At 39.8% G+C, this 288358-nt stretch overlaps 17 protein-coding genes and 1 pseudogene across 44 annotated transcripts in view; 13 read left to right on the top strand and 5 right to left on the bottom strand.

Annotated features, from left to right (window-relative positions):
- kcnip3b (Kv channel interacting protein 3b, calsenilin) overlaps window positions 1–30728 on the top strand; it is a 59984-nt gene extending 29256 nt beyond the window's left edge. The window contains exons 1-7 of one of the 3 annotated variants that reach the window (XM_079687159.1): window positions 20122–21559; window positions 27944–28068; window positions 28163–28232; window positions 28796–28974; window positions 29145–29249; window positions 29370–29432; window positions 29555–30728. In XM_079687159.1, coding sequence (XP_079543285.1) covers window positions 21454–21559; window positions 27944–28068; window positions 28163–28232; window positions 28796–28974; window positions 29145–29249; window positions 29370–29432; window positions 29555–29602 — 696 coding nt within the window. In that variant the 5' untranslated portion in view covers window positions 20122–21453 and the 3' untranslated portion in view covers window positions 29603–30728. Of the gene's footprint in view, window positions 1–20121; window positions 21560–27525; window positions 28069–28162; window positions 28233–28795; window positions 28975–29144; window positions 29250–29369; window positions 29433–29554 lie in introns of those variants that run through there. The other 2 variants (XM_079687157.1, XM_079687158.1) reach the window with 2 other exon arrangements.
- A 3356-nt stretch (window positions 30729–34084) lies between these two features.
- Window positions 34085–73950, top strand: slc23a2 (solute carrier family 23 member 2). 8 transcript variants are annotated; one of them, XM_079690848.1, is made up of 16 exons: window positions 34085–34391; window positions 51543–51591; window positions 53517–53722; window positions 55439–55537; window positions 56745–56861; window positions 59565–59722; window positions 61954–62045; window positions 62490–62557; window positions 63736–63917; window positions 64741–64861; window positions 66752–66908; window positions 67236–67383; window positions 67486–67591; window positions 68289–68556; window positions 69444–69539; window positions 69917–73950. In XM_079690848.1, exons 2-16 carry the CDS (start codon window positions 51543–51545, stop codon window positions 70192–70194), a joined length of 2145 nt encoding a protein of 714 aa, XP_079546974.1. In that variant the 5' UTR covers window positions 34085–34391; the 3' UTR covers window positions 70195–73950. The 8 variants fall into 8 exon arrangements, with proteins under 8 accessions (XP_079546974.1, XP_079546972.1, XP_079546973.1 ...); XM_079690846.1 differs by having other exon boundaries at window positions 53514–53722; XM_079690847.1 differs by having other exon boundaries at window positions 34085–34395.
- An 822-nt stretch (window positions 73951–74772) lies between these two features.
- On the top strand, window positions 74773–88522 carry rassf2b (Ras association domain family member 2b). 5 transcript variants are annotated; one of them, XM_079690857.1, is made up of 11 exons: window positions 74773–74790; window positions 79772–79817; window positions 81124–81197; window positions 81721–81796; window positions 82207–82358; window positions 83119–83237; window positions 84507–84649; window positions 84807–84960; window positions 85109–85230; window positions 85359–85456; window positions 86725–88522. In XM_079690857.1, the coding sequence occupies exons 3-11, from the start codon at window positions 81145–81147 to the stop codon at window positions 86792–86794; spliced, it is 987 nt and encodes a 328-aa protein (XP_079546983.1). In that variant the 5' UTR covers window positions 74773–74790; window positions 79772–79817; window positions 81124–81144; the 3' UTR covers window positions 86795–88522. The 5 variants fall into 5 exon arrangements, with proteins under 5 accessions (XP_079546983.1, XP_079546980.1, XP_079546982.1 ...); XM_079690854.1 differs by lacking the exon at window positions 74773–74790 and adding an exon at window positions 75505–75649; XM_079690856.1 differs by lacking the exon at window positions 74773–74790 and adding an exon at window positions 77324–77531.
- A 7708-nt stretch (window positions 88523–96230) lies between these two features.
- sprn2 (shadow of prion protein 2) lies at window positions 96231–104088 on the top strand. Its single transcript, XM_079690860.1, has 3 exons — window positions 96231–96246; window positions 98828–98974; window positions 101347–104088. The coding sequence occupies exon 3, from the start codon at window positions 101355–101357 to the stop codon at window positions 101871–101873; it is 519 nt and encodes a 172-aa protein (XP_079546986.1). The 5' UTR covers window positions 96231–96246; window positions 98828–98974; window positions 101347–101354; the 3' UTR covers window positions 101874–104088.
- A 746-nt stretch (window positions 104089–104834) lies between these two features.
- Window positions 104835–108746, bottom strand: prnpb (prion protein b). The gene is made up of 2 exons (XM_079690853.1): window positions 108630–108746; window positions 104835–107576 (listed from the first exon to the last, which is right to left on the bottom strand). The coding sequence occupies exon 2, from the start codon at window positions 107567–107569 to the stop codon at window positions 106463–106465; it is 1107 nt and encodes a 368-aa protein (XP_079546979.1). The 5' UTR covers window positions 107570–107576; window positions 108630–108746; the 3' UTR covers window positions 104835–106462.
- A 597-nt stretch (window positions 108747–109343) lies between these two features.
- LOC307043514 lies at window positions 109344–112929 on the bottom strand (annotated as a pseudogene). The gene is made up of 2 exons (XR_013810673.1): window positions 112830–112929; window positions 109344–111981 (listed from the first exon to the last, which is right to left on the bottom strand). The product of XR_013810673.1 is annotated as an uncharacterized misc_RNA (transcript).
- A 1519-nt stretch (window positions 112930–114448) lies between these two features.
- On the bottom strand, window positions 114449–124733 carry letm2 (leucine zipper-EF-hand containing transmembrane protein 2). Of its 3 annotated transcripts, none has more exons than XM_079687599.1 (11): window positions 124408–124733; window positions 123701–123769; window positions 122163–122688; window positions 120306–120449; window positions 119556–119699; window positions 119201–119404; window positions 118980–119099; window positions 118688–118807; window positions 117979–118077; window positions 117424–117492; window positions 114449–116933 (listed from the first exon to the last, which is right to left on the bottom strand). In XM_079687599.1, exons 2-11 carry the CDS (start codon window positions 123745–123747, stop codon window positions 116877–116879), a joined length of 1530 nt encoding a protein of 509 aa, XP_079543725.1. In that variant the 5' UTR covers window positions 123748–123769; window positions 124408–124733; the 3' UTR covers window positions 114449–116876. The 3 variants fall into 3 exon arrangements, with proteins under 3 accessions (XP_079543725.1, XP_079543724.1, XP_079543726.1); XM_079687598.1 differs by having other exon boundaries at window positions 124461–124733; XM_079687600.1 differs by having other exon boundaries at window positions 124274–124412.
- A 2192-nt stretch (window positions 124734–126925) lies between these two features.
- nsd3 (nuclear receptor binding SET domain protein 3) lies at window positions 126926–151282 on the top strand. Of its 7 annotated transcripts, none has more exons than XM_079688882.1 (26): window positions 126926–127251; window positions 129748–130610; window positions 131333–131587; window positions 131710–131872; window positions 131958–132112; window positions 132639–133334; window positions 133416–133581; window positions 133673–133773; window positions 134150–134195; window positions 134298–134428; window positions 135341–135466; window positions 135553–135679; window positions 135760–135960; window positions 137306–137485; window positions 137619–137681; window positions 138649–138795; window positions 140959–141115; window positions 141996–142198; window positions 142309–142421; window positions 142510–142656; window positions 142765–142887; window positions 144459–144575; window positions 144670–144811; window positions 145517–145623; window positions 145708–145912; window positions 146672–151282. In XM_079688882.1, exons 2-26 carry the CDS (start codon window positions 129792–129794, stop codon window positions 146935–146937), a joined length of 4956 nt encoding a protein of 1651 aa, XP_079545008.1. In that variant the 5' UTR covers window positions 126926–127251; window positions 129748–129791; the 3' UTR covers window positions 146938–151282. The 7 variants fall into 7 exon arrangements, with proteins under 7 accessions (XP_079545008.1, XP_079545009.1, XP_079545011.1 ...); XM_079688883.1 differs by having other exon boundaries at window positions 126927–127251; window positions 137637–137681; XM_079688885.1 differs by having other exon boundaries at window positions 126928–127251; window positions 138772–138795.
- An 855-nt stretch (window positions 151283–152137) lies between these two features.
- Window positions 152138–160800, top strand: plpp5 (phospholipid phosphatase 5). Of its 2 annotated transcripts, XM_079688489.1 has the most exons (9): window positions 152138–152296; window positions 153417–153557; window positions 153675–153783; window positions 154367–154457; window positions 154559–154622; window positions 154705–154829; window positions 155312–155482; window positions 156712–156924; window positions 159847–160800. In XM_079688489.1, exons 2-8 carry the CDS (start codon window positions 153487–153489, stop codon window positions 156879–156881), a joined length of 801 nt encoding a protein of 266 aa, XP_079544615.1. In that variant the 5' UTR covers window positions 152138–152296; window positions 153417–153486; the 3' UTR covers window positions 156882–156924; window positions 159847–160800. The 2 variants fall into 2 exon arrangements, with proteins under 2 accessions (XP_079544615.1, XP_079544614.1); XM_079688488.1 differs by having other exon boundaries at window positions 156712–160800.
- Window positions 160801–161799: 999 nt separating this feature from the next.
- cdc45 (CDC45 cell division cycle 45 homolog) lies at window positions 161800–168812 on the top strand. Its single transcript, XM_079688109.1, has 18 exons — window positions 161800–162023; window positions 162176–162235; window positions 163979–164071; window positions 164192–164329; window positions 164561–164710; window positions 164796–164854; window positions 164938–164986; window positions 165168–165229; window positions 165331–165381; window positions 165504–165623; window positions 165728–165859; window positions 165977–166075; window positions 166153–166314; window positions 166843–166981; window positions 167246–167329; window positions 167458–167576; window positions 168115–168191; window positions 168491–168812. The coding sequence occupies exons 1-18, from the start codon at window positions 161973–161975 to the stop codon at window positions 168553–168555; spliced, it is 1710 nt and encodes a 569-aa protein (XP_079544235.1). The 5' UTR covers window positions 161800–161972; the 3' UTR covers window positions 168556–168812.
- An 11669-nt stretch (window positions 168813–180481) lies between these two features.
- cldn5a (claudin 5a) lies at window positions 180482–182371 on the bottom strand. The gene has a single exon (XM_079690844.1). It carries the CDS (start codon window positions 182004–182006, stop codon window positions 181353–181355), a length of 654 nt encoding a protein of 217 aa, XP_079546970.1. The 5' UTR covers window positions 182007–182371; the 3' UTR covers window positions 180482–181352.
- Window positions 182372–183354: 983 nt separating this feature from the next.
- On the top strand, window positions 183355–206921 carry LOC307045292 (septin-2). Of its 2 annotated transcripts, none has more exons than XM_079690842.1 (12): window positions 183355–183520; window positions 188622–188677; window positions 189131–189230; window positions 189318–189404; window positions 191114–191237; window positions 191827–191961; window positions 192425–192542; window positions 201323–201424; window positions 201617–201762; window positions 201943–202026; window positions 202114–202171; window positions 205530–206921. In XM_079690842.1, exons 2-12 carry the CDS (start codon window positions 188651–188653, stop codon window positions 205593–205595), a joined length of 1047 nt encoding a protein of 348 aa, XP_079546968.1. In that variant the 5' UTR covers window positions 183355–183520; window positions 188622–188650; the 3' UTR covers window positions 205596–206921. The 2 variants fall into 2 exon arrangements, with proteins under 2 accessions (XP_079546968.1, XP_079546967.1); XM_079690841.1 differs by having other exon boundaries at window positions 183356–183520; window positions 188625–188677.
- A 1138-nt stretch (window positions 206922–208059) lies between these two features.
- septin5a (septin 5a) lies at window positions 208060–225759 on the top strand. Of its 2 annotated transcripts, XM_079690548.1 has the most exons (12): window positions 208060–208202; window positions 208347–208360; window positions 219962–220052; window positions 220151–220237; window positions 221484–221607; window positions 221874–222008; window positions 222175–222292; window positions 222385–222486; window positions 223242–223338; window positions 223422–223557; window positions 223695–223797; window positions 224167–225759. In XM_079690548.1, the coding sequence occupies exons 1-12, from the start codon at window positions 208154–208156 to the stop codon at window positions 224227–224229; spliced, it is 1119 nt and encodes a 372-aa protein (XP_079546674.1). In that variant the 5' UTR covers window positions 208060–208153; the 3' UTR covers window positions 224230–225759. The 2 variants fall into 2 exon arrangements, with proteins under 2 accessions (XP_079546674.1, XP_079546673.1); XM_079690547.1 differs by lacking the exons at window positions 208060–208202; window positions 208347–208360 and adding an exon at window positions 218269–218649.
- Window positions 225760–226276: 517 nt separating this feature from the next.
- On the top strand, window positions 226277–231130 carry gp1bb (glycoprotein Ib platelet subunit beta). The gene is made up of 2 exons (XM_079689483.1): window positions 226277–226385; window positions 229527–231130. Exon 2 carries the CDS (start codon window positions 229538–229540, stop codon window positions 230144–230146), a length of 609 nt encoding a protein of 202 aa, XP_079545609.1. The 5' UTR covers window positions 226277–226385; window positions 229527–229537; the 3' UTR covers window positions 230147–231130.
- Window positions 231131–231617: 487 nt separating this feature from the next.
- On the top strand, window positions 231618–242859 carry cep78 (centrosomal protein 78). The gene is given in 17 exon segments (XM_079687597.1): window positions 231618–231771; window positions 232975–233243; window positions 233399–233574; window positions 233839–233911; window positions 234014–234117; window positions 234273–234447; window positions 234564–234677; window positions 235050–235114; window positions 235627–235729; window positions 236223–236340; window positions 236512–236554; window positions 236684–236839; window positions 237283–237360; window positions 237929–238110; window positions 241120–241252; window positions 241728–242155; window positions 242157–242859. Coding segments are annotated over 16 exon segments (2313 nt in total). The 5' UTR covers window positions 231618–231771; window positions 232975–232981; the 3' UTR covers window positions 242260–242859.
- Window positions 242860–246770: 3911 nt separating this feature from the next.
- cdo1 (cysteine dioxygenase, type I) lies at window positions 246771–253574 on the bottom strand. 2 transcript variants are annotated; one of them, XM_079689170.1, is made up of 6 exons: window positions 253520–253574; window positions 252155–252326; window positions 250870–250947; window positions 250041–250198; window positions 248802–248971; window positions 246771–247737 (listed from the first exon to the last, which is right to left on the bottom strand). In XM_079689170.1, exons 2-6 carry the CDS (start codon window positions 252322–252324, stop codon window positions 247708–247710), a joined length of 606 nt encoding a protein of 201 aa, XP_079545296.1. In that variant the 5' UTR covers window positions 252325–252326; window positions 253520–253574; the 3' UTR covers window positions 246771–247707. The 2 variants fall into 2 exon arrangements, with proteins under 2 accessions (XP_079545296.1, XP_079545295.1); XM_079689169.1 differs by lacking the exon at window positions 253520–253574 and having other exon boundaries at window positions 252155–252404.
- Window positions 253575–257881: 4307 nt separating this feature from the next.
- Window positions 257882–268101, top strand: ap3s1 (adaptor related protein complex 3 subunit sigma 1). 2 transcript variants are annotated; one of them, XM_079689173.1, is made up of 7 exons: window positions 257882–258258; window positions 262342–262433; window positions 263164–263275; window positions 263386–263457; window positions 263709–263816; window positions 265139–265180; window positions 267272–267411. In XM_079689173.1, exons 1-6 carry the CDS (start codon window positions 258190–258192, stop codon window positions 265172–265174), a joined length of 489 nt encoding a protein of 162 aa, XP_079545299.1. In that variant the 5' UTR covers window positions 257882–258189; the 3' UTR covers window positions 265175–265180; window positions 267272–267411. The 2 variants fall into 2 exon arrangements, with proteins under 2 accessions (XP_079545299.1, XP_079545298.1); XM_079689172.1 differs by lacking the exon at window positions 265139–265180 and having other exon boundaries at window positions 257900–258258; window positions 267272–268101.
- A 1117-nt stretch (window positions 268102–269218) lies between these two features.
- Window positions 269219–288358, top strand: part of commd10 (COMM domain containing 10) — a 56453-nt gene continuing 37313 nt past the window's right edge. The window contains exons 1-5 of the mRNA XM_079689171.1: window positions 269219–269503; window positions 270742–270832; window positions 271483–271593; window positions 272379–272534; window positions 275966–276076. Of these exons, the coding sequence (XP_079545297.1) occupies window positions 269475–269503; window positions 270742–270832; window positions 271483–271593; window positions 272379–272534; window positions 275966–276076 (498 nt within the window). The 5' untranslated portion in view covers window positions 269219–269474. The remainder of the gene's footprint in view (window positions 269504–270741; window positions 270833–271482; window positions 271594–272378; window positions 272535–275965; window positions 276077–288358) is intronic.

Here is a 288358-nt window from a genome sequence, read left to right as displayed (position 1 = left end):
CCCTGAGCACTCGTTTCTTCTCCGGCTGCGGAAAGAGACCAATTGAATGTGTCCAGCTCGGAGGACGGCGCATATTGGCTTTTTTTTATCAACATGTGATTGTAGTTTGTTGTCAACCTTACCACGGTACTTAGGAGACGTAATTTGTGTCTGAACAACGTTTTGTTCATGACTTATTGATCCGTGAAATCCGAATCTGCCAATATCGTTCCAACTTTACTCAACTTTTCCATACCTCCTGTGTTTTACGAGCGACTTATCAAGTCTTGGCAAACGGCATAAAACACGATTAAACATGATAGTATATAAAACCATGCTCGTATCTATACAACCTATAAAAATGCAAAACAGCGTCAGTTTAAAGTAATTATGTCGTTCTGTTTTTTCTTAACAAGAGAACATAATCGAGGGGTGATCAATAACATTTCCGTATTTATTTATTTCTCCAAGTTATGTTTTTGTGTGCACTGAGGAGTCTCAAACAGACGTTTGTTAAATCATTTTAAGATTGGCTTTAATCAATTTGTGAAAATTAATTCTTCATATATGATAAATGAGAGGTAACATTCTATTTATGGTATTATTTCCACATATTTCTCTCCATTCTTCCTTCTGCCAAAGGTGTCGCAGTTTCTCGTCTCTCCCGTCTTTGTGCTTAGTGCGTACGCATGGGTTCAGTGGGGGGGACGCCAAAGATCGCAGGGGGAGGGGGGGGGGGGGGGCAGGCCTCAGATGATTTGAGGCCAAATATCATATTTAGACTTTTTGTCTTTTGTTTTTTACATATAATTGTAACGCAATACATAATTGTCACTAAAAGCCTTGTCTCTAAATTAAAATCAAATATACAAAATAATTGATTAATTAATTTCAATAAAAATTCAAGTTAGTAGCTATTAAAGGCATAAAAAGACAGAAATGTATAATTCTTTCTTTAATAGAAATGTTTCTTCTGCCCGTAAAGTGTCCAAACCGGGCTTTTCTGGATAAGCGCATAGTCATAGTCCAGGCCGGTTTCAGTTTGATTATTTGTCACAGTTGCTCCGATCAGATCGATCTCCTCCATTTTGTAGATTATTTACGACTTTTGAATCCACATAAACACATCGGCAAAATCCGGCTTACTTTGAGCATGTGTTTTAAACGGTTTAATCCCTTTGTGAATTGTTTCCACTTGCGCCGTCCTTTAATTTCTTCCTACAGCGGGAATCCAAATGAATGAATCCTGAGTCCAATAACCATCAAAGTCACTCCAATAGTGCTCCTTAATTATGCTTTCATCCTCCTTTAACAAAATACTTCACATTCATCCAGTTTGTGACAGTAGTTGTATCATTTTTGAGACTTTTAAACTTTAATTACCGCTGTTGAGCCCCCCCCCCCCCCCCCCCCATCGTGTGTGTGTGTTTGTTGGGGAGGGGGGGGCTCTTGGGAAAAAAGGTTGGGAACCACTGGGTTAGAGTTTGCGTGGAGGACCGCACATTTTCCCGTCAAGTTTGTTTTTTATAAATCGCAAACATTGCGTAGAAACTGGCGTTGTTAGAAATTAAAATCAATGTTTTATGGCATAATTTAGTTAAAACATACCGTCAGTTTAAATGCTATTTTATTCTGAAAAAAACCGGAAGTTCTCGCACAATCTTAATACCAAGCTTTTATTCTGAAAATCCTTCATGACGACATCCGGGACTACCATCCAGTAGTATCATTAAAGTGGCTATTGACGCCGTTAATATGTATTACATAAAGTTATGAAAGAGATAAGGAGGAGAAAATGCATGTGGAAGTAAGCAATGAATGTAAAATGTCGAAATCCTCTGTTTAACGCAATATCGGACACAGAAGACCGAGGGGGGAGGTCCCCTACGTCACCACAGCCCCCAGAGAGACCAGGGATGCAAGCTAGGGGTGGGCGATACCACAAAATCTGGATTCAATCCGATACCAAGTATTTCAGGGCCAGTATCGCCGATACCGATACTTTTTTTTTTTTAATGAAAAGCGTCTTATGTACTTTCATATAGGGAGAGCTGCATGACATGATTTTTTAGCTGAAATCTGTTATGCGAAGTGCGTTGCGGTGGAGATTTAATAGAACTCAGTAGTAGACAGCTACCTTTAGCCTTCATTAGGCATATTTATTTATCGTGGTAGGAGAGATGCGGTTGTGCTGCCGCTCAGCTCTCGATCCAAACAACATCTGAACGGATAACGTAGAGGCCACATGTAGGGTTATGGCTAGAAAGGATCCGTCTAATGTAAATATGACGTCACGTTCTCGTTCTAACTCTCGTTGTAATCGGAGCGGCTCGGTTGTAATCGGAGCGGCTCGGAAGCGCAGTCACGTGGCTGAATGTTTACGTTTGGGATGACGAGAAACTAAACTATATTAAGTATGTAAATACTTGTTAGCGGTCTTGCTGTTGAAAGAAGAATGACAACACTGTAGATCAGCAATACTATGGTTTATTTTGTATTCACAGGCAAGTCAACGTTGTTGCAGTAAAAGTCCCAAGATAGCTCCTGGTGCAATACAATGTATGTTGCATGTTACTGGTGTAGATGTGTTTACCTCTTTTATATCCCGTTGGGTAGTTTAATCTTCAGCAATGCATCATATTCTATAATATCATCATATATGGTTAGCTTTGTCTCTGTCGTATCTTTCAAAAGTAAAGTGAAACAGCTGTTTTCAGTTTTGTGACGATGTATTTTCCAGCTGATCCAAGAGGCTTTTTAAACACCTTACTTGGCTTAAGAGGGAGGGGAATTTTCTCAACACATAAAGGAACACTTTATCCTTCAGTTTATCACAAACATTACATCAACACATTTGGAGATCCTAATTTGAATCCAGTCTGTAATTTGATATTAAGGTTTTAATAATGAAATGAGGTCATGAATCGAGTTCAAGGTTAAGATCATCTTTATTATCCTATGTACAAAAATTAACATACAACATTAATATAACAGTAACGAATAAAACAAAATAACATTATGCAACTCTGATCTTCTTGCTGATACTTTTCAAAGTTACTTTTACATTTGCTCTACTTCTCCTGCTACTGTTTGCTCTGCTTTCAACTTCTCTTTCAACTCTGCTCTTTACTCTGCTTTCCCTGTTTCCTCTGTTCTCCTCTCCTCATCTTCTCCTCAGACTATCCTCCTTTTGCTGTATCCTCTCCTCTCCTGTTCTCCTCTCCTCATACTCTCCTCCTTTTGCTGTATCCTCTCCTCTCCTGTTCTCCTCTCCTCATACTCTCCTCCTTTTGCTGTCTCCTCTCCTCTGTTCTCCTCATCTCCTCAGACTCTCCTCCTTTTGCTGTTAGATATTTAGACTGTAATGACAGCTTATGATATACTTTTTATAACTACATAAATCACATGCAATGGATTAAAAACGTTGTTTTACTTACCACCTCTTTACAGCTCCATTCATCTCCAAGCTTCCAACATTCACCTGGCGGTGGTGCCTTGGATGAAAACAACTTTTGATATGATACAATACAACAACAGTAGTTAACACCTATCCACAGCAATAAGCACAATGAGAAGACTAATGGTCTCTTTTATACCAATTTCTATTGGAGTGAAATGAACTGTGCCATGTCACATAGGATTGGAATGGATGATTGGCTGTGTTTTGTGAATATAGAGGAGATGGCAAAAGTAAATATACTTTGTTCTTACTTAAAGCATCTATCCTCCTCTTCGTACCCCTGCCTGCTCTTCCCGCATTAGACTCTGGGGACTTAGCTTTTAAAATCTTGTTCAAGCTGTCCACTCTGTAGTTGGATCTCATGACCTCAGCTTTATGACCCACCCGGCCTGAAAAAGGGTGTCTACGATGGCTGGTACTGAGAGGTGTTATGGTCCTCTTCTGCCTTTTGTGTTTGGGGGGCGTGAAGGTGAGAGGAAGACTACTGTCATGTGGGGTGTGTTGCTTTACATCCTCCAAAAGATCATTTAGTCTTGATATCACTGTACACATGAACGTCTCATCCTGTAGGTGGTATGTGTGCTCAGTAATTTCCCGCAATAAGGTCCCACACTGCTGTCGTTTCCTATCTCTTGAGGACTTTGAGTGGTTACCACTGCTCTGATTACAACGAGAGTTAGAACGACGTCTCTTCCCGCGTCCCGCCCACCCCGACCCTTTCCGATTACAGCCGAGCCGCTCTGATTACAACGAGAGTTAGAACGAGAACGTGACGTCATATTTACATTGGACGGATCCTTTCTAGCCATAACCCACATGTAGTGCAAGGTATAGTCAATGACGTCACGTCCTGGACGCACTGCAGACAACATTGCCCTCTGCAGGACACAATGAGCAAGGGCGCACATAATTGTACAACATTTAACAAAATCATCATAAATAGACTAAATCTGAATTCATTTTCATGAATAAAGACAGGACAGTTTTTATAGACAAATAAACGTTTTATTTTTGCAAATTTAAAGTGCAAACATGAAAAATAACAATACAAAGTGGCCAGAGTAGCAAACTGTCTTCTTGCACACATGACAGTTCGCTAAGTTTGAATTGCCAGGTGTGAAATTGCTCCACACAATGCTCCTCTTTCTCTCAGCCATCATTCGCATGTGTGTTGCACTCGCGAGTCGCTGGCTGCTGCTGTCCTGCCCTGCTGCTGTCCTGCCCTGCTGGCTGCTGTCAGTCAGTTTGATAATCGGCGTTCAGGCCGGGAGCGCGCTGCGCGTGCGCGAGCCTCAAGGAGAGGAGGACAGCAGTGGAGAGAGAAGAAAAGAGCATATACTTGTGTTCGTATGCACATAGTTTTTTGAAGAAATTGACGAGTAAAGGAGAAGGGGGAAAAAAGTATAAAAGTATCGATCCTATTGGCTCTAGTATCGATATTTTGAAACGTAACGTAATATCGGAATTATTGATATTTTGGGATCGATCCGCCCACCCCTAATGCAAGCGGGAAAGACGAATGTGTGGAGAGTCTCTTGTGCTCGGCCGACACTGTGAGAGGGAGCTTTTCTCTCCCTCCCTTTGAACATTCTTTTGCTTGTAACATTTCCGCGCCATTTTAATGAAAGTACCCATTTCAACCTTCTCAGAGACTCCATTGGTCTCCTTACTTTTAAAGCTTCTCTCCTGGACGCGAGAATAACAAACAAAGCTATCAGTGTACGCCATCTTTTGAGTGTACGCACCGTTTATAAATGACGCCCCTGGTCATCTTTTCCCCAGTCTATCCTTCTTGAGTTAGTCTGCATGTCCTTCCGTTCATCATCGATTCGATGTAGGCTAAGTCTATCCTTCCATCCAACGAACACATCGGCTCATCAAGCCATGGCTGAATCAGCACCCATTCATCCACGCAGTTTTCTACTTATCCACAATCGCCTTTTTTTATGTGGAACATCATTCCTTTTCTGTCTTTTATCCCCTGCTGTTTTCTCTGTCCCTGATTGATTCTCCTCAAATGTGTGCAGAAAGTTTACACGTCCTCTGTAGAGAAAGGACCTGATGATTTATGCTCAGCCCTCTTCATTTGTGCTTCACTCCATCATACTCTCGTCCAGACAGCTTGATCTCCATGACGTAATCCTGCTGAGGTCGGGGTTCAGGTCTCCAACGATCCATTACTTAAACCTTATTCTACCTTCTGGGTCACAACGAGGGAGAGAATTAAAGATATAACGGTGTTGGTTGCAAAGAAATGAGAGGATGAGGCAGCAACCCAAAGGAAGGAAGAGGGGAAAAATAAGCTTTGATTAAGAAGCCCCAGTTTTAATTACACAGCTACGGTTGGCTTTGAACCTGCCGGGCTGAGGTGGTTTTATGAAAAGGAGATAATCTCATAGGGAAGTGAGATTGGGTTTGGTTTTGATTGGAACATATCACACTGTTGAGTCGCAGAGATTTCTGCCTATGTTCACTCTGATGACCAATGTGGTATTTCTGTGGCTCTTGTAGAAAGTTTTAATAGGAGAGGCCCCGGTGGGAAATTGTTGTTGTTTACTGAGTTTGGAGAGAGTGAGGACATTTCTGTCATGATGGACTACCCTGGAGTAGGTTGTTTAGGTAAGACTTAAAGTGGACCTATCATGCTATATTTGAATAATATAGTGTAGGACCATACCTATATAAGGCATATTTATACTTTTTATTTTTCAAAATACCAAAAAGATCATGCATTTTAGCCCTACCTCATTTCGTTCAATTTAACACTGTCTTTGCATGGGCTGATTCTGTGAGAACAGCACCATCTACAGGCCTGGCATATCTCGAGCGCTTTCGAACGGCAATGTCCGTGGCTGTCTCCTCCTGATTGGTGGAGTTGGCCCAATAGCCGTAGTGCCACTTCTGTGACGTCATAGAAGTGTTCAAATCTGGATCAGTCTGTAACAGATCCGTTGCAGCCCCTTTTTTAGAGATTTGGGTATGGAGGAAAATAGAGAGGGTTGTGTTTTCTGACACTTGGTGAGTTCCCTCGAACACCGGGGACACATATTCATGTATAAAAGACGTACAAAAGTGCATTTTGCATGATAGGTCACCTTTAAGCATTACGAATAGATGGTATAAACAGCTATTTATAATTTGTTTTGACTCATGCATGACTACATGCTGTAGCATGGATTTTCAGAGAATAATAATAGGCGAGATCATGCTGAAGTCTTTTCATATTATATGTCTTTGTGGCTGCTTGTTGTATCCATGTATTGGTTGGTCCTGATTAATAACTACCATTTAAAATGTAGAAACTGATGATGTGACAAGTCCCAGCAGAAGCTGAGTGCTCTTACACGATCTTGGAATAGTCTGAAGAATTTGATCCATTCGATCATGTTTCATTTCCTTTTCTTTTCTCTCTTTTCTGCTGTGTGTGGTATGGTGTCCAGCGTCCTCTAGTGGGCAGAGGAAATATTAAATGACTGATGGGGGATCTATGTTATTTTACATCAGACAGCAGAAACTGATGATTATCTGTAAAATCTCAGTAAATTGGGAATACTGCTATTTACACATGCCCAGGGTCTAATGTGATCTCTTTGAAAATTGGATTTGGTCAAAGACATTCAAATTACAATCATTACAAGAAGAGTAAAAATAACTAGAGAATATTCCTTTTCGAGAACTGAAACCCACTCATCTTTCCTTGAATTTGTGTTTACTACTATCTGTTGCCTATTCATGTCCTCAAACAATAACTATGTGACAACAAGCTGCAATTACTTTCGAATACATTCTTTAAGCAAAAATGGCAAAGCTTTGCCTGTCCATGCTTTTTTTTTTTTAAATATAGGCTATATTTGACATTTTATTAACAACAAACTATACTTTTCTGCAGTGTGTCATGCCGCTACAACATGTATAATCTTGGAGACATGTACTAAACTGCACTACCAGTACAGTAAGGGTCCTTCAAGTGTCTAATATAGGAATAAATAATCCATACATCATACATATTAACTGTAAATGTAATTTGTGGATAGTGAAAACATATAATCCACCCACCTACAAACAGGATGTGTGGAAAATAAAGACAAACTCCATTAGCTTCAATCTTTCATAACATATGACAGTGTTTCTATAGACATAGAGCATGAATTGCCCAGTGACCACAATCAAAGAAAATATATTTAATAGTAATGTACTGTACAATACACTCTCAGATTTCTTAATTGAAACGTTTTTCCTGAGAGTTAGATGATAAGATCAATACCACTCTCAAATGTGTCTGTTGAAAACAAGGCTACAGCTAGCCTGTGAAGCTCCATTCCCCCGCGGGCGGGGGAGAAACCACAACATCTGCAAGCAACAGTGTCTGAGGGCTTCTTAAGATTTAATAAACTATGAATGTTTCATATCCATGTAACGGGAAGAAACTCAGCTAATTGATGCTATTAACAATTTTTAGCAAGAAAAAACACAAGACTAACGCTGAGCCTCTGAATTAGCCCTGAGCGAAAAAATGCTAACGCCGTTAGCACATAACTCATGGTATAAAACCCTTATTACTTATCGTAAATGCACGTCCAATCCATAGATTAGCATTAACTCACGACATGAGAAACAAAAACAGACATCACAACACATGGCATTAGGTAGCAAACACGGCACATTTCTTACCTTAGCTGTTATTCTGATCAAAAGTTGTCTTCAATGGCATTAAAACGATAAAAACGCTGCTGAAAGTTAATCCATAGGTTAATCCAATGTGTCTGTGTCACTTTGAAATGATTTCTGATAATCCATCAGCAATAAACCTGCTTTTAAGTTTTCAGATTTCAGAGCGTATACAGGTTTCGCTTTGGGCAAACTGCATGCACATAGCTCTCATTTCTCAATGGTAACGTGTGTGTGTGTGTGTATGTGGAAATTCCCCTTTGATTCTATTGGCTCTAACGGTTCAAACGAGTTGTCAATCATCAAAATCGACCAATGGGTTCAAGAGAAACGGCAAATACACCCATTTCCACCCAAATGACCCCAGAGGTGGAGGTTTTTTTCACACTTGTTTTACATCAATCTTTATACAGGGTACTTATTATATGTTGTACTTTGGATTCCTAAAGCTTTTAGTCTACTAACCCAGGGGTTCCCAAACTTTTTCAGCATGAGACCCAAAACAGAAATGTTGTGGTCCTAAGGAACCCAAGCTCAAAAAATGTCATGATTTTCCATAATATCTACAGTTATAAACCACGAATGCAACACACCATGAATTTAAAATGTAAATGAAAATATTTATTTAATTATAAAAGTGCATCGCAGCAATTAGGTTTCTCACCATAACAACCTTCCCTTTGAGCTTGCCCAGAAAAAATAAGGATCAAAGCAGAAAGACGAAACATGGGACGTGCAGTCAAGTATATACAGTACAAATCAAATTTAAATTATACAATTATCAAAAGTGCAATATTAAGTTTGTCGCTAGCTCAAAAACTATATACACACCATTTTAAACTATTTTAAATGAACAAAGAGCAAAAACATGTTGTAAACAGAAAGGGACAAAACACTAACTATAGGAAGTGCAGTCAAGTATATACAGTACATCACAGGTGAAACCAAATTTAAATTATCAGAAGTGCAACATTAAGTTTGTCACTACTTTAGATCAAAAACTATGTACACACATTTTTTAAACACTTTTAAATGAACAGAGCTGTTTTAAAACACTCTGAGAGACAAATAAACTCAAACACTTGGCCACTGATTCATTTTTTTTTGTGGAGGCTGACTTGATAGGATGCCCTCAGTGCCCCTCTGTTCCCTTTGAATGCCTGAAAATAACAGAGAAGATATTATCATTAACATTGCTGGGTTATTGGGTGATTTTTAATACCAGCCGGCGTACGCTGTATACCCAATGTGGACCTGGCAAGTGGCAACCGCATTTATAGAGCATTACATTACATGTTACTTGTTAGACGCTTTTATCCAAAGCGACTTACTTACTCAATACTGTGGAGAATCCCCACGGAGGGATTTTGACAGGGTTGTTGCACAAAAGATCCAAGCACGCACAGAAGAAATCTGAGAGCAGACATTTCACGAGCGCACAGAAACAGCCTGAGTGCGAGGAGAAGGTTTTAAGCTGGATCACAGGAAATCTGTAAACAGAAATATATCTGAGTACAAGCGTACAGTTTGAGCAGAAGCAGAGCAAATCTAAGCGCAAGCAGGCACTATTTGAGTGTGAGGACAGGGTTTGAGGGAAATAAATACATATTCTGAACGTGAAATCAATAAAGTAATGCTCTCAAATTTAAAGACCACGCTCTTGAATAAAGATAGGGAATAACCCCCATATGTATTCCTATGTGCATCACACAGCAGCAGTCACTTCCGTGCGGCTGATACTTTCTCTCGCTTTCCTTCTCATACTGCCTGTCACTTTCCCTCTAATCTTCCTGTGGTTATTGTTTCTCTGTTTTTCTCCCGGCCGTTTTAAAACTATTTCAGGCTAGTAAAAGTTGAAACACCGCTCTGTGCCGCTGCAGAATGTAGTGGACTCGCGGGAGCGAGTAGAGGACGCGTGAGAGCGCGCAGCTGGCGGTCCGCTCCGGGGCTCAGTCTGCATTTCATCCAACTTTGCATTAACGAAACAATTTCACAACAGACCCTGACAAACTCACAAAAACACAAAACAAATGATTCAAATGAGTGACTTACTTTTCCGCCGTCAAAACACTGCTTCTTGAACAACTCTTCTTTGCAGATGAAAAGATCCTTCGATTTGTCCCGATGCAGAGGATGTTTTGTTTGGAGATGCCGGTCCAATTTATTCATTTTCAAGCTTTCGTTACTGAGCACCTCTCCACATAAAACACACTTAAGCCGCTCCTCTCCATTTCTAACAGCTTTTGTGAAGCCAACGTTTAAAAACTCCTATTTGTATCGTCTTTTTGCCATCATGTACGATCGGGATTAATCAACAGACAATAAACAGACAGCGCGAAAACTTTCGTGGGGGACGCGTCAGAGCTGATACAAATACAATCTTTTATTTTTAGTTTATTTGTATCTAGAAAATTAAATCATTCAATATACAATGCTATATTGCATAATTTCATTTTCAAAATAAAAAATAAAATACATAAATTATAAAAAAAATGTATTTGCAACGCAGCCATCAGCTCTGACGCTGTGTGTGTGTGTAGCAATGCATTTAACTGGCGACCCAATCAAAACGAGTCCGTCGCAACCCTGAGTTTGGGAAAGGCTGTACTAACCCATCATCCAAGGGTGAGTTTTACGGTGTTCAAATTGAATTTTCTTTAAAATAAAAAACATCTATATTGATTCTGACTTTTCTACACCCAACTCACAGGTTTATCATTACTTTTGAGAAAAAAGATTATTAATTTTCCCCTTTTAGAAGTGTAGTTTTGGTCATTTGTTCTGGAAATGTCCTTTTCGAGCCTGAGACCTGAAAAACAGGCTTGGGGCTTAACAGGCTAGCAGTTGGTTAGCTTAGCTTAGCATTAAAGGCCATGTAATGCATCTAACACAGGTGTTTTTTAACATGTAGTTTAGATATCACCAGAATAAAAATAAATAAAAATGTTTAAAGTTTCGTCATAATTAAATGACATATACGTTAAAAACCGATGTTGGTTCCGAAGTTTGCCGAGTACGCCCCCGATCACTCCCGAAAGAGCGGTGACGTCACACGTGGCAAACATTGCCATTTGATCAAATCAGTCCAAATGGCAAGCAACGCGATAACTTCAGACAGCGACAGCAACAGCGATCATTCAAGCTCAGATTCGGTGGGTTATCTGGATTCAGTTACAGAAGTAGAGAGTGAACCAGCTAGCCTTTCACTTCAATGCATCTTGCCTTATAAGTACGAGCCTCCTGCCCAGCAATCGAACAACGAGGCAGAAACTTGTGAAAGAGAAGCGGATTCCGCAGCCGGCGAGACTCGAGTCGGCAATACTGAATGGTAAATTCTGTTTTATTTAATTTGACCTGCACTAAATGTCGATCTTAATTTGTCATCTGTTCCTCACACGTCCGGCAGATATTGTTTTTTTTTTTTTTAATGTTATGTACAATATTCAGGTGTACATGTCAATGCTGTGAAAGCATGCCCACTGCAGATGAATGTGTATGCTGCAGAGAGATCTGGCAGATGATGGAACAAATAGACAGTTTGCAACCTACTGACCAGATAGCAGAGTCCTGCATCGGGTCGGGTATCCGCGGGTACCCGACGGCAGAGTCCTGCATCGGGTCGGGTATCCGCGGGTACCCGACGGGTGACCCGCAAAAAAGGTGATTTGCGGGTGGTATTTTTTCAAACGCTTTTTTCTGGGTTCGCTTCTGGGTAAAACAAAGATGATGCGGGTCCGGTTGCGGGTGTTGCATAATAAATATATTTAAACAATAATAATTTAGTTTAATGTTTAAATCCTCAGACCTCTCCTCCGCGGTACCGAGCATAATCATAACCTCTGCAGTGCATCTATCTGCTGCTGAGCGCACCACATTCTGAATGGCTGAGGTGAAGCTCTCTATAGACAAGTTTACGCGACAAACCACGGGTAGCGCCATAACCCTACACAAATGCACTTCATTTCCGCCGGAAGTCTTTTGCACAGCGTCTGTCGGTGTAAACCGGTGTAAACAGTCAGACGGGCACTGGTGTAAACACAGCAATTTCGATGCTAACAGTGATGCTAGCTTGGGAACACGATTCTACTTCTTTGACTGGAGATGGCGTTACTCTCCCCCACCCGAATTCAGTGCAAAACTGGGAGGATAACATGACGACGTGGCCCAGCATAACGTACAGCAAAATTTGCTCCTACTTCGTTCAATCCATGGCAATACAGTTGCCAACAGTTGTCTGTTGTTTACATAATGCACAATTTACATGATCTCTTTATGCTGTGCAATATATCATATGTGCCTGTACTGTTTGAGTGAAAATAAAGTTTGATGTAATTTAATTTCATTATTGCACTGTTATTGCATTGTTGCATTTCATATGTTCCTTAGAGTGCTACAATTTCTTTTAACACAGTTCATCATTCATATTAAGCTCATACTGTACATAAATAACACTGAATGAATTAATTGTTTAGAGGAAACTAAAGAAATGGCTTCAACAAGAAAGATCACATGTTTAATCCTAACAGGTATTACAAATTAAAATATAAAAGCAGCCCACACAATTACATCACTATGAAAGTATTCATATATAATATTAAAAAATACAATGCATGCAGTATTTGTTGTGTTTATCTGTATTTAATGAACAACATGGCTGGGTGCTGGGTGCTGGTTTGTGGTCGTAGCACTCTCTATCTAACCACTCGTTCAGGTGCTTTCTCGAGTGATTGCAACCAACTACCGCACACGTAGTTCCCGAACCACTTTTCTTCATGTTGTAATTGTTATATCCTCTTTGTCTCTGCGATATCAGTGCTTTGTCGGCACAACGGAGCTAGCTAGCAAAACAAACCCAGTCCGCCAAAACGGAAGTGCATTGCATCGAAGGGAGGAGTTCAGGATGTAGAGCGGAAACGGCTCAATAACTTGTGTATAGCGGAGAATACAGCATTTTCAATAACTCTTCCTCAAGAGCGAAATCCAACATCTGGGAGGCTTTTGGTGTCATCCTAGATGGAGAAAATAAACAACATCCCAGGCTTTTTGAGCCAAATATGCAACTGCGTGTGTTAATAATTGCACGTTGTCACTGCTTATATATATGCGGGTTCGGGTCGGGTTGCGGATCATGTGCCGGTGGGTCGGGTCGGGTTGCGGAACTAATTGGCAATATGTGCGGGTAGCGGGGCGGGTTCGTTATTGCACGTCACGGGTGCGGGGCGGGAGCGGGTCTTGAAAATCAGACCCGTGCAGGACTCTGCCCGACGGGTGACCCGCAAAAAAGGTGATTTGCGGGTGGTATTTTTTCAAACGCTTTTTTCCGGGTTCGCTTCTGGGTAAAACAAAGATGATGCCGGTCCGGTTGCGGGTGTTGCATAATAAATATATTTAAACAATAATAATTTAGTTTAATGTTTAAATCCTCAGACCTCTCCTCCGCGGTACCGAGCATAATCATAACCTTTGCAGTGCATCTATCTGCTGCTGAGCGCACCACATTCTGAATGGCTGAGGTGAAGCTCTCTATAGCGGAGAATACAGCATTTTCAATAACTCTTCGTCAAAAGCGAAATCCAACGTCTGGGAGGCTTTTGGTGTCATCCTAGATGGAAAAAATAAACAACATCCCACGCTTTTTGAGCCAAATATGCAACTGCGTGTGTTAATAATTGCACGTTGTCACTGCTTATATATATGCGGGTTCGGGTCGGGTTGCGGATCATGTGCCGGCGGGTCGGGTCGGGTTGCGGAACTAATTGGCAATATGTGCGGGTAGCGGGGCGGGTTCGGTACTGCACGTCACGGGTGCGGGGCGGGAACGGGTCTTGAAAATCAGACCCGTGCAGGACTCTGCCAGATAGAAGACACCGACGAGAAACCAAGGTGCATTATTATTAGCCACCCAGGCTTTAGAGAAGGCTGTCTCAGTGTTTGGACACTGAAAATAGCGTATCTTCAATACAAACAACAACACAGAGCAGTTGATGGCCCACTACACCAGTAAGTAAATATTGATTGACCCAACTGCCTATTGCAGCTTTGCTTTCATATAATACTTTTAGTCGCTACAGATATGGTACACTTTTAAAGATACCAGTAAACTCTTTCAAGCAGTCAAAAACAGCTTGGCTTTTATTTTTTCTGTGTATGCAAGTTCAATGTATGCTTGGGAAAAGAAACAACTACACATGTGAGGAAATATATGAGGTCTATATGATTCTGTCAAGCAGTCATGTATAACCTCATATTTATTTTGTACAAGTAAAATACAAATATCATGTTATAAGCCAATTTGTAACCATTGCTACATAATAGTACTACATAACATTTTATTTTTCTCCAAATATATTTATAATCTGTATACTTTTTTTTCATTAGGAAGTATCGATATACAGCTTATCGACAGTTTGTACGTTGGTGCTGGGGTGTACTCGGCCCAAAAATCAGAGTCCCGCTGCCTGCATGTGCTGTAACCGAGATACGGAAGACTTACCCTGAACCGGGAGGCCGCTATCAGGGATTTCAATGGCCAAATCTGTAATTTGACATAAGTCATGCAGCTGAACTGGTTAAAATGGTTTCGCATGATGTAAATAATTTACAAAGTACATCATTTACAATATTATTTTTCCAAAGAAACATGTAAATATAACAACATTTTCCAAATCGCAAATTTGTAAGATTGTATTAATTTACTGTTTGATCAATAAAAAAGGGTTCTTTTGTTAATTTTTCACTTGTAACATGTTATCTTTATTGCAGTGTACATTAGTCTATTTTGGTATATGTGCGAGCCCGCAAATAATTAAAAGTGGTAAAAATAATAAAGATATTCAGACGTAATTCATTTTTGGCCTTACTTATTTCACTTCAACTTTTATATATTTCAGTCACTAGGCAAGTTCACTGTACTCTGGTGACATTTAGCTCAAGCTGGCATAACACCTGTAGTAACTTAATTCTGACCCGAGTTTTGTGCACAATCTTCCAGCACCCATGATCAATGTTTATAGCAATCAGGAAACATTCACAGCTCACAACTACACATCGCTTCCCCATCATGAATTGTTAGATAAAAAAAGTTTAGCGAGGTCCGGTTACACATATGTTGAGCGAAAATAGCGGAAGGATACAAGACAAACAATCCAGACGAGGCTGGTGTTTGCCACGTGTGACGTCACACAGCTGGGTTAATGGCTGGCAAGCTTTTCGCTACCGGAGCGGAATAACACGGGAAAGTGGCACACATTTCATGTTATTTGGGGGGTATTTATGGAAAGAATCATTGATGTTGATATGTCAAATGAAACAGTGGAAAGTGATGAAACGATTTAATAACACAGAATAACATTTATTTTGGACATTACATGGACTTTAATATTAGAAACAGCAGTCCTTGACTTTAAATTCTTCCATACAAAATGTATTTGCTGTGATGTTTCAATACTTTAACCAAACAGTTCATCTTCTTTATACAATAGGGTATCAACATGGCACTAAACCATTCTTCTTTTTTAGATATTTATTTATTATTTTCTGGTCTGATTGAGGGTTGTAAAGTCTGTTCATATCAAGTGTGTGTAGACACTCAAAGAACTTGAAACTGGCAATTGTATAGTGACACACAAATACATTGTTTTCAGTAGTGTGAGTTTATCTTGACAAAGGATAGAAATTAAGAAGATTATCAACCTCACCAACACTTTGTGAGTTATGCGTATCTAAATTGTAAAATCTCAAAGCATTTTTTCCATCTATTCTCTCATAGTAGAACAGTACCATTTAGTATTATCCCCATGGTCTACTGTTTATTTTTTTTAACATAAATCTAAAAATAATTGAATCGGCAGCGTAGTATTGTGAAGATAGAGGATAGAGGCTGGATTGTAGATATTTTTATAACAGAGAGGGTGAAACAGTGTGTAGAAGTTTTATTATTGGGCTTCTCTATGGAGTACGATCAGACGAGAGGAAGGGAGTGAGACAGACAGACTTCTTCTAAAGGAAACGTGGAGGTGTGTGATGTGAAAGGTCATACGCTTTGATCCTTCTTCTTTTTCATCTCTCTCTTCTCACTGCGATGTGGTGTCACAAACTCAAACAGATTCACAAATGTGGCCACGTGCACAGAAACACGCAGTGAAACACTCTCTCCCCTGTCACCTTTTCCACAGTGCTTGGCGGTTGTCTGTGTAGGCACATGACAGTCAGACTTTCAAGCTTTGCCCTGAGATGAGAGAGGTGAGCACTTTGTTAGCATTGATCAACGGATTCAAGCCTGTTAAAGTCTTTTTTAGTCTGGATCGTGTCTTTTTAGACTTTGCTCTAATCTCGGGATCTACAGCAGTATTTAGAGTATTTCAGAGCAGCCTGTTAGTGGTGTTATTCCAGTTGCATTATGGGAGCCATGATGGCCGCTCTCTCTGTGGAGGCCAGGAGGCGTCTCTCTCACTGCGGCCACAATGCAGCCAGGTACCATCGCTCAGGTAGGCGCTCGTATGGTTTCACTTCCCCAACTATTGTCTGTCTTCATTCAACCTTTCATTCACTTCTTCACTCTCTCACGTTGTCTCTCTTTTTTTCACTCTTACTTCTCTTTCTAAAAGCAGTAATCCAGAGGCTGTCTTGATTCTTATGGAATTGGTCTCTGCTGATAAGTAAACAGTTTTGTGGTGTTTACGCTCTAAACTTCCAAGAAAATACTTTAGTTGAACAGGTCTGTGAAATCGTTTCCGCTGTAGTCTAAATTAGTTTTGGTTCAGTCATGACTATTCCCACTAACTGTGAACATTAAACCCATTTCTACATTATTGTTCGTTGAATAGTACACTTACAAAGTAAATTTACTGCAAAGTTGAGGTAAGTACATGATTAGATTTGTTTAGGTTTAATATGGCTTTAAACAACAAAATGTCAAATGTTTTACCTTTATCTACTGATTATCGACTATCTCTATCAATTTTTCAAATGCCAAAGGCAGTAGTCGAGTACTTCAACGTTTGACACTTTAATTACATATTTTGTCTGCTCCCTTTGTACTTATGTAGTGGTAGATCTCGAATGCAATAGCATTTTACTTGTAATTGAATACGTCATATGGTGGAATTGCTTTTACTTAAAATGGAAATAGTCAAGAATTTATCTTTAATTTATCATTATTAATTACATTTTGATAAAGCCTTGCTTTGCTATGCAATTTTTATCAGCCCACTGGGACAATCTGAAAGATAAATGTCACGTGTAAACAACATTGAGCTGCATATATGATAGCATGGTATTGTTTAGCTTGATCTTGCTGAGGTGTCTGACTGAGAGGAAGCAGACTATTGTGTCAGCAGGCAGAGCCAAGCCTACCTTTTAAAAACCTGTTAGTGTCCTAATGGCCTGCTGATGTATCAAAAGAACCATCATGCTCACACATATACTAGACCCTAAGCTCACTACACCAGCATCAATATAGAAAAGAACAAACATAGTTGCACATAAATAGACTCAAACCCAAACCCTAATGCATCCCATAATAGCTGCTGTACATGCATGGTGTGTTGTGTTGTGTGTGGATGTCACCTGATCCACACTCCTCAACAAAGTGGTAACTAAAATATAAACTTGACCTTTATCCACTGTAAAATTAACCCCCGCAGAGGCTCACTTATTAAGGAATGGCGGTGGAGACTGAAAATAGATTTGTGATTTTATTATTGATGCTTGCTTGGATTTTTCTGGTAAAGTGTAAGAAGCAGATGAAGAGAAAGGGGGAAGCTCCACCACCAGCACCACACCACAAAGATATATTGATCTCTCTCACTCTGGCCTCCCGTCTGTGTCTCCCAGCTCCAACCAAGTCAATGCATTAAAACACACACACACACACACACACACACACACACACACACACACACACACACACACACACACACACACACACACACACACACACACACACACACACACACACACACACACACACACACACACACACACACACGCACCCCTCCATTCCCCGTGTTATCCTGATGCATTAGCGAGTGCAGTCATCAGTTATCCTCTACTGACCCGCTAAACACACAGTCACCACATGTATACACACTAATGCTCACAAACACTCATCATACTTCTGCATGTTATCTATGACAAACTGTTGTTCATGTTCCAGGAATCTTAATAATAGATTTATAATTACTCAGAGTTCTTCTATGCAAAGATGGAGGAGTTAAAGTGTGGGGAGGTGGGAGGTCCCTGCTAGTTGACCTCTGTGTGCCAGTCTGTAGGTCTGGCCACACCACACCATAAATCAAAGAAGGGAGTAGGACGTTGTAGTGTTAGTATCATAGAGGGTTACTGTGTACACATCAGGCATAGGACCAGAATTGCCTTATCAAAAGATGTAAATCAAAACTAACACAACATGCAAAATGAGTGACTTGACACATGGAATAAAACATGGGCGTAGGAAGCATCCTCAATGTGGGTGAGACAATTTAACGGGGTGTGGGCAGGTGGTGGACCTCACCTCCTCTAGGGGGTCCGGGGGCAAGCTCTCCCGGGAAGATTTTTTTTTTAATGTTGAAGTTAAATGCATCAATCTGGTGCACTTTGAGAGCAAAATTAGGGACTAAATCTATGGCAGTCAGTAGGGGCTTGGACTGTAAGCCGTAGGGTTGCCAGTTCAAGTCCCCGACCAGACCTACTTTTGGAGTGTGGACTTCTAGGTCCCAGTTCACCTCCTGCCCTGCCGTGGTGCCCTTGAGCAAGGCACCGGACATCCCCCTTCCCCCCTCACTCCCATTGCTCCCCGGGCGCTGTACAATAGCTGCCCACTGCTCCTAGTACTAGACTCCTGGTACTAGGATGGGTTAAAAGCAGAGAACGCATTTCACTGTGTGTGCTCTGTGCCCCGGGAAGATTTTTTTTTAAATGTTGAAGTTAAATGCATCAATCTGGTGCACTTTGAGAGCAAAATTAGGAACTAAATCTATGGCAGTCAGTAGGAGCTTGGACTGTGAGCCGTAGGGTCGCCAGTTCAAGTCCCCGACCAGACTTACATTTGGAGTGTGGACTTCTAGGTCCCAGTTCACCTCCTGCCCTGCCGTGGTGCCCTTGAGCAAGGCACCGGACATCCCCCTTCCCCCCTCACTCCCATTGCTCCCCGGGCACTGTACAATAGCTGCCCACTGCTCCTAGTACTAGACACCTGGTACTAGGATGGGTTAAAAGCAGAGAATGCATTTCACTGTGTGTGCTCTGTGCTCTGCATGTGTGACCATTAAAGAGGGTTTCATCCCTCCCAATTCTTCTTCTTCTTCTTCAACACCCATATAAAACAGAACTGTAAACAGATTAACTTTTTCTTTCAACATTTATTTGAACTGCAAGTGGAGGCAAAAGTGACTGCACCCAAAACAATAAACCTGCTAGCTAACTAGCCTAAACTCAGTAACAGCCGCGCGACCTCTGAGTCAGACGTCAAACTATACAAAAACGCCTTTACGCTTTGGAGCTTGTTTATCCATCTGTAAGCAACTGCCAGCTAGGTCTCTCAGTCACTCACTCCTGATCGTTCACTGCGCAGTGACAGCTGCTACGGGCCTGATGTGTGAAATTGAAACTGATAGATAGAACAAAGGTAGCCTATCAAAACGGCCCAGCCCAACACTTACAAATGTGGGCCGGTAGGATTCAGGCAAAAAAAAAAAGAACTTTTTTTTTTATTTTTTTAAATATTTAAAAAAAAAAAAAAGTTGTTGGCCCTCTGGCCCACACACAGCACCGGCCCACCGGGGAAACTCCCGGTATTCCCAATGGCCAGTCTGCCCCTGGACACTGTGGAGCAGGAAACAGAGAGTCAAGCAGAGGGGGGAGAAAGTCAGCGGTTGGCCAAAGTTATGGAATGACAGGGGGGATGGAGGGAGGAGGAGGAGGAGGCGCAAAGGCGAATCAGATGGAAAGACGGAGAAAAAGGAGGAGTGTGGTGGAGTAAGGAGAGACCACAAGAAGAACGGGATGGGTTCTTGGTGGACAGCGCACTCCAGTTTCAAACCTCAGCCGGAGTGAGCGTACTAAGTGAGTCGAGGGAGGAAAAGTTGCAACAAGAAGCAGCAACAGATACATTCAGGAAGCAGCAGAGAGAGGAAAGAAATGGAAAAATATGTGTGGAGGAGGTAGACGCCAAGGGAGGTTTCATTCCCCACAGCTCCTCTCAGTTTATCAGGATTTCCCTCCCTGGACGCTGCTGCTCTAAGTGCCTTCTCTACAGGGCCATACTCTTCCATATCGGGACCTGGATTTGGACAAACAGTGAAGTGGACACAATCAGACGGGAACGCTGCGTTGAAAGTTGAAGTATTTGCGGTCAATTCATGTCTGTCCTTTGAGGTTTTAAGTAGACCAAGGAATTAGTGACAGAATCAGCATTATTAGGCTGCATTGGTAAATATTTGATATATACTTGTTTTTTTTAGACAACAGAGACTGTTCTATGCACTGTTCCCTTTGCATGAAAAACTGATTTTTGTATCTTGCCTGACAGGTCAGTTTTTAAAACATTATCTCATCCTGAATATTGTTGAGCGGATGTCGCTAAAACCACAGAGTCAGAGTGTTCCCTGCCTGCAGATAGAGATAATCTACAGTATGTTTTGTTTAGTTTGTTGGTCGTGGTTGGTGCAAATAATGAGGTGAATTATTATTAATGAGTAATGTTGTTATTGCGTTTATGGCATGGAAGATGAGAAGACTCTGGTATTGCCTGACCTGTATTTCATCAAGTCAGTTGTATGCGCCAAATTCTTAGCTTTTTCTCAAAAGACGTTTTAAACTGATACCAAGTTGTGATTCAGGAGAGTAAACTATGACGTGAGGACTGATAATAGCTGTTTAGATTAAGAGGTGAGCAGTAAATTGTGTTTTTGACTTTGCTCCTGAGACTGCGTGAGGAGCAAAGTCTGGAAAGTGAGTCTAAACGTCTCCTTTAATGCACCGTAATAAATGGCTTGTGACACAACCCCCGTTTTCCCTCATGGGTCTAGAGAGGGAAGTTTTCCATATATGTCGGCTTCCACATATTTTCCACTTCAGCATCAGTGTTGACATTACAGCAGCCTTCGTCCAGCCTGCTTGGCCTCGTTCTCATGTGCTCTCCTGGGCCTGGAAACAAACTCATGCCGTCACTCCCCAACCAGACTTGATTCCTGTCACTTGCTGGGCCCCCTCTGTTGAAAACACTTGTTGTTGACTGGTCTGGTCTAGCAGTGCTCGTGCCGGCCCAGGCTCCCTCTCCTCTCTCTCCGGGGCCAGGCCTTCTGAGGCAGGCTTGGCCCTGAGTGGGCCCCCCCACCCGGGAAGCCATGGGGATCCAGGGCATGGAGCTGTTTGCCATCGGCGTGGTCATCATCCTTTTCATGGCAGTTCTCAAGCAGTTTGGCATCTTGGAGCCCATGTCCTCATTTGAAGGTAAGGGCCCATCTGAGCCCACTATGATGACTCACTACTGTCTGTTGTAGAAACACTATATAGGAGTTAATAGAAGGCTTATAACACACTATAATTTATTTGTTATGCAAAGAGGAGGATGTATAGAGATCCAATAAAATGTATATTATAAATCCTTAATAAAAACTGGTTTAATTTAAGGTTTAAGTATGTGGTCATTCAGTATTTATATATCTGCTAATAACTACAATAGTGTCTTTATAATCTATTTATTTATTTACAAGTTCATATACTGCCTTCCATTGGTAAATACAGGGCTAGAGTGAGATAAAAGTTATAACATTTACATTTTATCTATTAAACCTGCAGCTATGTTTTTTATACTACAGTTTTGGTAAAACAAATAACATAATGTTGTTACAAGATGAAGTTCCTACTATTACTTCTTAAGATAATACAGTTCCTAAAAAACATTTAATTATCTGAAAGTAGCATATATTTTATGTTATAATTTATTATTCCTTATTTTTAAAGCACATACAAGCACTTATTATGGTTTAAATATACCCTAGGAGAGATCTTTGGGAAAGAGCTAGTGCTTCTACCAATGTGACCAAGTCATTATCTTTCCACTTTGCCTTCCATACTAAAGTAATAGCTAAAGTAACGTTTATTTATATTTCCCTGTCTAGATCATACATCACAAGATGCTTCACACTAAAGTGAGTCATAAAGTACATACACAATATGAGAGTAATACATTAAACAAAGATTGGGCGTGCAGGTTTGAATGGCTAATTTAACATCTGGCCAACAGGGACAACATTTGAAAATGTGTGTTTCAAAGTCGATCTTCAAGAATAAATGAATACAAAAATAAATGGATTGTTTCCAAGATGTCTAGTAAGCTGACGATGTAACCTCAATGTTTTTACAGCTCTCTGTGCTCTGTCCCCTCATTAACCTGTCAGCTCTCTACTATGTAATAAGTAAACATAAAGAAACAAAAATGTATATAGTATAACTATAGAAACATGTACGTACTTTTTTAGTATGCTCAAGCATGAAAGTTATGTTTTTATCAGAAAAAGCACCAGAGTGGAAAAAGGTTAATGGCTAAGTGTTTTATTTTGCCTACAAAGAAAAATACCAAAAACCCTTGATGGGCCACTTGACAGTGTAGGTTTGGGACAGTACCAGAGACATCATATGCTTTTTGAAAGCTACGCTCTTTGATTAGAGGTTTGGGCTGAAGGCCAGCCAGTCAGAGTGCCCTGCAGCTGCTGTGCCAAGATAATTACAGCAGGAAGGCTCCCGCCGGCACATTAGTGCTTCTCGTATAGTTCTGCATCATAAGTAATAAATTCAACAAAAACACAAGTAATGTCCTTTCATAATTTATCACTCTTCTCAAACCTTCCAACTTTATATTCCTCCTCCTCCTCCTCCCACTGTGGCACTGCCCACACCCTGGTTTAGCATTACTTCACATCAATTATACATGCAGTATCGAACAGGCTTTCTCTGAGGCCGCCTAAATATGGAGCCTGGAGTACTCCTCCAGGATCCTGAAGGACAAAATACTCAACTAGCATCTTTAATCCTTTAATTACTTCATCCTTTCCCAGTGAGAGTCATCTACTGTCTTCATTATCTCTTCAGCATCTTCTCATTAACATTTTAACTGTTTGGCGGCAGATATTTGATACATTTTGTCCCTCAAATGTTCAGCTGCCTGCATTACAATTAGAGAAAAGTCACTCGTAGGACCCTCACGATTTTCAGGATTTACAAGTCCAGATGTTGAGCTCTTTGTTTACCGGAATTTGTGAGAATTAGATTATAAACACAGCCCTGCTATAAATATAGAAATGTTATCGAGACTCACTCTGTGGTGCAGATTCGGGTCTGCTGTCAATTTCAGATCTTTCTTGTTGAGTCTTTAAAAAAACTGTTACATTTGCAAAAGGGTAGAAGATCAATGAACGGTATAAAACCCAAATATTTTTATTTTATAATGTCAAACTAAGAAAAGTGGTCAAAGTGTCACACCAACTAAGCTGAAATCAAAAGTTACTGGGAAAAAATACACAAAAAATAAACAGGATGGTCAACATGATTGCCAGGTATTTGTCAGTTGGTAATTTTATTGATATATTGATTAAATGTTTACATATCATTTACATTTATACATCCTATTACTCTTATGTATCTACAATTTCATAATAGCAATGTAATGGATTAAGTAGAATTCAGTATTTAGGTTTGACTGACCAAAAATGCTGTGTTGAAGAAGTGACTGACTGAATCAGTTCCAAAATGTTTTGTGGGCTCTTCCGGCTTGTGTAGCTTTCTAAAAAGAAAAACAGACAATGGAAGATAGTAAAAGTACTTTACTGTCCATTGAGGAAAACTCAGTTATAGCCCCACCTCTCAAAATAACAAGAATTGTTCTAGCAGAGTAGTTTTATTTGTAATAAGTTTAACGCATGTCCGAAAGACAATTTGATTCTGTGCTCTCAGATTTTCCACTTTTAGCATAAACATCGGCACATTAGATGTATTTTATTCACCAACAGCCCAATCAGGCCTGGTAGCTGATATGGTGCATTGGTCATCAGCACTCAAGACACAAATTGTTGATGATAAAAAATGTGTGTGTTTGGTGTGTGTGTGTGCACGTGTGCACGTGTTTGATGTTCAGTTAAATGGTCTGTCGCTGTTGTCTCAGTCAGGTCTGCTCGGATGTCGATTTTGGGATCAGTCCAGCTCGCTCCTATTTTGGGGAGAAATGTGATGCCAGCGGTAGCCTCGTCTGTAGAGATGTATCCTGAGGTGGTCTGATAACAACATCTGGTATTTTGACCCCGCATTTGACCCTCTCGTGTAGGATATTTTAGTAGTGAGTAACATTGATATACTATAAAGAGACGCGGAGGAAATGAGTAGTTTCTTTCTTTATTTGTGGCTCTTTCCATGATTGGCACATGGAATATTCCATCCCATTCCATGTTGTTCTACTTTATGCTTCTATACACGTCACTGGCTAGTATTTTATTTCACAGTTTTTATTTGACAGCTTTATTACCTCAAAGATTGAAATTAAGATTGATAATACCAAGTATAATCATCAGGTAAAATAAAACATTGTTATCTCTGGTTAAATTCACAAGCTGCCCTGCAGTAAACAAAGTGAGCAAAATATCGAACTCACTCTTACTGGTGAGCCACAAGTGCATTTAAGTGTATTTTGATGAATTTCTTTTCAGAATTAGATTTTGAATGCAGGACTTTTCAGGTCATTTTTGTACTTTTGTTATTTTTGAGTTGACTTCGACTTGAGGATTTGAAATTATTACTATAAATAAATAAGTCAACTAATAAACTATTAAAGTATTGTTATAGGTTAACCTAGCAGTATATAAAGTAAATAAAATATGCCTCAAGCAACACCATACAAGTGATGTACACATAGATGCATTGATGATTACAATCTTCAATCACAGCAGTCTGCTGAAGGAGCAACAGTAACTGATTTATAGACTTTTTGTGTACCACAGAGTCCCCCAGCCCGTATTAGCGGGGGCTGTACATCCTGAGAGGAATTCTGCAGGTAGATCTTAGGGCTGGAAAAAATACGGTTTACTCCTCTGAAAGTGCAAAAAAAAGGATGAGCATCTATGTTGATATTCTCCTAAAAGATGCTCAAAGTAGTGCTCTATGTCACCTCACCAAACACATCAGCTCTCTAAAACATGTAACTAGTCATTTAGTTAAATCCATCTGTCTGTCTATAATGTATCTGTCTTTCTATTGGTACAGTTTATAATTGGGTACATTTTTCACGTGAAGGGTGATTCTGTCACCGTTAGGTTATTGCATCCACAGAGCAAAGGACCTTAATGGTGAATAGAGAAAGTGATACATGTTTTTCTATGATGAGGTTCCCTGTTCAAACTACAAGGTGTCTGTGCCTGTTGTTTCATTTGTCTCCACTAGAGGGAGTATTTATTACATGAGTGTGAGTGTGTGACACTATTGAATCTGTGTTAGGGACCCCAGGAGAGACGGGAACAATTAGAAAGTGGATCACAGCCTGACTGGGAAAATTGGATTCAGGACACCTGTTATCTTTTCTCTCGGCACTCTCCGGTTTCTTAAAACAAATTGTTTTGTGTGTGTCACATTTAGAAAAAAAACAATCATCTCTGTTAATTTTGCCCATTTAAAGCGTCGGTGTTTATGCCTTTCTGTAATGTATCAGTTAGTTTAATGGGACATGTAGAAATGCAGCTGGTTCCCCGGGTGTTCACAGGTTAATTAGCAGAAAATAAGATGTGAGATGGAGGGAGGGATAAGAGGAGGAAGCTGCAGAGCATCACTCAATCAATCAGTGGAGGATGTTGGATGCTGTGTTTTTATTTAAGAGCTTTGTCACCAAGTAGAGGAGGTATCTTCTTCAGAGGGACCCCAAATCAACTTGTTCATATAACCTGCATGTGTGTGTCTGAGCTTCATCTCTTTCCCGTTGGATTTCCCATGGATTAACGATGTAGTCCAGATTTTTGGAAGGGATTTTCTTATCCCTCTCTTTTTTTAGAGATATTTTTACTGCAGTAATCTGTTGGCCTTATAAAGGAGTTGGACGCTCAGACCATGCTCTTAGCTGCGGAGAATATCCTGAACGATCCGAAAGAGTAGGAGAGAACACGAGGGGCAAGAAAACGGCAGTCAATTAAAAATAGGCAGAGTTAAATGGAGCAACAGAAACTGCAGGGAAAAAAATGAGACAGAAAAGGAGTGATGAGTGAGTGACATTGTTTCAGAGACAGGAGGAGGAGAGCCGAGAGACGGATGGACTTTTAGAAAGTCCAAGTATGTAGTAAAGAGGGAAAGAAAGAGAATAACCATGGAGGGTCCGACAGAAGGAGAGGGGAAGATAATTGTGAGGTGGGAGACAGAGGGACTCCAGACTGTGGGCATCGTCTGCCTGGTGATCATGTTCCTCAAACTGATGCACCTGCTGGGCCTCATCGACATCACAGAGACCGGTGAGACGGGACAGGAGGAGAAGGGAGCGAGGAGGAGGCTGGGCTTACATTTGTTTTACTCTTATCCACTTAGAAGTATATGTTTGTGAATGTTTTTGATGCAAATCTGAGTAAACTGTGACCGTAGTAGTTGGTGAAATTCAACAAGAGTTCATATAAAGCTCTCTGATCATCTAGGATCATGTAAAAGGCTACTATGGAAAAACCGATATGACTTAAAAGGGATGATAATAATAATAGACTATTTGTTATTGTCAGCAAATCCCATGATCAGATACTCCTTCCACTTCTTCATCTGAACCCTATACTTATTTTAAGAGGTGTATAGTTTAAAATGTTAAACAAACAGGAGCGTCCCAAACTAAATTGTTTATTTATTGGGAACTATTTCCAGATAGGATTGAACACATCTTTAGTGCTCTAGTGAGTATTGACAACACCAAGGGCCCATTTTACGCAAATCTTAACTTAAGGTTCACAGAGTTTTACATGTTTGAAGATGATATGTTAAGGCCAACATTGAATGTATGACCTTTTATGTTCCACGGCGGGCTACCTTTTTCATTTTTGAAGGAGGTCAGAAGGTCGTCTCCTGCTGTCTGCTTCCCGCTGATCTCCACACGATCCAATATCAAGAAATGTTTAAACTTCCTCTCCTTGGTTTTTATTTTTCACACAAGTATTGTATCTCACTGCTCTGCTGGAGGTTTTATCAGAATATAACTTGATCAGTATTTTACATTGGACCGCTCAGCGTGATCTGACGTGTTTTCTTTGTTTTTTCTTTTCTTCCTCTTACTATCGCTCTCTCACTGTTCTCCATTTACTCTCTTTCACTCCATCTTGGTTTCAACACCCCTCTTCCTCCTCCTCCTCCTCCTCCTCCTCCTCCTCCTCCTCCTCCTCCTCCTCCTCCTCTGTTCTCTCTGTCTAAAGATGGTGAGTATAGTAACAACACCAACTTTGAGAACACTTCTCTCCCCCCTTTTTTGAATGGTTCCTTTTTTCCCACTCGTAAAGTACTTTCTCTAAGTGTGTTGAAACCAATTTGATTTGAGTGGCTCGTTTTTTAAAGCAGACAGATCAACATTTCCACCACAAAGAAAGTGCCTCCTCTTCTTTTTTTACTCCCCTTCTTTTCCCTCTATAGTTTTTTCTAAATCTCTCTCTTACACTGGCACGTTTTCCCCACCTGCTCTTTAACAAATGCCTCTCTGTTGAATGTGTGATCCCACCCCTCCCCGAATGTTGACCCGCATCCACACGCTGAATTTCTGCCCCATCCTCCCCTCTTTTTCTCTCCATCTTTCTCCCTCTACATCTCTTCCTGTTTGTCTGTCTCTTCCTCCCACAGACAGCAGCGACAGTGACCTGGAGCTGTCTACGGTGCGTCACCAGCCGGAGGGTCTCGACCAGCTGCAGGCTCAGACCAAGTTCACCAGGAAGGAGCTGCAGTCCCTATACCGAGGCTTCAAGAACGTACGTCCTCTTCATGGCTTTACCACCATTACTAGGCTTTATATAGACTTGGGTTATTCTGCATATATCTTCTTTTTCTTCCTCTTTTGAGCAGGAGTGTCCCAGTGGGATGGTTGATGAGGAGACATTCAAGACCATCTATTCTCAGTTCTTTCCCCAAGGAGGTTAGACGTTAAAACAATCTCTCTTCTTTCTGTAATTTCTTCTTAGGGACTGTTTGAAAATGACTTCGGATGATGTGGGGAAGAGAAGGTTTATGTGTTATGTCTTGGTCTGAAATATTTAGGAAAGAATATTTTCTCTCAAACTCTTCATAAGATTTACTGTAAAAATACAGTTATTTGATACGGCAATATGCTCATTGGTTATCAGCCTTATACTGTAGATGTAGTTCAGAAGGGGCCTGCTACACAAATACAAACTAGTAATTATGACAGGAACAGAAGTGGAAGTCATTTGACATAGTATAAAAGACACTGATATCTCCGGTTTAACTGACAGCATTCGTGTGTGGATAAAGTAGAGTTAATCCATTTTGTACAAGTAAAACTTCTACATTTTAAGAAATGGCAGATGTAAAAGTAGTGTAGTTTTACAAAATAAGGGGACTAAAATAATTTGGTAAGGCATCAAGATTACAATAAGTAATTTGAGCTGTCAAATAGCTGTGCTCGAGTGAAAGTAAGATATTTCCCTCTGACATAAATACAACTTTTTTTGCGCACAGATGCCACAACCTACGCTCACTTCCTCTTCAACGCATTTGACATAGACAGAAACGGTTCAATCCGCTTCGAGGACTTTGTCATCGGCCTGTCGGTGCTGCTCAGAGGATCAGTCACCGAGAAGCTCAACTGGGCCTTCAACCTTTATGACATTAATAAAGACGGCTACATCACCAAAGAGGTTTGTTTGGGACATCTCCAGAATTTTAACAAAATCCAGGAAATTGTGCTTGTTACAATAACATCCATGCTTCTCCTAATTACTTAATGCTTTCTGACTGAGCTGTATCTATCATGAGAGATCCAATGTTTATTCCTGACTTCTCTCTGCTTTTGTCTTCTCCTCATCAGGAGATGCTGGCAATTATGCAGTCTATCTACGACATGATGGGGAGGTACACTTACCCCTGTGTGCGAGATGAAGCACCCTCTGAACACGTGGACAAGTTCTTCCAGGTCCTGAATGCACACCAATTCAAAACACACACTTTGCTACAACACTTCTTTTTGAAAATAAAAAAGACCCTTTAAATTATTTTCTCCAATGTGTCCTCTGTCTGTGTATTTCTCCAACAGAAAATGGATAAAAACCGAGATGGAGTAGTGACCATTGAGGAGTTCATTGAGACCTGTCAGAAGGTGATGACTTAAACTGTATCTATGTCATACATCAATTAAAAGTGTAATGTCTAAGATTGTAAATCTGAAACTTCTCTACTTCAGACTTTTGGTGACAGATGTTTTTCTTCTTGATTTTCCAGGACGAGAATATCATGAACTCCATGCAGCTGTTTGAGAATGTGATATAAGGGAACCCTCCTGCACAAGACACTAATACAAAGCGCGCCCACCTCAAACTCACCCTGGCACATAATGTAGGTACTCTAAAGGCATAGGAACTAGACTTTTTTTTCTTTCTATGTCTCGCTACGCTCCTTTCGCTGTATCCTGCAAACTGCTTCTGGATTGAAAAGACTGATACGGACAGAAGAAGAGAAGAGCTTCCGGGGAAAAAATTCCCCATCTTTCTAGTGTGTTTTTGTGTCCTAAATGAAGAAAACTGAAAATCTTCCCGAGATTTATCGTCAGACCAAAATAATCAACAAGATATGGAGATGGTCACAATAATCCTCTGACCTGAGCACACAAGGATATGAGCTAAAAGCACTAATCTGTCTCTCTCTCTCACACACACACACACACACACACACACACACACACACACACACACACACACACACACACACACACACACACACACACACACACACACACACACACACACACACACACACGCACACACACACACCAACACACATAAACACACACAAACCTCCTGTTTCCTCAAAAGTCTTTAAGAACCAGATGAAGTGAAATAGTAAGTTAAAATTAAATCAAGAAAAAAAGAGAGAAATAATGTAAAGCATGTTTGTCATCAAATATGTGATGTGGAATTAGCTTGCACTACAGTTTTATGACTATGTATCATATGCGCCTGAAGTAAAGACACTGTATATACCTGCACCTGAAACACCACTGGTGTGTATGTATATATGTATAGTTAATAGTTATAGATAGATATATATCCCACCTTGTATTGTTCTCATCTCTGCTGAACCGGGTGATAAAACAGGACCTGAACGTTTTATTTATTTGAGGAATTTCTGTTTAGTAGCAGTTCTTCGCTGATTATACACATTTTTCCTTTTTTCTATTTTGGAAGTTTATGTTTAGCTGGTCAAATTGGAAATGTGAGTTTGTATGAAACAGTGAAGAAACAAAATGACTGTTAAACGTTTCTCCTTACTCTGAATTAAGGCTTTCTCCCTCTTGTTTTTTCAGTATCTACAAGCATGCTGACTCTTAAGTGCCACAGTATTGTGTTCAGTACAGTAGGACCTTTGTGATGTCGGTTTATTAAAGACACTGTCAACAGCTGCGACTTCTCTACATTTCTCTTCTGCATTCAGATGGCGAGGCGTCAAACATTGTGATGAATAAACTGACATTAACCCTTATAATCCCCGGCCAAAAGCTGTTTTCATTTGTCAGCCCAACAAAATCTAAAACATTTTCTTTTTCGGACTAACTATGGCTGATTGATGTTAGAAAATGCATTTGTATAGACTTGAAGACTAGAAGTTGAGATATGACAGCTCATTACAAAAGGCTAAACAAACTAACCAGTTATTGAGTTTTTGTTGAAACTCCTAGCAACGAGGTGCTTCATAACCAATGTATAAAATAGAACACTATTTTAATATAAAGATTATATCAGAGTCACTTTCACTATAATTACACCACGTCCCTTATCTTCATGGATGATCAACACCTAAAATATGAAAAATTAACTTAACCATTATAATGTTTTCTATCTCAAATGCCCATATGGACATTTTAAAAAGGGCATTTGTGTATTTCGAACCCTTGGCATGAAGTATGTGGGAGAAAGACTTGAAACTGATTTTGATTATCTTGATGAATCAAAACATTTAAGAAATAGAGACGGATTCCTTTTGATGTCAATCATTTTAAGTTGACCTGTTGCAAAATTGAATGTACCTTTTCCAGTGTGGGTGGCCTTTGCTTGATTTTGTATTCCTTTTTTTTGTTATTTTTTGTTGTGGGTTTTCTGTCTGGGACTATGTGTCATATACGTTTGTCTATGCTGCTGCCCGTCTTGGCAAGGTCTTCATTGTGAAGGATATTATTGATCTCAATGGGATGCTCACTCTTTATTGTTACAGTTCATTTTGCTCTTAAGGACCGGAGTTGTTGATAAGTCAGCAATATATCAATTCAGCAATATATCAATTAAAATGTTTTAATCTGAAAAGATTTTAAAAAGCTTGCGAGCAAGTGAGACATGTGAGTATTCATGTACGTGTACAGTTCAAGTGATACCCTTGTGAAAAAACACAATTTACTGCTGCAGCTCCTTTTGTGTTGAATGTCTTTGTATTGTTGATTTAACTGTGTGACATATGAACATTTTACATTACATGATACTTGTTAGACGCTTTTATCCAAAGCGACCTACATACTCAATACTGTGGACAATTCCCTCAGGAGCAATCTGGGGTGAAGTGTCTTACCCAGGGTCACAACGACATGCTGAATGCAGTGGGGTTTGAACCTGTGCTCCCCTGATCCGAACACCAACGCACTATTCCACTGCGACACACGCCTCCCATACGCATTGTGCTAAAAAGATCACGGCCCGCAGATAATCATGTTAGGCAGGTTATCGGGGAATGCGTATTTCACTGCAGTTACTTATTACAATTCACTATATAGACTTATTAATAATAATCAGTTTTATAACTTAAACCCAGAGCCCTCATAAACACTGTTAACCCGCAAAGGAAATGATTCAGTATTCAGTTATTTCCTTTATGTTTATGTCTTCCGAGTTACTAATAACTGGGCTTGTCCTTTACTTCTGAGAAACCAAGTGGCCAATACATTTAGTATTACAGCTTCTATAATAAACCTGTGCCCTTTAAGGTTGTTGATATGTTTTTTTATAATCCAAATGTGCATTTCATTAAAACACTATAATCCATTACCATGATACAAAGTTATTTGTGCTGTAAGGTAGATGTTCCTACATTGTAATGTACTCGAGCAGGAGCATTCTTGGTTCTGAGTTCAGTAATCCCAACCCCTCAGGTGTGTTTATTCCTCATGGCACATTTCTAATACCAAATGCCATGTTCTTAAAAAATGTCAACTCCTGTAACACTCAAATAATGGATAACCTTCTCTTTTGAACCACTAAAAGATAATAGATGAGAGATACTTTTGTGTTATCATCCCTTTATATACAGTGCAGAGGAAAAACATGTTTCCCACGATTCTCAATAAAAGAATGAACATCAGGTGAAAACAACACAATGCTAAAACAATTACAGAACAATATACAAGACAAGGTATGCAAAAAAAGCGTTATGTTCCCCGAGGAAATTCGAACGAACATATAGCCTACTACATCCTCACCCCGCCGAAAATGTGTTTCTACCTATGGTTTCTACTTGTTGGTTTAATAACCGTTGTTATCCAACGTTGTGGCAAATGTATTATATCAGGGTTCGAGTTATGTGGGAGCCAATGGGAGCTAAGCTCCCAGGAGGGGTCTGAGCTCCCATGAAAGCACTCAAAGCAGTGAAATAATACATCTGTTACATTACATACAAACATTATTTTAATCACAAATAATGCATGTGTCAATGTAATGAGTAGGCTATTATTTACGTTAACAATAACGGATCAGGATCTTATCGGCTTCGCTTTCCTTTTAACTATACCAAAGGTCCCTACTGAACTTGGAAAAGGGCGTTCAGTTACGCTGCCCCTCAAGCTTGGAACCTGCTTCAAACTGAGCTGAAACTCAGAGAGCTGGTCTCATTAAACACACTCAAAGCAACTTTAACTGACCTTGAAGCAGACCGCTGTCTGTAAATGCTTTGGCTAAACTTGGTGTATGACTGCGTTGCGATTGTGTGTTTTTTAATTGTCTGTAACTGTAAAACTGTCTGAAACTGTGCTGTTACCATTCTTGGGCCTGGACTCTCTTGACAAATAGATTTGTAATCTCAATGAGACCTATCCTGGTTAAATAAAGGTAAAATAAAAAATAAAATAAAAAACGAGGTAAATAGGCTAAAATAAAAACACGTTTTCCAAAAGAACTACGCATCGTATTCTCTCTTGAATGACAATATGCCTGCACTTCACCTCCAAGGTGCGCAATAATTTATTGCGCAATCTATGCACGTGAGCGTGCTGCGCGAGCCGAGATGATGTGTTATGTGCGTATTGAACCTTTTCATAATAAGTTTGTAGCAAGTAGAGGGCGGGCTGCTGCTGCTGCTGTGTGTGTGTGTGTGTATGTGTATATGTGTGTGCTTGCACGCGTGCACGCAAACCTTGTATTATGTATATCATACAAATATGCTGTGGAAATGCAAAAGGGTTTACAAACACACAGCCATCAGGTGGCGGTGTGGTGGAATACATCAGCATCTAGGCAGCACAGAGGATTGCACAAGCAGAAAGAGCCCATTTCAATGTTTAAGGAGGTGGGTGAACCTGCGGGTTAAGTAACTGCACAGAAAAAAAAAGAAAAGCTTATGCAAGAAAGGTTAACAACATTACAAAAGCCGAGGAAGGCGCTGTCACTGACCATCCTCACAATGAGGAGGGGACGGTTGCGTCACCGCTGTGCCGCCTCTGATTGGCTGAGTCTCAGTTCCAAGGCGGGGCGAGAGGAAGGCGCTTTACGTCACAAGTGGATGTGGGCATGCGTGAGGACGAACGTCAACCCCGTGTCTTTATGAAACACAAAATCCCTCTGTGAGCAGCAGCTGTCTAAAGGAACCGGTTGGTGTAGGATAAGAAGAAGCCCGTCTCGGAAGAACCGGGCTAGAAGACGGTCTCATCTGTTCACCGCAGTCCGCCCAGCGTTGGTTATCCTTCGGCTACAAGCTAGCTGCAGCCTCCGCCTCCTCACCGTGCAACAACACACACCACTGGGACGAGCCGACGGACGTAACGTTAGCCGAGAAGGGAAGTGGGCTCCGGCTTCTCTTTCATCAGGCAGGTGAGGGCAAAACGTGCCATCTTTAATCCCATTATACACTGATATCACACATGTGGAGGTGTTGGGAAGCCGCACATGTAAAAGCCCCGGCTCTATGCTAACCGGCGGGAGATAACGAGTAAAGGTGAGAGATGTTCGTTACCGGAGCGACGGGCTCTGTGACCGTGTGTCGGTCTGTCTGCTGACGCCGGAGTGTGACCGTGAAACACAAGGCCTCATTACTCCTCAGTCGTCACCTTTACCCTATCTAAAACGACAAAATGTGGAAAAGAAAATAGTATTTTCAAAATACCTTAACAAAACATTGCTTATCTTTTTGTAGTGCGTAGCCCAACCGTCTCAAGGTTTACAAATCGACATTAGGGCTTTATTGTGTCTTTATATATGTATTATGACCTAATATATATATATATATATATATATATATATATATATATATATATATATATATATATATATATATATATATATATATATATATATATAGGAAGAATAATCGTGCATCACTTCAAATTCAAAGGTTGTATTGTCATATGCACAGTAGCTACAGTGTAGTTATGGCAATGAACATCTAACCAGATTCAATGCAGCATTAATATATAAGACGTAACCATAACAATAGTGACCAATGTGCAGGTAAATGCTTAAGAAGTAACCTGTATACATGTAAAATAAGATGAGCTAAAAACAGAATGTAAATTGAATACTGTACACCTGAATAAAGAGTAAAATAACTAGCACCAAAATAAGCCGAAACTACTACAAATATCTGTCACTGTGTATAGTATGTATTATTCGAGAAAATGAAAATGTCAGGTGGGTGAAGAAGTGACAGTGATTACTATGCACAATGTAACAATTGAAGATAAATATATGAACTAATGCAGATTGTACAAAAGGCAACCATAGCCAGCAGAAGAAGAAAACTGGGACGCCAGTGCTTATTTGGCCATTAGGATTTATTGGCTCCTGATAATGTGGTCGTCCTGGAAACGTGTGTCTGTGCGTGTCTGTGTCATAGGCAAACACATTATTATTGGAAGGGTAAGTTGAAATGCAAAAGTATGGAAGTAATTATGTCATGATGATGGATATAGACGGCAACGCTGTTTTCCAGTCCAGCTTCAACCAACTCATCGGCAAGTCCAAGTAATTAAGAACACTGCTGCCAGGGGCTTGAAGAAAACTTGAAAATGTCGAGTCACTCAGAAATTCATTTCATAATCTTCTACTTGATCTTGCTCTATAAATCTCTCTCCTCTGACCTATTTTATCATACTGGGCTGGCTTACTGGCTGCCCCAGGAGTTAGAACCAAAGCGGTTAACAGAGAATGTTGTAATCCTGCAACACAGACCTGTAACCAGCCCTGACTCCTTTTCCAATAAAGTAAAATCTAAAGAAGTTATGTTTTACAATAACTTCTCTATTACGGCTAAGAGCTTTTGTTTTTTAGCTTGGCTTTTAAATAACCTTTGTCTTATCTGGATGGTGAGGTTTTCTTCTTAACTTTTGTATATCTTGTCGGTACTTTTGTAACATTTCCAAAGTTTCTTGGAGAACAATAAACATATTGAAATGGGCAGAAAGCTACTAAAACATATTCTATAACGAAAAACGTAATTGTTACACCAATGCTTATTTTTATCCCAGTCATTAAAAACTACAGGCCTGAATAAGGCCATTATAATATTATTTCTTAAACTATTAATCTAGCTTTAGAGCCCACAATTACTTTTTTTTCTAACTTAATGGAGCCATTACAATGTTGTTGTTTTTACACTAACATTTATCTTGAGTTTTGGTCTCAAAGTCGAGCGATTGTCCCACTGGCAGCTATAAAATGGGACATGCTTTGATACTGGTGTGATGACCATCATTGCACAAACAGTTATCTTTCACTCTATCAGTTAAACTCATTAATTAACAGCCTTCTAATCTTGTAAGTGACTTTTTAATTCATAAATCAAAATAAATGTTCTCTTTACTGGGACAATAAAAGCAATGTGAAAACCTGAAAATATCTTCAGTGTATGAAAAAGGCCTGGAGTTGATGACTGCTTAAAGTATTTGTATACCCTACAGGACTCGAAGGTTGCCAGGTTGCCATTGGCAACCATTCAGAAAAAATGTCAACCACTTCTTGGCCTTTGGTTGCCGTCAGTGGCAACCACTTTTGAACATGAAGAAATAAGAACAGCAAACAGCTAAATGTGCACCCCAAAATAGATAAATGTTAATTATGTGTTGTATTAAGAGTGATATTTAATTATTGTTGTGACCAGTCGGAACCTGATACTTAAGTTGCACGTGCATTGGTGTGATTACGGAGCCAGAAAGCAATGCACGTTTACTCGCGTGCGCGGTGCGTTGTGTGTTTGTTTTACAAAAAATGGCGAAGCAAAGTAAGTTGTTTGTCTGTGGGGTAAAAAGTTTGGCCAACCCGTCAACATCTCAAACGAATGTTCAAAGTGATTCAACTGATAAAGCGCAAGATAAACCCGAACGAAAAGCAAAGAGGAAATGTGTAAAGTCTTGGGAGGCGAAATATTATATGTACGTTCTGCTTCGTTGTGCATTCACTTCCGGTAAAAGTTCCTTCAAAATAAGAGTCCCGACCTTATTACTACCAAAATAAAAGTGAACGAACGAAACTTTACCATAGGAAAATATTAGCATAAAAATATAATCACTTCTATACAAAGGTAACACATTTTAAATATAGTTAGACATATTAAAGGTAATTTGCAGCATTAATAATTAATATCTAATTCTTAACTGTGAATGGTTTTCATTTATTTAACATTAGAAAATGTATTAGCCAATGACAGAACCACAATCCAAGACTTCAATGCTGAAGGGCCAATGGATCTGTGGTGGGGGTCAGCACAAAGGTCAAGAAAACCACATTTGAAAGGGAGACAACGGATGACCAAGAAACTAGTGACTTGCTCAATTCATTTGTGAGGGATCTGTGAAGAACATGACAACAGCTGCACTCCTGGTATTTTGTATACCAGCAATTGAGGGTGGACAAGTTTACTACCACTTAAGTTTAAAATAATTGTGTTAATTACTTATTGTAAAGCATTTGAACATTCTTTTGTCACATTTTCATTATTATGTTGATGTATAACTGTATAATATCTTAATTATTTAAAATATAAGGTGATTAAAAATGGCAACTGTATTTTCAGTTTTGGCAACCAAAAGCTGATGCCTGGTTGCCAGCCTGGCAACCACTTTTAAAAGTTAGCGTTGAGCCCTGACCCTATCAACAGATGGTCGCCTCTATTGATTAATTTTCAAATTGTAACTTTGATCAAGATTTAGTAGGTTTCTTTTTCAATGCAGTTGAAAGGTTTTGATTGTTATTTGCGGCAAAACCTCTATTTTCTTGCATGCAAATTAGGTGTGTAACGGTTCACAGAATTCACGGTTCAGTACGTACCTCGGTTTGGGGGTCAAGGTTCGGTACGGGTTCGGTACAACAAGAAAAAGCAAAAAAAAGTCCCAAATGCATAACTCCAGGTTTGTTTTTTTATTTTATTTTGAACAGTAGTGCAAGTTTCAGTTTAAAAATAAGGAACTCTAACATTAAGAATAATGAACTGTATTACACAGTTAAAAACAAACCACAGTACCACACACTCAGATGCCCATTATTATTATTATTATTATTATTATTATTATTATTATTATCTATAATGGCTGATGTAAAACAAAAAGGTTCAATAAGCTGTAAAACTAAAAAGAATGTCTTGAAAATATTACAAAATAAATAATAAAGTGTTTCAAGGGCGCATAGCCGTTCAAATATATATGCCAATAGCCGTTATTTATTTTGGTCTCTCGGCTTTCATGTTTATTTGCTTCTTAAAAACAACATGGATAAGCTGTTGAACTGCTGTTGTCTTTTGCCGGGCTCCGGCGATTGGCAAATTTGGGTCATGCTGATATGATTTAGCATGTCCGATCCACCACTAGCACTCCATCGTTGTTGTAGTCCACAGGGAACCCAAATGTTCCCACACAGCTGATTTAAAAGAAGCAAGTGGGTCTTCTAGCTCCTGTGTGTTATCTGAAATCGCCATACTAAGTTTTCTTCCTTTTGTATTTTGTTCGTTTTGTTGTGTTTTCTTCTTGTTCTTCATTTGTTGTTTAAGGGCGGCTGGCAAACAGCTTTTAGGCGCAATACTGCCCCCTGGGTTATATATAGTGTAATGGATACTGCCCTGAGTGACAGACCTTTTTCCCACTCATAAAAAAAGGCGTATTCGTCGTGTGACTGCATGTGCCAAATCTTGACCTCCGAACCGTGACGGTTACCATTGCACCCCTAATGCAAATAGTTTCTGTTGCACCTGTGCCAGCTGTTTACAATGGACTCATGACTGGTAATCTTTACTGTGAAGCAAGACCAAAGTGTCTGCCAATCCCTATCTGCTTTATTTTTAACCAAGTCAACCAGCAATATGTAATACCAGTATTCTGCACAACATTAAGCCTTAAATCTAAACAACTGTGAAAGAGCTTTTCATTCAAACTCAATATTAAGACAAAATAAAATAATATAACTATATATATATATTATATATATATTTCCTGACTCAGAGTTGCTTAGCAGTTTCAGTACAAAGTACTTTTTATTATCTCGCTGAATAACTGTTGGAGCTAATCAAAGAACAATAATACGTTTTATTAGTTGAGTGTGCAGACAAGGACTTTTAAGTAGCTAACAATACAGTACAATTCCAAAACAAGCATTCAAATAAATGATGCCTGGTAATTGACTCTTCACTGTGTCCGATGTGTATGATAAATATAGGATTTTGACCCGGCGGACCTCAGAGGTGCAGTTGTCATGTAGAACAATACATATGATCATATGTAAAGCCTTGTACACAGCTGATAACTAAGTGGTGCCAGACTGATCAGCTGATGGTTGTAAGGGTTTGAACACAAGTTGACATTACAGCCAAATGTGGATATAAGCCATGTATGACCACTAGTTATTTTACCAGCTATTAAGTACATTCAGACCTGTAGTGATTGTTTTTTGTAAGCCAGTGTGATGGTTGAACATCCAAAACAGAAAGCAACGTCACCAGCTATTTTGAGTAGGTGCTTTGATAGTCTTTTGTTGTTTGAAAGTGCTGGCGTGCATCTTCTTTAGGAGTCCTAACTACAGGTTCAGTAGCGTGGGTTGGATGAGTCGGTTGGAGTCCTAAGGTTGCTCAAGAGGAAGAAGAAAATGGCTTGAAATTATATGGTTTGTTGGTTCCCCAAACCAAAAGACGGCTATTAGACGGAAAGAACTAACAGATGAAGACTATGTATTAAGAGATGGTAGTGTACCAGTACATTTGTTGAAAATCATATTCGTATCTGGCAGTGTTTAGGATTGCACCTCACTATTTTCCACTGCTAATCCGATATTTAGTTTCTAGATTTATTGATGAAAATGGCATTATAACTACATAGACCCAGTGGCAGTGTCTTTTACAAAATAAATCTGTTTTATGATGTTGCAGCAAATCGCAACAGTTGGAAAGCTATAACCTATGAAGGTTGATCATTCTTGCCTGAAAAAACAATGAAGCAATTGTCAGATTTTTGATAGAAGTGACATCATTTTTAAAGAAGCTACAACAAAACACTACATTTTCAAAGATGTATTTCACCAATACATTTATAACTTAATTGTATGTTTTGTATTGTTCTTGTTATTGAAATAGTTAAATTAAATAATGTTTGCATTGGGGTTTAAGGTGTGCCACCCATCTTTCCCTTAATGGTTCTGCAACCTTTTATTTTCTATATCAGCCAACACATAATGTACAGGGTCATCATGAAGGTAAAGCTACTGAGCTGTGGGCCTTGAGTCGCTGCCTTTACTGTAAATCAATCTGTAAACAGGCTGATGAATGCGTAATTCTACTTTTACTGGAAAGGTGCACTAACACAAAGGAAGAAGTTAATCAGCAGTTGAGTTTAGCTTGTACAGCAAAGTAAATTTAAGGGTTCTTGTTGAAATGACGTGTAAAAAAAATGTGCTAGCAAGTGTGTCAATATATTTAAAAACAAGCTTTGCAGCCGTTCAGAGTAGCTCTCTCTGACTCTCAGTAAGCTAAATGGATACAGACGATCACCTCACAGGATGTCGGCCAAGGAACAGGCACAGTGAGGTGAACTGGATCACCATACTGGATTCTTGGCTCTTTCTGCTGCTGCCAGCATGTGACTAAGATTACACTGTAGTACGTGGTCATGCTGGTTCTTCCCACTGTTTCGGGTAATGGTGTGTGAGGTTATTGGTTATTTTTTTACATGGTCTGCCCTGAAATAATATTTACTTTTTTTCCTTTGCGCATCGGTATATTTTCTTTGCGGATATTGGTATATGCATTTTGCTGCAGAATAAAGAGACTTCCACTGTTGGCGTCTACACACTGAGCCTTTTGTATGGTAATTGTCAATTTGTGCTGTGATGGAAGACATTAACTTAAAAGAACATTAAATGCCCAAAGCACACTATGGCCCAATCCCAAATCACCCCCTACACCCTACCCCTACACACTAGGGCTGCACGATTTTGGGAAAAAATGTATTTTCGATTTTTCTGACAAATATTGCGATTGCAATTTGAGATATTTGTTTTTAAGCGACCCAACGGAACTTTATTGTAAAATGCGTCCATATCTCCGGCTAGGAAGGTCGCATCAACGTGCTCCCGTCTCTAGCACCCCCGCAGCCCGAGCTACGAGTGAAATAACTAAACTTCAGGGCTCGACATTAAGGACTGCCCGATGGCCCGGGGCCATCTAGTATTTAGCTCGGGCCATGAAGCCTCACCTGCTGGTGGCCCGATCGGGCAATCTATTATGCCAATATCATGCAGCTCGCCGATCCAGTAATGAGTGACCCGACAGTAAAACTAAACATATCTATAACTAGTTTAGGTAGTTTGAGAGGTAATTAAAATAGCTACGTGTGATATTCTAACCTGAAGTGTGTGTTTTGTCCGCTCACTGCTGCATGTGATCATGCGGAGCTGCGTGTCGACTCGTCAGCAGCAGCTGATCTCTTTCTCCCGTCAGTTTAGACTTCACTCGCGTTTATGTCCATATCGATCAGATCTAGCTAGTTCTAGCTAATGATATGACTACCTGCTTATTAAAAGACACCTAAACAATAAGTGTCGCTATGCAACTGGTTGAGGCCACAAAGTATAGCGCAGCATTATGTATTTGTTTACATGCCCACCGGAACCCCGAGGCATTAGCAACAGATCAACGCACAATCAACCCATACAGGACATCTCTTTCTCCACATTAAGTGTTAGACATTAGAATTGACTATTCTTGTCTGTCACATACTCTTCTTGTCTGTCACATAAGTGGCGCAACTGAAGCGGTATTGCGCTAAAGGGAAATTATTTTGACCGAAGAGATTTAGATTTGCCGGCTAAAGGGAACTCTTGACGTCACCATTTTGTATGCTTCGCGGATGTGCTCGGCTCCTCTCGACTGCTGCTCGGGTCTGCTCGGTCAGCTTCCGGATGAGGAGGCATTCGTTCGACCAACTTACAGTAGATAACATTACAAACATTTTTAACAGGGGCCATAATAGTGTAAATAATGTTTGTTTTGGCAGTTACAACTGAATGTAATGTTTTCTACTTTTTTACATCTGGGAACTGGGAAGGCATTTGCCTTCATCAGATGGAAAGTGTCTTGACCAACTTAAGTATTTCTTATAGCTATGCAGGGTATGCAAGAGAGCAAACACAAACAAGAACAAACAAACAAGTGAAATTAAGAATAAAATTGAAATTGTACAATATAATATTGTGGTGGTTCATCTTATAATTCAGTCTAGAGAATGTACCAGACAGCATCTAAGACCTGCAAACATCTAAATTTCCCCCCCAAACCCTTCGTGCCATTTCGTCCGCCCACAGGGCCATCTCCCAAAATCCTTAATGTCATGCACTGAACTTACATGAAACTTCCGTTGGGTTGCTTTAAAGTCAAGCTTCAGTTTAAGATTCACCCTGTAATAGATGTAAAACATGTGATGGAGCATTACTAACCTGACTCAGATGGTGTGTTTCACCAAAGCATCTAGGAAAGCTCCATTGGAAGCCATTTGGAAAAGTATTTCAAAAATACTTGGCAGGTGATTGGATCAATCTGTCTATCACCTTCTATCATGGGCCACTTCTGATTGGTTAACAATGGCTGGTACATGTGGAGCACAGCACTTCTGACTGACACACAAGAAAAAAAAAAGGATAAACAAATGTAAAAAAAAAATATATATTTAAAAAAGAAAATGAAAAAAAAAATTGCAGGCTTTGCGATTTGATAAACGCATCATTTCAAATCGTGATATCGATTTAAAATCGATTAATCGTTCAGCCCTACTACACACTCCCCCTCTGTTTGCGCGGAGGGTCCGCCATATTAAGTGCTGTTCCAAATCAACGAGTGTGGAGCCGTGTGGAGGGGGAGTGGGCTATCAAGCCCTCAAACAGCGAGTCTGCAGCGGTGCTGACTTGAGACCTGTCTCTACTTGACCGGAGTCACGCTGTGTGTGCCCATCAGGAAACACGCTGTTTACAAGTAGTTCCAGCAAACATCCACTGATACATTGCGATTTTAACAACCTCATGATAACTTCATATGTTTTTAACTTAGGATCATACCTGTGTTTAGTCTAGAAAAAGGTAAATGTGTGCATTTTATAAAGTTGTGTATATTTACAGACTGTTGCAAAAACTAAGAAGCATATAAACATCAGGTTTAAAACCTAAAAGAGTAACACAATTAAAGATGTTTGGAGTTTTATTTGAGTTATTAATTTACATTTTTTGTCAAAGAGATGCTGATTTGAAACCGTTGTTACATACAGTTACGGCATTTCCTGTTTCTGCCGGAGAGAGGGGAGTTTGTCCCAAAGCTTGCCGCTGTATTTATACCCTTAACCGTTAATGGAGGGAACTTCATTCAGCTGCGAGTGTGGCTACAGACGGAGTTCACTCTGTCATGGAGGGGTAGGGTCGAGGGGGTGATTTGGGATTGGGCCTATGTTTCCCCACCATGAGTAACATCAACAGTAGAATCCCCATTAAATGTTCTCTCACTTTCTCCCGCTCATGCACACACCCTAAGTAATATTTAGCACATTAGTTTTAACATTAGAAGCGTTAAACATAATCTTCATTAATAAACAGTTAGGCTACATCAATCACTTAAACATAATAATGCAGAGGACAATATTTTTTCCTCGGTGGCAGAGATGTTTTCTTGCTGCTATTTTAGGTCATGTTTTCAGGGATATCCGTTCTCTGTTGAGGATGTGACCCATGACAAATTCACAATAGCCCTTAATCTACCCCCAAACACAGGAATGTCCTTTTTGTCAGTGTGGCTGCTGCTATAGTTGCATTAAATAACTGTCTATGTGCAGTGCACTGTTTAAAAAAAACAAAACATGGGTGCCTAGTTTTGCTGGGCCACATCTGCCCTTGTTTAATGAGTTAGTAAATACATGCGAATTCAATAGATTTTTCTTTGTATTTTAAAGATTTACTGAATGTCAGGGAGGGTGTTTTGTAGAAAGAGACCAGTGGGGTCACTTATTGATTTATTGGAGATCAATAGTAATCAATATTTCGTGCAGATGCTAGTATTTGAGTTGTCCTGAAATATGCTCATCTTTTTGCTTTTAATACAAACAAAACAGAGCAGCTCAATAAAGGGAAATTGATTTGGTAAAATCCAAATAAAATAAATATACTGCTAGAAAGATGAAATAGATCAATGTAATGAATTTCAAGCAGTTGAATTAAGATGAAGATAATAATGTTCAACGGTCATATAGACATATTTACGTTGTTTGTGAATAGTGTTTAATGAGGGATCTGGCCTCTCGACCTTTTTTGGCTTATTATCAGTGTAGTGGAATAAATGCCAGGATCTAGAAATGACGTCCATCTTTCTCTATTTAAAACAAATCTAAACAGCCACATTGCCACAACCCAGATTTTGTGACTCACTTTTAGTCAGTTAAATGATTTTAAGTATTTCCTTTCAGGGAATCAGTTTGGATTTGAAAGTACTGCAGCTGAGCAATGACCCACATTGTTTGTGTAATAATAAACATTTAATCAGCTGCATGACAGATGATGGATTGACAAGTAGCAACAGACTAAAGAGCATTTATCATGGATTGATTTACCAACTGTGTACTGGTTAATTTCTACATCAACACAAAGTAATTGTTTTGTTGAACTAAAAAATGTAAGTAAATTGTGGAAAATGCCAATGACCACTTCCCCATTTTGTCTAATCATTATCTACAACCCAAAGACAAAACATTTACATATTTATAAAACAGAAAGGCAGAACATTTTTCACATTTAGCTCACATGAATTGTTTGCCCTTGTACACTCAGCAAATGAATGAACTGCAGGGCATTCGTCTGTGTGATGGTCACAACAGCTAAGAGTGTAAACATTATAATAGCCTGCATTTAGTCCTTGCTGGTCACCTTCAGTGTATTCTGACTGTGTACATGTGGATCAATGTGAACTTTGAGTGCGACCAAAAGTCTGGTTCTGGGCCTCTACCATTGACTTCTGGTATCAGGTCTGCATGTGAGGAGCCTCTCCCAGGGTTGCACATGTCTCCTTATCTCTCTCAACCTTATGGGTTTGTTTGTTATATTACCTGTTATGCCACTACTCGTCACAAGAACCTTATCATATTAATGAAAATATTGAGTAATTAAAATAATTGTTGATTGCAACCCCTGCAGTGTCTTGTATGAGAAAATCAGCACGATCTGAAGTGGCAGATCTCCACTACACACGTGAAGTATCTTAAGCCGCATTTACACTACAGGCTTTTAGCGCGGCTCGGCTTGCTCTTTTTCGCTTTTCCACTAGGGATAGTACCAGCTGACTGGTACTTTTTTAGAACCACCTCAGTCGAGGTTCTAAGCGAGCTGAAAATATGCGTAGCTAGTGACGTGCAACACTGCCGACCGCTGATTTGTCAGAATCGTCACAATTATTGCGCGAGACAGTCCCCAAGCGTCGCATAAGCACCATTTTTTTAAAAACAGACTAGCTACCGTCAGCAAGTATTTCTATTTTCAACAAAGTATTTTTTATTTCAACAAAAAGAAATAAATCATAAAGAAATGGCAGCAAAGAAAGCACGCCGTGGTCGTTGGACGAGGTACAGACGTTCCTCCATCTCGTTGCAGATGAAAAAATACAGCGGGAGCTCGACGGTGTAACGCGAAACAAGAAAGTTTACCAAGAGGTCTCTACACTGTTGGCCGCACACGTCTTCACAAGGACTTTCCAGCAGTGTAGAGAGAAACTACAAAAACTGAAGAGTGATTATAGAGCCGTCAAGTACCACAACAGCCGGAGTGGTTCCAGTAGGAAAACATGGAAGTGGTTTGACACTGCGTCGTTACTATAGTTACTACCATCGTTACTGCCCTCGTTACTAACTGTAATGGAAACACAGCTTAAAGTGAGCCGAACCGAGCAAAGGTGAACCGAGCCATGGCGAGCCACGCTAAAGCCTGTAAAAAAATGCAGCTTTACATCTGTAGTACCACAGTCTTTTAAACATCTCTGAACTGCTAAACCGAGTGTTTTTTAAACTGCTCTTAGCTAACCTCACACTTAGTAAATCCTCCACATCATTATGAAGTTGTGGTGCTGAAGGAAGGTCATCCGTCTCCACAGTTACTGTACGAGCCCATGAAACTGGTTTCCCACTGGGAGCAACAGCAGGAGTCTGGGTCGGATCAGGTAGGCTTAAAAGATTTCATCAACTTAAAGCAGTAATGGATGCCTTTTACTCTTAAATATCCCCGCTGGAGTTGATGGAAAAAGGCCTGAGGCTGGGTGGTGGATATAAGAAACCTTACATTACATGCATTTCAAGGTCCATCTTATCTTATTTGTTTCTGTCTAAGAAAAAAGGAAACTTTAGTGTTTTAATCTAACCTTTAACCGCTATTCACACGTGACGCTGACAGCATGCTGTGTGGGTGTAGGTGTTTTTGAGGGGGATGAAAATGCATTTAAAGGCTGAATCTCTATTCCACTGATCTAGATGTAACTGTCTTCCCCGCTGCTTTGGTTTCTTAAACTAAAGAATGTGTTTGTACCTCACAGCTTGGGAGTCCACCTGCTGTTAAACTGCTAAGAACCAGGGAAAGCAGGAAAACTGGGGCTTTACATTGTCCCAAATTATAAAAAAAAGGCAGCAGCATAGGTCTAATTGTACGTGTTATCTAGAAGACGACTCATTTTCATGTACTATAATAAAAACTCATTAGTCAGAATAACATCTCTAGTGGCGCTTTCTGTACAGTTTTCAAAGTACAGCCCCCTGCCACTGTATTTGCCAACGTTCCTTCTGTTACTGCCTCCATCAGGCTTTTTGTCAAACATCCACCTTTGTCTTACAGGCAGACATGACAGATGGAATCCTTTTTAAATCAGTACATTTAAATAACAGGTTTTGACAACAATGGTCTCCTTTCAATATAACAATACTGAAGATCCCCACTAACCACTTTCAGCTGTTACTTTGCAAGTTTGTATTTTTAGGTTTTTAATCCTTTTAAACCATTATATTTCCAAGATTTCTTTTCAAGTGGGACTAAAAAATACTGAATTCATGACAAAAATGTATGAAGAACTTGAATACATACTTCAGATGTAACTGCTTACTAGAAGTTGGACTTACGTGAATCCTACACATCTCTGCCAATGAGGTTTGGATGCAGATAATGTCCAACAGTTGAAAAGCATATTAAAGTATTTTAAAGATGTTGTTGATGCTAGTTTGTTCTTCTAGTTTAAGCCTTACTGCAAGGCCAAGTGAAGAGAAAGAATATGTGAGAATTGAAGGTGTATGTAACCAAAGACTGAAGCAGTCAGTGTACCTGGCTCGCCCTAACTAGGACATGTTTCAGATTACTTACTCGAGTTACAAAAAACCAGGCTACTTTTTGCATGACTCAGGGAGGTAAATTATAAACTATGCCGTCTTTCCGGTAAGTTGTGAAAAAAGTGCTTGCTTTGGTCGTTCATTATTTTCACTGACACCTGTCACTTTTATTGTATAATAATATTCTTAAATTAAGCTTAACCCTCGTCTTACTAGTTTATGATTTTCATCATACCATCAAAGGGGTTTTATTCTGTCATTTAAATGTACATTCCTCATTCAATATGGGCCTATTGACTCCATGAAACTTCTGTTTCAGACACACAAACACACATTTCTTTATGTGCTTTGTCTAGTTTCACACAATCTGCCAAATGACATTGAGTTTCTTTGTGAACTTCCTTCCTTTTTTTTTCTGATGACAAAACATATTTATTCTCAAAGCAGTGCGAGTTTACAATTTGCTCTCCTGTTGTTTTGTGAAAGTGGTTTATTTCCATTTAGTAATCCTTATGTAATGACGCTTATGTGTTTGATATAGAAGCACAACACAATAAGTCACATCCAAAGGGTTGGGAACACAAAGACAAGTGAAATACATGAAGAATAATGCATGAAAAGTAAACTACTTAAACAAACAAGGCTTTAACCTTTGAAATGCAAAACTGACCTTGAAACCAAGGCCTCCGGTGTGTGGGAACATTTAGGGCAAAGCGTTCAACTTCTGAATGGATCATTAATCATTAAAAATGTAAAAAATAGTTTATCGCCCGAAAATCATTTAAACATTATTTTAAATAGCTTTTCAAGACACTTCTCTCTGAAAACTTCAAATGCTGTTTCTTGTTGTTGAGACTTGTATTAACAATAAATACAGTATGAAGACTTCCAATTGGGTTCATGTAATTGTAAAGGGTATTTTAAGATGTGATAATAAAATTAAGATGTTTTTATTGTAAAAAAATACTGCGCTGGTAGAACATGGCTTCACGCCCCTCGATTGAAACATGTATTTTGTTGACCTGCTACCTCTGTAACTGTTTAAGAGACACACTCTTATCTCCATTCACCTCCACTGCACCGACGGTATGTTGACCAATGTAAACATGCCCTTGCTTGCTTTTTACAATCTACCCTTTACCCCCCACCTACACACACACACTGTACACACATTTTAGCCTGATTTTAGCCAAGGTAAAGGTACTAAAATATTATATGTTCAAATTGTTTCGCAACAGTTGTGAAACAATTTTTGATTTATAGGATTTGTTAATCTGCTTACTAAACTTAACAGGAGGGAAACTGGCCCTGCTTTCCTCAATTGGAATCTTTCAGCAGACACCACACGGCTGTATTGTTCGCCGTGAAACATTCCAGCGTATTATTCACAGCTAACAATGATAAGCATTAGCGTTCTTCTGTTATTTCCTGTAGTCAGTAGTAACTTTCCATCACACCTGGTTCAGTCGGCTTTGATGATAGTCGCACTTAAGGGATGATTTTGTCAGTTGTTAATGTGTTGACTCAGAAGTTTACAATTGTTCTTCTTTGCTTGTTCAGTCAGTGGCAGTGGCTAAACATCTTTTAGCTGTAGCTTGAATTGGCCATTATTCTAATAATGGAAACATTTATCCTCTTTGTTCCTGCTGTTCAAGTGTGATGATTTTGTGCTACTTGTATTTTACGTCATTGTAAACTTAACATCTTTGATCCGCCAAAGTCAGCAACATGAAGAACTTAGTCCTTTTCAATGGACTATGTGCTGACAGTGTGTGGGAATTCAACACTTTTTTTGTGAGATTGTAGAAATTCCACAAATTCTGACAACTTTCTCATTACTCTAAAGCAGGGTCAAACTCAAATACACAGTGGGTCAAAATAAAAAAAAATGGGTACTAGTCGAGGGCAGGACTGGTTCAATGTTTATTGCAAAATTTATTGAAATGAACTTATTGCACATTTTAAACCTGGAACTAACAAAGCTTAAATTATTGCCTATAAAAACAACATTAAACATTAAATAATCAGTTGCATTCATTTCTTATGGCTCTATCTGCAGCTTTTCCGGAGTCATTTCTTATGATTACATTTTTCCAAAGGCCAACAACAGCTTCAAAAAAACTATTTCCCTCAAAGAAAAACCAAACATACCTTGTTGTCGTAAGAAAGAAAGTGCAAAAAGAAACATCCATGTAAACTCATTGTGCTGCTCTGTGATGCTAGTTCAAGCCAGACACTTGGCACCTCATCTTGGGTGCAAGTTCATTAATGTTTGGGGTCAGGCTCTGAGCTGGGGAAATCCTCAGGATTGAATGAAGGTGTGCGTGCAATATACCGGCAGGCCAGATCTAATAGTAATTAGAAATGATCCTGCGGGCTGAAATTAAATCCACCAAGGGGCAAATCCCGCGGGCCTTGAGTTTGACATGCATTTTAGAATTTGTGTGAACTTTAGACTGACATCTGGATAGTATGCAGTTCAAACAAGTACTTATGTAAGCACGCTCACACACACATTATGCATTAGAGATGAACCAGCCAACACTTGGAAGGTACAAGCCTGCACAGGAGCCACAGATCAGGTTTCCATAGTTATAGATCCGGTCTGCTTTTTCTGGGATGACTTAAAACTACCATTGCAGTTGCCTTTGTTGCACCTCGCTCTAGTTCGTTTTCTGCGCTCCTTTCTTTTTGCTTCTTCCTCTAAAAGTCTTTTACACACACACACACACACACACACACACACACACACACACACACACACACACACACAAACACACACTTCTTGCCTTTTTCCTTTTTAAATGTTGTCTTTAACATATTGTGAAAAGTTATTTATTGTTTATGAAACTGCAGAATTCCCCTCGGTTACATTGGTTTGCTTTCAGTTCTCTCTTCTCTCACAACAGTTCCCTGTGTTTCTTGTTTTCTCCTTCGTGTGAATGTGTGTGTTTAGTGTCTTGGACAACAAGCAGAAAAGGGCTTTTGAGACAATGTCATGCTCATGGATGTATAAAGGGAACGGTCATGCTAAAGTAGCCTCATCTGAGTTTTTATCACACAGAGGTTGCTGGGATACTTTGTCACACTCCACATCTCACAACTGACTCAGTACTGAGAGAGCCTGAGGCGAGGCAGCACTCGGTGTGTGATTTCAATGCTGTGCAGTATGCAGAAATGATCTGACAGGCTAACTTTGGGTTGATTTTCTAACCATGACATTGACTAAGGATTGGTCTCCTTTGTTTAAGATTGGGCCAACATTATGCTAGCCGGGCTGCACTATATGTGGACAAAAGGTTGAATATAGCGAGAATTATAGTTATTGTGATAACATATAAATGCGTACTCAGTTCTGCCTTTCTGCTGTGCAGTTTGCAGTATACCTGTAAATGTTATCATTTTGATACTGGAGACAGGACTTTAAAATCTTTTAAATGTTTTAAAACATGAATAGTGAATTGGATGGTCAGCCTCAGATCTTTTTCATCACGGTTTAAAATCTTAAAAGATCATGTGACTGCTCATTTTTCTTGCCTAGCGTATGTCTTAATTTAATTATTTTCTTTAAGTATAAGGGCCAAATTCACAAGAAACAAAAGTCGCATTCTTAAAAAGCAAAATGATCTTTTATGAATGAGCCCCATTGCACATTCCTTTGTGTCTGTTTTATAATATAAAAACACAGGAATATGTATACATAACTCTAAGTAAGTATTTGATCAACAGTTCTTCTTTAAATTAAACAGAACCTCTTAAATGGCATGTCTTTTTAAGTGTGAAGATAAATTAAAGGCCTATATTAGCGAGTCCATCATGACTTGGCAGTTTGCCTAGGCTTGCCTGGCTTCATGGTTTTCTTTCTGTCCTTTCTAAAAGTACAGGCGACCTTCATACTGTATGTGGAAGACCTAATTGGAACTCTTACCGTCTCCCTAAAGCCATATTTCACCTAAGAATCTGAGTTTTAATGAACACATCAGTCATACGATACACACTAACTTTTGCTTGTGATTAAATGCTGTCTGTCAAATTAACTTATGTCTCGCCTCCTCCTCCTCCTTCCTTTGCCTCCTCCCCCTTCTCTTCTTCTCTTTCCTTTCTTCTTCTCTTTCTTCTACCTCCTCCTTCCCCCTATCTCTTGCCCCTTCCACACAGATGCTCCCAGCCGCCCAGCTTGACAGGAGTGATGGGATGTGTCAGCTAGGTATTACACCTATCCCAACATTTTACAATTTAAACAAATTAAATTACTTTTGGAAAAAATAAATATAAGGCTAGGTATCATTGCCTCTTACATTATGTTGTGTCAATTCATCTTCAAATCTTTATGGGCCTTTTCTTTTACCATGAACGATCAATAATTAATTAACGGAGTCAACGGTCTCGGGCTAAATGTTTTCTTGAAATGTTTACATCTTGCCAGATAGTAAATAATTAAGTTAAACTAAAAGTAACAGTTACTCTTGCGGTTTCATTTTTATTCTTTTATTTTTTTACAGTAGATTTGGTAATTTGGGTCTTATTTTGGCCACTATACCGAAAAAGACCTAATTGGTTGTAGACACAAGCACTCTTTTAAAACTTTTAAAAGTATGTTAAGCACAAATGATCAGATTATGAAAAGCAATGGATGTCATACTCCTCTCCTACCATCTAAGCAGGCGTATAATGGTAAATGAGAAAATGATGATCTAACAAACAAGCACATGGTTACTTAGTTTGTGTTTTGTGAAGCGTTTGCTTAATTTCTTAGTATGATAAATATGATATTACCTTTCATGTAATAAACTCGCTTTGCTTTGGTGCCCAGGGGTATGAAGGAAACCGGATCCATAGGTCGCCTGTCAAAGAATATTTACGTAAAGGCCAAGGTCAACATCTGAAGGCCTCAGTGATCCTTTAGAATCTTTTCGGTTTCAACACCTCTTCTCAATAGAACCTGATATTCTTGTGTCTTTGTGTGCGTCACTTTATATCAGCAATGCTCACTTAATCCAGTGTGTGGCAAAATATTTATTCCAACTTTCTCATACTTCTGGTTCTAATACGTTTGGTAACTGACAGTTAGTGATAGATTGAACAAGAGGCACTGACTGTTACAAAGGGATTGTCAGCCAAAGCTCAGGTGTCGGATAATGCTACATAACTTACGGTTTGTCTTACACAAAACACACACCATGAGGAATTAGCCTATAGTGCTCCATCCCTTCTAGGACAAACGTACTCCTCTCCACCAAACATCCGTCCATGGTTCACTCTTTTCCAACTCCTTGCATTATTTCACCTCTCTGTGAATTTGCTTTCTCCTCAGTTCTCAAACCTGTTGGGGACATGGATTAAAACATAAACCTTGACACTTTTATTTGAAAGAGAACAAATGATCATCTTTTTTTTTATTATTTAAGGATTGTTGTAGAGCGGCAACTAACAATTACTTTTAGGAGTAATTATTCTGCAGATTCATTATTTGATCATTCTGCAAATAAAAGTCTATAAAATGTCGTTAATACAAAAACTAAGACTATTATTAATGTGTATGACATTAGATAAAGCAAATCCATTAATCTTCACAATTGAGAAGCTAGAACTAAAACAACTTTTGGCAATTTTGGTTAAACGTACATGATTACTCAATTATCAAACTATTTGATAACATGTTTAAATTCTACATTTATTAATTAACCACAGTAGTCAAGTTATGAGAGCTTAAACTCTTTTTTTTTATAATCTACCCACCGACAAGCAACCACCAAACCGACAGGTTCTACCACCAGAAAGTAGAAAATACCTCTACCACTTTAAGACAAACTGACATCATCTCTCTTGCCTTTCAATCATCTTCATCTATAATCACTCTGTTCATCCTTTCCATCAAACATGTGTTCATGCTTCACTATTTGATGCGGCATATTGAGCTCTCTCTTTCCTTCATATATGGTAAATTGTTACCGTTAACATACTTTTGTCATCCAAAATAGACGGGACAAAAACAACAAGAGAGCTGACATAAGTTTCTAATCAGCAAGAAGTGCGGCCTGGCAGCCTCTCAGGATTAGGATATTAGGGCCCATAAAGAAATACATCGAGATATTAATCTCTCTGTTTGTATGTCTTTCCATTTCCAAGCAGATGAGGCAGTCCTCTGCGATGTAATCGGACTGAACGATTCATCTACTGCATTCACACCGGAGCGAGACAAAAGACCGACAGAGGAGGAGAAGGACACAAGGATGGGTGTGGGACAGAACACCACTTCTAAGTCCATGGACAGCAGCAGTGAGGGAGGAAAACTTGAAGAGGAGAGCAAGCATGGCGCAGATTTCTACCCTATTCCGGTAATCAAACGTGTTATTTGGATGTTTATAATATTATAAAACACTAAGACAAAACCATGAACGGGTCTAGTAGCTGTACACATGCTGTGTTTTTGTGCTTAAATCCTTTGTTTCCAATGAAGATGTAGAGAAGGGCCAATGTCGCGCTGAGCTAACGCAGCAGAACACGCCGCATGTCGTGACGAGGAACCATCAATCGCAACTGCCGGATACATTTCCTTTCTTTAGTGAACATGGAGATCAAGTTATTATATTAGTTCAGGGTGACTCAAGAGTTTCGGATAAATAAATGTTTTTGAAAGTTGGCACAATCCAGTGTGGGAATCCAAAGTTTTGAACAGGTGTTAAAAGACAGGGCAAGGCAAACTCTAATTAAACACCTTTTTAAGATGGGTGTTGGTATCTTTGTTTTGTGAAAATGATCAAACAAAACCAATAAAAGAAATCCAGTGAATGGAAATACCAAAGTATATATTTTTAACTCTTTTCTGGTCTTTAATGAAAAGGCAACTTTCTGCAGAAAGACTATTAATATTGATACATTAAGTTAATTGGCTAATATTCATTTTTTAATTCCTTAAAGCTTAAATATTTTTGTTCCCATTAACAATGCCTAAAAACCAGTGTGACGCCCCCTCCCTTAGTTATATGTAGGCTCTTTGTGTCATTCAGCCGATTGATTACTTTTTCCCACTTTACCGTAACCCTAACCCGCAAATATGACACCTGCAAAGAGGCCAAGTCCTTATTTATTGCAGGTTTGAGCAAAGACACACTGAGCACTGCTTTCAGGACACTGAGGTCTGTATACATCACTCTAACAACGCAGTGAAGACAGGGTGCTGGCAGTTGATTTATTAGCGACTTTGCATTAGGGCTGTACCCGAATATTCGGTCATTGGCCTACTATTCGGTTTTCAATTTCGTTATTCGGATAATCGTATTTGTTCTTTTTTTTAGGCACATATACAACTGCAACGAAAGTAACAAACACAATGCAATATCTCATTCAATTTCAAAGAACACAAATTGGGTTATTTACATTAACAAATAACTATAAAACAACAATACTGTAGAACAACAAAATGAATGCCTTGAATACACCGAAATACATGCGTACCGAATATTCGCTGTGGATTACAACCCACCCCCCCCTCCCCCGCGCCGAATATTCGTTGCTTATTACTAGCGAAGTTTAAATCATAATGTGTGCTGTGACACAGATGCTCTCCGGAAATACAGGAAAAGCACACACTTAATTTAATCACACAGACTTGCACACACAGTGGGCAGAACTTATTTGTTTGTAAAGCGAGAAGTTTGCATACTGTAGGAAACCAATGTCCATGTGCAGCTTGCAGCTTTTTAAGCCATAAGGTTTTTCGAGTGTCATTCATCGTTCCCCATTCTCCGGAACGCTTCGAGTAATTCTTAGCTAATAATGACACATTCACACAAATGTCTGATATGATAAAATAATCATGTGGTGACATACAAGGATTTAAACTCCAACTCTGACTGGTTTTTATAGTTTCTTTGTTCATTAGACTTTAGAGTCGACAGCTTAGCATACAGTCGGACCCTGACACTCTTTATCTTTAATCTTTTGTTGTGGTTCTGCAGCTCTTGCAGGTCTTGCAGCATTTTGTCTATACTGCCAGTATCTGCAGTCTTTCTTAATACATTGTAATTATGCATGTCTGTTTGTGTGTTAAGGTGGTGGTTAACGGCGTGGGCGGGGCCAGTGGAGACCAGGATACTGAGAACACAGAGCTGATGGCCATCTACACTAAAGATAATCAAGGAGCAGAGAAGGTAACTGGAGTTAGAAAATGAAGAAGTGAAACCCTCTACAGATAGTCACATGGTTCCAAAAGCTTACTTGCAATCGCACTTTCAATGGCTTTCCATTTAGTTCCTGATCTTTCCCCAACATTTTTAAGATGTAATCCCTCAGATTTCAGTCCTAGTGAGTTTATAACTTGTGGTTACTGTAGTAACATCAAGTGTGTTTTTCAGCCCACACAAACTTGAGTAGCTTTTCTTCAGAAAATGCAACAGAAAATCAGCTGGCGTGTCCGTTTACATTGCAACTAAACAAACGCACACTGTTATTAAGGGAGTCAGAGTAGCATCCCACCCAACAGCAGAGCACAACTCTCCAACAGCTCACTGTGGCTTCTCCTCCTTTATTCATGTTTTTTGACGAATTATTGAAAGTGGTTAGTTTGTATAATAATATGTAATATCTCGGATGGTATATTTCACGATTTACCTCATTCTTAGTATTTAAAGCAGGGAAAGTGAGAGGCTGTGGCTCAGTGGAAATTGTGCTGGACTTCAAATCAGGTGATAGCAAGTTCGAGTCCCACTGCAGTCAGCATGTCAAGACACTTAACCCCAAATTGCTCCTATGGGGATTGTCCACAGTGCTGAATGTATGTAAGTCACTTTGGATAAAAGCGTCTAACAAATGACATGTAAGGGAAACACAAACACCTGCAGGCACAGATTCTCAAACAGTCTCCGTGTGACGCTCCCTCTTTTCCCCCAGTCACTGTGACTGTGCATTTTTCTTTTCTAATGGATTTTTCTATCACTTTCCTGTTTTTAGTTTTACATTCATAAAAAATCAGCTAAGATGTGCTTTTTTCTCATAAACACTTGACATGAACAGTCTGAAGTGTTACAGGACAAATTAAACATGTTAAAAACGTTTTGAATTGACATGACATCGATCTTATTTCTTTGTGTGTGTGTGTGTGTGTGTGTGTGTGTGTGTGTGTGTGTGTGTGTGTGTGTGTGTGTGTGTGTGTGTGTGTGTGTGTGTGTGTGTGTGTGTGTGTGTGTGTGTGTGTGTGTGTGTGTGTGTGTGTGTGTGTGTGTGTGTGTGTGTGTGTGTGTGTGTGTGTGTGTGTGTGTGTGTGTGTGTGTGTGTGTGTGTGTGTGTGTGTGTGTGTGTGTGTGTGTGTGTGTGTGTGTGTGTGTGTGTGTGTGTGTGTGTGTGTGTGTGTATGTGTAGAGCTCAATGTCTGAGACGTTGGAAAGCACAGACAGTGTTGACGCACTGAGGATGGATATGATCTATACCATTGAAGACACCCCACCCTGGTACCTGTGTGTGTTCTTAGGCTTACAGGTAGATCTACTGGCTTTTGTGTCATGGCTCATTTGCAGTGTCTAATGTCAGTCATCTACTGCAGCGGTTTTCAAAGTGTGAGGCGCGCCTCCCCTGGGGGGCGCCAGAGAGCTTCAGGGGAGGCGCAGCGTGAGACACAAAAGAACGAGAAAAAGACGAGTAAAGTGACACTTGCCCACTTGTGGCTGTCTGTGGACAGTGAGTTCCCCCACCTCGCCAAAAAGGCTGTAAAAGTGCTCATTCCCTTCACCTCCACCTACCTGTGTGAGTGCAGGTTTCCCGCATTGACTTTGATCAAAAGCGAGTACCGGTAAAGGCTGCAGCCAGAGTATAATCTGCGTGTATTCCAGTGTGCAACAAAGACGCAGACTCATTGTTCCCATTACAGTAGGGGTGAGTGTAATAAGGAGGCAAAGTTGACGTTCAGTGTGTTGCCGGGAGCATATAAGGATTTATCACCATGTTGAAAATGTTAAAAAAAATGTCTTGACCACACGGCGTGCGGAAATATACGGGTCGTGCTGCAGCTAGATGTGCCTTTCCTCTGTAAGAAGGTGTCGGCGACTGACATGCAAGGAAGAACGGCTGTCCACAGGCTGTTCCAACTTTAACAACTGTATTAACTTCCAGGGTAGTGAATTGAACATGCAATTGCAATTGGGTGTGTGGTATATTTTCATGCTCACACACGCATGTTCCACAACACACAAACTGAACAACACTCAATTTTCCGATCACTACCAGCGTCCTTGCGATCTTGTTATAACAACAAGTGCACGTTACTGATGCAATATGGTTGACACCATTCGGGCTTATTCTAGAGGGGTGCAAGGAATAGTCCAAGTAGTGGGGGAGTTTTATACAATATGTTTAAAACATAAAAATAAAAAGGTTTTAAAAAGTTATTGTTTAATGTTTTAAGGAGGTGACGCTACTCAGCCAATCAAATCGGTGCAGTCAGCCCGATAGATTCAAACACACACAGAGACGAGACAAGATGAGAGAAACAGTCGGAGTAATTTCAAATGGCGGAAGGTAGACAGCGAAAACAGAGCATTTAATTACATTTTCTCTTACTGGACCTCTTTGAAATGCAATTGAATACTCCTGCATTATAGCAACAACAACAATGATAATAATAATAATAACAGCAATAATAATTGGGAGGGGGGGCGCGGCTGTTCCTATGTTCTCTGAGGGGAGGCTCACCTACCCACACTTTGAAAACCCCTGATCTACTGTATAGGCGAAGGTCTCTCACGATATGAGAGCGAAAACATGCACTCACTCGTCCTGTACAATTGGCCACTACATCCGGCTTTGTCAAATCCTTCACTGTGGTCGTACTTGTCACCTCAATGTAGTATTTTTCCTCTGACTGTCAACAATACTTATTGCACAACCGGACGTCAGACACAAAAATAGTCATATGAACACAATAATCGTCATGCTGGAGGTTCAGTGTTGTAATGTTTTCACTGCGTGATCACAATGTCTAAGGGAAAGATTCACCAAGGCTAAGTCATCCTCCAAATTAGACAGTCGTACAAAACACTTAATACTGCTTTACCTGAAGACAGTTATAACATACATTTAGAAGTGTACATCTGGACACAAATCCACTCATTGGATAATATTTTTGGCTTGATACTGCTCTGAATGTTCTGGCTCAAAAGGCCAAAGAACATATTGGCCTGTCTGTTGAGACAGATTAGCAAAGGGTGATGGGTATATATACCACTTCATTTAACACTGTTACTCACCTTCATTTTTCACAACTATATTAATTGGATATAAATGTAGATACAAATGTAGATATATCTTAATTTAAACACATTGCCCAAACTAAGGAATATGTAACTTATACAGCTGATAACAAACAATAAATGCAAAATTGTTAAGGAGAGAAGCATAGATATGAATCTGCCTGCTTCTTTGTTCAGTTTTTTCTTAGTTGAGCAAGATTTCTTTAGATTCAGGGGTTTCACCTACACAAGGCAGTCAGGGTGGGTAAGGTGGATGAAGATTAGACCGGGAGCAGTATTGTGGAGACATAGTAACAGTCATGCTGATGGCAATGAAAGAATGGTGATCAGAGAGCTATGTATTACAGGGAATTGTAAAAACCATGAAAGTGAGTCAGCCTGTTATTGCTGGTTATCTCATAGTTAGGTTTTTTCAGGTGATTTCATCAAAAGGTGAAACTCCTTCATATTTCTCCTGAGCAGGATAATTGTGTGTTTTGTTCACCTATATACCAAATGAGCTGTTAAAGAACAACACTTTTAGCAGTAAATGTTTTCCAAAATGGATGGACCTTTTCAGGACAAACCTCCTAAAAGATTCAAATCAAGCCAGAGGGTCACCATTGGTTCTATTAAAGTAATAAGGCAACATGTGAAGTGGTTTAAACACAGCTACACTGTTCAAAAAACAAATGACTTGTTATTCTCCTGGCACAATATGTGTGGCATTAATATGTTTTTAACTAAAAGGGAATCACAAGGCTATTTGCAAACGGGTAGGAGTTTTATACATTTACCTATAAGATAAGGATCTTAAAGAAAAAAGGTTTATACTGATGATTGATGTATTTTTGGAACATGCTCTATAACTATGGTGTTTTTGTGCTGAGGATACAATCAGTATCCGTAAGTACTGACTGTCACATCCCCCCGCTGACTGTGGCTTCTTGTCTTGCAGCACTACCTGACGTGTTTCAGTGGAACCATCGCTGTGCCGTTTCTCCTGGCTGATGCGATGTGCGTGGGCTTTGATCAGTGGGTCATCAGCCAGCTCATTGGGACCATCTTCTTCTGCGTGGGGATCACCACCCTGCTTCAGACTACACTGGGCTGCAGGTATACTCACATCACTGTCTCTAAATACTTAGGGAAAGGCTGTCCTAAATAACAAACACACCCCCAGGCATACAGTTTGTATTTACAGGTTTTCTACAATTCGTACATTTTATTCTGTCTTTCACTTCCTCACCTCCACCCTTTCTATTCTCTCCCCTTTCTTCTCCCTCTCATCTCTAAGAACCACTTAAAGAGGAGGGTCATTGTCGACATGAAGTACCTCTTTCTCCATCCTCCCTCTACATGTCACTTTGGAGTGGGCTTAAGTGTGTTTGTGTGTGCACATATTTTAGTATATGCATACACGTCCTTTTATTACTCAGATTGAATACATATTTGTATTGTAAATATCTCACATATAAATAAAGCAGTGACAGTTCTCTTGTATGCATTAAATGATAATTGTAGTTCCTTGTTTTGTTCATATGATGTTGTAGAAAGTTGTAGAAAGTAAACCTCCCAAGAAGAAGCTTTTTGTTTCATAATTGAGACAACAGAGAAGAGGATGGAGAGAATTTAGAAACGAATTTGACCGCTGACCAGAGGGGGGACCTACAAGTTCAATGATTGCGTGACTGGACAAGCTATAATCAATTAAACACAGTCACATGTCTTTTTTTGCACCATATTAGCCAAGAAGGGAGTAGCCTGCTTGAAGCCATACCAGGAACTCTTCATTTGACTCGGTTCTTCCAAGATTAATTACAATCGGTTGAATAAGCACCTGCCTGAAAATATTTCCCATAATATTCACCCCTCACATTTTCCTCCTCCCTTCTTCTGTCATGTTTCCCTCTCAGTGCTTTTCCTACCTTTGATGTTTTTTGAGTCATTTTCCCTCTACACAAACCCAAACAGACAGATACTCGCTGTTCTTTTTGACACCAATTGCATGTCCTTGACTGGTGCACTCCATAAATGGTAAATGGTCTGCAAGCATTGTCTTATCTTGTTTTTTTCTACATTTGTTTTCCTTTTTAGGATCCTCTGTTTTAGATTTTCTGTCAAATTTTAAATTAAAACCGCATTGCAAACAGCTGCCAGGGTCCCATGCCGTCCTTTCACGTTTCAAATTAATAGCCAAAATTGTTGCAAAAAGATACAAATATAATGCCTTTCAGTCTCTGACACAGTATGGCTCAAAATTCAACAATGCACTTCACTTCCCATAATGCAACTCAATAGCATTTGTTTTTAATGTTGTGTTCCATTTACACAGGAAGTCAGATCTCGGAGCTGGGACTCACGCCATATCTTAGTTGCATCAAGTGCCATTACAACAAGTCAAGAAGACGGTTACCTTTGTTAGCATGACCAGTTGAAAACCAACCCATTACGCAAACCAAGTAGCAACATGTCTACAGATAATAGTGGAACAGTCATTTTTGTGTATGTGAAGTCGATGTGCAGCATGCTGTCATAGCAACAAACGGGACATTGTATGATCTCTGGCATCTTTCTCTTGGTCTTTTCCTTGCTTTCTGACACGAGTCAGACTCATTGGAAACAAGCAGCTTTACAAAAGGGTTATAATTACACGCACACAACAATGGGTCTATCCCAATGTGATTTTTGTCATGTTTTATGTGAAAATACATAACATTTGGAAATCAGTTTGTAGTCAGCGGACAGGTTGAACTTCAAATAAGCAGGTGTACTAAATACTATATCTTCACTTCCTCTTTCTTAAGAACATAAATGTCCTTGATCCCTTTTTTTCAACTTATTCACAGCCTTTATAGATGTTCATTGCATTTGAACTTGTATGACCTCATAGGAGTTTTTGTATCGTTCTCTATCGTTTGATCTTTTTTGATATCCCTATACTGCCACCACCGCTTATTACAGTTCATTAGAGGTCAGCCTTACTGTAGAATGTTGCGGACTAGTTTCTGGATCTTTAAGACGGTTAGCAAATATATCATGTACTTTAGTGTGTAGTGGGTGTGGGATAGTTTGAGTGAAAAGAGGAAGATAAGAGGGGAAGGAGAGCATTTGTGATATCAATAATTATTCTCCCTACCGGATCATGTGGTCTTACATTATCCGGACAAAAGCTCAGGGTTATTCTTACTTCACATACGTTCATCAACTGTTTATCCCACAATGATGACTCACCTGAAATGATGTCGCCCAGTGACCCTGCTTTCTACACTTGATTTGAACACTCCTTTGTTATAAGTTTAAGTGAATATACATGTTTTTTTTTAACAGTGCTTTCCTTTGTTTAGGTTGCCTTTGTTTCAGGCCAGTGCTTTTGCCTTCCTTGCACCAGCCAGAGCAATCCTGTCACTGGACAAATGGAAGTGTAATAACACAGGAGGTAACTAAAGAGCTTTCTCAATAGAAATAACATCAAACGGATTGAAATTCTTCCTTTTTAGATCTGTTTGTTGCTGGCAAAACGGATTATCGAGCTATCATTTATCATATTTAAATGGTTAGAAGAATTGTCTGCATGTATTTCCTTTTTTTTTTTTTTTAAGTATGTTGTATGTTGTCCCTTTTGGTATACTGGGTCTGTTGATTGAATTTTGAGAATAATGATGATAGGAACCGATGTATTTCATGTCTACCTCGGTCTGCTTTGTGAGGGTAGACATGATAAAAACATATTATACGTGTTTTTTGATCTTTGTTTACATTGATCCCAAATGTTGTCAGCATCAAAGCTTGCAGGGACTGTAGGGAATACACACGTATATAGTGAGCTAATGAAGTTCTCCCCTTTTCTAATTATTCATCTCCCTGTCTTTTCCATCATCAGAGGTTCCACTATTCAACAGCACAGAGCTTCTGAACACAGAGCACATCTGGCACCCCAGGATACGAGAGGTGAGCCAAAGACAAATTAAAGAATTTAAAATATTTTGTTGTTCGTCAGTAAAGGAAACTAAAGTCAAGAGAATATGAGAGAAAGATGTCAGTCAGCTTAATAACTCCTTATGGACATTTTTACACAACTATGGATAAACTAGGAGAGGGCACTCCTGTACAGTTCAGGATGGACTGTGTGTATGCATGACAGTGGAAAGATAAGAGACAATATGCAGGTTACATCAACAGTAACTATAATAGGAGCCTGAGAAGATGTGTTCTGTTGTAGTCAGCGCTTGGTTCACTTCGTCATTTGCTAGTGATACATAAGCAGATACAAATCTTTACTCATTAATAATAATCTACTACTTGTTTTTTTTTTACAAATAATGGTTTGGTCTATAAATTAGTGCAAAAAAACATCCCAGTTTCTCAAAGTCCAAGTCTTGAGATGTTGTCCATTAAAAATCAAATACATTTGATTTAATATGATATAAAACGGAGAAAAGCAGGTAATCTCTGTATTTTAAAGGTTGAAAACAGTACTTTCTGAACAATGACCAATTATTTTGTTATCATCAAAATAGACAACAATGGATGTTTTAAACAGGAATTTTTTTTTTTTCTCTTATAACTTATATATTGTTATGTATCTCATATGGCAGAGTTTAAATGTTTGTGTGTCTGTGAAGTCAAATCTCTACGTGAGCGGATGATAAAGCGGCCTATTCTAAATATCAAGATCCCATTCTGTATGGCTTCAGGGTGTAGTTTCCATGAAAGAAGCTGTTAATTTGTATTAACCTTTTTCTGTTAGCGTAAGCCATTTGAGCAATTGATTTTTATGTGACGCATGAATGAGACTTAACTCAATCCGGCCAAATACAATTGTTGAATGAGACATCAATGGTCTGAGAGCAGGATGTGATAAAAAGTGAGCGGAGTGAACACAAAGAAGGATTAAGACAGGACTAACAGGATTTTGATTCTGTAACCTCATCTCCTCCAACCAAGAAAACAATGGCTCCTTAAATGTGATTTCCCAGGATTTCTTTAAGGATTGCTTTTTTTGGGTTACACTTTAATAACAAATCCAACATGCTCATTCTGATTTCTTCCCTGCTTTTTGTTTTCATTAATACATTTTGTTCATAATTACGTATACATCTGTCTCTATAATTTCAATGTTCTGCCAGATCCAAGGGGCTATCATCGTGTCATCTTTGATCGAGGTGGGTATCGGAGCGCTGGGTCTGCCTGGGCTCCTGCTGAGATTCATCGGACCTCTGACCATCACCCCGACCGTGACGCTCATCGGCCTGTCTGGGTTCCAGGCTGCGGGGGAGAGGGCCGGAAAACACTGGGGCATCGCTATGCTGTAGGTTCAGACTTTACACCAAGAAATGCACATTCAGGTGTCAAAAATCTGCATCTGGGAATATTAGTGATCCCTTTATATGTTCAGTACATACTGATGATACAGATGGTAGTTAGTGGAAATATTCAGGAATATACTAAATATACCGACGATCTGCTATACTGTAGTAGACAATGCTGTAGGAAGTGTCTATAAATACATTTTGTCACCATTGGAAACCGCTGAAACTCGGCACTCCTACATCCATTTTCCCAATTTCAGAACTAAACTGACAGCTTTTTACATCAAAATACTTTATACTACATATTTTGAGTGTTGCCTTAAGCATTTGTACAAATATGAGTATTATAGATGCACGGTAGCCTGTAGCTCATTGACTGATTTACAGTCAAATAAACTTTTGAGTGCTCTTCCTTTACAAAGAATATGTACAGTTAAAAATAGAGCTGATCAGGAGCCATAAAGAAAGCGTTTGTTTTTCCTTAAGGATAGAACCTACTGTAAGAAACAGAGGATTGATTCATGGGGGAAGATCCACTTCAAAGCTGTGATATTCACGTGCTGTGACATCAGTTCCTGCTGTTTCACGGCTGTTTTGCACTGTAGCCGGGGGCCTCCTCGTTCCTCTCCACAGGGAGAGGGGATATGAGCCTGTAAGTGCCACTGATTTGCTTTTTCACCGGCAGTTAGGATAATTGATTGGCTTTGAAGCCTCTGGGGTCCGTGTTGGACGTAGATGTCTGGAACATGTTAGCACACGATAAGCTTCCTCACAGGAGAATATTGTGTAGAGAAAATAACAAGTTCATGTATCTGTCTGCAGGACTATCTTCTTGGTGCTGCTCTTCTCTCAATATGCCAGAAACGTTCACTTCCCTCTGCCAGTCTACAAGCACAAGAAAGGCTGGACTTTCTACAGGCTGCAGGTCTTCAAAATGTTCCCTGTAAGTACATAACCCCTCCTACAGTTACATCAGGGCCTGGCCAACACAAAGTTATGTGATGAGGCCCTCTGTGTCGTGTGTGTCGGCGCCACATTTGCGCTTCAGATGAGGCCCCCTTCGCGAGGTGAGGCCCCACGCAGTCTGCGTGATCTGCGTGTCGGGAGGGGCGGGCCTGAGTTACATACATACTTTAGCTTGTTGCCTAATGCCTCTTGACTGGTAAATGTTCACGTTTGATGAATTTATTTATTAGCATCTTCCCCCCTTGCCCTCACTAATAACTGAGTTCCCCTCTTAGTCAAGAATATTCAGAGCTAATTTAATTCTCCCTTGGAGCAGGTGCAAGTATTTCTGTCTGCATGCGTATGTGCAGTATATGAACCACCAGTCCTCTCCTGCCATCTGGTGACACATTTAAATATAAACTCTCTTAAATTCAGTTATCTATTAGTCTGATGTATGCACACAAACGTACACATTTAATTTACCATAGTTGAAACGTGCTGGACAAGCTTAAAAAGTGCTTCGTTTTTTTACTTTGGAAAAGCTGTAAATCTGCAAACAACTTAAATTTTCTCGCTGTTATGAGTTAAATCGATTAAATGATTAAAGTTTTAAGTCATGGTAAAGTTAAAGATGGAGCATCTTTATTTTCAGTATTTTTAAACGTTACATTATTCTTATATAGTTTGACATTAAACCAAACACTGTTCTAGATTGGAATACCATATTTTACCAATAGGTGTCGCACTTTTTTTATCCAGCAGCTGTTTTTACAGGAAGCGAAAAAGTATGCATGTATGTATGTGTGTGTATATATATATATATATATATATATATATATATATATATATATATATATATATATATATATATATATGTATGTGTATATACACGTATATAAATATATATATATGTGTATATACACTGAACAAAAATATAAATGCAACACTTTTGTTTTTTTACTCCCATTTTTCATGAGCTGAACTCAAAGATCTAAAACATCTATTTACACAAAATAACCATTTCTCTCAAATATTGTTCACAAATCTGAACAAATCTGTGATAGTGAGCACTTCTCCTTTGCCGAGATAATCCATCCCACCTCACAGGTGTGGCATATCAAGATGCTGATTAGACAGCATGATTATTGCACAGGTGTGCCTTAGGCTGGCCACAATAAAAGGCCACTCTGAAACATGCAGTTTTGCTTTATTGGGGGGGTCCGAAAACCCTAGGGTTAAACCCTAACCTTAACCGTAACATGTCACCCATCTCCTTCGCATAGAGTTGATCAGGTTGTTGATTGTGGCCTGTGGAATGTTGGTCCACTCCTCTTCAATGGCTGTGCGAAGTTGCTGGATATTGGCAGGAACTGGAACACGCTGTCGTATACGCCGATCCAGAGCATCCCAAACATGCTCAATGGGTGACATGTTAGGGTTAGGGTTTAACCCTAGGGTTTTCAGACCCCCCCAGACCCCCCAATAAAGCAAAACTGCACGTTTCAGAGTGGCCTTTTATTGTGGCCAGCCTAAGGCACCCCTGTGCAATAATCATGCTGTCTAATCAGCATCTTGATATGCCACACCTGTGAGGTGGGATGGATTATCTCACTATGCTCACTATCACAGATCTTTTCAGATTTGTGAACAATATTGGAGAGAAATGGTTATTTTGTGTATATAGAAAATGTTTTAGATCTTTGAGTTCATCTCATGAAAAATGGGAGCAAAAACAAAAGTGTTGCGTTTATATTTTTGTTCAGTGTATATATGTTGGTGTTGCATGTAGACAAACTTGTGCAGGACTCAAATGAATAAATAGTTTTTATTTATTTAACTTGATCTGCAATATGAATATCTAATAAGCATTGTTTCTTTGACCCAGATCATAATGGCCATCCTCGTGTCATGGCTGCTGTGTTTCATTTTCACTGTAACGGACGTTTTCCCGCCGGAAGTAGACAAATACGGTTACCAAGCCCGCACAGATGCGCGTCAAGGAATCGTCCAAGCTGCCCCGTGGTTTAAGATACCATACCCATGTAAGTGTTTGTGAGGAGGAACAGATTGTTGGTGTTGTGCTGTGTTCGACAATTTTGTAGGGAGCCCTGAGAGGAAAATGGATTAAAAAGAAATCTGGTAATCGATTTTCCAAGTCTTATCGAAATATTTTTCTCTCCTTAAGAACATGTGAAAATGCTTTAACTATGATATAAAAAAGTATATTTCACCGGACTCTACTGACGGTAACCAATAAATAGAACCAAAGGTAAAATAGTTGGAGGGAAGGCCGTTCAGTGTTGTAAATCATACCATAATGAATGCAGCTGTTTCTCCTCTCTGACCCACTCTGTGTTTTACCTCCACAGTCCAGTGGGGCTTCCCGACAGTAACGGCTGCAGGTGTGATCGGCATGATGAGCGCTGTGGTGGCCAGCATCATCGAATCCATCGGAGATTACTACGCCTGCGCACGTCTCTCCTGTGCTCCTCCACCCCCCATCCACGCCATCAATAGGTGACCCTTCAATTCAAATAGTCTCTGTTGTTCATCATTGTAATAATTGAGTTTGTTTGGAAATCAAGTGAAATTAAAATACTTTCATTGTTTTCTATGTAGGGGGATATTTATGGAGGGGATCTCCTGTGTGCTGGATGGTGTTTTCGGGACAGGAAATGGCTCCACCTCCTCCAGCCCGAATATAGGCGTTCTTGGAATCACAAAGGTAACAGTGTTTGCTCACTGCAATTAATAATGTTATTTATTTACTGTGATGGTATATTTGTGTAAAATAAATAAACAGGATAAGTGAAAAATATAAAGAAAGACAAATAATGTTCAACTGTTTTAACCCTAACCATTTTCAACGGAAAAAATACCTGATTTGCTGATTCTCTTAAATGTGAGGATATTTTCCTTTTCCACTGTTAAAATGAAATATGATCGGGTTTTGGGTGTTGGTTTGACAAAATGTTTGCTCGGGCTCTAAGAAGTTGTCATGGGCATTTTTCACAATTCTCTCATTTATAAATTACATTTTAGTCACATGAATTCATAATGAGAACAGTCGTTATCGTTTCAGCCCTACATTGCAATAAAAAATCTCAAAGTTCCACACACTGATCCTTACCCATTAGCCCTTCGTACAAAGTGTGATTCTGTTAAAGTAGAGGTACAAATACACTGAGATGCTTCAAAATCATGCCCTGGAAACATCCGTCACTAATACTATACATATGGATATTGAATATTTTCATTCAGCGATTTTATAATGTTCTATAAATAACATAATATGTAGCATCACATTACCATGTGCTATGAACTGGATGCTGGGAGCATTATTTGTTTAATTGATATTGTAGCCCGCCCTGGCTGACCTGTCTTTGCTCCAACTGACCTCTGATTTCTGATTGGTCTCCCAGGTGGGCAGCAGACGTGTGATTCAGTATGGAGCTGCCATGATGGTGCTGCTGGGGCTCGTGGGTAAATTCAGCGCCCTGTTTGCCTCCCTGCCCGACCCCGTCCTGGGAGCTCTGTTCTGCACCCTGTTTGGGATGATCACAGCCGTGGGACTCTCCAACCTGCAGTTTGTTGACCTCAACTCCTCCAGGAACCTCTTTGTTCTCGGTTTCTCCATCTTCTTCGGCCTGACGCTTCCCAGCTACCTCAAAGAGAACCCATTGGTCACCGGTAAGTCGGGGGCAGATACACAAGAAACACAATGGCCGTGACTCACATTTAGCTCAGTACAGATTTAATGGAGCATTTCAAATATTCCTCTGCACAAGATTCTCTGTACCCTGGACCTCTTATGAATTATTTGTGATTAACAGGAGTAACATACTGAGTTATGACAACTGAGTTATGACTCTGAGTAACTTTGGTTTAACTCATACAGTCAGTCATAAGTGGTCAGTGAGAGAGAAAGGAAATTAACACATTCCCAAAAGGAAATGATACCGTTTCCAAACCTAACTTTGCCTACAAATCAGTGAAATGTCTGGGAGTTCCCCTCGTCAGAGATGTGTAAAGGACAACGGGTAATACTGGATTTTGAAGGAAATGTTACAATCTTGTTTGTCAAAATCTAGCGCAACCTCTGCTTTTGTGTCTGACATTTTCAGCCATGTTGTTTTGTTACTTCACAGCCACACTCGCATTATTGATTATTGATTAGAAATAGACCAGTTTCTGCTGTTAGAATTTACATTTATCACATCGTTTTTTCCCAAGTCTTGCACATCTGGACCTCCAACTCTTAAACATTCTTCTCTTAAACATTTTGAGACATTTTCTGTCGCGGTTACATTCAAACTGCTAACACTTTGTAGACTGATCCATGAATGACTTGTGAATAAACAAACCCAATAGATGCAAATACACCCAGTGAGTAGTTTCTCTGGATAAATCGCTGACAGGCTGTCTTAGGAGGGAATTTACTGAACTATAACTGGTATAAGTTTGTAAGGATATTCCAAAATGTGTGTTTCTGGAACTGAAATATGACTGAAATTGAGAGACATTTAATTGTTTTTTTAAAGAGTAACTAAGCCCCTGTCTTTTTTCATAATTTGCAGGAATAGTTGGCGTAGATCAAGTGTTGAACGTGCTCCTCACCACTGCCATGTTTGTCGGAGGCTCTGTTGCCTTCGTTTTGGACAATACCATACCTGGTAAGGGGTTTCATACTCTCTTTTTCGTCCAACTCAGTATTTTTAAAAGAAATGCAGCCTGAAATGATCTTTGGGTTATAAATGCAATGGCTTGATCAACTTGACAATGTGTTCATTTGACCGTTTTTTTTGTATGTAGTGCAAGTCCTGTGTCAAATGTCCTTTTTCATTTATATCATAAAAAGTGAACATTTTTATACAGTTTTTATTTTTACACGTTGAGTGAAAAGCTGGGCGTTAAAGTATGGGCTGCATGTTTCGTGTGAACGATGGAAGAAATGTCCAGTGATTAAAATGTTTAGTCATGGCTTTCTTTCGGAGTAGTTATATCTCCAAAGTAAAAACTATGAGTAATCTTTTCTTTCTTCCCTGCTCAGGCACCGCTGAAGAGCGAGGCATCAGGAAGCTGAAGCGTGGCACTGGTGTCAGCACAGCAGAGCTGGAAGGGATGAGATCTTATGATCTGCCTGTTGGGATGGACTTTCTCCGCAGACACCCGGTCTTCAAGTACTTCCCCATCAGCCCCACCTTCCAAGGCTACCAGTGGGGGAAGCTACGGGGAGCCTGCAGGAGCAGAAAGGGACATGGGGATGCAGTGAAAGGGGGAGGAAAGGGAGGGGACGGAGGCGCAGCTCCAGGGGAGAGTGGGGTATAGCCAACATGCTGGGGCTACAACATCCAAAATGTGGCTGAAGTTGGGGAGCAAGGGATGGTACAATAAGGTAAATGGATGGGAGAGTAGAGGACTGAAGCGATGCAGGATTCGGGACTGTGTGTGATGCACAATCCCCCCCCCCTCCCCCAGTATGTGTTTTCTTTAGCTCGTGTCAGTCTTTTCCCACTTCCCACTATGCTATTTAAAGCATGCTATAGCAAGTCACAGCATGCTATAAAAGATGTCACCATGCGGAGGTTAGTTGGTGTGTGTGCATGTGTGTTTGCATTAAGAGAAAAACTTTTTTGTGCATTATTTTAATTGCACTATAATCAAGGAGGAGACAGGTGGACATCAAACATTCATGCTGAATGTTTGGATCATTACTTGCTAATTTAACAACATTATAAAACATATTTTACTGAAAACTCAGTAGATTAGATTACGGTATGTCATTCGAGGATTATGCAAAATTCCTGGTATGGATCATCCGCCTCTTAACTTGTTATGCAGCCTCATTAGAGACACACACACACACATACACACACACACACACACACACACACACACACACACACACACACACACACACACACACACACACACACACACACACACACACGTGCTCACACACCTTCAGCCTCAACAAAACTAGCTTGAGCGCTACAATGCACGTTGGGTCATACAGATTGATGGGAGTTGTTCGTCAGGTGCCCTTAGCCATGCAAAGTGATTGTGAGTTTTTTATTTTTGCACTATCTGCCTCCTGATTTCAAAAGCAGAATGTCTCTCCGCAGCTCATGCCCCCGTTTCTTCATTAAAACCCACTCAGAGACCTGTTCAGCACACAAAACATCCACTCATCTCGCGGTAAAGAAACTTGCATCCCCCATTTCTCTGAAGCAGTAGACGCTTCAGTTTTATCTTTGAAAAAACAGTTTACATCTCTTCAATGTGTCAATATTATGCATCAGTAACTAAAATGACTTTTCACACTTATGGAACAAATCCTGTTTTTTATTACAAAACAAGCTCTACCCATAAATAGTACCCCACCGACACGGTCCAAACCCACTTTACATGAGTACATTCAGTAAGCCTGTACATGATTGTACTAGGAAGTAAATGTGGTTGTTTTGTCTGGATATGGAGTATTTTCAAATAACAGAGGGGTTTGGGAGAGTTTAATGTTATTGCAGTTTGATGATTATTAATTCCCCTACATTCCTCCTCCTCCCATCTGCGGTCCCTCGCATGACTCCCACTTTTATCCCTCTTTAATTAACTGCTGATGTTTGTCTCTGTCTGTTGTAGTTCAGGTTGTGGCGGTACATTTAGCTGAGTAGAGTTTAATGAGTAAAGTTTCAGAGCATCAGCAGCCTGTTACTTATTAGGCCCAAAGAGCTAGTCTCTAATTCGTCACTTTGTGCCTTTTGTGTTTTTAATTGGAAAAACAGCGATATAAAAATGCCATTAAAGAGTTTGCAGAGATATAATCTTGGTAAATGATGAAACAAGTATTAGAATGAGAAAAACGACAGCTAATACACTAAATATTTAGTTTTTTACTAAACCAAAAAGCTCTTTATTTTGATTTCATCTGATTGCGTGTTTCCCACATACCAACACTTATTTTACAAGTATTGGCTTTTTATTGCCATTTAGAAACTTAAAAAGAAATCAGTTTGACATCTCTTCCCAAATGTCCTCACTTTTTTTTATCTACGACGTTAAAGCTATTTATTTATTTATGAGCAGGAAGTGGATGTTTAGAGATTACCTGAAGCAGTTTTCTGTTACAAAATGTTGAAAGTATATTTATTAATCCACTTGTTCATGCCCCCTAAAGATCGATGTGATGACGATGGACCACCCTCAGCTACAGGCGTGCGTTTAGAAACTCACAGCTGGCGTCAGCATTTCTTTCTAAAGATGGTTCCTAATATAAGCTGCTTCTATTTCATTCCATTTATATCATGATGTTTTAAAAAAGACAAAAAACACTTAAATGTTACAACTGGGTAGCTTAGTCAAGCTTCATTATCAATGCCTTTTTGCTACAAATACTGTTTGCACATGTAATGGTGCCAACAAGATCAGGGTGTCAGAGTGAGAAACCCTAAAATGTCAAAAGTATAAGTATGAACGTTGTTTTGTTTAATGACCTGAAATCAAGGGGCTGATTGCGATTGAACAATTTTAGACCTTTGTCTATAACAGCATGGTTAGCTGTGGCCCCAGTTATGACTTCGACACCTACAACAATACTATTCTTGTGATTCGATGGCAAAAAGAATCAAAACATTAAATTGGGTCTTTAAAGATATTTAGTGATCTTGTAAATGTCTTGTGCTGCTGGGTATAATAAAAATGTTTGCCCAGGACCAAGTTAAAATCTTATATTTCCACAGACTGTGATGCTCCTCCTTGCTCTACTACTTTGCTAGATAACATTGAACTAGCCTGTAGAACTATGAAATCGAGGCTGTCAAAAATGCGTTTGACTTTTAATCACATACATTGTTTGCAAATTTAAATGTACTTTATAAAGAAATCTTGCAAATCTTTCAGGCCGTACCAACGTACACAAATTCAACATACTATGCAGTTGGAACGCACTACATATTCATTTTATGTAATACTTAGTGTGAATATATATATTAGAATATATATTTGTATACATTTTGAACACAGCCTAAAGTCCAGAAACTACAGGGGCACCATTTTTCAGGTGCATGTAATTGAAGTTAGAAAATGGTGGTAATAATTGCTGAAATTCAGGTCACAAACTGATGGCTTGCAGTCTGTGGAAATTTTTGATTTAAATGTTGATCTCATGGCGGAGACAGAAAAGACTGGTCAGGTCACAAAGTAGGCTTGACAACCCGCTACTGATGTGTGCAGAAACTGAAAATCTAAAACCTCACGGTCATCATCTTAATATGCTGTGGAGCTGATGTTCACGTGAGAGGTCAGAGAGCAGACCCCTCATCCTAATGCTTCTTCTTTTACAGAGAAGAGCAATTGAGGTGATTTGACATCTTTTCAGCACACCTTGCAGTGGTTCTGTAGATCATGGCATGCACATATAAAAATCACATGCACAATGTGTCACTTTGTTTTCTGGGTCAAATGTTCCTCTCCACACTTACATACAAACTCGGTTTAACCCCTCAGTCCTGCAGTGTACTGGTGTCCTCTTATGTTTACTGTACCTGGCTTTCTCCCGGGAACTCTTACTGTTAATGTTACTGGGTGCAGGACACCGGCTGGCCACCTTTTTAAGACTCTGTTGGTTGTTGTGAGTGAACCTGCCTTATCACCTAACAGCAAAATGTATTTTTGCCCACAGGCATCTTCCTCTTGTTTTTAGCTTTTATCCTCCAGTTTGTATTGTACTTTCTTATTGATCACATAGTTGTTACAGTTAGAGTGAAAACTCTTTGGATTTCACAAGCACAGACTCTCTCGTCCTTGAATCACACACGAGTTAGAATAACCAGCAGCTCTTAGGATGGTGGCCATAAGGTGCAAAACACAAATAAATCTATCCCTTTCAGTTATTTTGAAGGGGGTGCTACTTTAAGAATATACTTGTGTAAAAGTGTTTTGTCTTTTTCAATGTTTTTTTTTTTTTAATGTCAAATATTTGTAAGAAACAAATCATACCTTTTTAATCTTAAATCATGCTGGAAAACGCACCATTATGTTGTACTTTTTATTTGAAAAGTAAATACATGTCGATCCTATTTTGAATCTGTGGTTTGGTGGAATCCTTTCTTGTGTTTTTGTTTTTGGACCTTTTCATATTGCATTTTTTACTCTTAACATTGCTTTCTGTTCATGTTAACACATTACCTATATATATATATATATATATATATATATATAAATAAAATAAGATGAGACTTTAAATAGATGTAAAAACATGTATATTTAATGCAGTAAAGTTTGCTAAACCTTCTAGAAGAGAAATTGTGTAAACTAATTGGATCAACAAAATGTTTTATTCGTTGTTCCTAAATCTATTTAATAAGATGTTACAGAATGAATGCAGTCTTTTGTCTTTTTTGCAATTAAACTCATATATTTAGCCAGTTCTGTGACTGTTAGAAATGCATTTTAACTACCAATACAGCATTTCTATAGAATACAGTGTAACCCTGTTAAAGGACATGATTCAAGTGGCAAAGTCTTTTTTTATTTAGATACAAATATAGAACAATGTACTCTTAAATAATACAAGTAATATTGTACAGTTGGAGATAAAAAATAATTGCAATTGGTGTGGTAATTTATTGTGATTTTTGTTTGGGAATATACACTAATAATTATGTACATTAAAGGTGGGGTAGGTCTTTTTGGAGAAACTAGCTCGTGTGCGCTAGAATATGAAAATACACAACCGGAAAAAATCTGCCACTTCCTTACAGAGCCCCTCCTCCAACACACACGAACGCGCACAGGACCAATGAGGGCACGAGATAAGTTTGTGCACAGATGAAAGGCTGGCAAGCAGGGTAGGCCATCCAGTTATTTTAGCCGGGCCGGCTAAAATGATTGGTCGTGCTTTTTACACTACTACGGCTTCCACAGGTGACGTTTTTTTAATAGATTTTTTGTCAAAGCATTCATTGCTATCGGGGTAGCATTCCATGGAATATAACAAACAGTGTATCTCGAGCCGGTTTCTCAAACTCACCTTTAAAGTGAATTGTTCTTTAAAAAATCTTGAGCTCCTCTCTTGTTAACGGGGTGTTAAAACTAGTCCTTAGGCTGCAACTAAAGATTATTTATTTATTTATTTATTGATGACTAAAGTCTATGAAACATGAAGCTGTGAAAATCACCCATCACAATTCCCCAGAAGCAAATTGAGGATAACATGTTTTTTTAACCATCACCATCATTACTTATGGTCCAAGATCAAATATATTTTTATTTTATCAAAAATGTTTGTCATTATTGTAGAAAACATTTATGGAATGTTAGCAATTACCAAAATATCGTCAGATGTTTAAAAAACTCAAGCAAAAATTATGACAATCAAATTATGTAAAAACAAAATGTTGACTTACCTCGAAACTGAACATTTGTTTATTATTTTTGAATAGGTCGCTTGAGTTTTTCACGGGACATTTAAGATCAAATGTAAATGTCTCCACACATGCTCGGTTCTGCCATTGTTTTCATGTTCATTGATCTCCGCACGCTGCACGAACAAAGGGGCGTCAGGGTCGCAATCTGATTGGGTCGTGGCCGGGCCCCCCGAAGCTGCTGTGCGCGAGCTCCGCCACAGCAGATGGACCCTAGCGCTCTCCTCCTGGATCCACGCGCCCCTGTGATTGTTTCCGACGACAGGAAAAGCGAACGAGTTAACCGAGGATTTCACCGTTAAAAGACAGGCCCGCCGTACCGAGGAGGAGAACCGGAGAACCTGCGTTTACGGAGTTAGGTAAGCCTAGATATGAGCTCTTAAAGTCGGCAGGAATCACGCTAGAGCCTCGTTGTAGCGTGATGCTGTCTCTGCGTTGGAGTGTTTTTACAAGAAGAAGACTTTAAAATGTGTTCACGACATTCAATGAAAATTAGATAAATATATTTATTGTATAAAAGCACACTCGATAAATGTATGGAGTAAACAATCTTTAGTATGAGATGTGTGGTGAATTTAAATCACATGCAGTGATGAAAGGCATGCTCGGTAGCACTGATGTCTAAAATTAGGGCATAAAATGACGAAAAAACTCGGTTGTAGTTACATTTGGTTTCTAGCAGGGAGTGTGCATACAGCTGTGTGTTAGTAAAAACAGGTTACATAACAAGCAATAAGACTCCTCTCAGCACACATAAGGCTGGATAGACAGAAAGTGAATAATGTTCTGGCTTTGTACAGCTTGTGAAACTATAACAGCCTTTCCATAAACAAAACCCCATGAAGCTTGTAAGGCTCAGTGTTTGTTCAGACTGTTTCAGAGAGGTCTGCATTCAATCATACAGCACCACAAGCTCCAGAATGACTGTTCAGTTGAATTAACAACCCTAAGACTATAATTAGGATTCTTTGAAGCAGTGTGATACTAGACTGCATTAGTTTTAGGTAGGTGTTTGATAAGGTAGTAACTGAGTGTTCTCTTAATCTTTAATGAAGTATCCAGTCAACAACTACTGCAATGGATAGCAAAAAGAGTCCATGGTGACATCTTACAGTGTCTTTTTTGTCCGACCAAACAGTCCAAAACCTGAAGATATTTGATTTAGCATCATATAAGAATACAACACTATTACATTTTCACTAAAAGTTTGAACTATTCCTCATTAAAATGTCTAAAAACGAGTAAACCTATGGTAAATATATACTGTTAAGTTGCGTATTTACCAACCGTAATGTCCAATATCCCAAATGTTTCCAACAAATATCTCATTTTAAGCAAAATAACGTAGCATTTCATCTGTAATTGCCTGTAATGTCGACTTTTACCCTTTGTATACTTTACCTAACCAGGACAAGCTGAATGCAGTTGCAAACTCCCATGATCCCATGCTTCTTCAGAATTCCCCAAAACTGTCTTTCTGTATTGTTTGATCAAGAGACCCCTCGTTGCAGATAATTAAAGACTGAGTGTTAGAAATCTAGAACCAGTGAATAGTTAGCCATTTATGGCTTTGAAAAACACTGTAATAATGATTGATCAATCACTGAAACAGCTGCAGAAACACATCTTCTTCCAAATCGTTGCAGCTCTACAGTCAGCAAGGGGGCAGGAATACTTTCTGCTTTATCGAGAAAATCTGGAAGCCATATTTAGATTCTTGCAGCGCTTTGTGACAACCTCAGTATTCCTAACGAGGAGCAGGAGACACACACACACACACACACACACACACTATTTTTGGCTCGATGCTGTGGACTAGTTTCTGGAGCTCAGATGTTTTTCGTGTTGCTATGACAATGCTGACAATAGTGAGGCAGAGCAATAGTAATGCGGAGGCTGGAGGCAGGGGAGGTGGTGGGTTTGAAAGCGGACAGGAGGAGGTTTAGAGCCATTCATTGTGCATTTCAGCCAGAGACTTTGACAGAGGAGGTTCAGAGGCAACAGGGCAAGAGGGCAGAAAACAAGCCTGCATGTGTGTCAATGAAAGAGAGAGGGAGAGAGTGGAGGGGGGGACGGGGAAGTCAGGAAGTTGTGGTCATGAGTTTTAATAGCATGGTGGATGGCTTCTAGTCTTTCACAAGGAAATCACAAAGGACACGGAGCAGAGAACTGAATGGGAAAAACAGTCCAGACGACGGGAGAGGACATATTTCACAAATCTGAAAAAAATGGATAAATCAAGTGAGTGAGGTAAGGAACAACTGAACAGATGAAGGCAACAAAGAGACGTAAAGATACGGAGAGAGGAGGAGATGGAGGCTGAGGATTGGCTGATGTTTTAATGAGGCACAGGGGGATTCAGGAAGTCAATGAGATCCACATTTGGAGAAGAAACACGACTGGGTCAGCTGTCTGCGTCTGGCTGCATTTATTTAGCTGCTGTTGGTTTCTATCGAAAGGCAGAGATAGCGGTGGCTTTCTGCAGCCATTAAATGTCACACAGATCATCTCCACAGAGACCAGGTCCTCTGGTTATAACTTGAGAACAGCTATTACTGGTCTGAAACTATTTTTTGTTATGCATCTAGGTAACCATACAAGTATTTAAAACAACTACATCTTCAGAAGACTCTAAACTTGAAGTAAAAATGTCAAGGGAGAACTTGCTTTTGCTGTTGCTTTATGAAAGCTGCATGCATTTTAAAATGTTTTTCTCTATTCAAGGGAATACATGGTATACATGTCTGCCATAGATGATATGACTTTTATTCTGCATCCTAACACCAACAGCAGATACTTAACATTATTTACGACAGGGAATGATACTTATCAGCTTGAAAGGTTAAATGTCTGATTTGATCTTTATATCCTGAGGTAACATCAGAGAGGGATCGCTGCTATCAGATGTCAGACAGTTGACTCTGAGTTCACGTTGGTCTTGTGACACAATTAAAACATTGTGTTGGTTTGAAAGCCGGCCGCTGTCTGACCGCTGGTTCAGACGCTACGAGCACAGCGCCCTTGACCACGGCGGCAGTATTAAAGACTAATGATTCCTTTGTGTCGCTGAACGGCGGAGCTTCAGAGCTCTTGACAGGGCTAATATAGGTGCTGAAATATTGATAGGCCTTGGCAGGGGGCTGGGCTGATTGATGTTTAATAATTAATTAATCAATCCACAATAACTGAACACATTTATTTCAGAGATTGACAGGCTCTTGATATCAGCACTGTGTGTTGAAAGCTGCTACATTACTCCACATGTCAGGTTTTAAATATCTTTGTTTACAATGTTTAGGCATGTGTGTGACCTAGATGAGGATATTGGCAGTTATGTCAATCGATCAATCAATCAATGTTTATTTGTATAGCCCAATATCACGAATGTTACATTTGTCTCAGTGGACTTCACAGTTTGTACAGAATATCAGTATGACAATACGACACCCTCTGTCCTTAGACCCTCACATCGTACAAGGAAAAACTTCCGGAGAAAAACCCAAAGTTTAAAGGGAAAAATGAGAGAAACCTCGGGGAGAGCAACAGAGGAGGGATCCCTCTCCCAGGACGGACAGACGTGCAATAGATGCCGTGTGTAAATTGAAAAGATAATACATTTTACAGCATAGGTAGTCCAAATGTTTGGAAATGCATTTGTCTATAATAAGAAGATGAATCCACGAGGGTGTCAACAATCCTGTGGGAGCCATCAGGGAAGTAATATGATGAGAGTCAGGCAGGACCACAGTGATAGGTTCAGCCACGACTCGAAGTCCAGGACTCAGATCCAGAACACAGGACTCAGGATCCAGGACTCAGGATGCAGGATCCAGGACTCAGGACCACAGCAACAGGACCAGCCACGACTCAGGATCCCGGCGTATATAGACACCAAAAATAAATTTGGGGGAAGCTGGGTTATTCGGAACATGAGAGTACACAGGTACAGACAGAGACAGGGAAGAAGTAAGGTGTCCCCCGACAGTCTAAGCCTATAGCAGCAAAACTAGGGGCTGAATCTAATCAGCCCTAACTATAAGCTTTATCAAAAAGGAAGGTCTTAAGTGCACTCTTAAAAACGGATAGGGTGTCCGCCGCCCGAACACAAACAAGAAGCTGATTCCACAAAAGTGGAGCTTGATAAGAGCATACAAATGCTTGTGTGTGTATTATTCATTTTTCTACCTGTACTCCTGTGTGTGATAACTATTTGTTTGGCTGTGCATGATAAATCATCCGAACTCAGCTGCTTAAATTGAGGAAGTGTTGGGCCATGTCAGGGCGAATGTCAGTTTCCTGTGTGACTGACTGAGCAAAGGAGGAAGCGATTTAACGGAAGGGGAGCACTTCCTTCAAACGCCCCCACTTCTTACTCGTCTGATCGCTGTCACAAGAAAAGAAGTTTGAAGACAACACTAATCTGCTAATACCTGAGGATACGTAAAGAGACCACCTGCCTAAACATTTCTCTCCCTCTCCAGCTCCCTCTCTCTGGTGAATCAACAACATCACACCGTCTTCACTACGGTAAGATCACTGTAGTCATGTTACTGATATTTACACCACGTTTATTTGGCAGCATGTCTGGATATTTGATATGTTATAGAGGCACTCACTGTGTTCTGCACTTTAACTGTAACAACGATAATATTAAAATCAATGAGAACTTGATGTTCACTGCAATGGATTACAAAGCATACACAAATGTCTCAAGACCCCTCATTTATTTGAATCCTATACCAGCATAAATGGAAACCATTGGTACCTTTGTACAAAAAGAACACGAATAATGCTGAATCAGGTCATGGTGATGTGGAAACAACATGGACGCTACAAAGCAGATGTGAAGCATTTCATTACTCAGTGAGTCTAAACAACATCTTTTAGTCAATTGTTTGCCAACACATTCTCTCTCTCATATTTCCTTATCTAGGAATATCTTGAATTTGAATAAACTCACTCAATGTTACTAATACTTTCAACACATTTAGTGTTTTATCTACATAAGCACTCATGTAAAGCCACTTTATAAAATATCTTAACATTAGATGTGATGATAAAGGCTTTGGGAGTGAGTCAAATGTTGCTTTAGGTACATTGTGAGTGCTTGAAGTGCTTTCAAAGACAGAGAGGAAACAATATTCGTTCCAGGAAAAAAAAAAGACTCATTTTTTTGGGAGTTGGAGATGAGTCCTCTTGGATGAGTCATGAAACAGCTTTTTCATTCCTCCATGACTTTATGTCACAGATATACTGCACATACTGTGTGCATGGAAACACGTGATCGATAAAGGCACATGATGGTTTGCTCTGGGATAAACGTTAAAGCAGCTGAAAGGATTTGGCGGCACAGTGGCACATGTGTCCTCCACCTGTTCCTCTCCTTCCTGTCCTGCCTCCTCAAAGTTGGAAACACACAAACACCAAGCAGAGAGGGAAGGGAAACTCTACAGGGCGATGGCTGAGTGCCATTTAAAACAGCTGCAAGTGTACACGAGGAGAGAATTAAAGGGCTGAAAGGAAAGAGAATATATATTGTAGGAAAGAGGGGGAAGAGAGCAGCTGTCTCCCTCCATCACACACCAAGTGTTTGGATTGCTTGCTGTTAACTATGAGTTGATCTGTCTCCTGAAGGAAATACGTTGACGGGAAACTAGATATGATCTGCTGTCATTGTTAATGTAAGGAGCTTCACCTCCTCCTCTTCCTCCTCCTCTGGGTTAGGCTTCTTGCCTCTGTGTCTGTTGCTGGCTGCTGGTCATGAGGAGTCATGAGACTGTATCAGACGGATGAAAAAGTTTGAGATCGTCTGTGTTGCTTCTTTCTCCCTCAGCTCCTCTCATGCTGACTGACGATGGATGATACAGAGTATGGGGTTCAGATCGGAGAGAACAAGTTCATCAGGAAGTAAGGATTAAATACCTTGTTGTTTCTGACCCTTGTATACAAACGCCTGCTTATAACAGTTTATTTTCCCCATTGTAAACCTATGTTAAAACATCCAATGTATGGTGTTGAATCACATTGTGTGAAATAGGGATGGTTTTACAGCCTGTTCATAATTTCATGTTAAAGCTAACTTGTGCATACTTTACTTTACACTTCTGACAACTACCCAAACATGCATACATTTATTGGTTGATTTAAGGATGCAGTAAATAAGTATTCGACAAGTAAGTACCAGCCCATATACTTTAGACTTACGAGACACCAACAAATATCATATTTTCAAGAAGATCAAAAAATAAAAAACGTCTATGCGCATGTAAATCTATGTCTGTTTTTGTGAAGCACTTCTATATTTACAGTTTGCTTGACATTTTAATTAAAATATACTTGACTTGTCAGTTCGAGTAAGTTTGCTTAAAAGATGCAGCATGCTCCTTTAAACAGTATTTCCTCCTCAGTGATTCAACATCTCTGTCTCCAGGGCAACCGTCCTCACACATCTGAAGACGTACAACCTCTACTATGAAGGCCAAAATCTACAGCTCAGACACAGAGAGGTGTGTGTGTGTGTGTGTGTGTGTGTGTGTGTGTGTGTGTGTGTGTGTGTGTGTGTGTGTGTGTGTGTGTGTGTGTGTGTGTGTGTGTGTGTGTGTGTGTGTGTGTGTGTGTGTGTGTGTGTGTGTGTGTGTGTGTGTGTGTGTGTGTGTGTGTGTGTGTGTGTGTGTGTGTGTGCGTGTGCGCATTCATTTATTCTTATTTGAAGGTTTCATCATCTGCCTTTTCAACAGAGGCTCTCCTCACCGTCTGTCTACCTCCTTCCTGTCTCCCTTTTTACTTGCTCTCTCTCATTCAGTGCAATTTAATATACCCTACCCATTATAGGCTGCATCCCAAAGGGGTAATAAACGTCCATTGTGTGTGTTTATTTATGTGTTTGCATTGACCACGGCTCCTCTCTCTTGAGCAGGAAGAGGGGGAGCTGATCGTCGAGGGCTTGCTGAATATCTTCTGGGGCCTGCGGCGACCAATCAGGCTTCAGATGCAGGATGACCACGAGCGGATCCGGCCCCCCCCCTCCTCCACGTCCTGGCACTCGGGTTGCAACCTGGACAGTCAGGGGTAAGAGGTCCAGACGGATCCCGTTACACCTCTCTGACCGGAAATGGTGATACACAGGGGGTCAGCGGGGCGGCAGATATAGATTATCTATCTGGTTTGTCTGATGGAAAATAAGGTTCAATACGATGTACTGATTTCCTCAGTTTGCTAAATCCTCTTAGCAATGCTACAGAGACAAAGGTGAACCTTTTAACCCACGTCTCTGGCTCGGTTTTGGATTGTACCCTGAGCTTCCACAGATGAAGTTTTGTCATTAGACTTCAAGCCCCATTACTGCTCTGAAATCCCATTCATCTGAAGAAGCTAGTCTTGTTGAGCTCACGGGCATGCAGCTGACATTTAAAATAACATCAACCCTTCATGTGAAGGGACGTTAACCTTAAAGTAACTAAATCACAGTTAAATCAAAGCTGTTAAGTTGCTGTTTATTAGGTGCATTGATTACTGGCAACTAAAAGGTCCCACTATCAGGTTCAAGAAGAAACATGCATACAACCGCTTAAACAAAACGTTTCATAGAGGCCAACAAACCCATACTTAATATGCTTGAACATAAATTCAAAAATAAATAAATATTACTTTTATAACTAAGGAAATACCATCACAAAATACTGTATCAACAAAGAGGAACAGCTGTCACAAGATGAAACTAAACGACAGGGATGTACCTTAAGTGTGTTTTAGGTGGTGTGTTTGTGTGTTTGTGAAAGACTGTGGAATTGGTGTTGACGTTATTGTCTCTCCCTTCTCCATGTTGAAGTTCCCCCAACGGCACTGACGGTCAAGAGACGACGCAGCAGAGCCCCCCCACAGTGGAGGTGACAGCCCCCGACAGCCAACCAGAGAATGGCGGGGAGATGGAGGAAGAGGAGGCAGAAGGTGAGGGGCTTCATTTTATATCATTTCTATTTATATAACATTATAAATATGTAAACATATGGTATATCAATCTCATGACTATGGGATACCGTGAACAAAATGAATCCCAGGCAAACTGTATTAATAAATCATTTTCATTTATTTTATTCGGCTTGAAAGTCATGACAAAAAAAGACTGCATTACGCCATCAGAATAAATGAACTTAATCTTAACAAAGACACTGGAACAAATCTCTGATTAACCCTCAGCTGCTTTATTTAAACGTTGCTGTGGGGTGGAAACCGCTTGCATCTAAAATGGCTTCTTTGCATGTGGAAGGAATTAAAGCCTATTTTCAGTCGGTCTAGTTGGATCAGAGGTTCTCACCACTTAAAGGGGTATCCTGTATCATTTCATGTGAGTACAAGGTTTGCGTAAGACAATGGTAATACAAAATGTTACATTTCCCTCCAGTGAAGGTATTGTCCATTATCATACATATTTTTAAAAGATAGCAAGAACAAGTGTCTTCCAAACAGGAAAAGTCAGTGTAATAATTTCCTTATTTCAGTGATGGACAGTAACTAAGTACATTTACTCAAGTACTGTACCTAAGTGCAATAGTGAGGTACTTTCCTTTAATTTTTCAATTTTATGCTAGTTTATTTCTAAATTGAATATTGTACTTTTAAATGTTATACATTTCATGCACATTATTAGTAACTAGTCTCTGTGCAGATTTAGATTATTAATGCTAACATAAATTCAAATACAAGCAGAATGAATTAAGTTGAATGAGTAATTTAAGTAAATTCTGATGTCCATACTTTAGTTCCTTTAAGCAAATATTTCAATGAAGACTTTTTTATTTATTTATTTATAACAGTATGTTTACTTGTACTTATGTGAAATACATAAGTACTTTGCCCACCACTGCTTAATTTAACTGTAATTGAACTGCGAGGGAGTGTGGTCACCTTTCAATCGGAAAGTTGTGGGTTCGTTCCTAGCCACGTGGTCAACATGTCGATGTATCCTTGGGCACTTAACCCTCAGTTGCTCCCGAAGTAGCCCGTTGCTCTGTGTGAAGGGGTGAATGATGAATTGAGTAAGTAAAGCGCTTTGAGGGGTCGTAAAGACTGGATAAAGTGATTCAAAGGTTTTAATGTCATATGCTCATAAGTTACAGTGTAGAAAGGACAATGAAAATCTATAAGTGCTATATAAATACAGTCCATTTCCCATGAATTAACACTGATTGACTGTAATACTGACTGTTGATTGGTCAGAGGACAGTGAGAGCTCGGCTCAGCTCCTCAGGACGAAGAGCGACGCCGGCGTCTTGAGACGGGGGCAGCGGCGCTCGCCCAGCGACCAGAGGAAGATCAGACGCCATCGCTTCTCCATCAACGGACACTTCTACAACCATAAGGTGATCGAGCGGATCTCTATAGCGTCTGGGACATGTCGTAAACACTGGACAGATGTTTCAGGGAGTTTAAGCTGAGGCTGCTTTTGGCAGAATCTGTTCACAAATATACACACATGAAGTTATAAAGAAAGCTCAACATGTGTTGTTTTCTTTGCAGACATCGGTGTTCACTCCTTCTTTCGGCTCAGTGACTAATGTCCGGATCAACAGCTGCATGAGGACGCCTCAGGTGCTGCGAGTGCTCCTCAACAAGTTCAAAATTGAAAACAGCCCCGATGATTTTGCGCTCTACCTGGTCCATACAAGTGGAGGTGAGTGTCCATCATTCTGTTTATTTCTTGTTTGTCAAGGGAAAGAATTGTTAATGAGGAAAATACTTCAATGGTATTTATTATGAGTAGTTGTTGTTGTTGTTGTTGTTGTTCTGTTGACTGATTTCTCTGTGTGCTGGTGTTTCAGAGCGTGCGAAGCTGAAGCGCACGGACCACCCTCTGGTGCTCAGAGTGATGCAGGGTCCCTGTGAGCAGGTCTGCAAGGTGTTCCTCATGGAGGCGGACCTCGGAGAAGAAGTCACATATGATGTAAATCCCAGCATTCATTGTAACAGAGATATGAACATGTCTTCCTCCTTTCCTCTGTGTTCCTGTTACCTCACATTAGTCTTCCTGTTTTTGTGCTTAGTCATTATCTTTCTGCTCCCATCCACCAGGTGGCGCAGTATATCAAATTTGAAATGCCAGTCCTGCAGAGTTTCATCACTAAACTGAAGGAGGAGGAGGAGAGAGAAGTGCAGAAACTCAGGAGAAGGTACAAGAAAATATAATTTAGGTTTTTTCCTCTTAATCCAAATTACAACACGTGTATCGGATGTTATGAGCGAACAAAAAATGAGCCGGCTGTAGATTAACATTTACATGCTTATTGTAGTTGTAAGGGCAATGCCTGTGGCACCATGGAGCATATGTGTGGGCTGGACCTGTATTTCACTCGAAAGGAGTGAGCAGAGGGTCGAGTTGTCGATTCTTGTTCAGTTTTCATCTTGCTCACCCTCTCAGACTTTGAGTTGCACGCGCTGCTAAAGAGACACGCTACCATGGAAACCAAACAATGGTGTAGCTGTATTAAAGTCTGAGTGGAAACAGACGTGAGTAAATCGGATTTTGTCAGAAATCGGGAGAAATGCGGGAGACATATGACCCCGGGAGGAAACCGGGAGAGGGCAATGAAATCGGGAGTCTCTCGCGAAAATCGGGAGGGTTGGCAAGACACACGCACACGCACACGCACACACTTCGTATTTAGTCTCCTGATTTAAAATGGGAATTAAATCCTTTGAGTGTTCCCAAAGCACCAGTGTTCTGCAGTTTGTGTGGGCCTACTGTACTGTTGCACAGTTTTGGAAGATTCATAGCTAACCACACTGAAGATTGTGGATTATCTCATATTTTTAAGCCTCAATTTGTCCTCCCCCCCCCCCCCCCTCTAACATCACCAGAAGTCATAATTTAAGGGGTCATTTCTCAAAAGATTCTTCCGGGGGAGGATCCCCCCGGACCGCCCTAGTATGGTTTGGTCACAGCCATTTCCATAGCCCCACCAAAACTATTTTCCACCAGCCGCCACTGATTAAATCTGTTAACGGCTAATGAAGAAAGATTGCAGTACAAAAGCTATACCATAATTAATGTTACAAAGTTCAAATTCACCGGCATTAAAATACCAAAACACAAGAACAAAATGAAAAGAGCATCTAAAAACTGCAACAACAACAAAAAAACTGCATCTTTGGAGAAATAATACAATCATGTTGTAATTTGCTTGCTTGCCTTTTTTGTCAAATACTATAACTATTTCTAAGTATCAACAAATGGCATTGACATAAAGCATCAATTAAGATTAAACTGGTTCATATTGAAGGCTTTGGATGTCCATTGGGTTGTGGCTGATCTGAATAATATATTAATTTGAACATGTGTTGTTGTTTTTTGAGTCTAAGAGCATTTTACTTATAATTGTGTCACACATCACCCTTATTTAATTATTCTCTCTCTTAATGTCTCTGCTTTTCCTTGCAGGTATACGTGCCTGCGGTGTATTATTGAGAAGCAGCTGGGGTGTCTTCCAGAGGGCTCGACGTGTATGTGATCTCCTCTAACTGTCAGAGGACCACACCCCCCACCGTCTGTGACAACATGACAAGAGTACGTGTTTCAGTGGTCACTCTGCTCCTCCTGAACTCCTGCCCTGCATGGAGTCCTGTTTTCTCTAAACCCTTCAATCAAATCAACCTACAGACCAAACTTTAACATGCTTTATTCATGTGCATGTTAAGTGGGACCATCTCAGCAATAGTCTTCTTTTATATTTGTCCTCACACACAGAAAGACATTCCTCTACTTCGTTGCTGTATTTTTCAAAATGAGACACCCATCTTCTGTTTACCCTTCAGATTGCAAGCTGATACCCACAATGTAAGCACAAACATCCTGTAATTTGGCTCTAATAAGGTCCCTGTAAATGGTATTCTTAAAGCACAAACGTACAAACTAAATGAAACTGAAATAAAGTCCCTGTAGTGGTTTCAGCGCAACGTCAGACCGCACAGTGTCTGTTGGTGTGAAACGACCAGCTGCGAGCCTTTCAGGTTCCTCGCTCTTTGAGAACGTGGTAATGTTGTGATTGGAGGAATTGAACCGACCCTGAGCGGTGAAGTTCACTGCGGGGATTATTCAAGGTCGAGTAAACACGTAATCTGTTTATGTTGTGACCGTCAGTCTGTTGTTCTGCTGCAGACGTTGAAACTGAATGTTAAGGACATTTTATGATTGAGGTTAAAGGAGAAGTTTGGCTTTTTGTCAAGTACTTTCTTGAATAGAGTTGAATGTTTCTTGTATATTTGTATAAAAACAGCTGGTTAGCTTAGCACAGCACAAAGACTGGAAACAGCTTGCTCTGAAGGTAATAAAACCAGCACAGCTCGACAATTAACACCAGTGGGTAAATAATAAAAGTAGAAGAATAATTTGTTGATGCTGAAGCTGGGTAACCATTCTGTGTTGTTTGAGAACCCACATTTAAAACAAAGGAGGATAGTATTAATTATTTAGGGCTAGAAAAAACAATATATCCTCTCGATCACTGAAGAGATATCGTGTGGTGAAGTATGATCTCCTGTCAGCTCTGGGCGTTTCCCAGATAGAAATCCAGGCCACTAATCTGTAACACTCCTGGAGTATTCATACTGCAGTTTCCCCTCTAGATGCCACTAAAACTCACACACTGCCCCTTTAAAAGAAAAGTGGGGCCCCTGTTTCATTTCTGGACTGTAGTTCTCACCTGCAAACCTGCCTTATGAAAGATGACGAGAAGATGTCATGATGAGGTTTCAAAAAGCACAGGAAAACACGTTTCAGCATCGCCTTCACACAATGACTCCTGGACAGGGTTGGCCGGTCTGCAAAAAATAATATTCATGGAGGCCATTTTCTTTCTTTTTTTTTTGCATCCAACACAATGAAATCCCACAAGACTGTGAACTAGCCGATGATCATCTTTGTTGGAAGAATGTTTTTGCCCCCACATGTACAGCGCTTTGCTTCTGTCTGCCTGGTATCTCTTATCAGCATTGTTGAAAAAATCTTGCCGTACAATGCATTAAGTGTCATCAAGAGAGTGTGAGTGTCAGTGTGTGTGCGATTCTGAGAGCGTGCATGTTATATTTTTAGTGACTCTGAAGACTTGCCTGCTTTTGTATTGTCTTTTTACAAAACAATGATCTGTAAAATGAGAAGAACTCATGCCACTACTTGGAAAATGTAGTTTTGTTTCATACAATTATTATTATTTAACAAATAAAGAGGTTTCCTTGAGAAAGTGTTTGTTGTGTGTATCAGTTATCTCTCCTCGTTCAGGTCTGTGGGGTGTTGAGGTCTCCATATTAGGTTGAATAATTCAAACGGAAGTTAATATAATCAAATATATTCTTGTATTAACCCACAATGAAAATGCATTATATTTGTTGTTGTTCTATAATCACAGTACATTCAAAACACAATTGGTTTGTTAAATTGAGTTTAGAGAAGCCTATTACCAGGGCTGCCAACATTTGAGTTCAGCTTTGAGTGAGATTTTTTTTTTGGTGAACCGAAAAAATAAACGTTCATGTGTACAGTGTTACAAATGTATTGAACATGCACAAACTAGGGTTTCCCATTAATGTACCGGGCGCTACAGTGGGATACGCACACACACAGTGTACCCGCGACTCTTACAATGAAGGCTCGATAATCAGCTCACAGCATATAAAATGGCATATAGGTGTAAGCTGAGGTAAAGTCCTATTTTATAAGTGGAGGGGGGTCCTCACCGGGATTTATGGATATTTTACAAATCACTCCCCTTTTAAACTGTATTCTTGTTTTACTGTCATACAGTATTTCATAACTGTTTTTCATTTACTCTCATAAATGGTGACCAAAACGTTTGAGACCCACTGAGATAACTAGACTAAAGTTAACTATCTAAACAGAGAGTCCCTTACCTCACTGAGCTGTAGTTATCTCTCAGTCTGACAGGACAGAGCTCTCCCTCTCCTTGTTTTAGAAACAGCTTTTAATATCCGTTAAGCTAACCAGATGCTAACAACAACAATGCAAATAGAGAGTTTGGTAGAAATATACTGTATAATAGTAAAGTTATTTAAGATGATGCCATATTTATTGAAGATTTTACATTATAAATATTCCCCAAAATTATTCAAAAGCATATTCTTCCAAACTCTCTGCTGTAGTATGACCACCAGGAGACTATTGATGTGTGTAGTGAGTTTGGTAGTAATAAGCTGTATAATAGGGATTGAATATTATTGTATTCTCTTTTTTCGGAGTTGCACTTTGCAGACGGTCCCTGAGCACTCGTTTCTTCTCCGGCTGCGGATAGAGACCAATGTAGTGTGTCCAGCTCGTAGGACGGAGCGTATTGGCTTTTTTGATCAAAATGTGATTGTAGTTCGTTGTCAACCTTACCACGGTACTTAGGAGACGTCATTTGTGTCTGAATAACGTTTTATTTATGAGTTATTGATCCCAATATCGTTCCAATATCGTTTCAACTTTACTGAACTAAGTCAGAAGACAGTTTCATTTCGTAGACCGCTCGGTTTGCTGTAACTTCACTTTATTTTTATATTTATTTACATTTATTTTGGACGAAAACTTAGCGTGAGGAAAGGCAAGTGTGGCGTGAGTTTGTGAGATATGGGTTAATTGCGTGACTCTCACGCTCAATGCGTGAGTGTTGGCAGCCCTGCTATTATATTTTCACTAGGGTGTCACTGTTTAAAGAGGGGAGACGGTTGTCTTCACTCACAGTTGGATGTGCACAGGGGGGGGGGGCCTGACGAGAGCCGCTTTCACACCAAGTACTTTGCCATAGTTCCCAGCACTTAGACCCCATTTACACGGGAACGTTTGCGTTTACGCACCGTATACGTTTTCAAAAAAGTCTTCCGTTCACACGCATTCGGCTCAATTAACGTGTCCGTTCACAAGAGACCGCTGGAAACGCTGTAGTACATATAGTAGAGGACCTGGGTTAGATATGTATGCACTTAATTTAGGAGAGAATATCTCAACTGTTCTAGACTAATATGACCCCACTGAACAACTTGGGATGTGTGCCAAAATCTCTATCCGGAACGAAAAGCCCCCAAATTACCACGCCCTTTTTATTTAAGACCACGCCCCTTTTCATCGGAAGTGCTACTTCCGATATAGCTGTATCTTCTAAACCGTTTGAGCTACATATTTTCTGAGGTGCTCAAAATGTTCAGAATGGCAATATCTAGGGGGAGGGGGTATTCACGAGAACATTCGGTCCACTTATTACCATACAACTACCCAAGTACTGGAAATTGAGTTATCCTCTCATGAATTATGTGCATACATGCCTATCTTAACTTAGGTCTTCTACTAATTAATATAACCATTGAATTATATAAAACTAACTGCTTTTTGTTTATTCATAGCACCAGTGCTAACAGCTGGAGAGAGTACGAGAGAAAGACTTATCCATCCAGTTTAACAGAGATAATATCTCACTGAAGTACAGCGAAATGGTAAGACAAGCTTTAATTTTTTTATTTACCTACCTCTTCTTTCTGTGGGTATGCCAAGTAGTATATTGTATGGTGATACTGATAACCCATGCCATCGATAATTTTAAACATGTTTCTTTTATTTTCAGGATGTGGTACCGCTCGCTGCTCCTTCTGCTAAACCTAAGCCGATCAAGCCGATCGATCTCGAGGAGTGCATCCTATGCCAGAAGAAGAACCAATCTGAGTACCTCTCTAGTGGTGAAATTGGCAGGGGTTATATTGTTTCGCTTGCCAAACAAACAGAGAGTAATGACACTCGAGCTGCTAGGGTTTTTCAACTGACCGTGCAAGAGCAGGGTATCATGAAATACCACACCTCATCTTGCTACAGAAGTTTTCAAAGGGATATGGCTAAGACTGACAGCATAACCCAACCACTAGAACAATCAGAACCATCTCAGCAGGGGCCTATTAATGATACATCTGAGCGACACAGCAAGCGATTTAAGTCCAGTGTAACTACAAATGTCTGTATCTTTTGTGGTTCGGATTGCAAGACATTTAAACAGAAGAAAATACACACATTGTTCAGAATCTGTGAAAGGCCCATGGCCCAAAAACTACTAAATGCGGCCATGTTGTTCAAGGACAATGTGTACACTGAAACAGCGGCAATGTGTGAGCTAGATGATGTTTTTGCGGCTGATATCCGATATCACGACCAATGTTGTAAAGTCTATTTCAATAAATATCATGCTAAAATTGATGAAATACTGAAAAACCTCGAAAAGGAGGAGTCGGTAACAGCCGGAGACAACTCCTTCAAGGCTAGATTTTTAGCCCTTGGGATTGACTTTAGTAGGTCAGCACACAGTCTGACTTCCATCAGAGACAGGCTAAATGAAGGTTCAGCTGGAATAGTGTCAAACAGAACTGTAAAGCAGCTGATCATTGAGATGTATGGAGACGCCGTCTGTTTTACATACCCAAGTAACAAACGAATATCTACAACCGGCCTGCCAAAGTGAGTGGGGGGATCATTGGTATCACCAGGAAGAAGGAAGCAGTAGCTCTGTGGGGTATCATCAAGCATAAGAAAGACCAGTACGTTGACCTCCTGAAGATGAAGGATGATGTAGAAGGAGAACTCTCACTTCACCATGACTTCAATCCGAGTACTGCAACTAAGATAGTTGGGATGGTGCAAGACATAGCAGAGTATCTCCTGCAGGTATGCAGTCCTCTACAAGACCAGGTAGCGCTGAAGAATATTCTCACTGGAGGAATTGTGACCAACGTAGACATAGACAAGTTGTTGTGCTGTATGAAGGAGGGCAGCGCTGCTTGTGCTAAATTTATCGATGAGCGACTCAGAAATAGGTCGATATCGATACAATCAACTATTAGCAAAATCAAGTTTACGTCCCCTAAGACCACCTTGAATTTGGCTCCCAAAGTAGACATCAAAGATGAGACAAACAAAGCTCTCATGTTTATTGAGTATGGGTGTCACCGGGGTTTCACTGTTGAGGAGCTACTCCAGCATGAGATCACCAACTCTGCGTTCTTCTTGGTTGACAAAGATGGTTACTTGAGGAAGAGTGCCAAATCACAACTTGGGACTGAGCTGCTGAAGTTGTGCCCACTAATAGATAAAAAAGGTCCAGAAACATCCCCACAAACCCACACCATCATTATCGACTTCATGGCCTTGGTGAGAAAGGTCCCCTTAAAGAAGCTTGATCCGCCCGTCAAAACATTCCATGACTTTGCTATTGCCTTGACATCTATGGTCACCAAAGCTGGACACAACTGTGATGAGATCCACATCGTTTTCGACACTTACAGAGAAGATAGCATCAAGAATGGAGAGAGGGAGAGAAGAGGGAAGTCAAAGGAAATGGTTGTCCTTGATGTGATATCACCGAACCAAAATGTCCCAGTGGTGTTAGAGAACTTCTGGTCGTCTTCCATCAGCAAAACTGCTTTCCAGGCATTCTATGTTGAGTGGCTCACCACCAATTACCAAGGTACCAAACCTCTATACCTTGGTATATCACCACAGGCATGGACGGTGTCAGCTGGGTGTGCTTCTCCATTCCCTCGGCTCAACTGCACACACGAGGAAGCTGACGACAGGATGATGTTCCATGTGCAGGACATTCTAAGCCACCGGTCAGGACCTACATCCATTACGCTGTCATCAGGTGACACAGATGTCTTTGTGTGCCTGTTATACCACATCACAGTCAATTGGAGAGATCTTGGTCTCAAAGAGCTCTGGCTCGTCCGCAACTCAGGAGTGAGAAGATCAATATTACCACTCCATGATATCTGCTTAGCGCTGGGAGACGAGCTCACAAAGTGTCTCCCAGCACTCCATTCGCTGACTGGGTGCGATACAACCAGCAAGATATCAACTAAACTTGCAGCCCTGAATGCTGTCCGCAAACCAGAAAATTCCTCTCTGATCCTGAATTTCGACAGTCCACAGCTAACAGAAAATGCAATACAGCTGGCAGAGACATTCTTGGTCAAGTGTCTCAAACCATCAACATACCTGAAGACATTTGACGACCTGCGACTCGCTGCATTTGATAGCAATGCCCTCAAGATGGACTTCGAGAGAACCACTTGCACATCAACTAATGCAAGAAAACATATCCATAGAGGGTATCACCAACAGCAGCTGTGGGTCCAAGCCCCATTTAGAGACGCCACCTCGATTATGAATGCCGATAATTATGGTTTTGTAAGATTGGGTAGTTCATTAGTCCCTGAGTTTGTGATCTCAAAACCCGAAGGCCTGCCAGATCCCTGCACATGTGGCAAGTGTGCTCGCAAGAATGGGTGTCCCTGCAGGGTAGCTGGGATCAAGTGTTGCAAGTACTGCAAATGCAAGGCAGGTGATTGTTGTAAAAACCCTATCACTGAATGAGCACTGCTCATCATCCTCATACGGGGACCTGGACTCTGTTGTCTTACTCTTCATGTTCCTCACCCTGGTTTACGTGACACATAAACAGTACTAATGTGGTGTTAAATAAGTATTGTTGGCTGTTGGGTAATTTATTTAAGCTCTCTACATGACACAAATGTTCTAACTTTGCTCTAAGTCCAGAAAGTTTAAATTAATAAATATAATGGCCATTCCAGTGTGTATAGGTAGTTGTATGTAAGTTGACCTATTAACGGTTTTTAGCCATTTCTAGTAAAATATGAACATTTTGAGGGCCTCAAAAGCAGTCTTGTTAGTTTATAATTCAATGGTTATATTAATTAGTAGAAGACCTAAGTTAAGATAGGCATGTATGCACATAATTCATGAGAGGATAACTCAATTTCCAGTACTTGGGTAGTTGTATGGTAATAAGTGGACCGAATGTTCTCGTGAAATATCAAATTAGAAATTTATAATACCCCCTCTCCCTAGATATGGCCATTCTGAACATTTTGAGTACCTCAGAAAATCTGTAGCTCAAACGGTTTAGAAGAGACAGCTATATCGGAAGTAGCACTTCCGATGAAAAGGGGCGTGGTCTTTAAAAAAAGGGCGTGGTAATTTTGGGGCTTTTCGTCCCGGATAGAGATTTTGGCACACATCCCAAGTTGTTCAGTGGGGTCATATTAGTCTAGAACAGTTGAGATATTCTCTCCTAAATTAAGTGCATACATATCTAACCCAGGTCCTAGACTAAAAAAAAATCCAGAAAATCACGTTGTCTGATTTTTAAAGAATTTATTTGCAAATGATGGTGGAAAATAAGTATTTGGTCAATAACAAAAGTTCATCTCAATACTTTGTTATATACCCTTCGTTGGCAATGACAGAGGTCAAACATTTCTATAAGTCTTCACAAGATTTTCACACACTGTTGCTGGTATTTTGGCCCATTCCTCCATGCAGATCTCCTCTAGAGCAGTGATGTTTTGGGGCTGTCGCTGGGCAACACAGACTTTCAACTCCCTCCAAAGATTTTCTATGGGGTTGAGATCTGGAGACTGGCTAGGCCACTCCAGGACCTTGAAATGCTTCTTACGAAGCCACTCCTTCGTTGCCCGGGCGGTGTGTTTGGGATCATTGTCATGCTGAAAGACCCAGCCACGTTTCATCTTCAATGCCCTTGCTGATGGAAGGAGGTTGTCACTCAAAATCTCACGATACATGGCCCCATTCATTCTTTCCTTTACACGGATCAGTCGTCCTGGTCCCTTTTCAGAAAAAAAGCCCCAAAGCATGATGTTTCCACCCCCATTTTTCACAGTAGGTATGGTGTTCTTTGGATGCAACTCAGCATTCTTTCTCCTCCAAACACGTCTAGTTGAGTTTTTACCAAAAAGTTCTATTTTGGTTTCATCTGACCATATGACATTCTCCCAATCCTCTTCTGGATCATCTAAATGCTCTCTAGCAAACTTCAGACGGGCCTGGACATATACTGGCTTAAGCAGGGGGACACATCTGGCACTGCAGGATTTGAGTCCCTGCGTACTGTGTTACTGATGTTAGCCTTTGTTACTTTGGTCCCAGCTCTCTGCAGGTCATTGACTAGGTCCCCCCGTGTGGTTCCGGGATTTTTGCTCACCGTTCTTGTGATCATTTTGACCCCATGGGGTGAGATCTTGCGTGGAGCCCCAGATCGAGGGAGATTATCAGTGGTCTTGTATGTCTTCCATTTTCTAATAATTGCTCCCACAGTTGATTTCTTCACACCAAGCTGCTTACCTATTGCAGATTCAGTCTTCCAGCCTGGTGCAGGTCTACAATTTTGTTTCTGGTGTCCTCTGACAGCTCTTTGGTCTTGGCCATAGTGGAGTTTGGAGTGTGACTGTTTGAGGTTGTGGACAGGTGTCTTTTATACTGATAACGAGTTCAAACAGGTGCCATTAATACAGTTAACAAGTGGAGGACAGAGGAGGCTCTTAAAGAAGAAGTTACAGGTCTTTGAGAGCGAGAAATCTTGTTTGTTTGTAGGTGACCAAATACTTATTTTCCACCATAATTTGCAAATAAATTCTTTAAAAATCAGACAGTGATTTTCTGGATTTTTGTTTCTCATTTTGTCTCTCATAGTTGAGGTATACCTAGGATGAAAATTACAGGCCTCTCTCATCTTTTTAAGTGGGAGAACTTGCACAATTGGTGGCTGACTAAATACTTTTTTGCCCCGCTTGTACCTGCTCTCTAGCAGGGACTGAAAAGGGGGGACAAGTTTTCATTAACTAAATTCTCTTTTTGGTGTGAACGCAAAATCCCAGGAATTATCGGAACTAAAAGGGAAAAGTACTCCGGTGTGAAAGCGCCTGGAAAAGTACTGAAGCCCCAAAATGTGTTTAGGCCATAGAATATGTCTGGACATGTCCAGTCCTGCACACCAGAGGCCATGACCTTTTCCCACATATATGGGTATGAAGGAGGTGTCTTTAGTTTGCTGTCCCTGTGTGGATCATAAAAGCACTAGATGAGCGAGAAAAGCTCCAGAGCGGGGTTTTTCCCCTGGTAAGTTCTCTCACCTTGGTAAGTTCTCTCAAATTGACTTTGACTTTGGTTTTGATTGAATTGTTGAATGAAAGTTTAAATGTGTTAGATACCACTGACCATTTATGAGGAGATCCCTCTAAATGTTGCCGGACTCGAGGCTTGAATGTGTTTTTAGCACCGGCGATATATGAGGAGATTCCTCTGGACTCTGTCGAATTAGAATGTAAAGTTTGAATGAGTTTGATAGCACCGACCATTTATGAGGAGAGTCCTCTAAATTCTGTCGGAATACTTTTTTACAACTGAAGTGGGCCAGTTGAAGTTGGAATTTAAATGTCACAACTGAAGTGGGCCAGTTGAAGTTAGAATTTAAATGTTACAACTGAAGTGGGCCAGTTGAAGTTAGAATTTAAATGTTACAACTGAAGTGGGCCACACCTCATTACTAATACCAAAATCCTTTGGGGTTGTTTAAATTGAATTGAAACAGCAGTTAACTCAACCTGGTTCTTCAGGAGTTAAAGAGCATCTTGCAGGGGGTTTTTTTCTTCTACATTTATGCTTAAACTTGCTTGAAAATTACAATTAAAAAAGTGAATGTAGGATTTGGTATGTTTTACGAGACATAATAATAATAATAATAATAATAATAATGCATTTTATTTATATAGCGCTTTTCACAACTCAAAGACGCTTTACAATATGAAGGAGGGTAGACAAACAAGGAGAGGCAAACAAGTAAGTATAGTAAAATAAAAAAATAAAAAGGCAGTCAAGAGGAAGTTGATGGAGAGGAGGGGGGCTTATGGGTAGACAGAGTTGAAAAGATGTGTTTTGAGGCGGGACTGAAAGACTGTGAGGGACTCAGAGTCACGGAGATCTTGGGGGAGGGAATTCAGAGGGAAAGGAGCAATTTTGAGCTCTGCTCTTAAAAACTGCTTTTTTTAAGGTCATACGTCAAACGCGTCATATTACATCACAAAGGGGAAACATCTCCGCTCTCTGACCGCGGGTATAGTTAGTAGTTGCGTTGAGTTGAGCGGTTGTGTTTTAGTGGGCTGGTATTTTTCGGTAGTTTTACATTGTATTTCACCATTTGTAATCATGGTGCAGTATTGTGTTTGTGCAGGTTGCACAAATACCAGCCTGTCAGGACATCGAGTCCACAGTAAAAAGGACCGGAGCTAGCGTTCGTTCCTGGGTGCATTGTGCATCCACCTCCCTGCAGCACATACTCTCCACAGCTTTATCAGGAAACCGTATTACGTCTCTCTCTCTCCCCCCTTCGCTGCTCTCTCTCTCTCTCCCCCATTCGCTGCTCTTTCTCTCTCCCCTCCGGTACACGGCACCGTAAGACGTAGTGTGGAGTTGCATTAGGTAACGCTGTGGTGGCTGTACTGCTCCAGCCGTCTCCTTTGTGTTTGTTTGTTTCCCCCTGTCTGTGTTGTTTGTGTGGGCGTGGTGGCTGTCACTCCTGGCTCCCGGCTCAACCTCCACTCACCTGCTGCAATCAGCTGTGCACCCTCCCCGACTACACACCTGCTTTCCATCAAGCCATTTACAACGGCATATCAACAGAGGCTCCACAACCTTTCTCCACCAGATCGTCAAGTATCAGCCGTATCTCGCTTCTCCCCTCCGGTACACAGCACCGTAGTGTGGAGTTGCATTAGGTAACGCGAGATGGCTGATACTTGCGCATTAGTTTCTGTTATGGATCAGTATCAACAGTCCTGCCAGTAACATTACTATATTATCAATGCTACTTAAGTTATAGCCTGATATATGATAGCTAACTTCACAATGTTGTGATGTGACGTTAGCTAACATTCTGTAGCTAACGCCGGTCACTCACCAAGATAGCTGCCCAGTTCTCCACTGGTTCTCCTCACACCACAGCTCAATTTCTCTCCGATGGCCGTTATTTCTTCTAATGCTTGGCTGCTCCTGGTCTCTTGGACGCCTAGCAGCCTCATAATTATAAGGTTGTGGTCCGTCAAATGCATTCGAATATTCATGTTCAACTTCTTCTGTGTCTTCTGCGTCGAAACTAGTATTGGGATCCATGTTTATTAATACGTTACACCGGCCGCTCTCCCCCTTGTTTCCCCCATGTTACGTCACACGTGGGAGGTCACGTGCCGAGGCTTTTTTATGCGGAAGTGAAAATGTCTTACAAAAACGACGCCAGATGTCACTGTAGTGTATATTTCTGTATATATTTTTGAAAATCTAATGTATTCATCATTTTCCTACACATTTATTCACAGGTGTCTTTAACCTGGAAGTTGCTCTTTAATAGAGGTGAGATCTTGCTAACCTTAGTGGATCTGAGCCGAGCTAGACTCAATAGCTTCTGTTAGGTCAATTAATAGGTCTGAGTAATTGCCAGAATAAATTACCAGGCCTCCCGACTCCAACAGGGGGAAAAGCCCAGCACGTTATATAGTGTCTAAATCTGGTATCATTTCAAATGGACAGACAACATTGGTCGAAGCTTCGGGAGAGTTCGTTAAGTGGTCTGGTTAAATCATTGTGACGAAAATAAACACTCGAATGTACGCATGCACGCATACACAGGTATTATGTGTGCTGTCAGTGGCTCAGCAGCCAATCAGCAGGTGATCCTGTGCACCTGATGGAGCTTGTAGTCTGGAGGATCCCACATCGACCCTGAGACACTGTCAGAAGCTTCGAAACACTGTTAGAAGAGTCTTCATTTCTGACACAAAGAAACACTCGACAGGTGAGATGTTTATTCTTGTTATTTTTTATGTAATGTGTTTATCAGGTTTGAACAATGTTTTCTGTTCATTTTAGTTAATTTACTGGACTATTGAACATTTTATCGTACTTGAGTCTTTCCATTTCATGCTTCTTTATACTTCTACTACATAACAGAGGGAAACAATGATCTTTTTACTCAACATCATTATATGTACTATACAACCAATCTAGCCAGTTGTATACCATGTATCAATAATTGGAACATTGTTTTTGTAAATATGTTTATTCTTTTAAAAAAAAATAAAGAACTTGAGATGCAACAACTACATAAAAAGGCATAATGAGTATTTTACTTTCAAAATTTTGATTTAATTTAGCTATCATTGCTTCACTAGGTAGGTTTGTGAGATGTTAAATTCAGCACTTTGACTTGAAGGGTTATTTTAAGGATTATGGCATTTCTTCCAGGTTATTTTAAATTATTTGTATGACGTTCTCTTGTTATTTAATGTGTCCTATGTTGTGCATGTTAGGGTCGGTCTCTGGAAAGCAATAAGACTTAGCTGGAGACCTCATCAGAGCTTCATATTCATGATGAAATGTTTCATCCTCCTTGTCTATGAGAGTAGCTGTAGAGGGGGGGGGGGGGGGGGGGGGGGGGCTCAGTGAATGGATTACTCTCAATCTAAGTGACCCAGTGTAAGAATAGCTCGACTCGAAAAGAACACAGATTAGACTACGTCATGTTTGTTTACCGTAAATTACGTCATGCTGCTCACTGGTGGAAAATGTACTCCATACCACTATTATCAATAAAACTTACTTTACAATGGGTAAAAGTACTTGGGATGCAGAATAATTTATCTCGGTTATTTTATTATTATTATCATTATATTATTCGACCATTATTTTTATTAATTAATATATAGGCAGTACTTTTGTTTTGGATTTGGTCAACATGGGGCCAATTTTAACTTCTTAATGTACAGTTGGTACTTTAATCCACAATAATGCATCACATTTTTCAAATTGAGCATATATGTTCAAATAATTAGCATATTTTGTATCTAAAAGTAACGAGTATCTACAGCTGTTGAATAAATGTAGTGGAGTCAAAAGGTTTATTTCCAATATTTCCCTCTTAAATGCCAGAAGCATAAAGTAGCATAAAATGAAACTCAGGAAAGTACTTCAAAATTATACTAACTGAGTAACTTTCCACCTTTTCCTAGCAATATATTATAACTGATGTGTTTGTTAGATATTTTTAAAACTCTTAATTTATTTTTATTTAACACTAAAGATTAATATTTTATAATGTATATTGTGTTGTATATGTATTATTGTACTATCAGCAGTACACACATGGCTGCCTGAGTTTGCTGTCTCTGGATTTCTTCACACATATTTAAGTGTAGTCCTCAGATCTGGAGCCAGACTCTTTCACAGTAGACCCGGATAAAAAGGCTCTTAGGGATTATGAATCTGATCCCGGGTCAGCTGAGTGTTAAACAGTGTACAGCAGTGACGCTGCTTGTGTAAAATGTGAAGCTGGATTAAGAGCTGTGATCTGTACTGTTCTAAATTAACGTAAAAATAACACCCAGCAGGAAGAAAGCTGCAACAAGAACATCTCATCAATGTGTAAGACAGTCTTAGGAAAGCTATAATTACTCATTACATACTTTAAAATATATGATCAACTTCAAAAAATAAAAGGATTATTATTGAAAGACTCAACAGAGTATACGTTTGGTTAAAAGTATCTCCTCTAAAACACGCACATTTTAAATGCTGATGGTGATATTGTATATAATAATAATACAAATAATAATAATAATAATAATAATAATAATAATATACTCCTGAATTTGCCATTTTGCAGTATGGAACAATTTAGCTTTTGATACTTTACATTTTTTATTTCTAATATTATATTGTTAAGCTTACTTGGCTGTAGTTGTTGGTTTACTTCCTAATATTCAAAACGTTACTTTTTTTTTTAGCATACTTTCTTTGGTTTCATTTCTTAATTTTTCTTTGACAATTCACCTTTTTTTGTATATTTTGAGTATGTATGTTTGTATATGTGTATATATATATATATATATACATTTTTGTTGTGTTCTTAATGAATAATGATATCTACATTTTGAACCATTTGAATACTATTTATTTTCTGGGAATGTCTATTAAATCTCTGGGTAAAGAGTTTTGTGCTTCTTGCTTGTAAATAACCTTGTCTTGAAACACATTTCTGATGTACTATAACTACTTTAAAGTAATTATCTAAATAATACTTCTATTGTGTTAATAGCTGAACTGTCAAGAATCAGAGGATAACCTCTAACTAACTGACAAAGTAAATTTCCTTTGTCTTATTCTTTACAGATTATAAAATGGCGTCTCTCCTGCTGCGCCCCCCCCTCTCAGCGGCCCTCTGCCTGCTGCTGCTCGCCACCCTGCTGCCCAGCTGTGAGGCCCGGCGGGGGGGTGGAGGTTTTGGAGGTGGGTTCGGCCGAGGTGGAGGCCGGGGCTGGGGCCGTGGGGGGGGGCAGGCCTACAGACCGGTGCAGAGCAGCGGCCCCAGTGCAGGGAGAGTAGCAGGGGCCGCTGCAGCGGGGGCCATTGGGGGGGCCATGATCGGGTCTGCCCTCAGCCGCCCTGGGTATGGAGGAGGATATGGTGGAGGATATGGTGGAGGATATGGTGGAGGATATGGGGGGTATGGAGGGGGGTATGGTAACCCAAGATACGGTGGGGGCGGCTATGGCCGCCGGCCCGGCTATGACCCGGAGGGCTCTGGAGACATGGAGTACTACGCCGGGGCCTCCAGCGGCCCCATCTACAACAGCATCATCGTTGTGATTGGCTCCCTGATGTCCCTGTTGTTAGGACACTGGGCAGCCGGCATATAGAGACAGAGCTGCAGCCCAAACACACACAGACTGAAACAGCAACCCACAGCCGACAGGAAACAGAACTAGTCGGATGTGACCTTTTAATATAAGCCCTTGAATAATGTGGCCAATTTGTTTTCACAACACTTCAGTGACCCTCGATAAGGACAGGAGGAGAAATGTAATGAGTTTAACCTCCACAACGTGTCTGTGTGACGCCAGCCTGCAGGTGTGCAGATCGACAAACCTCCCGTAGGAATATGTTCAGATGGTTTTCGATCAGATCTCTCCCAAATTCATATTTCTCTTTCTAAGTGTCCAGTCTTTTTATACTTTTGATGATTGCATTGATGATCAAAATGTTTTCTCCATAGGGAGTCTGTAAAGATAGCGGAGGTATAAATTACATGTATAGTTAGGTTAAGACTACCTCAAGAAGTAATGTGAGTAACAGAGTTAAAGAGCAGCTATACACTTCATATGATAATGCCATTTATCTATATGTTACGTAACAAGTGTGTTTTAAATGTGTTTTTTTTTAATCTGTGCGTCTGTGAAATTCTCTGAATATTGGGAGGGTTACATATTCCGTACATTGCTTGTATATGTTTATTTTATCTAATTCAAGTTTTTATGTTAAACGTGCTTTCACGTTTATTGTTATTTAAATAAAAGAATATTAGAACAAAACTGTGTGTTGTATTTTATTTTGAAAAAGACACCATGACGTCTCTTTATCACAAAGTTAAACAGAATGTGAAGAGCTTCCAGGTCATGTGACCCAGTGAATCAAAATCAATGCAGCATTTTATTTCTACAGTAGGCAAGTAAGACACACACACACACACACACACACACACACACACACACACACACACACACACACACACACACACACACACACACACTTATGACCATGACAGTCAAACAAAAATAATGTAGGCTTAATAACCCTATCTATCTATCTATCTATAACAATAGTCTTCATTTACAATATAGACAATAGGCATAATTTTAAAACAACATACATCTATTGCAGTTATGATGTCATAATAACATACAATTGTATAAAACACAATTTGCTTACATCTTTGTTCTCTTTTGAGTATCAAACAAAAGAGAATTACATTTTAAAAGAATGCAAACAAGTTAAATGAACTAAATTGCTGAATTGCTTTTAATTCACTGGCAGGAGCGACAAGTGAGGAAGAGCAAAAAGTGAACAACGAGGGAGAGATTGAACAAAGAGAAAGAGTAGAGGACATAGAGAGTAATGAACAGGAAGAAGAGAGAGAGACCAAAGAAGATGGAAGAGAGGGTGCAGGTTATGGAAAGAAGAGAGACATGGAAAATGAATGTTGACAATGTGTTGTGATCATTTTAGCCTCTTCTGCATGTCCAGATCATTAATAGTAACAATCAACTGATTCTTATGCATTACACTTTCAATAATAATTGATGCTGCAGCCCACTGACATGGTTCGAAATCAATATATTATCCAATTTGTGACACAGGACTTAAAAAGCACCTAACTAGATCATGAAAATCCCCAAAATCTTGTCACCGGCTTGGACTTCAATATCAGGATACATTATTATCCTTGCAAGAATGGAAGTAGTCATCACACACAGAGCCGCGTGGGAAAAATAATTCCCACAACAGTTTTCTTCATGCTTACATAAAAGAGAGGATGTTACAGTCACAGGATGGAGGAATACCGGTTCAAAGCAGTATTCAATGTTTATTTCAGATTAGCTAAGGCCTGCGTAAGAAATAAACATGACAGTCATGTCTATCTCCAGAGGCTGAATCATCATGTTAATTGTTGTCACATAGCTGTCATATGCCTAAAACAGTGTGTCCTGAGGCTCTTCTAGGTAATCATACATCCTGTTACGTACGCAGCTACGTAGGGCCTTTGTTATCATGTGCTAATCTGATATTAGAAGAGCACATTCAGTATTTTCCCAACAGATTCCCATAAAAGCATTCAATATAATGCTTATTTTCAACATCACTACAGCCTTTTTCAGTGGAAAAACAATGATCCAAACATGTCCATGAGTAGGTTTATAGGGTTTATTTGACAAGCAAGAGATGTGAGTCGACCCTCAGTATTCAGTAAAATTCCAGCAGCACATTAAATGTGATCCCTCACAGTAAAAGGCATACTTTGCTTAAAATACGTGACATGTGCATTTTCAACTACATTCAAAGCCAGACACAATTATAGGGTACATATAAAAACACATTAAAAAGGTACATCTTGGGGTTTTTCATGATATGGTTCTACAGTCCAAACAAGCTTTGGCTATTAGCTCAGTGATTGTCTCTGAAATGTGAGTTACCTGGTTTGGCGCTGGGATGTATCTAAATACATTCACTCAAATAAAAGACTTTAAGGGCTTGTTCCTTACTTGAGCATCTCCATTTTACGCTAGCTTACATGGTTTGTCCTTACTCTTGTTTTATCCAGAATTCAAAGAAATTCAGTTCACTGTCATAAAGGAAAGAACAAACTAGAAACTATTCACATTTAAGAAGCAGTAAAAAACAGTAAAGAAATGTAATAATGAACAACTTATAGATTCATATTAGCAGCTCTAACTTAACATTACATTTAACTAAGACTTTAATAATTAATTTTGTAATTGATAAGTTATTTTACTTATGACACTTCAGATACATTTTGCTAATAAAAGACACATCTTTACTTTCATAAGGTTTTAAATTCAGCACTTTCACTTAAGGTGGAGTATTTACAGTGTGGTGGTACTACAATACATATTTCATTTAAATGTTTCTTCCACCAATGGACAAAGTAATAAATGGAGAAATCAAGAGTGAAGGCTGAATTAGCAGAGGATTGTATACCAACAAGAAGGTGGCAATGTTTTTATTTAGCTCAAACAGCTTATTTGTTTATATGGTATGGACATTTTTAATTCAAACCGTCTGATGCATTTAAAACTCCAGAGTACCTTTAATTTTTTTTTAATGCAATTCGCTTTTATATATTTTTAAAACAAAAAGTACTGTATAAGTCTAATGCACTTGTACATATCCATATGTGCAGGTTTAGCAACAATAAACTAATCTGATGGAGAGGACATTAAATAACATTTGCAGATCAATTCAGCTTAGGGTTACATCAGAGGGGTTACACTTTAAGAGCACTTCTGCAATCACATCCCACCCAGGGCACAAGAAGAAGGCAACACATTGGATCAGAGAGAGGAAGGAGAAGTGTATACAACACATAGTTCAATCTCCGGACCCGACACATGGAACAGGGTAAAGACAACATACATAAATATGAAAGAAAAGCAGTTTTGCATTGATTCCAAAGTAAGTAATTTAAGAAGTGTAAGAGAACATCATGCATACTATTGTCTGTGCTTAGAGTCGGTTCATTCGAAGAAAACAAATACAGACAGATATTATAATCAGTGTTTGAGGTGAGTTTCTGTATTTCACTGGAACTTATATGATAAAAGTCCATTCATGTTTTAAGCTACAGTAGTAATGTAGATATGATACATTACAAACCCTCAGCCATGCTCAGTGTAAAACCTCTCTAAAGCACAGAAATGTGTAAAGGTAGAATAATAAATAAGTTAAAGTCCAGTATAAATTGATACTTTCCTTGAATCACACAGTCCTCCAACATCCATATCCCTTCAATTCATGTAATAATATCACACTGAAAAAGCGCATGTCCATATTTCCAATGCGGCATCAGGTGACAAACTAACCTACTAACCCTAACCCTCTCTTGTGCTTTTTCCTCGAGACAAAAGAAAAACATCTACAAGGACTAGGTTTCTGAAAATCACATCACAAACATGGAAGGATGAGTAACCTTTATAGGCAGAGAGCATTCTCTGCTCTCTGCCTCTTATGTTGTCTCATGTTCAGTAGAATATAAATGGACATTAATGGGCCGGAGTTCTCTACCATCAAAAGCTTGGAGTGGTGTTAATGGCCACTCACTCAAGTGCAATTAGTTTTCTCTGGCTTTCATGTCTAACCTTTTCCTCTCCTTTCCTTGAATCATATTTCAAAGATGCAATGCTGTGTGCAACGGATGCCTCATTGAAGTGCATTCAATATTGAGCTTCTAAAAAGCTGCACAGTGCACACTCCAGGTACACACAGATTTAGTTTTAAACAACTGAGAATTGAATTGCTTTGCAAAGCATTAAGAAAATCAGTCCCTGCATCTGAAGCTATGACTAAGTGTTTTTTTTTATTTATTTTTTTATGAAACAACAAAGAATTAAAAAACAAATCCTCTGTTATCTGAAAGCTGCACGTTAGAAGCTGTGTGACAGCTGCAGACAAAAGGAGGGTTGGATCATGCTCACTAGCTCAATACAGTCAAAGAAAGCCCAACTCAGCCCAGATCCTAATCTCTGAGATCAGGCCATCCCAAGCCAGCTGTGTGGTCAAGCACATGCATGAGGATCTAATGCCGGAATATTAAGGAAAGGTAAAAGTAGAAATCCACAAAAGAAGAGGAAGTCCTATAAAAGGAAGCAGGTCTCTTTCTCCCTTATCGTTTCCTGGTCTCCACTTAACATTCTCGTCAGTGCTAACTAACGCCTCAGTGCAGCAACATTAGCATGTTGGTATTCAGAATCATTAGTGTGGCGCTAGTGAGCGCAGCTAAAAGCCCTCGCGAGCCCACTAGTCCCTGAGCACCACTCATCTGTTTCTTTATGTACTTTTCAGAGAAGATCAAGTACAGCTCCAAGCATTTCCTGGCCTGCATCTGCTCCATCAGGGCGGGGTATCCGATCTCAACAATGCTGACTGTATCCTCGTCATCATCACTGTTGGGACCCTGTGATGCAGAGGGCACGGGATCAGCTTCAGGCTGGTTCAGAGGGCGTGGAGTAGAAGGTACAGGGGTTGAGGAGTTATCCGCTGCCGTGTTGTTCGTCTCCGTTGTGTTACTTCCTGTTCCAGGGGCGGGGGTTGAGGTGGTAGCAGCTGGGTTGTTGTTTGTTTTTGGATTCTCCGCCAGTAGAATGTCTGTTCTCTTCATGCAGGAGTCCATGTAGCTATCATAGGTTTCAGGAGGTTGGATGTATTTGTAGTCTCTGCTGTAGTCGTTGGTATCAGTGGACTTGGAACCGTATTTCCTGTACATGTAGTTGTTGTAGTGCTGCTCCTCCTGGGAGTTGTGGAAGTTGTAGGGGGGACGGGGGAACCTCCCTAGCCCGTAGCCCAGAGCCATCCCCATCATAGCCCCTCCAGCTACTCCCATCACTGCACTGCGTCCAAACCCTCTGGACCTATCAGAGGGATACATGCCCATTGACTGAACTGAGTGGGAAAAGGGAGAGCCACCCCGAGCTCCATAGCCCCCGTGTCCAAAACTGCCACCATATTGTGGGCTCTGGACTTTGTTGTTTGGGTTTCTGTTCATGTATCCTCCTCCATAGGAGCCCCCTGCTTGGTCCTGGTAGCCTCCAGGTCTGCCTGACTGCGGATGCTGATTGGTTTTTCCAGGCTGTCTGGGGTATCCAGCCTGAGAGTTGGAGCCCTGATTATTTTTGTTGGTGTTAGTGTTGCCTCGGTTAGGTGTGGAGCCCTTCTTTTTTGAGCCGAAGCCGAAGCTTTTCCCAAAGCTGCCTCCTCTCTTGGCCATTGATAAATGAAACAAAAGAAGGGAAAGACACAGCAGAGGTAATGGATGCAGCTTCATCTTCGCCCTGTAGAGAGGGTCAGGGAGAGAAGGGAAAATGAAGAAATACAATTTTGGAATTTTCTGGTTTTATAATATGATTATGATTGACATTGTTGTTGTCAATATCGCTTGTATCTATCACAATAAATCAATATGATCATATATACAATTACAAATATTATGATAGACTTTAATTTAGGGCTACAACAATTGTATTGTCGATTAGTCAGGATTTTTTTTATCAAAGAGAAAAGAACTTCTCAAAGCCCATCATGATGTATTTAAATTCCTTGTTTTATCGGACAGTTAAGGTCATAGTGTAATCTTTTGTCAATCCACTCACTCCTTGATTATAATTGTACTGTTTCAAACAAAAGCATTGTGTTTATAAATGCCTTTTGCAGTTTCCAGTGGTCAATGTAAGCATAAGGCTATGTTTAAATTCAAATGTAAGGTACATGTGATGAATATTTTCTGTCATGCCACTTTCTCCTCCTAATCCACTACATAATGGCTATTGTAGTGTTTTACTTCACTTCATTAATCCGACAGGTTTGGTTAATTTACAAATGTGGATTTTTTTCAAGACTAAACATTTTACAAACATAACATATTTGGTTATTTTAGTATAGTAATACTCCGTCCCTCAATCTAACCAGTCAGTATGGAATATGAACAGGTGTGGCAGCAGCAGGACACAATAACAGATGGGGGGAAGGTTGCATAGTGATGCCACAATAAGTAATATGCTGCGGAAACGTCAACAAAAAGACAGCTCTAGACTAAACCAACCAGGCACGGGTCTTATTATTTATAAAACACATTACATAGCCTACTCTAGACCTAGAAAGAGTATACTACTGACCTTGTGTTGACTGAGCAATCATGTTAATGTGGCCTGCCTACTGCGACTGCATTTATCCCGTTAAAACATGGCGTCGCAAATGTAGAGTTAAATAAAAATAAACACACTGGGTTGAGCTACGGTTTTATTACAGGCGCATGAGCTAAATACAAGGTGCCTTTCAATCCCAAAAGCAGCGTTTTGTGGATAGTGTGCAGTAAGGACTCGTCTTACCCGGACTGGTGACAGTTTTTCTGTTTTTCTGCGTGTTGTTCAGCCTCAGAGTCCCGCAGGTCGTGCCCAGCAGCGAAGTGTTGATGGACCTGAAACGTCTCTAGGATACTGGATGATTTCATATGACGTAAGACAAGAGGGTCGCTAGGGGCGGGGCTTCATTTGACACATTTCCCAGCATCCTTCAACCCAGAGGAAAATTCCCATGCCTAAGTAAATACAACATACATACACATGGAGGCAAACGCACTGGAGGTGGAACACTACAGGTAAAAACACCGTGTTTTTCATACACTGGTCCATTTGGGGATTTTGCTTCCTTAACATTACTTCTTTCAAACTAGTGGATGGAAAATATTCAAGAATACATCTGAGAGTGTTTATTTTACTACACTTGGTATATTTGCGTTCTCACATGTCTTCTAAATTCACCAAATGTCAGGAAACTAATTATTTTGTTTAATTATAAAAAAGAATAATTGTATCCATGATGATTTTAAAAAAAAACTACATTATCCTAATATAAGTAATCAACTGTGTAAGTTTCATGGGGATATCTATTGTTGAGTTTTACTGTTCCCCCTTAGAATTCACAATACATCCCTTTAATGGACGTTAATCGAAATTAGTTTTTTACATTAATGCCTAATCCTTTGGGTTAAGAAAAAAAAGGTTTATGTTTAACTAGATGACACAAATAGCCAGAACAGGGAGCTCAGTGCATATCTTCCTTTATTGAATACAGTTGATGACACCACCTGCTGGCCCTTCTAAGTCCTGCAATACAAACTTGAAAACTGTATCACTATATGAACCTGAAATCAACAGTGTCTATAAAATAGGAAGCAGTCATGACAGTAAAAAACAAAAACTTTATTTTAGTTGATACATCAGATCAAATATGTCGTAAATAATTGGTTGTATATTGTGATTATTGTGGCTTTCTGAAAGTAATACTACATTTTGTTATGAATATATTGCATATACTGCAATCAGAAGCTACATAACTACTATGTGTATGTGTGTGTGTCTGTGTAGGGCAGTTTTTTTCCCACTTAATGATGTTGGCATAAAGGGTGTTATGTCATCTACAACCATGTGAACCATTGACCAGATACTCTGTTAAACTTACAATGTAAAAAAAAACTGTATCACATTTACATTCTTATTCTTCACCACATTCAATCCTTTAATCAGACATTCCTCCAACAACACCAGAACTTCATGAGTTAACTCAATTACTGTTTCCTACTTAAAGCACATCTCCATTCTCTCCAGCTTTTTATTCACGCAGATCACCATGACAGAGTACGAGCCCCATGGTGCAAACTAAGCCCCTCGGGCACTGACACTGGACAGGTGGCATAAATAAATGAAACAAGTCTGAGTCTACAGCAGCTCATGCTCTATTAGGCCTCATTTAAGAACAGTGGTGCTTCTAGTAAATGTCAGCCTGCTAACATGCTCACAATATTTACCATGTTCACCATCTCAGTTTAGGGTGGTACCATGATAAGTATGATTTATTATGACCATCTTTCAAAGACGTAATCCTCCACATACTGTCTATCAACACACATGATCATTTCAGTCTGGACAAACATTGATTTCATTTCATTTCATTCAAAAATCTAAGCTGAAGGGATGGTTGAGTTTGAATTTGGGTTGGACGAAGTACTTATACATAGTCATTATGTTATTTACTGGAGATGACAGTTAGCAGGTAAACATTTGGAGAAACCAATGCAGTCAGTGAAACATTTTTTAGTACTCAAAAGGAAAGCTTAACTAAGAAATGAATAAATATGAGTATAACTTTTAGAATACTTGCAAATCTTTCCAAATTGGAACTGAAACTGTTACCTATACTCTCTTCCAAGCCAGACTCTACTAGAATCCAGAAAACGGAAGTTTCTACCAATATAACTGTTACTGAAGGCCTTAGTAGAGCAGCATCTGCATGTTGCTATTGAGAAGCATCATTGTTGTACTGGTGACAACAGCTAAAAGCCCTTGCAAGCCCATCTCCAGTCGCTGCACCCCCACCGGCTGTGGTGCTGGGCTTCTCCTTTTTCTTCAAGTACTTTTCAGAGTAGGCTATGTAAAGCTCTACACACCTCCTGGCCTTCAGCTGCTCAATCAGTGCCGGGTAACCGATCTCCACAATGCTGACTGTATCGTCATCATCATTATCATCATTGACAGGTTTACTGAGAACCTGTGCAGCTGGAGGCAGAGGATCGGCTCCTGACTCATTTAAAGGGTGTTGAGTTGAAGGGGCAGAGGTCAAGGGGCTTTCTCCTGCAGTGCTGTTAGATTGTGTTGTGTTGCTGTCAATGCCAGAGTCTGGGGCCGCAGTAGTTGTGATATTTACAGAAGTAGTCTTGGTAGTTGCAATAACAGTTGTAGTTGTTGTTGAGGTGGTAGCAGCTGGGTTGTTGTTTGTTTTTGGATTCCCCGCAGGCAGAAAGTCTGTTCTCTTCATGCAGGAGTCCATGTAGCTATCATAGGTTTCAGGAGGTTGGATGTATTTGTAGTCTCTGCTGTAGTCGTTGGTATCAGTGGACTTGGAACCATATTTCCTGTACATGTAGTTGTTGTAGTACTGCTCCTCCTGGAGTTGTGGAAGTTGAAGGGGGGACGGGGGAACCTCCCTAGCCCGTAGCCCAGAGCCATCCCCACCATAGCCCCTCCAGCTGCTGCCACCACTGCACTGCGTCCAAACCCTCTGGACCTATCAGAGGGATACATGCCCATTGACTGAACTGAGTGGGAAAAGGGAGAACCGCCCCCACCACCATAGCCCCCATATCCAAAACTGCCACCATATTGTGGGCTTAGGACTTTGTTGTTTGGGTTATAGTTCATGTATCCACCTGGAGGACCACCGTAACCGCCATAACCACCACCGTGTGCTGGGTAACCTCCAGCTGGATAGCTCCCAGCTGGGTATCCTGGCTGCTGGGCAAAACCTCCTTGATTAGGGTAACCCCCTGGTCGCTGGGGGTAACCACCTTGATTAGGGTAGCCTCCTTGATTAGGGTAACCACCTTGATTAGGGTAACCACCTTGATTGGGGTAACCCCCTGGTCGCCCTGGTTGCTGGGGGTAACCACCTTGATTAGGGTAGCCTCCTTGATTAGGGTAGCCGCCTCCTTGATTAGGGTAGCCTCCTTGATTAGGGTAACCTCCTGGTCTGGTTGGTTGATTAGGTTGTTTCGGCTGGTTATTTGTTTTGGGGGTCTTCTTAAAAAGATTTATCTTACCAAGACTTACGGTTTTCTTGGCCAATGAAAAATGAATATGAACCAAAAAAAGGGACAGACACAACAGAGTCAGCCTCATCGTTGCACTGCAGACAGGTGCCAGGGAAAGAAACATGAATAGAGGAAGAGCAAATTAATTGGCAGTTTTTTTTTTACATTTTAAATTATTTCTACTGGACCGCTGAACACACAGCAAACGTTTTACCCAAATCGGAAAGATTACCGCAAAACATTCCAACTTTAAAGTTCAAGCAAAGACAATGTTTGTTTTCTGAGCTAAGGTTTGAAAAGCATTGGAGACCATATATTTACCTAATTTACCTAATTTACTCGGAAGGCTTCAGTAGAAGCTGCTGGGAGTCCCAGCAGCTTCTACTGAAGCCAGTCCCCAACTCCGGGGACTTCCGGCCGGGGACTTCGGTCGGCAGTATACGCTGTGAAGTTGTTTGCAGCCTGCCAGTAAACCCAAAGCAGAAGAAGAAGAAGAAGTGACATCTGTGGCTCATTTGCGTAATCTTCCTTCAGGGAAAAGTACTTTTTAGTACCAATCGCGTTCGTGTGAACGCGATTGGTACTAGTGCCCTGGGGTAATAAGTGCCGGGGCACTGTACTGCAAAGTACGCGGTGTGAACGCGGCTAATGGGACCAATCTGGTTAAATAAAGGTTTGAAATTAAATTAAATAAGTCCACAGCCATGATGTTTTTGCAGCACTCAGCCGTCTTATCTGTTTTACCCCCTTCGTTCAACATGAAGCTATGGGTCGAACACATAGGTCCAACATAGCAACCAGGCTGAAAATAGCACTAACGGCTCAGACCTTTGGCTTACTGCAGGCAGACAAATGTTGCTCTCTACACGCCTGTTCCAAATGTCACAATGTGTTTTCACATGACTATCAGAGGAAATACAAAATAAAATATGCCAGTAGTTACCTGATGTATATTAGATAACATTAAAGTGACCTAGTAATGTCAGTCCACCGATGTTTCTCTCTTTAGATCCTGTAGCCCACTTCCCAAATATCACTTTTACCCCCCCCCCCCCCCCCCCCAGCTCTATGGAAGCTCTTAGAGGCAAGTGAAAAGAAAATTTGGTGATCTATTCTAGTTTAAACCTAACCTAAATTATATATTGTATTTATGAATTGATAACATGTGAACAAATTGCTCGGAAAATGAATTTTCTGTCAATAATTGTTTTAAATGTTTGTGATGCACCACTGCATAAGTTCATCTTTCATTTTTTATGAAAATTCAGCATTATTTTGTTGAAAAGTCTAATTTCTTTAAGTTTCTAATGTCATATGACTTTTTCGGATCCCAATTAATCATTATTACTACACTGGAAAAGATAGGACCCACTTACTTTTAGTGAACTTTAGTCCACCTTCTACAATAAAAATGAAAAATAAATATTATTAATCATGAATTAATCAAATTCCTTTTAATAGCTTCCACTTTATGTGACTTATTTGATCCTAATCTATGACATGCATTATCACCACACTGGTCAAGTAGGCCACACTTCTTTTTGTTGGATTTTAGGACTTATTTTATCGAATTTAAATTCAACAGTTACTTTATTGAAGCCTTAATTTATTTTCAATAGCTTAAAATGTCAACGACCCAAAGCATTACTCCCCTGAATAAATAGGACACACCACTTTTTCATTGACTCTAGTTTTTTCCCCCGTTATATGATATGATATCGTTTCAAAACATGCTGCAGTTTTTTTATTGACATGATCGTTTTCGTTTTATCAGCTTCCATATAATTTTTATTTATTTAACCAGATAAAAGCATTGAGAGAATCTCATTTGCAATGCTGACCTGGCCACGAAGGCAGCAACGTTACCCATAACACATGACATATAAAATACAGATAACATAACTAAGAAAACAAAAGACAAAAAATCAGTCACTACATTGTGCACATTAGGACAGTAAGAAAGGTGCACTACTTATTACTGCAAGAGCAGCTGGTGGTAACGACTTCAGACAACTTCAATTTAAAACATGCTATTGAGACAAGTGCCGTCAGTTTGAGGCGTGATTGAAGGTCATTCCAATGCCAAGGAACATAATAAAAAAAGACTCCTTTTCCCAGCCTCAGTCCGCAGAGCAGGTACCTTGAACCGTATCCAGGCACTGGATCTGAGGTTTTAAGAGTCACAAACTGGAGCACATATGTAGAGAGGAAGCTTACCTAAAATGGCTTTATACATTAATAAAAACCAATGCTGCATCCTACGCAATATGACTAAATTACTCCAAATGTTCGCCGAAATCTTTTGGAGAGTGTGAAATGTATCTTCCTACAGGTCTTTTTAATTTATAGGTATCAGGATCTTGGAATGTATGAAAATAGCATAAAATAATGCCCAATATAATTCAAACATGCATTTCAGAAAACTTGTGATACGAAAACATACCATCTTAATGTAATAAATCAGACATGGTATTATTATAAATATTATAAAATCCAGATACACCTTAATTGGATTTCCCCAACCCAAGTACTGACGACAAAGAAAGATATGATACGACTAGAAAGGGTTCAATTATTTTTATTTCTTTGAATTGTGTCTTCCCAGACACTCACTTTCAATGGCAAAGTTGATGCACACATTTAACACAGGGTAAGAACTAACTGGACAGCAGTGCATTTCAAACTGAAAGAAACAATCCTTAAAGACAAGAGGACACATCATGGTAGCATTGATGTACCAAACCATCTGAGATAGCAGCAGGAAGTTGTAAATACTAGACAGGCACACCGAGATGCTGATGAATGAACGATGTGAAATCAGGTAGACAATTAAGGATTCATCTGTGAATATATTACATGCAGAGAAATGCATCCTGAAAATTCACAAAACATTTTCATTTCAGTTCAAAGGCACAGCAGAACATGAACCCAGTCTAGTCACCCCCATTATTGAATGCTGTGCAATCCTTCTATCATGCAAGAGAAGGTGCCAGTCGCCAACATCAGAAAACCTCCTCGCAGATGAACTAAACACATCTAAGGAGCAGCTTATCAACATGACACAGCGCTCAGGTCAGTGACTGATGTTTTTGAGAGCATCGACCTTTTGTTTCATAACATTAATAATCAGTTTCATTTACTCAGAATGTCTTGGGATTCTTTTTTTTTTTTTATATGGCAGCAAAGCCCAAACAAGAGATCAGAAAGCAACTAATCAGATTCTATTTTGTACCACAAATGCAGAGCTGATCGCTTTATCCATCAGTATCAACACTGGGAAGGACTATTTTGGATCGATAATTGGATCCAATGGGGAAGGGAAGAGGAGACATTCCACTTAAGAGAAATGGTGCAACTTGGCGCTTTAAACACAGCGCGATGAAGATCAAACCAAAAACTGTTGTACAATATAGAAAATCTGTTATGATGAAAGGAGCAAACATAAAAGCAATCGCCCTTTAACCTTAGGCACATATGTAAAACCAATAAAATAAATCTTCATTAGCAAACTATTTGCTTAAAAAATATCCTTTGATTTTGACATCCACTTCTCGGATATGCCTATGGTATATAGTAATGGGGAAGAATGTTTGGAGACAAAACGTTACTCCAGCACTGTCAAATGTATAAAGAGGGATGGAAAATCTTCAGCAATGTCAAACACACACTCAACTGTATTCACACAGTACACATGTATGTGGTAAACCTTCCAATTATAGCTTTAGGGTCATATTATGCCGTAGGATATTTGGGTGAATCAAACTGAATGCTTTACATTTATCTCTTTTGGAGCCACCATACCAAAATAAGTCTCATTTGTGGCTTCAGAATTGAAGCTTATTCCCCATATTAATAATATGTCTTAATGAATAACATCAAGTATTTTCAGTTTAAAATAAATCTTAGTATCATAGTGTTAAAACACAATACATACACTATACAGTGTATGCAAATAAAATCTGCACAATTTGCAGATAGTCTGTTCAGTGGTTTACCAGTGAAGGCAGACTGAAGCTTACCTCAGTCACCTCTGGATTTAAGGAGTGACCTTTCTCTGAATAATATACCATCTTCATGTTCGAATTGCAGCAGAAAGCAGCTACGTTACAACACCCTGTTCAGATGTAGGGCCAGAACAAATCTGCAGCTGGAGAAATGACACAATGACTTTTTATTTTATAAGCAGGTTCAGATGTCTCATTTACTTCAGCACCTCAGAATGATCCAGCTTCCTGGAGATGGTACCACTACTACTAAACTAAAAAGTCCATTAACGTATTTCTGAAATAAATTACTTCTCTTATATCCTGAAGAGGAGCGAATAAGGAATCCAAATAAAAACAAATGAAATACTTGACATTTTTCAAAGGACTGTAGACTTTGCATAGCAAAATATACAAGCTGCTGCTGCTGCGATATAAGACAGGGACACAAATATACAGAATATTTACAAATTTACAGGAGAAGGAGGGTGCCTGGACTGTAAGGAGACACCATCAAACAGACGGTTAATCCGGCTCTGCCGTGGGCGGTTTGGGCGTCACTTCCAGGACATTAGGTCAAAGTATTCACACCATTAATGTTCTGCCAGTCCTCTGAAACGTCAGGCTGGTTTGTCCAGCTCTAATGGAGAGTGACAGAGAACGGAGTGCACAAATCAGAGGGTTTGAGGGGATAAAGAAGCAGCTGCTGAGACGAAGCAGAAGAGGCAGCAGACCTTTCCCTGGGTGTAAACAGAGAGCGAGAGAAAGAGGGAACAGGACTCCCAGGATCAACCTACCAAACACAATGCTGAACGGAGCCAGTGATCCCCCAGTCCCTCTGGACTGAAGACAGAACGAGATATCTAAAAAGGAGGAGTTTAAAGGTCTGCCAAAATGTAGACCATCAAATGCCCCTTATCTGACCACTACAACCCTGTGGTCCCTCTCTCCCCCGAGGACACGAGCTCAGTCCATCCTCTCTTCAGTCCACAGGCTCCAGCTCCGCTTTATACACCGTTGGCACTCATCTTGCTCTTCTGGGATACCTCTGTCGCTGCTTTAGCCTGCAGAAAAAGAAGAGCTTGGTTAGACTACCACATCTTGTTTTTCCCCATTGAAAACCTATTCAAACATACTTTTATTTTGACTATTTATATCACCCTGCCTTTAATTGATAGCTCACAGCCATTAGGTGACATCATGGGATAGATAGTGAGAGAGGGTTAGCCGTCACAAAGGTCATCAGACAGACATGAATCGGGGTCACCAAGGTCATATTAGACTGCTGAGATACCCTGGCCGTGGTCTAATAATTACATCATGTGACTTTTCCAAACCACTTTTCCTTGTCATCAATGGAAAACATCATGTAGTCAAGGAAAGGGCTGAATAGCTGTTTTTCCAGAAAAGTAGCCCAGTCCCATTGTGAGAGATTAACATGCCATGGGACAAAGATCAAAGCCAGGAAGCACTAACAGGATTAAACCCGTGCTGCATAACATCTCAAACTGGTTCCTGTGGATTCCACAGCAACGGGCAACAATGTGATCTCACCTGAAGGACTTCAGCGGGGGTCAGGGGTTTGTCCGAGATCACGGGAGCCTTGTCTCTCAACTCCTCCACCTGCAGCACACAGGTAAACAAGTATAAGACGGAGGTTCCTGCACAACTTAATGGTTCATGTGAACTGCCGCCCTACACGCATGTGTAACAATCATTCATACATTTATCAAACCAACCGCTGCAGTCATCTATCATCGATCTACAAAAGGTCTAGGCACTTTTGGGTGGTATCTATCTTCTTGTCCAGCTCCCAGCAAATAGATTAGAATCAAGGCTGGGGTCATATGGCAGCATTACCGACATCACAGCGTTATGCATACAGTTACTAGAATGACTGCGCTCGGTCAAAGCATGGATTTTCCTGGAGTAAACACTGCAGTCAAACTCCTTTAGTTTATTTTGAGCAGTCATGCCCTGGTTCTGTAATGTGTACTAGTGAAAATGTTAGATGTTTTTCAATGAGCTACATAAGTTTAATTCATTCATAATTGCTTTTCTTTCGTAATGTTACACCATTCTGCTGCTGTGCGTTATGAATCCACTGACCCGTCTTTCTTTGATGATGAGAGCAGTGTCCGCCAACATGTCGGTGCTAACTGAGGTCATGTTTGCTCCTGCATTCTCCACTGGAGGAGGAGGAGCTTTCTGCAAAAACAACAACAAACATCTGATAAGAAGAGATTACATTACATTACATGTTAGACGCTTTAATCCAAAGCGACATACTCAATACTGTGGATAATCCCCACAGGAGCAATTTGGGGTGAAGTGTCTTGCCCAGGGACACAACCACATGCTGACTGCAGTGGGGTTTGAACCTGTGCTCCCCTGATCCGGACGCCAACGCACTAGTCCACTACGCCACATTCCTCCCACGAAAGACAGGTCTGTTCCTTTTATTGGCCGGATTTAGATTTCAATAAAAGGAAGATAGATCTCTTGTGCAGCAGTTAAAAATGTGAAATTATTAATGAATTTAAAATGTGTTTTCTGCTTTTATATATTTAATTGTAATATTACATTAAAATTCCACTACCTCATCAATGCAAATAACCACTAGTTGTAGCCTAAATAAAGTTATTTCATAGTACGTCAAGGTGCGTTCCGTAAGGAGAGCAAACGGTGAACGGTACCAAACGTCAGTGACCTGAATACCAGAAATTGAACTGTTTGAAACTCAAGCCGCAAAACTTGCCCTCTGATCTGTACACTTAAGGGGAAATGCAGTAAAAGTCTAAGTAAATAAAGGACGGACCTCTAGTTTGGCAACAGGTGGGATGACTGGAGGCTTTGGTTTGAGGTCGGTCAGGTACATGGCTCTGGAGAGCAGCAGCAGCGATGGAGGAACATTCTCCTTCAGGTGCAGGTCCAGCCACTAGACGGACAACAACATTGATTTAGGGAACAATGACAACATATAAATAGTTTCATTCTTTTATTAAACAAAAAACATTGAACTCCTCAGCCTCTGAGAATGTTGTGCGGAAACATACATGTAGTGTCTCAGGGACCAACAAAAGCAACAAACTCATCATGTAGCCTCTCACCTGCTGCATCTGCTGATTTAGCTGTTCGGTTGTGAGACCCAGAGACCTCATCCCCCGACTACGACACGCTGCCTGAAGTTCTGACACACTCAACGCTGGCACACCCTCTGCTGCAATCATCTGTGAAGAAACAGAGAGGGGAGTCAAAAAGTGTTGCACAAGAAAAGATGATAGCTGCACATCAGAGGGGACAACGATCACATCCTTGTCCTCCATCTCACCTCGTCGTCTGACTTGATGGTTCTGAGCTGCATCATCAGCTGGAAACGCAGCAAGTTGTTTGTGCCGATGGGCTGCAGCTCCAACAGTTTACACAGAGCCACCAGCTGGGGTCGCTCCAGGTGCTCCAGCGTCAGCTCGTCCTCAAACAGCTTCGAAAACCGGACGATGTCCTTCGTGGTGGGCTGCTCTCCTGTGCCCCGGACCTGACGAGAAGACAAACTGTCACTAATGCTGCACACATTTGGTCACAACGTTACTCTTAAAAAATGTTTTCCCTCACTAAGGGGACTTGAGTTAAGCTAGTTAAATGTGTTTTAAGTCATATAATTGTCAATAATAATAATAACAATGTACCTTCTGAACATATGTGGAGAAGCGCTGTGTCTCATCATCTGTCTGAGCTTTTGCTTTATTCCTTTGAGCCATCTCAGCGATGGTCTCTTGTAAAAACTTGGCCAGCTCCAGCTTCGCTGCCAGACCTTTCTTCTGCTTCTCCTCCTGCATGAAGAAGAGTGAGACGCAGGTTAATTAAAACTAAATACTTTGAAGACAGCTTTAGTTTAATGCATTTAAATAAAGTTGTCGAATACAGAACACATTGCTAACATTCCGGCACATTTTTAAGGTGGCATTAATGGCTGCGTAAAAAAACACGACTTCACAAACAATTTAAGATAGTTATGTTTTACATGTTTTGTTTACAATTGTAGGTATCGTGGAGCACGAGAGCATTTCTGTTATCCCTCAACAGAGCTCCACAACATCAGAGACGTCAGGTCAGCTGGACCAAATACAAAAAGCTGCTACTTTTTATTCACAGCAGATGAGAAGTTCAAATTACCCAAACAATAGTTAACAAGGATTTTTACAAAGATAGTTTGAATCTGACAGGTTTGGAGAGCATGTGTACATCAGGCTACCTGCTGCCTGGCATAGCCTGCAGTTCTTGTGCGCTGACATATCTGAGCAATTATATTATATAGAGTGTACGTGTGTGTGTGTGTGTGTGTGTGTGTGTGTGTGTGTGTGTGTGTGTGTGTGTGTGTGTGTGTGTGTGTGTGTGTGTGTGTGTGTGTGTGTGTGTGTGTGTGTGTGCGCACATGCCTTTTTAGACTCTGTCTCGAAGGTGGAGGGCAACATCTCTGGGAAAAGTTTGAGGAAGACAGGAAGAAGGAACTCCATGAAAGGAACGATGATGAACACCGTGAAGGGCACCAGACGGAAAAGGTCAGCGCAGGTCCTCAATAGCTGTAAACAAAAAGAAAAAAGAATGTTAAAGTGGAAAATAAATGAATCCATGCCAGAGCTCAGGTGTGTTTGCATGCTAGATCCATTTTGTGTCCATAGGGCAATCACAATAACCACAATATTGCAGGAGGGGATGTTCCTTCACCAAAGAATCCCCACATGTGGCTCTAACAGTCATCTTCTAAAATAAGCCTTAAAATAGTTTACTAGAGCATGTACACAATTTGGGTCAGTGAGGGTCATGGAGACATAGAGAGACAGTATGTCCTGTTTCAATGATCTACCAGTGTCTTCTCTCAGTGAAGCGTGTCTGAAATCTGCATAAATGAATTGAGGAAAGAGCTCATAATACAAATGAAAAACATCTCAGTAGAGCCAATTCCAGAGGGTATTAACCATTTCTAACATGCTTACGTTTTCTGAACACGAGCTCACCTGACCACGTCATGTGATCTGCTGTTTCATATTTACTATCACATAAGAGAAAGAAAAGCTCAAAATATGAAACTACCGCCTATACTTTAGTTAAAGAAATTGTCAACAATTAATTTATGATCAAAATGTGTGGCTTTACATCATTGAATAACTTGCTACTAGCTCCAATGTCAACACTTAGGTAAAGTTACAGTCAAATATGAATGACAGTGCACCTAAATGCAATGTAATGTAATGTAACAGTGCACCTAACAGTCCTTAACGAATACAGCAGACTACGCAGACCAACAGTAGGACTAAATTGCTCTCACAGCAGGGCTAGTGATAAAACTGTGAATGATTTTTAACGGCTGTCACTACGGTACTACCCAACTGATCACTTGCTCTTCCTCCCATTTGCTACGACTTCGGGAACAGACTGTACACATTCCTTATTGACATGCAAAGGTGTGGACCATTCAAAGTAACCCTTAAGCCATATAATATACGCCTCACTATGTTTTACTGACAACAACTTAGAGAAAGAGTAAAAACTACTTCCAGAGCCGTTAAGAAAAGACAAAAAAGAGACCAGACTATTGTAAAGAATCCAGACAGACTCGCTGCTGTGAGCGGAGGGCAACAGAAGAAGTTCAATGCTAAGACCGCGGCAAAAAATAGAACAAATTTGAAACCAATATGGCGCTTGTGGAATGTTTGCTGATGTTTTGTATGAACCTAATTTAAAAAAAGTAAATTCGGAACTACAGCATGCTGAGCCTTAAGATCTCAATGTGCAGTTTCTTTCACACAAGTAAGTCAGGGCGACATTAATATATCAAAGTATTTTGGGGTAAAAGTACAAAACAGAACTGTAGGGCTGCAACTTTCCATAATTCTTTGGGGATACTTTCATATGTAGATCATTTTTTAACTTGGTTCCACTAATCAACAGTCCAAATTCAGAATATGGTAAATGTTTAGCCATGCTTGTTACTTTCTGGTATAAATCACTCACTAATACACACACATAGGTTTAATGTATTCACCCAAATTCATTCATACAAAATATGATGATTTAAGGTTACAGGTTTAGCTTTATTTGCTTCTATATTGTTGATTATGCAAGCAGTTTTGTTGTTTTACCAATTCAACAGTATTTGTGGTGTCTTGTGAGACTACTACATGCATAAAACAATAACTAACAGACTGTAAATTACCTATATACCTGTGCCTGGGTTTGCAATTACTGATTATAAATATTATAACATTTGACAGACTGAATAAAGCTCGTCTTACCCTTCTCCTCTCCCTGCGTGAGAGCAGTTGTCCATGCAGCAGCCTCCACACCATCCTGCCTGCAATCTTGATATCGATGCCAAGCAACCGGAAGCCATTGTAGTAATGCTTCAACTCATCAACAATCTTCTGATACAAAGCCTTCTTCACGACTGCCCTCTCCTGCACCGGAGGGGCAGCAGATGCGGTGGTGGCGGCGGCGGCTGTGGGAGTCGGAGCGGGAGCAGGTTGAGCCTGAGCCTGAGCCTGGGGGGCAGCGGAGTCCTTTTTAGAAGCATCTTGGGCAGCGGCTGGTGAAGTTTTAGTGTCCTCCTGTTTTATTTCTTGCAGGAGGACACTAAAACTGGAGCTATGTAGAGAGCGGGCGAGTAGGGTGGAGTTGTGGCCACGGTAACAGTGTGGGGAGCCGAATCGGGAGAGCCTGAGGGTGACTGCGGAGGAGACCTGGCGGGGAGGGTCTATGTGGAGATAGGCTTTGGAAGACAGAGAGGAGCAGCTGTTCCTCTTGGATAACAAATATGATCCCCTGCAAACAGCAACAAGAAAAACTAGTAAGTTATTTCATAATATTGTATTATTGATATGGGCAAATAAAGAAAGTGTAATGCTTGTATTTGATGGCCAGATTATTTCATTAATAAAACACATTATGAATTTGAAAATAATTAATTAGTGAATATATATATATATAACATAAAAAGTTTGTGTTTCCAGCTTCAGTCGGCTCATATCATCATCGTAACTGAATTTAGGGACATTTCTTCAATCCTGCTTTGTATACCTTTATGTTAATTGGCTTTCAGTATTATTCTCCCCTGCCTTTCCTGGCACATGTATACGTTTTCTGAGCTTTACTACCCCCTGTAGCTCAATGGAATAAAGTGAAATGTGAAGTTGTGCATCTGCAGAATACAAATAAAGTAAGTCTCAATACCCCAATACAGGTCATAATAAAACTAATCATAAAACTAGACAGACATTTGTGCTAAGGTTTGGTGTAGATAGATCTAACTCTTAAACCACCTGTAGAGTTATAACTTATGCATCAGCAGGGTTAAGACTTAAAACATGAACTACTAAAATTACTTGTTGCAAGAATCCTATTACTACAATTGTGATAACGGAATTGTGGCTCAATTAAAATAAAAGTATAGCTAACATAGAATACATGTCAAAGTCTCTGGCAGTTGGTATATTTCGTCTCGCTGCATAAATTGACAAGTTGCTAACTTTAACATTATGTAACAGACTGACTATGCTCATGAGAAAATGGGATGAAAGTGAGGACAAAGCAGTGTCAGGTCTTGCATCATCAGTAGAAACCAACGTAGTCCTGTGTTTACATCGTATGTGTCATGAGACACATTGAGTCGGCCTCACTGTCTGCAGCATGCACTGTGTAAACAAACATCTTAAGCTCTCTTGACTTGAACACAGCAGAGGATCCAAGAGTTGTAACTGCTGTCAATCCACTTTATGAAATTAAACATTTCTGCATTTCGTAAAGTTATTTAGTTACAGGATATTCATTTTCTTACCTTGATCTTGTGACTGCAAGAAGCACCTGGTGACTAAAGACGGCCATTGCTGGGGCAGATTGCAATATTCTGTTAAAGGCACACATGGAGACAGGGAGAAAGAGAGAGGGCGTGTTGGTTTCATGTTACACCGGCATGGTCCGACAACAGGCTGACTGGAAAAATACAACAAGCAGTAAAACATGTCCTCTCACATACAGTCTGCTGCTAAAACAGGCTCATTACATAAAGTATGCTGTCCAAATTAGCTGTTAACCATGCAAAACATGATATGATATAAAACATTAGCGCAGACGGATAGCAGTTAAGCTAACATTATGTAACCACTCAACTGCAGCACAGCTCGCTACTAACCTGACATATATTAACCCGGACAATGTAAGGCTCACCGGCTTAATTCAAAGTTAAAACAAACCAATAATCGAATTAATCTATGCACATTTGGATATAACTCCACATACAATTGACATGTTGCCTAGCGTCAGGTTAAATCACACAGCCACTGTTGTGCTAGCTTTATAAATGGTAATGCTAAACTGAGGAGGAAATACTTGTTGATAAATTCCTACTCACGTTAGCTATGTTTCACCAGAAAATGATATATCTCCAATATCTTTGAATATCGAAATATTAGTTCTGTAGAAACCTCTTAAAGTACTTTGAGATTAACATTAGCATCATGCTAGTGAATTCTCCGCTAGCCTAACCTGTTAGCTCCCTGCTGGTGAAATGGCAGTCTGCGGATGACGAGCCCACTAACCTCCAGCGTCAATGACGGAGCTATGGCTGCCACTGCTGACTATGCGTAGTAAGGCTTCTCGGTGAGACGGTTAATAAGATAATCCATCCACAACAATCGGTCGAGGTGAACGGGAGCGATGAAAGTAAGGGCTGGTGTGGTGATAAACCCATTTACGGAGGGTTTACACGGTAAAAGTCGTCGTGTTTGAGCTCCAGGCCCGTTAACTCTTGTTGTGCAGCCTTCCACAGGCAGCTGCACTGAAAGGTCACACTGTACACATGCGTGAATGTTGTGTGCGTACAAACCGAAGATCCTCTATGTGTGGAAATATGACTCACTACGTGGTTTACAAATAATAATCAAATTCATTTGAAATCTTTCTCACTTATTTATGGTCAGAGGTGGAAGAAGTACTCAGATCTTGTACTAACAAGTAAATGTCGTGCATTCAAAAGTGTTACTCAAATAAAAGTTTGGGCATCAAAATATACATACACTACCAAAAGTAGTGGTCCATTTCAGAATAATATATTGTATATGTTTTGATAATAATCATAATATTATAATGGATGCATTAATATGTTAATCAAAGTGTATAAAGGTGTTTAATTACTTTGTTTACTGCAGGTTAGCTTGTGAATTTACTCCAGGTGTAACTAAAGTCTGATTTAAGTGTTGATTATATTTCACAAGATTAATTCTAATCTGCAAAGTAAATAAAGGTATTTAATTACATTACATTATTACATGTTACTTGTTAGATGCTTTTATCCAAAGCGACTTACATACTCAATACTGTGGGCAATCCCCACAGGAGCAATTTGGGGTGAAGTTTCTTGCCCAGGGACACAACCACATGCTGACTGCAGTGGGATTTGAACCTGTGCTCCCCTGATCTGAACACCAACGCCACACACCGCCCATTTTAATAAGTGTTGTAGAGTAAAAGTACACAATTTACCTCTGACATGTGGAGTAAGAGTACAGCAAAAAATGTAAATAATACAGTAAAGACAAGTCCATCAAAAGTGTAATTTAAGTACAGTACTTGAGTAAATTTGGCTCCTTGCCACCACTGTTTTTGTTGAACTATTTTATCTATAGTCTGTACCAATATTGAACATTAATAATTGGAGTTGAGGGTTATCTGTATCAAATATTCTCCATTCTCTACTCTGTTCAGTGCTGGAGATATGGAAAATGAATGCTACTTATGTTGTACTTTTTACATGTGTAAGCATTTATCATACTGTATATAATATATATATATATATATATATATATATATATATATAATATATATTTTGTGTTTAAAGTTTATATTCTGTATAACATAACTACAAGACAATATATACACTTTTTTGTTTAGAAAAAGCCATTCAGAATCATTTTTCATTTTGCATTCAGATAGTAGCAGATAGTAGGCCTACCTAGTTTTAGTAGTTGTTCAGTATTATTTTTTCTGCAACACATTAGGTAACAGTTTTTTCAAAGGGATTGCTGGATTTTTGTGTTGTGGTCACTGGCCACTTACAATAGAAATACAAGAAATACAATATGTCACCTGCAGTGTATGTTTTGACCAGACATCCTCTGGTTTACTAATGCTTTTGTTACAAGAAAAATTTGCTGATCAAATTTGATTCGAAGCCAATATCTCTTTTACCTTTTGTATTTGTGTTCATCAAGCCAAATATCAGGATCAATTGTCACGTTCTCTATCTAGGTAAGTCCACAGACACTGGGCTAACACAGTTAGTCTAAACTAAATAGTTAAAGATTGTGTTGTAGCGGCTCTGTATATAACAAAGTAAATAAACTTTGTCATAAACAAAAGTATAACAAATAAAGATCAACGGTTGTATTTTTGTACTTTGTACGTTTTTAAAGTGTTGTATTTTTGTTTTAAAAGCCAGAAAAATTGTCCAAAAAGCCATGTGTTGCCCACAAATGAAGACTGTGGATCAACAAATGTGGAACCAGGAATACGAGTCAGAGTGAGACGTCTTTAATGTGGCCCTCCTCTCAGCTACTGATCAGGCGAGGAGGCGTATAAAAGCCAATCAGAGACGCTGGTGCAAACGTAACCTCTGCATCGCGTTTTGTGATCAGGGTGCAATAAAATAATCAAAACTATTATTGGTGCACTTCTGTTTGACACCTTTTATTCTTAAATAATATGACACTATTGAAATTAAAACGTTCAAACAGTTTCTTTTTTAATTTGTTTATTATGTTTACATTGCCTTCCTTCCGACATGACACATGACATCCCTGTTTAATATCATTGTAGGTTTGACAAGTATGAAACATTTTAACATATTTTTCCTTTGAAAGTAGCTGCCATCACAAGTGAACTACACATCCCGGAGTGCTACTCGTAACCCCTCCGTTCCGTGAGATTTTGGCGCTGAGCTGCAGTAGGGACCGACCACCAGGCCTGGACTAAAAAATGAAAGCAGTGTGATTTTGTTAAACCAAAGGAAGAGGGAGCTAGAGATGATCATTAATATCATAACATTTAGAAGAAGACTGCACAGTGGAGGGGGAGAGAATTAAACATATCTACGTGAAGCAGTGTCTCTACTAAATGCTCCTACATTGAGGAAGAAGAGCCAGGCTTTGGGATTGGGCAGCGACCAGATAGCGTAACAACCCCTCCTCCTCTCTGTAGAGAATTGCGTTAAAACGAAAACGAAAAGGCCTGCGCTTTATCTAAATTACAGGCTTTTTTCCCTTTTACTCCATATATATTAAACGAGGACCCGTTGCTGGCTGGTGTATGTGTTTAGAATGGGACTCGCTGAAGGTATTGATATTTCTTTTTAAATTATATTATTCTCCTGCATCCCTCGACTCGGCATCAAAATCTGTGCTGCTCATTTGCTCTCCTCTTTAGCGACATGTTTGCCATATTGTGGTTGTCCCCCCACACTCTCTTGCAATGATTTTGAGGGTCGCAGGTATATTATTTTCAGGCACATTTATCTCCAAACCGACAGTTATGGAGGTATAATCACGCCAGACAATATGATTTAAAGGGGCAAAGGCAGCCATATTGGCAATGGAGCGTTAGCTTAGCCACCATTAGCTTCTCCTTTCATCTTCTTCCATGTGTTTAGAACATTAATGGATAACAAATAACGAATGGGGACGGTTAGTCGTGTGTGCACAATGACAACAGGTCGTGTCCCCCGGTTTCGTGTTTTTTTTCTCTCGGTTAAAATGGTCCACATCTTTTTGTTAACACAATCCCTTAGCTTTTGATGGCAGGTAGCTTCAGGCTAACATCGCAGAAAGCTATAAGATCATTCAGTGAAACATGTTTTGTCTGCGCAGTCTTTTTGAAGCAGGTATGGTTACCACTTCACACATGAACCCTAAAATAATAACACAAGTCGTTATAGACAGCTAGTGACTGTTAGTTGACACCTTTTTATGGGTGTTTACATCACCGTTATCCACCTTTGCCACCGCTGGGCTGAGTGGTCACACATTAAAGCACAATCAGTGGATTAATTCATTCAGTCTGCAAGCTCCAAACGTTTTAACCTGATTACAAAAGCCATAATATGTTAAGAGTGTCCAGTGTAGATATTGTTGTAAGATATTGAAGCAGGCACTGGTAGCTGCTCTTTGTTTTGTTTGGGATAGCAGGCCACCATGTATTTGTGTTGATTACATAAAAACACTCATAAAGGTTAATTAATTAGCTTGGAACAGATTCACTTCACAGGTGATTGGTTATTGGCTATAGAAGAGGAACATGTCTTTATCGTTAATACGAGCTGCTTGGAATTTGTTTTGTATTTTGTTGATGGCCTAAGTTTAACATGATTGATTGTGATTCTCATATGAGGGATTTGTCCACTTTTTAGAAAGAGATTACATTCACCCTTTATTTAACCAGGTAAAGTGATTGAGTTTTAAAGCTTTTTTTAAAAGGCTAAGAAAGCAGTCTAAACAGTTTTACAACAATAAACACAAACAAGACCAAGAGACAAAACAACTTTCTCACACTACAAATGAGTAAGCACATCCAATCCAGTAACAAAAAACAGTTTTAATGCATAAAAGGTATAACTTCTAATGTGAATTCAGTGAAAAATTCAAGTTCAAGCAATGATCAACATTGCTAATTTCTCAATCATTAACATTTTGGCCTTTGTATATTCGGCTCTGATAGTTTCAGTTCTTCTGTACATTTTCCAGGAAGATGTGGCACTGTATATAAAGGCTTGTTTGCCTAGTTTTGTTCTTACCTTGGTGACCAAAACCACGTGTTGTCTACTAACATTCAGACACCCCTGAGAGTTTCTTTGGGCTCCTACTTTAGATAAATAGTTAGAGCTCTGAAATGGTAAAACTTTCAAAAGTCCCCAGTCCCCTGGATGCCACACATGCATATTTGGTCGTAAATAAGTACCATGTTATAGTGTTACATTATTTGGAAAAGTTTGGCTCCTATCAGATTATGTAACAGTTTAGATTCAGACAGGAAATATTAATAATGTCACGCAGCAAAGGTCCTTGGCTGGAAGCAAACCGGGGATGTTGCATGTATTTGTTGTGCACACACATTTTTTAAACACTGGGCCTGCAGTTTCATCTTATATCAAGGCACTGTCTTAGTTTTATATTCTCCCTTTTTATTTATCTGATCATACTATGCCTAAATGACACATTCCGAAATACATTTATGTTTAATTTAAGTACCTAAAACCCACTGACCCAGAGCAAATCAGGGTCAGCCGTAGGATCCCTGTCCATACAGAGTGCAGAGAGCAGATTTGATGTAGTAATGTCAAGCTGGTGCTTAATGTTATACATTAGGGTTTAGGGAAATCCTTTGAAAGTTTATCAAAATGAAAGGAAAAATTAAAACCTTGTAAGTTAATAAAAATAGGGTTCTTGATTTTATAAATATTGTGCAATAATAGAAATGTAAGTTGCTTAGCTCTTCAATTAGTAAAATAGTCTCTCTTGCTATCTCTCACCTTGCACATTATATTGTTTTGATGTGTTACAGAAGGCAAGGGAGCACACAGTCTGCCGTCACTGTAACACACCAGCAGCCTCTCTTTTTAATTGTTGCGTGTGAGCTTCTGTTCAGCCTGCTAGTTCTCATTATAAAAACTCTCAGTGTCACAAACGGTAACCTTGATCAGTGTCTCAAACGATGCCTTGCTGGGTTCTTGAAAGTAATGTGTGGGTGTGGGAACCCTGTGGTAAACAGTAATGATTTAATGATAGTCTACCTTTGTCCGGTTTGCTTCACACCTGTGTGATTTCTATCTGTCAACAGGTCCAGTCAAAGAAAAAGACAGTTAAGGATGCAGGAGCCCAACAATGGATTTCTCCTTCTCTTTCATGCAAGGGATCATGGGAAATACAATTCAGCAACCCCCTCAGCTCATTGACTCCGCCAACATCAGACAGGAAGGCACCTGCGACACCGGCAGTGATCCAGGCGAGGATGGTGGTCCCTCCTACGATGCTGCCCTCGATGCAGAGTTCTCCTACCCGCCGTCCGCCTCGGAGGACATGTCGCAGGTCTCCAACGGCTACCCCCCCGGTCTGGGCATGTACGAGCCGCAGTCCAAGTTCTCCATGTACTCGCAGTTCCCCAACGGCTCGGCTAATGGCTACGGGGCCATACGGAGCTACGCAGACCACGGTCTCCTGCCGGGGGAGGGGACGGTCCTGAGAGGCCCAGGTCTTCAGGAACGACCTTTGTCTCCTGTGTCCCCCCCTCTGCCCACACATCACCCACACCTCCATCATCACCACCACCACCATACCCCTCATCTCCAGCACCACGCGCACCTCTTTCACTCGAACCCGCCTCTTTTACAGAACCACCCCCACCCACAGAGTCCCCCGCCGCCCCCTCTGCCCTCCCAGCACCACATGCCCCATACGCCTCACATCATGACCCACACTCTCCCACCTCCTCCCCCATTAATCCTGCCTTCCTCCAGTCCGCCCCCCTCCCTTGTGGACAGTACCCCTTCTTGTCAGCCCTCCCTCACCTTGTCCAACACTCCTGGGGGCGTGCTGAAGAAGACCAGCTCTCCAGAGATCAAGCTGAAGATCATTAAGACGTATCAGAATGGGAAAGAGCTGTTTGAGTCTGCGCTGTGTGGAGACCTGCTGCAAGAGCTGCAGGTAATGTGTGCACCTCACAGCTCGAATCATCAAAGGTCTCACAACTAACCGCGATCAACATCATGAGCAAAAGCATGACATTTAGAGCATAAACCCTCAAATAAGTAGAGAGAATAAGCTCTGCTATCCTTCTGCGGAGCCTATTGAGCATTTTTGCATTTTATGTTTTGTAGCATATATAATAACCCGTTTCATAGATAACTTCTTACAAGATACGTTAATTTATCAATCTGAAATTGCAATACAATTCCCAAACCTTGGACAGATGGACAATTTGTGCTAAAAGTACCTAGTATTTCAATTATTAAACAAATACTTTGTCATCTTCTCAAGTCCGAGGTAAATATTAAAATGTCTCTCTTTGTCAAAATAGTTATTTACTAAAATATATTAAGCTTACTCTTGTACAATAAAATGCACACATTTTAGAGGCTGGCACCAGCTTCATAGATTATTTATTTCAGCTCATTCAAACAACAGTAACCACAGAAGAATAATTTCACATAATAAATACAATTATAATCTGGCTCAATGAAATTCAAATGTAATTGTTACAGTGTTTGTTTTTTGGTTTACTTTTAATTCTCTTAAGAACTGGATATCGGAGGTGGTTTTGATTTCAGAAGACAGATGGATCCAGCTTTGAGTTAGCGTTTATGTAGAAAAACAAAAATGTACTTGATTTCTTACTACTGTTTTTGTTTCTTCTACCTTCACTTCAGAATGAGTCTCAGAAGAGCGAGGCCACTCAGATGCAGCGCAGACATGAGAGGAAGAAGGAGAAGAGGAAAAAGAGTGCGCGGCTGCAGCTGCTGGTCCAGGATCAGGAACAGAACCTGGAACAGAGCCAAGCACAGTCAGGTCCCACAGAGCAGACGGAGGACATCCACATGGAGCCCCCGCCCACAGAAACACCCCCAGCCCAGACACAGAAGCCTCAGAAGACCGTCATCAAAACTGAACCAAAGATGCCCAAGGCAAGAGCATGACTGTTTGCTCTCCACAGCAGTGTGAATGCTTTGAACACCAATTACTGTAGATTGTAGAATATTTGAGGCATTTTAAAGCACATCACTGACTTGTTCATGTTTCTCTTTAGGTTCCGAAGGTCCATCATCCATCAGTGATCCAAGAGACGGGCTTCTGTAAGGAGTTTGTGATCGGAGATCTGGTGTGGTCCAAGGTGGGCACCTACCCTTGGTGGCCCTGCATGATCTCCTCTGACCCGCAGATGAAGGTCCACACCCGTATCAACACCAGAGGTACAGACCGGTTTTTCTTTCACAAGTGTTTGAATGCGTGAGGACAAAAGCCACAGCCTGTTTCCCTCGCTCTGTTTGTGTGCAGGTCACAGAGAGTATCACGTCCAGTTCTTTGGCAGTGTCGCTGAGCGAGCATGGATCCATGAGAAGAGGATAGTCCTGTACCAGGGGAAGAAACAGTATGAAGACCTTCAGGCTGACACTCTGCGAAAAGCCACAAATCCTGTAGAGAAACACAAAGTACTAGCAGCTCTTTATCGTTTTTGTATTACAGTCACAGAAAACCCTATTTACTGTATAATTGAATTGAATAATTCACTTTTATTTATATTACACCATCAAAATGATTATAATTAATATATTCATCGAACAGCAATTTTGTTGTACAACAATTTGAAGATCCCTTTTCCGAACCACCATTTCCATTCCTATGAGTCGCCGCCACCACTTGCATGTTTTAGATCATAAGGTTAATGAAATGAAGCAATTCAATTCTTCACATTTAATACAAAAGTGCCAAGTAAATAATGGCACTGTTTCAGAATTATCCCACGTATGTTTGTAGAATGTTAACACATTAATTATTCAAGCATATTTGGTTGAGGAAAATATTGTTAATAAGGCCATCATGTTTAAATTAAAAGAATAAAACGCATCCAGAAATGCATACACATAATGTAAAATATAGGTTTCTGTACAGCGGTATGAGATGTGAAAAAATAGTAGTTTTAACAATGTTGTTTCTTCTTGATGTTTCCTTCTCCAGCTTCTGAAGCCCATCCCTCAGCGGGAGCGTTCTCAGTGGGAGGTGGGTGTGGGCCACGCCGAGGATGCCCTCCTGATGTCGCGGCAGGAGCGAACTGACAACTACACCTTCATCTATGTTGACCCAGACCCTCATGAAGGCACGTCCAGCAGGAAACCCACCTACAGAGCTGAGAAACGAAACCGGCGCTCCAGCGGTTCAATCAGTAAGAAGGAAGAGGGAGCGGTAAAGTCACCAGAAAGAGAGCAGCCGACTCGACGGCTGCTGCCACGCAGACAGTGTAGTGTTTCAAACACAGAAGACCACACAAAATCCCCGGCCTCAAATGAGGAGAAGAACCAGAGGGACGACCAGCGTAAGAGCAGCTCCCCGAAACAGAACGATGAGCGGCAGGAGTCGCCGCCACCAGTGAGGGCCTGGAAAACAGCCGCTGCCAGGAAGCTGCTGCCTCTCTCCATCACCATGAAGAGGCTGAACGTGGAGATCACAAAGTGCGATTGGCCTCTCCTGCAGAAAAAAGCAGCTCCATCTCCCAAAAAAGAGCAAGTCGTCGTCGTCGAAGAAGAAGAAGAAGAAGAGGAGGAAGAGGAGGAAGAAGAAGAAGAAGAGGAAGAGGAAGAAGAAGAAGAAGAAGAGAAGGAGGAGATAGTGGAGGGAGAGGCCCGGCAGCCTGACCTGGGTTACTGCTCACCGGAGGTTGGTGTTTGTCATGCAGATAGGAACATTTCATCCTGAGTTGTCCTGTAAGCAAATGAATCATTTTGATGCATTCAACAGGACAGCAGAGCTAAACCTGAGCCCAGTCCGGAGGAGGAGGAAGAAGGGGACGAAGGGGAGGAGGAGGGGGAGGAGGAGAGGAGAGAATCCCCCGCCAGTCGGAGGAGTGAGGAGGGAGGAACGCAGCAGACCTCCTCTCCTGGATCACACCACAGCAGTCCACATGGTGGGTAAAACACAGACGTGCAGTGTGTGTGTTTTCTTGCACTTTGTAAAGTCAGTAACAGATACAGCTCAATACCTTCATGGATTCTCAGGTTCTCAGGAGCGGAAGCTGCAGCGGCGGTCGGTCAGAAGCAGGTCCGAGTCGGAGAGATCCAACGATCCCGTCCCCAAGAAGAAAACCAAAAAAGAGCAGGTAAAGGTTCTCCGCAGATGACCTAGTGTTCAGACTAAAAACAGCTCTCCATTATAAAAACACAAGGGGATGTGGCTATTAGTTATGGTACATTTTTCCTAAGCAATATATTTTATTATGTTAATGCTCATTTCTGTTTTGAATAAAATGATTTGAATGTACATTCACAGATATATAATAAACAGATTATATTGAAGATATAGGATTTTGAGATTGAAACACTATTAAATATTTTAAAATAGAAAATCGGAACATGACTCAGATAAGTCAAACTGATTTATACCTTTTTTAAAGAGTTTATTTTCTATATAGAATCATTTGTTTTTTTACAATACTGTTGAGTCAGCACCACACTAACCTGCACTTCTTGTCTCAGGCTGAGATGGCTCCTGAGGCGACACTGAGGACAGGTTCACAGAAAGGTAAGGAATCCTTCCTTCATGCTTCCTGCATAACCTCTGTGGTTGGAACTCTTTTTACTTTAGAAAACCTTTTTTTATTGCTCATCTTTATGAATTTCTTAGGAGCCAGTGAGATCTCAGACGCCTGCAAACCTCTGAAAAAGCGAAGCAGAGCGTCGACAGATGTGGAGATGACTTCTTCTCAGTACAGAGACACGTCTGACTCTGACTCCAGAGGCCTCAACGACCCACAGGTAGGCCTAGAAATCAAGAAGACAATACTGTCTTTCAATTGATCATTTGTGCATTTTCATTAATGTAACTTTTTTATAGTCATCACAACCAAGCAGACCCGGCGCCGTGGGAGGGCCAGGCATTTATTATTTTAATTATAAACTGTGAACTTTAATGCTACGATGTATGTGATGTCAGATAGTAATATAAGAGTAATAAATGAAAAACAGTTATGAAATACTATATGACAGTAAAACAAGAATACTGTTTATAAGGGAGTGATTTGTAAAATATCCATAAAGAAAAAGAACATCTGTTTACAGTTCTGTTTCATCTGGGTGTTGAGAGATGTATCCATAGATCTCTTAATGTTGCTCTCAAAGTGCACCAGATTGATGCTTTTAACTTCAATGTTTTAAAAAGATCTTCAAGGGGGAGCATGCCCCCGGACCCCCCTAGAGGAGGTTAGGTCCACCCCCAACTTAAAAAATAATAGCACTTTACCCCTGCTTACACCTATATGCCGTGAGCTGATTATCGAGCCTTCATTGTAACAGTCGCGGGTACACTGTGTGTGCGCGTGTGGGGATTGTTGCAGTAGAACATTCCACGGTACCTTAATGGGAAACCCTACATTATATTACATTACATGTTACTTGTTAGACGCTTTTATCCAAAGTGACTTACATACTCAATACTGTGGGCAATCCCCACAGGAGCAATTTGGGGTGAAGTGTCTTGCCCTGGGACACAACGACATGCTGACTGCAGAGGGGTTTGAACCTGTGACTTTTTCAAATGAAAAAATTGGTGTTCCCCGCTATTAAAAAGTGAATATTTTCTGGTTTACTTACTATTCTGTACTATAGGTAGGAAAAAGGACAGTTAAAAACATTGGCATGGCCTCTGATTGCTGTTTTCACACCTTTCAGGGTTTATTTGGGAAAAGTCTTGACAGTCCAGCAGCAGCCGATGCAGACGCCTCAGACACTCAGTCTGTGGACTCCGGCTTGTCCCGCCAGGACAGCAGCACCGGCAAGAGAGACACCGTCTGCCAGGTCAGCACGTCATTCATCTGGTGTTCTCTCTAAAATCCTACAGGTGTTCAGTTATAGAATTCATCTTTTTTTCCGTGTGTGTGTAGATCTGCGAGGTGTACGGAGAGGGTTTGGTGGTGTGTGAAGGGGACTGTGGCCGACAGTTTCACCTGGACTGTCTCGGTCTGACGTCCCTACCTGAAGGCAGGTTCACCTGCTTGGAATGCAGAAATGGTGAGCGAACAGAATAATATTCACTGTGTCAGATCTGCTGTGTTTTGCTCCGTGCTAACACCCTCTCACTCTTTTTCTAGGCAATCATTCTTGTTTTAGCTGTAAAGCGGCGGGCCAGGAGGTGACGCGCTGCTCCGTGTCTGGCTGTGGTTGTTATTACCACGAGGATTGTGTGCGTAAACTCCCGGGCACCACCATCAGCTCGGAAGGGGGCTTCTGCTGCCCTCAGCACAGCTGCTCTACCTGCTGCTTGGAGAGAGATCTCCAGCGGGCGAGTAAAGGTAAACAATGTCTGATTTCCTGTTTGAGTCTGCAGTGGAGTGTAAAGAAAATGACTAACAAATCGACATTTCCCATTACACGTTAGGCCACTTAGCTGATGTTTTTTAATAAAAGCAATAGGAAAAAAGCTAAAATAATGAGTGCAATGGTCAAGGCTTTACTTCCCTTTTATATGTGAGGGAGAAGTGCAAAATAAATAAATTGTGAAAGAGATGATTTTGAGAAAGACGTGACATAAAAGGGCTACTAAGTCCTGCACTGCATGTCCTGCAGAATATTTGGTGACAGTCCTGCTACAAACATCCGGTAAACATAAATTGCTCCATTTAGTTTGAGGCGAGAGGCATCTGGAGACTGAGGACAATTTGAGAAAAAAAGTAATTGATGTGTTCCTTGAAATGACTTTAGATTATTGCTCCTTGTCTTGCTGGTAATGTTTGAAAAAGGGAAGTGATGCACTTTGTTTGCAACAGAGTTCCGGTATATTATGGCTTAAAACAACCCTAAAACGGGGAGATGCCGAAATGTTACTAGAGAAATAAATGTGTCACACTCTGACACCATCAACTAAATGCTTTACTTTTGGCACAAGGCAGCGTTGATGTTGTTATACTGACTGAACTATTACTTGAACTAACTACCTACGGATAATATATATGCGTATTTGCATCGTGATAAAGATAAACTAACTTGTAATTCAATCATTCAGAATATATCTAACCAAACTGTTTGGCCTTGTGACCCCTTATAAAATATATATGTTTATGTGTTGCCCCTTGTCCCATTTTAGATGTGAGTTACACTAAAGAGGTTAGTGTCAGTGTTTAGGCCTACAAACGTGTCAAATATTTCACACACAAATACTTGAGGTAAAAGAGTCCAATGATAAATATGTATCTAGTGTTATCTTCTGTTGGGCCCCATTGGTCATCTCCCACCCCTTATAGATTTATCTTGTGACCTTTAGGACCCCTCGATAGGGAACCATTGTGCAAAACAATGTCACAATGTTGACCCATGTTATTCATTTTTAATGTGGAATGAAGCAAGGAGATAACAAAACTATATTTAAACCACTTGAATGTCTTGGGCAACAAAAAAGTATAACCTTTTCTTCTGGTTTCCTTAGATAACAGCTTGAAAAATAAAGAATCAGTCCTCCATTATTAAAACTCTGCAGTGACAGGATTGAATCTCTTCACAGATCTGTGCGTGCTGCACAGTTTCACAGCTACGTGACTAATGTGACGCAGGGACAGGGTCAAAAATAACTTTCCACTTGTCGTGTGCAGACTCGGAGACAAGAAGCTGAACAAATGTCCCCGTCCTCTGCCTCCTTTCCAGGTCGTCTGATGCGCTGTATCCGCTGTCCGGTGGCCTATCACACGGGAGACGGCTGCGTGGCGGCAGGCAGCGTCGCCCTCACCCATCACATCATGATCTGCAGCAGCCACGGCAGCACCAAGAAGAACGGCCTCCTTTCGTCCCCTATCAACGTGGGCTGGTGCTTCCTGTGTGCCAGAGGTAAGCTCTCACTACCTCACACACTAACGGTGTTGCTCTCCTAGCAGTGGCCCTTAACAGACGAAGTTAACAAATGTTGAAGTTCTGAAATCGATAGTTTTTAGGTGTGGTTTGATGATGTACTTATCCATAGTGAGTGTATTACCTACAGTAGATGACCAGTTTCTGGAAGCAGACAGAAGTTACGGCACAAAAGGTAATCACCGTTCTGCTTTGAAAGCGGGCTGCAGCAAAACATATTTTAGAGATTTATAGAAAGGCGTTCAAATAACTAAAGCCGTTATCTATTCCGTCTTTCAAGCCACCAGACACCATTTACAAAAACCTTTTTTTTACCTCACAGAAAAACAAAAAAGTAAAATCTACCATTGTGTTAATCGGTTAGATTGTTTGTGTTACACCAAGGTCACCGATAACACAAACTAACTAACGGATCGAGGTAGAACAGCAACTCCTGTGGCCTTTAAGGTCAAATGACTGTTTACGTCAATGGAGTCTGGTGTCTTCAGAGAGAGAATAACTTGGGGTCAGCGGACTGTCATCTACTGCAGACTGACTATACATAAGCACATCATGAACCCAACTTCAACAACATCTAAATGATCCTTTTAATCTCACCACTCTCTTCTTGCTTGCACTTCACATTGGAGCAACAACAGGACCTGATCAACCTTAATGTTGTTATTTCAACCTTTTTGATGGAATTTCACCTTCTTTTCTTATAAAATCAGATCTATCTTTTTAGTATGACATGTTGGCATAGTTGTTTATGAACAACAGAGAAATTAAATGTAACATTTGTTTTCCATCACAATACTAATACTATGAATGAGCCAGGCTTAACACTGCACTCAATTGAAAGCTGTCCCTTTAGTCCTTGATGGTGATGAGGATTTCCATTTCTTTTTTTTAAATGACTTTCGACCAAAATAGAGGTGATGTTTTGCCTGTGGGACAATACGTTGAGTGCACTGTTTGGCCTCTTTGTGTCAGGACAGACTTTGTTTTACTTGTTTCTTCTGTGTGTGTGTTTGTGTGTGTGTGTGTGTGTGTGTGTGTGTGTATGACTGTGAGTGTTTGTTCTTTCTCTTTTTGTGTGGATTTTGGGTAATTTGGAGTTTGACTGCGGCTCACCCCCGTCTCTTCCTGTGTGTCTTGTGTAGGGCTGTTAGTGCAAGACCTTACTGACACCATATTAAGTTCATATGCCTATAAGTCCCACTACCTTCTGACTGAGTCAAATCGTGCTGAGTTGAAATTACCTATGATTCCCTCTCCTTCGTCAGCTACCAAAAAGAATGTTGGGAAAGGTAACTGAACAGTTTTTCTCTTCCTCCTTTTCCCCCTGGTCTGTGTTTGTGTTGTGCCTGCTCCCCTTTGTGTACGCATCATTCATTTCAAAGCCTTGAGGTGCCAAGAGAATTAACTGGTAAATATGCAGTTAATTGAATGAGGTGGCGCAAAGTAACCTCAGCCAAGTTCCCTAACACATTAACAGATAACAGTGGGCATCATGCAAGAACACTTTTATATTCCTCCTCAAAACCTCTCATTTCAGGACACACCAAAATAGGAATTGTTAATGTCATTAGTAATTCTTTTAATGTTATTAACAACTGAGTTTTATCAACTCACCAAAACCTCTACGTTCCTTTCATTGATTTTCTTGAAAAACTAATGTGAAAACTCATTAAATGTATGCAATCTTGCAAAGGAAGTTTGTGTATTCTAGGCCTCGTGATTTCGCCCCCCTAAAAACCACATTAATAGAGAGATGTGTTTTAAAAATACATTATATATATTTAAATAAAATTATATATATATATATGTATTTTTTCTTATTAAATTCCCCAAGAGGGATTATTTTAATTTCCATGAAATTATGGGAAATAGAACAGTATTGGTATGCAGATATATACATTTTCTTTTTTATTACTACGTGGTTAGATGAGGTGATGTTGCCAGTTTAAAAAAAAATTGAAAATAATTGTAATAATATCGTAAAATATAAATAGACCATTTTATTTATTCACCGATAGATATATTTAGTTGATTTCAAAGTCATATTAAAACTCCACGTTCATTTAGATTAAGAATATGTTATTGTTATCATGATTTTAAAGGTCGGATAAGTCATTATTTCCTCTTGGGGAGAAAGATCGACTATCAGAGCATGACTTTACAACACACTGTGAATTTCGTTCGTACGCTAGAAGGAAACCTGTGAATGCAATAAGTTCTCTAACATGACTTGAACGTGCCGCTGAAGAACAAATCTGTTCCGTATATGTGGTTCTTGCACGAGGCCCATTGTGAGATTTGTTTATGCTTTGCATTAACAGTCAATCTGGGTTTGTATATCTCTTCAATTAACAAGATAAATCAAAAGTCCTTTTAAGTCTTCAATGGGGACAATGTCTCTGCTGGGAATATATGATTGGCTGTCAAACCTCCAGCACTTAAACTACACGAATGAAGGATGCTGGAAGCTCTGGATTAGCTCAGTTAGCTCTGCCTGCGGTTGGTGAGCTTCTCGCTGCTGGGGGTGCACTGCTCTGCTTCAGCACTCTGGGCTTGTTTTTGATTTGAAAGCCTCACATCTTTCTATGCTGACTGCAATAAGTTTTATTTTTGACTGAAATATTCAGATGAAATGAAATGTTGCTCACCTCATTTCTTTAAGCTTTGACCGGCCTTTGATGGAATATTATCTCAATCGGGACTAGATTTGATTTCAATTATTAAAGATGAGTGCAATAGTTAAATGAACACCTTTTTTAAAACTTGTGAAAATATAATAAATTAAAAATATTAAAAAAACATGATTCCATGCAAGCTGGTCTGTGCAGGATGTGATGTGTGTCATGGGGAAAGTTTGCTTTACTGGCAGGACTGCATGCCTGCTTTCTGCCAATAATTCTGTTGTTTGAGTTTAACCCTGATTCATGTTAACTTGCTGGCTGATTTGACTCCTGTGCTGATGCATGTATTTCCCATAGACTGCTCTTGGTACAGTACTCTGAATCTGATTTCCAGACATGCTGTAATTGTTGCAATGAAAGGTGTAACGGACTGAGACTCCTTGCAGGGTTCAGTCTTTACCATGGAGCACAGCTCTCTTAGGAGCCTCCACTCAAGCAGGCTCCTAAAGCCTGGCCTTGTTTTCAGAAAATCACCCAGATGCTAAGATTGTAGCTTTAGGTAAAACACTTTTCCCTACAAGGGCACTATTTTAACACGAGATGTTGGAGAACCATTACCTTTTCAGCTTCTTTACTTTTAGTAGGCCTGTCTGCAAATTAGATTCAGAGTTTGTCCAGGTTTAAAGGTGCATCACCTAATCATACACTCCTCCTCTCTTTGCATACCCATTTCCCACCATGCATGCATATACACACACACACATACACTCAAAACACACATTTACACACACACATTCACGCACATACACGTTTACATCCATACAAATGTAGGAGGCAAGTTGCTGTGCTGCGACACATGCCCGGCTTCCTTCCACCCGGAGTGTCTGGAGATGGAGACGCCGGAGGGGGCGTGGTCCTGCAGTGATTGCAGGGCGGGGAAGAAGCCTCACTACAAACAGATTGTCTGGGTCAAACTGGGCAACTACAGGTACGCAGGAGCACTGGGGACGGACTGCTGAGGGTGGTGAAAGTGTCAGTTTATGGTACAGTGAAATGTAAAGGATAAGTTGGTGAAATGCTATATTTTACTTCTATTCAAATGAAAGTACAAAATAACAATCACAGATGTTTTCTTTAGCAACAAATGTGCTTTGGTGTGAGAACCATGAACAGTATAGGGACAGATTAGCTAGTTACAGCATTTAAAAATATGTACGCATATGTAACATCCATTCAGGGTATCCACATAACAATTATATATTTGATATAATATAGAACGTATGGTATTATCAATCATTGCTTTATTTTAAAAAAAAGTTTTCATATCAGTATTGCCTTCACATTATTTTGGTTTATTTGTTATTGTTTTTTTAAACATTAATTTTCTTTATATTTATTATCAATTACTATCTCTACGTGTATAGAATATCTACCCAAATACACTCAATCAAAAATAACGTACTAATTGCCATGTATTTGATGTTATAGATGAAAGGAAAAAAATAAGGAAATACTGTGTTGGTGTTTTCCTGTCGCACACTACATGTTCAGCTCTGCTCAATAGTTAGATTATTCTCTGCTGGCATGGTATTACATTGCAATGAGGTAATGGGACACAAATAATGCATGTGCCAAAAAAACACATTTTTACCAGCCATGAGTGTAGATCTTATAGGTCAGAGATCTGTGACTTTGCAGGAGCTAGTGAAAGTTTTTTGTTTTTGTAAGTTCTTAAGTTTCATTAGGTTTTTTAAAAGTGTAATGCTTACGTCAGGCTATAATAACTTTTAAATGGGCTTGTATGATTCGTTTTTTTTTACCACACTTAGACACTAGTCTTACTTTTCACTGCCTCATTTTCCTTGCAGGTGGTGGCCCGCGGAGATTTGCAACCCTCGCCTGGTGCCATCAAACATTCAGAGCCTGCGTCACGATGTTGGAGACTTCCCCGTCTTCTTCTTTGGCTCCCACGACTACTACTGGATCAACCAGGGCCGCGTCTTCCCCTACGTGGAGAATGACAAGAACTTTGTCACGGGTCAGATCAACATCAACAAAACCTTCAAGAAAGGTAATTTCTTCCTCAGTGTTTTTGTTCTTTATGACAAATCAGTTGTGAGTGCATATTTCTAAAGATGCAGGGAGGATGAGTCTCTTAGATGTTGTCGCTGTGTGTTTTAGCTCTGGAAGAAGCTGCCCGGCGGTTCCAGGAGCTAAAGGCCCAGAGGGAGAGCAAGGAGGCTCTAGAGCAGGAACGCAACTCTCGCAAACCTCCCCCCTACAAACTCATCAAGGTATCCCACTTTGAAGAGAGACAAAAAAAGTTATTTTGAATTCATCTTCAGTGTCGTAACTGATTCTACCGTTGATTTCTTGCATCAGTCCAACAAACCAGTGGGGAAAGTGCAGGTGCACGTAGCTGATTTGTCAGAAATCCAACGATGCAACTGCAGACCGACAGACGAGCATCCGTGCAGCCTCCACTCTCAGTGTCTCAACCGCATGCTGCAGTACGAGTGTCATCCACAGGTCTGTGTGCATACTCGTTTTACAGTTCTTGAACAATATAACCAGCCATGAGTAATTGCACCTCAACTTCTTACCTTTTCTTCATGTTGTTGTTGTTGTTGTTGCTAGGTGTGTCCTGCAGGTGAGAGCTGTGAGAACCAGTGTTTCTCCAAGCGGCTGTACGCAGAGACGGAGGTGATACAGACGGACGGCCGCGGGTGGGGCCTCAGCACCAACCAGGCTCTCAGGAAGGTCGGTGTTGAGCTCAATCATTTCACCAAAAACAGCATCAACTTGTCCTGTAACAGCGTGACTATCAAGCTCTGAGGCCTGTACTACGAAGCCGGATTTTCGCTTAGCGAGTCAACTTCAGGGAAAACTCTGGGTTTCTCTTCTTACCGGGCTTGATCTCCATGGTAACTTATGCTCCGGAGCAGGTTAGGTTGCAGGCTAAGAGATCAACTCTGTGAAAGCACTGCCTGCTGACCAATCAGAGCTCAGTGTGCTGAGTTTAAAGCGATCAAGTCACATTACAGGAGAAAGGAAATACAGAAAAACTGCCATTGCAGGAAAGACGGCCGGCAAAAATCAACTGACTGTGTGAACATGAAAATTAATAGAATATCACCTCCCATGTTCAGAGCAATCTGGCTATTATAACTGGCTATTATAACATTAGCGTTAAGAAAACTTACTTAAATATCTGCCACAAGTTAACATAAGTAACCGGCTCAAAGTAGCATTACGTACAGTCCGCAGCACTGTGAGTGCAGACGTCAATATTCCCCATTAATATCATATCACATCATAATGTATCATATTTCCTTATCTGAGTCAGCTGAGCCGTATCTGGCCATGCAACACTCACAGTGTCACATACTGTATGCAGAAGTATTATTTTAAGCACCACATTAAGTTGACGAAACACTTGAGTCAAATGTAATTAAAGTCAGATCCACTCATGTCTTGGACAGCAGTGATATCATAAACCTGTTAATGTACGCATTCAAACACTTTTTCTTTTACCAGCTGTATTCACCTTGCAGGTGCAACTATGTGGCTTTTATCCTGGATAAAGTATTTAAGTCATGGATGTTTAAAGTTTAACTTCTTCATATATCTAATATTATAGTTTACTTTTCATTCAGGAAGTATGACGCTGCGCTGTCAGTATGCTTCTCCATGTTTGTGATTGGTCAAATGTTGCTAGCCCCGCCCCTTTCATGTGAACGCGCACTCAGCCGGACAGAGAAACCCTGGCTTGAGTTACCAAGTTGATAATCAGCGCCGTAGGACCGCTTAGCGAGAGCGCGTTTGTTTTGGGTTAGGTAAGCCAGCTAACTCAAACATACACAGGGTATGTTGAACTGGATTCGTAGTACAGGCCTCTGGTCTCAACCATTTTCCTATCATTCAGATAAACAAAGCAAAAATGTAAGTCAAATTGTATTTTGAAATCGAGTTAGACTATCTGTTCCTTCTCGTGAAGTGAAAGACATTTTTTATGTTGTTTCTTTCCGTTAACTGTCGGGAACTAAGTATTTTTTTGTACGTTTTTGTGTTTCTCTTATTTTCCTACAATACTGTTATGAATAAGAAATATGAAGGACAGACCATCTATTTCTATGTATTAATTTCTTTTGAGAAAGGGTAATATAAGATTATTTTCTTCTCCCTGCTACTTTTCGGGTATGGTGTGTTTATAGAGACATGTTCTGTAAGTAATTGTTATGCATTGAGTTGTGCATACCATGAACGGAACAAATAAAATGAAATGAATTAAGGGTATCTGTATAAAATATGACTTTTGTTGTTTCCTCCAGGGTGACTTTGTCACAGAGTATGTAGGAGAGGTGATTGACTCAGAGGAGTGCCAGCAGCGAATCAAACGCGCCCATGAAAATCACGTGGCCGACTTTTACATGCTCACCCTCACCAAGGTAACATCAATGACACTGATCAACATTGTTCAGAGGATAGACCTTCAGAAGCATTTCTAAACCCCCAGTCTTTATGTTCAATCTGTCCTTGTAGGACCGTGTGATCGATGCTGGCCCGAAAGGGAACCCGGCTCGGTTTATGAACCACAGCTGCAGTCCAAACTGTGAGACACAGAAGTGGACGGTAAACGGAGACGTTCGCATAGGACTCTTCACCCTCTGTGACATCGAGGCCCGTAGGTTCCCATAGAAACACACATGTATTCTGTTACATTCATACATTTACATTCAAACTTATAGAAAAACATTTTTCAAATTCTTTTAGGTTAAGCTTTAGTTTTCAGAGTGTGTTTGATATGTTTAGTATTTCAGTAGTTTAGTTTGTTTTTGTTAGAGACAGGTATAATGGTACATGTACAAGTACATGGCTACATATATATTAAGAACATGGCTTCAAGAAGTTTGTAGAAATGGCCTTATAGTTGAAATGGTTTGATTTGGGTAACAACTACCACACTCAGTAAAACTCAGTAAACTCCCCATGGTAATCATGATCACTATCAGACCGCTGTGTTTTATCTGAAATATCTAAATCATGTTTGCACTTTGTGCACCAGGAGAAGCGCTATATAAAAAAGATTTTTCATTATGTTCTTATAATTTAGTTCTACAAGACAAATTGCATGTGAAAAACAAAAGGGGTTAACTGGGAAGCAATTGAATATCAAGTCAAATTCAAAGTTATAAGGCTTTTTTTTTTCTTTTTTTAAATCTCCTTGTTTTGGTATACAGCTTAAAAACCTAAGCTGAAATTAATGTATGTAAAAAAGTGTTTTCCGGTTAGTTTTTTCTTGAAGAATGGGGTTATTTAGTTTCCACAGTGTGTGTTTATGATCCTGATGATCCATCTGTTGTGAATCTTGTCTCTGGTACTCCTGCAGAAACAGAGCTGACGTTCAACTACAACCTGCACTGTGTGGGCAACAGGAGGTCGTCCTGTCACTGCGGCTCAGAAAACTGCTCGGGGTTCCTCGGGGTGCAGCCAACGGTGAGTGCAGTGACCTCTCGTCAGGAATCCAGTTCTTCCTGTGTTTGATATCATTTAATAATGTATCTATAATGTTTCTTCCAGAGTGCTGTGGTGATGGAGAAAGAGGAGAAGGCCAGGAATGCCAAGCTGAAGCCGAAGAAGCGGAGGCTGCGTCCGGAGAGCAAACACTGCCACGAATACTTCTGCTTCTGCTGCGGAGAGGGAGGCGAGCTGGTGATGTGTGACAGGAAGGAGTGTCCCAAAGCATACCATCTGCACTGTCTCAACCTCAACAAGCCTCCTTACGGTAATGACACAATTACCTTTTGTGTGTGTTGAACATTGAAATGTTTATGCGCACAATGTTAAAGTCTTGCAGATTTTTTTCCTGTTTATTTCAACCGAATTCAGTCAGTTCTCCTCTCCCCCTGTTCTTGCGATGCCTTTTTGTAAGTCACTAGCAAGAATCCTTCTATCTAAAGGCCTGAAGAGGTAAATGTAAACAGTCATTTACTATTAAGAATGTGGTAAAACGTTTTTTTCTCACCACCCCAGAGGTTTCTGAGAGACCTTTTGTAGACAGACCAGGTTGGTAAAGACGGACTTGTCAGATTAATTCGTCCAAATTACAAAATAACATTTCATCAGCTTTTAGTACCCAATAAAAAAGTTGACGGCGAGCGCTGTCGATTATCCAGAGGAATATTTTTAAAGAAAGAGCTTTTTCTTTTTTAATTGAGTGTAAGTTTTTTAACGGTTTGACCACCACAACACAATTCCTTTTACCTTCATTAAAATTATAGAAAAAAAGTGAATGAAATCCATTTTTTAGAGAGAGCTAGCACATAATTAAAAATAAACTACAAACACAGCATGTCCTTGTCCTCAGTTACAATTCTGTTCTCCTTGTTCCTACTTCTACTTCTGGGTCTCAAATCTGCATTTGATCAATCCCCCACTCCAAATGCAAAACCAAAGTTGTGCCTTTGCTTCTTGAGCCCTCGTTTATTTGGGGGGCATCTACCGACAGGTTTGTCCTCATAATGATCTCCATGTGTGTCTGCAGGACGTTGGGAATGTCCGTGGCACGACTGTAGTGTGTGCGGCGCCCCGGCATCGTCTCTGTGTGACTTCTGCCCTCGCTCGTTCTGCCGGGAGCACGAGGAGGGGGCGCTCACCTCCTCCTCCCTCGAAGGACGTCCCTGTTGCTCCAGTCACAACCCCGCCAGTCCCCTGGGCTCCAACTCCAGTCTGACCCTCCCCCGCCGCTCCGCCCTGAGCCCCGTCAGCGTCAAGGAGGAGCCGGAGGAGGGCGAGCCGGCTTCAGAGTGACACCTCAGCCCCCTCAATACCTCATCCCCCTGAAAAGTGCGCTCCTGGGCTCTGATCCCCCTCTGTCCCGAAGCAGTGACCAAAGGGATACAGTGATTTTTTTTTGACCAGTGCGATGGGTGAGTCGATGAACAGCTCCACGCCGTCAGTGGCAGGCAGAGCGATTGGAGAGGACCATCATGATGCGCCCGTTCCCCTCCTCCCTAGCCAGAAAACACCTCTCACACTCTCTACAGCTCGCCTCCGCCCATCAGAGGGCCACCACCTCATTACGTGTTACAGCTGTTGAAATAGAAAATGTTATCACATCGTCAAATACGGCACTTTGCAGAAACTCAAAGAGCTCTGTGGAGGGAGGGGTGGAGAGAGGAGGGGTAGGGAGGAAGAGGAGGAGTGTGAAGCTGCTCCTTGTTCACCTACTGTAAGCCGTGATCGGCGTCTCCCACAAACCTCCCCCTCCCCCCACCCCTCCCCCACAGCCGATCATCACTCCAGACGTCATCGTATTAATCTCTTCTTCTTCTTCTTCCTGGAGGAAAAAAAAGGGGGAAATGACAGATTTTGTGCAATTCTTTTCAAATACACTACATTCCAACCTTCTTTAGACATGGTTTCAATATACTAATGGATATAGATGAATATAAGTATATACAGTATCTATGTTTGTTAATGTTTACAGACAGATTCTCTCACTTCATCTCGGTGAGTGGTTGTATTATGTTTGTTTGTTTAGGTGTTAAACATTACGCAGACCTCCTTGTGAAAATAGTCCTATTAAGGTGAAATATAATGGTGTATAGTGTAATGGTATGACATTACAGAAGTACTTGTGATTTTCATATTGCCAGTCTCACTCGCCATTGTGTACATAATTGGCTCATAATATTGTAAAGTACATAAAGATCAGGAGGGACGGAGCCTCGCCTCTGGTTGTTCCTGGAAGAAGGAAACGCTTTTTTAAAACAACTAGACAAATCCTTTTTATTTTGTTTTTTCGATAAAGTTCAGTCCCCTCATTTCCTCCGAGCAGTTATTTGTATTGTAGATGGAGGGGCTCAGCTTGTGATCACTGGTGCTGTCTAAGTATTGTTATCAGCCTTAAGCTTGGTTCTGGCTGTAGAAAGTGCTGCCCAGAGTGCAGTCCATTTCAGTAACGTCGTGTACTGTGACCGCTTAGATGCTTATTTTTTTTGTTTCTGTTTTTTATTTTGCCAAACCTTTCTGAAAAAGCACTTTTACACAGCTTGTCGCTACACAATTTAGCTAGGTCATACATATACAGAAATGTATATCAAAAGAACATAAGACAAGTGTTTCAAAATGGATACCTCTTCTTCTTGTAGTAACGTCGGAATTAAAACTGTGTTGTAACTTTTTTTCCTCTCGGTCAGAAACGTTGTGAGTTGCTGGAAAGGGTTTTTTGAAGTCTTTGAGCAGAGTGGCCTAAATGATGCTGCTTTCTTTTGGCACAAGTAGGAAAGATTGCCAGCAGAAACTGCTTTGGACAGAAATCGACGGTGTCCGTGAGAGGCACTTTTGCATTTTCCACCTGGAAAACATCCTAAAGGCTGGCTGTTATCTAGAGACGTAATGGTATGACAACAGTCTGGTCCAGTACGATGTACAAATACAAACTTCTGTACAGTGTTTCTAAATCTCTCATCTGTCAAATCAAAATGTTTTGTATTTATTGCACCACATTTTATACCAGTTTCATTTTCAATCACCAGTGCAGTACTTTGTCTCGCTCTCGACCACGGTGTAAGTGAAATAGACTATTTAAAAAAACCATGGGGAGTTTTACATTATATATCTGTGTTTGATCATTGCATATGTTCTCTGTTATTTTACATTTGGTGTAATGATTCCACACTTTGGTAACAGCCGCTGCTCATCGCCCTGTACCGCGACTCACTGTAATTAGTGTTAAAAGCAGTGTGAAGCAGTTAAATATGGGAATGTCAAGTTTCAGTTCAGTTTGTGTGTTCTTTAAAGCCTGGACTTAAGGAACGGTAAACTTGATCACAGCCTTTTGCTTGTGATTCTGTTTGTTGTATGTTCTGCCCTTAATACTCTTTATTTCCTCTTAAGCCTCCCGACGAGCCACAGGGAGAAACTGTGCCAATTTATCTAAAACATTTCAGTTCATTCAGGGTCTTCTCGAGTGCAGGGAGTTTATTCACTCAGTCTCCAGTTTATTTGGCACACGGAGGTTAAAATAATAGTCTTACACAACTGTCAATGCAATAAATCTACCTTCATGCACATTATAATGTTCAGTTTGGGTTAAAAGCCAGTTTATAAAGGTGTTGATTAAACTGAATGATCCTTTTGGAAGATGTCGTTTGTCCTAATGTTGAGTTTTTACTCACTGGTGTTTGTAATAGGTCTTCTACTCTCATTTATACAAACCTAAACGAAACACAAAATGAAATGACTCTTCTGTGTATAATGCAATACGGTTTAACAGCACCACATCATTCAAAATGATCCCTTTATCTATTCAACATCTCGTAAAAGGTTTTTAACAACAACGGAACATTATAACCTTTATGAAGCTGGGGTTTATTGCATTGACCGTTGTATTCGACTGCATTAGTTTTATCTCTGTGTGCCTAATCGTGTGAGTGCCAATTGTGAGGAAAAAAGCCGAAGGAAAGGGTGAATAGGGAGCCATTGAATGCAGAACAATGAGACAATTATAAGCATGATTTATGCTAGAAATATGATACATATTTAATCCTACACAGTGAAGATCAAACACTTAAGTACCATTTAGCAAGACACATTTGAGTTTAGAAGGACTTTAATATGCTAATTATATGCAAATAATTAATTACATATAGGCACTCATCTTGGGGAAAAAGCACATAAAAAAGCTCAAACTTCCTTCCTGCATCTTCAATGCCTTTAAATGACAATGTGTTACATTTATATTCAAATTCTCTCTCGCTTCTGCATTCAACCGCTGCTTTTCTTTTGTCTTCCTGTTATTATTTACCCTTTTTAGGAAGCCTTTTTTTTGTCAATTTCTGAGAAAGAGATTAAACTTGCTTATTACTTGCTGGTCCTAAATGTGAGAGGGATGCATTTTGGTTTAGGAAATGGTCCAAATGTTCAGTATCAGGTTGGTGCGTCATTAGGCTCAGTTAATTTAATAACTCAAATCGGTCTGTGTGTCTAAACTTGAATATCCTTTTTATTTATTGATGCATTTTATTTTTCTGTTTTATATTCAGAACGCAGGCATCCTTGACTTTTGTGTTTGTGTCTTCAGAGAAAATGTCTGACTGATAAGTTGTGATTATATAACTGGTCTTAAAGCCCTTTTTATTTTCAAAGTGACAGTTCAGCTGATGGCATGCTTCAAACATCAGACACTGGTTTAATCCACTTCAGTTGGAACATCTTTAAATGCCTGATTTGAATAACTAATGTTTGGTTTTTCTGTTCCTTTATTTGTTTGTTACCATGTTGCACAGCGCAACAGCCTTTCTTTGTTTGCACCTGCAGATCGCACGATCATAATTACTTTGTGCCAGTTTGTCTCTTCTGCCCTCTGAGCTGACGCAGGAGTGTTACCTTTGCTCCACTTAAGTGTCCCAGCGCGCATCGTTTCCTTCTCTTAAAATAATCTCTGAAGTTTTGTTGGTTTATCGTCATAGTAGTGCCCACATTAGTTTTTTAAAGAGATAGCATGTTTGTCTGATTTATGTGGCCCCTTAATACGCCTAAAAGGATTTTTCTAAGTGTCCAGGATTGATATTATTTTTTTATATACACTTACATTTAAGATGCCCCCCACTTATGTATGTCAAAGGCTATGTTTCAGTTCACTGTGACGTCTTTTGTTTTTTTGTGCAATGTTGCAGACTTTCTCTTTTAATTGACATGCTGTCGAAGGAGAAAATAGTGTTTGAATAAATAATAAAATCACTTTCATAAGCACTCATCTCTTTTTTACTTGTAGTAAAATTACTTACGGTAACTCTAACTGGGGTCATATCTATCTCTCTTGGTGTTGCTTCAATACAAATGTGGATGAACACAAAATACCATGTTGATTACTGTTCGACCTGTGTTACTGCATACTGCATATTGTTGAAGAACTTGTAAATAGTTTGCATTGAACTTGCATAGAATCATGTTACTGTGGCGTGCTCTTTTTGCCTGTACAATTCTGCTTCTAAATGTGTGTGACTGTTGAGACGACACTCTTTTTGTACATGACTGTCTTTTTATTTGAGAATATTGATTCTGTCCTTTTTCATTCTAAAGTTGAGTTTGAAGAGTTCAGACATGCCTGAAGTTTGACTTTAATAAAGCTGTACTCTGTCTCAGTGAACACTCACTTTATGGGATTTATTTCAACTACTTTAAAATATAACTTAATTGTGATGAAAAGAAAACAAGATAAATCGAGATAATGTTGCCTTCATGTTTAGTGGAAAAAAACAATTCAACATCATTATGTGTGTAAATGGTAAGGGATTTACCTTAATAGAGTATTACCTAAGCTAAAAGTGCATAATTCATTAATTTATACTGTGAAGTTACAGCACATTCACAAATGCGTGATAATCAGAATAAAGTAACTTCAAACAGCATCACTTTGTGAACCCATAGGAAGGAACGCTTCATTTATTAAAATGGTATTGTTTCTGCAGTGCTGAGTGTAACGTGACGTGGCTTTTGCCTCCAAAGGTCAAGTTGGATATTTTCCTACATGACCATTTCCGGTTTACATAGAACAAGAGATCTCATACATGTGCAAGCCACTCATCTGTTTAGTGTTAAGTCACTCATTTAAGAAGATTTATGGAAATGGAATCAAAACCGACTTAAACTTAAGTTCATTAATTTACTTCAAAGTAAGTTGTACTGATTATATTTTAAATCATTTGTCATAAAGAAGCCTTTACTTCAAATAAATAAAAACGTATGATCCTAATAGACACAGACGTTTCAATTAATTTAATTTGCTTTGGTTTCTGTTTTTTTATAATATAACTATCCTTTTATAATTGATGTGTTGCATTGCATTTTCTCTCTAATCACACTTCGTCCTATATTGATATAACAAATAGTATGATCGATGTGCCATCTCCAAACCCAAAAGTAATGAGTTTTTCCTGAATGACACGTTTTACTTTGAAATACATAATTTTATCTTGAAAAGCCCAAACCAGAAGTAGTTCAGATGTAGCCGTTAGCTTCACTGTTCTCCTCCGGTGCATCCCTGAATTTCTCCAATGTGCCACTTCCACCAGCCGCAGAAACAGAGGATGCGGAGGCATGATTCACGTTAACGGCACTCGTTGATATGAGGAGGAAGAGATAAAATAACGAGCTGTTAAAGGTTAGTAATGGAGACGATATCCGCTGTTTTGACAATGCGGAAATGGGCCAGATGCTTCTTTGACAGATGTTGCTAGCTAGTTTAGCATACTCTGCTAACACATTTTTTCACATCACAAAGACACTAAATGTTTTTTTTCTTTTCTTGATATTGACAAAAGCCGTTCATTTAATATTTGTATTGTATTATAAAACTGGTTTTATGTTATATGCAGGTAAATAACAGCTTTAAAACGTGTGTGTATCACCTGGAAGAGGAGCGCACAGGTGCAGCATGATGGCCTGTATATCAGGTTTACACAGATCAGAGGCTTAACCTGTCTATAACCTGCTGTGAAACAACATCATCTTTACATATATATTACCAGATATATACTCAAAGTAGAAAGACAAATATATATTTTTTAATATTTTGTTATTTTTATTTTTTTTAAGTGTTTAAGGGACAAGGGTCAATAACAACTGCTGATGAAAGAGTGAAAAGCCCCTTCAAAAAATGTATACATGTCTCTGGGCTGTGGTTTGAAATCTAGTAATGTAAAAAAAAAAGAAGGAATTGTATGATAAAACATGATATAAGGATATAATTCAGTCAACAATGATGAAAATAATCTTACATAGAAATCTGACACAAATAATAGCTATACCATTATTCAACCCTTGAATACAAAAATGGGTAATTTCTCAGGGTTTGGTTTTGCAGACTAGATGAGAGACACAACATCATCATAAACCACAGATGGAAATGAGCTATTAGCTATAATCTGGCATATTGCATCTCTTCTCTTTGCTGAGATTAATGTTTTTGTATGCATGGTCCTTCTACAAATAAATACAAACAGTAACCTGAATAATCACCATGAGTATCACGGAGATATCAGATGAGATATATAGTCCTTCAATGAACTAAAACCGCCTGTGCGGTTGTGGAGGACCGTTTCTTAGAAAAGTTATTACTCTATTCCTCAGATGGTTATATAGAGCAGACGTTTGTACTATTAAATGGACGTGTTTACATGTGACAAAGTAAATGGTGTACACACGGTCTCTTCACTAATGAAAAAAAATGCTCACCACTCATTAAGGCACCAAACTAAAACGCAGCTCTTCTTTTTTTCTAGTCGCAGATAAGAAATATGAAAGTAGAGTGAGGATGTTTGCTGTTGACTGAAGTCCACTTCAAGATACAAAATGAAGAGGAGGTTGCTTCGTGGTTTCCTGTCGGAAGTCTCTGTCCGGTTTGTGCTGCTTCTCGTGTTCCTGTAAGTATATACAACATTAAATCACTTGCGTCATTGCTTTATCTATCTATTATGGAAAAGGCAGGCGTGGTTTTTAAGGATGATAAAACAATCACAGCTCTCTTTGTGTTTGTCTAGTGTGACGGAGCAGCTTCCTCCTTTTTACCGTGAGATCCAGCCAGAGGAGATGTGGCTGTATAAATTCCATCGTGTGGAGAGAGACCACGTACCCACCTCTCTTATGTTTGTACGTTTTATGCCTGCATGCCTCTGAGTTAAATGTAACAAAATATAAACGCTTCAGCTCATTTTTCCCACCTTACCCTCTCCTTCAGAACAATCAGAATATCTGATGTCCCTTTCCTGCTCTCACTCGTTGATGGAACCATATCAATGTTTATTTGTAGCACTTTGATCACAGTTTTTCTCCAAATGAAATCATGTTTTTAAATGAATTACCCATCTTCAGGGACATGCCTTCAGATGAGGTAATATACCAGAGTGAATATCACTTGTTTTATTTGTGATTGTGTCATTGTGGGATAAAGCACAATGCAGTATTTCATGCTCACAGTATTGTCGTAGATTTGACTTTATTCTAACAAGTAAGTATCTGCAAGTTGCTTTTCTTTCTGTAGTGAAATAAACAGAAACCTACAGCTGCCTGAAAAGTCGTTTGTAATCAAAAACAAGAACGAACACTGTGAAAGTCACTTTTTAAGAGGAAGTGCAAAGCAGCAATCAAAGGAAGAAGTTTGTCGTTATCTTTAATAACTTACACACAGACATTCATTTGTATTATCGTTGTTATACTCTCCTCCTTCTCTTAGAGTGTGGCAGTTTTCACCCCACTGATTGTAATCCTGGTTTTCACCTTCCTGAATAAGTCCGAGCGAGGAGATCTGAAAGAGGCCTCGCTGGGTAATTAAGCTGCATACACACATTTCATTTTTCATATTAAATCTAAAATGTCCACTAATGTTTTGGTCTTTTTTATGACTGTGTTTTTTCTCATCATCCAGCTGTGACTTTGACTCTGGTGCTCAACGGAGTTTTCACCAACATCATCAAACTTGTAGTTGGCAGGTGAATATTAACACAAACACAGCAGTTGATAATACATGTCAGTGTCACAGTGAATAAAAGCCTCACCTCTCTGTGTTAACAGGCCTCGGCCAGACTTCTTCTATCGCTGTTTCCCAGACGGTCAGATGAACCTGGAGTGGCGCTGCAGCGGTGACCCAGATGTGGTCATGCAGGGCAGGAAGAGCTTTCCCAGCGGCCATTCTTCCTGTAAGGGCCTTTTGTGGTTGATTATGCCTCAGTAGCTTGTTCATTTTCAGCAGGCAACAAGAAAAAAGGGCCGGAGGGCTTATCGTATATCTAAAAGGAGTATGTAGTGTATTTTAGCCTCTAGGCTCTTATTTGGCTATCTGACAAAGATGTTACTCTAAGCGACAGCAAAGTAACAAGGCTGTTGAGTTTTTCAAATGTTTTTTTGACACTTAGAGCACCACAAGCTGAGTGCCATGTGGTTTCCCTTTATTGGAGAGAAAGCAGACATCTCTGGCGACAATATCTCCAACACTCTGCAACTCACACCAACACAATCTAGATTATAAAAAGCACTACAGGTCAGGGATATCAGGAACAACTTCTCCATCTCTAATGCTTGCCCCTTCTTTCATTGCTGTTTTCTCTTCAAAGTTCTCTCTGTTTTTGTAAGACGTCCTCTGGTTCTGATCATCTTTTCCATCTTTTCTCCCCGGCCCCAGTTGCCTTTGCAGGTCTGGGTTTCACCGCGCTGTACGTGGCAGGAAAGCTGCGCTGCTTCACTGCGGCGGGCCAAGGCAGAGCGTGGCGGCTGTGTGCCTTCCTCACACCTCTACTCTTCGCCACGGTGATCGCCCTCTCCAGAACCTGCGACTACAAACACCACTGGCAAGGTCAGAGTCTCAGAATGACACAAAGCATCATGTAAAAAAAACAAAAGCATTTCCATTACATCGGTGGCAGAAGCAGAAGATTTTGGTTTGGAGGGACACAGGAGAGGGGATGCGTGAAAAAGGAAAACCAATAGACTGGTAGGGAAAGCTGGTGGTATTGTGTTCTCAGTGTTTTTAGATTTATGGAGCCTCGTTGTCGTTAAGACATGGATGTTTTTGTATAGCCGTTCCAAACACATAGCATCAAGTATGCCCTCGACCTCTCTCTCACAATAGGCAGCCTGTATAAACATTTGGTGCTCATTCAGTCCTCTGCATACAACAACACTGAGCTGTGTGACCTGTGCTTCTTCTCACAAATGTAACTCCCTCCACCTCCCCAAATTGGTATTGTTAGCTCTGCTTTCAACAAAACAACCAGATTGCTTTCCCTTTTTTCTTTGGGCCCACGACTCGCTACAAATTTGGTGACTTATTGACACCGCCAGAGGAAACTCAAAAACGATATTCAAATATATTAAACTGCAATTTATCTCCAATGCTGCTCAGAGTATATCTTTCATGGGCATCTTCTCCCAGCACCATGGGGTGTCTTCATCTCCTCTTGGGCCATGTGCAGGCAATCTCTCCATCAACAACACAACCACTAAGATTTGCACACATGTATTGTCCAGAGATGTTCCCAATATTTAAATGAACTTATAAGCGATGGTGGCTACTTTAAGAGCTATTGCATTGGAAAAGAGATGTAAACACTGCAGAGTACTCACGGCTGTCAGCCTTAAATCGAGCCTTCTTCTTCACGGGCGATCCTAACTGATGGCCGACAATATTGTATTAGTGTAAGCCAGGATGATGGAGAACCAGACTAAAGGCTGATAATCACATTATTCTATAATATTATATTGTGCAATCAACATTTACTTTATTACTATAGGTTAAGGCAAAATAGTTTTCTATTGCCAATTTAGTGAGCCCCAGATCTAAGATGATCATTACCAATGACTGCTTCTCTGTAAATGTGCATATGACCATAAATAAAAAAGCTTTAAAGCTAACCCTAACCCTTAAGTTTAAAGTTAATAGAGTCGCACAACCTAAAAAGCATCTCTTAAAGTTAGTATTTTTCCAAAAGGTTTGATATAAAAGAGATATTAGGTATACAAAGCCTTAATGTGAAGCTATTATATTATATTAACATGAGTGTGTGTTTTGTCTCCTCTCCACAGACGTGTTGGTGGGCTCCCTGCTGGGCCTCTTCTTCTCCTGGCTGTGCTACAGACAGCACTACCCCCCCCTCCAGGACGCTGACTGCCACAGACCCCTGCGCCACAGAGAGACTGTTCCCGCCGCACAGGAGCGCAAGCTGGCCAACTCCACCTACATCCTGCCCCTGTAAACAGCTGTAACTGTTTCTGATGTCATTCATAACGGGTTACATGGTAATCTTTCTAACTCTGGTTTCCAAACCTTGAGGGCTGGGCAGTTTAGTCATATGTATCTTTTGGCATTGATCATTGTAACTGTATTGTGGGATTTGTTTTGAATGTTGGGACTTGGTTCTTTTTCTAAACTAAAATGACTAATGACACATTTCTTCTGAATGATTTCTGAAACACTTTCTGCACATAACAACTCCAGTTTAGCAACTACAATAACAATTTAATCCCAAACATGAATCAACATCATTAAAGTTATCACGAAGGAGGGCTTGGTGGATACCATGATATTGATTGTTTCCCATCAGGCCTAGCCCGACACACCCTATGCATTGTGCCTCTAGAAGACTTAACTTTAAAAACTCACAATAGCTGAGCAGGTCCAGGACACAAGCACTGCACGGATCGTTCACTGCCCGTTAACCTCCGAGCCGCTGCGAGGCACTTTCTCCTGATCTAGAGACAGTATTTGGTAATCGTTTTTGTAAACTTGAAATTTTTTCAGCAAGCAAGATTTAAAAGTCGTATTTTATTTTTTGTTTGTGCATTCCTGTCTTTTAGGAATCAATATGTAGTGAAGAGAGTTGGCGCTCACCCGACAACACTTTTGATAACCGAATAATCTTTTAAGTATTTATCAACTAATGATGCCAAACACTTGGCGGCTGAATCTCCTTAGCTGTGAGGATTAGCAGCTTTTTTATTATTGCCTATTTAATTCAATACTGTATGACTGTTGGAAAAAACAAGCATTTGAAGCTCTGAAAGATTGTGGTATTTCCTCATGTTGCTCACATTTACCAGACTAAATCATTAAATAACCAATGAATGTACAAAAAAAGAATCGGTAACATCAAATTAAAATAAATTGTAAGCTTTAGCTCAACATAATCCGCTTGATTATTATTATAAGGGTCTTTGAAGTCTTCTCTGGCAGATGGAGCTGTTTCCCGACCAGAAGCACACTGTTTGCTAAGTCAGTGGAGGGGTGATGAATAGAGAAAGGAAGACATCCTCTGAAACGACACACAGGTTACAGTCTTGCCGAAGTTCACAAACACTTGGGCTCATGTGCCGGAATGATTACTATTTTGGTTATTTAATGCCACTTGAGTCAGTTCCACTCACAAATGAAGGCTTAGCTAATGTTGAAAGTTGCAAATAATTGAGAAGTGGACCTTGGAATTTAGATTCTGCACAATATAGTCATTTATTTGACCAATAACATCAATCTATCTACACATAGAGAAAGTTAATCCGAACTAAATCGTCTTATCATGGCATATGTAATTGCGATTTGTAATTTAATATCTCTAAAAGGCTCAGTAATTTGCCAAAACAGCTGTGCACAAGTTCTTAACGTTACTCAAGCATTATAGTGCATTTGTTGGGAACTATTTTCAGCTGAGGATTGATACAGATTTAGTCCAAGTTGGAATACAGTCGAGGTCTATGGCACGATAAGTACAAGAACATTTGGTGTTGTTTTTTTTGTTGCTTTGTTGACAACTAGAAGGAAAGCAAAACTAAAGTACACCTTCATATTAAACCAGGTTAATCAAAACCCCTCAGTCAGCTTTATATCTTAATATCAACATTGCTTTACTGTTTGTCTTGACTGCTTTAAATCTCTCTGTCTTCCTGCATTATATCGTAAATTCACAGATTGTTAGATTATTACATGCAAAGGGTTCATATGCCCACTCCTCAGAATAACACACTGATGTAGCAGCTCCGTTCCCTTCCTCTCAGTTTTTGCAGTGCTTGCTTTACTTGATTATAACGTTTTTGCTCTAACTGGACCACACATCTGCTCACACGGTTAAAGGGATATTTTGGATTGTTTAAAGTGGGGTTGTACAGTATGTGGTTCTTTTTACAGTCATTGTAATACAGTAGAGGGCAGCAGAAATAGACAGGAGTTCTAGCTTTGGAGCACGGCAATGTACTGCTGTTGACGGGTCAATACGTATGAGTATGTATTTTAGACACTTAAAAGAGAGGCCCACCTAAAAAATATTAATATCATTTTCAGATTGTTTCCTGATTGGGAACTGAAGACGCTAATGCTACCTCGATTGGTTAGTTTGTTTGTGCGGTGATGTTACTTTGGTATATGGGAAACAACGCTTTAATTCTTAAGTTACACTATAAAAAGAAACAAGCTGATTTAAACAGATGTAGACAAGAAACTCCTGTGTTCTGCAGAAGTAAAAGTCCTGTTTTTGTAAATAGAGTCTGATGGCGTTGGCAAGAACTCGATACCAGTTTCAGTTTGTCTGTCAAAAAGCAAAGGCAAAGCAGTACGATTATCCCCTGAAAGGAATCACCTAAACTGATACTGATATTAGGTTTTAAGTGGCTAAAATATATGTTGGGGAGTTTACTTTTGTTAATTGCTCTGCTCTCATGCCTTTACTCTTTTTATCCAAATTGCGTGCTGATCACCAACTACTGTAGGTAATACACTGACTATGGATAAGTCAACCCCACTTGAAAAAGTCCCTCCCTTTTAGAAAGGTCTCTGGCTTACTCTGGCTTTCATCCCTCTCCTCTGCCAGTCTGAAGTGTGAGTGTTCACCAGAGGTGGAGGGAAGTGGTGATGTGGGGTCTGTTGTTGGAGTGGCGGTGAAAGCAGGCATTTCTGATGAGCCTAAATGAGGTCAGCCTGTAACCTCTCCAGGTGATGGTGCTATAGCCTCCAGTGCTCCTGCTCGTCAGGCTTTCTATCCTGTTTTTATTGGCACCTAAAGTTTTCTGCTAGTTTTCTTCAACCATGTATGTTATGCTTACTTTTATGTGGTGTTTCTGTTGTATCTATCAATGTATTTGTAAGGTTGGTTTTCAATTGGAAATTCATCAAACTGTTATGTAGATTATGACAACATGAGAAACAACCAAACCTCTTTTATGTTTCTGTTTTAGTGTGAAAAGCAGCCAAAGGTTTTGCAGGGCCAAAGCCCTTCGTCGCTGTAAATCCAGATTGAAGCATCGGGATCACAGTGGTCTCAGACCAGACTTGGCAGAAAAAAAGTGATGAATTTGTGCCTTTGTTTACTAAATTATTTTGCTACGGGGAATGAAGTATATACTGCATGTATCAGTGTATGCTCTCTGTCATGTTGGGGACACAACTTTGTGTTTGTTATTGTTTAACAGCGTACAGGAGCCATTTGGGAAGACACTTTATGATGTTTTAAATGTGGCATGCTGCCTTTCTTTACCTCAGAAAAACCTTTTAAGTTATTTCCACAAAGTGTTGATGGAATGAAATGTGAAGAATACAAGAGAGTAGCCAAGAGAAAGAAAAGCCTCACTTTTTGCAAACATTTTAGACGATAATATCTTTAATTACTTGGTCAATCTATTCTAGCAGGTGGTTATGAGATGATGTACAGGACTAAGTCTATTTAATTTTTGGGCATGCAGGAGTTTACTTGAATTTTCAATCTGCACTTAATGTTTTAATGTTATTTCATGAGAGTATGAATCGTATCTGTGGGCATATTGCTCTAAGGGATCTTTCAGACAAAATAAATGTTCATTCAACTTTGCTGCGTTTTGATGAATTCCTGCATGTTTTACAGTTAAGGAGCAACATTTTCCTTCATTACTTACTTCCAGATCGCCACATTTCCATCTGTTTCTACACATGTACTTACTTTTTTGTTTTTGTTTACTTTATCAGGTTGTTGACTATGTCCTTTAGATCTTCTGTCATGATAAGGGATGATGCTAAAACTTGCTCATCATAATTTGCCTTGGCTTTCAACTCGTAAGGCTCGTGCTCATGCTGATACAGTATCCTGATTGTACATGTCGTGATGCTTTTAATGACTCTTTTGGTGACACTAATGTTTTAAATACTCTTGCAACACACCCTGTACTTTGCTTATTTCTTTTGACTCAGAAATGTGTGATGATTACAGGAACCTTCATAGTATAGGATTTTGAAAAGTTGGCCGGCATACTGCAACAAAAATAGTTTATTACAAACGTGCTCACCAAATTATGATGCAGTACAGCTACAAAATGCAGAATGTTCAATTTTCTGTTGAGTTTTAATGCTGCAATGCTCTGAAGTAACTATATTTACTGCAATGCATCTTGCTGTTGTTAGTCCTGTTTTGAAGTAAGACTCAATTATTTTAACATTAATTTGTGGGATAATTTTTGCATAGAGTTGGGTTGCTAATACATATTAAAATGAACAACAAGGTAGTAGATGCATTCGTTAGCAATGAAAATCTTATTTCTCATTTATCCTACAACCATTGCTAGTTGAAAACATGTTTATCAAAGAAAAAGATGATTCTAGTGATAAAACATTTGTCAAAAAATTGCAATAGAGCAAACTAAAATAAGGGATACCATTAATATAAGATAAAGAAAAATGTCAATAAAAATGATATCTGCAAAAACAATTCAATGAAGAGAAAACTTGTGAATGTATAAATGGATATTCATACAGATACATAGGTGCAAATAAAACTAAAAGTATATAAAAAAGTTAGTAGTATGAAGATTGAAGAATAAAGTATCCTAAAATAAAAGTATAATCAATGTCTGTCACAGATTTATGCCAACAATATTCCTTCAGTGACCCACTGTTTATTGATTCAAACATACAACCTCAGATGGTAAACAAACAAACAAACAAACACATAACACAACTCAAAGTGTTCGGACTTCGGACATCCCAACTTTTGCCAAAAATCAAATACTGTATGAAGAACACAATGGGCAGGCACTATAGTGCGTGCGTGCGTGCGTGTGTGTGTGCGTGTGTTTATGTTTGTTTATGTGTGTTTATTCTTTATTTAGGTGGCATTTTCTTCAGTGTGCGTGGCCTCTAACGTATGACGTCGGTTCGTTAACTCCCAGTGATTGGCTGGAAGTGACGTGCCGATTTGGCGCCACATTTCCAACAAGGAACAGCACAGAAGAAAGCTCCGTGTCTCTGACAGCGAACCAAAATAACCCGCAGTTCATGTTCATTTAGCGTTATTTTAACCCGTTTTCTTGATCTTAAACCTTGTTAAGTTTGCAGAATGTTCATCACGGACATAAGAAAGGAGTTTTATGAAGTTGTTGCCAATCAGGTAAGTTGTTTAATCGCACTAACTGACGTTAGGTAACCATGAAGGACTGTTTGCTAATATCAATTAGCGGATAGGTACTTCATTGTCAGTTTAGGTCCCATGTAATTATGTTGTACTACTTACTAAACATATCGTACATTGCTTTTTTTCAGAGAGTGGCTATCCTGGTGGCGTCAGACATCGACGCACTCTGCGCCTGTAAGATAATACAGGTAATACAATATCATGCTAACTGTTAGCAAACATTAGCTCCTGTTACCTCTGTGCAGACTGGGCACACACTAAAATTATGCTCAAATGTCGCAATAAAGTTAGGTTTAGGTTGGATTTTGACAGACATGTACTCCTTCATTTACTCAGCAGTGTCCTTTTTCTCAGTTTCACGGAGTCTCAGAGCCCTCGCTATAACCAAACCGTTTTAACATAAATAAATGGCTAAAAACAAAACTACTGTTTTTTTCAATACCATGCGTCCTAACTTGCCTATATTAGTTAACATGTGTTGTCTTAGCTGGCACACCTTTTGGATAACGGAGGACAATAATTGATTTCACATATAATTTGAAGTGAAATATGATTCCAGTTGTATTAACATCCTCCATGGCATGTGACCCAGTAACTCCAAACGCATATCAGATATTATTACTACACTGAACAAGTAGGACATGCCTCTATTTGTTTTCTATTTTGGCGCTTCTTGTATTTTACAGCAATAGTTTTATATAAATACTGCTGTTTGTTTTTGAAAGGTCTAGCTTCCATGTCATGACTCCAAATAAGTGCAGATTTCTATTATTACACTGAGCAAGAAGGATACACCTCTAATATCAAATAGAAGGAGAACATTTTGGTCACATTACATAAAATGTAAAAAAAATTACATTTTCAATTGAAAACCTGCTGAATTATCTGGAAAAAATATTTGTATAAATTACAGGGTGGAATAAAACGTGAGTCCTATTTGTGATGTGTCATAACAGGACATCCACAATATTGAGAACATCTGAAATGTAATAGTGAAAAATGCAGCCACAATTAACCACAGCCTCAAATGTCAGATTTAAAAAAAAAATGTTGTTTCACCAAAAGTTATAATCTCAATATTATAACAATTGCATTAACTTTATTAAAAGGCAAACCGGTTATCTAAACTCCATAATGTGAGAAGCTGAATCCTTGTATATAATCTAGGGCAGGGGTGTCAAACTCAATTTCTTCGCGGGCCACATCAGCATTATGGTTGCACTCAAAGGGCCGGTTGTAACTTTAAGACTATATATCAAAATACATATATAAATATTTAATATATAAAATAATGTATTATATGACATTATTGCCTCTGCATTGGATTATTATCGGATAGGGTAATAACTTCATAATTAACTACGTCTGAAAGCAGAAGTCTAGGGCAAATCATAGCAAGTCTCTTCACTTTGTTACAAAAGCGTAAAAAAAAAAATCTAATTCTGAGAAAAAGGCAAATTCTAAGAAAAAATGAATATTTTGAAGAAAATAAGTCAAATTCTGAGAAAAAAAACTTGTTCTGAGAAAAAAAAAGGCAAATTCTGAGAAAAAAGGCAAATTTGAGATGCATTTTGGGATATGTAGTTTATGGGCAACGTGCTTCTGTAAATAGGCATGTAACCGTATATTAAACATATTATATTCTTTGCAAGCTCTTGAGGGGCCGCATGAAATGAAGCCGCAGGCCGGATTTGGCCCCCGGGCCTTGAGTTTTACACCCCTGATCTAGGGTGAGGCTCAAAGCTACTAAACTTGTGTTTATTAGTTTAGAAAACAACACTTAACTCTCCTTTATTGCCTGACACATAATTTAACTAATGTGTTATATATTTCTTTGTAAATATTTGCCAGTTCATTTTTTGTCAGTTGTTTCAGCTGTTGATACCAGGAAAAGATTAAACTATAATTTCTGAATCTTTTTGTCTCTTCAGGCGCTGTTCCACTGTGACCAGGTTCAGTACACACTTATTCCAGTAACAGCCTGGCAGGACCTTGGCACCGCCTTCCTTGAACACAAAGAGCAGGTATGAATATTTAGATCTGTTCGTACATGTGAATAAATGACCGAAGGATAAACAAGGAAGAACTGTTGAGGTTCACCAAACTGTCACTCTGAACTAAATGTATTATTTTGTGTGTTGTAGTTCAAGTATTTTGTTCTCATCAACTGTGGGGCAAATGTTGACCTTCTTGAGATGCTTCAGCCCGATGATGACTCCGTCTTCTTCATCTGCGACACTCACCGGCCTGTAGATGTGGTCAATGTCTACAACGACAGCCAGGTGATGGACAATGATCAATTCAGCTTAAAGAAGCAAGCTTGGAAAATATCGCTCATTTTGGATTAGCTGCATCCATTTGTCTTTTATTAGCCTTTGCAGTAGTTCAATACATTCTGCTTAGCTGTGGAAGTTTGTGAGCAATAACATAAACCATCTCAGTGAAAACAGTGCTGCCATGTTTTACACTTCAGTCATTTCCTGTTGTATAATCTTCTGTCATCTCATCCACAGATAAAGCTCCTAATCAAACAAGACGACGACCTTGGCGTGCCCTCATATGATGACATCTTTCGAGATGAAGAGGACGAGGAAGGAGCCGACTCTGGAAATGAGAGTGAAGATGGATCAGAGCCGTCTGGGAAACGAAGGAGATTTGACGAGGTACGAATTGGACCAGAATGAGAATCGCTGAAAGACTTGTTGTGTTGGTGTGGCTCTAATGATTGTGTTATTTGTGTTGTTTTAGGGAGCAATTGAGAGGAGAATTGATAGACAGCGTGCGAAGCGGGAGTGGGAAACGAGAAGGTGAAGTGTTTTTAAGGAGGTGTAAGGATTTCATATCTCATCACAATTTCTAAACTGACACTAAGTTTCCACTTATTTCTCAGGAGGGAAATCTTATTTGACTATGAGCAGTATGAATATCACGGGACATCGGTGAGTAGAGGGTTTACAAATGTTCTGTCAGTCTTTTCCCTTTTAAACTTTCACAAAACTGTTACATTTTACAATCTATACACATCTGAGAGTTCCTTACGCATGGCTGTGTCTTTCATTTCAGATAACATTGTCCTGTATACAAATGTTTAATCCAGCTTTTTCATGTGTCTTTTGTCAGGCTGCAGTGATGTTTTTTGAGCTGGCCTGGGTGTTGACTAAAGACACCAAGGACATGCTTTGGTAATTATTGTAATTCAAATATCCCGTTTTTAACTACAAACATTGTGGGAAAAGCAACGTGCAGACTTTAAGATGTAATCTGTTTTTGTTTTTCTTGACAGGTGGGCCATCATTGGACTGACTGACCAGTGGGTTCATGATAAAATCACACAGTAAGAATATCTTCAGTAGCATAAATAGATTCCCTTAAATCTTTCCTACATTCATTACAGGGTCTACTTACTTTATAGTTTCCCCAATATGAACTATTCTTATTTGCCTGGTTTCTTTTCAGTATGAAGTATGTAACAGACATTGCAACAATGCAGCGACATGTTTCCCGGCATAACCATCGAAACGAAGACGAGGAGAACTCTCTCTCCATCGACTGTATGAGGATCTCCTTTGAATACGAGTATCCTTAACTCATATGACAGGTTTACATTGTTGTTGTTTTTCCCCCGTACATTCAAGTGTCATAGTGGCTGGAGGTTCAGCTTCCTTAACCCTGTTCTTTAGCCTCCGTCTGACCCTCTACCAGCACTGGTCCCTGTATGAGAGCATCTGTAATTCCTGTTACACGACGTGCCACTTTAAGCTCTGGACGTTAAACGGTCAAAAGAAGCTCCAGGAGTTCCTCGCTGACATGGGGTGAAGTGCACAGAAATCAATGAGGCTTCTGCCAACATGATGTCATTAAATGTTCAATGTTTTACAGAGCTGCCACTTGTTTTAACAGCTGATATCTGCCAATGTTTTTTTGAACAGGCTACCTCTGAAGCAAGTGAGGCAGAAATTCAACTCCATGGACATGACGATCAAAGAAAACCTACGGGACGTCATTGAGGAGTCTTCCAATAAATACGGGTATGAATCCAGAAATCACCTGGAGACACTCGGACGCATTTATTTACTGACTGAAATGATTGATCTCTCCCCATCAGTATGAAGGACATCCGCATCCAGACATTTGGCGTCCACTTCGGCTTTAAGAACCGCTTCCTGGCCGTAGACATGGTGCATGCCACCGCTGCCCTGCTGGAGAGCACCGAGAAGGATGAGAGCAACAGCGACAACTTCATCAAGGCCCTGGACTCTCTTTCAAGGTGTGTGGCAGTGTGGGTCCGTTGATTGAGCCAAACGGTTTAGCTGAGAAATGAATGACTTGTGACCTGAAACTTTATTGGATTGTCTCTTGTCACAACATCAGTTTGTCAGGGTTGATAACACATTTTTAATAGCACTATCTTGACTAAAACAGGATCTCTCCAGGTCAATTTGTAGCGCTGACTTTACGCATAGTCATGTGTCTTCTCCTTTCCAAACGACCTTGGATGATACTGCCCTAGATGGTCTACCTAAACACCATCACTGAAGATAATAAACTCAATGGGATGATCAGAAAGGCAGGCTCAGCGTTACTCCCCGATTTACTTGAGGTCACTGGATAAAACAGAACAAGGACCAGATTAAAAAATGTGATTTATTTCTTGTTGACCAATGACGTCATGATGATGTATGAGTAAAGCATTTTAATTTAAAGAAGAAATGACTTTCGGCTGTAAAATGTCTAATGATTAGATTAAAATAACCCAAATTCACTTTAGTCCCCTGTTGTTGTCTTTTTCTCTCAGGAGTAACCTTGATCGTCTACACTCAGGCATTGACCTGGCAAAGAAGAAGCTGATGGCGATCCAGCAGACTGTGGCCAGCTGCATCTGCACCAACCTGATCCTGTCGCAGGGACCCTTCCTCTACTGCTACCTCATGGAGGTACGAGTGTCTGTGACCTGTGTGTGTGTCTTTGTGTGACCTGTGTGTGTGTCTTTGTGTGACCTGTGTGTGTGTCTTTGTGTGACCTGTGTGTGTGTCTTTGTGTGACCTGTATGTGTGTCTTTGTGTGACCTGTGTGTGTGTCTTTGTGTGACCTGTGTGTGTGTCTTTGTGTGACCTACGTGTGTGTGTGGCTGTGTCCCAACTCCCAACAGTAGCTCCTGCTCAGCGCAACACTCCCCGCTCTCTCTCTCTTTTGCGCAGGGAACGCCTGATGTGAAGCTCTTCTCTCGGCCCATGGCCTTGACTCTGCTCTGCAAATACCTCCTGAAGGCTTTTGTCAGCTCTGTAAGTATCTAATTGCCATTGAACTGGATTCAGTCTGTGAGAGAAGAAGCTTTTAACGGCCCTGAAAACACGCTGTTGTCATCGGGGTCCCTCTTTCATTACCGGGGTTTTTTCGTTTTTTTCATTAGACGAGGAATAAGCGCTGCAAACTTCTTCCGCTCATCATGGCTGCTCCCAAGGACTTGGAGAAGGGAACCGTCATTGTTTTGGGGATCCCACCTGAGTCTGAAACATCGGACAAGAAGAAGTAAGCCCTCTTTTTAAACATGTATCATATTACCAAAACATTAGGAGTAGGGCTAAGAATATAAATTGATAGAAAGACAACTTTCACCAATACATCATTTCAAAGTCCAATACTTTTTATAGGGCGACTTTTGATCATTATTTTCCAAGTCATTTGGTCTATAAAATGTTTTTGAAAAATGTGCATCCCAGCATCATGCAACATTGATTTTTCTCATTTCATCTGCAATAAAGTTGATATTGCAATACTTAAATCACCCTTATTATTCAAAAACGATTCCATGCTTTTTTCTTTTCGATTACTTCCTTTCGAAGTGATGAATGTTTACATTTTTCAATCTACAATGATAACAAAAGTTGGCAGCAGAGAACTGTTTTGTGCCTGAGAAATTAATGAAACTATTAACTGCTTATAAAAATAGTGATTTCAATTTTCTGTCAAATACATTCATATTTGTGTTGTATGCTGCATAAATTGCAGCATACAACACATAAACTGATATCCACATCTCTTATCTTTGTTCTCTGTAATCTAAAAGTTTCTTTGGTCGAGCCTTTGAGAAAGCTGCAGAGAGCACCAGCTCCAGAACTCTACACGACAACTTTGACACCTCAAGTGAGTTTTATCTCTCTTTCTTTTTTTGTGTTTGAGTTCTCATATTTAAATGTATTGGATGGATCTGCCAGTCCCTCCATCCGACACCAGGGGGCAGCTTTGTCTTTATTTCTAGCTGAGCTTCTACGGCATCATTTGGTCATTAGTTCAGTTTCCTATCTGCAATGTAAAACCTCCCTCAGTCATGATTGCCATGCATTTGTAGAATATTTCTGCACCTTCCTGTCCCACACTGCTGTTTATCTACTGACAGATGTTTGGCTTTAAATAATGTGTGTCTGTATTCTGTTTCTGTGCAGTAATTGAGCTGAAGACGGAGGACCGGAGCAAGTTTCTGGATGCTCTGATCACCCTCCTGTCCTGAGAGGAGACGTGAGCCTGAGTCTGGTTTTGCTGCTGTTCACACCTTTTAATTCAGGTGTCATCAGTACAAGAACTTTATTCAAGATTTCAATGTTTTTAATAATTGTGTGTGTATATTGTACATATAAATGTGTGGAAGTCTTATTTTTGCTGTTTTAATATCTTTTTATATGTCTTTTATTCCTGTTTGTATGTGAGTGGATTATCCCCTTTTTACTTTTTAAACATGTTTAATAAATAATAGTAAGTTGCTTAAAATTCTTCGTTTGTTACAGTTATTGGTTACTAGGGGTTTGTGATACGAGACCTGTCAAATTATTGACTCTTTAATCTTCTATACGTACGACTCTAGGATACATTTTTAAATTCATATTATAAGCAAGTACTTTTATTTAGATATAAAGATCCAGGTTTTATTGTTATTTTGTGTTTTTTCGGCTTAGGAAGGACCTGACTCACATTAACACACGGGCCTATCAGGAGAGCTGATGGGCTCTTGGGTGCGCCCCTTTCTTATCAGAGCTGCTACTTTGATATTTCAGCCCGTTAACTCTGTTACAAACTGTTTAAATAATAAAAACTAATCCTAAACCTGTATATTACAAACTAACAGCTGTTTTCTGCCCCCATAAAAGGTGTTGTAGTGCTTAGCAATTAAACCACTTAATAATTTCCTCTCTTTCAACTTGCTTCATTTTCAAATCAGCCTGACAGACTCAAGTAGTCCACAAGGAAAAACAAAACTATGGAATAACATTTATTTTCCATAGTTTTTTTTAATCTTTATGGTCCCACAGACCCCATTTAGGAACTGCCATAGTTTGTCAAGAGTTATACTTTAGCTTTTGTCATAAACCAGAGTTCTGGCAGTCAGCTGTTGGCGGTCACAGCCAGCGTTGGCAGAGAGATCCAAACTGATTAGTCACTTCATCTTGATCCAGTCTTTTGTTTTGCAGACGCACTACTTGGGTATTTGTGAGATTTGTAGTGAAAACATTTTCGGTTTAATGAACTTATCTTGTTTTCCTGAGCTGAGTCGGCTCATTTGGGGCAAAGGTGAGGGCTGCGACCTCGGCCCAGTCTGCAGAAAGTAGGCGGGGCCTCCTGGTGTAGATCTGACGCCGCCCCAGAGAGACTGGAGAGGTGGAGCCTGGGCTGCTCCCTGCGGGGTGATTAAGATCGCTATCACTGCTGCACCAGGATGTGATCGTGACCTCCAGAGTGGAGGGTGTTGGGTGGTTTCACAGGAGGGTCCGGACTGAGTGGCAACAGTGGGACTGAGACGTGCCGAGATCTGCATCGAGGGGATGTTAAAGCTAAACGGTTTTATTGTGATCAGTGGAGGTTGTGTGCACCATCACCTAACTGTATCTCTTCCTGCTTCCACTGGGTCAACCGTTTGAGAACTATTTAATGATATTGTTTATGGTCACAGCAGGGTGATGTTATCCAGGCGATACAAAGCCCCAAACTGTTTGTGAGAAAGGAAGACACATTTATATCATTAACAGGGCGGAGAGACTGGTTATTTTTAGAGACACAATTATCACAAGTTACTGATAGATGTGTATTTGGCAGCCTCTCTGTCTGTCCTTTTTAACTCCTCTATTTTATCTCTTGTTCCTTGTGGTGTGTTTTCCAAATGAAAAATATATATACATTTGCAAATCTAATTAAATGACAACTGACTGCAATCCTCTTGCCAATGAACGCCTGCAGCAGCTACCACTGTCTCTGAGGTCAAGAATAAACTTTAACCTCATGTTTATGCTAGTTTAGTTTCCCTCTGAGCCCCCAAATATGTTTTTTCAGCTACTCTGGAGGACAGGATCCAGCCTTGTAAACCTGACACTTACCTGGCGGAGGAATAAAGACGGTGTTTCTGTTGGTATCCAGTGAAGACATCCACCTGTTCAGCCCGTCATTTGGCTTTCTCCCCTCCACTCTGTTCTCCACCCCCCCCCTCTTGCACCTCTGGTGAAGTGGGGCCACTGCCCTCTCTGCCGCTCTGCATCTGAGGAATGTGGCGTGCAACAAACACACACACACACACACACACACACACACACACACACACACAGGCAGCCAGCCAATGTGAAGATGTGCACCAGCCTTTTTGAAGGCCTCGGCTCGCATGCAATACATTAATTATCATATAAACCACATACACTTACTAGGCTTTACTTGAGATTGGATATTGTGCATACACCCAGAAGCTACATGCTACATGCCATACATATCTAAAAGGCATTATACCTTTTTATTTTTGATTTACCTTTTGTGATCCCCATTGTGCACCTTCATTACACTTTTATTTCCTAATCTGTACTGCAACTGCTGCAAACCGATTTTCCTCAGGAATAAATGGTGTTGGATCATAGAAAACCTGTTGCATATAGTTAGAGGGACAAAGAGTTATGGCGTTCCACTAAACTTGAAGAATCTTGTTTAATTTGGCATATTACTCTCAATGAATATAAGAAAGCACTGCGTAAAGCGAGAGCAGCCTACTACTCTTCATTAATAGATGAGAATAAGAATAATGCAAGATTTCTTTTCAGCACTGTAGCCAGGCTGACAGAGAGCCACAGCTCGATTGAGCCTTCTATTCCCATAGCACTCAGTAGTAATGATTTTATGTGCTTCTTTAACGATAAAATTGATACTCTTAGAAACAAAATTAATGACCTCTTGCCTTTGACCAGTATAGTGTTATTAACAGCTCCCGGAAACGTAAATTCTAATATTACACTAGATAGTAAACTAGAATGCTTTTCAGCCATAAACCTTGAACAATTAAATTAAATGATTCTCTCTTCTAAACCATCAACGTGTATCTTAGACCCGATTCCAACTAAGCTGTTAAAAGAAGTTTTTCCATTAATTAGCACTTCTTTATTAAATATTATGAATATGTCTTTATTATCAGGCTATGTTCCACAATCATTCAAAGTAGCAGTGATAAAACCGCTTCTTAAAAAGCACAACCTCGATCCAGAGGTTTTAGCCAACCATAGACCTATTTCTAATCTTCCATTCCTCTCAAAAATTATTGAGAAAGCAGTCGTGTGATTACTTAAAAAACTATGATTTATTTGAAGATTTTCAGTCTGGCTTTAGAACACATCATAGCACAGAGACAGCTCTGGTTAAAGTCACAAATGACATTCTAATAGCCTCAGACAAGGGACTTGTCTCTGTTCTTGTTTTGCTCGATCTCAGTGCTGCATTTGATACTATCGACCATGATATCCTATTGCAAAGACTAGAGCACTTAGTTGGCATACAGGGAACTGCTTTAGGCTGGTTTAGGTCCTATCTATCTGAACGCTCTCAGTTTTTACGTGTCAACGATGAATCTTCCATGCAAACCAAAGTTAGCCATGGAGTGCCACAGGGCTCAGTGCTCGGACCTATTTTGTTCACATTATATATGCTTCCGTTAGGCAATATTATAAGGAATCATTCTGTAAACTTTCATTGTTATGCGGATGATACTCAACTATATTTATCAATCAAGCCTGATGAAATTAATCATCTAAATTCAAGACTGCCTCAAGGACTTAAAAACGTGGATGACCTTACATTTTTTGATGTTAAACACGACCAAAACTGAAGTTATTGTACTTGGCCCAAAGAATCTACGAAACAAATTATCTAAAGATATACTAACTATGGATGGCATTAATTTGGCCTCCAGTGAGACTGTAAGGAATCTTGGTGTTATATTTGATCAGGATTTATCCTTTAACGCCCACATAAAATCAATTTCAAGGACCGCCTACTTCCATCTACGTAACATTGCAAAAATCAGGCATATCTTGCCTCAAAACGATGCAGAGAAACTAGTCCATGCATTTGTTACTTCAAGGCTGGATTATTGTAACTCCTTATTATCAGGGTGTACCAAGAAGTCAGTCAAGTTGCTTCAGCTGATTCAAAATGCTGCAGCTCGTGTACTAACCAGAGTTAGGAAAAGGGACCACATTACTCTTGTTCTGGCTGCCTTACACTGGCTCCCTATAGAACACAGGATAGAATTTAAAATTCTTCTTCTCGCCTACAAAGCCCTTAATGGGCAGGCGCCATCTTACCTTAAAGAACTCATTATACCCTACTGTCCTACTAGGGCATTGCGTTCCAAGAATGCAGGGTTCTTGGTTGTTCCTAGAGTCTCTAAAAGTACAATGGGAGCCAGAGCCTTTTCTTATCAAGCTCCATTTTTGTGGAATCAGCTTCCAGTTTGTGTTCGGACGGCAGACACCCTATCCGTTTTTAAGAGTGCGCTTAAGACCTTCCTTTTTGATAAAGCTTATAGTTAGGGCTGATTAGGTTCAGCCCCTAGTTTTGCTAATATAGGCTTAGTTTGTCGGGGGACATCTTACTTCTTCCTTCTCTCTGTCTATACCTGTGTACTCTCATGTTCCGATTAACCCAGCTTCCCCAAATTTCTTTCTTTTTGGTGTCTATATACGCCGGGATCCGGAGTCATGGATGATCCTGCGGTCCTGTGTCATGGATCGCGAGTCCTGGATCGCGAGTCGTGGCTGTGGTCCTGGATCATAAGTCCTGGATGGATATCCTTGTCGATTCATCTGCCTATTATACACACATGCATTTCCAAACATTTGGACTACCTATGTTACAAATGTATTATCTTTTCAATTTACACACGGCATCTATTGCACGTCTGTCCGTCCTGGGAGAGGGATCCCCTCCTCTGTTGCTCTCCCTGAGGTTTCTCCCATTTTTCCCTTTAAACTGTGGGGTTTTCTCCGGATGTTTTTCCTTGTACGATGTGAGGGTCTAAGGACAGAGGGTGTTGTATTGTCATACTGATATTCTGTACAAACTGTGAAGTCCACTGAGACAAATGTAACATTTGTGATATTGGGCTATATAAATAAACATTGATTGATTGATTGATTGATTGATTGATTGATTGAAGAGTTAGAGCAATTGAATATTCAAACATGATATATGTTTGTCTCTCTGTCTGGTTAAATTGCAACTTATATTTCAATATCATGCTTTGTTGCAAACGGGTGCAAGAAAAGATTATCCTATATTTTTTTTCACAAGGGAGACATTTTCACTTTTACAGCAGCTAAGCGAGCGACTGTAACAATAGGGAGTAACGTTCGAGATATAATAGGTAAACAATATATATATTTAAAGTAGACGGAATAAAAAGTGACATTTAAATAATTGCACCAATGCTGACGCGTGGGCGGGGATATTATCTCCATCAGGGATGATAGCTGAGCCCTCATCCCCCTGTCTCCCACCGCCTCCTCTGGTTTGAGGGAGGTCCCAGGACAGATCTTCTTCACCGGTCTGTTGAGTCTCCTGTCAGCAGGGGAGATCCTGCTGCTCCAGAAGACCCCTCCGTAAAACATGTATTATCAACAAGATCAAAACAATATCTTTACAGTCTCACAACTGGCAGTCGGAGGCCACACTTAGTCATGTTTCAGCAGCTACAAGCAAATGAGCCCTTTAACACAACAAAACAACTTCATAAGCATTGCATGTACAACATACATGCAACTTTTACTCGATAACATTGTTGATAAGGAGATCCTTCTGTAATTGACCCAGTTCAAAATGTTGGTTAGCCGCTACAGTTTGGTGGAGAAAGGCGCCTCGACTAATACTGGATGTTTTGAGTTACATACATCTTGCTAAACAACAGCTACTACTTTTTTTAACCTAATTTCACGACATAAACAAACATATTGTCTTCAGACATGTTTTAAAAGAAATACAGATGTGATGATTAATAATTTGTTTCTGATTAGGTATGTTTCTGCTCATTCAATAATATCAGCCTCTACAGATTTAGCTGGATGTATCAAAGGCTTTTTTTTTTTACCATTTACTCTGGAATCTACATAGATATTTGTTTATTACAGCCCGTAGGAAGTTTATCTTTAATTCTACTGGTGACAAAGAAACAAAGTCCTCATGTTGAACTCAACAGCATTCTGACGACTCCACAATCAGTTAACAAGTCGAGTAGAACTGCTGACAGAGCATTTTGTGCATTTTGTAATATTTCCAGTGAAGAATGAATCCATTTTGCTCCATTTCCCTTTTTCCGTGAAATGTCTCTTGCAGTTACACACACACACACATGCTCATTACCGATAATCATTACACCAGAAACAAACAAACAAACATTTCGATTAAATCCACTGCATCACAAACAATATACGTCAGACCTGCTGCAGCTTTATGTCAGCCTGTCAGCCCACAGATGCCCCTAATGATCCCTAACCCCGTGACCTTTTGACCCTGCGAGCCCTCTAACAGTTGAGGTGTTATTCCCCAAATCGCTCTCCTCTCTTCCATTGTTTTAAAGTTCTTTCAGGCAAAAGGGATTAGTTGTGCCTGGAAAAAAGTTTGTATGCATTTCATACTTACTGATGTTGCTGAATCGGCATAATGCAAATCCACTGAAGCTAGCTGTGGTTGCCACTTATTGCATAATATTTAAGTAATGTATACTTTTTTTTTTCACTGCTCTGCACCTCAGGATCACGAAAGACAGAAAAGGTCAAAGGACAGTAAAAAAAAAGTGCGTGCTTTTCCAACCCCATTCAATATAAGCCAAAGTTGGCATGCCATCAAGGACAATTGAAGTAGGCCAGGCTGAAAACACAACAGCTTTTTCCTGCAGTCTGTGTCTTCACTTAGCGGTGGGGGGGGGGAGACTCCCTTTATTGGATGGCATGCACTACACCTTCATCCCTTAAATACTCGAAGGTTCTGTACACAGAGACCAAGGGAAAAAACTAACTTAAAAGAAGAGGTTTTTTTTATATTTGCCTTTTTTCCACATATCAACTGTTTACTTTTCTAACAGTCCCGAGAATAACAAGCAAGAGTTTTCCTGCAAGATGCAATTAGTGCGGAAACAATACACTTAGTACACCTCGTAATCCTGTTTGTGTGTCTGTTTGTTTACTTAGCCACTGATTGCAGTATCCTATGTTAATATGGGACTCCAGAAGACGTGAAGCTGAAAGCAACACCACCTGTGCCCCTGTGAGTGCAAACATGGTGGTTAAACCCTGCTGGGGTTGTCTGCAGCCCTCAATGTTTTTTTAATTCTGACCGACATACATTTCCCTAACCATGCCAAATCAGAAATGTCTCCTGATCCCACCCAGACATTCCTCACACCGCCTGGCCTCCTCTTCATCTCAGCAAGGGCTGTCATTCACCTCTTTGTGTGTGTGTGTGTGTGTGTGTGTGTGTGTGTGTGTGTGTGTGTGTGTGTGTGTGTGTGTGTGTGTGTGTGTGTGTGTGTGTGTGTGTGTGTGTGCGTGTGTGTGTGTGTGTGTGTGTGTGTGTGTGTGGGTGTGGGTGTTGGAGTGTGGGCGTTAGCCTTTAGCGATGTGCTGTAGCTATAGCAACACGGAGCTGAAATGTGACACGTCCATAATTATTTTATTTTTCCATTTTTGTTTTACTTGGATTATCTTTCCAACCCTTCTTGTAAAGGTTAAAGATTAAACAGGGACACATCTTGCCCTATAGGCTGAATGTGATGATATACTTTATGGAAACATGATCTCACTCTGTGAGGCATGTAAGGAGTTGAGACTCCCTGTTTCTGACTTCTCCTCTCTCATATTTTGAGATTAAACCTTCACTATGCACTCTATCAATCACTCTTTTGGGATAACATGTTGCTGTAAAACTGTTATTGGCTTGTCTCAAATTGCACATAAATGTGTACGTTTTGGGAAAGTTGATTTAATATTTGGCAGCACCTTTTTATAAATATTATTGTTATGCTAAGCCGTTCAGGTTTGATCCGACTAAAGTGTTTAATTTGTGGCCTTGGAATAAAAGCGAAATCCCCCTTCTTTATCCTGAAATAACATGAGGCCATTTAGGGACAGCCAAAATTAGTTGTGAGCAAAACATTGACTTATTATCACCCTTGAAGTTGATATGACAAACGTGTTGCTTATTTACACATCCAGCAGTTACAGAGTGACACAAAAAATGATTGTGAACCCTTTCTTGAATTGTTGATCCACCTGTTCAATTTTAGTGCATCATTCACTATCTTTGTTCTTTTTCACATAGAACATCCTGCTGCTTCCAAGAAAAGCGCTATGTTGAAGTTCATCAATGCTTTATTTTTGTTGAGTAAAATGATCATGTCTAGTTGCTATTTTGTCTAAGGACACATCGTTTATCATTTATAATACCTTTCCTGATTCCCAGCATGAAAGTAAAGATGATTTTATTCCTCATTTCCTTACCAAATCCAAATGTCTGAAACTTTGTTTCACGTGAAATGGTTAAACAAACATGAGTAATAAGGTGACATGTTTCTAACATGTCGTTGCGGCCCTATTTAAAACCATGAAACTCTTAATACATCAACTGGCCATGAGCTAAGAAAAAACACTTGTTTTCAGTTTGTGTAAAATAAGTAAACAATTAAAGTATCTCTTAATTTTATATAAAAAATTTAAATCACCAAATTGAAAGTTAGTTATTGGAAGTTATGTACAAACTGTGTGTGTGAGAGTGTGCTTCAACCACCAAACTCTACACACACACACACACACACACACACACACACACACACACACACACACACACACACACACACACACACACACACACACACACACACACACACACACACACACACACACACACACACACACACACACACACACTCTACCCCTCCTTCTCTCCCACACCCTCCATGTTCCTTCCTGTTTCCTGTCCTGCTGTCCGTTGCACAGGAAGCCTGGTCCTGCTACTGAGCTGCAACAAAAACGTGTGAGTCATCGAGCCGTAAACCTTGCGGACATGCAGGACAAAAAACGTTGTTTTGTTCTCCACCTCTTGCCTCTAACATTGTTTATAAAACAAACGGCTCTTCGGGTCTTTAACTCAACACAAAGCCATTTGTCGGGCATGTTGGACCACCTGCTGACTCCTGGCTCTGACTATCAGTGAGTAAGCTCTGTCCAGCCTGACTGTGTGCACCTGCTGGCTCTGATCTCTGACTCAGTCTTTTATCACTTTAATCATGTTTCCCTTAAGACTCACTACATTATGGGTTGCTTTAAAGGTATAATGTATAAGTTTACTGCAATATAATATCTAAAAACCCCTAGACCCATTTCATATATTTGATTTGTGCAGTTATTTTTCCTCATGTTATCATTTTCATTTTTTATTAATTTAATTATCTGTTGTATTTTGTTCCCAGTAAATGCAACAAATCCGATTTGCAGATGTGTCAACGTTGTCTGCGAGAAGCTGAAATACATACAGACACAAAATATTTTGGTTTTGGACGATTTTAACTATCAATTTTAACTGGATGAGGGGTTTTACCCAATGGACCTCTGGATATTAAGTTATCAGAGAAGCATGCTAAGCAAAGGTTAGCGGCAGCCAAACAGCATCAGAGAAACACAGATTTTTAACGTGAAATTTCTTTACACAATTTATTTCACTGGTTTTATTCACCAGATCCTTTCTTTCTAAGAGGATACCTCACATCAGATTTTTGGGCTCAGAGTTAAGGGGTTGTGACCGCCCATCAAATGTGACGGATTCTGCTTCCATGAGATCATGCCTGGTAGGTCGAGGGAAGTGACTTCCGACTCGATTGACCTGAGGCCAGATTCAGAGTTCAAAGTTTTTGTCACAAGAAAAATAGTCGTCAGCACAACCCAACCTCCTAAAAAAGAGCACAACGTGCACTGGCTGCAGCACAAATCTGAGACCAGCAAGCAGCCTGACAACTTTCTGACATGACCTTAGCCATGTCGCTGGTCTCAGGGAGGTCAAGTTTAGAGGTCAAAATGTTTCTCTGTTGTGTAATCATGCAGTCATAGTCATCTATTCCTATGAGACATGTCTGAGATATATATTTATTCCTCAATTCTTTATATTCACATTTTAATTCTCGTTCGTCAGAGCTAGTGTTTGGTTCGTCAGAGCTAGCGTTTGTTTTCTTCCTTTATAGCGCCTTTAACATTTGCTCAAATACAATGAAACAATGTGTTTCTGCTGTCACAGCTCTTTTTGCAGTGACCATTAGAGGCTTTAAGCAAATCCCCCCTTCATCTTCTAGACTGCTGTGCATATTGTGTGCGTGTATGTTTGTGTGTGTGTGTGTGTGTGTGTGTGTGTGTGTGTGTGTGTGTGTGTGTGTGTGTGTATGTGTGTGTGTGTGTGTGTGTCCATGCTTTCAGGAATGTCTGCTGGCCAGCCTTTTATTAGGCTCATCCATACCACCACATTATAGGCTCCCGTAACCAGGCAACTGCAGGTTCTGGTTGGTTACCATAGCGAGCTCCCATTGAGTGACGTCGCTGGCCCTATTTGCCCCTCTGCTCATTGGAATGAGGGCCTTTTTAAAGGTGCACCCCCAACTCTCTCTCTCTCTCCACACACACACACACACACACACACACACACACACACACACACACACACACACACACACACACACACACACACACACACACACACACACACACACACACACACACACACACACACACACACACACACACACACACACACACACACACACACACACACACACCCTGCGCCTCGTCACCCTCTATGTGGTGACTAGGGGAGTGGAACTAACAATCCCACAAAAACATCTGAGTGAAGCAGCCAGACTGGACTGTCTTTGTGTTGAAAACCCCATACAGACCCAAAAATAGGAACACCTACTGTAGCACATCACACACAGTATTTATAAAAACAATCTAACAAGTTGAATAATCTCTCATCACTAAAGCCCTGTTCATAAAGAAAACATGTTTTTCTTATAACAATGGAGACTAATAAATAAGCAATTACTCACATTTGCAAAGTGGGAAAACCAGCGTTTTTAATATTTATAAATCAAAATGATTTAAACGGTTATTCAAATATTTGCCAATCATTTTTTGTTGATCAACTTGAAGATGGAGTTTTCTCATTTTAGTTTCACAACCATAACAAGGCCTAACAATGCTGAGGAAAGACTCTATAAAAAAAGAAGATATACTGAGTTTATGTGTCAGCAGATATATCACCACGACAACTGAGCAGACTGACCGTATTTTATGGTTGAAAAGTCTGGAAGTTTTCTTTTTTCAATTATTATGTTAAATGTGCATAAGGATGTCACTAAGAGTGGAATAAAAATGATTAATTGTATTACAAGTTGTATTTCAAGTTTAAAGTATCACAAGTCACCCTCTCCTCTGACAGTGTTCAGACTTTGTGCATGGCCATATTTTCAACTTTTTACAGGGCTTATGACCTGCGAAGAATCTTAAGTGACCAGCATAATAAGTATGGATAAGCTTTTGTAATCCAGTCACATTCTTAAATCAGAGGACTGTTACTCACAGGCTTGTGTTGTTCTGTTATTCAGCCCTAAGTATTTTGCCTTTATGTAAATAGTGGAAATCATCCCCATATATTAATACATATTGTGTCCAGAAGCAGCTGTGGATAAACTGATTGCTTAATATTGATGGTGTGTGATCTTTTGTGTTGAAACTATCCCAGCACCCAGATGGAGGGAGTTGGGGCTGTGCCAATGAATGAATGGAGTGACTTGCGGGAAGACGAATCCAGCAACTTCTCCATGGCTCTAATTTTGAACGCTCTTCATTGACTTCGCACGAGGAGGGGTGGGGGTTGTGCAGTATTGTGAGTTGAACAGCAGAGCCCCACTCTGGCTGAATGGGCATTGTCATCTGGATTTCTATGGCTAACCAAAATACTTTCTCCCGCCGTGGGGGTGTATGGATATTCACGGTGGGAACGGCATGCATTACGCACAGCCGTGGAGCTCTCCTGCTCTACTCTGCACGCCATCACAACCCACTTGTCAGATGTTTTGTTTAAGAAAACACTTTCACTAAAAATGTCAGACAATATATTCAGTTTAATCTTAATAAAATGACACAATATTGCATATTCATATACAATGATCATTACATCAGACGTCAACAAACCAACAGAAAAAAAAGTTTATTCCTAGAATTTCTGAAAACAAAAGAATTCCTGCAGTGGCAAAGATGCAAAAACGATGCAGGTTTTCAGTGCAGCCAAATAACGGACTGTAACATGTCGTGTTTAACTCTACAGATCCCAGGCTGTCTGGAATATATAGTCCAAAATTAGACTGTAGACTTAGGAACCGTCATAAACTTCGGAACAATACAAAACCTCTCTGAGATTTATTAGGGCTTTACTATGTGTACACCTTTCTTCTTCGAACTTTATTGCTATTAGACATTGTTTTGAGTCCTCAACATGTCGGCGTAATTCAACTAAACGAAATGGGTCTCTGACTGTGAGAGTGCAATCATTCTCAGTTACTGTACACGTTTGTGCTGACAATGCACATAAAGGCAAAAACAACAGAGTAAATATTCGATGGCAAAAGCTCCTCTAAAAAAGAAAAAACTTTGCAGTTACAACGATAAACAACTGAAAACACTAATCATTTCGAAGACTTACAAAAGCAGGTACCTAACAAATATACTCCTTTTTGTCGTGAGCTACCTCTTGCAGTTGATAGTCTTTTTTGATCTTCTGTAGATACAAAATAGGATTTATGAATTTGTGGTCCGAGCGTATTGAAAGGCCAGTGTAAAAACAGCAGGTGTGCTTCCTTTGATTTTCAGAGTTCAGATTTCAAAAAATAAAAACTGCAGATGAAAAGGTCCGTCAAAAAAAAGTTTTTCACAAGCTGCAGGTCACTTTCACGCACCGCCAGATATGAGCCAACCACTACACGTAATTCCTCTTATCATAATCCCCCCCGTTCGGCGTGGCTCTCTTCGTGGTCGGTGCGTACTTTACCGAGTATCCGGAGTTGCTGCTGGAGGGGCAGGAGCAGCACAGCAGCGACCCCCCGATCAGCAGCATCGCTGAGGCAGCCCAGCCGATGTAGAGCGCCGCGCCGATCTCCCTCTTCTTTGATGATGGCACCTGTGGGTTGTAAAAGTCTGATATGATGCTGTTGGCCATCCAGCAAAGAGGCACGAGCACAAACAGACCACTGACGATGAAGGTGACCCCTCCGGCGTTCACAACCCGGGCTTTCACGTACTCCCCCTGGATACAGTTGGTGCACTGCGCCCCCGCAATCACAACCATGAGCCCCAGCACGCCCATCACCGAGGAGATGACCGTGAGCGCTCTGGCCGCCTGCAGGTCGTGGGTAAGGGCGAGGAGGGAGTCGTGCATCTTGCACTGCATCTGGCCCGTACTCTGCACCACGCAGGTCATCCACAAGCCATCCCAGATTGTCTGAGCCACCACGATGTTGGCTTCGATGAAAGCCGTCACCTTCCACATGGGCAGCCCGCACGAAACCATCACCAGAAACGAGCCAAGTACGCACAGCGCTAGTCCCAGGATCTCCAGTCCAGCCGACACCATTTTTGCTCTTTACGTTTAGTTAATTATATCTGACACTTTTCAAATTCTCACCTGCTATATCTTCTAAAGAGCACAGTGTCTTTTTGCTCTTAATATCTTCGTTCTCGTCTAGATTTACAAGAGCCTCAATCGTTAGTTGCGCATCACTCACCACATTTACTTGGAGATGTAAGAGACAGCAGCTTCTAGGCTCTTTGTTAGTGAGGGGATGTGAAAACAACTGGAATCACACAGTAGCACCGGACCTCGGATATCTGCGGGGTGGGGGTGCATGGACTTGAAGAGAAACTTTGCTCCAATCAGCTGTCGCCGCATCCCGAAGGGACCAATGAAAACGCAGGGAAGTTGTGAGGCTGAATAAAGAGGTCCAGAGCGCATTGTGCGTTTGAACAGTTATTTACAATGAATACAGGGGCAGTAGAGGGGGTGAGGTCGCACGAGGGGTGTTGTAAGAGTATGGTGCAGCTGAAGCAGTGGGTGGGTGAATCATGGCACTTGTTATTGATTTTTCAGACACGGAGGCTAATGCACTTGTCTGCGGTATACATTGCGACATGCATGATGGTGTTAATTGGCTGTCTTAGAATGCCAGAAAAGAAACAAGAAAAGAAAATCTCATATCTATTCTAAATGTATCAATTTTGATTTAAAGCAGTTTTTGATTATTTTGTTTTCTTGGTCCCTGCAGAAACATACATGTACACAAGCATTTGTTATGGGTATAACGTGGAGGACATACATGCACCACAACCCACCATAGAATAGTTTGCGAAATGTAATGACTTTAATCCATGTAAACGCCTTATTATTCAAGTTTTATTTTATTATCAATTAATCTATATTTTTGATATTTACCCTTATTTTAGATTTTGGAACCTTATAACGAACTTAAGTTATGGTGTACATCGCCATTTCAAAAGTTCCTCATGTTTTTTTATAGCTTTTGGCTACTGTCTGTAAACTAAAGAGAGACTTTCAAATGAATTAACTTTAAAGGAGATATAGCCTATTATCACCTGAAAGTAGAATAACGTGGCATTCAATGGAAATATTATAATACAAGAATATAACATTTTTTAGCCTATAAATGTTTACATTTTTAGGAATAGTACCTGTTTTCCACTATTGGATAGCAGGTTATATAGGATGTCTACTGGTTAATCAAATTGTAAATGGACAGTTTTATATCAAACAGTACCTAGGCCTACATTTAACATTTCCCACGAACGCATGAGTCGACAGGGAAAACAACCCTTCACTGTTCGAATTGCTAAGAAACTGTATCACTCAGGCAGCCATGTTGGATCCACAAAGGGGTGGTGTTTGCTGTTCAGCCGTCCCGCAGGTTGAGCCGTAATGGCGTCAGTGGCGCAGCAGAGAGGCGTTGGAATGAAACGCTGAGGGAGGAGGGTGGGCTCGCGGGGACAGTTTCCGGGTTTCCCTTCCTGGGCTGGGGCAGCGGCAAGAGGCAAAAAGGCTCCTGTCGATTAACAATCATTCAAAGTTACGTTCAGGTAAGGCACTGCTCAGAGGTTTGTTTGTATTTGCGTTTGCTTTGTTGAACCGTTTTAATGAGTCGGAGCAGGAGGAGAGGAAACACAGTAGTCAGTTGGCAACATGACACCATCGCGGTAACAACTGTTGCTAAAGTTTGACATGTAACGTGAACGAAGTTTCAGTGCTGTGTTACACTCAAACTCGGTTTATCCAATTCGATTTCAAAGAGCACTATCACAGTTTATTGATTTACGGTTTTAATCTGCATACGTACACATTATAATGTCATTGTCCCAGTTGATGTTTAGTGAACTCAGCCAGTGTTTGTCAGGCTGGGTGTGGTGGACATCCTAAACACAGAGGGCCTCACACACGTTTCAAACTCAGTGACTGAAGCATTGATTCATAAACTCCTCAATTATTTGACAAAATGTGCAAGTAAGTATTTCCTCCCGCTTCAATATTTCATAACAATGACGGTAGCTCAATACATTTTTTTAAAACACTTAGTGCTTTTTGACGTAGTTTATTTCCACATTGTTACTGTTCTTACTTGACAACTCCAGAGAAACCCTCTGTAAATCAATCGGCCTAAATACTCTTAAATCAACCGCACATTCAATCTACATTCACGTGCCATTTGAAGCATTGACTTCAACACATTTCCTGTAAATCTCTTGTGTAACATTCCTGAACTCTAAAATCTCTTTCTAACATCTGATTAATCAGTGACCTTTGATTGTAAAGGGCAATATGTGCAAAACAAATGTTGTGTTTAGACAACTTCACAATAACAGTGGGAAACAATAACATATTCTCATTATGTGTCTGTCTAAGAAATGGCGGAGGGCCACTATTGAAGAGTTATCGTCCATCTTTGCTTGTGTTTATGACTCAGTGAAAACATGCATATTTCACATCCTTTTTTGCCGAGTGTTGAATGCTATGGGCTCGATGGCCGACTGTGTTAGCTGTAATCTCAGGCTGGCAGCTATCCTCTTCTCTAGAAACAACTAGCTTTTTATCCAGCTGGACACAGACCAGTTTGCTATCAGAAGGGCAACATCTCTTAGTACTGAAAGCAGTCTCAGTACTCTGATCCAGCACCTTAACTGCTCTCTGACCTTTCCCCATCCCACAACCTTATCTCACTCACACTGGCCTGCACAGGAGTACCAGGGGAGACATGTGTCTGACACTATATACTACAAGGGGATGTTTCCTCCTGTTTCACACTGTGATGTGAATGGACAAACAAAACGTTTTTCACATTGACAGACCCTAGTGGACTTGAACTATTGTCTCAGATTGCATTGTTTGAATAATGGTGTTACACAGCCGGATATTTATGTTCACTTCAAAACACCAGGAGAAGAAACGCATATTCAAAATAACTTTGAGTCCCACAAGTAGCAGATTTATTGTGCTAACATTGCAATATATATTGACATTTTATATACCTTCACACACTCTGATGTAGTCATGGAAATATGTTGGCTCTCACTAAATAGACATAATGAAGCCGTGATAATGTCGGTTTAGGGCTACAACTTACTTTTATCGTCAAAATTGAATAATTTGTCATTACAAACAATGATGATATTGTTGTTTATCTGTGGAAACTAAACTTAGACATGGTTTATAGATATAATAAGTGTCTAAAGGAATGCCTGCTTCTGGGAAACAGCAAATGAAACAAATCCAGGTATATTATTATATCAATGCAACAAATCTGTGAATCCAAAATTACTGCAGTGGTCCTGATCATTTAGTTCATTCATTTTCAACATTGTCCAATGTGTTGATATAAAACAGATATATTAAAGTGGTATCTACTTTAATAAAAACAGTATGGATAAATCTCTTGCTGGAGAGAACTTTATTCTGACTCGCAAAATTATCTTATTGACCAACCTTAATATTCTTCTACAGATTAATCCTTTTGTATTTAAGATTAACGCAGTATTTTTTTAAGAGGTGTCCTTAAAAACACAGCTATGTTTTAAATTCTTTGTTTTATGTGACCAAGAGCCCTGAAACAAAAATATATTAAAGATAATTCTTATCATTAAGAAACTGGAACTAGATAATGTTTTGGCATTTCTGCTTAAAAAAACGACTTACTGTATGCATACAAATATTTAAATGTTCGGTCATTTGAGAGTTTCTTACCTCAAAATATATATATATATATATATATATATATATATACAAAAATGCATTTTATATAACATTAAAGGCATTTGTGTTGTAATTCAAAACATGTCGTTCAATCTAGCTTTTATTTTTTCATTTGTGTTGGTATAACATTTTGTTTCTGTATGACCCCCACTTGTTTTGAGTTATTTCCTCTCCTGTCCCCATCATCATAAACGGTCCATCCTGTGCTTTATTCTCTGTTTGTGTTATGATCAGGCCTGCTGGTTTCCTCATGGACAAAAGAGTTTTTCCATTCCGTTTATTGTAGCTTTATCCTCTCATTGGGCTCATTTGATAAAAAATCAAATAAATCTAATATCCCATCTTAAAAAAGAGTATCATATTATTTTTCTTGCTCACAACCATTACCTTTGACCCCCTACTTAATTGCAGCCAAGCCCCCCTGTTTATGTGTTTCTGTATGTGTCTTTACATGTGTCAAAATACATTTATTATGCTGAGAAGCTCTCAGTTCCCCGTTTCTTTGATCAGGTGCCAGTAAATTAACATTTTTCTTGTTGTGCCTCTGAGTCAACTTAATCTCCATGGTATGAAATTATTGTTTCAATGTTTCCAATAAGAGCAGAAAGGCTTTTATCCATGGAAAGTGTGTGTAAGCACCCTTGACACAGCCTGTCATGAAGGGGAATAGTTCCACCAGCACTGCGCCTCCTTCATGGCTTCACTTAAACCAATAAGTCAAGTGTAAATGCATCACGTGCCAAGAACTTTGGCTGTATTAAGGTGGCATTTTTCCCTTTTGGCCCCAAACTGTTTAATCTCCCCCACGTCTGGCCCGTTGATTAGCTGTGTGTGTAAGCAGCTCAGCTGCCCAGCCGATTAAATGGCCATTATTAAGAGCGTATTATTGAAATGTGCCTCCTGCCTGTCTGTCCTGTAGTGTTGTCTTTGTGATATTACAACTGCGATATTGGAAAGGTTTAATTAATCTGCCTCCTGGAATAATGCTGGTTCCCACAGAGCTTGTAGAGGAATAACACTTGGAGTGTGTATGATACACATGAATTCACCTGTGTGGGCTGATACATTAAAGTAGAGGTTCCTTAATAATGAAAGCCAATTAATCATCCACTTTGTTTTGTTTTTAGGGCTGAACTAAACAATTAAGCCAAAATATATCTTGTGGCTCTTGGGATGGTCAATTATCACTCTGCTCCAAACTCAACTTGTTATTTAGTGACACTGTGAGATGGACATTTTACTTTTTGGTTGGTTGATTGACATTTATGTTTTCTTAGATAAATGTCTACAACCTTTCAATAGTCTGCCATGACAATTGGTAAACGTGTTGATATTCCCCACAGAATGCCTTTTGGTAACCTGGGTGAAAATGGTTGTGAAAGATGGTAAACAATGAATCATACATCTTAAGGAAAATGTAACTAAATCTATCGATCATACTTTTTTGGAGACCAAGTTTACATATTCTGATGTCACCAACAGTGCTTTTACCCCCCCTTAATTTTTTCAAAGGCTTTACAGCCTGTTTGTCTAACTGGATTCACCTTCAGACCTTTACAGTGCTACCCTGGCAACCCTTAACCCTATGTTATTGGTCTCTCGCCTTGCTGTCCTAACATGTGGTCGGACCTGATTCTGGTCAGGGGTGATGCACGTGTTCTCACTCCTCCCCAAGCTGAGCTGCCCTGTATTGGAAAGGCTTCAGGAACCAGAAGGATAAACAGCCATTGTTCTCCCTGGGGCTCGGTGAAACCACCCTGTCAGTATGAGAGATCTCTGCCCAATTTCATGTAGATACAGAGGGCCCCCGACTACCATCTAATACATTTACCAGTGTGAGATGGTCCCCCAAATGTCCAAAACTGTGTATTTGTTGCATTCCAATGGAAAAAGGTCAATCCGGATTCCCATGCCGCCTCTTTTCCTCATTACAAAATCAGAGTGCATCTCCGTTTGGCAGCGCACGGCAGCCTGCCTCTTTCTAATGCTTATCACACTCCACCTGTCAAGAGCCAGTGTGCTGGTGATAAAATGGAGCCTGTTCTTCCTGGTCACTCATTATGGAGCTAATTTATCATGTTGGCTTGTTGCTCTGTCGTCTGCTCTGGGTCATAGAGTGGGGCATGAGCATAGACGACAGTTAAATGGCAGTCTGGGAACACACTTGTTGCCCTAAGCTCTTAATCTGTCCTCCTTCCGTGAGATAGTGCTAAAGAACAGTGCAGTCGGCAGCCCCATCGTGGACTCAATGTACAGAGTTGGTATAACATAAATACTGTGACGTGGGTTTTGCTTTCGTGATAGTACTTCAAAAGTTGTAGGACAAACTGTGATTTTCTCGACTTGAAAAAACGTTGAAATATATAAAACGTAATAGCCCATCTAAACAGGTTAAAATCAAGATTTTTCCCTTGCCGTTAACTACATTCATATTTCTTCCAGAAAAAAAGTTCCCTTGGTGGTCCACCGAAAGGGGAGGGACTTCAGCTCTCTTAATGGATGTCTCGAGGCATTTGGCAGCTTTATTACATCAAAACTTAACATTGCCAAATAAATGTGTCCTTGTGTACCTTGAATTGGAAAACGGTCAATAATATTTGAAAATCAAAAAGAAATGGGTGTAAAATGAACGAAGGAAGAAGAGCTAATCGTAGCTTATGTGTGTTTTGTAGAGCAACAATAGCTGGTTTCATAAAAGATTTACAACCATATCATGACTTTATGAGTGCTTATAGTGTTTTTTCCTCTAAAGCTCTGATTAATTATACTTTAGATTAAACATCACTTCTTGATCTTGAATGAATTCTTGAGAAAGATTCTAATCAAATGCCAGGTATAAGGATTCTTTTCTGTGATCGAGTGGGAAGGTACAAGGAAATGTTTTTAAGTTTATTCATCTGATTTCCATCACTCAACCATATCTCTTTATTTCACCAGCAGGCTTGTTGATCCAGTAAACAGCAGAGATGTCTCAGTCTGGAGAGAAAGGGAAGGTGAGTATCAGCCTGAAAATTCCCCACGGTTTTAAAACTAAACTATGACTGTGATCTACAGAGTGTTCAAGAGGGGTTTTTAATAAGGCAGAGGTGATTAAGACTCATGGAACTTGTAATCTCATGCACACACTCACACAGGCATCCAGAAAGGAAATCCTGTATACATGTGTAAGTGTTTCACGGCTAGTCTTTATTGCCCGCAGGAATTTCTTAATGTGTATTTCCATCAATCTTACTCATATACACTCACTTGCACCTTTCCTCACTTTAAAATACAATTTTTATAAAAATATCTGGGAGTGAGAGGAACAAGTAGTAAGACATAGAAATGACTAAACACTAATATTAAATACATATCGCGTAATTTATTCTGAGTTCTTAATATCACCAGTTCAATACTTCTGTATTCACTGCAGTGTTGATGATTTGTTTGTTGTTTCTTCTCCAAAGTTCCCCGATGCAACAGGTTATGTTGGGTTTGCTAACCTCCCTAACCAAGTGCACCGGAAATCAGTGAAAAAAGGGTTTGAATTCACCCTAATGGTTGTAGGTGAGTGATCCTTTTTTTCATTTAATGTAGACTATATGACCTCTTTAGAGAACAGAGCTTCATTTTCCATTCACTTTGTATTTCCAGGGGAGTCTGGCTTGGGGAAATCAACACTTATAAACAGCCTGTTCCTCACTGATCTGTACCCTGAACGCTGCATCCCTGGTGCCGCAGGTAAACTCCCCACTACATACATATGCATACATATACACCAATATGCACACTGTAATATTAGAGAAATGTCTGCTGCAAAGTCTCAAGCAGCGCATAATTTCAAGAGGAATGTCGAGAATGCCCTATTCTCAGAATACGACCCTGCCCCTCTTATGACTTGACTTAGGTTAGGACTTGTTCTGGCTTGAAAACAATTACAGAGGCCCTCCTGGGTCTTTTAGACGTCAAAACCAATAGCCGCTTTCACACCGCAGGACTTGCCGTACTTTAGTGCCGGCACTAAAGTACCACGGCACTGAATCCGCCAGGGGGCTAGTGCCAATCGCATTCAGACCGCAGTACTTTCTCTGAGGCAAGATTACGCTGACGTCACTTCGTCTTCTTCTTCTCTGGGTTTACTGGCAGGCCGCAAAACCACTTCACGGCGAGTACAAAAAAAAACGAGAGAAGAAGAACTACACGGGGGAGGGGGTATAAAGCCCACCCGCTGTACATGATATATATATATATATATATAATAGGTAGGCTCAGCAGACAGACCGTAGTGCAAAGATAAAGTGTCACATGATTATCTACTAAATAGTGAATTCAGCATCAACTTCACCAAGATGAAGTTCATATCTTCCTAAGATACGTGTTAGAATCCCTACTAGAATCCGAGCTCAAATGACTCAAACAAACAAAATGTCCAAGCAAAGAATCATGTGCACCATGAGGCTGGGTCATAAGGGTAATTTACAAATAAAATACCCCATTATAACAATGGACTTTATCTTTATGTATTTATTATATATTACCCCCTCAGGCTGATTTTGGAAAAGGACATTAACCGTTGTTTGGTGTTTTTCCCTTATTTATCTAAAACAAATGACATGATAAATGACTTGTGTTTATGTGTGTAAGACTTGTGTTTCTGCCCCTGCCATTGCTGCACAAGGTTGCAACATTGTAGATAAATTCAACCACCAACACCTGTCTGCTCTCACATTCTTCTATTCTGCAAATTTGGGGGTGGGACACAATAAATCAAGCTTCGCCAGTTTGTTTGTTTTATTGCACAGTCAAGACATAACAATAACGGCATCACGCCGCTCAAGTAGCTTTTGCGAACATCGCTCATAACATTTGGAGTTGGGAACTGCTTTCTGTAGAAGCTGCTGCATCCCGTCCTCAGAGTAAATTGCCAGAAGCGCAGACACTTCCTCATCATTCCACCGCTCCGGTGTTGTAGTACGTGTGGTCATAACTGCTTTAAAGTACAAAAAAACGACTCGTTCAGGTGTGGATGTGGTTTTGTAGCGAGGAAAAAAATGGCTGCCTAAGAAAAAAAACGGGGCGTGGTTTGCATTTCGCCCAGCCAATAGAAATAGAATAGAAATTGGCACTCTTTTATCACCAGGTTCGTACCACCTCTCTAGCAGGGACTGAAAATGGCCAAAAGAGTTCCCGGCACTGAGTAGTCCCGGCGGTGTGAACGCGACATTATTGGTACTAACGGAACTAAAGAACCAAAGTAAGGGAAAGTCCTGCGGTGTGAATGCGGCTTATGATTTCATTATTTAAGTTACTTTCCAGCTTCTTTAAGCCTGAGGTTGTGGCAACTCAGCGGCTTGTGTTAGCACATAGCTCAGGCAGGCATTTTGGACTTGGGCACTGAGGTGTTTTCTTTGTTATGCCCCCATCGATTATTCTTTAATTCTACTTCACAGAGAAGATCGAGAGGACGGTGCAGATTGAGGCATCAACCGTGGAGATCGAGGAGAGAGGAGTGAAGCTTCGCCTCACAGTGGTTGACACCCCTGGATACGGCGATGCCATCAACAGCCAGGACTGGTGCGTTTATGTGCCGAGGAGGAGTGATTAAGACTTGTGAAATGTTTCCTGTCCAGCCTGCTCTCTCATCCTTCCCTCCTGTTCTTAACTACTCCCGTTCTCGAGTTTCACTTCAAACTCCCTATTTACTACCTCTCCTCCCTCTGCATTCCCTCTGTCTAGATGTGTGTGTGTGTTTGTGTGTGTGTGTCTTTTTGTTTGCCCGTGTGCCATTCTCCAGTGCCAGTTGCGTCAATGTAGCTTCTTTCCAAGAACCATTTCCTGTTTATTGTCCTGCACTTTTCTCAAGGCTACCCAAAAGAAAAATAGAAATAACAGAAAAAACATCCCCTTTGCACTCTTTAGTCAGAAAGTGTTTGAAAGTAGGAGAAATTCAGGGTTTTACTTTTGTAATTAAGGTCTTATATTGCGCCAATCAAATCAATTTGTGGAACAGATATCTTCCTTGATAGCCTTCAAAATCACGCGTATGATTTCCTTTTCTCTATTGTCATTCTCAGTGTTGATGTTAAAATTGTGTTTACATGGACATTTGGTGCAATTAAGGAGGTTTGCGTCTATTTTTCTACTTGTTTGTCTCTAATTGCAGCTTCAAGACCATCATCCAGTACATTGACAATCAGTTTGAGCGATACCTCCACGATGAGAGCGGGCTGAACCGAAGACACATTGTGGACAACAGGGTGCACTGCTGCTTCTACTTCATATCTCCATTTGGACACGGGTAAACAAACATACTCTCTGAGTGATGTTATACCTACCCATCTGTGGTTTAATCGGGTCTATTCTGTACATTCAGAAAGACGAGAACTCTCCTAAAACAACTACAAGGCAAAAAATCAGCATGTTGGATGATTGAAAATATAGCACTCTTGCTAACTAGTGTAGTTGCACAATAACTATTGTAGCTAGCAGTGGCTAGCCTAAATTTCCAACATTGAGAAACAATTCTAACCGTTTTGTTCCTATAATTTAAAAATAGGCTATTTTCTCTTAACTGCAATTTCTGACCAAATGTACTTATTAAACTTAGCAGTGACTTTAGCTTTGTTTCCCATTAATTTAACATGACATAATTCAGTGTTATCACCTCACCTCAACATAACCTCCTTCTATGTCTGCTGTCCTCTGTTTTCCACAGTGTCCTTATTGTTCTTTGTCTCCATTATGATATTTTTCTTCTTTAGTCTGAAGCCTCTGGATGTGGAATTCATGAAGGCTATCCACAGCAAAGTAAACATTGTTCCAGTCATCGCCAAAGCTGACACACTGACACTGAGGGAGAGGGATCGCCTGAAGAGAAGGGTGAGTCTGATATGCACACACACCTGCACACAAACAATTAGGATCCAAATGGCTGTCCACTGTTTTCTAGGTGTAAGCATGTTTGCATTCAGAATTGATTCTTGGCACCAGACAAAAGCTGGAATTACTTGAATGTTTGAGACTTTTGAAGTGCGTTATGTGTTTGTTTTCCCATCTGCAGTTATGTGGTTTAGTCATTAAACAGTGGATCACTGAACGATGCAGATGTACTTGAAATATCAAAATCACTTATTCATCATTTTTGGCAGCGTGCTATGACACATCTTTGTTCATGTGAGCAAACCCACGTCTACTTCCCTGTTTAATTACAGAGATTTATGTCTTACACTTTGTGATTCTGCAAAGTAGAGGGAGGGCCAACATAAGAGAGGAAACATTAGGAGGGACCTACATAGGAAAAGTGTGTTGTATTTAATAGAGGCAGCACATCTCATCCAGACTCAACCCATCCCAGATACTTCCTGTTGGAAGTGACCCAAGTGTCTACACACTCCTCAGCTTCCTAATGTCCAGTGGGGAAAGACACAATAGTGCAAAACAAGACACATACACCTCACTGCAACCACTACTCTTCTCAACGCACAACTTTGAAAATTAGTTGGACACTAGATATGTGGTCTGGCTGAGTGTCTGCAGGCTGACTGGAGTCCAGCCCTCTGCCCTTCAGCAGGAGTCTTTGTTAGATGCTCCCACAGCCCCATTGTTTGGATCTGCTGATGCAGCATCTTGGGGAAACAGGATCAACCTTTCAGGACACACGTAGTGTTCTTGACTGAATTTCCTAAAGCAAGATTGATGTGCTTCATTAGTGCAATAAAATACAGGAACTCTATCTATTCTGTTTATGCGCACGTATGCAAGTTGCTCCGGCAACAAAGGGTCAATCTCTAAACTGCTTTGTCCTGAAGGGACCTGCCAGTTGAATTGTACTCTATACAGTTGTTTTGTGATTTGAGCTTCCTCAAACCCTCTGAGTGTTCCTCTGGCACTTAAAATGAACAAAACCGTGTTTCCTGCAAACACTGACCTCCAATCTGCAGAAAACCCCCATGCTTGTTAACTCCCTACCTCAGCTGGCAGCGTGCAGTGGGTCAGCTGTCTTGATTATAGACATACCTTGATTTTGTTTATGTTATGCTTTTCAATCAAATCTCTGATTCTGTAAAAACGTGGCGAATATCAGTGAATAGTAGACTTTAAAAGTGGGGCAGCTGAAATACTGTAACATTATCTCTCTGATCTGCCTTCTTTACTTTCCATAGCACTATCTGTTTAAAAGAGTTTGTTCACATGCTACGCTAAGTGTTCCCCTAACAAACATTTCTACTGTACACTTAGGAGCTGCCCAGTTTACAGACAAACAACCGCACACTACCCACATCTATTTGTTTTCTATTCTAAGCAGTGAAAAAACATGTTTATTTCCTGATATACTGTAATGCAAAATAGTTTACATTTGTTTTAACTCTGTCTGATGATAGTGAATTCCTGGACCAGCGATTATTGCCAGGAAATGAAGAGGGTTAATTGAGCTATCTGCTACACATTTAGAAACCGCACCATGTGTCCCTTAGGAGGGCATATTATCTCCTGTTTGGGCACATTTTGGGGAATTTCTGACATGTAGACTTTCATCGGCTAGTTCACAACGTCACTTAAGTCTCTCCTTTATCGTCGTTTTGATTGTCAGAACCTTAGTGGCACAAATTACACACAGTGCTATTCATATTTTAATAATTCGAGCTCCTATAAAAAAACATGTGTTGACATCTGATTATTTAGACAATGTTAACTATTGAAAAATGTGCTCTTAGATTTCCGGCCCTTACTGATTTATCGCAGTAGTCTGATTTCTTGTGTGCATGTAATTGCAGTCATTGTAAATAGTAAGTGTCATAGTAATGCTCATTAATCTCTTTAAGTGTCTCTCGAAAGAACAAATGTATCATGCTCGAGTATTTGTTGGTTCGATCAGATTAGTTGAAGTGGCTCTTAGGTATACGTGCCTGAGTCCACCCATACAGTCCGGTACAGTCGAGCCTTCCTTTGAGGTCAGAGCTGCATTCGCCAAGAAGCTGCCACTGAGCCGAGTGCTGGAGGATGATTGATAACCCACAGCGTTTCTCCCACAGTATTTATTAGTGTGTTTTTTTTTTTGCATGGTACTTTCTCACCATTTTGAGCCATTTGTCTTAGTAAATTGGACCCCAACCCACCCCCCAGGTCTCTCAAGTATTGTCCAGTCTTTTGACTTTTTATGAGGGGGAAACGGCTTGTACAGAACAATATGAGTTTCCTGCAATGTGTCGAAACTGTTCCACTGACAAGACAGAACTTGCTGCCCTGCGCAGCTCCGGCTCACGGGCAAAGTTAACAAACCTCCCATCATTAAGCTTTCATCCCCTTTAGTTCTGCTCGCCTCTAGCCCGGTCCTTCCTCTCCTGGCAGTGCCTCACTCACCTCTTTCTTCCTCTGCGTCTTTGTGTCCTCTTTTTTTATTTGCTCTAATGCCAATTTCCTCCGCTGGGGTGATGTGGACTCGAGCTCATAAGTTGCCCTGAGGAGGGTATATTGAGGGACTGATCCTCTCAGTCTGGGACCTTACAGTCATATCCTGTGCAGGGCTTTAGCCTCAAACTGCATCATTGGATGTTTTCTGTTTGAACCCAGAGGACCAAACACAGCTGGTTTGAACTGGAATCCTGATGAAAGCAAAAAACGCAAAAATGCCTCCTTTTGTCTGAACAGGAGAGTGCTTTTGTGTTTTCCTGCATATGATGTGATTAGTCAATTGAAAATGATTCTGTACTCTCATTTCATTCCTTTTTTGTGTCAAGATTTCTCAGTTTCAGCTTCTCAAATGTGAAGATTTGCTGCTATTGTTGACTTTTGTGTTTGTTGAGTGAACAACTTGACACAGTCAGACAGGAGGACAAAACGTTGTACTCTAGGAAATTAGGATGGAATGATAAACGGAGAATATAATAATGCAATAATGTACAGAATATGTTTTTTAAACCCTTTCTTATTAGATAAGCTGTAGGAAAGTTATCTTGAACTTCTTTAGTAATGAGGAAAGGTTAGCAGAAGTATTTTAGCCACCAATGTTGACATCAATCTATGTGATATCTCAGAGGTCAGCAGTGTCTGGAGAACCCAGTTGTTGCTCCTCCTCCTCTTCTTGCACCAGGCTGCAGACAATAGATCAGCCTCTTTTCCTCCCTCCTCTCCCCTCTCTCTTCCTCCCTTCTGTCTGCCCTGGTCACCCTTCTCCTTACCTCTCACAGCCTGTTGTCCCCCCCTGTTTATCTCTGCTCTCATGTGTGCCATGCAGTTCCCTCCCTCATGTGTGTCTCGTCAGCTGCTATATTTCATCCCCAGCCAAGGCTCTATCACAGTTTCCCCCTCATTGTCTGACTCTCTGTCTTCTCTCATTGCCCTCCACCATACTCCTGCTGTGTGAACCAGCCTTACGCCCCCGCTGGGACACATTTATCAGTTCAGACTACTCGTACCGGCCTGTATTGTCACCAGGTTTCCTTAAAAAGCAATAACAGAAAGTGAACGTTGAGTTGAGCTAGGGAAAAATAATTATGATGCACGTTAAGAAGGCGGATCAACGATATGTAATCATGTGAGTTGGATGTTTCACTCCATTTGAATGTTTTTTCTTTGAACATGTCTTGGCAGGCGCCCCTTGTATAGAGGTTGAGTGGTGATTACTTGACTGCTCCTGTGTGTGTGTGAAAAGGTTAGTGTTAGTCCCTTGTCAGCCTATGCCCGGGGTCTTTTCCTGCCAGTGTTTAAAACACGCGGATATATTTATTTTTCTGCCCCCCAGCAGTCATTGTGCCAGGGCATGCTCCGAGTCTCAGCAGATTTTAAAACAATAAATATGCGTTTTTCCTCATTGAGCGGGCAGCTCTGTTACACACAATCATCTGTTCTCAAGTGAAGAAAGTAAAAGCTGGCCACGGTGGGAAAACAGCAGGTTTCCTTGTTAGCAGGCCAACCTGAAAAGATGGCTTCCGGACTTTGCCGTGCTGCTAATGAGTCACTTTTTGCTCTTGAGTTGGCCGTTGAGACCCTTTTGATTACCAGACCGAGTCACTAAAGCCTGATGTGTGGTTGAAATCCTAAACTCACAGTGTCCCCTTGTAAATCTCAATAAGATACAAGATTACATGAATAGCTCAATTGTTTCTCCCCTTGATCAGAGGGAGAGGTGGGTGGTCTTAACTGTACTAATACTTAGCCCAGACTCTGTGTGTGTGTGTGTGTGTGTGTGTGTGTGTGTGTGTGTGTGTGTGTGTGTGTGTGTGTGTGTGTGTGTGTGTGTGTGTGTGTGTGTGTGTGTGTGTGTGTGTGTGTGTGTGTGTGTGTGTGTGTGTGTGTGTGTGTGTGTGTGTGTGTGTGTGTGTGTGTGTGTGTGTGTGTGTGTGTGTGTGTGTGTGTGTGTGTGTGTGTGTGTGTGTGTGTGTGTGGTTGGTTTCCCATAACTCGTATGATGCCTGAGCGTTGCCATGGTTTTGCTTACTTCCTCTGTACTTTCCATCAGTGCCTCCAGTCTCTGGCTGTTCCAGTCTGGACCCTGAGTCTCAGACTCTGACTGAATAATATATCTGGATTGTGTTTCTGTGCATGAAGGCAAGAGAATTTAATCCTGCTAACAGGAAAGTATTGTTTTCCTGTATGCTGCTGCGTGTGTGAGTCTTTATTGTTTGAGAACTTTTAGAAGGATTTGCCATGTAGATGTTTTGTAGAACATCCTCTATCTGCGGTGATCCACCGTAACATGTAAACTGTTCTCATGCCCCCAACGGCAGATTATACCAGTTCACAAAGTGAGGCAACTGTTAGCTATATTTATGTGAAAGTCTGTGTGTGTTTGTGTCTGGGAGGCTGGTATGAGGTCTAAATCCCTCGGACCCCCTCTGATCAGGTATTGTTGGGCTCTCTCACCCCCTCAGACTCCCTGCAGGCAGGAGAGAGCCGGTTACTTGAAAGGCGTTTCCTGGCAAGGGAGAAGCATTTGTTCTGGTGTCTTAAAGTTAGCAAGTTTGGAAACTAAAGAATAGATGTAGGAATCAGCTTTTTCTTTTCATTTTGCAGACCTCTTTTACTTGTCTTTTAATCTTGTAATTGGGGTATGTAATATGTTTTGTTAACAATATTAATTACAGTGACACACAGCTCAGTGTGTAAATATTCATAGTTCTTAAAAACCACGTAGAAAAGGAATTGGGAGGGATGAAACCCTCTTTAATGGTCACACATGCAGAGCACACAGTGACATATGTTCTCTGCTTTTAACCCTTCCTAGTACCAGGAGTCTAGTACTAGGAGCAGTGGAGCTTCGTGTGAGAAACCGTCTGAATTGTTTTTAAAAGAGTCTTATTGGAGCAACCTCGATACTTGAAGATTTTCTACCACTCTAGACTGAGATCTATGACTGGAGATGCTGGTACTTGCCACAGTGTTATTGTTCTTTATCAAAAGGTGTTCTTGCCCTTTATGTGAGAAGAGTTTGTATTGCGAACAAGGAAATGGACAAAACACACACAGCATAAATGTCTCACTGGAGCGATGTTGAATACTGAGAATGATGACATTTCTTACTTCATTGTTTAAACTCTTCAACACTCTCCTTGATTTGAACTTTTTATTACAATGAACTCTTCCTGTTGCATTTGTCGGTAACATATAATCTAAAGCCAGGCCTTTGCTCTGAAGTTCAGAGATTTCTGTGTCTATGAAATGGATTTAAAATGTGCAAAGTAATCGGTAAATGTATTAAGTGATAATTAGACGCATAGTTGGTTCAACAGGAGTCTAATAAGGAATAGAGTCGCCCAGCAGAACGGATTTCACGCTCACCATGGCCAGGATTTTCCTTTAATAAACTCTCCAGTCTTGGAAAAAGAGGGCCCCTGTCCCTTAAGGGGTTTTGTCTGTATGAAACAAGGTTTAAAAGCGACTGAAAGCTGATCAGATCTACTATTTCTAATGGCAATGATGCCCCGTTTCATTCCCATGGACACTCTGCAGAAGCTGGCAGTCAGCTGTGAGGTTACATAACCGTTACGTCAACGTGCTGCTGCTCTAGTCCTGATCCTTGCTCTGGGTTGATTAGTGTCGTGATGCAGTTTCATTGTTTTGTTTTGTGTGTGTTGATGTCCTGAGAATGCTCCGTTACATGTTTCTACTTCCAAGTATTGTTCCCTGTTTAAATTTAATGGATACAATCACCATGCCAGGCCAGAGGAGGCTCAGCTCTGACGACCTCAACAGTCACACTACAACTGTATTATTGGGAGTGTGTTTTTGTGCATGTGGTTTGTTACCTGTTGCACGTCAGTGCTGCAGGTCTCACCACAATCCCCTCTTTTGTCTCTTTGCTCTTTTTCTTAAGCAATCATTTGTTTTGTGCCATTGTTGTTTCGTCCAGAATCCATGGGTCATTGCTTAGAAGGTGTTTGAGTCATACATATTTTTGTGGGTTTGCTTGTGAGAATGAACAAATCTTGAAAACATTATTTCCACGACAGGTAGATGTGATGAAACGGTTTATCCCATAATGATGGGTTTGCACCCCGTTTCATTATGATTGGTGGTTTTGGTTAGACTTGCTGTGCATTTGATGAAAAACTGCTGAGCCACGTCTCTCACGACTTCACCCTGTGTAATTATATCTATGTATAGACCTGCGGGTACGCTATATTTGGGCTACACATCACCACTGCAGTATATTTAATACTGGTATTCCTGGAATTGAACAAGCTTAACTAACTTCCATAATTTCTAATCTATTTTCTAGCTGGACAACATCAGCTTCCACTCCTCTGACTTATCATAACTGCCCCAAATGACGAAATAATTTCCAAAAACAATTTACATTTAGCCAAATGTGAGCCAGAAACATGAGGCGATAAATCTTATGCTTCCTTTTCTAATTAAGACTGAGGCAGAGTCTTGTGTGGCATTGTTTGTCCGCCGCCCTACAGCATTGAGGGGACCTGCACGGCCAACCATAACAGCAGAGGGAGGGGCGGGGGTGGGTGGTGTATTATAACCGGACAGGATGGTCATAAAATCAAAATGGCTCCCACTGCCAACATCTCTGTGCCAACAAAAATACACAATTCTGAGGAGTAGGTAGGTGGAACATTAGGGATTACGGCCTACATTGTGCGCAGTAAATCAACAGGAGACAACAGGGATTTGGAACAGGCTGAGATGATGCCTGAGAGGTTTGATTATAGGTGTCAGGCTGTACTAAGCACATGTTAGGAACAGAATAAGTCCAGGTAAACAGCCATTTTAAAGCTTTTGGTTTACCAAAGTCTGGAAACAGATGATGGCAGACAATAGACTGCTGTTTGTGTGATGACCATATTACAGTGTGGTTTGCATTCATTCAATGGTACATGGCCTTTGCTTTTATCCCTCTTTTATGACCTTTTTGAGTTTCTCTCTACCTTATCTACTTGTTTGTTTCATTTTTTCCTGCCATTGTGTCACTCGTGTTTATATTCCCACTGAATTCAGAGTTTCCCAAAATTCTTCATGCTCTGCCCCACCAGAGCGATGTTTATTCAGCCTCCCTGTTCGACAGATCCGTAAATCGTGTGTGTTTGAGTGACTGAGGGAAGAAAGAGGCTTTGGTCCTGAGTCACGCTTTCTTATGACTCCTGCAAAGTCTGTTTGTTTTCAGATCTGCCCCACAACAATACCCGAGACCCCGCACACACACTATCTCGCACACACTGCGCACAGAGCTCACTGAGAAAACAAGCGGCAGCCATAACAAGGGCTCAAACAGGACCTGCGCTCTGTAGGAAAACCTGCGCTCACTTCCCAGGCTCCTGGCTGACGGACCACTGTCCTTTTATACATTACAGAACATGAAAGTCCCCAAAAAGTCAGGAAAACACATTTGACATTTTTTGGCTCCATTACATAAGACCACATTGTGGATTTAAAAAAAACATGCTCTCGAGAAAACAAAAGAAAAATGTAGCTTTGATGTTTAGAATAATAAATACTGACATCTGTCCCAGAGGTAGCGGGGAAGAAAGCTCCTTTGTCTTAACTTGTTTCTTCACCGGTCAGCCTCTGAATAAAGGAGGGGGAGAACTTAGTTTCTGACCCTTGAACATGCAGACCTGGTATTATTTTTTGCCTGTCTAACCGTTCTGTCTCAACCCTCTTTTTCTCCATGGGGGGCTTTAATTAAATGTGTTGCTGCAACAACTGCTCCTCACTCATACCCTCCTATTAGTCTATACAGCTCTCTTACTTTCTGTTTGTGGTCTACAGTGGCAGCTGTTATTTAGTCCACATGACTCTCAGTTTACAGTGAGTACACACATATTATATATTGATTTAAATGTACTACGGACACCTGTGCCATGCTGGAATTGGCTTGAAGTAGTCTATTAATATATATGACGAAACTCTAAGTACACACACTAACACTACAAGTGCAAGAACAGGTATATTATGGATGAGTATCGGAAAAATAAATACTATATGCAAATGAAATTCAATGGTAAAAAAAAAGTGTATTGAAAGATATTTCAAATGTGATCGTTTCTTAAATGGCTCTCTAGACCCTTGGTTTCTGGACTACAAATTGAGAATAGAAGAGTGAAGCTGCCCCTCTTGTAGTGTCCGCAGTGACAGGAGCACTTCATCGGGTCACGATGAAGTCACAACATGCCCACTCACCCTATGTTTCTCTTTTTTCTACCGCTCAGATCCTGGATGAGATTGCAGAGCACGGGATCAGAATCTATCAGCTACCTGATGCCGACTCTGACGAGGATGAAGAGTTTAAAGAGCAGACCAGAGTCCTGAAGGTGAGAAAGGGACACACAGCTGTTGGCTGATACACAACCACAGACACTTTTCTCTGCTAATGTATTGATGGATACCATTCTCACTTCCCTTCACTAACTCTGTCCCCTCCCCTCTGACGCCTTTTATTTTCAATATCTCTTCATCTGATTGTTTCTCTCTGGGCGCCTCGAACCTTTATCTTCTCCACCCAGGCGAGCATTCCCTTTGCTGTGATTGGCTCCAACCAGCTGATTGAGGTGAAGGGGAAGAAGATCCGCGGTCGCCTTTACCCCTGGGGAGTCGTTGAAGTGGAGAACCCCGATCACAATGACTTCCTCAAACTGCGCACAATGCTTGTGTGAGTCTCCTTGGCAATAAAACGTGTTAAGTAATACGATTTTTAGTAAGTATTTTTAAAACCTCGACCAAAACTTCATCCTCATTAAGCGGTTTGTAAATGGCACTGAAGAAAATCGAACAGCGAAGCTCTACTGCCTCCCAGTGTATGAAGAAATGATTGCATGTTTGTGTGTTGCAGGACCCACATGCAAGACCTGCAGGAGGTCACTCAGGATCTGCATTATGAGAACTTCCGCTCAGAGAGGCTGAAGACATCGGGAAAGTGAGTAGCTGATTCATTTCATGCAAACTGCACATGAGCTGCTCTATTAGTTCAGAGTTTTAGCTCAAATGTTTGGTTTCTCTGCAGGGCTGCGGATGAGGATGAGGTGGATAAAGACCAGATCCTGCTACAGAAAGAGGCCGAGGTAAGAACACACACAGCTTCTCAGGTAGCTTTGTGCTTAACAAAGTGGATGGCTGTCCGTTCACATATTGCAAACTCCTAAAACCGATCAAAGGACACATTTTTCTAAGGATTATAATACATAATCACAAGAATTTATGTATGTTAAAGTGGACCTATCATGCTATATTTGAAACATATATTGTAGGGCCATACCTATATAAAACATGTCTGTGAAGTTTTTTTTATCAAAATACCAAACAGATCATGCTTTTTAGCCATGCCTCATTTCGCTCTATTAGCTCTTTTCCAGCCCTATTTTTGCAAGGGCTGATTCTGCTTTTGAGGCAGACTACAGCGCCACTCACAGGCCTGGCATATGTACTACAGCGTCTCCAGCGGTCTCTCATTCCCCTGATAGGTGGAGAGTTGCCCATATAGGCGGAGCACCCCTTTTCTGACGTCAGACAAATTCAAATAATAATCAGCTCCGTTGCAGCCCCGTTTTTAGAGATTTGTGTATGGAGGAAAAGAGACACTGACACTTGGTGAGTTCCCTGACACACCGGGGACACATATTCATGTATAAAAGAGGTACAAAAGTGCATTTTGCATGATAGGTCCCCTTTAAAGAGGGAGCTGTTAGTTAGTTAGTAGTATTAAGTTGTGTTTGTCACCTGAACAAATCCTTTTGAAAACTTGGTAATATTGCTGCATTCACTGGTAAATGATTGTTACTAATGGAAGGTGATCCTAGTGCCAGTATTTATTTGGCTTCAACTAGCAAATCCACCATAAAATATCCTTGTTAATTAACCATATGCCGCTGTCAGTGTACATAGGAGCATGTGAGTTTAGTATGAAGAATCATCCTTTAAAAACACAGGACCTTGTGCCGTATGTAGTGAAGTGTAAATGCAGACTCACTCCGACTGTAGGAAACCTGCCTTGTCATCTTTTCCATTTCGTCATTATTATACCTTTATGTCCAGGGGTGCACATAACTGGTACGCATGCGCGGCAACAATCTGAAATGCGTACCGTCTCTTGTGTCACAAAGCGCATTTGCGTACCGACGTACTTGTGAAGCTTTTCCAGAAGGCGGTTAGATCACCGGACGACAGAGTCGGTTTCCATGTGCACAGACAGGGCTGCAGACTTCGGTCTGTACAACGGAATTGTGCCAAAACTACGCCAACCGGCCGCGGAGGGAGACTCCCCCCCCCCCCCCCCTCCTTCACTGGAGAACTGCGCTAAAACAGCTGATCACAACGTTCACGCTCTGTGGTCACAAAGTACTCCACTAGCCCCCGCCCCCCCCCCCACCGGTCGACTTTCCTGAAGTAGCCTACTCCACTAGCCCCCCCCCCCCCGGTCCACTTTCCTGAAGCAGCCTACTCCACTAGTTGCGTTGGTGTGAATGAGGTAACAGAGGGCTTCATCAAATCACTTTGAGTGGAGCCAGAAGTTGGAGTACCAAACACTGACTCCAGGTACTCTGAGTGCCTCACTGAGAAAGTGCACCCATGTTTATGTCCCTAGTTTTACTGGCTTTAATTTATTTTGCAACTCGTATTTTAGAAAGAGAAAACAGTCCTACTTACTTCCACTTCACTATCTCCCATATGTTTTGTTTACATTGTTGTGCCATGGAGCCTGCATGCCACCAGACAATAACCTGTTCCCTGATTGTTCCCTGATTGGCCTGTTTGTGTTGCTGCTGCTGCTGCTGCTGCTGCTCCATAGTGAGCGGGTGGGGTCCAATCAGATCTGTTTGTAAACAATGTGCCCAGGCAGGATATGCCATCACTTCCTGTCGGGATGTCCTGGCCTGTTTAAATGGTGGGAATGACCTCAGTTATGTGAAGAGTCGGAAACACGCATCTACAGAGACAGTGGTCCATTTGTTGATGTGTTTTCAGGGTTTGAAGGGAGGAGAGATTACATTAACTGATGTTACGTTGCTTCTATATAAAGGATGGAGCTATTTAATTTGGACTTATTATATAGAAAGAAGTCGACAAGTGTTACGCTTTAATTAAATTAATTGAAATAAATGGTTTGTGGTATTGCATTGCATTAAATTACATTTGTTAGACGCTTTTATCCAAAGCGACTTACATACATTCAGTACTGTGAACAATCCCCACAGGAGCAATTTGGGGTGAAATGTCTTGCCCAGGGACTTGCCTGTGCATGTAAGCTGTCAAATGTGTCTCCCTGTGTGAATTTGAATTGGAATCATATAAAAAAAATAAAAAAATACCAAGTTTCCCAGTTTTTAATATTTTAGTGGTTTTGTTAAAAATAGAAAAAACCCCACTAATTATTAAGAAATTAAAAGAGCTTTTAATCAAGACTGACCCTTTTTTACTTTTAATACATATTACATGAGCAATCTTATATTATTTATATTAAAGCTGTATTTTATATGTAGTTTATATAAGTAAAATAAATAAACCTCTGAAGATGATTAGGCGGTTCTGTTGTCTACCACAAGATGGCGCTATACATCAGTGAGTGTTTTTATTTAACACCGTGCATCATGGTCGTTTTAAAAGCTTTACATCCTTGTAACCCGAGTTACAGAGTTCTATTTAGAACAATCACTTATTGCCAATTGTTTTTATTTATTTGCTTTTACTCTAACTCGGGATTGGACATTTGTTTTCCAACGATTATTTATTTATTGTTTGACATTGATTTTATGCTTCATTCATTTTTAAACATGTATTAATTTCCTATCACATCCGCTTTCTGAAATAAATATAGATTTGCCTCTTGATTTAATTTATATTTCAGGTTACCCTGTATTTTGAAAATCTCAACTATAACACTTTGTCCATGTGATATTTTTCCTTTTGTCTTTAATTGCCAAGTGTTCTTGTGTTGTTGTTTTTGCACCAATCAGTCAGCATATGTTTCTATGTGTGTCTCTCTATAGATTGCACTTCCTTTGTTAGTTTGTTCAGTTATTGTGGTTTGCCTTCAGACGTGGCTGGAAGACATGTACTAAAACTCAGAATCATACTGGTCCTTTCAAAACACAGACATCTGACTGGTTAAATCTTGAAGGGCCAATTCATATTCACCCTAACTGTTGAAATTGTAAACCACTTATTCTACTACTTTGTCATGAGGAGTTGACATTTTCTTTTTCAGTTTTACTTTAAAGACACAGACAAGGTCTGAAATGATCATCCACTCGTAGTTATAAAGTAAAACTGCAGACTTCTGTGTTTTAGCTTTCTTTGTTTAAATATGTTTTGAGAGAATCAATACATGAAGTAAAGGAACAACATTTAAGTCTATTGATGTGAAAATGATAATGGTTTCCTGAAAATAAAAACTACATTTTTGTGTTTCTTATCTTTCTGTAGCTGAGACGCATGCAGCAGATGATCGCTCAGATGCAGGCACAGATGAAGATGAAATCAGACGAGTGAAAGAGTTGCAGCAGAAGGGACACACACTGATCCCAACCCACCCACACACTTATATATGTATACACACACACACACACACACACACACACACACACACACACACACACACACACACACACACACACACACCTCTAAATCCATCCCTGCCTGCTGTCGCGCTGCCGATCCACAGAGAGAGCAAATATCTAGGATCACATCGTTTTTGTAAGCACACCTCTTTCCCTTCTCATGCTCTTCTTCTTGTTCCCTCCAAACGTCCGTCATTATAATGAATACATCCACTATTTAGTCTTTGATTCTATGAATAACTCCACAGAGCCGTGAGTGACAATGGTACTAAGAGTTTTTGCCAACACACTGTCATGTTTACAAAAGTATATATGTATAAATTATGCATTTCGCTCAAGTACAAGCTTCAGATGGCATAATTTTCAATTTTGTTATCAGGGTAAGGCTGTTTTGAACGTATTTAACTAACCATTTAGTAAAGCTGTTTGCAACTCATATTCATTTTAGAGTGATCCTACGAGTGAATCAGTAGCCTCTCGATAGGTTCAGTGCCTTGATTGCGTCTGATAATGCAATAACTATAAATATTACTACATTTTCAGATAAGTGTGTTTATAAATGAGGTTTTCTGTCTATGCAGAGAACGAGAAATGCTTTCTTCTTAATTGTTTTCAACTTTTGTAGCCAACGTTACACACCTACTTCTAAAGTTGACTTTGCTTTAGGCTGGAAATCTACTATATGCAAGTAACCAAACTAATTGAGTTAGAATAAGAAACAACACGGCTTTAGGATCATGTTATAGCTGAAGTAAAATGCCATGTTGTTAATATTTTTGTATTTATTATCAAGAGATGCAGGATCTTTAAAGTCAGTGCCAAACTACAGACTGTTCTTACACTATTCACTCCGGTAACTTAATGTGTGCATATTTGCTTCAGTGATGTCATTTAATGTGTGAACATATTATTTGTACGCTACATGTGCAGCCTTCCATCACTCTGTATTTTGGCTGTCCAATTTTAAATCAAGTACTTAATATCAACATACTTAAAATGTACCTCTTATATGTGTAAACACCTTTTAGTTTAGCAGTGCCGTCTAACTGTGCTTTGATTGATCTGATGTTGGCATTATTGTTTTTTCCAGTCTATTGCTCTTATATGCAAATCTGTCTATTGAACTTATTTTAAACACACATACCTGCTATATCTTAACTATATCTCAGTATAGACTTGTTTTTAAGACGTAAACATGTTTTTGTATTTCTCTCTTGAATACATTTGTTAAGAGAATAAAAAGTTGACACTTGTAAAATCTGGAGTAACTTGTGAATTATGTTTTTATTTAAAGGTTTGGTATTTTATTGTTAATAGTGTTTTGTTAAAAGTAAAAATGGACTTGATCAGTGATTCGAACTGACTCATGGGCACAGTGACTTCTGCTCATGAGTTTATTTCTGGTGTTTTTGACTTGAGATTTCACAAGGTGGTAAAATAAGTATTTAGCATTAAATTGTTGGCATGTTGTCATTGATTTTTGTTCAGTCTTCTTAAGAAAGTCTGGGAGTTACCAAAATATGTTCAACATAAGTCTACATTAAAAGGCTATGTAGTGATTGTGTTGAGGCAAAAGCCTTCGCCACTCGCCAGGGTGTATTAACGTAAATAGTAATGCTCCATTAGACTTTAACTAACTACTGCTTTTATTATTGATTAATGTGTTGATTATATTCCCTAAGACTTGTCTATACATTTTAGAAAATAGCGAAGTCCTTTAACTAACTACTGCTTTTATTATTGATTAATGTGTTGATTATATTCCCTATGACTTGTCTATACATTTTAGAAAATAGCGAAGTCCAAAGTGTCCAAGGTAATGTCTTTAATGTCTTGTACTGTGAGTCCAAAAGCCGAACATATTCAGCTTAATAAGCATGACAAAGCATAAAACAGCATGAAAAACGAATTGTATTAAATCATTTGAAAATAGTTTGACTTATCCTTGCAGCACTTCCCTTCAATATAAACAATTGCTAAGGGAAGTTAAGTGTTGAATCTATAGTTTTATCTGACAGGATTATTTCATTGTGTATCCAATGATAGTGGAAACACCTTTTGGCCAATGATTTGTCAGAATTTTCACTTACAATTTCTTGGAAAACATGTCATTGATAATCATATTCACATTTTTGGACGGATTGTTGAATTTGTTTATATGATAATTGAACACTGTACAAAATCTGTCTTACTGGACACCGGAAAGAAGTGATGGATGGGTGTCAGCGAGGTTGGTTTGGAAACATCTATGGAATTACATGTGTTTAGAGAACCCTCAGACCCTCGTGGCATCCTTTAGGACCCCTGCTTTTAAATATCCATGAAGTAGGACCCCTGCCTGCAGTGTGATTGGCTGTCTGTGTGGAGGAGGAGGGGCTTGCATGTGTCAGCTAGGTCCGCCCTCCTGCTGTCCGGGCTTTGGAGGCGAGGCGAGGGGCCGCGTTCTGTGAGCCGTCGCTTCGGTAAAAATCGAGGAGGAGAGCGGGCAACATGTCGAGCAACATCAGGTACAAGAGCCGGATCCCGGTGAAAACAGGAGGTGAGCATGTTTTTCTGGGTTATATATACAGCCATGTGTTTATGAGAGTCTGTGCACTGACTGCTTCATGTTTCTGTCTCCCTGGGCGTCGCTCTGCATCCCTGCACCTGTCTCCCTCCCCATCCTTCCCGTAATGTCCAACAGAAGAAACCGCCGAGGTAAGAGACATCCTTTTAAATTATTATATTTAGATTTTAGATTTGCTGTTTAATATCGTGCGTTGTGAGCATTCAGCGTCTCCCGGGACGGCCTCGGTTGCATCAGCATCAGCAATATTTACGTTTCAGGTCGCATGCACTCGGTTTTTTTCCTCCCCGATGTGTAGGTTTGCCTGTCAGTTGTGTAAGCGCAGATGCTCTGAGGGCAGCCATGCCATCACAGGCTGCTCTGTGATGATGTGTGATCACCATGTGTGGCTCTGGGGGGGGGGGGGTTAGGTTTCATTTTTAGAAGCTTATGTGGAGCAGGCCGGCAGCCAACATGGTACCCAAATGGCAGCATCCTTCCTCTCCATCCTTCTCGTTATTTGCGATCATATAGGACATTAAGTCGACTGATGGACTGACCTGATTATGACGTGTTATCAGCTCGTCTCCTGCCTGCAGAGTGAACCTTGCTCACCATTGTTCAGCTCAGAAACACAGCTGCCACACGAGCCTGTAGGGTAGGTTGCATTGATGACCAAGGGCCTTCCTCCTCCTCCCCCTCTCCCCTTTGCATATAGTGTTCGATGACAGTAAAAGGCCATGTGCACGTGCTGAGTCAGTGTGCTTGGATGATTCAGCTAACCTGATTGTTAACAGATTTAAAATCACGTCCTTCAACAACCTGGTTCAGATTCAGAATACTTTATTGTCCATTACATTTACATATAATGGTAATTTGTCTTTTGCACTGGCAAATAGGATAAAATAACACTTAACATACTCTGTACTTAACATACTCACACACAAAATTAGGGAAATCGCAACTTAAATTGACTAAATGGCAGTAAAAGTGCAGAGTGGTTTGTTCTTCCACTGGAATGGGTCCATTCAAGTATCAGCTGTATTCATTGTAAATAATTTACTATAACATTACAATTAGGTGATGGGATTGGTGGTAGAATGATCCTTGAAGTTTGAAAAGGGGGCTCAAGTTGAGTCAAGGTATTGAATGGGTGTGTGTGTTTGAGTAACAGGCTGTTATTCAGGATGGTCACAGCCGATGGAATAAAGGATTTCTCATGGTCCTTTTATCTGGCCATAGGGACCTTCAGTCTGAGGCCTGATGGTGGCTGCGTGAATGCTGGGTTGAGGGCATGGGTGGGGTCTTTGTGTATCTCGATTGCCTTCTTGGTTGTGAATTGGATAAACAGATCGTGCAATTGTTTTTCAAATGAGCATGAAGCACCACAAAGCTAAAAAGCATCAGGGGTTGTAATAACAAATGTGATATATTCTATATGATGGTATTTAACACGTTAGTTAAGGATCAACTGTAAAGTCTACATTAAGTAACAAAATAAAAAAGCAGCCTTTGCTTTAGTGAATTGGTATATCACTTAAACAATAATGTTCAGTTATCAATAATTGTCCAAGGGATGCACATAGAATCTTGATCCTTAACTTCCTAAAAAATATATATTTTATATATATATACAAAGCAGAAAACCTGGATTAATATGATTGTCTCAGAGACCTACCTAAAATTAAAATCAATCTGTATAAATGTCTTAACACTCCTAAATGTGTAATGATTAATTCATGCCCAGTATTTTCATTACTACAGTTTTTACACCTTGTGAGTTTTTCTTCTTGGCTTTCAGCCGCTCTTCACTCCCACATACTGCATCTGATACTTGTGTATCATCCAGGCTGCGGAGGGGGACAAAATAAATACTAGTGCTCAGTGAAAGATGAGATCATAACTGTTAAAATAATCATCACTGATGATCAATCCTAAATCAATATTTCCCTTCTCCTTTTCCTCTCTCTGCGTCTCACTCCTTCATATCCCTAAACGTTCATGTCACTTCCTTTGCTGTGATATTACGTTGCCAGGCAACAGTCTTTTTTTGTCCGTTTCCAGCACTTCTCTGATACAAAGTGAGTGGATGACACCATCTGACCTACCCACAATCCCGTGCCGTGATTATTCTGCGAGTGGGTGGGTGTATTCACTGGATAGTTGTTGTTTTTTATCAGAGAAACTGAAAGAGGGAATACAAATAGATTTGTATTGTCATTATTCCATGTGTCATCACGATATGGTGAAAGATGACAGGAATGTGAATCACATCCAGAATAATCACAGCTGTAAAAACATCCTGACAAAATGTTAAAGTCTGGATAAATGTTTTTATTTACAGAATTAAGAAATAATATAGCAGTATTTGGTTTGTAAGAATCATACAATAAAGAATAAAAGTGATTGATCATAGAAGAGTTTTTTATAGATAGGGTTTCTCCATAACTAGAGCCTCAGTAGACCATAATACAACACAGCCAGAAATACACTTACTATTAACTTATATAATATGTTTTATGCTTTATTTACTTAGGGAGCCAATGTTACTTCAGCTGAATAACAGTCCCTGTAGCCACATGTGACAATTACAGGATAATGTTTGAAAAGTTGAATAGAAAAGAGCCACAATAAGCTATTGGTCATACAAGAAAGAGTAACTCCTGAAATCAGTTTTACAACTTATTAATTCAACTTTTTGTTTGTATAAGAATAATTGTCTGACTTTTAAAACCTTTACTTGTGTATCTGTCCTTACAACTGCAGACGTGTATGAGGAAATGTCTCGGCGTTATCACATCTGTTGTGACCTCGGTTTGAGATGACATCAAAGTTCAGCGGCCACATCACACACGCTGACAGATGTTGTATCGCAAGCTTTTGCAACCGTGCACGTGCGACTCCCCTTCAGATGCACTCAGTATCCGCTCCACCCTCCCCTCACTCTCTGTCTTTAAACACTGTCGCTGCCACAGATGGGACCCTCACCAGCTCCCGGTGTGGACCAGCTGCAGAGCAGGAACCGGCATAATCGGGGGATTGGGTGGGGTATTAAATCTGGGATTTGAACCCCCTGTGGCTCCAGCTTTTCAGCAACAAATAATGCTTTAAGAGGACAAGGAGAGAGTGGCTGGTCAAATGACCTTGCACTTCTATGTCACACATATTTTGTCTACATTTGTTTTTATATTCGGGATTGTGGGAAACAGTATTTCGATCTCTCTGTCTGTACACACACACACTGGAAGATTGACAATAAAGTCGACTTTGATTACCATTAGATTAATTAATTTCCAGATTTTGTATTTTGTTCTTCCTTTAAATCGCAAAAAAAATCTTAGGAGTGAAATATTGAAACTCCACATGGAGTCTCTTTATGGCTTCGTCATATTTTAGATGTCTTGTGCTTCACACAGTTTCCCAAAATGTAGACAGAGTTTTGATATTGTTTGAATATTTATAACACTTTAAGAACAGTGAAATAAAGTCCTGTCGGATTGAGGCGGTGGCTCAGTGGAATAGTGCGCTGATCTTCAGGGGAGAGCAAGTTCGAGTCCCACTGCAGTCAGCATGTCATTGTGTCATTGGGCAAGACACTATACCCAAAATTGCTCCTGTGGGGATTGCCCACAGTACTGAATGTATGTTAGTCGCTTTGGATAAGAGCGTCTAACAAGTGACATGTAATGTCATGTTTGAGAGAACAGCATCAGCCTGAAATGACGATATAGTTACAGTGAGGGCACAGACTCAACACACAGTAAAGATTGCTTGAATACCAACAGTCTGTAATGAACACAGCCATGGAGGATAAAGCAGCTTCTGTCACCTTTGTGTGAGTTTCTGCCTCTACAGGTTCTCTTTGGAGGGGCTTTCCTCCGTGACAGTCAAAGCTCCAGTTGTTGTTCAGGTGTTGGAGGAGTTTCTGCCCTGAGGTGTTCACATGCACATTCTTTCATTTTGTCATGCTGCAAACACTCATGTTATGATTCAGTAGAGCGTAGATGCTGCTTAGTGTTTCGTCTTGTACCTGAAGCAGCTCAGCTCCTTTCCTTCTCTGAGTTGTATACGCAACACTCGTCATGTCTCCACTGCGCATCTCAAGAAGCTTTTAGAAAGCAACTGGAGGCTGACCCAGATAAAAAGATTATTTGAAATCTTTTCAAGTATTTTGTCTGCCTTGATAAGTTTTGTAAGATCAGTTCTTTGGAAATAGGGAGTCTGATGTAATCCAATAAATAAATACAGAGATTATTTTATAACCTCAAACTGCAAAATAAATCTGAAATGTTCTTTTGAATTCCTATGTAGGCATCATTTTGTTTTCCACCATCATTTCCAACCTGGGAAACAACAGTCGACAAAAAAATCTCAACTCAACTTGACCTGCTCCAAAGATTTTAAACTGAATCACTAGATCTTCATTAGCTTATTAAGTTTGCTTCAAATATTGATCTGGAAACGATTTATTCTTTTAAAAATCTTTTGAAAACCAAGAGTTTAAAATGTAAGCCAGCAATCTTTAGTTTAAGATTATTTTAACTATTTTACTGTTTCTTATAGTCAACACATTCCAAGACAAATACAATGTGTTTATAAGGATCTAATCATAGTTCGACCTATACTGTGAGTTTTAGAAGTTGTTGCCATCATTTTTATTTTACAAAACTGTCTTTCGTGACGACATCTGATTGAATCCTCCTGCTGAATGTTCTGGGATGTTTTTAATACATGTCAGGGTTACAGCCATGCTCCCACAAGCGTCCATTGTCAGTAAATGGCCGGATGCTAAAACTGGGCTACGATGGCCAAGTGTCCTTCAGTGAAGCTATTTGTTGTTGCCTGAGCAATAACATGCTGTCAGATTAGCATGTTAAAGAGCTGAGTGCACACAGGCTGCTGCATCTCCAAGGAGAGAAAGCAGGAGGGGGCCGGGGGGCTTAGGGGTTCATTGATGGTGTTTTTGTACTCCTCTCCCTCATCCATCCTATCTCCTCTTATCTCTCCCTCCACCCTCTGTTGCCTCACACGCTGGTGGGCAAGCTACATATTTAAGAGACCAATCAGGGTTAATGGTGTGAACATTTCAGCTGCACGGCTGGGGGAAGCACAGAAGTCATCAGTAAAGGTCGGCTGGATCACAGGCTGCAAATTCAAGATCGTTGTGAGCCTGCAGTTTTCAAAGCAGGGGTTAAAAAACCCTCATTACGGAAGTTTGGTGGGTTTTTTCATGAAGTGCTTTTTGACCACCAGTAATTCCTCTTTTACTTAGCTTACCATTTTGCTTTAAATGATCACTAGGTTGTTAAAATAAATCTTTAATGTATACAGGATTTACAAATGTAATATAGCAGCATACACCCCTATGCTTTGGAACGCTATAGTTGAGTGATGTGTACCTGAGCAGAACATTCTGAAGTCACACTTCCTCTGCGCGAGTTTTAATCCTAATTTTCTCAGTACTTTATCACATAGCCTGCTGCTTGTGCATGTGAGTCCTTGTGCTGCTTGCCCCTGAGACTAGCTAATAACCCCTGCTTGGCATTGTGCTAATATGGAGTATACCGCTGAGATTGCCGCCCTGACTTTCTGCGTATCCATTTAGGGTAACAATGTTAGCTCCTTCGTGTTGAGGCAAATCCACTTCCCTGGCTTTTTAATAAATGACCTTTAAAGTGTGAAAGTATAAAACACAACACATACTATAACACATTTTCCTCACAAAGACAAAACGTTGAATTGAAAAGCAATGTAACGTATCTTTCCCTCATTCAATATACAGAGGGATTCAATGCTATCAGCAGACTTTCTCTGGTATTGGAGAGCGTCACTATATTAGGGCTGGTAGATTTCATCTTGTTAAAATGTTAAGGATAGTAAATAAGTAACTTAGTAACCTTTAAATCAAACTAACTCTTCTAAGAGCTGCTTTTGTACCTATCCTTTTTGAAGTCTTTGATGGAACATATTCCTGTCTTCCTTTGCACAACGATCTGCACAAAACCGGACACATGGTGCTATGGTGGTGTTTGTCATCAACTGTAATGTGAAAAAGGGAGTTGTTAAATGTGTGATGAGCCTCTTCATGGTCAGTGGACATTTATGAAAGTCTTCTCCAGCCTAACTATGTGTCTGTGCAGGGATGTATCATCACTGCAGCCTCTTGACAGTGTTTGGCAGCAGATTGTGTGTGTGTGTGTGTGTGTGTGTGTGTGTGTGTGTGTGTGTGTGTGTGTGTGTGTGTGTGTGTGTGTGTGTGTGTGTGTGTGTGTGTGTGTGTGTGTGTGTGTGTGTGTGTGTGTGTGTGTGTGTGTGTGTGTGTGTGTGTGTGTGTGTGTGTGTGTGTGTGTGTGTGTGTGTGTGTGTGTGTGCCCGCCCGCCCGCCCGCCCGCCCGCCCGCCCGCCCGCCCGCCCGCCCCTGCCAATAGAGTTGACTCCTGGGGCTTTTTGAGAGCCGTTTCCGTTAAGACCACGAATTTCTATGACTGACAGGAAGAAGCTGAGCGCTGCCTGCTGATCTCTGTCTCTGCAGGACAGCGAGGAAGTCTTTATTTTGAATTGTGGTATGAGCAGAAGAAGCACAAAGTCAGAGACCATATATTGTTAACATGAGGATCCTGCACATCTTTCAGTTCTCTTTAAACACAATGATGTCCAAATGACAGTTGGTATATTAAAAATAAAGAAATAAGTAGGCTAATCTTTATTTGAAAAGGTCATTTTAAAGCATTGCAAATTAATTTGGTTGATTTAAAATGAAATTCACTGACAGAAAGTTGATCTGCAAAATCCTTCTGTTGCCTAGTTAATGCTTCTGTGAAGATTTAACATTACACTTTTTCCAGGGTTTGGACAGTCAGTTCGTAGACTTAAAAATGAACATTTGAAAAACATTACCAGCAGTTATTTCGGAGGGAGAAAAGAAGAACAGAAAATAACAAGATGGTGTCTAAAAACATTCACATGACGTTAATAAGCCACAACCTATATACAGTTCTACCTTCATGTAAAACCAAACACCACAAGATGCTTTTTTAACTTGCCTGCTGACTGCTTGCTGCCTGCTTCCTGACCTTAGACCTGCCGTCCCCTCGACCTTTCCATTTAAGTTTGACATTGACATCAGGACAGCAGAAAGCTTACACATCTTCCGGTGCAGAATGAAAACTCACCTCTTTCGACTCCACTTTGAGAAATACATTTTTTTTTTTTTTAAAAAGCACTTATACACTAACAAAGCACTTATATACTAATAAAGGACTGGCTTATCTAAAGCCAGTTGAGTAGCACTTGAAATGTTTTGGCTCTATGAAACCTAATGTACTGATATGATTCTGTTTTCTTCAAGTTTGTATCTTCTTGGTGGAATGTACTTATTGTAAGTCGCTTTGGATAAAAGCGTCAGCTAAATGTAATGTAATGATCAGCTGGAGGACGCCAAAGACAACTTAGTACCTCTATAACAACAAAAGCCAGAGTGCACTTTTCTTACGATATACGGTTTTTCAGCATAACAGAAACCATGACAATGTCTTGCACATTTCCCAACCCTTTCATCCAGACCTTAAGGCATTGACGGTGGATAATGTCTGAATTAATTGGCGTTTCATGATTTTGAGCATGTTTTTCACATGTGATAAAAAGGGTCTGTATATTCAAGAGTAATTACGTGTTGATTACATTTTCGGTTTTCCAATTGCGGAACAAGTGGTCCGGTTGAATGAATGGTTGCATCTTAAAACTCTGTGTCATCTTATATTATCCAAAACTGTCAAGAATAAATCCGGTTGCATCTCTTTCTTAAGTGCCCTAGAAAAATCTAAACTGAACTAGAGCGCAGACCTGCATGAAAAATCAGTTTCCATAAATTATAAATAATGCGTATGATCGTAAAAATGCAGACATTTTGAGCCTGTCCCCAGCCTAATGTGTATCAACAGATCATAACCCACCTCCTTGATATAAATAGCCCCTTTTTCATAATCCAAGCCTATGTGTGACCTGAGAGGTGAAAGCAGCAGCAGCAACAACAACCTGACATGGTGACAGGAGGGAGGTTGTGAATGAATAATATTAATAGAGACACAACTTTTTGGCTTCTCTTAGTAATGACAGATTTTTGATTGATCAAATTTGCACAACAAAAGAGGCGTGACAAACATTAAGCTGGTATCTGTCTGGTCATAGGAGAAAGGGACAGATGGCCTCTGATAAAGACCTACGGTGGGGGTGTAGCCAGGGGGGGGCTATTGTTACACCATTTCAAGGCATCTGTTCTTCTCTTTTATTCAGATTGCCCCCCCCCCACACACTCTTTCATGTCTAAAATGATGCAAACTCTCCATCTTGTACCACCATGTTGTTTATTTCCTTCATGAGGCTCAAACTTTTATTTACACCATTGAATGCTTACAACCGGCTTAGACTATGTATATTTGAAAACATCAACTTATTATCAGAGTGGATTCCTCTGTTGCCCCCCAGTGGTGTGGAGTGTGATTGTTACATCCTGTACGTGGCATCACTGTGGGGTGTGTACTTTTCGGAAAGAAAGGGTGAAAAAAAACTGCTTTTATTTCAAAGAGCATTTAAGCTCTGCGGCCCACATAATGTATGAGCTGGACACACACACACACACACACACACACACACACACACACACACACACACACACACACACACACACACACACACACACACACACACACACACACACACCACCATCACACCACCATCACATCTGGAAGCAATCCACTTCAACCTCTCCCATGAAATGTACCTCATTCACCTCTACACACGCATACGCACACGCACACACACACACAACCACCACATCCTTTACATTACTGTCTAGACGGGATCTTCTCAATTTCAGCTAGGACTCATAGGTATCTGCTGTGGGGATTTACTTTAATCACCAAACACAACCATTCATTAATGTAAAACATGTAACATTATTCAAGGTAATGTTTGATATTTTAGTAAATATGCTAATTAGCTTTTTTGCTTAATACAACTCACACGGTACATTTATAAATATAAAATTATCATTTTATTTTATATATTGTTATTGCATACATTTCTCCTTTAACTTATGATTCAAAAGTATACATTGTTATCCCAAATTACTATTACTTTTAAAACATGCCTATATTTTAGTTAAAATAGACTTAAAAAAAAAAGAAAAGAAGGAAAATACAATTTTTATCATATTAGCTATAGCATTGACCTGAGGACCCCTTGTCTCATTTGAGATGTTTACTAGTTTGAGCAGTTCCTATATAAAAACTAGAGAAATGTACAGAAAATAAATATAGATTGGACTAGCAAAACTCAGCTTTTTCTTCTTTTATCTAACAATAACAATTTGGCACCCCCTCTGGTTTATCGATTTGTTTGTTGGAGGCTGATCATAGGTTATAGACAGATTTAACTTCCTAAATTATAAAGTTATTATGTTACTATATAAAGTTGTTAAAACATTAGACTACAACAGTGAAGTGTTTAAATCAGCCAATATCGGTCTCATGGAGCATTTGTTTGCAGGAAAAATCATTTTACTTTTCTTTCAGTACGTGTGTCAGTCAATACTTTGGTTATTTTACTTAAGCAAAAGTTGTAAGATTATGTGAAACAGGAACAAAATGATTCAATAAAAATGTCACCTTTGGCTTAAGGCACTGACTGTAAACCTCTTGTCTAAACAACACACACACCCGTGCTCAGACACAAGTTTGTTTACTTGTTAATCTGATAAACTCTCTCCACAAGCCTGTACTTGCAGCGTTTATTTCTTTATCTGTTGTTTATTCTACAGCTTATTGGACCGTCAAGTTCATACTAGTTATTTTGTTACAAAACATTACGTCTGTTGCTTCTCCCTGGGCATTTCTCTGTTGAGCATTTCTCTCGGTGTAGTTTTATTTTTCAACCATCTGAGCTGGGGGAGGGAATCCATGCTGAATGAATGAGTTTCTTTTAGCCGTTCGCTTCTTCCATCCCTCCCTTGTTTCCTCCCTCAAATTGCCACTTCTCTCTTACTCCCGCTCTCCGTCACCCTCCCTCTCAGAGAGAATTCCTCTGTACCTGTCTGAACAGGGAGAGTCGGAGCGCTGCAGAGGAAAGAAAGAAAAAGAAAAGAAAGGGAATCAAGAGAAGGAGAGAAGGAGGAACATAAGGCACACATTTAAAGAGCGCAAACCGGGTAGAGGTGTGTTTGAGACATTTCCAGAAAGAACACAGGGCGAAGGTTTATCGAGATCTCAAGGCTCCAAGTTGTGCTGTTTTTCTGATCCCTGCTGGACTGTTTTACAACTTTCTGAGACCAGTGGCTATTTTTGGTCTGTGAGTGTTGGAGCGGTTTGGGATGGATGCCATCATGCTGCAAGAAAAATTGGTGGAACGGCTGCTGTGCCCACGAGTGAGAACCGCCAGGCAGAAGGTAAAAACATTGGATTTCTAAGGGATGAATAGACAATAAGAGTGGAAATCAATCAGGACAATTGAAAAATACAATGAAAAATATAGACAAAGAGTAGAGGATTACTTTATAAAAGCACAAATGTAGAAGACCTTACTCCCCCTGGACTCAATGCCAGCATCTGTTGATATAATCTCTGCTTTCTGTAGAGGTGTGTGTGTGATTCCTCGAGGGACAGATTTACTGCTTTTATGATTACTCACTGATTTATCTACAGATTTCCTCATTCTCTGGCTTTCTGACAAGTGTGTCTGCCATGAACTGGCTGCACAGCCTGAGTGTGTGTGTGTGTGTGTGTTTTTGTAAAAGTGATCCTCACCCTGGGGCGCTGTCGGAAATGCCTATGACAAGTTATGACAGTTTATGAGGACACTGACTGTTTACTTGGCTTGTGTGTTTGCAAAGTGAAAAAGAGCTTTTCAGGCCTGTTGAATATAGCTTCTGTTTGTGTGTGAATGCTCTCAATGGACCTCGAGTGTGTACTTTTACCCACACATGTCAACGGGCGCTGTCGGGTAAAGATGACGTTGTGCCAGATCCAGCAGAGAGCCGCAGCACTGAGCCTCTCTGTGTGGAACAGCGAGAGACTGCTATCCTGTCGCTTATTGTGTTTCAGCGAGGCTTTAAGAGGAATAGTGAGGCGCTGGTTTATTCTCAGCTGCTTCAGAGGAATGCTGTGCACATGTTTTTCCATGCAGTTTTCTGTCTGTTGTGGTGATTTTTACAGCATCAGAGGCTGCCAGATACATTTTGTGTTCCCATTAGAAACCCTCTGATGCTCTTACACTTATTGGGTGTTATTTTGAAACTGTTTGCTGCTTTTGATGTTTTATTGTAGTCCTGAAACAATTAGTCAACTATTCAAGTAGTAAAACAATTCTGTTAAATGTCCATAGAAAAATTGGTTAGTAAAAGGGGCATTAGCTACAAAATATAGTAAAAGTTAAATGATTTATTATGTAGATGGTGCCATTGGAAATGGAATTACACAACCCTACCCTCTGAAGGCATACAAAGTTTGATCTTATCTCAACCTTTATTATTATTACAGTATTATTCATCATTTGTCTGTTAAATACACCTTATTTTTATCTTCTGGATGACCTTAAGTTATCAAAAAGTAAAGTAAAATATACAATACTTGTTTAATTTATTAACACAGCTGCCAATAATTTTTCTGTCAACCTACTTTTCCACGAATCAACTATTTGTTTGAACTCTACAATAAGCCGCATTAATACTCAACACCTTCTTCTTTGTCTTTCTGTCCCAGGAGAAACAGTATGTGGGTTTTGCCACTCTGCCAAACCAGGTCCACAGGAAGTCTGTGAAGAAAGGCTTCGATTTCACACTGATGGTGGCAGGTCAGTAACTGGAGATGCAATTTAAGATGTCATTTATAAACTGGCAAATTATACTAATACTTAAATGATATCATATAATTAAATATGTCTGTCTGCAGGAGAGTCGGGGATGGGTAAATCCACTCTGGTCAACAGCCTGTTCCTCACCGACCTCTACAAAGAAAGGAAGTTACTGAATGCTGAAGGTGAGTTTACATGCTATTCATTATGCCTCTGCATCATAATGAATGCACTGTTCGATCAATACAAGCACTCTGAGCTCTGGCACTTATGTCAATAAACGTAGGTATGTATAAACTAGCCCACAGTGTATCTCACATTTACATCAGCTGCACTGAAGAAGCGATACAGATAAGTCCTGTGAACCCGTCGCTACTTATATCTATGGCCATTCATTTGTGATCAATATATTATTTTGTTTGGTATTTATATGTGCAAACAAAATGTAATCATTTCAAAAAATTATAGTGATACGGAGATGTCAGATCACACAAAATGACCAACATTGAAGTTCAAGATGTAATGCTAAATGACCCTGGGAAACATAATTTATAACAACATGTCCGATGTGTTGGACAGCTAAAATCGGTTTTACTAGTTACAGTAGTTCAGTTTGCTAGGCAACAGTTACACATGCCTGTTACTGACAGAAAGTAAACATTCATTCATTCTCTACGCAGTAACTAGTTTGTGTGGTGCAACAGGCTACATTTAGTTAAGTGAAAACTGTGATGGAAACTTCTGAAGCAATGGAGACAGGACTCAGAGAGACACGGGGAGAGCAGGAACTTTGATGGCAAACACTGATGGTTCATTTGGAGCTTCGGCCGGAGAATTCACAAGACATGTGCTGTGCCACGAGTTGACACAGCGGATGCCAAACACATTCTGAAGATCTCTACCCCAGACCCATGTATTTAGCTAGTTCTGAGAGATGAAATCAACATGCTGCACAACAAGATAAAACAGGCAAAGCACAATAACACCTCTATCAGCTGATGCCAACAGGCAGGAACATGGAGACAAAGCACTGAGAGCACAGCAGCTCAAGGTTGCAGGCCTGTGCTCATAAGGGCAGTACAAACTGACAAACTGGGTCAAAGTCATGGGCCCAGAAAAATATTCTCCCCAACGAAAAACACAGACTATATAAAACACACTTTGAATGGGTTACAATTAAATTACAGAACAACTGATGCAGCAGGCTCACAGGCTCAACATGATTAAGCCTTGTTTTGTAAATGTTAGTAAAAGTCTGAACGGGCTATGGGATTTGTCCTCTATAAAATATTGAATAAGAATAGCTCTGTTTTTTTTTATATCAAATGAATCAATGTGTTGATAAATCATGCCACTGTTGCTAAAGGCAGAAAAACAAAGATGCTTTCCTTCATTTCTCTCATTCTCCTTCTCTGTGTGGGTGCTTTGCAGAGCGGATAAACCAGACTGTGGAGATCATCAAACACACTGTGGACATCGAGGAGAAAGGAGTCAAGCTCAAGCTGACCATCGTCGACACGCCAGGGTTCGGAGACGCCGTCAACAACAACGAGTGGTGAGCTGGGAGACCTGCTGCTCTGACACTGCCTCATTCAGCCTGCAAGCTACAATTCTCTCTGTGTGTGTGTGTGTGTGTGTGTGTGTGTGTGTGTGTGTGTGTGTGTGTGTGTGTGTGTGTGTGTGTGTGTGTGTGTGTGTGTGTGTGTGTGTGTGTGTGTGTGTGTGTGTGTGTGTGTGTGTGTGTGTGTGTGTGTGTGTGTGTGTGTGTGTGTGTGTGTGTGTGTGTGTGTGTGTGTGTGTGTGTGTGTGTGTGTGTCCTAGCTGGAAGCCAATCACTGACTACATAGATCAGCAGTTTGAGCAATACTTCAGGGATGAGAGCGGACTGAACAGAAAGAACATCCAGGACAACAGAGTCCACTGCTGCCTCTACTTCATCCCTCCGTTTGGGCACGGGTAATTACACATACACAGATACACACACACACACACGCCTTTTTCATTATTGGTGCAGGAAACGTCTTTTCTACCTGCGTATTTTCTGCATGGCATCGTCGCTTTAAGGTGTCTTGATTAGGGAAATGTACTCTCGCTGTACTTGACGCTGGATTCCTCTCCTCAGGCTGCGTCCGGTCGATGTCGAGTTCATGAAGGCTCTACATGAAAAAGTGAACATAATCCCACTCATTGCGAAAGCCGACTGTCTCACGCCCAACGAGATAAAGAAGCTCAAAGACAGAGTGAGTCTCCGAGCTGCAGCTCCACAGTGAATTCAGCATGTTAAACTGTATGCAGATCATTCACTGCGACCATTACTCTGATTTATCTTTAGATACGAGAGGAAATAGACAAGTTTGGGATTAAGGTGTACCAGTTCCCTGAATGCGACTCTGATGAGGATGAAGAGTTTAAACAGCTTGACAAAGAGCTGAAGGTGAGTCCAGTTCATGAACGCATTCATTCTTCATGGAATTAGCTGTACCTCTAAACACAGATTAAGGTCATTTACACAGAAACGTTTTTGGACCAGGCATGCTGGGAGAAAAAATATTTTAATCTTTGATTTTGGGATGAGTAAATGTCTAGACTCCTCAAATGTTCTCATGCCGGTCCCTCTTCAGTACCCCCCTCCCCTGAGTTTACAGATACTGGAGAACACACCCTCTCTTAAAGAATACTGACAACACTATTTATTTGTTTACTGTATTTTTTATGTGTTTAGCTGTATGGTTAGTTTTTCTGTAAATCATATTTCCCAACATAAATGCCTCTATTGCTGTTTTAAAGTAATCTTTTTCATGACTGGGAATAAATCCTGGTGTGGACATACTTGATCAAAAACTCCCCAATATGTTAAACAGGACCTCAGTGTTGTCACTCACTCCTCTTTGGAAGTCTCGTCATCATTAATGTTAGTTTCACTTCTCTATATATCCTCCTGATCTACTTACCCTTAACCCTGTCAATGACCCTTACATGACGTGTCCGAGCATTGAAACGTTTTTGGTTTGTGCCGTGTGTCACAGATCAGCTGGGAAAATCTGTGAAAGAAAAGTAAACAACCATCTGTTTGTTTTTCTGCATGTGTATAACTCTGTGAGTATGAACTGGGGCCAGCATGCTCAGTCAGCTGTCTCTGGATGGTTCAGGGTTAAAATAACAAACCGGCCCTTGTGTCTTTGTGTGCAGGAGTGCACGCCCTTCGCTGTGATCGGCAGTAACACAGTGGTGGAGGCGCGGGGGCAGAGAGTGAGAGGGAGGCTGTACCCATGGGGGATCGTTGAAGGTGCGTTTATCTTCCTGTTATTACACTGAGTTTGAATGTAATAGCTTGGGTTATTAAAATATTTGTCCTACTGCTTTTCTCAGTGGAAAACCAGTCGCACTGTGACTTTGTGAAACTGAGGAACATGCTGATTCGCTCACACATGCACGACCTTAAAGACGTGACCTGCGACGTGCACTACGAAAACTACAGAGCGCAGTGCATACAGGAGATGACCAGGTGGGTGTGAACAGGAGAGAGGGAAAATGTTTTGTAAACATCTCAGATAACTGCTGATCTTCACAGATTTTAGTATCCTACAGTTTTGCCTGAGTCACCTATTCTCCCCCCTATTATCTTTTTCTCCTCATCCTCAGTAAACTGGCTCAGGACAACCGAATGGAGAGTCCCATCCCCATCCTGCCACTGTCCACACCGGATGTAGAGACTGAGAAACTTATCAAGCTTAAAGATGAGGAGGTACGAAGCAACTTTATTTGTTTCACCAAACAGTTCATGTTTTGATTTCTGATCGAATATGTTTTTTTTCATTAATGTATCCTAGAAGGGTATAAATATAAAAAAAGAAAGATTAAACAAATGCAGAAAAAATCTCATTTAGGTATAGCATTTACATAAGTACAAAACCCTCTGGGGATTCTGTTATGTTTTTTGAGTGCTATAATGTGGATGTGGGACTAAAATCCAACTTTCATCATCAATATCGTGAAGGAAAACAGTGATTACTTTCTTAGTCCTAGAGCCTGTAATATCTTGTCTTTTTTTCCATTAAATGAACACTAGCATTACATGCAGGAGGTATTAATGAGTGTTTCTCTCCGTGTGCAGCTGAAGAGGATGCAGGAAATGCTGAATAAGATGCAGCAGCAGATGCACGACAAAGAGCAGTGATGTCAGTCTGTGCTGCAGCGCCACCTGCTGTTTCTCCTCTGAACCGCAGTGAGACCTGCAGACTTTGAACATGGAAATCTCGTGTTATTGGCAGCTCCGGCTGTACGTTTATCCTCAGTTTGGTGCTTTGTATAGTTTGTCTGCGTGGACGGTTGTTTGTCAGAGGGCGTTTTTTGTCTCTGAAACTCTCCGTTTGTCCACCTTGAGCCTCTTGCTGTGGTTTAACAGTCTTAACATACAGTATATAATATAATTGCGTAATTTAAATTACTACTCTCTTTATCTAATTTATAAATGCAATGCTAAACATTTTGGATATTTTGTCAGGGTATGATGTTTTGTAAAGAAATGTAGGTTGTTGGTGATGTTAACATTTGATGGATATTGTTTTTAGTGTGTGTGTGTGTGTGTGTGTGTGTGTGTGTGTGTGTGTGTGTGTGTGTGTGTGTGTGTGTGTGTGTGTGTGTGTGTGTGTGTGTGTGTGTGTGTGTGTGTGTGTGTGTGTGTGTGTGTGTGTGTGTGTGTGTGTGTGTGTGTGTGTGTGTGTGTGTGTGTGTGTGTGTGTGTGTGTGTGTGATGCATTTCATGATATTTCCTCCAGTTGTCCGTCCATATAAATCCCTTTTAACCACGTTGGGTCTTATTCTTTTTTTTAAAAATCCAACTTTTTCTCTTGTTATTTTGCTCTCTGATCCCCATAAATGTCTTTCCTGTGACATTTATCACATATGGCAAGTCAACATATCTTTGAATGAAAATGCACTTATTGCCAGTAGTTATCTGTGAATGGAGGATAAAGCCTTTGACATAATGAGAGGGTCGGTGCAGTTCAGGGTGCATGTGCAAGCATGTTGTCATTACTCATATCCGCTAAAGGCTGTGGGCATATTTCTCCTGCTTTATAGCCGATGCTTGTATTAAAATACATAAGTATGCTTTGTTGCCGTTACGGTAAAAATAGACCAATAATAACATAAAATGATAAAGAGGAGCAGCTGCTGTCTGTGCTTCTGTTTAAAATCTCTCTGATTGAAAGTGAGTTGATGCATTCTGCTAGTGAAGATGTGTATCCTATGTGCGAGTGTTTTTGTGCGTGTGTGTGCGTGTGTGTGTGTGTGTGTGTGTGTGTGGGCTGATGCTGAGAAACAGTACATATTTTGCCTGAATGCTGTAAGCTCAGCCTGTGCCCCATTTATAAAAGTGTTACAAATAAACTTTAGTTTCTCGTCAATCTGCATCGTTTGTCTGAGTATTACAGCGTGAGCTCGACATCCTCCGTCACTTCCGCCTGTCAGTCTGAGCTCAGAGCTGCAGCATTATCTGTTGATTCATGTTTATCTGCTGCAGCCATTCTTCCTCTGCTCTGCACATCATCTGCTGCCTGTCAGAGCAGAACAGAAACTGCATTTTCCTTTACAGGGACTTTGACTATATTACAAAGTAAAAATGTACAAGTCAAATTTCTGAATTCAATCTTAACTGAAAATAAAAAAGTAATGTTTGTAACAACATGGATAACATCGTCATGTATCTGTTGTTATGTGTCTTATTAATCTGAATCTTAAAAGTACCTTGTATTTTTGAATAAATGCAGTGCAATACAAATTACAATATTTGAATATTATACCCTGAATAGTAGGGTTTAATAAGTATAAGGTGAAAATGAAAATATCCAAGTATTCTGCTATCACTGGTAATTATCCATTGTTAAGACCATGCTGTCTTACAATGTCTTAAATACACAACTTTTTACAGGTAATTAAATTACTGATAATATTAAGCAATCATTATTTCAGTTGTTTAGCTTGAAGCTGACCTGCTGACTAAAAACTCTTTATTAGTTCTAGGAAACTTTAAAGTGAACAATCACTCAGTTTACCAAACATATTTTCCAGTGAACTTCCTAATTCATTAAAAAATAACAACCGCTAAGATAAAAAGTTGTTGGAGATACACTCATGTCCTATTAGACGTCTTTGTGCGTGTTCATATTTGTCAGAGGTCTTTATCAGTTGGTGGCAGCTGGCTCACACACACACACACACACACACACACACACACACACACACACACACACACACACACACACACACACACACACACACACACACACAGAGGGAAACACAGTCCACTCCTGAAGACACGCAGCACTGAAGGTAAATGACTCTCCTAAAACATTTTAGTTCTGTATCTTTCTTAACATTATTGATGCTAAACAATTGTTTCCTGGCTCAATTTAATGTAACCTTATTTCTGATGCAAAGGACCATATCAGTAGAACAATAATGCAAAAATAAAATATGGTAATTAAAAAAAGCTGTCAAGTCCAGTTTGGCAGAACTACTGTTTTAAAGGAGTGGAAACAGAATGTAAAAGATTAGTTTAAAAATAGTATCCCACCTAAATCTAGACACGGTGTCAGTGCTTTACAGGACTGTCTCAGAAAATTTGAATATTGTGATAAAGTTCTTTATTTTCTGTAATGCAATTAAAAAAACAAAAATGTCATACATTCTGGATTCATTACAAATCAACTGAAATATTGCAAGCCTTTTATTATTTTAATATTGCTGATTATGGCATACAGCTTAAGAAAACTCAAAAATCCTATCTCAAAAAATTAGAATAGTTCCTCAGACCAAGTTAAAAAAAAAGATTTATAACAGCAAAACACAATCAAACATTTGAAAATGTCCATTAATGCACTCAGTACTTGGTTGGGAATCCTTTTGCACGGATTACTGCATCAATGCGGCGTGGCATGGAGGCAATCAGCCTGTGGCATTGCTGAGGTGTTATGGATGCCCAGGATGCTTCAATAGCGGCCTTTAGCTCATTAGCATTGTTGGGTCTGGTGTCTTTCAGCTTCTTCTTCACAATACCCCACATATTCTCTATGGGGTTCAGGTCAGGGGAATTTGCAGGCCAATCGAGGACAGTAATGCCATGGTCAGTACACCAGTTACTGGTGGTTTTGGCACTGTGGGCAGGTGCCAGATCATGCTGGAAAATGAATTCCTCATCTCCATAGAGCTTTTCAGCAGACGGAAGCATGTAGTGCTCTAAAATCTCTTGGTACACAGCTGCATTTACTCTGGGCTTGATGAAACACAGTGGACCAACACCAGCAGCTGACACGGCTCCCCAAACCATCGCTGACTGTGGGAACTTCACACTGGATTTCAAGCAACTTGGATTTTGCTCCTCTCCAGCCTTTCTCCAGACTCTGGCGCCTTGACTTCCAAATGAAATACAAAACTTGCTTTCGTCTGAAAAGAGGACTTTGGACCACTGTGCAACTGTCCAGTACTTCTTTTCCTTAGCCCAAGTCAGACGCCTCTTCCGTTGTCTTGAGTTCAGAAGTGGCTTGACCATGGGAATACGGCTATTGTAGCCCATTTCCCGGACACGTCTGTGAACAGTGACTTTTGATACCTGGACTCCAGCTTCAGTCCACTGTCTTTGAAGCTCCCCCAAATTCTGGAAGCGACTCTTCTTCACAATGCTGTTAAGGCTGCGGTCATCTCTCTTGGTTGTGCAGCGTTTCCTGCCACATTTCCCCCTTCCAACAGACTTTTTGTGGATGTGCTTTGAAACTGCACTCTGTGAACAGCTTGCTCTTTGAGAAATTTCTTTTTGTGTCTTACCCTCCTGATGGAGGGTGTCAATGACGGTCCTCTGGACAGCAGTCAGATCAGCAGTCTTCCCCATACTTGTGATTTAGTTTACTGAACCAAGCTGAGTGTTTTTCAAGGCTCAGGAAACCCTTGCAGGTGTTTCGAGTTAATTAGACGATTCAAGTGATTCGTTGAACACCCTACTAGTATACTTTTTCATGATATTCTAATATTTAGAGATAGGATATTTGAGTTTTCTTAAGCTGTATGCCATAATCAGCAATATTAAAATAATAAAAGGCTTGCAATATTTCAGTTGATTTGTAATGAATCCAGAATGTATGACATTTTTGTTTTTTTAATTGCATTACAGAAAATAAAGAACTTTATCACAATATTCTAATTTTCTGAGACAGTCCTGTATACCCTATCTGTTTATCAAGGGTTCTCCAATGGGGTCTCGGCCACAAACTGGAATGTCCTGACCTCAGGGTTGAGATTTCGATTAAGAGAAGACACAATGAGTTAGATAAAAATACATCTGAAAGCATGCTTTGGGTTGTCAAATGTTCCTTGTGTATGTTATGTATTGAACCAATGATATCAACACAGTACTACGTTTCAGTAAATTGTATAATGTTGGTGTTCTGATCTGAGAGAATATATGGCAGAAAAACTATTAAAAAACCTTCACCTTCACTAAACAACACAAAGTACATCCTCAGAACCACAGAGCTGACATACAATTAAGGGCTTTAAGTTTCATAATGATTGGATCGACTGAAGAACACCTTCATTGTTTTTCTCATAATTTTAGATTCAAACAGCTCTTGAACAACATAATAAACATCAATAAAACAGTCTTCAATAACACTCCAAATAAATATTAATAAGTACATGAATGTAATTTATCTGTGTTTGGATAACACTGTTCCAATGTGAAGTCATTACCTTGACACTACATTTGCCTACTTTTACCTTAATTGATATGCCAGTCAGCAATGCGGAATATTAAAGTTTAGTTTTTTGCAAACTTGTTTAATATAGCTAATGGTACTGGTTGATGTGTGGCTAAACCTGCATATTCCCTCCAGTGACAGCTGAATTATCACTTATTTTTTTCTCAAAAGATAGATAACATACAGTCAAGAGCAGACCGTGTGCCGATTGTAGGAATAGTTTCTGTTTTTAAGTGTTCCTACAGATTAACAAGAGGTACAACAAGCATTTGCTGCTTCTTTTTTTTCCTTTTTGTCGAATGTAAAACATAAAATGTATCCAAGTTACCAGTATTTGAATAATTACCCTTTACTCAAGTAAATGCATCCCACTGTGGTGGAAAACTGTGCATTCAAAGTTTTCAAGTAAAATGACCCACTCCTTATGCAAAAGGTTCCAAAACTTGGTTTATTATTTGATTACTGTCTAGCTTATAATTTTCTTCACCTTGGGTCAAAGTATTATCTTGTCCTTACTGATGATAATGATTATTTGTTGATAATATTTTGAGTTACAAATATAACTGCAAAGTAACCGATGTTGTCATATTAACATTATGAAGTCAAAAGTACAGTATTTGCCTGCAAAAAGTAGTCAAAGCAGGAAGTAGCATGGGTCAGAAATACTCAAGTCTCAAATGTTCACTTGGGTACACATGAATCTTTGTTCTCTTCTCTTCAGTGATTGGTACCATGAAGGGGCTTCTGCTCCTGTGTCTGCTCCCCTTGTTTGGAGGTCAAAGGTCATTCGCCTGCCCTCAACTTTGCTCATGTCATGGTGGTCAGGTGGATTGTAGCAGCAGGTCTCTCACCTCTTCCTCGCTGCCCACCAGTTTCCCGACAGGGACCACCTCCCTCTTCCTCCACAACAACCGGCTGACCCACCTCCCTAACGGGCTCCTGGAGGATTTGACCTCTCTCCGCTCCGTCTCTCTACATGGAAACCCTTGGGAGTGTGACTGTGGTGTCCTCTACCTGCGCGCCTGGCTGCTGCGTCAGCCCATCTCCCTCATGTCACATCTGGGCGTCAACTGCAGCTCCCCCCCCGGCCTGAGGGGGCGGCTGGTGGTGTATTTAATGGAGAAGGAGGTCCTGGAGTCCTGCCACTACTGGTACTGCGACCTGGCTCTGGCCTCGCAGGTGTGTCTGTTTGTGTTTGTGGTGGTGCAGGCGGCTCTGCTCGTGGCTCTCATCGTGTTTCTGAGAAGGTTCGAGAGGCTCTTCAAAGAGGCAAGGAGAACCTCGGAGGAGAACTTCACATTTGGGGAGGGTCTGAGGGATAACATCTACGGCAATATCTGACCTGCTGCAGTGGTTTGTTAGATCCAAAGTAATGAAGGATATCGGTTTATTTATTCAAACACTGGAAAGAATATGTATTTATTGTTTTGGTTTTTCAGAATCCAAATTTAATTTGTGCACAGGCAGTGGATAAATGAATGGGCCCACAGGGCTCAGACCCAGGGCCCAAAAGTGTCAGGGGCCCCTATTGACTTCATATATAAAATGTAATTTAAAGAGACATGTACAAACCAGGAAGAAACTCAAAATGATCACAAAGAGACATAAAATGAATACAAAGAGTACAAAATTACCATAAAGAGATGCAAAACAACCACAGACAGAAGATAGCTTCAAAAAAGAGACACAAAACAACAACAAAAACAGGATAAACAACTTTAAAGTCTGGGTGTTTTGCTATTATGTTGGGGAGGTGGTGGAGTTTTCTGCATGTCTTTGCAAAGGGGCCCATTGTGTCAAAATCTGTGCAAGCAAATTACAAATTAAAAGAAAACCTGTATAGTGAATCATAACGGAATTGCAGATGCTTCCAAACAAGCCAAAGAAAAAGTGGAAGGGTATTTAGCTCTGTAACTGGAGATTCGTGAACACCTGACTACTACACTTTATTTATTTTTTCTTAAATGTGTCAACCATCTGTGTATCCATGGACCATCCATCCTATACCACTGTAGAAATAGTCTATAAAAAGAACGATGTAATTGATCTGCACTAAAGTTCGACCAATACTGGGTTTTTGAGGATGAATGTTGTTATTTGAGTTTGAGATGGGCTTCTGTATTGGATGATATTATTTTAAAATATTTTACGTTTTATTAGAGTCCTGAAATATGGGTATTAAACTGTGGTGACTATTGAACTAGTGGACATATACACATCAAATGTTGAAGTTGCAATTCTTTGTAATTTGTCAGTTCACTAATAATGTTGATTAAAGTAATAAAGCAATTGGTTGAATTGTGGTGCACAGTTGGACTCATCAAACATGCTTACAATGTGTATTTATTGATATTATAAATTGGTAAATGAAGTGATATAAAATAAAAAATTCAACTGACGACTGAAAAAAAGGGTTATGTTGGAAATTGACTACTCCATGAATTGTTTGTTATGTCTGACATTTGCATTATGTTTTTCTAAATGCATTATAATTTCATAAAACATATTTGGGTCATCAAGAATTGGAGGATATTTTCATCAATGAAATATAAAATAATCCATGCCCAAAATGCTAAAACATTAACTTGTTTTGCTAGAGAAACTTGTACACATCTAAAATATAAAATACACCAAACAAAATGGCGTTTTTCTGTTGACCCTCCTTGTTGACCAAATTGCATATATTGTCAAATACGACATTTAAATAAAATTATTGGATTATAAATAATGATGCATTTATGTGCTCTCATATACCCACCGTACCTCCGCCCCGGTAGGTGGCAGCACACAGTGAGAAAGAGGAGAGGAAGAGGCGAGCCTTCACCGCATATGAACCGCACAACACAACAGCGCCACTTTTGAGCACTCATCCACATCTCTAACAATAACATAAGTTGTCAGTCAGTATTCAAGAACAAACGAGAGAGCAGTGCCACAAAGACAGAGCTTTCAGGTATATGTGGAAGGTATGTCTTAATGTTTATAAATGTTATTTAATAGTGTATGAAAGTGCAGCTAAAGACTGTTTACGACTTGTTAGTTACCGCCTGACACTTTCCTTCACTACCAACGGTTGCTAGGAGCTTAGCTTGCTAACGCCACTTGCCTCTGGTTGTCTGCACTCTAAATTCCCACTTTGTTTAATTACTACTAATTACAAGTCTAAAAGTAGTGGCATATACTTACTACTAACCAACCAAACCATCTCTTAGTGTGTACTGTTAAGTCTAACATTGATGTTCAGATGTTACACTGAAGTCTGTCATCTTTAACGGGAGGTCAGCTGTGGACATTGGTGGTAAAAGTACTCAGATTTGTTACTTAAGTAAGTAGCATTACTTCATTTTAAAACTACTCCGTTACAATTCAACGTTTTACAATCAAAATATTACTCAAGTAATAGTATAAAAGTAGTGGCATCAAAATATACTCAAGTGCTGCCAACATTTGTACCCATTTGGCCCATTTCAGAATCATATATTAAATTACAGATTATTATTATGTATTAATGTCTTTATAACAACTCGTAAATGTAGAGCAAATGTAATTGACTTTGTGTACTGCAATAATAAACAAACATAAAGGTATATTAATAATATAAGTTAGGATCTAATTTATATTAATATAGCCTATCTATGTTTGTTTATGAGTTGATTTGTATTCACTTATAGTAATAGTAACTAAAGCTTTCAAATACATTTTTTGGAGAAAAAAGTAAACATTGGCTTTCAAAATGTAGTGGAGTGCAAGTATACATTTGCATTCAATGTGAATCCTCAAGTAGAGGACAAGTTCTTCAGAATTGTACTTAAGCACAGTAGCTGAGTAAATGTACCTCACAACATCCCACCACTGGCTATTGAGGAAATGTTAATTGACTGCATATAATTGGTATTGACTCTGAACTACTCCCAATATTTATCCCTACTACTTGTTTAGCTAACACTTATCAAATGTAGTTACCCTTCTTATATGGGGTCACCCTTTTTGGTGTCAGATATCAGAATATGTACTAATGTGACTTTAAAAAAACATTATACTGTAGACATTTCTAATCAAGTTTTAATAGTAGTAAAAGTAGAAGACACAATCTCATGGCATTATTAACCTTGAATTATTCTGACTGTTGAAACGCTTTTTAATTTCTTTCAAAAATATATTTATTCCAGGTCCAAGATGGTTCAAGACAGTGCTCACATTCGGGGGCGGGGGGGCCAGGACTTTTTGGCCTTCTATGACTCTGCCTGTGCCAGACAGGAGTCAGTCCCTCTCCCTGCTGTCAAAATGAACCTGGGCAAAGGAATACTGGACTTTAATGGAGACCGGGTCAGACTCACTGACTGGCCCCCGATTTTAAACTCTATTTGCATCAACAAACACTTACATCACATTGCAATAAGTAGCACATACCAAGCTAGTATGGCTTCTGGAGATACAGGTAAGGCAACACATTAATCCTGGCGCACCAAGTGATAGTGGGAATAACTGCTGTTTTGACCTCTTAATTAATCATGTTTTTCAAATATAGTTTATTTCAAAACCTGAATTTCCAATTTTGTAAATGAACATTAATCATATCGCCACCAATTCCAGACAAAAGGTTCTATAAGTCTTGTCTCAGGAAGAGGATCCCAGCCTTTCGCTCTAAGGACATGACATTTAAACTGTGCAAGGCCCTGAGAGAGTGTCTGACTGTCTCTCATAACCTGAAGACTCTGCAGCTTAATGGACTTCCGCTGAGAGAAAGGGACCTCATCACATTGACAAAGGTACATCTATGATTTGAAGTGCAAAGAGTAAAGTTTCAACCATTTAATTGTTGATGTTTCACTTATACAGAGACAGGCACTAAGCAAATTTGCAATCTGTGTTGAAATATAACCCTGTTTACCGTAATTGGTGTTGACTACTGATACCTAGGATGAGAAAAACCTAACATATTGATGTGCATGACAGAGAACCTGAATATTGATAGAAGCTCTGTTTAGGATTGACATTTGGAAGAATAATGAGACAGTTATATTCTCTTCAAGGGTTTTGCAAAAAGTGTTTCCTTGGAAAACCTATCTCTGGCTAACTGTCCAATCTCTGACGAAGGCTTAGAGGGTTTGTATATTCAAAGTATTATTTATTATTCATAATTCCTTCACTAGACCATGAAGTATGTGAGCATGATGTATTTGTAACTTACATTTTCCTCTGTTTCAGTTATTTGCCAAAGTGTGAAGTATTCTTCAAGCATCAGGACGGTAGACTTTACAGGATGTCATCTCACCTGGAGAGGGGCAGAGCATATGGCCAACATCATCAAGGTGCAACATCTCACATTTGAGACGTTACTGGCAAACTATATTGAATGTGTTCTATCTTCTGTATTGATTATTAAATAATTGTAAACCCAGACCCTTCTAAAAATGTACCTGTATTTAAAAAAAGAATGGTATATGAATGCAATTGTTCCCCTCAGCATCAGGGAATGCAGAGGCATGGTACTGCATGGGCAGAGTCTCTGAGGTATCGTCATCCTCAGTTTGAGGGTATGGGAGGTCTGCGCCGTGTCACACTGAACTGTAACACCTTGATCGGGGACCGGGGCGCTGCTGCTCTTGCTCATGAACTGGCAGAGGACCTCTGGGTTAAAGGTGAGTAGGTGTGTGGGTCTGACAGAATAACAATGAGACAAAGCAAAGCGTGTTTTGTTGCTGTTTTGGCAGGCATTGTGCTCACGTTCGATGTTGTTTTGTGATTGGTTGAACAGCTGTCGACCTACAGAGGTGTGGTCTGTCCAACGAAGGGGCTCGCCGGTTGCTGGAAGCCTTGAAAACAAATTCTGCCCTTTGTGTGCTGGACATCCGTAGCAACCCTTTAATTGGTAAGAAGCTTCCAAAATCAAACTTATATGATATTCTAGATGTTTTTCACACAGGAGAAAACTTTGGACAATATAATAAATGATAGGTGTATTTTTTTCACACAGTACGTGTAGGTGTAATAAGAATTTTGGCCTCTAGATGAAGCTAGTGCTCTGTTGGAGGTTTATTTAGCTGCTTCCCAATGGCACACTTATTCTAAACAAGTATGAAGTATGTAGTTTTTCCATAGCAAAAAATGCAATAGCTTCTCTAAAATAATATAATTAGTTGGTACTATAATTGTTATCCAATCTGAAAGCATAACTGAAAACAAAAAATCATCAATCTTTGGAGAAATATTTCACCTTAATGAATGTTTTGTTTTTTCACAGACAAGGTTCTAATTAAAACAGTTCTAGAGAAAGTACTGATGAATGCTGACGGACAGTCTTCAGAGGTGAGTGACTCAGCTAATGTCTTTATTCAGGGTCTTAATGAATGAGTGGTGTTGTTGCATGCTTGCTTGTTTCAAATATTTGTATTGAGAAGAAGCACACAAGCATAGCAATAGTACAGACTTCTTTGGGGTGGAAATAATGCTTCCCTTTTTCAACATAGAAGACAAACACAACAGCCAACAAGAAATAATAAAAAAAAAACATATCATGACAGGAATACCATACTTAATGACATACATAGTCATAGTGGGAAAGAACATACAAAATAGTATATAATAAAAATAAATAAATAAACGTGCAGATGAGCCCAGACTACCCCCCCCCCCCCCCCCCCCCCTTCGCTCCCGACCAGTGCCACCCAAGCCATTAAAAATAATTGTTTGTGCAATGCATCTCAGCCGACCTTCTTTTAGGATATATCAAATTCTTTCCAAATGCAGAGTGCATGCTTGCTTCTTCTTTGTTGCAAAGTTGTGGTCATGGCTTGTATTCTCCTCATGTTGTACTACAGTACTGCTGGATCAAGCCTGCAGCCTCAGAGCCACAGAGAGCGTCTGCTCCTAAGAGGAGAGCTGTACCCAGCACAGCCAGGGGGAAAACTACATTTAGGATAGGTAAATGAATACGTTGCACAACCTTCAGTGTTGGATCTCTTTTGTTGCGTTTGAGATACCTTTTTTTATTTCATACTTACCTGTTTTCTTTGTTACATTTTGGCTTTAAAGTCATCTGGAGACATGGTATGAACTTCTTCCTCTTCTATCTTTGTTCTGCAATTCAAAAAATTGTTGATATGTGTTGGATGTCCTTGAAAAAAAAGTTTTAACAACAAGTCTACCTTTATATAGATGGGATAATTATGTAGTTCCTTGGTAGAAAGTCAACCATTTTGATTCCCCTTGCCGTGAATACCCTCTAATAAATATCAAAAGCAAAAGATGTATGTATGTGCCATATTTCTGTCTCAATAACTGATAGATATACAACAAATGTTTTCAACTGGACTCATTAGCCTTTCTTCTCTTTTGCTTGTGACAGCCATCCCTGTGTGGTTCAAAGCTCTCCCATGAATGTCCAGATGTTAACAGGGCTGTCTTTCTGGTGCAGCCCCTCGTAAAGGACCATCTCCCAGAGGACGGAGTTCAGACGCTGCTCCGACCCAGAAGCCTTATTCCCGCTCAGAGTGTGTACCTTGGCGAGCTGCTGCACGAGCTGAACGCCAGAGGTGAGGAGGTGTTGGCATTTTTTAAATGATAAAACTGTTTTGGCTTCATTCTCTCAACATGTCCCCTGAACCATCCCGAAATAAACGTACCTCCTTTATTTCCATGGCATTCACCTGGTTTCGCTGTGATGGCACTCTACACTAATATTCTGTTTGATGCCTTTGTTCCAGAGGTTTTCCTCCTGGAGTTTGTGTGATGGATCAAAGCTTTGAGGTGAGTTTTCTTTTGTTTATATACAGTGTGTAACTGTAGAAGCTACAAAACAAATTCAAATGTATCTTAATAACCGTGTAAAGCATACAGCAGACAAATCATTTTTTCAACTTAATGGTTTGTCATTAGGGTGCAGCTACCGTGAAAGTTACTATGGAGACGGATTCAGAGGCAGATGACTATGAGGAAGTGGAAGATGAAGAAGTAGTCTTGGAAGTGGAGCAGAGACCATCTTCTCCTCATCTCCAGGACAGGATCAATGAGCGGAAGTTGAACCATTTACAGGTTGGTCACATCAGGCTAACAAACAGCTTGGATGTTATTTGAGCTTTTAAAAGTTTTGTATGTAAGACAAGTGCTAATCTTACTATGACTTAGGGATGCCAGAAACTGACCATGATCAAAATCGGACAGCCATGGCGAATAATAATCGATTATCGATCCAAAGTTTACAGTAAAACAAACTGGTGCTGTGACCAATGGCCATTTACAATTGTTAGTACTATTACTATTATTAGCATTAGTCTATATTTTTGTTGAAACTAAGCCAGGAAAAAAAAAAAAACATAAATAATAATAAAAAAATATATAAATAAAATCGATTTTTAAAAATAATTTTCGATTATGGAGACTGTAACGAATATTGGAATAATCGAATAATCAGTGGCATCCCTACTATGAAGCACTGGGAACATGCTGTATATCCGTGTGTGTTTTACGCCCTGCAGATGGAGCTAAAAGAATGTCGTCTGAGACTGGCAGAGGAGCGCAGAGCCAGACTGAGAGCTGAGTCAAGGCTCATGGAGGTAATGATGATCTCAAAATAATAACATATGATTTTCTCCCCCATTTATTTTTCTTCAGTTTTCCTCTTTTGCAACTGGAATCTTGTCTGTGCCGAGCTTTCTGCTATCACATAGCAGGATTTAGACTCCACACTAGCATTATATAGTTTAGGTGTTGGTCAGCCACACTGAAGCAGCCCTTGGATAATTATGGTCGTTTAACTCTAAAGTGTTTATTGTTCAGCCTGAAATGTCCTTAGATCGTAGACAACAGTAAATAAAGATTGAAATCAAATCCTCATTATAGCATCAACTGTGTACACAGCACCGAACACACAGTGAAATGTAGCCTCTGCATTTAACCCATCCTAGTATTAGGGCAGTCAGCAGGTATTACAGTGGAGCAGAGTAGGGGTCCGGTGCTGTGCTCAAGGGCCACTCAAAAGGGGACACTTACTTCTCCCAATTATGTCATGTTTGTCAAAGGTCTAAGTTACAGAACTGTGTAAAGTAGTTTTGGAAATGAACCATCAAAAGACTGGCTTCCTTATGCTCTTTTATTCTATATTTCTTTCTTATTTCTGTGCAGTACGAGTTGGACAATGCCCGTCTCCGTGACAACAACCTCTCCCTCTCGGAGGCGTTAGCTGCCACCGGCTCTGCTTCAAATCCAGCGGCCGTCAGTGCTCTGGAAGATGAGGCCGTCCTGGAGAGCTTCGAGAGCTCATTCACAAAGTTCCATGCCTTCCTGGATCTCCTCAAGGATGCTGGGTCAGAACTCTTTTCCATTGTTCAATTGGACATTGCCAAATTGTTTTTGGGTGTCTGTGGTTTAAATAATTGTTATATAGCCTTGTGACTTTCAATTACATAAGATATCTGTGGAAATTCCGCTCTGCCATCATATGATGTTGGTTTTTCACACATGCTGACTTGCTGAGTCACAAAGGAGTTTCATTCTTGTTTTTGAACTAATTTAACTTTTATTGTCATATTTTTCTTCATCAGATTTAGTTTTCGTATCATTTATTTATTATATTTTTAGGTAAACGTCTATTAGGTAATCGAAACCAAGGTGATGCCTTACATTTTGTTGGCCAATGGTTTAAAAACTGCCCAAAAGTCATTCATTGACAATATATTTTTTAAATGTTTAGAACCTAGAGCTTAGTAACATAGACTTAGACCTTGTGTATGTAAAAAACACATCATGTTTTGTAGATGAAGATGATCAGAAATCAAAGTGAAAAAGCAAAGTATTTTGAGAGCTTGTAAATGATGGTGCACAAGAGTAATGTGATGAAGGGATCCTGCCACATGACTAAGGGGAAGATGTGGCTCTAGTGCACACACCCAGAGTGCCAGGATATTTTTGTAAACCGACTGCTTCCTGTAAATGAATAGTTGGATCTCTGTTTGATTCTGGGATGCCCTTTCAAAAGAGTGGTCTATTTGTTCCCTTTTTTCTGTAGGAGAGTTTCATTCTGATACAATGCTTTCACTTTGAGACGTCCACTAGTTATCATTCATTAATTTAAGCCTTTTATTATTTTCATTCAGTCCTTATCTACCTATGTTTTTAATTTGTTGCTTTGTTCAGTTGCATTGTCATTGTCAATGGCCATTAGCAGATTCTGTCTCGTTTTTTTACTTTGGCCATAAAGTGAATATCAGTAAAAAGGTGACAAAGCCTTGCTGTGCAGCCATCTTTGTTACCTGCATTTACTTGCATCAACAGTGTACAGCTGCAATTGCTGGGTTTGCTGCATAAATAAAACACAGCCGCTTCCACCGTACTACAACCCAAAGTGTACATTTAGTTGAACACCAGTTAGGGGACTACAATAGGATCAGATCATTGTTTTTGCAGATGAGATTTAGCAAATTATTAAATAGGTATTCAGGTATAGTTTATAGATCTTTACAAAAATAACAATGTATGGTTTACTCCTAACGGCTCTCCCCAACTCTCATTATAAAACAACAGGACTTTTCTTTTAAAGCAAATGAGCTCAGACAAGCCAAGTCAACCCTACCTGCTCAGCACAAAATTGAATGTATAGATTATAGAAGATACAAAAGTTAAACATCTTGTAGGATACCAGATATCTTTCTTCCACAAATGGGTGGGCTAAACGAGTGCTACAAGATAAGGGATGAGTGAACATTGTGCACAACTTTATGTGATACTCAGTGCGCTCGGAGTCTGCTAGTCCACTTAGTTGACTAAGTAATAAGCTGATAACACTGTCTATTAAGGCTGTTTTTTCAAACATTGCTTTATGACACTTTAAAGGTCACCTATTATGCAAAATCCCCTTTTTCATGTATTTTATGCATAAACATGTCCCCCCTCTGTGTAAAGAGATTCTGAAAGTTTCAGGGAAAAGTATTCGCTCACTTTTTGTCCTGATATATTTTAGGGCTGTACCCGAATATCCAAATAATCGGTCGTTAGCCTACTATTCGGTTTTCAATTTGTTATTCGGGTTTGTCAGCTGCGCTGCACTGCGGCTGACAAATTGAATTTATTGAAATCTCCAATATCAACGTTAGAGCTTGTGCCTCTTCGGGGGGTGCTAACACTTAACTATAAACGTTATCCTTTACTTTCTCATTCTTTATATGTAGATATTACTTTTCTCCGTTAATCTCCGCTCCTTTTTTCCGTCACGTTGTTTTCATAGCAACAACAACTTCCTGTCAACAGCGCTAACTCTCCTTCAAAATAAAAGCATGTCCATACAAAATAGGAAACCAAGCCAAATTACACTGAAGACATATACAACTGCAATGAAAGTAACAAACACAATGCAATATCCTTTTCAATTTCAAAGAACACAAATTGGGTTGCATTAACACTTAACTATAAAACAACAATACTGTAGAATAACAAAATGAATGCTTTGAATAAACCGAAATACACGTGTTGAAGCCTGGCTTCACTGCTGATTACTACTTGTGATTATTCAACAAGATTTTTTAGATTGTGTGAATATTTTTGTCAATGCACAAATCAACCAGTCAACCTTACAGTATAATTGCAATATTAAGGTATAAGATAATACATTTAGTGTTATTCGATTTGCTCTACATTTCGATCATCTCAAAGTTGGTTGGTTGATGGTCCATCATACTGGACTGCATGATGACGTCAGATGTCAAAGTGAAACAGTCAAGTAAACCCTTTCTGTATTCATAAAGACTCAAAAGCTTAAAAGCACATCCTATCACTGACTCCGGGGTCAGATGTTTATCTCCATCTATTTATTGGATGGGCTACGTTTGTAAATAGACTACTTACTGTCACTTTGTTGGATTTCTGTTTCGTTCTGAGATGCCCTTTTAAAAACAGAAGTCTACTTGTTCTGATGCTCCATTTAGAAACATGGTGCTGTGCCCAGTTTAAAAGATACTTTCATTTTGACTGGATGAGTTTCACCATGACAGAGCATAGAGCTTTAATTGACCTTTTAGCCCCCGAATAGCACATTACATACATATATGGATGTAATATAGAAACTATTTTACTCCCCTGAAGTTTGCTCCTCTTGAGTGGGCTGTTGTGGATGTTTCCTTTTTTGTATCTTTTTTTTTTACTGAATGAGTGGGGTTTGAATACGCCTCATTATTTATCAGGTTGAGCACAGCAACATATATGTAAGAAATGTTTTACTTTTTACCAGGTCAGTTTCTAAAATGGCAATCGGGTGTGATTGAAATGCATATGCACTTTTCCTTAACTCTAATTAATTTAATCTCTTCTTTGTTTTTTTGTAGTCTCGGCCAATTAGCCTCAATGGCTGGAATTGACAAGTCAGACTTCCATCCTCCGGGGAGACCTCAGCTCTGCTCTACTTTAGGACGAGGGGAGTATGGGGATGGTTGGAAGAAGACTGATGCTCCCTCTTTGGTAAGGCATTACAAAGCAATGTATAGGACATGTTTTACAATTGCAAGGGAAATATGATTGGGTTATAACTTCAGTATTGGTATTATTACATTTATAGCTTAGGATTTTAGACCATGAATTCTATATACAGTATAGGGCAAATATGACACTTTGGTTAAAAGGATGAATGACCACCACACACTGTAAACTGAATTTTAATGTTTTCGAACTGCATGACGTGACCTCGATTAATTTGACCTATTACAGTATATAAAATCATGTCAAATTTGATTATTTATATTTTTGAGACCAGCAACTTTTCTTTCAAGGTCCTCCATGAGGCGCTTGTCCTGTATCATATAGTGCTGTTATAGTTCCTAAGTTTGTCTATTTTCTGGAAGTAGCACTTTATTCATAGCCTGCATCCCATTAATGAAGTGGTTTGTTTAATATACCACAACATCTTTCTCATCAAACATGCAATTTCTGATTTTAGGTAGACGTACGCATCTCGCCCGCTCCTCATGTCAGACTGCCTGACCGCACGATGCCCAGATCGCCACCCTCTGTCAGGGAGTTTTTGCATGAAGACAGGCTACGAGATGTGCTGACCTCCAATCATGCCTCTGGACCTGCAGGAGACCCTTGTGTCGGAGGGGAAGAGGAACCAGATCATTTTTCAAAGCCTGACACCCAGCAGGACTCAGGTTCTGAGAACAGTTTCCGTAGCCAAAAATCCTTCGATAAGGTTTCCTTTGGCAAAACCTTCCAGTCAGGCCATCCTAAGAGCAACAGCAACTCTCCCAGAAGCAGCGGCTCCCATAGATACAGCTATGCACACAGTCACTCTCTCCATAGCAACGGCTCTCATGGTGGACTGTCCGTAAGATCAAGTGTTAGTGACATTATCAGTGACGAGGCTGACTGAGGGGTCAGCGAGGTCGAGCAGGAGGGGGAAGGGGAGGCTAGTGTCAGCAGGTGAGTCGGGGTCAGAGGGGAGGGTCCTGGGGGGGGAGTTCATACAATGAGTCTTTCTGACCCACTCATTCTGTTACTTATTTATGATGTAGAAATACTTCACATATTTTTTGTTTTTAATCTTTGGAAGAAGCAAGACCAGAGTTTGTACATCTTCAGTCAGTTCTGCAAGTCAATTAAACATCTTGTTGCATTCTAGCCAAAGCACAGGTTGTTGAATATCCCACCAAATTAAAATGTGTTATTAATTGAGACACATATTTAAAAAATAAAATAATCCAATGTATGGTTAGTAAACTGATTTGGTGGTATCTACAGTTAAAAAAGTTAATTGAACAAAATGTGCAAGAAAATATTTGGGTTTTTCTAAATTAAATCAAGTCACGAGTTGTTTTTGCATATCAAGTACCTCTTAATGTCATTCCTGTGGGAACCCATCAAAACTCAGAGGAAAATAATCTTAAAATGCCAATTCATGGGAGCTTTCAGTAAATGAATGTGTACTATTACTTTTTTATGGCTAATTTAGAACATATTTTTTTAGAGATTTTTGATAGATATTTAATAATAAAAAAGTCTTCTTATCAATTGTTAGGATATTTTGCACTTCCCTAAAATTGAAAATGTTGAATAAACATATTTCAAATGTGTTTTTAAGCTTCTTAATTGAATAACAAACTATTTCTGTCACTACAAAGAGGGAAATGTGTGGAATGCACCATCACACTGCATAATGTATATATATTATAATATTTCTTGATGCAGAACATGCATCAGGCCCACAATCTGTTTTCTACATTTGATTGTTTACTCCCTCTTTTGGTGCTTTCTCCTGAGGGACGAGGATTGGTGAGCAAAGCAGGACTTTTGAGTAGAACACAGTGTACTATTGGACAATGTGTTTTCCGTTAAAAGTGAGCAGTAAAAAGTACAGCTCTTTGAAACGGTGACTAGAGGTACTGCAATTGTAAAGACCTCAGTGTCCTAATCTTTTCGTTTTTTTTGCACCTGTTCTTGGTAGTAACTTTCCTCGGACACCTACCTTCTAATTATGTTCTGATATTTTCCAGACTGGTATAGAGGTTTGTAGTAAGAATATAGTTTTGGATGAAAATGTATTCGCCATTTGTTACCTCAGTTTCTCAGTTTCATCAGCCAGGGTTGGACTATGTTGTCCGTGGACAATGTGTGGCGGAAGTCAGGGATGTTTAATGGCATGATAAGAAACAACTACTAATTTATTGGACGGTTGCTATCACGAGTCACTTTTGACTGACCCATTATTGCTGTAGCAGTTTCCCCAAAAGTCAGATAAGAGTATGGTTGTGGAATTTAGGTTAGGTCCAACAAATCATAGTGCTATACATTTTGAAAAAAGCCTGCCCTTTTCTCCATTTAAATCCATAAACAAAAAGCACCACTGCTGAATGTTGCTGTGCCAGCCTGCCTTGGCCTGCTATGACCACTATAGCCTGTGTTGACTAATGTCTTAAATGTAACCTTATAGGGGCCTATAAAGAACATTGCTATTTCAGTTTGGCTTGATGACCCTTCTCAACTTGTATTTCTGTTTCACAAAATCTATTAATAACAGGAACAAGGAATATTACAGGGTCAGACTGGAAGCGAATTTAGCTTTATAACAAAAGTAAAAGCATGACGACCAAACCGAAAATATGAGCTGCTGGACAGGAGCCAACACTGAGTCACTGGGTGCTGAAACCCCAGGATGTGGTGCTCTTAATGTTCTCTGCATTTTTAGCATCAAGTGAAGTTCCTCCTTTACATTTCTTGAACCTTGTGTGAGTAATAAATGACTCTGTGGAGTTTAGATCTGTGTGAGGAGTGATCTGCTTTAGAAAAACCTTTTAATGGGCGTATTTGAAAAATTGATAACAGCTCATGATTTAAATACAGAATGATGTCAATGAATAGCTTAAAGGCTATGAGGGAGCAGAGCAAGGGCTTTAATACTCTCCTGCAGAAAACAAGTCATGCCACACAATGTTGGTAGTACTACGTACAATCCGCTGTATGAATGAGTGTTTCACTATCAATGTACTGAAGCCGCTTCGATAAGGGAATCATGAAAGATCTTCCGATTCTTTCGGTGTCCTAGAAAATGTTTGTGGTTATCATTTCAGGACACGGTCCCCCACTATACTTGGCACTTTTAATCTCAGCACTGCAAGAACAGAGTAAAGGGTTAGAGGAAACAGTTTGAAAACTTCTGTAATGGTTTATGATCTCTGCCATCACTAAAGCTGCTCCTCAGATATGGAAAGAACAATAGCAGGGATAACAGAGAGCAGTGTGTGAGAAGGCAAGCAAAAGGGGACAGAGATGAAAACAAACCCAAATGGAGAAGATTTGATAAAGCTGTCACAACAAAAACACAACACCGAAACTGACACACTGCCAAATACTTCCGAGACATAATCGTAAGCCTTTGTTTTTAATACATGCCAATCCTTTTTCCATCTGGTCCGGAAAAAGGTTCCCTCCAAGATCAACATCTCCACTGAGAGAAAATGACAGTCATTACGCATTCCTGTTGACCAAAGTGACAAACAAAAAGGGCATTCACACTTCATAAGTTCAACAGGTAAATGTCACATGAAAGAAAAACAAATATCTGATATGAAAAATAACACACAAATATAACTTTTGTCGGAATATTAAAATATGAGTTATATTAGCTGCAGTTACTGTGTGTTATAAAAGAGGCCTGAAGAATGTGATCAGTAATGGCGCCAAATAATCAGGACAATGAACTGCATTGGCGTTTATTCAAATAAACCGATATAGATCCCTCACACATGAAAGTAGTGTTGCTCATTAACACAAAAGACATCAAATCAAAAAAAGAAATAGTCGCATGCAGTAAAAGAGGAGATGTTTGTTCATGTAAATTCAAGTGCAGCAAGGAGCACCCAATCTATATACACATACAAATATTACAATAGCATCTTTTCAAATAGAGCCAACTGACAACCACACACTTATAAGTAATTAAATACAGATAAAACACACGGTAAGAAATGCTAAAGAATCAAACATATTCAAATATACTTATATGGACACAATTGTCAAGTCACCAGTGTCCAACCTCAACATCAGTGTGTATCTAATCTAAGATAGAATTTTATTAAGAAGAGCATAATTGATGCAGCTTTAAAGAGAAACCCTACTCTGTATTTTGATAAATAATGTAATGATGTTTTTCATTAGATGTTTAATTCACATTTTAATCTGCAGTCTGTAAACAGAGTCCTTGTTTTAATACAAGACGCTCAATTTTATTTATGTTGAGTCAGCAACTGGAAATATTTTGTTATGGATTGCTTTGTTTTATTGATGGTTGAATCATTAGATAGGAAGCATCACTATCACTCACTTGATCTAAATATCAGAGTGTATTAGGATAAAGGGGTAGGGCAATTAATATTATATAACACGCTGCGGGCCATCCCACAATTGACCTGGTACAGAGTTAACCTGAGGAGAGTTATCTATCAATCTCACCTCCCTGGCACACTGTGTGCTTTCAGCAAAGGCAAATAATGACGAAATGTGACTACTGACGCATATTGTTGTTTGCACAAACTGTCCATTTTGAACAAAAGGGTGGATGTAAAAAAATAAAACGGTCTCTAAGAAAGGAGATCAATAAAGGCAGTGAAACCGAGAGTTGTAACATTTTCATTTTAAATGTCACAAAAATGCAGCTGGACTGACAAAATGTCCTGGTGGTTTATTTTCTTGTGCTTGAAACAACAATCAAGGAGATCTGATAAGCAACCATTTTAGAGATTTATGACTTACACTTTACCACTTATTTTGTCTATTCAAGTTCATGTAAAACATTACAAACTGTAGATCAACTTGTTTAGGTAAAATAAAAAGTGCACTGAGTGTTGTACAGTCTAGCTTGATATAAACAATGTATACAAAGGTAAAGTATCAGTATTTATAGTAGGAGTATAGTTTTACAGAGAACTGGAGCTTTGCATATACACTCCCGTCTTCAATTGTGCCTTATCTTTCAAATTCATTAATTATACTTACACGCTGAGTCAGTTAATACACTTGTTTGCTTGCCGAGGAGATACAAATTGGAACAGACATCAGCTGAATAGCTGGTTCTTGAAAATTGTTATCAATGCTTCAATAACATAATCTGCTTATTGTTCAAGTTAATCATCAATCAATATTAACCTCGTATCAAAGTACAGAGGGCAGCGCTTGCATTAATTTGCTTGCCGGCTGAAACCAGACAGCTTATTTCTTGACAATTCGCTGCAATTTCCACATGACTCTAATACACTTTCATTGTCTATTAATCAACCATTAGGAGTTGCTAGCAAATATTTACTATATCAGTAAGAGGCACTGAAACAAATAAATGTAAATGTTTACACCCAGCATCCGACAGCAAAAGGCACACATGAGTCATCAGCTGTTATTTTGGCTTTTGAAAGTTTTCTCCAGGTGTACCAAACAAGCTCTTTGCATACAGGCACTTATTACACAAACAGAAAAAAATGAGGACAACACAAAGTGCAGTTCTATGAAATTGTAATGGTTTTATTGCGTTACAGTTATGGCCAGATGTATCTTTTACTGCATCACAGAAATCATTCATGCATTTGACGGTGCTAGGAGAGGTGCTATGCTGCAAAAATTACACACTATATAAATACAGCTACAAGTAAAATATGCCAAAATCCTGAGAAAAGGTATGAGCTTTATCTGAACATATAGTCTAATAATACAAAAGACTTGTTTAAAACTTAAGGATGAATACATTAAGAAGTAACACGGAAGCTAGCTGATTCAAAAACTCTCTTCCCCGCAAATAAATTACAACCATCGCACTTTTAAAAACAACACAACTCTAAAGCTTTACATTTCTTTTTACCAAATGCAAACGAAACAAAAAAATGCGTACAATTGGAGATTTGCAACAGGTGTTAAGACAATTTTGAGTGGTATAAATTGACAGTAAATACAGCTATAAAAGTGCTCCATCGATAACAAAATTGTTGATTGCAGAAAACGTTTTTTTTTTTGTTCAGAGATAAAAATTAAACACTATAAAGCAATATTTCCCCCCTCTTTGAAAAGCTAGAGCTATACTCTTAGACTATGGGCCATAACTTTACAAAAGTGTGGTTACACAGGTTGTGGATGAACAGGAATGTTGTTATTGGAAAAGGGTCTCCTCAGGCCCAGCAAACAAAAGGCAGATTCAATCCATGTCCAAGCCTATTCATGCATTCGTCCTGTGCTCATCAGTATTTGCCAAGCTCACACTGGGCAGCGATAAAGCCATTCTAATTACTGGGTTGTCCTTTTGAACCAGCCCGCTCCTGATTTTTAAATGGGTTGTTTAGTCATAGTAGGTCCACATTTCGCTTCCCCAGCAGTTTTTCCTTGAAACAATTTCACAACATTGTCATTTTAAATGCGTGTGTCTTCTTCATCAGGAGCGACCATTAGTTGTTCTCTTGTGAAACTGTGGTCTCCTGGAAAAAAGGGCGGAAACTATTTAGACTAGGGTCAGGTCATTAGTCACTGAATAACAGTAATACATAGACTCACAAGTACTAAACTAAGCAAAAACAGAACTATTTTAAGTCAGTTTACACCATTAGACTTAAGATTTCAAAATTAAATTACAGCACAATTGGTCATGAATCCGGAAAAAATAAACCTCAGCCCACAACCAGAGTTGAGAGCGAGAGGCGTGTAGCGAGTTAAGTTCGTTGTGTGCTAACACTTACGTACTTCTACTATCTTATCTCCTCTGTTTGGTATTGCAATCTAATGCAGAAACTTAACAGTGTTATGGTCAAGGTATGCTTATACAACTTGTGCGTTTCAGATGAGACCACAGTTGTGGCAGGGGAACCAAAGCAGGCAGAGGTCCTATTCTTTAGGTGCTATTGTTTTATGTTTTTGTGCTGTATTCTTTTGCATGCAATTTTCAATTCATAACATTTATTTTTAACATAAGCATCATTTTTGTTGAAACTACAGCAACTGGAACACATTTAATGTATATGTAATGGAAACTTCCTATTAAAACCCTGAATCTTCAAAGGGTGCTGCTGTGATTTTCTGCAAACTAAGCTTAATGAGAGTAGCAAGACCGTATAAAAACGTCCCACTTCCTGCTCTTCAGGCAGGGAGGTGAGGAAGTTCAATTAACTGTCTGCACTGATCCTGTTTGTGGTGGCAATATGTGGTAACTTAACAAAAAAAGACTTTATTACCGGGTTAGGGTTGAGGCATTGTACATTAATGCAATCATCTAGTATTTTATTTAGTTTGTATAAATTAACCTTTGTCTCTCTCTGTCTGGCTGTTGCTAACATCTCAAGCTATATATTTAGGCTGTTAGTGTTTGGCATGCAATGCTGTGATTAAAAACGTGTCAACAAGTCACATATTTAATTTCCCACATTAAGAGTCTCATAACTTCCACCTACAGAATTTACTTTGCAAAATGTAAGAATCCAAAGACCAAAACATCAACACACAACTTTTTAGTTACTTTAAATGTAAATAGTGATAAAAAGTTGCTTACAAATGGAGTTCTCTCCCCGTTTTTGCTCCAGAAGGTCATCTTGGCGATGTTCGTGTGCCCCGTCCGCTGGTCGAAGGTCTGGCAGGCCTGGAACGGGGGACAGTACAGGTGCAAACTGGCAGCGCACTCTGTGTGGCTGCCATTTTCCACACGATGCAGGCCAATGGAGTCTAAAATATGCACAAACACACACACGATTTAAAAACATACATTTAGACCACTGGAATGCTGTGAATTGAGGCTCACACAGAGGCACTTCCTGAGTACTGCAACCAACAAACATCACACCAGGGCTCTGCTGAGGGAAGCACTCCGTCAGCAGAGGTGGGGAGAGACATGAATACTATTCATTGTAAAGTAAGAACCGGCTCCTAACTCCTCTGAGACCAGTTTGACATTATGTAACTGCAGAGGTTGGAAACTTTGCTGTAAAAAGTGCCACACAAATAACTCATTTGCACAGACTTCGGACTGTGACAGAGATAATATATATTTCATCTGGGAAAGAAAATGTAGGGATTTTTGTTGTGTTTTACTGAACAAGACATATAATGAGAGGGTTTCCTCATATTGAGCACCAGTTTCACACCTTGCCCTCACACAAACAAACAAGTATAATTAACATTAAGATATTTAAAAAATGATGAAATATCAGGGTGTCCGCGGGGTCTTAAAAAGTATTAAAAGTTGATAAATCAATTTAGCGGAAATTAAGGCAATTAAAAAGTATTAAACGGCATTTTCCAAGGTATTACATTTTGTAGCTTCTTTTCAATAAGTATATAAATAGTCCAAAGAGGTTGTATTCTACAGTCTGCCTGAATGTAATCATTGCATAGGTGTGTAGTGTGATTCTGTGCAGTTTATTTATGGCATCCCGTTGGGTTTGACGTCATCTGAACAGGACATCGCACGCTCACTGCTTGATAGCGCGCGAAGGTCCGTTTACGCCGGTAGTTAAACAACATCGTTATGGGGAAATGCAAGTTTGCGTCCAAATGGTTGGAAGATAAGGAGGAAGGACAATCAATACTGTATATAGTACATGTGAGGTGTGTGTCGCCAATGTAACCGGTTAAAACTCAAAGTGGCGATGAGGTCTTAAAATGTATGGAAAGGGTCTTAAAAAAGGTCATAAAAGGTATTAAATTTGACTTCAGGATTCCTGCATATACCCTGATTAACAATCAAGCCTAGTTAAAAGGATAGAAACACTAAGCACACTGTCTGGTTTCTCACCATTTATGTAAGCAACCGTGTTTTCCTGGAGGATTCTCTGTGACTTCTGGACCATTTCTCCTTTGGATTTACTCTCCGGCCAGTCAAACAGGGTCTCCTTCAGCTGACCCTGCAGCAGCTTCATAAAACAATGCGAGTCCGAGTGATCATGGATGCTACTGCAAATGGAAAAGATAAAAACAAGCATACAGTGTGAGATCCTTGTCATAACCTTTGGACTAAAAGCACCCTTTTAAATCTGCCCTTTAAGGAAATTCTCAGATTCATTAGCAGGGTCAGGGCCAGTTCTCAGAAACTCTTCTTCTTGAGATATGAAATTCAAACTCTTCCTACAGACTGACACATACATTTTATACATAATATCATGTAATGCCCGTTTTCATGGCCGTCCTTCAGTAGGTGAAAGAAATGTTCCGTTATATTTTCATAAAAATATAACATTTATATTATCAACCCAAAACAAACTCAAATGAATATGTCAATGTCTATACCCTTATGTGTTAGGTGCTCAGGTGATATAGGCTCAAAAGGAGCAACATGCAATAGATATAACTAAATAACATCTGTTTAGACAGCCTTTCCGTGTGTAGAACATTGGACTCTCTTTATCTCTATTACTGTGAGACAATAATTTCCACAGAAAATCACTTGACTACACGATAGATTGTATAGCTTTATGCAACCTGTATCATAGCTTTTCATTTGCAGTTATCGCTGAGATCTTGCTAAATAGCTAAACACAATTTGGATGTTATTGTATGATGCAATAAAATAAGAAACACTTGTGTTTGTGATGTCAACCCTCAATTTGCAGGCGGGAGCATCTCACCTGCCATGGCCTTCTCCCCAGCACAGAATCATGAGGTTGAATTTCCCGTTACCCTCGTCCACCAAGTTTCTTGTGTACCTGAAGAAGAGGACAATGTGTTAAACAAACAGGGAGATATAAAGTGCATATAGAAAATGTCCTAAAGGAGTCCAGAGAAGAGGAGTTGTCACACGTTTTACATTGAATGCCAATTCTCAATATATATATATTTTTAAAATCATTTTTAGGACAAAGCTAAATCTCAATGTGACGAAGATTTAAACACTATGATCTTTATTTGATTTAAATGTCCAATTTATTGCAGTTTCCATACAGTTAACCTGTTGTAGGATTACTTATAATGGACAACTGTTTAATGTCACCCGCACAAAATTCCTGCTGGACCCCACACTAACCGACAACAAGGTGATACTTAATGTTTTTTCTTTATTTTATTTCCATACAGATACCCCAATGATGTCATATAGGCCATTTTGCGTCCATGCTTGTTCTGTAAACATTACTCTGCACGTTGTTGTGCGCTGTATCATTCCGGCAGTCTCTAAATGTTTTTGAGGCAGCTGCAGCTCCCTCGCGGACAACAGACAGTCATTCGGGTGTGTGTGTGTTCTCAGTGTTGATTGGATGGCACCCTCACCCTCCCTCCATTGACCCCTCACTGATCACAACACTGAAGCTATTCAAAGCATTTGAGAACCCTATTTTTTTCTCCATTGCAGATTTAAACATTTATAATTTAAAATAAACTGTTTTGTATAAGGTTGTCAGCCTGATGTAGGAGTAGTGTTTCTAAATAGACTGCATTAATATGAATTTGGTAGGAGTCGGGTTTTTCCAATCTTTTATTCAAGTACGATGTGACGAAATCTGCATTCTGCATGGAAACAAGAACAGGTTTTTGTTCAAACGTGAGAACGATTGTTTTTTAAATATTGAAGTATTTAATTAATGTGTTCAATTATTTGCAAACGTTATGAATAACCTTCTAACTTCAATATATTCGTCATGTCAAGGGCATCTCATGTTTGTAGAGAACAGCCATCGTTGATTTGCAACAAAATCAAGATCAGCGGACAAATACAGACACACAATATTAATCAAAGTTCAAATACGATAGTAAAAACAACATTTGGACTGGAGTAAAAGCATGAACACACTAGGCCAAGGCGACAGACAAGGCTACGAATCCACAGTGCAAAGTGCATCAGCATAATAAACGTGTTATATCTGATCTGGTTAATGGCAGTCAAATATCATGAGCGTTAATAAACAATCACATTTTTACCTGTACTGGTCGAACTTTGCATGCTTCATCCAGTCCTGGGGGTTGCTCTTATATGCCTCCATTATATGTTGGACCTCCTCAACATTGATGTTGTCACTCTCGAAAATCTGATGCAGGATTTTTATCAGATCCTCCAACGATTCTGGCTTCCCCACCTCTGTGCGCTCCATCTCTATGCAGGAAGTTATATTTTAGATATTTCCCTTCAGTCAAAACAAGTCTGCCGTACCAACTTTGTGCGCTCTCTACTTTTTATAGGCTGGTGCCGCAATTTGGGGGAGAACTGGTGTTGGACTGTTCCATTAGCTGCACGGCTACAGCACGTATTCTCATTTAAATATTTGTTTTCATGAGCACATAATGACATATGGAAACGATATGGATTAATTGTCATGCGAATCACACCGTAGATATTATACATTTTATATATTTTTTATTATATAATATATGCCTTCATCTCACACATTAAGAACATGGACTAATCCTTTTTGAGTCCACCACGTTGTCACAAATACAACCTCCCCCTTTCCCTCTCTCTCATTGAGGCATTTCCCCAACAATAGATCTCCAGCCTCGTTTTGTGTGCCCTTTCCTCAGAAAACTCAATAACAAAACATTTCCAAGGTGTGTGCAGACCAGAAGCTCACAAACAAGTGGGGATTTTCAAGAAGAAAACCTTATTTTTTACGTTTTGGAAAAAACAATATCATGGTTGCTGGCATTTAGCCTGTCTGGGTGGATATGATACATGTAGGAATGTAATCAACATTGTTTGCATTAGGTGATTATTTAATTATGACATGAATGTTGTAATGCATTACGAAAAATATGTATGAAGTAGAACTTTAGTTTAAAATAAGGTTAAAACAGCCATAGGTTCAAATAGGTTAAAACAGCCAAAGGAAAGAAGAAAGAAGAAGGACAATGGGGAAGTGAATTCTTAACACTGCAGATGCAAAAGGTTTTACTTAATTTAAGACTTGTGTCCTTGTCACCCCACTTAAGAATGATTACATATTTAATTAAATGAAAAAGTCAAATAAAAACTACAAGGGGTTTCCCCACTTTGAGTAAAACATAACTGTGAAAAGTCACAGTTGACATTTAGTAGTAGCTGCTGCATTAAATATGTTTTTTATAACTCCAACAGTCCACCCATTTCATCTGAAGTCTCGGATCAGTAAACAACAAGAGGCAAATTGAGCAAATGCCTAAATGCTTGACTTAAAGGCTTCCTGTGCAAATTACACATCTGTGTTCATACTTTAAGTGAATATGTGTCTTTGAGATAGACTTATCTACAAAATCAGTAACAGAAAGATAGCCCAAAACAGGGAGAGATGCTTCTGTCCATGTTTTATATACCTCATCCTACATCCTCAGCAAGTCCTTGGCACAGTCTGGGAGTCGGTCCAGCTCTCTGTTCGAACAAAACCATCAATCATTTTTGTGAATAACGCATTCCTCGGCATACAGGTCATTCATATAAGTCTCACTGTTAAGAAAAACAACATGTCAGATGAAGCTTGTATGTAGTAGTTATGTTATTGTGGATCATATGTGCTGCAGATTAAATGTACAAAGTGTTCGTTTTTGCATGCTGTGAAGCAGTGGCTGTACAACATATCAAATATCACTGAACTCAGTTTCAACTTTGAGTACAACGTCTTGCTTACAGACACTTTGAAATACCTTTTTGAGAATGCAAAGTGACATACTTGAGTAGGAACAGCACACTTTTCCCCATTTTATTTTCCAAGAAACAGATTTGTTAAATATTAAAAGGAGAATGTTCCTTCATCAGAAGTTTTTTCTCTGAGCTGCCACATCACCAACACCAAACGTGCTGTTGCTCCTCCTTGTGGCTACAACTCCAACCAACTTTATGTAGTACCATACAGTCTACAATATGTGTGGTACCAGTGAACTGAGATTTTGACTGATGCTCTGTTATGACAGTAATTCATATACATTGTCTTAATGGCAAATTACATATAATCTAGTTATTTGATTTACACATTATTTCAAACAAGATTATGCAGATTATTCCATCTCAAACTGCAATGACTACAGTAGATAACATGTCTGCAAGATCTGGGAATCCTTATGGCTTTTCTTAATATGAAATAAAACAATATTGCACTTGATTTTTAATAGCTCCCAACAATTGAACACAGGTTCTATTTGAGTGACTATTTATCTTTTCCAAATGCTCTGTTTTGTTTCTATCTGCTAATGGTACTAATAACAGAACATTTATTGACTGGCAAAACCTAAAAAACCTAATAAGCAAGTATCATATCCATAAATAAAGAACATCACTAACTATACTATACTATATTAGCATTCAAATGAATAGATGAAGAATTCTCAAGTGTACTCCTAATGACTTAATTTTTCCTTACGATGCACTTTCTTGGTGGAAAAACAAAATTCTTACAGTCAATGCAAGTGTAAAGATCCAAGACAAAGAAGGCATAAAACAGCAAGGCTAAAATATGCAATAAAGACAGAAGTATATGAATAGGCAAATAACAAACAATCAGGAATGTAACTTATTTTGTTAACCCTGTAAGGCCCACTGTAAAAAAAGTCAGTAAATGTTTTGTTTTTTTAAAGACTACATTTACATAGTCAAAAGGTCTTTTTGTTCAGCCTCACAATGCTATTTGTTAAGACCACTGTTAAGATAGCAGAAAAGGTAGGACCCAAATGCAGACTACAAAAAAGGTAAAAGGTCTAGAAACAAAAACGAGCTTTATTTAAAAGCTGATAAACAAAAAAATGGCATGAATCGAAAACATAGATAGCACAAGGTAGCATAAACACACAAAACTGACCGTGACCAACATGGAGGGAGACAGGGGAGACAAACAATGAACCGACAGGGGAATACAGGAAAAGACAAGACTAAATACAGAGAGGGGTAATCACGGGACAAGAAACAGCTGGGCAGGGAAGGTAGACACACTAGGGCAACAGGTGAACACAATTAGACAATCAGGCACAGGAGGAAAAACACAGGAAGGAAGACAAGAGACAGGGAGAACAGAATTACAAAATAACACCCAAAACAAGACAGACTAAACTAACAACGTGACATACCATTAGGATCGTGACACTATGTGTTTATAGGTCCTGCCCTCTGGCCATAAACTCACAAAACTTCAGAATCTTCAAACGAGCAACATCTCTTTGTTTTATTGGACTGGATTTGTCAGATTCAAGTTAGTAAAATGCCTAAAAAAAACGTTGTTATTGTGATTATTACAATGTATAGAACATGTACATATTTAGTTGTTGTGGAATACATTCATCACATTTGATATTGAGCAGCTTATGTCTATGTTGTAATATTACAACACAATGTGCACTTATTGTAAGTCGCTTTGGATAAAAGGGTCAGCTAAATGTTGTTCACATATGGAAATAAAACACTAATAGAATATATAATGTCTTTGATAATTCACTATAACTAAGTTCTAACTGTGTCCTCTGTTAAGATTTTTGAATTAAGACCAGAATTGAATAAATTAATACATTATTTCTGATAAAAGAATGTGAAATTATATCTGTAGCAATATTGTAAACTCTACTTGTATCTTATCAGTTAATTAATTACAAAAATACATTTAACTCTGATTCTGGCAGAAACAGTTCTTTCTGAAATGTTTTGGGAAACTTGGATGTATCCCTCTTTAGTATGATAATTAGCCTGTTAGCATTAGCCAGACAGCATTGTGTGACTTGTTGAACTGGTTTACCTGCATGTGTGGGTGTAGGTATTCCTTTTATTGTGATAATAGGCAGGATATGTAACTTGTTGAACTGGTTTACCTGCAGGTATGGGTGTAGGTATTGCTTTTATTATGATGATAGGCAGGATTGTGTGACTTGTTGAACTGGTTTACCTGCATGTATGGGTGTAGGTATTGCTTTTATTATGATACAAGGCTAAGCCAGGTAGTATTGTGTGACTCAAGTGTACAATGCAAATAGGATTCAGATACTTGTTGCATCGGGACACCTGGAAGGGGGTGGTCCATGCATTCCTTTTAGTATGATAAGGCTAAGCCAGACAGAATGAACACTTGTCCCACCACCCTATATTTTCCTTCAGGTAATCTAATACAATATAATAAGCATATGTATTATTGATACATATTTATTAATTACTTTTTCCATTTCAGAATGGCACCAGCAAAGAGAATTCCTCAATTCAGTGTGCAGGATGTGATTGCTGCCATCCAAAACGGAGAAAGTGAGTTTGAGATGGAATCAGAGGACGTGACTTTGATGTGTACCAAGGCAGTGTCAATGGGATACAAGCCAAGTCTGAACTTGGATTGCCAGGTGATGTTGTGATGAAGCTTGCCTCCACGCTTCCAGAAGGTCAGAACTATAGATCTACACAGACAACTACTTCACCTGTGTCCCATTGGTAGTGAAGCTCCTTGATCGTGGAATTCGTTATGTGGGAACAGCCAGGCAGGTGCACTTATCCAACTGTAACCTTGAAGAGGAGAAGAGCTTGAAGAAAAAAGGGAGAGGAAGCTTTGACATCCGAGTGGAGGCCAACCACAACATCTGTGCTGTCAAATAGTATGACAGCAGAGCGGTCACACTTGTCATCCTTTGCTGGACCAGACCCATGAAGTCCCGACGCTGGTACGTGTACATCTTCTGGCACACCATCATCCTTGCCGTGATCAACGCCTGGCTCCTTTGCAACAGGAGACAGTTTCAGGCAGATCTAGCATTCTCTCTCAACCTGGTAAGAATGCATTTATGCAATTTGCCGTTTGTATTAGGCTATTTTTTTTTATATTTCACCCAAATATTTTGGACTTGTATCCTAATGTATTTTTAACATGTATCTTGATTGAGTCTGTTCTAATGAGGTGAACACAACTCCTCTGAAACCACCAAAGAGGGGACGACCATCTTCAGGCAACGGGAGCCCAGCAGCGACAGTGACATCAAGGAGCCTGGAGACCATCCTCAGGTGATGGGAGTCCACCAAACGGGGCCCCATCCAAGAGATCACCTCAACTGGATGTGCGCAAGGACCTAGTGGCACATTTTCTTGGGAAGACCAAGAGAGGACGCTGTAGACACTGCAGTAAAGGGTACTCAAACACCCAATGCACCATGTGTGATGTCCGTCTGTGCTTTTCTGACGACAGAAACTGTTTTTTGGACTACCATATTCATATTCAATAAATAACTATTCATAAAAAATATGACTGATGTGTGATTATTATGCATGCTATATACTGATATAGGGCTAAGCAATAAATCCTGCAAATCAACCCTTAGTTGTTCAATATATTTATTCAGACAATGTGAGTAGAAATACAGGAATTCTGCTCCCACCTATGCCCAACGTTGCAATATTACAACATTTCCCTAAAAACATACCAAAATGTGAAAACTCAATATTTCTGCTACAACAACATCTGAAAGGTCAAAAAAAAAAAATTCTAATGTTTTTTTCAATTTTTTTGCTTTACAGGGTTACAATAAGTTAATATTTTCGGGGTCAAAAGAAGATGCTGATCTATTAAAAAAAAAATGAAAGGAAAAGGGGAAAGCCAAATAAAAACAAAACACTAAATCTTTGTCGAAACACAAGAAATCAAGACACCGTCGAACGAAATATGTTTTGGTATAACGCCACCCCATGGATGATGCGAGTATGACTCTTTGAAATAAGAAAACAAACTGATTTTCATCATAGGATTTTCCCTCTGCGGTGAGAAGCGCGTTTCGGCAGAGATTTGAGCCTTTCCGGCCGCCGTAGCAGGAGGAGGAGAGCATGACTGGTCCTTTGACGTGGAATATTTCCGTAAAGAGACGATGGAGGAGTAGCAGCGTGTAGCTCAAAAGCTATCCCGTATTAACCTTAAATCGAGACGGGATTTAGCCCTGAATCCCACTCGGACCTGGGTTAACGGCGGGAGTTAACAGACCAACAACAGTCTTTCCCAGACTGACCCTTTCTGCTCCCCACCTCCCTTAGCTCAGCTTCAACCATGATTAAAGCCATTTTAATATTCAACAACCATGGGAAACCGAGGCTTTCTAAATTCTACGAGCATTATGTGAGTAACATGTGATCTATTGATATATTGTATTGTTTGTAAAAGGTTGTGGTAGGCGGAAGTGAATTGCAAAATTCAAACTGCGGCTTTTAGGATACTTTGTTTAATGTTTAATGTTCTCTTATAATGTAAACCAAGGCAGGTGTAGCTATAGCTTTAAGATGCATTCATGATACATGGTTGCTAACCGTTTGAATGGCAAGGTGTGTGTAGCCTACTTTACAACCCCGGCCCTCAATAAGCTGTTGTTTCTTACTGACCCTATTGAAAAACATGTATGAATCATGCTGTCCTTCTTAAAATATGAATAATTAAACGTGTGCAAGCCGAAGCGAAGCTATCACGTTCCTGCCGAGCCTGTCGAAACTGGATTGTACCCACTTCTCATGTTAAACCCGGTTGTTGTGGATGAACACATTGCATTTAGTTCGCTCTGTTTGTGTCACATGACTTTAATAACGCCCTTGTGAGTGTCCCGTGCTCACTGCAGCCTGTTCAAATAGCTGTATCCATTTACTCGAGGTGTAATATAAAGTGACGTTTACCTGACTGCTGTAACCGGAAACCATGCACGTAGCAACTAACAGTTTATGTAATATGCTTTGTCGGCTAGCTGTATTGGCTTGTTTTCATAATTTGATTTTTATCTTAAGATTTGCTACATGCCCCTTCTCTAATATGTGTGCTGCAATAGCAAGGCAACTTGGATAAAGAATCTCAATGAGTTGGCAACTATATTTTTTGATTCACTTTTCAAGTAAAAATGCTAAATATCTGCAGGCACCAGCTTATACAATGAAAGGATTGGGGTCTCTTTGTGAGGGAAACAAACTTGATACATTTAAGTGCTGTGCTTAAGTTCAATTTAGAAGTACCTCTATCTCCTGTTACCTATTACATCTAATTAACTATTAAGAGACTAATATTGTTCTTTTGACTCATTTATTACTACATTTTTTTGATAATAAAACTCATGGGTTATTTTGCAGATATAGGTAAGGTGAGTAATAAAAAAGTATCCACAAATACATTATGATAGTACATCACAGGCTACCCATCAGTATAAAGACTATTTCAGATTGCATCAAACCTGTACCAGCTGCAACATTAAAATGAGGAGTCATGCTCAGTTATAGTCCATTATTCTGAAATGAGCCACTCTGCTAAAGTATATTTTATGTTTTGTGCATTTAATGCTAATACTTTTTAATGGAATGTCTATAAAACAGCGGAAATGCCTACCAAATCTTCCCAGAGAATGAGGTGACATCTTCCAATTGCTGTTTTTTGTCTGACAATCTGTACAGAACACAAATAAGAGCACAAAAAGCAGCAATATCAGAGGCGGGAGCCAGCAACTGTTTGGCACTGCTGCCTCTCCAATCACTCAAACCACTTTGAGAAATTTTTTCCGATCTAGCCTTTGGACAGCAGGTCGGGGGAAATGAAGACATTCAACTGTCACCTTTGGCTCGAAGAAACATTTCTTTAGATTTTATAGAGAACATAAAAAGAGTCCCACAGTCTTTTGTTCTTGTTGTTGACCCTTGGGATTCAACCCTACGCATGTCTCCAGCTCTAAAAACTATACATTTAAGTGCAATCCTACTCTCTTCACTGGAAAACTCAAAGCAAAAACAGCATTGATTCATTTAGGAAGTCCCTGTATCTATTTGTTTGGAAGCAGATGTATGTATTTGTACTTCAGTAGGATACATTGTATTTGATTAAAAGAAGGCCATGTAGACACCATCTGTTATATTCAACGTTGACGTGTCAGATTACTGGCCAGCAAGGTATACATCACACATGGCTGTGAAAACTGTTAGCAGTCAGTTTAAATAATATGTATGTCATTAGCTCATAGTGTTGAATGGGCTACAATGGTTAATATAAAGTAATGTAATGTATACTGAATGTGACAATATTAGAGCTTCACATCTTTTTGTCAGCTTATGTATTCACAGGCTTTAATCCTACTAGTGTTCATAAACACTACATAATATTACATAGTATCATAGAGGAGATGGTTTAAAATACACTATATGTAGTTGTCAACATCTAAACCACAGTTTTTATAATATGAAATGTATCTTATTAGGATTGATTATAGCTTACTTATACTGTACATTCATAAACACATACCAATACCTTACATCAGCTTACAACTACATTATAGTATGTTATACAGTTTTACAATCATTTTTTTCTGGGTGTTTAGGGGACAGTTTACAGGAAAGATTATTGGGGTATAACCATAGACTGTATATATAAGGGTATAACAAGAGGGGTGTATAACGTAGAAAAAGTGGGGGGTGTTGTGCCTGTATATGTATTTGATCAATAAGGCCGCCTGTATTCCCTTAAATTATATATAAAATCTCTCCCACAATGACATCAGTGAAGTTGGATGTTACTAATATTAAAACCTTGCCATAACTTGGAAATTGTACAATTTACAATTTAGGCATTTAGCAGACGCCTTATTCCAAAGCGACTTACAATGACCAATTACAGGGACATTCTCCCTGGAGTAACCAGGGGCACACTAGTAGTGGTGGTCCAGGCAGGATTTTAACTCGCAACCTTCCGATCATTAGCCCACCTCACTATCCATTAGACCAGTGGTTCCCAACCTGGGGGACGCACCCCCCCTTGGGGGGGGCGCCAAAGATCGCAGGGGGGGCGCCAGGCCTCAGATGATTTGAGGCCAAATATCATATTTAGACTTTTTTTTTTCTTAATTTTTTCTTTTTTTTTTTACATAACTGTTAGGCAATACATGATTGTCACTAAAAGCCTTGTCTCTACATTACAATAAGATACACAAAATAATTGATTAATTAATTTGAATAACAATTCAAGTTAGCTAAAGGCATAAAAACACAGAAATGTATAATTCTTCCTTTCATAGAAATGTTTCTTCTGTCCGTAAAGTGTCCAAACCAGGCTTTTCTGGATAAGCGCATTTTTAAAACATAGTCATTGTCCATGCCGGTTTCAGTTGGATTATTGTGTGTGTTTGTGTGTGTGTGTGTGTGGGGGGGGGGGGGCGCAACTTCCAACAGGAGTCATTTGGGGGGGCTCTTGGGAAAAAAGGTTGGGAATCACTGCATTAGACCACCAAAAATAAATAAATAAATAATAATAATAATAATAATAATACTTTAAAAAACAAATGTATGAGATCCATTTGTGGGGCGGACGATATATATCAAATATATCAATATATGGGAAACACTGGGTTCAGTAAAATGATCCAGAGGAAGTTGTGATAGTTCTTTATAACCCTTAACACCAGAAGCATCTCAATGAGAAGTTTAAAAGCTGCTGTATCCTTCAACTGTGAGCACTGTTTCCCTGCTAGTCCCATGCAACAAGTCACATGACCAGCCTTCCAGCCAGCTGCACAGCAGACGGCCTCTCCTCTCCTTCTGCTCACTGAACTATTGCACCCCGAGAGGACATTAGCACCCTTGGGTGAGGCTGACTCAGTGTTAGAACTTCCCACGACAACATTAACCACCTACTCCCTCTGATTTATTATTTAAATGTTGTATAGTCCCATATGCTCAGTCCCATATGTTTTGCATGTTTATCGCATGTTTTTTTCTGGTCCTTAAGTGTGCATTTTCATTTTATTTGTTTCAACTAAAAGAAACCTGAAACCATAAAACTAGATGAAAATGTCATCTGGTTTTTCTTGCTTTGGACCCCTATTAAGTCAGTACATCTTCGACTGTTGGTCCTCTCTTTAAACCTTTTGTGGTTGTAAAAATGCCCAAGGATGTTTGCGGTTTTATGGAATCCATTAGCAAACAATGAGATGAGCCTGCATTGGTTCAGTTTGTGCAATGCCATCAGTGACTCCATAGCCCTTGGGCACTAGGGTATTTTAGATATGACAAGAGGATGGTTAGTATAACGATCATGTTTTTTCACTCAAAACTAATACATTCATTCAAGAAAAAGATAGGGAACCATTATTTCTGCCAACTCTGGCAGCAATTTAGTGCACAAACATCGCATTATTTACAGTCATTTTGTTATTTAACAATCTATGATTTCTCTTTCCTCCTGCAGAATGAAGACACAGAGCAACAGATCATCAGGGAAACCTTCCACTTGGTCTCGAAAAGAGACGAGAACGTCTGTAATTTCCTTGAAGGTGGAATGTAAGTATGCAGCAACAGTAGATACACATGTGACCGTGTCTGATTGGGAGTGGAAGTAAATACTCAGGTATACCATTTTCTCTGATGCAGCATCACAGGGATTCATTTCACACAATAAAGGAAAGCTCAAAGGGCTTTACGAATGATGATAAGCAAAAATAACAGTGTTTGTTTAAAGGTCATCTATCATTCATGATGGAGGAACCAGCAAGGTGTCTTACTTGGGGAAACTTCACTGCTCACGCTAAATATTGCACACTTACCCTGTCTTTTACTTGAAATACTACCAGGAACGCATGTTTGTTAACCATTTAGAGAACTACTGAGTATTATCACAAACACTTAAAATCCCTTCACCTTTCCCCTCTGGTTTTTAAACAGGATTAGGGGGGTTAAAACATTTTCTGTGGCTTAAACCCTTTTAGAGATTTTCTGAGGTCTTATCAAACCCAGTGAATAGATTAACATGAACTCTCATATCTTCTCTCGTTAATATATTATATGTCCTATCTTTATATATGTTGACTCATGACCAAAAACATCCTGTTGTTTCTTTTCCAATGTTCCTGTACCATAACATGTTTACACCACATTATGACACGGACACATATCTTATGTCAATGTTCTCTAGTTCGTGATTGATGTGTCAGTGTATTTTGTGTTTTAGATGTATTTCATGTATTCATTCAGGACAGGTATTGATGTGATGCTTCTGTATCATGTGTTTCAGGTTGATTGGAGGATCAGACTACAAACTGATCTACAGACACTACGCCACTCTCTACTTTGTCTTCTGTGTGGACTCATCAGAGAGTGAACTAGGCATTTTAGACTTAATCCAGGTAAAGGCCCAGAAGACAACAGAACAGTGTTGTAATTTATGTAATTTCAGTGTGTTGATTGATATATTTCTGTGTTACAATCGATGGCATGGTATTCTTTGTATTTCCAGGTATTTGTGGAAACGCTGGACAAATGCTTTGAGAATGTCTGTGAGCTTGACTTAATTTTCCATGTAGACAAGGTAAGAAAGGCCTCTTTATGATGTCAACTATATATAATGCTTACATGTTTGATTATCAAAGTAGCTGTAAAATTGAGCCTGACTTATTATTTTTTCACTGTTGTGGAACTAATCAGATTTCAGCAACTTCCCTGATTTTATAATTGAGCAATGTGCACATCACCGGTTTGTCCAACCACTTTACATTGGGTGATGTTACAAGCATCAAATCACTGACTCTAAGATGAATACATACATTTTCCTTTTCTCAGGTCCACAACATTCTGGCGGAGATGGTTATGGGCGGGATGGTCCTGGAGACCAACATGAACGAAATCATCATGCAGGTGGATGCCCAGAACAAGATGGAGAAGTCTGAGGTAAGCCTAGTCATTTCTGTCTGCTGTATGTATGACGTGACCCTCCCTCCTTTACTCTCCACGCTATTGTATACAGTTTGCAGGCATGTGTGTATGCTGCACCCTGCATGCTTCTCTCCTGTGACGTTGTGGATGCTCCCTAACTATTAGTGAGTGTTTCTGCTTTTTCGGCCACTCCTCTCGCTGCTGTACCGCTCTCAGCACAGGTCAAGACTCAACATATCCTCTCCTGTATTCCTCAGTATTAAATACAGAATCACATCCATCACTTTTCTCATTGTTATGGACACTTAACTCTACGATTATCAATAACATCATTTGACCTTTATCCATGGAAACAAGCTTGTTGTAGGCTGTGTTCTTTTATTGTTTCAGAGCATAATGTGGATTTTATTTATTGGAGTAAATGCTTTTCCAATGTTTTGTTACACTGTAAGTCAGTGTCCTTGCTCTGATATTTGTTCTTTGCAAGGACATTGCTTTGCTTTCCATTCAGCTTCTGTTAGCAGATAAACATTCATTTATTTCAGTTTGAATCAGACAGACAGCCAGAGACAATTTCATGAAGTCATTTCTGATTTTGCATAATGTGGATTTAGGCTCTGATAGGCCTTAAAGTGAACTGCACTAATGAGTTGGCCTTGTTTTTAAATTCCTTACAATGCACTGCAATTATGTCAAAACATCCAGGCAACATTTTTGTGCCGACACAAGTTTGTATCTTGTTGCTAACACAACAAAGTGAAGGGTGACATTGTACGTTATTTTAACTGACTGACATCAATTGCGTGCAATAACATTTGAATTTAAGTTCACGTGTTAACAAAGAACACTTTTAATCTGACCTGCATTGTGTGCTTTTAACGACAGAATCTTCTTTTTGATCGATGTTCTGTAAGCAGAGTAGTCTTTTACTGTTCTACAATCATCAGAGCTGCTCTGCCCCTCCCTCTTGGACCTACCCTAGACCGCAGTGTGTGTGTTTCACACTGGAGAGGCTTTCATTTAAAATGACATTGTCCATTTATAGGGCAGTGTCTGGAGAACAAAGAAGGAGCTGTTCTCCTTACAGACTGGGAAAGACTGATTACTCGGCATTAGGGTTTTTTCATTAAACTTTTCTCAATTAATATCTTTTTTTCTATCTATCATTGTGGGAAAAGCTTCAGATCAATATTGTCTTTAAAGATGTGGTCTATGATAGGTCCTATCACTTTTTTCTGTGGAGATAAACTGTAATTACTTTAATCTGCTTTAACATTCCTCATTCCTCTTTTTTCCTGACCCTGTCTAGTTCTTTCCATTCTTCTCTCTCTTTACAGACGTTTATCTTTCAGTCTACAAGGCAGGACAGGTAGACACAGGTACTGCTAAATTTACAACCAAGTACTTTAACCTTAACTGAAGTTTACTTCCCCCTCCCCCGGAGTCTAACCATACGGCCCTCCATGTTACAGCAAACTGACGTCATTAACATACAGTAGGAATCTTTTATGGCAGACCCAAAAATGTTGCCACTGGTGAATGTAATAAGTGGTGGACTACATACTGCAAACAAGCTGACAGTATAATGCAATCATATACAACAGATTGCTTTAGAGCACTTTGTACAGTTGCACTGTTCCCGGGAAGATAACTTCTGAAGCTTTACAGCGTTACATGTTGTAGGGTGTAACTATGATATTTTTCCCCCACTGTAGTCTCAAGGAATGTGAAACTGGCAGCCTAGAGAGGCTATATAACTTTGTATATTTAGAAGCTGCTTAAACAGCATTGAAAGGCCATTTTCTAAAATGATCTTCTGAATTCTTTAACGCAGCTTTTTAACAAGTTAATAACTAGCTGTAACTACATATTGACTTTACAAAAACAAGAGGGTATAATGTTTCTCATTCCTTTGGCTAAAAAACAAATAAGCGTATTAACAAGATTGATTTACTTTTTCCTATACAGTATATTCAACAATAAAACTAGATTTTCCTTTTGTTACACTAGATTTGTTTTTCCATTTCTTTTCCTTTTCCTCCAGTATTCCTCACAGACAAAAGATGGGGTGCAGCTCGAGCCTTTAATACGGCTATCTGATGTACACAGAGCGGAGAATCAAGCCATTGTCGTGTGTTTCCCAGCTGGTCTTACTATTTCTGTACAAATCAGTCACACAGCGTTTGATTAACAACCCACTATCATGGACTTGGAAAGTAAGTCTCTAGGCTACTGTGTGAGGAAAAACTAATCTGGAGTCTGACTCCTGAATACTGAACCTACGTGCTGGATCAGCATTCCTCTTGGTTAATGCTACGGTCATCTTTCCTTCGAACACAAGTCTCCTTGATTCTTGGCAGAGGAAGGAATGCCCTATAAGACAAACGGTCCATTGAAATCACCTTGTGAAAATAAGTGAAGTGGATACATCTAAATTCCAGACATGCTTTCCTTTTGGGTCATATCTCAAGTGATTTATGATGTGTTCCTAACCGAGGCAGTGAGAGAACATACAGTTCTCTGCGGTTTGAGCCGTTTGGTCATTTTTGGGTCTGTCTGCTAAAGATTCTGATGTGGGATCTCTAACTGCAGTGATTCTCAAATGCCTGCTCACACATGAGACGAAAACATCGAATCTTTCACTCTCCACAGATGTTTTTAATTGTTCTAAAAAGCTAAATCATCTTGATGCTTTACTTAAAACTGCTTAATTGCTCAGTTTCACTTTGAGATTCATTGTGTTAGAGTGTAGTCCCTGAGAATAGTTTTCCCATTGTAGTTTATTAGGCTTATAACCCCCTCATGTCATCGGAATGAAACACTAACATTCTAGCAACTCTATTCACAAAACTGTATTTAGAAAGTTAAAGTTATGTGCGGTCTTGCCAACAAATATTTCAGCCCACTAGAAGTAGAGCATCACCTGCAGCATTATTATGGTTAATATAATGTTGACACACGTTCTATACATACCTATCTATCCAAACATCATTTCCGTCTTCATATCCAAATCCATTTTTCTGCTTTACCCAATTCTCTCCTTGCCTTTGTACCCTTCATCGGTCCTCAAGAGTCCGGTGGGTTCACTTTCCAAGCTATGCTGCCTTTTGTCCATATGATGAATGTCCAGCAGTGATCAGCAAATCAAAATTCGGGAATGGTTTAGTACAGTGTGTCCTCACAGTGGATTCATAATTGGCTCTGGTTGTGGTGTAAATCATTGTAGAACCATATAATGCATGTGCATATGAAGCTATGAAGGCATCTGAATGTACATTTGCACATAATGTCTGTCTTAGTAGCTGTCAGTGCTTTGCATTTTGTCAGCAGTTGACTGTTTTTTGTCTAGTACTCTGGTTAGCGCAGTGTGTCTGTCCGTGTGTGTATGTTCAATGTGCTATCGTGTACAGCAAGTGTTAAAATGTACTGATTTCTATCTTTTCAACCCTCCATGTGTTTTGTGTGTATAGGCCGGTATTGCAGGAGCACCTGCTCGTGCCGTATCAGCTGTAAAGAACATGAACCTCCCGGAAATGCCCAGAAACATCAACATTGGTGACATCAGCATAAAAGTGCCAAATTTACCCTCCTTCAAATAGTGGCCGCACGTTCCTGAAGCTGCAGATGTCAGCCAAGGTTTACCGTGATGCAATCTGTTTACCAAAACCTCAAATTGCTAACTTTTATCAAAACTTTACATTTTGAAGGTACTGTGTGATTTGACACTCCTTGTTTTGTGTTCTCTTTTTGTTTTTCCTATTAAAGAAAAAATGTTTTATGTGTCTTTTTTTCAGTTGGAAGGAAAAATGAAGTATTTATTTATTTGTGGTACATTCCTTCTGCCTCGCTGGAAGTTGGCACTTCCGCTGCTACAGTTCAGATCTGTGTCAGTTTGTAACTGGAATTATTTCACTGACTCAAGTGTTTACTTAGAAGACAAAGTGTGGCAGGTGGTGAGGTTTTGGTACAGTCTCATTGGTTTGGTTATGGCAGACCAGAGAAATCAATCAATACAGGATAGGGCATGAAACTATTTCCAATACCAAATTGGAACAGGTCTACAGTATTGAAAGTCATAAATATACAGCCTGTTTGTAAAATCAGTGCAAAGAATATTATTATATTATAGTTATGCTGTGTGAAAGAAATATGGATATATATGCTGAAATGATTTTCTCTTTTCTTATCTGTATGAACAAACCTTTTTAAATGATTTATCATGTCTCTTGATCTTAATTTTAAACTGTGCATGACTTTTTTTCCCTCTTCTTTTTCAACATAATAAACTGTCGAAACCCAACCTTTGTGTTTGCCTTATTTTATCATTAATATAATCTTACATTGTCAATTTTTCTTTAACACAGTAGCACTGCCATAGGTGCAGCACGCCAGTACATTTCCACTCTGTTATTATATACGCACATCTGCCCCTTCCTTCAGACTTCCTCACAGAGCCCCTCCTCCAACACACACGAACGCGCACATGACAAATGAGGACACGAGATGGAAGGCTGACAGGCAGGTAGGCCATCCAGTTATTTTAGCCGGGCCGGCTAAAATAATTGGTCGTACTTTTTACAGCGCCACGGCTTCCACCGATGAATTTTTTTCAATGTATTTATTGTCAAAGCATTTCATATTCATTGCTATCGGGATGTTAAGAGCATTCCATGGAATATAACAAAAAGTGTTTCTGAAGTGAACTACCTACCCCACCTTTAAGGCATAAGCCCTTAATGGTGTGTAAACAGTGTCAGCAGATAATTCTGCTTTCACGTGGAATGATACATGATATCTAAAAAAATATGTGCTTGCTTTGCCTATTAGCAAGCAGTGGATAAATATGTACATTTACTCAAAAACAGTACTTGAGAACAATTTGAACATAGCATAGGCCTACTGGTATTTCCATGTTATGCCTCTTAATATTTCTATTACCGGTGTGAAAGCGCTACATAGGGGAATATTGTTCTTCTTATGTCATTTAAAGGTAGGCCTACTATGTGTTTTTTTACATGCTCTTTTATGTCACTAATCTTCCCAAATTGCCGAACTACAAAATTGTTTTTTCTTTTATGTCTTTGTTAGTGTTAGAAACAGATTAAAAACATATTCAACAACACTGAAAGAGGCCACTATGTACAATTTTGAATTCGGAACATTACCTTGTAGTGGAGAATTATTGAAGATATTTTGAATATTTAAAGGATGTTACCATAGACTGTAAATATAGGATGTTGTTCAATACTATTGAAAATCATGGCTGTAAATAATACTGCTTTCGCTTTTTTGTTGCCGGCTCTGTTTGTCCATCGCTAGTTCCGTAGTGACTCTTGTAGCAGACACTTTTATTCTGCGCAGCTTTAACGCTAACTACGCTCCGGCGAGTTCCATATATTACACGGTCACATATGCTTGCATATAAAATCTGTGTCGACACCGATGTGTCATCACTCATCAGTGACACCAAAGTAAACGTTTAAAAAAATAATCTCTTTAGTATATTTATTGTTCAAGATCCTGTACTTCACTGCGCATTATCGCGCAGCTTTGACTGTCACGTGAGTCGTCTCGTGACAACAGGAAGAAGGAATGACAACAGTGTGAGGATGCTGCTGCTGCTTTGACACTTTTTTACTCTTATTTTTCATTTTCTGAACGCAACAGCCAACAATGACTTCTTTTATAAAAGAAACTCAAAGGTGGGCAGCTTCTGTTTGTTTAAATTCAGATAAAAAAAAATAATGTCTAGCTAACGTTATGATAGTTAAGTCTCATGACGAGAAAAGAAGGCTTCCTCAAAGTGATCCATATTGTGACTTGGTGCATAACTTTACATTATCAAACACATTACCCTGTCTCGGTGACTACTTGTGTTACTGCTCTTTTCATTAAACCGTGACTTTATCCTGCTGCTTTGCTCTTTTGGGGGGAGACGTTTACACAGGCTGTCTTATGCCAATGTCTGCTAACACACCCAAACACATTTACAAAAAAAAGTATTTTTGGTAGCCAGCATTAAGATGTAGACAATCCCCTTTGCATGGTCTCGTCTAAGGAATTTAAGAGGGAAATGTACATTAATAAAAAATATCACAAAAGGCTCCAAATCAAATGTAAAAGTTACTTTGCAGAACAAGGTTTTACACTTATATTTCATGTACAACATATTGTAGCTATGATGCATTGTTTTAGGTTCAACCTAGGCAGCAGCATTGGGATATCAAACCACATCTAATATTATAAAACAAAGACACTGTGACTCTAATATAGTAATGAAGTGCTGTGCATTTGAGTAAAAATGTCTCATGTATATAAATTACTATGTAAGAGGTTGGGGGTTAAAAGTCACAAATGTTCTAAATGCGTGCTTTTATATGCCATAGTAACACATTATTTGTAGTGTTTCTATAGTTATTATAAGTCGTTTTTATTTTTTAGATGACGGAAAGAAAATATACACTCACTCATGCTCACATACAAATGGCTCAAGAGTAAAGCAGTATCATTATGTAAGATGCACAAACTGGGCCTACAGTCACCTATTTTCAGTTTGAAATACATCAGTGTTTGTAGTGCTACTACATGCCTAAATAAAATGTTGACTGCTCCCGTTTGATTGAGTACATGAGCTTTGTAAAATTGCTACCTTAGTTTTGAATGCACATATGTACAGCTATTGAAATAGGTAGGTAAACATCGTACCTACTCTGTACCTGCATGTGACTTCTATGTCTGTGTTTGTGTAATAGTCTTTATACTCAAACTCATGTACACCCAACCCAACCTTTAAGCTGCTATTTCATCCGTATATAGAGGATGTGTTGAAATTAACTGACAACCAGCTTGAGATATGTCGTATGTACTTGGGCAGTACACTTTGATTCTGATGCTTTCTGCGCCGCTGATGTTAACACTTGCAACTCTTCTTCCCAAACAGCATAAAAGAAGCTGTAACTTTTATCAACGCAATTGATGTGAACAAGTTCTCCAGGCTGATCTCCCGCATCATACAGAAGCTGCATCTGAAGGTACAGCAACCACACAGCGTTATGGACTTGTTAAAGACAAGAGGCTTGTGAGGCAGAGCGCAGAGTGCATAATGACCTGCTGGAGTATTACTTACACTCAGCTTTAATGAATGCACACACATGCCGCCCTGTTGATCATGCTGCTTCTACACAATACTCAGCGGTCAGTCATTTACTGCAAGAGCATTGTGTCTGTTCTTTTCAGTTTTTGATTTGCTAAGAGAAGGTAAACATGTTTGTCTTATAACAATATATCATTAAATGATCATTTGAAATGTCGGAGCATGTAATCCCCAGGAGTAACCAAAAATATTTGATGTTTTGAAATACTTAGCACTGACATGTCTCCCTGTTGCACTTAACAAGCAAAGAGCTATTCTTAATGTTAATTCATTTAAATAGTGCTTTTCTGCCCTGTCAAGCCAAAATGTCCGCTGTTAAAAAAGTCTATTCACATCAGTTAACCCTCTCTGATATATTTTTGTCTAAATGGCTACACATATGCTGGCCTCTTACGCCCACACTTAAACTATATTAAACCTGTTTCCATATGTTTTATGATCAATAATTTATCAATTCTCACTTACATTTTCTTAATTTTTTCTGTGGATATTTTCAAGCAGACACAGTAATGAATGCTTTCTGCACAGGGAGAGCGTACATTCAGTGAAGAGGAGGAAGAAAAGCTCCAGGCTGCTCTCTCATTGGATAAACAGGCTCTCCATCTGGTCCTGGAAACTGCTGCCTTTATACTTGAACAGGTAAGGCGTGGTCGTCCGACATCTGCTACACTATTGAAAGGATTTTACCTGATTTTAGTTTATAATGTGATTGTGAAAGGCTTTCATTTTCGCAATGTTGGATTTCTTTGAGAGATACGTACATCTTGGTTATTTGAAAACATATTATATATAACATTAGATATTAGCTTTAATAGAGGAGGTCAAATAAAGATGGACATTGGGGGTAAAATGCAGGGCGCAGGGTTAAGTGTTGTTTGGTTTGAGTCGTTTGTAAAAACAAACTAAGTTAACAGAGAGAAACAGAAGGAATATGATGACTAACCATTTATTTATGTTGTTTCATTGCACACACACATGCATGTCCACTTTATATTTACCTCCTGGGATTGTTTACATTACACAAATGCATTTAACTGAGAAATAAATGTTTGTATGACCATGGAAAGTGATGGAGAGACAGATCAGTGCATCACTTTACAAACCATGCTTATGAAAAGAGACAACCCACCATAGTTGGCCACATCTCTTAAAGGGCATATTCTCCGTAAATCAAGATGTCGAGACTTGATAAGAGCCTCACAAGATAGAAATGAGCATATTGCTGTTGTTACTGTTAGTGTGGATAACATTGTGCTTAATTTTCTCCAGCTGGGGTCACTGTTGTTTCATGGATTGGTGTACTGTATGTGTTTGGGGGAAATAGGAATATGACGATATGAAGGATCTGTTAAACCTGTGAAAATGGTTAATTGCAGTATTTATAGTTAAAATACTTCTCTAATCTGTATGTCCTTTTATTGTAGGCAGTGTATCATAGTGTGAAGCCGGCCTCTCTGCAGCAACAGCTGGAGGCGGTGCATCTTGACCCAGACAAGGCTGAGGCGTTCTCTCAAGCATGGGCCACAGCTGGAGCTGAGCTGGTGGAGAAACTAAAGCAAAGTACCTTCGCCCCAAAGAAGGTACGGCTAATTCGTATGTTTTTCGCCTCTAACTCTGAACTTTACAAGCACCTGATACAGCACCATTTGAACCTGATCTTGTTTCTAAACGCAATTGTAAGATTCATCCTCTCCCAGACACTTTTTGACAAAGTATAGCTTACTTATTCGCATGGTTTCATCCCTTTTTAGTGGGAGATCATAGTCTCTTGATACTAAATTGTGTATCAACGTCGTGACTATCCATATCAACGCTGACCTGCTTTTGTTTGAATTCATTCCCGCTGTTTGTATCATAAAGAGTTATCACACAAATCACAGAAGTTGTCACATAAACTGAAAAGAAGGTGTTCCTCTCTACAATTTGATTACGCGCTGACACTTCAATCGCAATCCTTACAAAGTCAAGGTAATTAAGATCTCACAGAGAGTAAATAAGAAGCATACATATCAGTCACTTTATGCTGGAGCTGTTGCTGCTGTCATTTCCCCTGCCTGGGTCTCTCAAGTCAGTTTTCTCTCTCGTCTCCCCCATGAATTTGTTGCTGCCATCTGAAGGTGGTGAAAGCCATTTTTCCTTGAGACGACCTCTGCTACCGCTTTGATTTTGTAACTGACATCTAAGGTTTTCTTATCCGCTTTTTTCTAGTGAATAGAAAGCAGGCGTTTTCTGTTTAGCTATTTCTTTGACTTTGACAAAGATGTAATGCTCTTCTTACAGGATTTTAGCTTTTGACATTCACCAAACTAAACTTGTCTCCGATTTCTCATATTCGCAAAATATGACGTGTCAGGAAATTCTCAACCGCTGTCCCACTAGACTAGAGGTGTTATTATGAAGACTTTTTTTTATCCACGAAAGAAACAAGAATAATTAACATTTGATATGTTTTATATTTGTGGGTTTTTTATCTTTATTACAAATGCATTTTCCAATTCACAATCAAATGCCAACGTGTTAGAGGAAATGCCAGTCTGTACTTCTATATTTCAAAATTGCAACAAGTTAATTTGTCTTATAACGGTTGCTTTTTTAATCTAAATATCATAAAGTTATTTGTTATGTTTATTTATCCCGGATTGGCTAGCATGTGGATAAAGGTTACATTTCTGTTTGGAGATTGAACATCCTTGATTCCAGCTTTGATGCTTTTGAGACTCATTTTTCTCAGTAACTCATTGTTGAGCTGCACTGCCCTTTGTAATTTCCTAACTTGTCTGGACTGGACAAGTCTGCCAGCTGTCTGATTGATTAGCCCAGTTCCTGCTTCAATCAATGCTGCTGTTTACACAGAATTAAGAAATGTGTCTTTGTCTGCGTTGAACAACAGTGAGGATTACTTTAATTACCTGCTGAGTTTACTTGGAACACCTACCAACAAATATTAACATGATGGAGCAGGAAATGCATAATATACATTAATATGGTACTGTATATTCGTTTTATTAATGATTAATCCTTTATTTAATCATTTGTATGTATGATAATGTATACTATGATGTAATGTCTTTGCATATACTGAATGTTAAATGAGTAACACATCATAGAGTTGTGATGTTTATTCACGCTAATGTGTGGGCTGTTCCTGTTGTGAATCACGTAGCCCCGCCCTTCCCCACCTCACACCTGTCCTCCCAATAAGTCACACATGGTTTATTAATATGGCCTCGCTCTGCATCATAAAACACTTAACTGCCCTGCCTTGACTCAGTGCTGCTCATCTTTCACTCTGCTTCAGCACACTGACACTGACACCAATAGTCTGACAAAATGAAGCTGGGAAACAAGGTAACTTAAACTTTGATTAAAAAAGTTCTACAGCACTAAATGTTAATCTCTTTTATAATTACCATATTCATAAATTCATAAACATGTTTTTAATATTAGTCTCGGTTTGAAGTCCCAGGAAACAAGAAAGAGAAAGTATGAGACAAAACTTTTAAATTAGTTGACAAAAACTCCTAGTACGATTCTGAGATTATATTTGTCTTGATTAATCAATAAGTCCACGGGAAAAAAAGGTTTCTGCAAATATCACAAAAGTAAATAATAGCTTAAAATTGTCAAGCCAAAATGACAAACACTCGATTCCAGGTGTTTCAAATGTGAGATATGGTGTTCAGTGTTTCCCCTAGGATGGAGTCATAGCAGAGGTGCTAAGGCACGTGGGCCCAGCATAATGTGAGCGCGGAGCGCGTGGAATTTTTTAGTGTGTGCGCGTGCAAAGTGCGCCCCGCCAATTTGTTTCTATGTGTCAGCACAAGAAAGGCTCTTGAGGCCTAGTACCAGGGCCGGTTCTAGACAATTTGCTGCCCTAGGTGAGATTTTAGGCGACATTATATGTGTAAAGATAAATGAAAAATCTCTACAAAAGACAAATACACCGCAAAAACAGAAACTTATCGACATGGGTAATAGACGTCAAAATGGCTTCAAATGTATTCAGTGTTGTATGAACATGTTTGAATTGGGGGGTGGACGTGATATCCTCTAGGGGGGTCCGGGGGTATGCCCCCCCGGGAAGATTGTTTTTTGAAAATTTTACAGTAAAATGCTTCAATCTGTTGCACTTTGAGCACACAATTACTAGAGACCTGATCTAGGGGGTACAACTCTAAAATGCCCATATGAAAAAGATTGGTTTACATTTTAATAATCAAATAAGTATGTGAACATAACCCATTCCCTCCCAGAGCTACCAGCGCAGTGCCCCCCAGATCTGGCGCCCTTGGTGACCGCCTGTGTCGCCTATGCCAGTAACACAAATACTACAAATCTACATAACAAACAATCACATTTTTTTGGGGGGTACCTGGCTGACGCCCCCTAGCAGCGGCGCTCATATTTCAGCAGCGGCGCTGCGCCGCCACTATTTGTATATAGGGGAAACACTGGGTGTTATATTATTATTAAATTGTACATTGTTTGGTTTTCAGACTGTGGAAAACACTACAGATTGTCATCTACGATAAAATGACAGATATCGTTTAATTGTAAAATAATCTGCCGTTTAATCGATAATGAAAATAGCAGCCTTATACAAATACAACATAATGTCGTTTACCTACATAGGAGAGGTACAAAAGTGTGATTTACTTGATTATCAATGTATACTTACTTGCTTGTTTGCCTTTATGATAATTATTATAGAGTTAATTAGTAGTTGGACAAATCAACGATTACAAAGCGCGTTCAAAAACATAAAGCAATAATAATAATAATAGCCAAAACGGGGACAAATCTAGGTCAAATAAAATGTATATTTAAAAAATGTAAACAAATGCATATTTTGAATCAAAAACCCTTACACTGTTTTTCTATGGTATAAATGTGACTGCAACGTTTTTCACTTAGTCTTGTAAAATGTGTCGGACATTTATAAATTAGATTGTGAGGCTTTATTACAACTACATCAGTATTAAAGACAGACTGGCTGCTTTGTGTGTTGCAGCTGGAGTATGTGGGCTGGCAGTTGAACCTGCAGATGGCCCAGTCCAGCCAAGCCAGACTGAAGTCTCCCAGCGCCGTCCTCCAACTGGGACTCCGCAATGAGGACTCTGAGGTACAACAACACACACACGCCCGCACACACACAACGTCATTATTTTTCTTCCTCTTCTCTCTTCACTTCTTTTCCTCTGCAATCAGAGATCTGTTCTGTGTTTGTGCCAAATGGGAGGCATCTTCAAGCTGTTCCTCTTTCTCTGCTAATAGATGGTAATCCCACTGGTGTCTGTCTTGACCCAGAGGTAGACGTACATCTGGCTCCAGAGTAACTGTAGTGTAAAGACCAGAGATCAGGGAGCTTGTTATCGGAAACCTCCAGGGGGTCTTTGTGCTCTGAAAGACTTCCTCTGCATCTACAATTGGACAGTTTGTGCCTTTTATTGGAGGGTTGTATTGCAACTAGCATTGAACTGTATCCATTTATACACACAGTATTGAAGCTTGTTTACTATATGTTTGAGATTTATACTTTGATGTTTGCCTTATTGAAGTCACTAGTGATGTTTTCATTTCCTCAGTTTGAATACTCAATGTTTGAATTTACATTAGTGAACATTTAATACATATATTAAGGATTTTGGTGCAGCATCCCAATTAAGCCTTGCCCTAAATATGTATAAAGGAACATAACAACACACATATGTTTTAGACTTTCCACGTTAGCATTTCCATGTTGCCATTCATTTGTATGCAGTAGAGTGTATTTGGATCCCAATTAGCTCATGCTATGTAGTGATTCTAATAGCCAAGACCTCATGAGCCTGCCTCACTCATTTCTTTGTTTCCCTCTGGGAGCAGGATTGCTCTGTTTCTGTAGAGAAAGGAGTGAGAACTCTGTTTCATTTTCACTGTGAATAATCTTCAGCCTTTAAACCACCTGATTCGATCAAAAATACGTTATCTAGACTTAACAATGAGATTCTTCGACCAACATCACAAATGCCCACATACTTAGTGAGATAGTGCTTTGACAAATATTTGGAATATATTCTGCAGATTTGAAATGCTAAATAGGACTGCTGTTTGTTGGCATGGATACTGGATATTTTAGTTATGTCTGGTTTCTTTTAAAGCAGTTTTGGTCTCAAAATGGAGGGGCTGATTATCCTTCGAGCCTGGATAGTATTGTTCCAGCTGACTAGTCAAGTGTCTTTCTTTCACACTGCTTTGTATTCAGTCCCTAGAGAACGCCAGCTCAGCCTAAACGGGGAATTAGGCATGACATATTCAAATTGCTGCTGTCTTAAATGTGGGCCTATAGGCGGAAGCTAGAAAAAAGACATGTTCTTCTTTATCTTTGTGAATGCGACAGCAGTTGTATTTTTTTTCTTTTTGGACTATTTTCTGCTGTGCTTTCCCAAGGCTAGCAGAAAAGGCATTCATTTATTTAAATCCATTTGCACAATTCCCGTTGTGGGAGGAGATAGCTGGGGGGCTAAAACAAGGCTGGTTAAAAGTGTAGAGAGGGGATCAACTTCAGTGAAAATGACTGTGGTGCACGTCCTCTGGTGAACTGCAGGGGGCACTGTTGTCTCACAGGTGGGAAAGAGTCCCTCAGCGGCATTGACGGAGCTTAGAGATGGATAGGATACCTCATTTAACTATGTATCAAAGCAATGTGAGTCTGCACCATTTCTTATTTCCAATTTTCTTCAGCATTTTCAGATTAGTGTTTCCTGAGAGTGAGTTTGTTTTCTTTCAAAGTCTGAGGCTCGGTAACAACTTCTTAAATGTGAAAACACTGCGATGACTGAGAAGTAAATTAGATGCAAATCAAAGTGAAATTCAACTGCAAGTGTCATACTAATTACAAGGCCGATGTATAACTTCCCCACTGCTAACAGTATAAAGGAAGGGGTGGGCAAAACTGCAAGCAGGAGGAGTGCGGGGGTCAGGGGAGAGTAGCAAGGGAGATGTAAGGGAGAGGGAGATGAGGTGAAAACAAATATGAAGGGTACATAGGGAGTAAAATAATGAAGACGAAGAGGATGAAGGAGAGAAGAAGAGGACGGCGAGGGTGGCCGTCTCTATATTATTGATTGCTTGGAACCCAAGTGGAGAGTCAGAGTCTCTCCCATCTGACCAGCCTCCTGTTTCATTAACACTCTCCCTGAGGAGGAGGAGGAGGAGGAGGAGGAGGGGGGTGGGGGGGAGAGAGCTGCCAGGGAGCTTCACATCTCCTTCCCCAACAATAAGTGACATACAGTATATCTAATGTAGTGGAGGATATGTTAGAAGACATATATGGATAAATAAGACTGCTTTTTAGGCTGTCTGGATTCTTTTCAGTTTTTACTGAAATATTTAATCTCAAGGGGAATTTCTTTCATAACATTTCCCCCCTCTGCCTCCAAAACAGCATTTATTGAAATGATAGATCACTGTTTCTGCTCCCAGGCAGAAGTCAGTGTCGCACCTCACCCAGGGGAGCTGCCATTTCCCTAAACTGAATTTGTATCGGCTTCAGTGGAAAGTTGCTGTTCTGAGGAAGCATTGGCATTACATCTGCACACAGGAACATGTCCTCATACCCAACTCTTCCACCACAGTTTCAAGCATGATGTCTCTAGTTTATCCTCATAAGGATGAGTGGAAAAGGCCTCATTTATTATAAATATGACATGAGACCTGTTGCATAGCTTATTTGTTACCCCAAAGCAGCAAAGATAGAAACAGACTTGAGAGGGAGTGAAACAAGGGGATGGTGATTGGACGGATTAGAGGAAAGAGGATGAAGAGACAACAAAGAGGAAACATGTGGAGGACATCGGGGTTTGTGTAGATGTTCTTCACATTTAACTTGTTCATGTGAGATTTGAGTTGATGGCAGTTTAGTAATGAAAATGATAGAAGTGTTTATGGCACGTCTCCTCAAATGATGCAGTTAGATTTGTAGCAATTATTGGTTTGCAGAGCTTTCGATCATCAACACACTTAAAAGCATCAGGAATCTGTACTTGTACCTTTTTTCTTCTTCTAAGCATTTCATCCAGGCTCTAGATGTAGTTATTTTCCAACTGCACAGGCCTTGAGATAGAAATGAACAGTTTGCCCATTTTAATTCTGAGTTGTGCATATATACAGTCTATGGTTGTGCGTGCAGTGAGTTGGTCTTTGTGGGATAAAGCTGGGCAAAAAGAGAATAGAGTACAAACGCCTTTCTGCCTGCTACCTCTTGGCTGCTGGAATGTGTTCAGACCTTCAGACATGTCCAAAACAAAACTTTAAGTTGTTCCGTAGTCCATCCCTCTCTTAATATCTGTTCAGAGTATACTCTATAGCTAAGAGAGACGTCAGGAAACTGCTCAAGGACTACCCAGGAGATAAACGCTGACATACAATCATTTATTTGAAAAGGTTTAAGGAGTAAAATCGCAAAGAAAAACAAACCTGAATGGTGAAAGCCTACATGAGTATACAGCTATTCTTTTTTTGTTTTTGTTTTGTTGTTTTGTTGTTTTTCTGATTAAGCACTACCACATGAATTCTGACACAACCCTTCATCAGAGGTTACATAGTTCCCTTCAACCCTTCAGCACCTTAAGCAACTAGAGTGATTAGTTGCTAAAAAGTATTTAAAGAAAAACTCAAAGGTCTTCAATAAAGGGGGACATTTATCTTTTAACCTCTTGATCTCCCTTTACATGCCCTATTTAAGTCTACTATAATCCTGTATGTGGAAGACAGTGATGAGCTCGGGGCACCCTGACTGAGCGCTGCCTCACTCTTTTTGTTCCCTCTACCACTATTGTTTTAGATCTCTCTATTCCACCGTATTCACATTCTTTGTTATGAATAATATGCAAGTTGACCCACTGAATGTTGCATTGATGAGTCTAAGAGTTGCAGTCCCTTGCTAGTCATGGTGTCTCTCTCTCTCTCTGTGTCTCAGTCCCGTGGCGTTGGAACGAGCCACTGCTCCGCCGACCGCCGTAGGGTGACATCTATAATACAGAACATCCATTAAGTTTCCAGGCAGCCACCGCAGATTTCAATATTTATTGTGGGTACGCCAGGCAGACACAGGGTAAGAGCTAGTGAGCAAATGTAGCTTCCGCATGCTGGCCCCGACTTCAAAGGATGTTTTACTGGTAGCTTCTGACAGACTTGATGTGAATTGATAAAGCAAACTTCTTTTGAGTTTCAATCCACAAAAGGGAAAAATGAACTGAACGCAGCTTCAAGACAAAATCCCAAATAGATTTTTCTTGTGTTTCTCCCATGGCCCTTAAGAATTCAATCGCAATTTGTGAGCAACGACAGCTTTCTCCAAGAGGAAGTCCTGAATGTCCTTGATAGGACAGTGAAGCTGTTGACCATTAACATGAGATTGACTTTGTAGACGTGTTGATTATGCTTTTTATGATTTCTAACGGAAGATGTTGTGGTTTAAGGCTGTTAACCGGACAAAACAAACATTGAAACATTTCCTTAGATTTTGTGAACTTATTGATTAAGTTAATGTAAAAAAAACACTCCAACCCTTAACATGAAGGTTAGCGGTTATGCTGTCTCTCTAAGCACCTCTCAGCTTGTAGAGATGCAGTGTTTTGCTCCAGGCTATTTCTGGAGACTTGTACCCTTGAGTTTTAGTGAATGTATAAGTATCTTGGAATTATAAGTATCTTGGAATTATAATTGAAAATTCGCTTCCTTTTAAACCACACATTGTGGAACTCTTCTAAAATTAGTTTTTTTCTTTAGAAACAAGTCTTGTTTTTCCTACGAGGCCAAAAAGAGACTAGTGTCTGCAACCTTTCTGTCTGTGCTGGATTATGGAGATGTGGTTTATATGAATGCATCTTCTCAGTGCCTTCACTCACTGGACACCGTCTACCACAGTGCACTGAGATTCATCACAAACATCAAATCATTGACACACCACTGCAATCTATACACTCGTGTTGGATGGTCTTCCCTGACCACGCGTAGACTGAAACATTGGCACATCCTTATATATAAGGCTATTCTTGGTGCTCTTCCCCCTTATCTAAGGATGTACATAAATAGAAAATGCACAGGATCTTATCGGCTTCGCTCCGAGAACTTTTTCCTTTTAACTGTACCAAAGGTCCGTACTGAACTTGGGGAAAGGGCGTTCAGTTACGCTGCCCCTCAAGCTTGGAACCTGCTTCAAACTGAGCTGAAACTCAGAGAGCTGGTCTCATTAAACACACTCAAAGCAACTTGAAGCAGACCGCTGTCTGTAAATGCTTTGGCTAAACTTGGTGTATGACTGTGTTGTGATTGTGTGTTTTTTAATTGTCTGTAACTGTAAAACTCACTGAAACTGTGCTGTTACCATTCTTGGGCCTGGACTCTCTTGAAAAATAGATTTTTAATCTCAATGAGACCTATCCTGGTTAAATAAAGGTAAAATAAAAAAAATAATAATAATGTTGGGTCTCCCTATTGTGCCGTCTCTACTTTTTCAATTAAAATAAACGTATCAGTAAGCAAGACTGCATTTGAATTGCAGCCAAATAATTACACTGCACCAGTAGTTTGTCAATTTCTTGTAGCCACTGAAACAAGAAAATCATTTTACTCCCCTCACTTTTCATTATGCCAAAGTATTTCAGTAATCTTTCAGTAAAATGCGGAATAATTACGAGACAAATAATAGTCCCAGCTGTATCTTGGTTCAGATTTCTCCGAGTATGAGTGTCTGTAAGTATCGTTGAAGCCCTGCTGTAAATTGGGCTCATTCATACACAAGTGCTTCTGAATTGTCAGAAAGATGATATTTCCGCCAGATCAGAGTCTATAGGCATCACAGTTGCATTATTCTTTTTCAACATTGCACTGCTTCTTTTTTTTTATTCCAAAAATAAATGTTGCAATTCTTCCCTTCTTTCCTTTTTATTTGTGTCTTATTCATGAGCGAATCTTCCATTTGCTGTTTGAAATCTTTGTGTCAAGTTGTCCCCAGCTATCTCCAAATTATAAGCCAACGTACTCTAGTTTGTGAGAACCTGCTTGTTTTCGTTATCAAAGCATCAGACATGAAAGACTTTTCTTCTTGTGATTCTAATTTATTTTCTCTGTTCTGGCTTACAGCACCAGTGCTGTTATCACCGAGGAACGGAAGCTCTTTGTTTGAAGGCACACACACTTGCATGAAAACACACAGACATGAACACACTGTCGCACACAAATTAATCCCTCCCAGTGAAGGCTGTGACTTTATTTATTAACATGGGGTGATGAGGAATGCAATTAAACATCCCTTTTTGACTTTTGCGAGGAGGTGCTGTGATCAGAGGCTCCCCGAACATCCCTCCCTGCCTCAGACGTTTCCTTCCAACCGGCATCTCGAGCAGCAGGCCAAACTTCGAACACGACTCTCAAAGCTCCCCTGACGAGTTACGTAAAGCCCTGTTCCTGCCTCCCACATGCTCTTGTCATGTAAAGCAAACAACACACCCAGAGTTGATCCAACCTTTTCATTGATCATCGGAGGGATTACACGGCCCAATCAATATATTGGAGAGCTCCAATGTAGATGCTGCCAAGTTCAAATCCTTCGCACCAAGCCACCCACCAGTCAGGGGGGGACAAAGGCAGCTTTGTCTCAATCTCTACTTGCCTTGCTCTACATGTCCCAAGATGCTTTGTTGCTTTGTGTGCACATCTTTTTAAAGGCTCTCCCTTTCTCTCTCCATCTCCATCTCTCTCTGTCTCTTTCTCCACCCCTCCCTCGCCCTCCCCCTTTCCCACTGGTGATTTGTTTTTCTCCTGTGGGATTTGGGATCCCATTCATTGAGAGCGCATTGTTCGGCTCTTATCCATTCCAGAGGATGGGCCCCGAGAGGCAGAATGGGTGACTGTGGGTGCCCTCGTCTCTCCCTCTCTCCCCCCCTACTCCTCGCCACCCCACTCCCTGCTTCATGCCATACGATGATGTCATGGCTTTTATTTTCTCTGGAGGTACCCATTGATTCTCTCTCCCTATTACACACTCTCTATATCTCCCTTTTGCAACCCCCCCACCCCCCCCCCCCCCCCCCTAACCTCCACAGCCAGTCCTGTTCCCAGATTCTTTTGCCTCTCAAAAGGCGCCTGGGGGATTTGGGGATGTTTGGATGGTGGTCAGCACATCCACGGTACATGCTTGACACACAGATAGAGAAGCCATCAACCCTGCAATTCCAACCGCAACTCTCATTTAAATCTCATTGATTTAACATCCCTCTTGTGTTCGCACATCTCCCACTCCTGTTGGATGTTCTATGGATATTCAGCCTGCTTTGTTTCACACCCAGTTTGTAAAATAATCATTATTCCCCTGATAATGTGGTGCCATTTTGCCTTAGCCTGGAGCGATGGTGAAAGAGTGCTTAACACTGATATTTTCAGATGTGAATGTGTGTTTTTTCTTTCAGTTTTTCCGAGTTTATTTTAGAGAGGCTGCTCTGCCTCTCGGCTGAACTATGCAGGGGTGAGAAATCTCTTTCCGTTTAAACAAGACACACTGATTGCAGAAGCACAGCCAAATCACATCCATTCATTCCAGTGAAAGTTGGCTGATAGGCATACATGAGGGAAATAGGCAGTTTTTTCTTATTCTAATGACACATATTTGTAGTAATGCAGATGTATTATCACATCATGCCCAGGTCTGGGTGTTTATTCATTCGATTTTGATTATTGAAGTGTTCTTTTTTTTTCTGAATTGTGCTGCATTTCATGTGACAACAGTCTGCTTGCCTTCCGCTATCGGAAATAATGGCAATGAAAGGATATGAGCTTTAGACTTCTTCCATTCCTTGATATAATAATTATAATAAGTGGGTTGGAGGGAGCCTGGCACTGTTTTTATCCGACATGCATTGATAGGGCACAGAGCACTTCCTCCGCCTGTATCAACAACTTGTCACCAGAGAATTACTCAACAACAAACCTCTTTGATGCTACACTGGTGTTTGACTGTTTTGTTGAAAGGTAAAGTATTGCTTCAGAAAATGATCTAAGGATCAGTCCACCTGCCGCATCGGTTTAAGGCCGGGTTTTGTTTATAATTATGATTTAAATAGATATTTAAACCAACATTATATAGTCAATGGTAAATGGCCCCTTCCCTTTCAGAGTACAATTCACTTATGCTGTTGTGTTAATAAGTTGGAATATGACCACCATATAAGATATAGCGAGCAAGCTAATATTATTAATCTGGTTCCTTTGCATGAACTTCCTGCTCCAGTCCTACAGTCCTGGCAGCACGGCTTAATTAGCTGACAGTTAACTAGTTTACATCAGCGGCTAGCGTTAATTTAGCAACAAGTAAAGTTTTTTTGTATGTGTGTCAAGGCAGAGCAGCTGTAGGACATCGTAAAGAAAAATAACATTTACATATTGCCATACCTTATTCTCTTATCCCTGGAGATTGTACAACCTTTTTTTTTTAGGTAAAATAGTTACATAATGTTGTTTTCAAGTAAATGAGACAACTCCATCTTAGTTTTCAACCGAGAATGGACTTTGTGTTCTGGCATGAACTGAAAAGACCTGCAGAGAAATGAAAACATCATTGTCTTCTATCATGACCACACTGTGTTTGGTTGATGACACCGTATTTATGTCTGGCTTTGTGTTCTCGGTTTGTGATGAAATGTTTTTTCCTTATTGGAGCTGCTGCTGAGGTTGTCTCCTGGAAGATGTACTGTAAACTCTCCCAACTATCCCTGGCTTGTCCTTATACATTCTCTCACACACTCACTTCTGTCCCCCCCCTTCCTCTCCTTGTGCATGAGAGCGACAGTGTCTACATACCATGGGGGCACAGGCCGGCTGCCTTGGCAATCGTCAAGCCTTACAGTTGTGAATAGCAGCCGTTACTCGTCCCTCTCTTTCTCTCTCTCTCTCTCTCTCTCTCTCTCTCTATCTCTCTCTCTCTCTCTATATATATATCAATCTCTCTCTATATCAATCTCTCTCTTTCACGCACGCACGCACGCACGCACGCACGCACGCACGCACGCACGCACGCAGACACACACACACACACACACACACACACACACACACACACACACACACACACACACACACACACACACACACACACACACACACACACACACACACACAAACTCCCACACAGCTCGGTTGCCCATGACCCCCTACTGCAACCCTGTGCCAACCTAATACATTAAAATGCATACTGTTTCAAAATTGAGCCCTTGGCTGAAGGGGTTGAGTGCCACTTATCCTAGACCCTGGCACGGCGATAGTTAGTTAAGGCTCACACTCCTCGATGTTGGCTAGCTTCAGTTCTTAGTAAAGCCACCCCACACACATTTAGAAGATTACGGTTTGACACAGCTTTTTCAGATGCTTTCTCAGAATGACATTGCAGTAAGCAGATTCAGAGGTGAACGTGAACTTTGGAAGAAGTAGCTTTGATTTGTAAAACTTGATAACTAAGATTGGAATGCAAAACAGATATCAGCTCCTCAGCTAGCCCATCATTTCCCATTGCTCTGTTGGATAATAGACAGTTTATGGTCTTGGCAGTTGAGGCTGGTACCTGACATGGCCCCTTCCTCTTTGTGTTTATCATGCGACGGTAACTAGCTGCCATGGATATAATCATCTTGCTATGGCTCACAGCCTGCCCGTGCTCCTTGGGTTGTTTATATTGGCTCTTAAACACAACGATTTATTTACAGATACAGGCAGGAATTTAAGGAAATGTTTGATCAGGGCTTTGGTGTAAGTTTACATTTTTGACTCCCTTTTTCTTATTGGTTGACACAAGTTGATGAAGTGATGGCACCAAACACCCACCAGCATCTTACATTTTCTTTCATTTTGTTCGTCTCTCCAGGTAGGATCAATTGAATAAGAGATGCCCCATTTAGCAGTTGGGAATGGGAAAACACACATATTTGAATAGGTTTGTCAACCCCTTTCTGTGATCATCTATTTCACAAGTCAATAAGCAGCGGAAAGTACCTGCGTTTAAGGCAGACGAACGTTTTGAAGATATTTCTTCGTATTGTTCTGATTCCTCAATGAGGACAGCAAGCTGTTAGAAAATGACTAGAATGTGTTGGCAAGTATGCCAGGAACCTGCTTTACATGTTTAGTGGATTTTCAGATGTATTCTCATTGGTGTGGGCATGGCCTAAATTCACGAGTTGAAAAGCTGGAGGGTTGAGCTGAAAGTCTTGTAAACAGTAAGCTTTGGATAAATAGTCCGCAGAGGCAGAGCTCCGTCTGCCCACGGAAAAAATGCCAGCTTTAGTCGCTCCAATTCAGGGTTCGGCAATTTTTAGGTGCTTAATGTGATTTGTCTCCTTTCAATGTTTGCACCCTCCATCTAGGAAGTGTGGGAGGTGTGAACAAACAATGTGAAAGCACCGGGCTATTTGCAGATATTTATTTTACCTTAGTCATGTTCCATTTAGCAATAATACACTGTGCACCATGATTTTAAACCTAATCGGAATTCCTTTATTCGTCCCACAAAGGGAGATTCACGTTGCTACAGCAAAGTAAACACTATTATATAAAAACAAAAGGCATGCACATTTTATTAAAAATAAACATTTTTACAATTTACAGAAGATCACATTCAAATAGATTTTACTCTGCTTATCCCAGTATATAGTTTGATATTTCTCTTGTTCTTCCTGTGTTTCTATATTATTTTCTGGGCAGATAATTTTTCTCGATTGGACAGCGCCTCTCTGTATACCTTCCCTCCTGACTAATGTCACTGATTTCCTTGTAACAGCTTGATTATTGTTGAACATCAGTACATCCCTGTAGTTTGGCATCCTTGCGGAACGATTGTTTTCTTGATATATAAGCGCAACAATAACAACAACACTGGTATGACTCTTGCAAGGGACCTTTGTCACAGCATCTGTATGACAAACAACCTTCTTACAAGTCGAGTCAAGTGGATGATTAATTGTTAACCTTCTTACATTACAGATACAGTACAATGCAGTTATAAGTCATGTAAGCTCTCCGGCCTCTTATGCTAGTATGAAGCCATCGAGATGTTCTTCGATAAAAAGTTAATTAAAGTTAATCCTGTTTCTTTGGAACACATTTACATGTTATTTCTTGTGCACTATGACACTCCCAACTTCCAACACTCTCCTACCTTATGCTGCACATCCTCTGATTGTTGCTCAGTGTTTGAGTTTAAACGAATGAACGAGAACATACTCTGTGTGCAGTTGGTGAGAAAGCTATTTTTGGCTGCTCTAAAGGATGAGTCATAGGGTCCATATGAATGGATAAGAAATGATCCATCCATTAGTGATAAAAGGCCACTTTTCCCCCTCTACCATTGCCATGTCTATACAATTTCTTAGTGTCATTATCTTTCTTTTTTCAATATTCAACACACCTCTCTTCACTGTATGTCTCCACTCTTTTTTTCCTTTACATCTTTATGAAATCAACCCCCCACCTCATATGCCTGGCTCATCTTTCTCTGTGATGATTAGAGAAAGCATCAAATTGATAGCTAAAGCCCATGACAATTTGTGTTCAGAGCACCACATATGTCACCTGCTTCTAACAATTTGTAGCGTTTTAATTACAGCACATGTCCCGCCAATAATGGAGGTATTGAAACTGAAAGGCCCTGTGGAGCCGTCAAAACATCTCAATACACTGAATAAATAGAAGCAACAGTATGTCCTATTGAGTGATCAAGTATATAATACGTGATGGCCTGTGAAATGCTACTGAAACTGAAATATGATGTCAACATTAAGAACAGCAGCTTCATTCTTAAGAGGATGTATGAATTATTTCAAGTGTTTCAAAGGACTTCTTTTCTGGTTAACACATACCCAAAACATTCAGTATCTTTATAAAGATTGTTGAGAATAACTGAGATTATTGTTATAATTATCTGTATTTAAAATGAATTAATAACTTAATATTTAGTCAGTAAATAATCAATAAATAATACAAATTCCTTCACACTTTCCCAGAACTAAAGTTGAGCTATCTAAAAACTGATGTCTGTTTTTTAAAGATAAAGTCTAAAAGCACCCATAGATACTACACCATAGAATCAGGTTTTCGATTGACAAATGACTCACACTTATCTTCAGAGTTCAAGTTGAAAGCTGAAATCTAAAGTAATAAATACACCCTTTGCTCTTATTCAAGCAGTTCACCCAGGGCCTCGCTGATGCAGCTTTATTTTGTCTGGTGTAACCATGAACCAATAGTGGCTTATCCTAGCCAACCTTAGGCAGATACTGTATTATTGTGTTACTGATGTTGATAAGGCAGTTTGCTGACTCCATGACATTTATCATCATCTCAGCATGTCTCAGATACAAAATAATCGATACAAATA

Source organism: Notothenia rossii (genome assembly GCF_949606895.1).
Source record: "Notothenia rossii genome assembly, chromosome: 6".
Lineage (NCBI taxonomy): Eukaryota > Metazoa > Chordata > Actinopteri > Perciformes > Nototheniidae > Notothenia > Notothenia rossii.
Note: the sequence above shows the minus strand (reverse complement) of the source record. Positions and strands in the feature narration are given on the sequence as shown.

Excerpts from the sequence above, each read along its gene's own strand:
- slc23a2 (XM_079690846.1), top strand. The coding sequence starts at position 51,543 with ATGCTCCCAGCCGCCCAGCTTGACAGGAGTGATGGGATGTGTCAGCTA. Across the intron at positions 59,723-61,953 it reads CAGACTACACTGGGCTGCAG|GTTGCCTTTGTTTCAGGCCA; the intron begins GTATACTCACAT and ends TCCTTTGTTTAG. Across the intron at positions 66,909-67,235 it reads GTTTAAGATACCATACCCAT|TCCAGTGGGGCTTCCCGACA; the intron begins GTAAGTGTTTGT and ends TTACCTCCACAG.
- rassf2b (XM_079690857.1), top strand. The coding sequence starts at position 81,145 with ATGGATGATACAGAGTATGGGGTTCAGATCGGAGAGAACAAGTTCATC. Across the intron at positions 84,650-84,806 it reads GACACTTCTACAACCATAAG|ACATCGGTGTTCACTCCTTC; the intron begins GTGATCGAGCGG and ends TTTTCTTTGCAG. Across the intron at positions 84,961-85,108 it reads CCTGGTCCATACAAGTGGAG|AGCGTGCGAAGCTGAAGCGC; the intron begins GTGAGTGTCCAT and ends CTGGTGTTTCAG.
- sprn2 (XM_079690860.1), top strand. The coding sequence starts at position 101,355 with ATGGCGTCTCTCCTGCTGCGCCCCCCCCTCTCAGCGGCCCTCTGCCTG.
- prnpb (XM_079690853.1), bottom strand. The coding sequence starts at position 107,569 with ATGAAGCTGCATCCATTACCTCTGCTGTGTCTTTCCCTTCTTTTGTTT.
- letm2 (XM_079687599.1), bottom strand. The coding sequence starts at position 123,747 with ATGGCCGTCTTTAGTCACCAGGTGCTTCTTGCAGTCACAAGATCAAG. Across the intron at positions 120,450-122,162 it reads CACGCAGGGAGAGGAGAAGG|CTATTGAGGACCTGCGCTGA; the intron begins GTAAGACGAGCT and ends TTTTGTTTACAG. Across the intron at positions 119,100-119,200 it reads CCATCAAGTCAGACGACGAG|ATGATTGCAGCAGAGGGTGT; the intron begins GTGAGATGGAGG and ends GTTTCTTCACAG.
- nsd3 (XM_079688882.1), top strand. The coding sequence starts at position 129,792 with ATGGATTTCTCCTTCTCTTTCATGCAAGGGATCATGGGAAATACAATT. Across the intron at positions 142,888-144,458 it reads CCAACCAGGCTCTCAGGAAG|GGTGACTTTGTCACAGAGTA; the intron begins GTCGGTGTTGAG and ends TGTTTCCTCCAG. Across the intron at positions 144,576-144,669 it reads ACATGCTCACCCTCACCAAG|GACCGTGTGATCGATGCTGG; the intron begins GTAACATCAATG and ends CTGTCCTTGTAG.
- plpp5 (XM_079688489.1), top strand. The coding sequence starts at position 153,487 with ATGAAGAGGAGGTTGCTTCGTGGTTTCCTGTCGGAAGTCTCTGTCCGG. Across the intron at positions 153,784-154,366 it reads TACCCACCTCTCTTATGTTT|AGTGTGGCAGTTTTCACCCC; the intron begins GTACGTTTTATG and ends TCCTTCTCTTAG. Across the intron at positions 155,483-156,711 it reads CTACAAACACCACTGGCAAG|ACGTGTTGGTGGGCTCCCTG; the intron begins GTCAGAGTCTCA and ends TCCTCTCCACAG.
- cdc45 (XM_079688109.1), top strand. The coding sequence starts at position 161,973 with ATGTTCATCACGGACATAAGAAAGGAGTTTTATGAAGTTGTTGCCAAT. Across the intron at positions 164,330-164,560 it reads ATGTCTACAACGACAGCCAG|ATAAAGCTCCTAATCAAACA; the intron begins GTGATGGACAAT and ends TCTCATCCACAG. Across the intron at positions 167,577-168,114 it reads GAAACATCGGACAAGAAGAA|TTTCTTTGGTCGAGCCTTTG; the intron begins GTAAGCCCTCTT and ends GTAATCTAAAAG.
- cldn5a (XM_079690844.1), bottom strand. The coding sequence starts at position 182,006 with ATGGTGTCGGCTGGACTGGAGATCCTGGGACTAGCGCTGTGCGTACTT.
- LOC307045292 (XM_079690842.1), top strand. The coding sequence starts at position 188,651 with ATGTCTCAGTCTGGAGAGAAAGGGAAG. Across the intron at positions 188,678-189,130 it reads AGTCTGGAGAGAAAGGGAAG|TTCCCCGATGCAACAGGTTA; the intron begins GTGAGTATCAGC and ends TCTTCTCCAAAG. Across the intron at positions 189,231-189,317 it reads ATTCACCCTAATGGTTGTAG|GGGAGTCTGGCTTGGGGAAA; the intron begins GTGAGTGATCCT and ends TTGTATTTCCAG.
- septin5a (XM_079690547.1), top strand. The coding sequence starts at position 218,575 with ATGGATGCCATCATGCTGCAAGAAAAATTGGTGGAACGGCTGCTGTGC. Across the intron at positions 218,650-219,961 it reads TGAGAACCGCCAGGCAGAAG|GAGAAACAGTATGTGGGTTT; the intron begins GTAAAAACATTG and ends TTTCTGTCCCAG. Across the intron at positions 223,339-223,421 it reads CCCATGGGGGATCGTTGAAG|TGGAAAACCAGTCGCACTGT; the intron begins GTGCGTTTATCT and ends TGCTTTTCTCAG.
- gp1bb (XM_079689483.1), top strand. The coding sequence starts at position 229,538 with ATGAAGGGGCTTCTGCTCCTGTGTCTGCTCCCCTTGTTTGGAGGTCAA.
- cdo1 (XM_079689170.1), bottom strand. The coding sequence starts at position 252,324 with ATGGAGCGCACAGAGGTGGGGAAGCCAGAATCGTTGGAGGATCTGATA. Across the intron at positions 250,199-250,869 it reads TGGGGAGAAGGCCATGGCAG|TAGCATCCATGATCACTCGG; the intron begins GTGAGATGCTCC and ends TTCCATTTGCAG. Across the intron at positions 247,738-248,801 it reads ACGGGGAGAGAACTCCATTT|GAGACCACAGTTTCACAAGA; the intron begins GTAAGCAACTTT and ends CCTTTTTTCCAG.
- ap3s1 (XM_079689172.1), top strand. The coding sequence starts at position 258,190 with ATGATTAAAGCCATTTTAATATTCAACAACCATGGGAAACCGAGGCTT. Across the intron at positions 262,434-263,163 it reads AATTTCCTTGAAGGTGGAAT|GTTGATTGGAGGATCAGACT; the intron begins GTAAGTATGCAG and ends CATGTGTTTCAG. Across the intron at positions 263,276-263,385 it reads GCATTTTAGACTTAATCCAG|GTATTTGTGGAAACGCTGGA; the intron begins GTAAAGGCCCAG and ends TTGTATTTCCAG.